A 243,793-nucleotide genomic window follows, 5' to 3' on the forward strand; every position below is an offset into this window, starting at 1 on the left:
TTTGCCAGGTCAAAGAGTCTTCTTGTGGACAAGAAGATTGAGAGTGAACTCTGGTTGGTGGTGGTGATGTGGGTAATGGTGTGGATAAATGTACTAATGCTTTTCCCAACTCAGCCACTTACTCATAGCAAAACGAGTCCCCTGGCAGAGCGAGAGAAAGAACCTGAAAATAACAGAAAGAAAGCACTGAATAACACCACTGACCTTCATTTTGCAACGTCAATTTCACCCAATGAAAAAAGGAATCAACGAAAAAACCTTTTCATTGAAAGACATTCAATACACACTTTTCTTCTCTTTTTCCCTCGCCTCTTTTTGCTTCCTTTGCTTTGCTTTTCAATCGTCAATGTATTGGCCTGACAGCGGGGAAAATCATCCAAATGGAAATCACATCATTTCACTTTGATCTATTTGATGAAAAATGTCTTCTGTCATCTTCAGTTTGATTCTCAGAGAGTGTGAGGATCTATTCTCTAAGGAAGTGCTTGGCATTTATATTCATTGCTGAATGTTTCAACTTAATCTAACTGTTACCTTTTTCAAAGGCTTTTTTGTGTGTGCTTTCTTCCAGCTGGTATGTTTATTACTCCAATATTCAATATTTTTAATATTCAATATATTTAATATTTGTAATATTCAATATATTTAATATTCAATATATTTAATATTTTTAATATTCAATATTCCAATTCAGTGTAAAGATTATGGACTTGAAAGAAAGACAAAAAGAGAATACACTTTTCAAACTGAAACGTTGACTTTAATTAAATGCTTAAAGGTGGGGTAGGTAATTTTGGAGAAACCAGCTCGAGTGCGCTAGAATTTGAAAATACACGAGATAAGTTTGTGCACAGATGGAAGGCTGACAGGCAGGTAGGCCATCGAGTTATTTTAGCCGGGCTGGCTAAAATGATTGGTCATGCTTTTTACAGTACTACGGCTTCCACAGATGACATTTTTTAATGGATTTGTTGTCAAAGCACTTAAGATTTTCATTGCTATCGAGATGTTAAGAACATTCCATGGAATATAACAAAAAGTGTATCTCGAGCTGGTTTCTCAAACTTACCTACCCCACCTTTAACATATTTCACATATTCTTTAGTTGAAAGCAATAATATTAAGTTTAAATAAAAAATATTAGGTTCAACTTTACAATATTGCTTTTAACTAACCTAATACAGTTATGTGAAATTTGGTGAGATAATACATTTAATTGAAGTTTCAGTTTTGTCAGTGTACTTCCTATCTACAGCGCAACATAGCATTAGTGTGCGGCCACATATTAACCATCCAGTGTGATACAGTCCCATTAGCACAAAAAAAGCAAAAGCGATGCTCCCAAATGCTGAATGTTACATAACCCTGTAAAGATGAAAGCAATTGCATCAATGTCTATGGGTGATGCATGGTAATAACCTGTTTCTGTCATTAGCCAACACACAATCTTGTCTTGCAGCGACACTGGCCCTCAGATGTATGGGGGCCAGTACATCTGGTTGGAAAATGGAAAATGTCCACCCAGAGGTTGGCCTTAAGCTCAGACAATGTCTACACAAATAGGTCTGATAATATATTTATTTTTTATTTATAGAAATTAAGAAGATATGTTAAAATTCCAAATGTCTGTTTATATTTCCCAGCACCATATTAGGGAGAATTCTCATACCACTTTTGTTTTGAACAAGTGGACTGACAGACTTCCTACTTTTAACCCAAAAATAGATATCATATATAATGCTTGCTTCAACAGTAAAGTCTGGATATTCCTTGATAATAAATCTAGGGATTGCTTTGGCAAGAAAAAAAGATTACATGTTAAAAAAGACCGTGACAACATTAACGTGCATTAAAGACACTGAAGGTACATACCAACAAGTTCAACAAAAGATCTATCTTTTTCTTAGCGGACTGGACAAAGATTAATTCAGTACATATAAATATGCTTCTGTTGCAGCCTTTGCCAAATGAGATTCCTTAATCCAAAGAGGTAACCTAATGGTATGGTTTGAAGGAATTATACTGCATTACTATGTAAATCAATCTAATACATGTTAATAATGTAGAGAACTATTCATTATTTTATTGAATACTTACTAGAGCCAGCTCAGGAAATGGAAAAAAAGAAAGTCCGGATGCAACGAGTTGTTCAAAAGCAAACCCAACTTTTTAATAAGCAACAGTTAACCAAAACAGCCTAACCGAAGGGAAAACAACAACGCAGTGGCTTCTTTAACTACATATTGTTAAAAGCATGCATAAAGGAAGATGGATTTTGAAACTTACAGAAAAAAAAAAGCATATTGTAGAAATAACCTATCAAAGCTGACGGAGGGGCATCATATTCAGAAAAAAAAGAAAAATATATGCAGTTTTAAAATGAAAAAAACCCAAAGAACAAGATTTAATTGTATTTTCAAAGCACCTATTTTGATAATAATGATGTGGCTGGAAACAGTCTACATCAGCCTTAACGCAGATTAAGGGTTGTCAGTTGTGTCTTCCATCCCTGTCCTCTAGTCTAATTGATCCAACCTTTCCGCCCTAAGGAAAAAAGTAATCCCATCTTCCTGCCTCAACACTTGTCAGTCATCTTGATGAGTTTATATAAGTATCTTGCCTGAGGCTGAGGTGAGCCGCATCCATAAAGACAAGAAAGCAGCGAGAACAGGAGGAGCAGATGGTGGAAAAAGGACATAATCCGCAGTAAAACTTTGAAACATAATAATCAAATCTGTGGCATGTTTATGTTTTTCAGATTTGTAATTTTTTGCTATCTGCCTTTAATCTAAATTAGTGGAATTACAATGTACTGCTTATCGTTCACACAAAACATACATCTTTTTTGTTGTTGTTGTTGTATTTATCTATTCAATATCAGACATGAACATCATACATTCAACACATAACAAAGTCCAGGGGCAGACATACAAAGCAATAAGACATTATATAGAGAGGCGAAGTCACGCCCATCTACTTCCGGCCCATGGGACCCCGGAAGCGAAACATTTACATTGAATTCAATGGAGAGAGAAAACGTATCTTTTGATCCCGTTTGACATTTCCATCTGTGGTCCATTCTTCTGGACGTGTTTCATTGTGATGATAGTGAGTCAATCTGTTTGTTGGAAAGACAGTAGTTGAGTGATTACTGATAGAACATTATTAAAAGAGATAATTATTCAAAGTGTTGTTACTTTAAAGTGTTGTTACTGACCTTTTTCTCTTTTATTTCCTTTCCCTCACCTGTAACTGCTGAGACCCTGAGAAACATGCACACTGACCTGCTCTGGCAACCTGATTTCCACTGTACGTAATAGTATTTGGTTATGGTATATTATTTATATACATCAAAGGCACAATGCACCCCCCAGAGACACACATGTATTGAGTGTGATATTTTGCATAGGTCATGTGAAATCATCTTTACATACTAGAAAACTGTAGGAGCGGCAACTTGTTTTGAAATTGAATTTTTAATATCCGATAATAAAGTTTATCTGTTTTCTTTATTCTTCTCTCTTCCCAGCTCCATCCATCACCGTGCTCTGTTCCTGCAGGTCCTGCTTGCTAATCAATGCTCATATTTTTTTACACAATTACAAATAAAGTCAATGTATTGTATGACATGAAGTTGTGCTTCATTCGGAGTCAATAATAAATTCATTCTGCCTTCAACTGCACAATGATTGTGGACTGCACCGACATCCATGTAGCTGCCCCCCCAGTAAGATGAACCAAGCAAAGAGGATCACCATCATGCCCAAGGACATCCAGTTGGCCCGCTGCATCCGCGAGAGAGGGCTTAAACTGACCTGAGACCAGCACACCCAAACACAACGGCTCTTTTAAGAGCCACCTACAGTTTCAAAGAGTTGCAATCCTACGTTATTATAATTATTAAACTGGTTCATGTGTCACTTAGTTTACTGAACCGTGATGAATGAAAGAAATTAGTGAGGTAGTGGTTTACTGAAGTTACAAAGACATTAATATATGAGTAACAGGTCAGTGTAAACACAAGCTTCTGTCAATTATGGATCATTCAAACTATTTATATAAAAATATGTAATAAAGTTCTAAAACAAGTATTCGGTATATTCCTTGATAGCTTTTGGAGAAGGTTGTTTTTAAGTTTACTAAAATCTATCGTTTCAACGGTTTCACTTTATAAAAAGGGAACAGGTGAGTAGAGCATCATTGAGTTTCTTATTCTGTCAGTAAATTATCCAAATGAAATGTTTATCATTATTTTATTCAACCCTAAACAAATTGATTGTACCTTTTTAATAATGACCTTACATGGTCGGCAAAGTTAAATTAACTTCAGAAAATCAAATCTGTTGAGAAAAAACTAATAAATGTTTAAAGATAGGAACTTGCCATCCCACTGAAGAACAGTCCGTAGAGATTTAAAGGCGTAGTTGTAGTTCAGTCCAACATTTAATTTGGATTCATTTCGCCAACAGGCAACTATTTTCATAAAGAATATATATATTTTTCAAAGTCAACTTTATTGTTGAGAGATCAAAAAGACGTTTAAATAAAATTATACAATTTACAGATATGTATACAAATATATATATCCTATATACACCCTCATGTATAATGATGGTGTATGATGTAGAAGGGAGTGTGGTAGATAACAAGTAAATATAGAGTTACATACAGATCCATGTTACAGCAAAAGATGGAATAACTAAGAAGCACGCAGTATAATAATAATGACATGCAACAATTAAATAACTGCTCAGCGTCTCCACCACAATCCCAATCTGCTGTGTCCTGTTTTCCTCCCCTCTGCATAACACCCCATCACACATACGGAACACAACGCAGAGTCTGAGGGTGTTAAGAGTATGTTTATTTAAATGTCCTCCTCTCTACTGGCCAACACAGGGAGCATATGCTGGGTGTAGAATTTTTCCAGGAGGAGGAGATTTCCATGCCATGCAGGGTCTTTGGGGATGGGGATGATGATCGCCTCCTTCGTGGTCCACACAACAAAGTAGCAGAGACTCCGGTCTGTGATGTGCAGCTGCCCTTGGACTGGTGCCAGTATGGGTGATATATGACCCACCCTCCTCACGGAGACAGAAGGATGGTAACTGGACTGCCTCCGCGATGGTCATGTTCATGTCACCAAAATCCTTGAATCTACACACAGCAAATAAACTCAAATGACACAACGAGATGTAAAAGGAGATCACACATACAGTATAGACTATACTGTATAGTCGATATAAAACTGGCCGCTTCAATCTGAAGAGCAACTAAAACAAAACACGGGAGTGTACCTTGTTCTTGTGAACACTAATGTTATCCACAGCATACACAGAGACCACGAAGTTCTTAAGGAGAAAACTAGTTACTGAAACAAAACACGTTAGTGTACCTTGTTAGCTAATGTTAGCTAGCTGACATTAACGTTACACATTGCACTCATATTACTCACCGAAATCTTGTAAAGCCGGTCCCGCTGCTCTTACAGAACCGACTAACTCCCCTTTCGTGTATGTACAGCTCTCAACATGCCCAGACTTGTAGTGATGTTCACCTCGTTTTATACTTTTATTCTCATTCTGAAAGAAACAGGTGAAATTTGCTAACGTGACGGTGTGATGGTGACGCGTATTGTGCGAGACCAGAGACCTGTAGTTCACTCAGCGGTTTCACACAAAAAAATGTGTAACTTCACAGTTTTACGACACATTTTAATTTTTTTGACTTGCAAAATATTCTTTTAAATTGACAAACATCATATGTGTCATTCGTGGCACAATTCAAACGGGATCAAAAGATAACCTTTCTCTCTCCATTGACTTCAATGTATAATTTTACGCTTCCGGGGTCCCATGGAGGCTCCCGGAAAGGGAGGGACTTCGCCTCTCTATACAGTAAATAAAGAAAAAAGGATAGAAAAATACATTTTGATACTTCATATTAAAATATTTTTTAAATATTAAACTAGTTTTGTGGCTTCTTATTCCTAATGTTTTTAATAGTGCTAATATATATTTTTAATTCTTGATACAGTAGAAATGTAAAAAATGTGGTTTGGAGTCAGCCCATTTATTTTTATGGATACGAAATGTCCCTCAAAATAAAATGAACTGCACAAAAAAGACCACAAAACATACATCTGTCGAGGCATAAAACATATGACACACACATACACAGTTGTCAGTTAAAGCTCTTTTAAATACAGCAGCCCTTTCACACTCAATTTGTTCCAGAAAACTAACAATACAAAAAAAGCCCTTAATTCTCTTCGGTAGATATATTAACCTTTTCACCTTCTGACCATCTCGTTGTAGCACATGGCTGTATTCACTTTTCAGCTCAACTAGCACTTATAGACCAGATGGAAAACTGAGATTAAAGTTTTTTTACATAGAATCGAACACTGGCTGGGAAGTAGGTGTCCTCTCAAGGCTAGCATCCCACATGGCTGTTTTGAACTAAATTCACTCTCCTTCTTCAATCCTGCTGGCAGTGTTTTGCTCTTCTGCCCGTTTGCTATCTCACTTTGTCTCTCAGTTTAGTCTATACATTACACCCTAATGGCACTGCTCTGACTGCTATTGGCAAAACATCTTAGTAGCACCGACTCAATTTCATATTCAATTGCTAAATTAAAGCATTTCTCTCACTCTGTATCCAACTGTGTGCAGCCTGCATGTGTATAAAAGTGGCATATCTTAGAAAATGCAATATCTCTATTTTATATCAACACTGTTATCCAAGCATTTGTGTCAATGTTGTTATGCTTTTCTCAACCTTCAGCCATCAAACCTACTTTGAGGTGGTACACCACATGTTGAGGTAATATTCGATCAGGGATTCAGGAGATTTCATGGATTCACACCTCTTCATATCACCACTTGACCAGAAAGTCTAGTGTTAATTATCTTCGTGTTGTACTGTATACCATCTGCATGTCTCTGCATTGCCTGTATTTATTCATTCAATTTCTAGTTTTAACTAGGTATTACCATTTTAAAATAAATCTATTTGTATGTATGTTTTAAACTTGAAGCCATTAGAAGGGCATGAAGTAAAAGTGAATTAGAATATGGTAAATGTAAAGAAAGAGTGCACCAACAAAAGCAACAATACATGTAAAGCTATGTCTAATTTCAGAAGATAAAGACATCCACATTGATGTGACGTCATAAGTTGTTGAATATGCTAAAAATCAATGCTGCTTTCATTAGGTAAGGCACCTTTTATGGAGTTTACTTTTTAAATAACTTTTTCTGTATCTTTAAGGCCTTGCAAAGGGTGCATGTCCTAAGTAGTTACAAAGCCATTTTCTTAAAAAGAATTGAACATTTACATTGGTTAATAATCGCATCCTGACATACTATTCATACTAAGTTTGACATAAAATTACATAGGTCTACTGGCAAGGTATTCGATATGCGTGTACTAAGTACAAGAAGACCCATTCTTAAACAACGTTTTTAATCTATCTATGGCACATCGTTTAAAGTGCATTGCTTGTTAAACAATACATAAACCAGGGAACAAAGTAAAGCACAAGCAGCTGGATTTAATCTCATAATAAATCATAGGTATGTTTTGGTGTAACATAAAACAAACCATTGTCTTCTCCCATTCCCCTTTTGGTGCACCTGGAGCATTGGCATTTAAATCACTGATTCAGCAGATTAGATACGTGATAGTGTTGTTTTTAAAACACCAATACATTTGGATTATGGTAGAATATTTAATTAGATAAAAACGTGAATTTCAGCAATGATCAAATCACACAGTTATGGAAAATGTTTGGATCACCCAAGTGAGAAAACATTTATACACGGCCAACACTGGAATCTAATCCTACAAAGGGTTTCACACTAATAATTTAGCCTTATCTTTATATGCAAATATAGGCCTACAAATAAACAGGTTAAAACTGAATAAATGGACATGCAGGGGAAAAAAATGCAATAAAAAAAAGCATTCAAATGTTGATCCAGAATTCAAATGTCAAAATTATTAATGAAGCTGATGATCAAGCTTCAGGCATTACGTAATGCATAGAGACTGCATCTGTTAGAATGATGTGTGGAGGAAGGCTCTTAGTGTTACACATGTGCTGTTAGTCTACACTGTAAAATGTTTGACTGTACAATTACAGTAAATTACTGGCTACTAGTTGCATGGATTTCACAGTAATTGACTGTGAATATTTCACAGTAATTTACTGTAGATATTTTACAGTAAATTAGAATAAAAGTACAACTAAATACTGTGACTTTACAGTTGCCATGCCCATGGAATTACTGTGATATAGCAGTACAGAGCTGTGGTATTATGGTACCTTGCTGTACATCAATTACAGTAATTAGCTCTATTTTCACACTATTACTGTAGAAGTAATGCAACACAGCCAGTAAGTTATATAAAAATGTAAATAATACTATATTGTAAATCTGACTAGTTAACTGGGATTTTACCATAACTACACAATTCAATCAGCTCAATCAACAAAGAAAAACAAAGAAAATGCCCATTTTAACTTTGTATTACTCCATTGAAGTGCAAAGTACATTTCACAGTGTCTCATGTTGTTACGGCCCCAACCTCTACTCCGCGGTAGTGGCTCATGCTGAGAATGAAAGAATACACACAATAACCGGTAGCATTTATTGATAATCAGCCGTTTGCTCACACAAGCGAAACGGGAAACAAAAAGAGGTCTGGAGGACTGGCGAAAAGGAACAAACAGAAGGAGGGAACCCGAGCCAGCCACACCACGGGCCGTAGGACCCAGAACTTCCCCCCCCCTAACCACATCCTCCAGCTTCTCTTTATGTATACACGGCTGAGTGGAATGTGGAACACCTGGGCAGAGGCGGAGCCAGGGGCAGACCAGGTGCACCTGCTGCAGGAAGACAGAAAGAAAACAAGGAGGGGAGCACGTAACATGTCGACAGACATCCACTCAAAGTCAAAACATTTCTGAAGAATGTGCTGACATGGGGGTTTAAATTGCCATGCCTCTTTTTGGCTTTCGAGCCTGTCTCAGGATTAATGCCCAGGAAGCACCAGAAAATAATAAGCCAAGACAACAATTTCAATGTTGCATCGTTTATTTTAAGGCACATGCAGCGGTGCCCCTTTCAATTTAAGTAAAACCTGCACCAAAGAAAGAAATTAGTATTTAAAGCAAGTAAGAGCGATGAAAGCAAGAAAATCACTTAATTTGTTGTGTTATCACAGAGGATGGTCTGAATACAGTATTTTACTATGAAATAATACAGTAACATGTTGTGAAATCCTGGTAATCATTTATCCTGTACATTCACAGTAATTAACTGTGCCTGTATTGATTTCACTGTGAAATTCAAAATTACAGTATTATATTGTGAACATTACAGGTAAAGACTGTAAAGTGGTAAAACAGTAATTTATTGTAAAATATTACAGCTAAATATTGTGAAATCATGGTAATATTTTACAGTGTAGCAGTGATCTTTCTGGTCGCAGAGGTTGTGAGGAGCACTTAGAGCTTCTTTATGTTTATTATATTTTGAATTGTCAATTGCCAAGACTCTTAAACTGAGGACAGTTATAGTAAAGGAGTTCCATGGGCAAGGCCTTACTACTTTTTCCAAAATCCAATTCAATGATTAAGATAGCATTGTTTTTTTGTTGAAGGTTATGTAAAACTAAAAATGTTGTCAATTGAAGCTACCATTCATGATACATGATTTGTTCTTTGTGATGAAAACAGCTACAGTAGTTGCTTTCTTTGGTTACCGCCCCTGCTAGCTTGCGCAACTACGTACCACTGCGCTGTACTTGGAGCGCAGCGCTTGGCAACAATTTTGAACGATTCCCGACACCGAGGCCTAATCAGGCAGCATACTGTAGCTCTCTCCATGGAAACACACTGTCATGTCAGCGAGCCTTTTTTTAACCACGTATCACGTGAATGATGCTTTCAATTTGTATCTTTTATCTTTTTTTAAGATCATGAGGAAACCCTTGACATGATCAAGAAAGGACTGTGTACGATGCATTTACTTTTGTCTTATTTAAGTATTAAGACAAGTTGAAACTGAATTTTCTCTACATGAGCTTGGATACATGAGAACAGTGTTCTCTTGTGGCTGCACTCTTTCACTGCGGTGAAAGCACTGTCAGAAATGTGATTGTAACATTTATAGAGGTTCTCCATAAATTAATTTTTAAGGACATAATGAGTATTGTTCCCAGCCGGGAGAAAAATAAAACCAGCTTGCCTTCTTCCTTTCGGCACATCCAAAACTGCAGAATGATAGTGGATTGTACGGACATCAAAATTGCTATCCCCAAGCAAATGTATATCCAGAAAGAGACCTACAGTACTCTGCTTACCGTGGCATGCACTCCTTCAAACTACTGCTGGGGGTAGCACCAAATGCTGTGATCACATACTGCAGCAAACTATACCCAGGATCAACAAGTGACAAAGAAATAGTACGGGATTCTGGTGTTCTTCAGCATTTCAAACCTGGAGATCTGATATTGGCTGACAAGGGATTCTTAATCCAGAACATTCTTCCTGATGGAGTCACTGTCAACATTCCCCCATTCCTCTGTCATGGCCAACTGACACACTGCGAAGCACAGGCTATAAAGCTTATCTCACAAAATAGGATTCACGTCGAGAGAGCAAATGCTCGTTTGAAAGAATTTAGGATCCTAAAGTTCATTCCATCTCACCTGAGGCACTTCGCAGATAAACTGGTGCAGGTATGTTGCGCACTAGTGAACTTCCAACGTCCTCTCATAAAAGAGGTGGCAGAAAAATAGTGTCTTTTCCCATGTAAACACATTATGTTTCATACACATCTTTTCAACTCTGTAAGCCCCCCTCCCCCCTCTCAATCAACTTCCTCTTGACTGACTTTTCTGTTTCTGTTTTATTTTACTATATTTATTTGTTTGCCTGTCCTTGTTTCTCTACCCTCCCTCATACTGTAAAGTGTCTTTGAGTTGTAGAAAAGCGCTATATAAATAAAATGTATTATTATTATACTTTGTTTTACATTTTGAGTTAATCATTACACTCAAACTGTCTTTTCATTGGGTGCATTTTATTTCTTTTATTTAGATTCTGATGTTTAATCAATCCAGAAACATGTTTCATACTTTGTTTTACATTTTGAGTTCATCATTAAACTCAAACAATGTCTTTAAACTGGGTGCATTTTATTTCTTTTATTTAGGTTCTGTTTAATACACATTAATTTGACTCAGATGTGCTGATAATATCTGCAAATATAAATCTTTAAACTGTCTTTTTACCTTGAGAAGTCTGGCCTCTCGGGTAGGCTCATGTTTGTTTTCTGTATTTCTCTATCAAAAACGTTACTCCAAATGGTTTGTGATTTGGGATTCAGAGGCAGGCTTGAATCAAGAAACCACAATATTTTTCTGCATGGACTGCCTTTTTTTATTAAGAAATATTATTTTGTAAATATGTTATTCTCTGTAGTCAGAAACCTAACACTCTAACAACCACAACATTGCAAAGGTGAGTAAATGTAAATTAAAAACGATTTCTTAAAATTACTATATTTGAAAATGATAGATTTATGATCTTTTTCATCGAACATATGAACGACTCAAACAAGGATCGCAGCAGCGACAAGAAAGATCTTCAAAGGGGAACCATAACATCCTGAAGATGAGTTTTCTCTAAAAAAAATATTTAATTTTAACAGCAGTGCTCTCTGAACTCAGAACAAGTCAATTAATATGCCTTTTTGTTTTTCTGTCTTTTTCAGAAAATAACCACAACAGTGACAAAGGTGATTATTCCGGCAGTGCCAGCTTTGCAAGCATGTGGGCCTTGAAAAAGTCCTCAAGAGCCAACAGGTTAGGCTGCCAATTGTCATCTCGGGCTATCGGAATGATGACACTGTCTTTCGTAGTCCAGACCACAAAGTAGCAAGTCTCTCTTGCAGTGAGGTGAAGCTGACCTTGCACTTGGTGCCAGTAAGGATGTTCCTCACGCAGGCTGAATGTTTCTCCCTCCTTACTGATACAGAAACCCTTGATTTGCAATGCTTCACTAATTGTCTTTTCCCTGGCTCCGTAGGGACACTTTACCTCCAGCACAGCAGAAGACTCTACCAGACCATCTGGAGATGCCCCCAACACTCCTGATTGGGAGAGCCACAAACCTGACTCATGGACCTGCATCTGGGTTGCAGTGGTGAATGCCCTGACGCCCTCACATTCATTCATAGTCCCCCACTGTACAGACAAAACACCATCAAGGGCCTGTTGTTGCCCTAGCACCCTGGCAATAAGGGAAGCAGTCACACGCTTTGACCTCAGGACAGCTCCAAAGTTGCTGGCAGTCAACCTTCCTTTCCTGAACAAATGCCAGTTTGGGTTGGTTCGCTGACCAGTGGTAGCCACCTGAATTGCCCTCTGTTGCTCCTCAGACAATGCCATGCTTGCCACAATTGCCTCAGGTCCCTGATGTCCAACAGATTTGATAATTTCAGGAACAGTAAGTGTTTCCAAGCTGTAGTGTTCCTCTTCTGGCTCGGGGGAGAGAAGCCAATACATTCCTGAGAACCTGCCCCAGAGTCTGTCCCTCAGCCATTCATGATCTTCGGAGGTGGGCTCTCTTGTCAGCGGGTTGAATGAGTTATTGGTTGGAGGAAATAGCTCCTCCACTGAATTCGTACGTTTAGCTGCCTTTGGCTTCTTCCATTGACAGGGGGGTGTCAGTGCAGCTGAAATTGTGGATGGCAAAGATGGCTAATGCAGCTGCATGACTGCATTTCCATTCTCCACGTGGGCATTCACATTTTGTGGAGAGAATTCCCTCTTCTCCTGTAGATACCTGTGGTGGTGGGATTGTTTTATTATTTAAAATATATTTACATTTGTAATGTATGGAAGCCCATTTCCGCCTCTTGAAAAAAATAAAATCCCCATGAAAAGTCATAATTATGAGATAAAAAGTCATAATTATGAGATAAGAAAGTCGAAATTATGAGATAAAAAGTCATAATAATGAGATCAAAAGTCATAATTTTGAGATAAAAAAGTCGAAATAATGAGATAAAAAGTCATAATTATCAGATAAAAAGTCATAATAATGAGATAAGAAAGTCGAAATAATGAGATAAAAAGTCATAATTATGAGATAAAAAGTCATAATAATGAGATAAAAAGTCATAATTATGAGTTACATATATAGCCTATATTGCAGCTAAACTACAACAATGCAGTTTATAGCTTTGACATTACCTGTTATGAATATAATATATATAATATATATGCCTATAGTTTTGTGGTAACGTTCACGGGTTAGAGTTAGAGCAACTCAGAGCAGCAGTATGCCTACACTATTGTCATTAGTGGCGTGAACGTTACCACCAAACTATAGGCATATATATTATAGTTCATAATGTCAAAGCTATGAACTGCATTGTTGTAGTTTAGCTGCAATATAGGCTATATGTAACATCTAACATTTACAAAAGTCACCTGTAATAGTTACCGTATTTAGGACTAGATAGATGCTGTTTGCATGGTGGAGAGCAGCAAGGTGATGAAGGGACCTTTAAAGACAGCGCCACTGCAGCGCATGCGCACTTCTTATCTCATAATTATGACTTTTTATCTCATTATTTCGACTTTCTTATCTCATAATTATGACTTTTTATCTCATTATCTGAGAACCTTCGGGGACAGAGCCTTCAGTGTGGCAGCCCCCACCCTCTGGAACGCTCTCCCTGCGGAGATTCGCAACATCCCCACACTGGACGCCTTCAAAAGGGCCCTCAAGTCCCATCTGTTCATCAAGGCTTTCGGCCCTTAAATCTATCTGTTGTTTTGTCTGTCTGACCTTTGTTTTGTTTTGTTTGTGCTTGCCCTATTCCTGTAAAGCGACCTTGGGTCCCTTGAAAGGCGCTATAGAAATCCCAGCTATTATTATTATTATTATTATTATGACTTTTTATCTCATTATTATGACTTTTTATCTCGTAATTTCGACTTTTTTATCTCATAATTATGACTTTTCATGGGGATTTTATTTTTTTCAAGTGGTGGAAATGGGCTTCCATAGTAATGCCTTCCCAATTATCCCTTTAATTGTTTATAGCCTATACTGTATGTTTATTTCATGGATATTTCTGTGTTTTCTGGTGTGTACTATTTGTAATAAAGATTTCATGTGACACATAACATGGATTTGTTGATGGGAATTAATGTCACTAATGTGAATAAATTAACTCTAGGTTAACGGTACTCTTGCTATCACTACTCACCGACACTATATAAACCTTCTCCCTCATGCTAGCCCTGACAACACCGGTAAGCACATCTTCATCTAGGCTGCACTGCTGTACGTTTCCTGACTTGTAGTGGTTCTCTCCTCTATCTACACTCTTCTTGTCATCTTTATAAAATTATATCAGACTGGTAATTGACACAGCCATGACTTCTAGTGAAATTCAGTGTGGCTCAAATGAAAAGCTTTGTTAAAATATGCAAGCGCGCGAAAGTCAGTTGAAACGATCTAAGGTTGGCGTGACGTTGAAGTCGTGCGACCCTGCTGCTGTACTTTTTTGTAGTTCGTTTATAGCATAACGTTAGCATTTTGCTTCTGGCAACTAGATTTATGATTCAAAAATTATAAAAGTAGGATGGACATGTGGATATTATCCGGCTGAACAAAACGTGACGGTGATCCATCTCTTAAATGTGTGTCAACCACAGACCCTATTTCGAGCTATTTTCCAAAATCCTATGGAGAAATTGCATTGCGTTTTTGACGAAGGAACCGGAAGGAGTTTACATCCGGGTTTTAGGACGCGTCACTGCGGTTCTCTATTGTATGTCCACAACGTAAGACAGGGTCGGCGTCATGGGGGGTCATTCGCGGGCCATGCCCCCCCAAATGAGTCACTGTGCCCCCCCAACGCAGGGTTGGCAAGCCTTGCCACTTTGCCGTTTTTTCTTTTTTCAATCATATAAGTGAAAACGTTTCCACTAAAGGTTTTTTGTGTGAAATACATCAGAAATAAAGAATACAAATATAAAACACAGCCTGAGGTGTGCTCACTGCTGCTCTCTGATTGGTGTTTTGCTTGACCAATGACCCCCGACCTGAAAGCCCAGTGGCGATCTGTTCATCTGTTATACTGATTATACAGTAAAGCCATCGAAAATAATATGATACAGTACAGTACAAGTACATGGGTCTCTGTGTTTCATTCAAGCTTGGCTCTGTGTGTGTGTGGCACGAGCGCATTTTGTGAGTACGCGAGCGGTAACGTGGAATGTTGTTAGCATCTGGTTAGCTAGCTATGCTAACAGATATAAAGGGCTGTTTCTACACCAAGGTGGAGGAGAGTCCTCTCCTGTCAGACTGAGAGGATCTTATAACGTCAGCTCAGTGAGGTAAGCCTAAGGACTCTCTCAGTGTTTAGGTAGTTCACTTTAGTGTAAGTTATCTCAGTGGGTCTCAAATGGTTTGGTCACCATTTATGTAAGTATTTTCGAGGAATACCTTTATATGATCATTATAGTTATTAAAGAGAGAATAAATGAAAAACGGGTATGAAATACTGACAGTAACACAAGAATACAGTTTAAAAAGGGAATGATTAGTAACATATCCATAAAGAAAAAATAAATCTGTGTACAGTTCTGTTTCATATGGATGCTGCGAGCATACTTGCCAACCTTGAGACCTCAGAAATCGGGAGCATTTCAAAACCACCGCCGGGGGGATCGCCGGAGCTGTTAGATTAACATTAACATGCTTATTGTAGTTGTAAGTGCACTGTCTTGCGGCCTGTCGCACCATCCTTGATGATATGATTTGATATGTGTGGGCTGGACCTGTATTTTACAGGAAAGGAGTGAGCAGAGGTTCGAGTTGTCGATTCTTGTTCTGTTTTCTGTGACTATCTGCCTCACCCTCTTTAGACTTTCAGTTGCGCGCGCTGCTAAAGAGACGCGCTACCATGGAAACCAAACAATGGTATAGCTGTATTAAAGTCCGAATGGAAACAGTCGTGAGTAAATCTGATTTTGTCAGAAATCGAGAGAAATACGGGAGAAATATGACCCCGGGAGGAAACCGGGAGAAGGCTATGAAATCGGGAGTCTCCCGCGAAAATCGGGAGGGTTGGCAAGTATGGCTGAGAGATGTAGGCTATCCATAGATCTCTTCATTTTGCTCTCAAAGTGCACCAGATTGATGCATTTAACTTAAATATTTTAAAAATAATCTTCCCGGGGGAGCATGCCCCCAGACCCTCCTAGGAGGTTAGGTCCACCCTCACCTAAAACATGTTCACATGGATAGGATACTAAATATATTTGCACACTTTTTATATGGTGGCCTATGTCCATATCAAATCAAATCAAGTTTTATTTATATAGCACATTTTTCAACGATTTTTGGTCGAGCCAAAGTGCTGTAGGCCTACATATAATAAAAAATAACTGTACACAGTAAAGACACTTTACAGTAAATACAACAGCACAGTTTGTGCATAATATCAGTATGAGAAAACGACACCCTCTGTCCTTATATGTTTCTGTTTTGGTGGTCGTGCCAGCCACAACCGTGCATGTATACGCACAAGTCATACATGCGCTATACAATAGCACTATACACCCCTGCAATGTGTGTGAAAGACAATAGACTTGACAGCATGTTTTTTGAAATTGAAGTTGGTGTTTGTGTGTTGGTTGTTGACGGCAGTGTGTGCCCCCCTTGGTAAATGATTGCCCCCCCATTCGATTTGTTCTAGAGCCGACCCTGACGTAAGAGTAGATTTAATTGGTTTACTTTGGTAACATCCTTCCGGGACTTCCTTGTGGGAATGTATACAACAGGCTCTTTTAATACCAAGAGTGAGTTTGCCCCCTGCTGGACAAATGCAATAACATGTAATAATAACACAAGGTAAGATACCACAAAATATGAATGACGTTTTAAGAACCTTTCAGAAAATGTACAACGATTGTGTTTTTGGTCAAGCCCATCCTTCTCTGTCTGTCTGTCTGTCAACCCAAATGTTACCTGCTGTGAAAGTGTTGTGTAACGTCTATTCTTTCCATTAAATTACACCTAAAGGAATGATTTACACACGGTGTTGCTTTACACATTGTTTTAAAAGGTTGTCTGATGTGAGGTTCATGCATCTCCCGTTCTCCATGCTCTCTTAAACATCTCTGTTTGCAGTCAGCCATTCTTGTTTATAATGCTATCACATAAATAGTTTTAAATAATTGATCAGGTGTCTATATTACTGTCTGTATGTGCAAGATGTAATGAAACGTTGCATGTGTGTGTAGTTGAGATCGAAATAAAGGCGTAGGTAAAACATCGGTGTGGTCTCCCCCACACGCTTTATGTCCCTCGCCAAATTTGCGATCATGACTGTAATGCAATTGCATGATAGTCTCTAGTTCTTTTTTTATATAAAAAGGTTTATTGCTAAAGGAAACACAAGACAAAATAGCCAGCAAAGCAGAAGAAAGAGAGATGATTACCGAAAATGATGATGAAAAAAAAGATTGGATTTAAAAGATATGAATTTCATTTCTAATATAACTTTTTTTTGTTTCCCATTTCATATATTTCAAGTACAAGATATTTTACTTTTGGGTTTTCATATTTTAACCACTGTAATATGTGTATTGCTGATGATAGGAATTATAAGAATGTTTCTTTTTGATCTTTTCTGGTATCCTCACAAGAGGATAAGTGGGTTTTTATTTAGAGAAATACCAAAAATACTTCACAGATCTGTAAAAGAAGAAGCTATGGCGCATCAACATATGACTATTGTCTTCTGCTCACTTCGCTCTATATATAGCATCTTGAAGTTCTTACTTACTCTGAATGTGGGGTGTCTTGAAATGCATATGGCTTGTAATCTTACTGTTTTCTTTACAATAATTTAAGTTATGTTATGTAGTTTAACATGTATTAAGCATGAGCATATATATCTTCCTCTCTTGACATGATTGTTTGATTTATTTAATTAGCACAGCAGTAGGCCTATAGTGTTTAGAGGGTGGTAGAGAGGGGGGGGGGGGGGTCTTGTTGTAGACAAGACCGTAGCTCATACTGTCCCTTAATATGCAGTTTGTTTATCCCTCGATATATTATTGTGCAATGCTTTCATTGACCGTGATTGTTTGTAGTTTGAGACAATTACACACATACATGCCCACAGACACACACGCGCCACCCCCAACACATCATGTTGAGCTTCCCCCCCCCAAGGACACTGGGTGATAAAAGCTCAGGAGCACTTAGCACTGGTCCGGTGGCCGCACAATAACGCAGGAGCGCACATCTCCGCAACCGGAGCGCACAGCGGATGGGTGGATCCAAGATGACTGCAGCATCTTCTCTCTGAATCCTCATTCATTCGCCTCTTGATAGCTTTACCAACCTCTTCTGTGCTTGTAAAAGGCTGCCTCATGCGTGCTCGGTACAGCTGTGGACTCCCTCGTGCGCCCTCGCTTCTCCATATGGGTTGAGAGTCAGCAGCACCGAGACCGGATGTTCACGTCCCGCGGTGCAAACTTCGGGCTGATGCAAACTTCACGGCTTTGCCCGGTATGATCGTTTGCAACTTGAACCTTAGCTGTGCGCAATCTCCAGGCGGAGGAGCCGGTGGCACGGCAGTGACGGAGGTGTACGAAGAAGTGTCCGGTTCTCTCGCTCCTCCGTCCCTGAGCCCAAAGGGTCACCTGGTAGTGGCGGTGTGCCTCGGCTTCATCGGCATCTTCGGGTTCCTCAATAACTTTCTGGTGCTCACGCTGTTCTGCCGGTACCGGGCTCTGCGCACCCCCATGAACCTCTTGCTGGTGAGCATCTCAGCGAGCGACCTGCTGGTGAGCGTGGTCGGCACCCCGTTCAGCTTCGCAGCCAGCGTGCAGGGGCGATGGCTGATTGGACGCGCTGGGTGCATTTGGTACGGGTTCATCAACGCATTTTTAGGTAAGTAGCTCTTTGCGTTATCTGGCGCATGTGTCACCGGATTAAGTTTTTCAACAACGAGTTTCACCTTTAAATCCGATGTTATTATTACTCTCGCTAGTGCTATGTGATTTATCCGACCGGCCCACATCTTCCGACCGGCCCACTTCAGTACCGGCCCATCGGGATTCGTCCCAAACGTCCCGATGGCCAGTGAACCCAAAACAGTATTAACTCGATTAAAACCCTGCAATTTAATTCTGCAGCTAATTCCAGTCACAATCCTATTAAGGTTGTGTGGCGTCACTACTGGTAATGTTCAGCTGTGCTAAACCTGCAAACTGAATATCCTGCGGAACTTACATTATTATATAATATGCTATTAACGTGTCATAATTCAAAAAAATAATTCCGGATATAACTTTTAATGGGAAAGAAATTGAAGCAGAGGAGATGGACAAATTGTAAAACATAGAACAACGCATTTCTGCTTATATTACATAATCAACCTGATCTCACCAGATTGCGTGACTCCACCACGACTCCTTAACACCACATTGCGTGGTGAAGTCACTAACTTTGTTACATTTACGTGTCGGCACCACGAAAACAACCCCAATGTAAAGTGAATTACCTTGGTCGTGGTGCACACACGCATTTCTACAACGTCCTGCAGTGAGCTTTGTATTCTATAAAACGTTTTTTAAATGTACTTTATAGCTTGTAGTAACTCACGGGAGGCTTCTTTTATTTTATTTGTATTCATAATCATTTGTATTTTTCGTCAGAATGTAGGCCTATTGTGGTGCATTAGTTACCAATTTTTGTTCTAAAAAAACAGTGCATTGTGTGTCACACATTCTGGTGAGATCAGGTTGGACAAAGGAGCCTCATTCACTTTACATTGGGGTTGTTTGCGTGGTGCCGACACGTAAATGTAACAAAGTTAGGACTCCACCACGCAATGTGGTGTTAAGGAGTCGTGGTGGAGTCACGCATTCTGATGAGATCATGTTGTACATAATACATCTGATCTGTTCAGCTCTTGACTCGATCCCTGGAGGTTGTGTCATGTCTCTGAATTTGAAGGACTGTTGACAGGGCTCTTCATCAGTGCTGGGATCAAACCTGTGACCTCTGATTTTCAGGATAATCATTGTAATTACTGCCAAAGCTTGATTAATGTCACCCCATTGCTCAGAAACTAGATCTCTTCTCCTTCTCATCTTTCTCCTTTACATTTGCTGCTCTCTGAAGTGATGTTATTCCTCTTGTATCCTTTTTGTAGTCTTCACACCTGAAGCAAGGTGTTGTTGCTCTTAAATTGGTTGTTTTCTCTTGTGAGTGTGGACTTGCAGCAAGGTATTGTTTGTCCTACTGTAAATGAAGTCTGGACTTCTTGGACTCTGGTGTAGTTACTTACAAATAAGTGGTTTACTGTATGGAGTTTGGCTTGCAGTAACATACCATATTCACACTTTGATATACTGACAGGGTTTTCAATCCTTCAACAACACACTGACATTCACTGTAGAAGGACATGCACAATTGATATCAAGTTTTCAGTATATGGAAAGCCTGCATACTTTCTCATTTCTCTGTGCAAGTTTAGCATAAACAAGTATCAAGCAATAACATGGCGTTGGTGGCGAAGTCCATAGGGACTTGGCTTGGTAACAGTTAGGTCACCAGTTCAAGTCCCGGCAAGTGCTACTGCTCGCTGTGGAAAAATACCTGAATAAGATGCTTTGAATATTTAATTCTTGGCTAGGCTAATCATTTCCTAGCCCACGAGCATGAAATATTCATGTGAGAACTTGGTCAGAATTCCAAAATGTGTTTTGAAAACAAGACGCGGCTTGATTCACATTGTTCTCTGGCTTATTGAGATACTTTAAGCAATCCTAAAAATAATGTAGATGTACACTTGCTAGTCAAGAACACGTAATATGAAGAGAATAGATTGCAGTATATTATGATATGTTCAACACCATGGCCATAACAAAGCTAAATGATAACACGTTTTAAAATCAAGCAACCATAAACGTTACCGGTAATGCATATTTTAATTAATATTTAATAATATTTTTTATATTTTTTTGAATTCAACTTATTTCAAGTTTAAAACCACAATTTCAAGACTTCCCTTGGGGTTGCCCAGCCATTTTACTGATTGATATGGTAATAGGAATTGACAGTCAGTTCAGTCAGTCAGAATGAATACACAGTATTACTTACAGGAGAAAAATAGATTGATCTATTCAGGTTGGCAGGTCTTTTCACAGTATTACAATACTATAATACACAGTATTACTTACAGGAGAAAAATAGATTGATCTATTCAGGTTGGCAGGTCTTTCCTCCCAAACCCCATCCCCTCAGGAAGCCTTTGCCTCCTGTCAGGTCATCATTGTAAATAAGAATTTGTTCTTAATTGATTTTCCTGGATAAATAAAGGTTCTACTACTACTACTACTTAAGTGAAAACAGAACTTCTCTGGCCTCGACCTGCAAGGTGAAATACAGGCATTTTGTTAATTCACTAGTAAGAAACTGTCCATCCCGCTGCTTTGATATCATATAGGCCTAGCTTAGTTCTACAGCAATCCAACCTCATCATGCTGTGTGGAGCAACAGGTGAAGGTATCTAAAAGTAAAAGGAGGATAATATCTAAAAGAAAGAAAGATGTGTGAGTTGTACATCTCAACTGGCATAAATAGAAGCAGGACACATTTAAACAGGAGAAAGAAAGAATACCTGTACTGTATGCAGGACATCTGACAATGCCATTACAGTACATGTGTCATAGTACACTGTCAAATTCTTGTAAAAGTAGCAGGACAGTTCTATTATTTCTCACCCATAAGCTTATTGTGGAGCTACAGCTTTTATGTGACATAAGACATGTTGTACTTGACAAAAAGGCAGCCGCTGCGCTGTGGAAACTAACTTATTCAGACTTAGAAACCTAAAAGGTCATCCTTTTATTTACACAAATTCAAACTCTGGTTTCACTAATTAACTTGTAAATGTGATTATATACAGGGCGTTATATATCTGCAAAAACACTAAAGGTTAACCTGATTACTTAGTCTTTGTTTGCTGATTGTGCATCATCTTGGTAATATTTAGCAAGTTTTTTTGCTTTAATAATAATAATAATAAATTCAATTTATTTAGCGCTTCTCATCTGCCAAGACAAATCCCGAAGCACTTTGCCATCAGTTTGATCTGAAACAAAGAAAGAAGAAAAGAAAACATTGGAAGACAGAGGTTAGATAGAACGTGGGAGAAAGGGGAATAGGGTAATACAGAAGGAGAAAGAGAGGGAGAAAAACCAAGAGGGAGACATTGAGAGATGATTAGCTCCTGTGCTGACTCAGGTGTAGAACATTGGGTCATTGTTTTTACCATAAATTTATTCCACATCACTCTTTATGGTGTAAAGAAAAGTCAGGCCTCAGGTGATAAATCCATTAAAATGCATGTTGGAAAATCAAAGTGGGCTTTGTGTGAATCAAAGCCAATGTCAGGGACTAATAAATACCCCCGAATCCCCACCAGGCTCAGAAGAGAGAGACTGTTCAATCATTACAGGAAATGAATAGAATGAAATTGTTGTTAAAGGTGGGGTAGGTAATTTTGGAGAAACCAGCTCCAGTGTGCTAGAATTTGAAAATACACAGCCGGAACAAATCTGCCACTTCCTTACAGAGCCCCTCCTCCAACACACACGAACGGGCACATGACAATGAGGGCACGAGATAAGTTTGTGCACAGATGGAAGGCTGACAGGCAGGTAGGCCATCCAGTTATTTTAGCCGGGCCACCTAAAATGATTGGTCGTGCTTTTTACAGTACTACGGCTTCCACAGATTAACAGAACAATTTTTGTATTGCTGTACCATTCTGCTGTTCACATATACAGATTTTCATCGTTGGCAAATTAAGATGTTGTAAATTAGCTTAATAACCATTTCCGTCTTATAAAAAAACTTGCTAAATGCTTGTATACAGTATGCTTAAAGGGCCCATGTCATGGCCATTTCTACTGATCATAATCCCATTGTTGTGGTATACTAAAATAGATTCATACTGAGCAATTTTCCAAACTCACATTGGTTTCTCATACAGCATCTCTGTAAAGTATGTGTATTCACCGGTATTCACTCTCTGTCCTAAACGGCTTGTTGGAGCTCCAGGTGTTACCTTTGGTTATCCATTGACCCATTTCTGAGCATTGTCTCCCACTGCTTACCTATCGATAGTCGTTGTTACCATAGAGACCACACCGGGTGGCCGTGGCTCGGGAAAACGAGCGGATTTTCCATTAGTCGGAAGGTTGAGCGGTTTGATACTTGGGAAAGAGAAAGAACCCCAAATTGCTGCCCAAGGCATACTGAAGCCGTCCATGTTTGTGAATGAGCATTAGATAAGATGTAATGCATTTGTACACCTTGGCAGCCCTCCTATCAGTGTAACATGTGTTAAAGGGTAAATGTTGTAAAAGTGCTTTGAGTGGTAAAAGTGGACAAGTAAGGTGCAAAATGAATGCAAGAACATTTACAGACTGCACTCTCTGATGAATAGAGCCTATATACAGCTCTAAAAAAATAAGAGATCACTGCACCATTGTCAGCATTGTCAGTTTCTCTGGTTTTACTATTTATAGGTAGGTGTTTGAGTAAAATTTACATTTTACATTTTATTCTATAAACTACTGACAACATCTGTTTGTGTTGGAATTCAACAGACACTGGAATTGAATGGCTGCCATAGATTGAAGTTTAATACAAACTTGGAGTGGTCTCTTCCTTTTGTGTGTGTGTGTGTGTGTGTGTGTGTGTGTGTGTGTGTGTGTGTGTGTGTGTGTGTGTGTGTGTGTGTGTGTTCACTGCAGTTGCCACTTCTTCTGTTTATAATTCAGTCTTAAAACTCTGATATGTAAGACTTCAAAATGTTCTCACTTTGGTGACTCCCAGTGGTGGTATGTATTGGGCCAATCTCTCTTATGAACTACCTATTCTTCCTGAATATTTTAAAATTAATTGGGGACATTATTTGACTTGTATGTCTTTTTACTCAAGGTTTCTTTGTAACCTTCTGTGATTGTATGTTAATGAAAATATCTCATTGACCAAAAAAAATAGACCTTTGGAGTCTATGTGCTTTATTTAACCAGAGAGCTTTTGTAATGAATTCAAAGGGCTCTTACTCCCACTTCAATCACCTACAAACACACGCACACGCACACATTTCAATTATTCTCAAGACTTTCACCCTCTGTGGTTGCTTTCAACACATATAGTATGCCTGTGACCTGTCCACAACAAACCTGCCACGGTAACAGCCAAACAAATCCTTAATTATGCATAGAGGTTCTGCAATTTTCTGTAATCAAAGTCCTCGTCCCTTGAAGACTCAGTGAAATGGAGGTGAAGTGCCCCCGGTGCACTTTACTCCGTATGTGCTGATTAACACTGATTTAAGACTTCACTTCAGCAACAATTCACTGCAATAAAAGGTTTGTACAGGTGTCTGCCTCTGCTCCCATTCAAATCAGTTACAATGTGAACAGAACACTGAAGGATTAAGCGAGATAAACATTATCTCCCAATTTTTATAACAGTTGATGAAAAAATAACAATTCAGTATAATTAATGTTATATCATGTATAATGTTTGAATATAACTATCTAATTAGAGCTAAGAAAAACGAACAAAAAGTGTTAAGATGATTGATTAAGTCATTTCCCCAGCAAAACGTTTGACGAAGAATTTGCTGAACTTAAAGAACAAATGGCATACTTCTCTAAACACATAGTTGGCCACAAATATCAGTTTTTCAAATGTGGTGACTAATTCTACTTAGCATTTATGTTGTTTTTTTTAATCCAAAATGGATGCTAGGGAGAACTATCTATGCAAATAAAATGAAGGAAAAAAAGTCAACATTAACAAAAAGATTCGGATGAACTGCAAATTGAGGCAAACACATTATTTAGTTTTTCATTTATTTAATCAACATTTCTGTACATTTGCCAGAATTAACCAAGAGGACAGGACAGCTTTTGTAAGTCAACCTGAAGACACATTTCATTTTAAACAAGTAAATACAATCAAATAAAAACATGCAACATACAGTACTGGAAATCTTAATATATCATAAGCTGCCGGAACCCATAAATGGTCCAGAGACAAAATAATATAGACTCAGTTTCTTGTTCTGTTTTACCCCTCTCCCAGGCATTGTCTCCCTGATCTCCTTGGCCGTTCTGTCCTACGAGCGCTACTGCACCATGATAAAGCCCACCATCGCTGACGGCAAAGACTTCCGCCCAGCGCTTGGAGGGATCTTCTTCTCTTGGCTCTACTCTGTGGCCTGGACTGTGCCCCCACTGCTGGGCTGGAGCAGATATGGGCCCGAGGGTCCTGGCACCACCTGCTCAGTAGACTGGAGGACTCAGACGCCAAACAATATCTCGTACATTGTCTGCCTGTTCACCTTCTGCCTGGTCCTGCCCTTCAGCGTTATTCTCTACTCCTACGGCAAGCTGCTGCACGCCATCAGACAGGTGCGAGTATGCAAATGTACTTCTTACAAAGTCCTTTTGTTAAAATATGTTGTATATCTCAGTGGAAGTGAGCCAGTTAATGCACTTCAAGGTAGTTTTGACAACAATAAATGCATTTATGAGTGATTGAAATTCAACCCAGCAGTGCATTCCCTAATATTTGACCTAAGCTGATCTACTTATGTATCAAAAGCCTCTAGCTAGTCTAAATATTTCATTCAGGGCTGTGAAGTTTACAAAATAAATGGAGCCATGTATCAGCTGACCTTTCAATCTGCCATCAGATGTACCGCCTCAACAAAGTTGTCTATTAAAGCTGCTTACACCAGTGAATTATTTCAACATCTGTTTTGAACTGTTGCTGTCTCTTAGAGATGCCCCTGTGAGATTTTTTTGGAGCCTGGCCCAGGCACAGCACTGTTTGTTTGATAAGCATGAGCTGCTTCACTCAGGCTTCACTTTCAGATGGTCATCAGTAGCTGCTTGGCTACCAGATGACGAGTACAGCTAGTCACCTTTGTCATAGTCTGGCTCACCAAATATAAACTGTGTGGTATAAGCCTGCCATGGTCATTTGTGTCAGTACAATACCTTGTTTTTACACTAACTCTTCCCTTTAAAGTTCTGCTCATTGTGTAAATTATTAATTTACACGGCATCTCTGTCTGCAAAGTGTTGCTTTTGTTGAGTTTAGGGTTGTCTTTGTTTGTGGCCATGAACCACACTCTATGAGAGATAGGTGCTGATGTGTTGGTGCTGTTTGCTGAATCATTTAGTGGGAATGCTGACACAGCATTCCCACTATCTGTATATGCACACAATTCTTTATTATTCCGCCGGGTTATTTTGCGCCTCTTCTTCTCCCACATTGAACATCGCAGAAACTACGTTCAAACATCAAAACTTTCAGCTCGGTCGGGAAACGATGGCTATTACTTTTATCATTCATAACTTTTAAACCTGCCATAATTCCCAAACGCTACATTCCTGAGACATAATTTGCCATGCCAAACGTAGGAAAACATCTCGTATCTTGAAAGATAAAAAAAAATTAAGCAAAATAATTAAACAAAATGCCTCGAGGGCATGAAGTGACAAAAACATTTAACATGTCTCCATTAAACCCCATTGTAAGTTCAGTCTCCCCACCACAGCAGCCGCACACCTTTAGTTAATCTGCCAAAAAGGCCACATTATTAACCCGAAAGTACACAAAAAGCACACTTCAGATGCTCAAGTTCCTTGACATGCTTCACGCTTTGAAATTTCACCAATATCTGTTACAGTTCTTCAACAAAACGTTCACATGTAAGTGGTTTATCTCTCATTCAGAACAATGAAAATGCTCTCCTCTCAATGATCACCATGGACATCTTTGATCTCTGGACACGTCTTTAGCTCAAATATAAACACCTGTGTCATGGAACGCGATGATGTCATAACTCCAATTGATATCATTAGAGCAGCAGACTAACGGCCCCAACACACGGCGGCGTGCTCTGCTCGTCCACGATCGCCAAGCTCTCCTCCACCTCAGACCCTCACTGGAGTTTATATTCCTGCCCAAACCTACATCTGGCAACCCCCCCCCCCCCCCCCCCTCTACCGTCGGATATTCCCACCTACCTGCGCCGGTTGCCCTGCATCCTGCCTCGCTGAAAGCGCTTTAGACGACGGGGAAATCATGGTGGTGCACTGGTCCTTCAAAAAGCATACCTGACGGCTTCTTTTGGGACTCATCCACGCCTCGGATGTCATGGCCCTCCCGCTGCACGCCATGTGAGGGATCGATGGATTCGCCCTGTCTTTCCGGAGCTGCGGCCTCTGCTGGGCCCGCTGACAGCTCCTCCTGCCCGACTGACTGCTCCCGGCCCGCGCGGCGTTCAACATGCACATCTTCGTCAGCTGAGACGCACTACACCTTCGGCAAGCCCCGGAGCGAAAACTTTGCATGGCTTTGCTAAATGCTAGGCCGATAGCAAACAAAACGTTCCTGCTAAATGACTTCTTCACCTCTCGTGAACTGGATTTTATGTTTCTGACGGAGACCTGGGTCAACGCTGGCGAGTATACACCGTTCTCTGAACTTCTTCCTCCTGACTGTACATTCTTCAGCTCCCCCCGTACCACCGGCCATGGTGGGGGCATAGCATCAGTGTTTAGAGATAGCCCCAATGCCGATTGCTTCACCCTGTAATAGCTACGCTAGCTTTGAGTTGCAGCTTTTTGAACTGAGCCTCGCCTATACTCTGCGCAGTCGTTTTTCGTCCGCCAAAGTGCAATAAGGATTTCATAAATGACTTTTCTGACTTTCTGTCCGGGATCATGGTGAAACTGAAATATGATCGTGTTTTGATCTCCGGAGACTTCAATGTCCATGTGTGTTGCGAGTCCAAACCTCTGGTTAGGGACTATTTAAATCTCCTTGATTCTTTTGGTCTTGTTCAGTCCGTGGCTGGCCCAACACACGAAAAAGGACACACTTTGGACTTAGTACCGTTTATCGTTTGGACTGTCTGTATCTGTGGATGAAATCTGTGCAGCAACGCGTATCTCAGACCATTTACCGGTTCTGTTTACAACCTCGATCCCTTCCGCAGGAGTCGAATCACGTGCCCCTGCGTGTCGTCTGCGTTTGATTAACCCCTTGATTCCCTCACAGTTTTATGATGTTTTTAATGCTTCTCCGATCTGTAAATTAGAGGTGAACTGTGCTTTTAGTGCTGATGAGCTTATCTCCATGTTTGACTCGACATGTACCCTAATACTGGATTCTGTTGCTCCTTTTACGCTTAGACGCACCAAAGTTCTCTCAGAGCCGTGGCTCAATGACTGTACTCGTGCTCTCAGACGCGCTTGCAGGTGTGCAGAGAGAAAATGGAAAAAGGATAAACTCCATGTCTCCCTAGAAATCCTTCGTGCTTGCCTTTCCGACTACCAGATGGCAGCCAAAACAGAGCATATTTCTCTGTTAATCTCCAAAAACAGCCATAAACCTCATGTTATTTTTAATGTCCTCAACTCTATTATTAATCCCTGTGATGTTTCTTCAATTGTGCCATTGACTACTCTCTGTGATAAGTTTCTTACATTTTTTATTGAAAAAGTATCTGCTCTTAAGCTAGCCCACACTAATGCTACCCCAGATCCTGCTCATTTTCTGTGCCCTGCTGTCCTCGACCACTTTGAGCATGTATCCTTCTCTTCTCTCTCGGATGTAGTCAAGCACCTGCGGCTGACAAACTGCACCTCAGACAGCATTCCCTCTCGCCTTCTCAGAGATGTTTTTGAATCAGTTGGAGCAAGTATTTTATTACTTATAAACACCTCTCTTAGCTCAGGATGTGTCCCAGCTGCCTTCAAACATGCCGTGATCAAGCCACTACTTAAAAATAAAAATCTCGACCCCTCCATTCTCACAGATTTTAGGCCCCTCTCCCAGCTACCTTTGTTATCAAAAGTCCTGGAGCGAGTAGTCTACGCCCAGCTGCAGTCTTTCTTCACCACGCATGGAATCCATGAAAAGTTTCAGTCTGGCTTCAAACCCATGCACAGCACCAGGCTTGGAATTTCGTCATTTTAGGGGCAAGGCCATTTGGCCTTTGGTGTCACACATTTTTTCAGGGCGCAAAAAGACCCAATAAACACGGACATACGATGATATAAAGTTAATACAGATATATTTCAGAATATGAATAATGGAATTTTAATATCTTCGCCATATTTTATCATTTTACGAAACGGAAAATACTGGAAACTGTAGATTCTGCTCAACAGGATGTATTTACCAGGGAGGGGGTGAGGTAATCAGGTAAACGGAGTGATACGAAACGAGACGAAAAGAGACGAAGAGGGACAGCGGGAACCGAAGAGAGACGGCGGGAAATGGAGAGAGACGAAGATATATGAAGACAGGCGGCGGGAGGCGGCGGGAGGCGGCGGGAGGCGAAGAGAGACGAAGAGAGACGAAGAGAGACGGCGGGAGACTGCGATTGAAGTAAAGTGACAGACAAACATTGAGAATTTAGATATAGTTAGATAGATTTAGAGTATTGAAGATTCAACTATGATGAAGAGAACTCTGAACGTGAGTCAAGCTTTAAGCTTGTTTTTTGACATGGAGGAGGAGGAACCTGTGATGTTGCCCTCTGTGTCGTAGTTGACAGAAACCGCTTTGAAGCGTGGCACAGATAAAGACAGAAAAAACTGATTTTTGTACATAATGTGTATATATATATATATATATATATATATATTTGTATTATATTTATAATAACACTTTTGCCTTATCAGAATGAAATCCCATGCTACCTCAATCAAACTTTCACATTATCATAGTGACATCCCATGTATATATTTCCAGCTTTTAAATGGTTTCGTTGTGTATGTTTGTGTTACCTATATGAAAAATAATATCTTTTTCAAAATCTGTTTTTACGTTTTTTTTGTGATTTTGGGTCCAAAATGTTCATATAGTAGAAGATCACTGCTCTAAACAAAGTCAAAAATCCTACAGCCAAACGAAATAAATATAATTAATTATGATGAATACATTAAGTCTTGTTCATTGTTTTTCACTTTTATTAAATGTTTGATATTTCCGGTGGAAATGGTGGACTATCAGACATTCAAAATGCAGCATATTGTCACTCTTACACACATATATTCTCCTTTTACATACATACATTTTCACTCTTACACACATATATTCTCCTTTTACATACTTACATTTTCACTCTCACACACGTATATATTTACACTCACACATTCTGTCACAATTCACATGTTAGGTCACGTTTGTAGTTTTGTCTGTGTTGGTGTTTTTCTTGTCTTTGGGTTTCCTGTCTTATTGTGTTAAGTGTTCACCCCCGTTTCCTGCCTGTCTGCTTTCTGTCTGTTTCCCTCCCTGATTACCCGATTGTGTTCACCTGTTGTCCTTGTGTTTCTCCTCCCCTGCCCGGCTGTTTCTCGTTGTCATGATTACCCCTTCTTGTATTTAGTCTTGTCTCTGTCTGTGTTCAGTGTTGGGTCATTGTTTGTTGGTGACGGAGGTCACCGGAGAGTGTTCTGTTCTGTATTTGTCATTTATCCTTTATCCTTGAAATAAAGGGTTTCTCAAAAGTTATCTGCATTTGGGTCCTGCTTCCTTCACTCATCCGTGACAGAATGACCCAACCCAAAATGGACCCAGCAGACGATCCTTTTGAGGTGGAGCTGCAACAGTTTTCTTTTCCTTTGGAATGTTGCCACGATTGGTGGAAGGAAGCGTCCAGTGTTCGGCTGAAGGAGGCCGCCCTGGTAGAGGCGCACCGGTTGGCGATGGAGAAGCCCGACTTGGTGGAATTCTTACCTGACTGGATGTTGGACTTCCTCTGGAGGTGTGATTTCCAGCCTGCTGACTACAGACGTCTCGGAGTGGTCCGTCTGGGGTCAACCCATGCTTCTGTCCCAGTTCCTGCTCCTATTCATGAGTCTTATGCTGGAACTCGTCAGGCTTATGGAGGCCCACGGAGCATTCAGGCTGCTGCTAAGAGGAGTCGTCGCAAGGCCAGACAAGGAGCCCGGGCCCCAGCAGCCATGGTCCCAGTACAGGCGCCAGCAGCCATGGTTCCAGCCTCAGTCCTGGTCCCAGCAGCCACGGTTCCGGTCCCAGCAGCCACGGTTTCGGCCCCAGCAGCCACGGTTTCGGCCCCAGCAGCCACGGTTCCAGTCCCGGCCCCAGCAGCCATGGTTCCTGCCCCAGTGCAGGCTCCCGCAGCCATGTTTCCGGCTCCGGGTCCGCCCCACACAGTCATGATCCGGGCTCCAGAGCTGGATCATACAGCCATGTTTCCGGCTCCAGGGCCGGCCCCAGCGGCTATGGTCCCGGCTCCGGGAGCGCCCTATACGGCCGTGTTTCCGGCGTCGAAGCTGGAGCTTATAGACAGGATTCTGGCTTCAGCAGCCATGTTTCTGGCTTCAATTCCGGTCCCTGCAGCCAGGGTTTCGGCCCCAGTTCTGGTCCCAGCAGCCATGGTCCCGACCCCAGCTGCCTTGGTTCCAGACCCGGATCTGGTCCCGGCTGCCACGGTCCCATCTCGGGTTCCCTCCTCTGGTTCCTCCTCGAGTCCCCTCTCTAGTTTCCATCTCGAGTTCCCTCTCGAGTTCCCTTCTCTAGTGACTCTTCTTGTCCCTCCTCTAGTCTCTCCTCTAGTCCCCTCTTTAGTCTCTGTTCGAGTCCCCTCTCTGTTTCCATCTCGAGTCCCCTCTCGAGTTCCCTCCTTTAGTCCCTCCTTTAGGCCCTCCTCTAGTCCCTCCTCGAATCCCCTCTCTAGTTCCCCTCTCGAGTTCCCTTCTCTAGTTACTCCTCTAGTCCCTCCTCTAGTTTCTCCTCTAGTCCCCTCTGTAGTCCCTTCTCGAGTCCCCTCTCTGTTTCCATCTCCAGTTCCCTCTCGAGTTCCCTCCTTTAGTCCCTCCTCTAGTCCCTCCTCGAGTCCCCTCTCTAGTTTCCCTCTCGAGTTCCCTTCTCTAGTTACTCATCTAGTCCCTCCTCTAGTCTCTCCTCTAGTCCCCTCTTTAGTCTCTGTTCGAGTCCCCTCTCTGATTCCATCTCAAGTTCCCTCTCCAGTTCCCCCTCGAGTCCCCTCTCGAGTTCCCTCCTTTAGTCCCTCCTTTAGGCCCTCTAGTCCCTCCTCGAGTCCCCTCTCTAGTTCCCCTCTCGAGTTCCCTTCCCTAGTTACTCCTCTAGTCCCCTCTGGGGTCCCTTCTCGAGTTCCCTCTCTGTTTCCATCTCGAGTCCCCTCTCCAGTTCCCCCTCGAGTCCCCTCTCGAGTTCCCTCTCGAGGTCCCTCCTCTGGTCCCTCCTCGAGTCCCCTCTTTAGTTCCCCTCTCAAATCCCCTCTCGTGTTCCCTTCTCTAGTCCCCTCTGGAGTCCCCTCTCCAGTCTCCTCTCGAGTCCCCTCTCAAGTCTCCGCTCGAGTTCCCTCTCCATTCCCTATTCAAGCCCCTACGCAAGTGTCGTTGGAGGTCCCGCCGTCTACTCCCCTGCCGGGGGTCCTGCCAACCCTGTGTCCTGTGTCGTTGGAGGTCCCGCCATCTGCTCCCCTGCCGGGGGTCCTGCCAGCTCTGTGTCCTGTGCCGTTGGAGGTCCCGCCGTCTACTCCCCTGCCGGGGGTCCTGCCAACCCTGTGTCCTGTGCCGTTGGAGGTCCCGCCGTCTACTCCCCTGCCGGGGGTCCTGCCAACCCTGTGTCCTGTGCCGTTGGAGGTCCCGCCGTCTACTCCCCTGCCGGGGGTCCTGCCAGCCCTGTGTCCTGTGTCGTTGGAGGTCCCGCCGTCTACTCCCCTGCCGGGGGTCCTGCCAACCCTTTCTCCTGTCCCGTTGGAGGTCCCGCAGAATACTCTTCTGCTGGGGGTCCTGCCAACCCTTTCTCCTGTCCCGTTGGAGGTCCCGCCGTCTACTCCCCTGCCGGGGGTCCTGCCAGCTCTGTGTCCTGTGCCGTTGGAGGTCCCGCCGTCTACTCCCCTGCCGGGGGTCCTGCCAACCCTGTGTCGTTGGAGGTCCCGCCGTCTACTCCCCTGCCGGGGGTCCTGCCAACCTTTTCTCCTGTCCCGTTGGAGGTCCCGCAGAAGACTCTTCTGCCGGGGGTCCTGCCAACCCTATATCCCGTGCCGTTGGAGGTTCTACCGGGGGCCCTGCCAGCCCCATGTCCATCACCGGTCTCGCCGGGGTTCCTGCCAACTCCTGGTCCTTTTCCGTGGGGGATCCTGCCGAAGCCTGTCCGACCGGCTCCGGTTTCTGTCCGGCCGACACCGGGTCCTGCCCGATCTCCGGAACTGGCCCATCAGCGCTTTCCTGCCCGGCCTACTGATCCTGTCCGGTCGACACCGGCTCGAGCCCGGCCCCCTGAGAGCCGCGGTCTTCGCCCTCGAGCCCGGCCCCCTGAGAGCCGCGGTCTTCGCCCTCGAGCCCGGCCCCCTGAGAGCCGTGGTCTTCGCCCTCGAGCCCGGCCCCCTGAGAGCCGCGGTCTTCGCCCTCGTGCCCGGCCCCCTGAGAGCTGCGGTCTTCGCCCTCGGGCCCGACCCCCTGACTCTTCCTGCCGTTGCCTTCGCCCTCGGACCCGGGTCCCTGACTCTTCCTGCCGCTGCCTTCGGTCCTCCATGGTCCCCACCTTGGACTCTGTTTTGACCCCGGGCCGTCCGCCCGAGACCCCTTCCTGGTTCTCTGCCTTGTCCCCGGGCAGTCCGCCCGAATCCCCCTTTTTGGACTGTACCTTGCCCCCCGGCCGTCCGCCCGAGACCCCTTCCTGGTCCTCCGCTGTGTTCCTGGGCTGTCAGCCCAAGACCCGTCCTCCGGACCCCCTCCGCCCACCCTGCTTGGGGTTTTGGACTTTTTTTTTTTTTTTTTTAGGGACGTCTGGAATCCGTCCCTTGAGGGGGGGGTTCTGTCACAATTCACATGTTAGGTCACGTTTGTAGTTTTGTCTGTGTTGGTGTTTTTCTTGTCTTTGGGTTTCCTGTCTTATTGTGTTAAGTGTTCACCCCCGTTTCCTGCCTGTCTGCTTTCTGTCTGATTCCCTCCCTGATTACCCGATTGTGTTCACCTGTTGTCCTTGTGTTTCTCCTCCCCTGCCCGGCTGTTTCTCGTTGTCATGATTACCCCTTCTTGTATTTAGTCTTGTCTCTGTCTGTGTTCAGTGTTGGGTCATTGTTTGTTGGTGACGGAGTTCACCGGAGAGTGTTCTGTTCTGTATTTGTCATTTATCCTTTATCCTTGAAATAAAGGGTTTCTCAAAAGTTATCTGCATTTGGGTCCTGCTTCCTTCACTCATCCGTGACACATTCATACATTTTGCTCTCATATTATCATATTTCAATGCACACATTCATATATTGTCACTCACACATTCATGCATTTTGTTCTCATATTCATATAATGTAATGCTCATATTTATATATTTTGCTCTCATGCGAAATCTACTAAAACAAAGTATGTCATGGTGGTCAGCTGTTACACAAAAGTGTATCTTAAGGGCTGTAAATATAATAAGCCTGTTGTCAATTTTAGACACAGGCTTATTATATTTACAGCCCTTAATAACATTCATTTTCTGGACTCAATGTGTGTCTTGGCCGTTTTCTTTGTTCCAAGCAAACGAGTGCTTTTTGTTTTGAAATCACTTCCGCGAGTTTCGCGGGCCTCCCCCCTCGCTCCACTGACCATTAGACCATTTAGTAAGGTAAAAAGCAAAAGGGCAAAAACGCCTCTCAGACGCTCTTCCGTTTACTTTTTTAATAAAGAAAAACAAATGGTCCGTAGATACACGGACTCATATAGCCTATGTATGTATACTGTAAGGAGAATGTATGTGCGTGAGAGGACCATTATGAATTACGGCATAGAAATATGCAAACACAAACCTACAGACTGGGGGATGGGAGATCACAGGAGTGGGGGGGGGGAGAGCTGTGGAATGTGACCCTTGGGAGAATTCCTCCACACATTCCGATGGCCAATTCGTTTTAAACAAAGAGTTCGCAACACAGGACAGCATAGGCAACATGGGGGGTGGGGGCTGGTGAACGGTCTGGTTAATGTTTGTAAACACAATCCCCAGGATGTGTCCTAATCAAACCAAAAGAGAAAATGCAGATATCATTCTCTCTCTCGACTCGCTGGTATCTCGAGCTGAGCGCTCATTGGTGTTCTGCTCACAGGCTGGGCTGCTGTGTATATCTAGTGTATTCATACTGTACCCCTCCTTACTGTTTATTCATCATTCAACCATTTACACCTTCCTTTTTTCCCGTCAAGAGGTTGAAAAAGATTGAGTTTCCAATTGGTTCCCAAATCTGAACATTGACCAGTGGCATAAGATCAGGAGCCGGGTAAATGAGAGACTGTGAGCCCCCGAAAAACAGATCCCGAAATAGCTCGTCCTGGTTTCCGCAGCTGATTATACAGTATGGTGTCTGTTATGTCAGTTATTTTAAATAAAACGTTGAAAACTGAACTTGAAAATTGTTTCCTCTTTTTATTTTATTTGCAGAAATGTAAAGTGATCTACCTAAGTTCTATTCATATTCTTGACGGGAAGAGCCGTGTAAATGGGTGGCCATATATGCATTTGAAATGCAATATAAATCACACAGTTATTATACAATAGGCTATAAAAGCACCATCGATAACCATTACCTTTATCCAATTCAAACTTTGGATGGGAAAAAAGGAAGGTGTACATGGTTGGGCTATACTGTAGGCCTACCATGTTTGTACCACATACAAAGGCCATTCAAGCTCTTCTGGAAATGTTCACATCAGGCCAGAGTCCTGCATCGGGTGACCCGCAAAAAAGGTGATTCGCGGGTGGTATTTTTTCAAACGCTTTTTTCCGGGTTCGGTTCTGGGTAAAACAAAGATGATGCGGGTCGGGTCGCGGGTATTGCATAATAAATATATTAAAATAATAATAATTTAGTTTAATGTTTAAATCCTCAGACTTCTCCCCCGCGGGACCGTGCATAATCATAACCTCTGCAGCGCATCAATCAGCTGCTGAGCTCCCCACATTCGAAATGGCTGAGGTGAAGCTCTCTAATGGAGAATTCAGCATTTTCAATAACACTTCCTCAAGAGCGAAATCCAACGTCTGGGAGGCTTTTGGTGTCATCCTAGATGGAGAAAATAACCAACATCCCACGCTTTTTTAGACAAATATGCAACTGCATGTGTTAATAATTGCACGTTTTCACTACTCATATATAGGCTAGGCTATGCGGGTTTGGGTCGGGTTGCGGATCTTGTGCCGACGGGTCGGGTCGGGTTGCGGAACTAATTGGCAATATGTGCGGGTAGCGGGGCGGGTTCGGTATTGCACGTCGCGGAAGCGGGTCTTGAAAATCAGACCCGTGCAGGACTCTGCATCAGGCACCTTCAAGTTAAACAATACTACAGTAAACAATTAACACAGTAGGCCTAAATTATGTGGATTAAACCACATTTATTTTGTTAAAAATAAACGAAATATCATTTTGTTTGAATGATTAAATGTCATCAGGCACCTTCAAGTTAATCAAGGTGCACACTTTAATGTGCCGCCACCTCCGGACTCGGCTTGACTCGGTTTAAAGAATGCACAAATGTGTTTAATCGTTTATGTCAGATATGTACTAAGTAGCCTAAATACATTTGTTCCTGCTCAAGATTAGATTCAACTTTATTGTTATTGCACATATTGCAGGTACTGAGACAACGAAATGCAGTTTAGCTTCTAACTAGGTGCAACAAGCAGCGAAAAGTAATGTGCACAATACTACAGTAAACAATTAACACAGTAAATGATGTGGATTAAACCACATTTATTTCGTTAAAAAGAAACGAAATATGATTTTGTTTGAATGATTAAATGTAGGGTGAATTGCCCTAATGTGGGACATTTTTGCATTTCAGACTTCGGGAATATATTGCGATATGAAGCCGATACAATAAATCAAAATCCGGTACCATTCCGAAATCCCCATTAATATTAGACACTAATAATACAGTAAACTATTAACACTGTACATATTATTGTTTGCCCATCGGTAGTGAGACCCGTGCTGCATTTTCCTCCGGTCAGATGTGATATAAAAACAAAGCGATTATTTTTGTTGTTGTAAACTGTTGTTGCATTCATTTCAACTCGCGAACATATGATACATTAAATGATCGTGAGGATGATGATTGAAAATCGTTTGTTTGAGCCTGGATGCATTTCCTGATCTAAAAACATAGCGATGGTTTTGTACTTACGCCAACGTGAATTAAACATTATTTTGTTAAATAAAAACATGGTGATGTTTAGTAAATGATTACATGTCTCTTATTTAGCACATAATATGATCCTATCCGTGACATATGGATCTTAACAAATATCCGCTATATCAGATACCTGTAGATCAGCTGTTTATTTCACATGAGTTCCAGTGTGGCAGCTTTCCACGGCTCCCCCTGGTGGATCCATGATCCATTGCAGCTGGTTTCATTATAATTAAATGTATTTATCAAGGGGGCGTTTCAAGTCATGCGGGGGGGTTTTCCTTTTCAGCAGGGGCCCACCCCGTGCCGATCACGGACCCGCACGGGTAGGCGTCTGAAATGAAGCGCTACATCTGTAACTGTCACGTTTGAAGGGACGAAATCGTGACATCTTCACGTCTCCCAGCATGGTAAATCGTCACATGTTCACGTCTTGCCGTGATACCGGGTTGTTTATAACACCAGTGCAGTCAAGGAGGGGGCAGATAGTGTGCTGGAGAGGCTGTGGATCTGTGAGGGCCAATCACCATCATGTGTTTTGGGAATGCCCTGGGATTGTTCACTATTGGGACTCAATAAGAGATGGAATGGAAAGAGTTTTAAGCATTGAGATTTACCTTTTACTTTCAAGTACTGTACATGGGTAAGATGCCAAAACAGCTTCCTGGTTTCTCTAAAATGTACATGTTTAAAGTAATACTAGTCGCCAGTAAAAAAGCCATAACGAAAGAATTGTTAAGCCAAGTACCACCTACTCTAGCAGACTGGTTTAATGTGATGCACGACATTTTTGCTATGGAAAAATTTACATTTGCACGCTCATGAACTGTTCGACCGTGCCTCGCAGCAGGGTTACTGTGCGGAGCGCATACATGATGCCATCGTGGTCGCGGACGGATTAAAAAAATTAAACCTAAATGGCTATCGAATTATGCTTTGGCGGCCGTTAATATACCTGGGCGGCCCGCCCAATTAAAGTCTATGTGTGGGAAACCCTGCTATCTTACCAGTTATTATGCAATTCGCAAATATCTCTCTCTCTCTTTTCTATCTCTCTCTTTCTCTCTTTTCTCTCTCTTCTCTTTTTTTTCACTCTCTCTCTCTCTCTCTCTCTCTCTCTCTATGTTGGTGCGTCTTTTTTCAAATGATCCGGTGCTCCTTTTTTGGCGGGGATGCGCATGCGCACCAGTTATCTGCAGCCCTGTCTATAACTGTTGATTTTTTTATGTAAATAAAAAAAAAAAAAAAAAATGTACTACACAACTAACTTACACAATTAACAATTGACTGAATATGTGTGTCAAATAACCTGCTGAGCAAAAGCAGATTCAGTTGTGCTTCTCTTAAAATATGTACTAAAAACAACAACTATAAATGTCTTTTCTTAGCAACAGCAGATGTGATAGAATATTAAAGGCCATGTTTGCATTACAAACAGTACTGATAACTCCATCTTCAAATACCTCTTGCTACCCTGATGGTCCCATATGCTCATCATGTGCTTCATATCAGATAGAGTGACAGTATCTGGTCTATAATTGACCTGACATTGTCATAACATAGCAGTGTTTGCCCCCTCCTCTGTACTCTGTCATTAGAAAATAACTCCAGGCACGGGGTGCAGAAGCCTAAAATATCTGGATGCCATCCCTTAGGGTTTACACAGCACCTGTCACATGGACATGATGATTCAGTTCAGATCATTGTTTAAAGGACAGCTTTGGCAGTTTAGAGATTGAGGCTTTGTGGGAGAGCCACATTCATGCTCCATGCTCTGGTGGGACTGTCAGAACATATTTTTGGCCATACACTAATGAATTTGCTTCCAGTTTCTCAATATCAACCTTGCTCTTAAAGGTGTCCTATCATGCAAAAAGGGTCAGAAAACAGAACCCTCTCTTTTCCTCCGTAACCAAATCTCTAAAAACGGGGGTACAACGGAGCTGGTCCAGATTTGCGTTCGATATGACGTAATATCGGAAATGTGGGCTGGCTTTACACCCATGGTCCTATCAGAAACGTCGCTATCAGAAGCAATGCCTGACATGTTTTGGACGTAATATGGTCTTTGTTTACATTAGCAAGCATCGCTAACACTCAGAGCTAACGCTGTACTGGAGAGAGTATGTGGTAAACCCGCAAGAGAAAAAGCATTTGAGCTCCATACTGTTTCAGAAAGTATCTCGGTAGAATTGTCCTTCATGAGCTCTCGTCTCGGCTCCATTTTTTTTTTTTTAAAGCTACGGACCCAGAATCAGCACTTCTCTAACAGGGCTGAAATAAAGGGGTATGAGGCTAGAATGGGTGATCTGTTTGGTATTTTGAGCAAAACACTTCATAGACATGTTTTTTTATATATCTGAGACCTATAATATACATCTACAAATAGTATAATAGGAGACCTTTAATATATTACACACACACTCAACTGTAGGTTTTAGTCTAACAGTTACACAAGTTTCCCTTCGGTTAAACCTTTACAAGCAGAGATTTTGTTTAGAAACCTCCTCGTGGGGAAAATGGTCAGACTGATTCATGAGTGTCATGCAATACTGTATAACAGTGTTTTTTAATTGCCAACAATTCTAAATTTGATTTGATTATTTTAAGTAGGTCCATGTATGGTTCTTTGTTAGTCTCACACAGTGTCACTATGCATGGTCGGCCTGGCCTTACGTCATAAGCACTGAGCTAATCATTGGGTTTATGTAATTCAGGTTAAATTAAATTACAGAAGCTACACCACAACACTTTAGGAATGATGGTTATCTGTCCGCTTTCTCACTCTGGCTTCTGCCTATTGATTAGCTCATACTAGAATAGACCCACCTTCTTTAAATTGGTAATCAATATATGACAAATTACCCCCTGTGAGCTTGACATTGGGATTATAATTTTTTATATAATTGATAGCAGCCGTCTATCAGTGGAATGAGAACATCCTTGAATGTACCTTTGATGAAAGTTTACAGTATAAATCCTGCTTACACCTGCCACACCATTCAGCAAACATTTCTTGTTTACAAAATTAAACAAGTGATTATCTAAGGGGCTATGAAATGTATGGCATTTTTTTTAAACTGGTTACAGTAATGCAAAATACAATTTATAGATAAAAGGCAGAAACATGGAAACCTCTTTGATGACCTTTACATTAAGAAACACAGGCAACAATAGCTGTTAGAGAAATATATTAAATAAGTAAGATGTGTAGGCCTACTATAAAAGTCAGTTTAAGAGAGTTGTCCTGATTTGAATTTAAAAACATAAAAAAACACAAAGCTTCATACAGTATCTTATAGTCATGCACAAACAACAATTGCACATACAGTAATATTTGTGACAGTATGAGGAGCAAGATACTTCCTTCAGATAATTCTATTAGTGGATATGTCAATTATTGTACTTTAAGGTTTCCCACTGATGCAAACTGATGTATGCATTCAAGTGTGAAATTGCACAGACCAAAACAAAGGTCTGAATCATTCTCATTCCTCTCCCAGACTATGTTGTCTGTTTAATTTAGATTTTCTTTGACTTATATTTCCCAATCGCATGAATATTTAATAGATTCTTAATGCAATATATATGTTGGCAGAAGAGGATTTGATTGTTTGGGTATACATGTCACTCGAGCATTTGCAGCTCCTGAGGCCTGTACGACGAAGCCGGATTTTCGCTTAGCGGGCTAACTGCAGCCAAAACTCTGGGTTTATGGTCCTACGACACCGGTTCTCTTTTTAGCAGGCTAGATCTCCATGGTAACTTATGCTGAACTGCTAGCCTGGTCCGGAGCAGGTTAGGTTGCAGGCAAAGAGATCAACTCAGTGAAAGCACCGCCTGCTGACCAATCAGAGCTCAGTGTGCGGAGTTTACAGCGATCAAGTCATATTACAGGAGAAAGGAAATACAGAAAAACTGCCGTTGCAGGAAAGACGGCCAGCAAAAACTGTGTGAACGTGAAAATGAATAGAATATCACATCCCATCTTCAGAGCAATCTGACTATTATAACATTAGCGTTAAGAAAGCTTACTTAAATATCTGCCTCAACACAAGTAACCGGATAATAGTAACATTACGTACAGTCCGCGGCACTGAGTGCAGACGTCGATGTGTCCCATTATCATTCATATCACATATCACATCATACATTTCTTTATCTGAGTCAGCTTCTTGAGCTGTATCTGGACAACCAGTCAATCTCAAGCCGGCCCCTCAAAAGCATGTGCTGCTTTATCGTTAGTTTTGCATTTTACACATTACTATTTTGTTCTTGCGAACCAAAAGTGACAATTTTTAGAAGAGATGGTGGAGCTGGAGTGAGTGACGTTTTGCTATGCCTTAATCCTGATGGACAGGTCGCCATGGTGACAACTTGTCAACCATAAGCACTAAAGCAATGCATCTTCATTTTACTTTAAAGGGACCATCATTGACACAATGGATATTATTTTTCATTGAAGAAGGCTTGAATCTAGCATTGAGACCATAAACAGATATAAACAATGTTATAATAAATCAAGTAGGGCTATTTACTTGAGAAAGAATGCAAGTTTTTGCCACTTCAACAATGGCTTTACTTTTTAGAACCAGAATGTTGCTGCCTATTTAAGACAGGCCAGACATGGCAAATCTCCCAGGTGAGTGTGCAGATGAAAGAAAAAAGGAAACATCAATTACTTTCTTGTTGGTAACATTGCAGTCAGATTATTCTGAGCTGCCTGCTATATGGGAGCAGCATCCTCAGGTAGTTTAAAATTAGTGTTACGTTCCCTCCAAGTCTAGGGGTACCAAGGGGAGTAACAAAACACAAGGATGACCAAGCACGACAAAAAAGAGAGAAAACCGATCTCTGGAGTAACGAACAGGTCATTTAATGAACAAGACAGGAACACGGGCTCACCAGCCAACATGCACAGAATACTAAAGAATCAATATATCTAGGCGCACATCTCCTATCAATCGGCAAGACACAGTTTTGTACACAGGCAGTCAGAGGACGAAAAAAGGAGACCTCACTGCAGTCTTCCTCCGGTCCTATATGGAGGCTCTGATTGGGAATTAGGAGCACCTGGGGAGAGGCTGCACCTGGGGACAATCAGGCAATATTTAAGGAAAAGCCTAATTATCCATTAACATTAACATTAACACGTAAGAAAAGTCTGTAACTAATGTGTTTGAATTCTTATTAGTTTTACCCTATGAATGACTCTTATAAGCAATAAACAGTAGGGTGTGTGCTCTTCTGGCAGGTGTTTTTTTGCTCAATTATAATGATAGCTCGGGTGCAGTTTGTAACTTATTAATATTAACTGACCCCAGGTAAAAAATCAAACAATATAATTGTCTCCTGAATCCTCAGACCAATTAAATTGAAGTTTATGTTATCGAAACTGTGTTGTTTTTCCTTTCTTCTTACGTACCATGTGTTTATTTGTTGTGTATCAATATCGTTTTTGTTCCCCTCCCAGGTCCGCAGTGTGAGTTCAGTGGTAAACCGGCGCAGAGAGCACCGGGTGTTGGTGATGGTCGTCACCATGGTGGTGTGCTACCTGGTATGCTGGCTGCCTTATGGAGTGGCAGCCCTGCTCTCAACTTTCGGCCCCCGTGACCTTTTGACCCCACAGGCGAGCATCACGCCGTCGCTGCTGGCCAAGTTCTCCACCGTCGTAAACCCTTGTATCTATATATTCATGAACAAACAGGTGAGATTTCTTTCTCTTCATGCATTGCCATCTTGTTTATTATAAAAAAGTGTCTGTTAAATGTATTTCAAAATGTTATTTTTCTGCTAAGAGTTAAATATAATGTTAATTAGGATTTAGGCATCATGTTTAGCCAAAGTCTGTCGGGATGTTTTTTAATGGTTAAAATCGCTTGCATTCTGAACAACTCAATCACTTTACATGATTGATTTTAGTGGAATTGTAACTTATGGCAAACTTTTAGTGTTCTTTCAGTTTATTTTATTGTAGATAGGGAGGTTAAAGTAAAGTGTTTTGGTGGTAAATTGTTATCCTAAACTAAACACATGTGGTCAGTTTCAGCAATCTATTTATCTGCTCTACTATTCCTGAAAAATCAAATACAGAGGTTAGTTAAAGGAGATTGACAGCCATGGGAGGGTTAGTGAAGGCACATGCAGACCTCCTTCCTCCATCTGCTGGCTCCTCATTGACACCTTCAGACTGAACACATCCAGCTGTGAACATACAGGAAGAAAACCGCTAAAAGGCATAAACACACACACACACATGCACACACACGTACACACATACACACACCGTTAAAATATGTCAAGCCACCGCTTCTGCCCACTGTGTGTGAGCTTGTGATACATTTCACTGACATACAAGCACACAGCACAGTAATTAAAGGAGGGAGAGGAAGTAATCTGGTTTATGCCACTGGCTGTCCTAATTGGCAGCAAAGAACATTTCAAGGGTCTTTGTAGTAGCATTTCACCTTCAATAAATCATTACCACAGTCCTTAGTAGATTAGTCTGAGCATTAAAGGTCAACTCATGCGTGTCTACACACTGCTTGGGACATTTTGACAAGATTTTCTTTAATACCTCTGTAAATAATGTAATAACTCAGGTGACCTGAGTACTGTAAGTATTAGGTTATTTTGTTATTTCTCACTCTGATTGTACAGTCCTTCTTGCAGCTATTTAAATGTATGACTGTAACTTAACCAAGTCATTTTTTGTGGGGTTCTTTTAATACACAATGTTAACCAGGTATTACAAACCGCTAATGTAATCTAGGATAACATTTTTCTTCAAAAAGTAATTGAGAATGATTTTTTCCTTTTTTCATTCATCTAATGTCTTTTTGGCACAAATTACACGATAATGCAGCATGACAGAACTGACATCAATGAAGGATAATACGTGGGTAGAAAAAAGGGAGGAAAAAAGAGAAGAATAATCAATAAATGTTGGGAAAAAAGAGAAAAAAGGGAGGAAATAGTGAGAAAGGGGAAGACACAATTGAAGAGTAAATGAAAGAAGAGATAGCAGGATTGAAGAAGAAGAAATTGTTTGGATGGGTAATCTACAGTAAGTAGTTGTTGAGGGAAGACAGAAAACAAGAAAGGACGGTATTTATTAAAATAAAAAAGGGAGATAATGGGGGGGAAGATGGATGGACAGAAAAAGCAATGAAAAAAAGATAAATGGAGATAAAGAGGAAGACATTAAGTAATGAGAAGATAGAAAGTAAGGATAAAGCAGTGACACATTTCAAAAAGACCATAAGAAACAGTGAAGGAAAGGGTAAAGGAAACGATGGAACTAAATGAAAAAACTGATATAAAGAGTAACCACAGGTATTGAAAGAAAAAAGGTGACGAGCGGGATAAGGAAATCCATGTAATATAACCTTCTCTTAACAAAGCTTTGGATTAACATGTGATGTTAATATCAAGGAGCGACACTGCGCTGGTGACCTTTCATTTTCTCTTTTTATCTATACTTCCACCTCAGTCTGTCTCCTCTGTTGGACAGCATGTCTCCTGTCACTTTTGAGATTGGGAGACATTTACATTTCTTTGATGTCACAACTGTCTGCTCTGTCTGGTCGTGAAGGTTTCTTTTTAGCTATATGTGTGTGTGATGATAAAGCTACCGAACTGGACTTCCACGGCCACAGATAAACTCACAGGAAGACACACTGTGTGGCACTTTCAGTCTTCAGTTCCTCCCAGCCCATAACTATGGCAGAAGTGTGTTGAGGCGAGTTGAATACTTAAAGCGCTGCGCAGATTCATTCCCCGGATCTGAGCTGTCAATCTTGGATTGACTCCTTTATTGATTTTAGGTTTTTTCTGCATAAGGTTTTCACATCTTTTTGGTGTAAAGTCACTAAATACATTTACTTCCATACTGTTTACATTTGAAGATGCTTAATACTTCTATTCAACATTTTAGAGGGATATATTGTACTAAATCCTCCATTACATCCATCCATGTATCTTGGCTGTAACTTTACAGATTAAGATTTATAACAACACATGTGATTCATTTATAAAACATGATTGTGTGCTAAGAGTATACAATCGTTTGTTGTCAAAGTGTGGTCCATCACTACCAAGCAATAAACCCATAGAAGTAATATAATAATGTAACTCTCTGAATGGGACCATTCTGCTTTTAAGATATAGGAAAGCGTAATAAAATGTACTATTAATGTGGATTTCTTTTCATTTTTTATCAAAATACCTTTTTTATTTCAATATTTGGATACACGTGTTTGTCCAAAACTGTTAGGAACCTTGACTCAATAGCTTGGAGGACTCAAATGCACAACCCAGAGACAAAAAAGGTTTGAAGAAAAATAATCTTTACTTGCAAAAAACAAAATCACTCTTTTAGAGGAAATAACAAACTGACAAAAGTAAAGCGCTCTCATGGAGGAAAAAAGGCAAAACACTGAATCTCTTTAAGCAATGGCTGGGATCTGGCTTGTTGGGACAATGAACAAGACGAACCGACAACTAACAAGGGGAGACAGGACAATATATACATGAGGTAAGTGGGCACAGGTGGAAACAATCAGGGGCGGGGCAGACACTGACGATGGCGGGAAAAGGAACCAGAGCAGGAAGTAAAGGGACCTGGAATGAGACAAGGTAAGTACAAAATAAAACAGGAAGTGGAACATAAACTAAACTAACATGAACATGACGAACACAAACATGACAAAACTTAACATAAATCAATCAATCAATCCATTTAAAAAATGTTTAACAAAGTAATGACTTTTTACCTGTCCTCACTGGTTTAATTATAAGTTATCTTTATTTTGTTTTCATAATAGGGACAAGGGAAAGGTTTCATTAGAGGAAAAATTGTGCAATCGTTGTTTTTTCTATCAAGAACTTTCTGGTAGAATAAGATAAAGTAGAATTAGAGTCTACAGCAGTGTATTCAATGGTACATTTCTTCTTTTTTCTTCCTGGAACATAGATCTACACAAATGAGACACTATTACCAGGCTAATCACAGCTCTCTGGAAAATAATACATTAGGATTTAAAACACATGAAGATTCTAAATGGAGTGCCAATTTTGAAAGCTGGATATTTTCCTCGGGGTGACAAATTAATTGGCTCGTATATCATGAAAGAGCTTAAGTACTTAAGTTAAAAAGCACCACTGGTCTCATTTGTCATATCAAGCTCTGGGTGGAAACATGCGAGGAAACTATTCATTCATATGTTGTAATGAGATGTAGTGAAGTGTCTCATGCGGCACACTCATTTGCATTGCGGCGCCCTGGGGAAATGTAGTTGACTTAAAGTATACGTGTGGAACCAGAGAGTATACTAAGTACACTACGTTTATCCAGGGGAGCTTGATGCCTGCTCGACTCCTAACATGGAGGAAGGAGGAAGGATGTCAATAGAACTGTACTAATTCTACACATCATAAAGAGTTACATGTTCATTGTATTCATACTCGTTTTTGGCCATTACTTTGTCATCTGTTAATATTATTAATACTAAAACTACAGCTATATACTATTCCACCACTCATACTAGACTAACCCTAGTCTACTACTGCTACTATACCTCAATTTCTAAGTCTTATGGTACTGTTTTACTCGTAGCTAAGGTCACTTACAAGGTCTTCTTGTACTTTAGGTCTACTTCTTCTACTGCTATACATACCATTCATTATGTTGTCACAACTGTCTGCTCCCATTCATTGTTGTTATCCCTATTTATACCATGACTATATGCCTACAGCTATACTAGGTGTACAACTTGTAATACTGCATCCCCTACTGATATTTGATTAGCGTTATTATGAAAGAAAGAAAAAATTGCATTAATTTACTTATGGTTCATGTATTTTATATTATTATATTTTAACTACAAATGGTTACAAACATCCTTTCACCTTGATTTGCTGCGACACCCCTCGTCCACCACCAACTGTTAAGACCCAATCTTTGACTCCTGATGTGGATCTCATATTAACTGGTTTCTAAACTGCAGGTTGAACTAAAGTTTTGTTGTTGAAAAAAGCAGTTTACTGGTGCTGTCTTTCATAGTTCAATTTCTACTTTTACAAACATAATAACACATTATCGCTACAATTCTATTAGAGAAGTTGAGTAAGAGTAGAGTACAACGTTTTTACTAAAAATAAAAATACTTTAGAATGGAGAAAATCAGGAATAAAAAAAAAATACACTGTCACACTATTGACGTATACTCCTTTCCCACAAGTATTTTGTTCGATGTGGATATCAACGGAATTCTTTCAACCTCACAATAAACTTTATTTATGAATTTGTGATGATTTTTAAAATGACATTCTTCTTTTGATTTCTTTATAAGACACTATGATTTGCAAAAATAAATGAGTAAATCATGTGTACTTTTACTCAAAAAGATGATTAGGTATTAAAGTTAGGCTACTTATACTGTATATCCTACATGTGAGAGTGTCAATATAATTCAATATAGTTTCAACCCACATTTGGTTATAAACCTTTATGTGTAGACTACACATCTCATTTCATGTCAGTGTGAGAATATTTTGTGTTAGAGGTAATGTTGTTGTTGTTAGGTAAGAGAGTCAAAGGCAAGTAACAAACATTGGTGGACAAGGACACAAAGAGGAAGAAAGAAACTCCCTTAAGACAGCAACACAGCCACACTGATAATAGACAGGGTTTAATATTTTATACTTTATTTTGAAACAAAAACATTAAGGAACAGCTTGGATGCAGTCTATTTGTTTTCCTTATGCGATTCAAGAGCTCTTCAAAGTATAGTAGGAGCGGGGGCTAAAACCATTTGATTGGGATGTACACCTAATCTCATAGGACCAAAGACTATAAGATAATATATTTATCCCAAAAGACTACAAGAAGCCCAATCAGTAGTTGGTGTGACTTAAATCATAATGTAACAAGATATATGCATTATTGAGGAGTTAAAAATGTGAGATTTAATAAACAAATTGCTTCCTCCTAAACCTAACACTAATCCTTGACTATTAATGAAAGTTTTATTTTCATTTGATGTCATGAAATCCGGGTTGTCCTTACTTCAGACTTATTGGAACAAATGTTATGCATTTTTTTCATTATACTCAATATAGTTTTTGAATTGAATGACACTAATCCAATGTGTATGTTTCCAGTTCTACAGATGTTTCAGAGGCTTCCTTGGATGCTCTACACCTGAAAGAGGCTCCACCTTAAAGACATGTTTACGGCCAACCAGGACGCTTCGCACCGGCCGCAAGCAGAAGGAACTCAATGCGACGGATCCTGCCCTGTCCACCGTCAACCCCACACCCAACTCCATCCAAAATGTGTCTCAGAGAGCTAATTATGTGCCTCCGTGTTCATCGAATCATCATTCAGCTGTTTCACACTCCCCTGCTGCTAACACTCGCAAACCCAAACTGATTCTGGTGGCTCACTACAGGGCATCGAAAAGGGGAAATGAGAATGGGAACTGAAGGTGATGAAAAGGTCACAGGTCGCAAACCAACAATTATGCTGTCCTGATACAAGGATTTGACTAGGATTTAAAAAATTAAAAAACTAGGACGTTTTTAATCCCAGAAAAGGTTATATTGTTCTGTGAAGTCAGCAAACAGAGATACACACAACATGCCAGTTTAATCCTGTTTACAAGAGGCAATGTACGCACAGGGCTAAGCGTAGTGCTTCATGTTAAGATTACCCATTATTAAATCCACATAAATAGGTTAAGCATTTTGGCTGTATTAATTAAATATAATTGTTACGTTAATTAATAATGTTCTTTTTTGATCGGAGAAATTAATCAGAAATAATTTGAAGAAGAAAAGCGTTCTTTGGGGGAGATTTCATAAATCTTTTGGTGTTTTTTTTTTTAAACGAGGTGTTGCTCTACTCTAAACAGGATTATTTTTTTCAAATCATTTTTCCCATTTGTAATATTTAAGGATTTCATATAGTGTACAGTATTAAAGATGTGTTGAACAAAAGTATGCAATTAAGAACTGAGGAGTTGACTTCATTTGCTATTTTGCTTTGATGCATATAGGCCTTCAGGACTGGGACTTTTATGAAAGCCATTAAAAGGGAAATGTTGCTATGTTATTAGTGAGATTTCACTGTTTTGAGTTGTCTTGATGTTTCTGAAGCTTCTGTTTTTCTTTGTTTAGCAGAAAAGTTGTTCTGTGTTGTATTTTATTTGCTTATGTAACATAAATGAAATCTGTTCACTTACAGATGTAACTCTCTCAATCTTTTTCATTTTATCTGTCATTCTGCATCCATGTGTTGATTAATCCATGAATTAGGCATGTTTTACATGATGGGAATTAGATTCTACATTAAAGCCTTCGTCTTGCTGAGAAACAAACAGAATAGGAGCCCTAGAGTAGAATATTACAACCAGTGTTGGGCAAGTTACTTCCAAAATATAATACAGTATATTATTTATTACTGTCTTTTTGAAGTAATAAATTACATTACAATATTACTGTCTCTGAAATGTAATGAGTTACACTACCTTTATATTACTTTTGAGTTACTTTACCAAAATAACCGCAAAAGAATGGCTAGATATTTTAAATGCTAAAATGTAGTTTAGTGCAGCTCTTTATACATCCAGTGAAGAGCAATGTGGTATAGCATAACTTAACAACTGTGCAGGCCATTAAGGCTACTAACAACTTTCACGGCTTAGTTGAATACTCGATTCTGATTGTAAATTCTTAACATGTGACTGTTACGACCCTGGGTCGTTAGGTCATTTGTGTGTACATTTGTCCCTCCTCCTGTGTCTGTGAGTGTGTGTGTGTGTGTGTGTGTGTGTGTGTGTGTGTGTGTGTGTGTGTGTGTGTGTGCGTGCGTGCGTGCGTGCATGCGTGCGTGTGTGTGCGTGCGTGTGTGTGTGTGTGTGTGTGTGAGTGTGTGTGTGTGTGTGTGTGAGCAAGCAGGCGGTGCCTGTTAGCTGATTAGCTACCTTCTGCATGCTGATTGGTCCACCTGGGGAGACGTCGGCCGCTCTCTCTGACTTGACTTCTCCTACTCCCAACACAAATTTGCGTTACGATATCTTTCCTGTTGTGCTAATACTTATTTATACCGTATACTAGTGATGGCGAGATGAAGCCTTATGAAGCTTTGAAGCTTTCGAGCCAATTGGTTCACAAAAGGGTTCATCTCATGAGGCTTCATTATGGGCTTCATTTGGGAGGATTTTAAAAAATATTATTTTTTTTTGTTCTGGGAAAAAAGTCAGAATTCTGACTTTAATCTCAGAATTCTGACTTTCTTCTCAGAACAAAAAAACATTTATTTTTTTGGGAGAAAAAAGTCAGAATTCTGAGATTAAAGTCAGAATTCTGACTTTTTTCTCAGAACAAAAAAACATTTATTTTTTTGGGAGAAAAAAGTCAGAATTCTTTTCCCTTTTCTGACTTTTTTCCCAGAACAAAATTTTTTTTTTTTTTTTTAAAATCCTCCCAAAAAATATATTCATGTGGCCCTAATCCTCTTCCGTATTCTAGTGATGGGAATTCCGGCTCTTCTTGGTGAGCCGGATAATTTGGCTCACCAAGAAGAGCCGGCTCTTTCGGCTCCCAAAGGGCTCTTCAGTTTACCACATATTATACCTTTTAATTAAATCAAATGTAGCCCTGTTTTGACTAATGATTTATATGTGTACACATATATCACTTAAATTATTCAAGACATCCTTTGTACTAAAGTATTCAAAAGTAAAAATTACATGTTTAATATAAATTATTTGCTGTGGCCAATTGTTTTCATTGCATTTACAGACCTGTGTAACACTCTGATACCACCCAATGAATGCATTGACTTGCTTGTAGAACCACGCTACACAAAACAAATGGCAACACCTATAAAAACTATTTTAAAAAAGGGGCTACTGTATCAACCTATATAAAGTATATAAATATAGTTTTTCTCCCTACAGGAGAGGGGAGCGTGCTTTGAGATCAACTGCTAGGCTGCAGCGGGGAGAAGAGGGGGACAAAAAGAGATCTCCGTCCTCCGTGTTTTATTCTTATAGAAGTAAGAAGAGAAGTAATGGGTCAGAAACCCTCCTTTTTACGCAGCGGTCCAGACATAGACATCATAGCTACGGCGACACATATTCAGTTGCCAGTTACTTTTGGCATTAGGGCAGGGATATCTTTCAAGGTTTGACATAATGAATTGTGCTACTTTTAAAGCAAGCAACGATGTTTTCAAATCTGTAATCAAAAAGCTCCTCAAAAACACTATAGAAGCAGTTCCTGCCGTTGTTACGTTAGTTCAAACAGTAACAACGGACTACTTTTCTTAGCGGATGCATGTCAATTTAAATCAATACATAAAACTATTTTTTAAATCAATAAAATCTTTTTCTAAATCCATAAAAGCATTTCAATTATTATTGGGAGTCATTGCGTTACTTTGTTGAGAATGTGGCCATGTGTAATAAGCGGGATAATGTCCACATTGCACATTGCATAATGTGCATTCATGCCGATCTAGATCCCTCCGCAAAAACAAAACAAAAAACGGCTCGTTCGCGGGCGAGAGCCGGCTCCCGTCGTTCACTATAGGAAACGCCCCTATAGGAAACGCCCCTATAGGATCCGCCTCCTCGCTGCGGTCTGCAGCCAGACTCTATTGATCGACGAGGCTTTTGAAAAAGGCAAGAACTTTATTTGGGAAAATAAATATGGTCACATTGAAGAGTCAAAACTGTTCTTGGCTTTGCTTTGTTCATAGTAGTAATGCTCATGTCATTTGCTCACTACTAGTCTTTTTTTTACCACCAGATGTGCAAAAACTACAGATACATTTAATATATATATATTATATTATTATCGGTTATCGGTATCGGTCTTGAGAAGCAGGAAGTTATCGGTATCGGTTTCAAAAAACCAATATCGTGCATCCCATGTATCCAGACATGTAAACACTGTTATTACAAAGTGGAAATAAATACATTCAACAGATGTTAAAAATGGATTGCTGTAAATAATAAATGTCTGGTAGACAATCAAGTTTATCAAATCAATTGTCAATGTATCACTATTTTTCACATCACATGCATTTTCATCACCTCCATTCTTTATTTGTGTTACATCCACCCTTGAGGACACTTAAATGATAAATGACAATGTTATGTTATGAATGATGAAAAATGATGAAATGTAAGATGGGGAAAATTATGTAACATTGCTCTGTTTATCACATTACAACTGTTTTAATCAAATCGGCTTTAGATTAATCTAATCACTTTTCCAATTCACATCCGTTATACCCCTCTATTTTTCAATTCACATGCATTTTCATCACCTCCATTTTTGACAATTGTTTTTTTTGGCTGTAGATCGTGTCAGAATCAATATAGATCTTTTTATTTGAAAGTAAATTCAGATTGTAAAAAATTAGTTTCCGTCTAAAAAAACATTACTTATAGTGAAAACCACCCTTGAATAATGGGATAGTAGACAAAAACCTTTAAGAATCCAAACTATAACATAATAATAAGTACCCTGTATCAAGATTGATGCAAAACAAGTGAAATTTGACCTTTTTAAAGAGGTTTAGGTTATTAAATGTTAACAAGCCATGGAACGGTGTTTGCTGCATCGTGTTGATGCCAATTTAGTGTTGGGCAATCGGGCTAGAAACAAAAGTGCTAAATTGGCATCACTGCACATGCGTGTGCTTGCGCTTTCGACTTTTTACTCTTAAAAAATAATTTTACTCGTGAAAAGTACATTATCCGTACCGGATACTAATTTCAGCCGAGTTTTAGGTTCAACCCTCCTTCGCTTTACACTATATACTCGCTATTTCACTCGGGCAGCTCTTAATTTCCAACCCACTGCTAGCTAGCTAGCTCGCTAACATGCTAACATCCTAAAACTAACTAACGTTAAATATGAAATATGCATCAAAAGGTGTGGCGACAGTCAGTCTGAGACAGAGACTAACGTTAGAGGATTCATTCGCATTGTCTGCTGATGAACTAGATTACATTTGAATGTACTTACTTGATAACTCCAGTCCGGGCTCTGAGCGAGGAAGAAAGATGGCAGCCAACTCAGATTTCAAATTCATTTCAGTTTTGAGACACTGCGTGTGACGTCATATTGCGGGCGCATGCGTGTTACATACAATGCCGAGGCTGACTCATGTTATCAATTTAATGCAACGGATTTTTCTGAGTTTACAAATATTTTTCAAGTTGAAGTTTTTGTAACTCGTCTTAATGAGTTGTAATGGGCAGTGGGTTCACTCAGCATGATAACATTTGCTCATCTGACTAAAAACCAATATCCTTTTTAACAGTGTGGCTTTAAAAACCAACAACTGACTGATTCTGTAATTTTTAGGTGGACCGTAGGCCACGATCAGGCCATTTGGAATGAAATGGGAAAAAATGAATTCCATTTTATGGACTTGCTTATGTGGACAACTGAAGAGGATTGTACGAGCAGAGTTAGTGATGTGCGGGTTAAAACATATTGTGATCAATCACACTAAATTACAGTTGACCCAATTAATGGTAGTCGTGGTAATACAGTTTATTACACGATCCTTTGTTTTTACAAGACTTTAAAAGAGACCAAAACACTATTCAAAGATCTCTAATGAGAACACATTTGAATGTGGAAAGTTCACTGAAACAACTATTTTATCTTCAATCTTACAAAACAAACATGAGATAAGATTATAATACACACTTTCCCATTAGAATGTAAAGGGACTGTAGTCTATGCTTGACCTGAGTGTCAATGACGTCGTACCATGGACAACTGTAAAGAAATTCCAAATCAAAGATCCTGAACTTAATGCGTGTTTTGTGCTAAAAAAAATCAGCATCGGCTATCACGCACAGTACGGTGATTTGTATGAGTAGAAGAACTCCAGATGGGTGCTTTGGAAGCCATTAGCAGGTCGAAGAGACTAATCAGAGAATACAGAGCCTCCAATGCCAGAAACATGGAAGACTTCAAAAGGAAAACGGATAGAATCAAAGGATATGATTGGTTCAGAGCAGGATCATTTGAAAATGGCACAAAAGGTTTTCAGTGTTACCAGTGTTATTATACTGAAGATAAACGCCACAACTGGAAAGTGTTTATCCTGTAAGAGATTTGAATCAACAGGAAAAAAATCTCCATGTCGTAATTCAGTTATATTTGGTTTGAGAGGAAATACCATAGACAAAAATATAGGGTGCCTAGTCAGGACAATGGAGGGAAGGTTCTCCTTTTAAGGTTTATTCATTAACCGGATATGGATAGAAATTCAATCATCTAGTCGTTGAGTTAAGTGCAGCTTCACTTGTGATCTTGAATTCTGGAAAGGCGAGGGGCACGAGCTGGGTAAAGATGCGACTCACCTACTTTCTCTCGGTAAAGTTCGTTAACTATTGTCTGATGTCGTGATGATATCGGATTAAGTTGAGGGCCGAGGTGAATCATGCTGCATGTACGAACTCCATAAACTCGGTTTGCCTTCTGTCTGTCTCAGCTGTCTGCTCAGCCGACTCTAAAGCTTGTTGAACGATTTCTTCAGGCATATTCTGCATTGGAGGCATGGAGGATGTGCTTCTGGCAGGACTCAGCCGTTCCCTCTCCTCTTTATGCCTGTGCATCTGCTCTACACTATGTTCACCGCATATTCAGTACAATTATCCTCCATGTATCTTGTGCACTGCACGGTGCATTTTGGGTGTACAGATAGTGAGACAGGGAGACTAGTTTCCTCTCTACTGGTTGCTATATTATTTTCAGTATCCGTCGTGTAGGACAATAAATGGAAATGAAGCTCTTGCTGATAAGGAATGTAGAAAACAATTAGGTGTGGTATAGGACACAGGAGGCAGGGTTTTCCTTTAGACGTTAATTAACTGGATATGGATAGGCATTACAGTATTATTGTTGAAATATGTGGGTTCTAAAGGAAAGAAACAAGCCGTAGTACTGTAAAAAGCACGACCAATCATCTGATCCGGCCCGGCTAAAATAACTGGATGGCCTACCTGTCTGTCAGCCTTCCATCTGTGCAAAAACTTATCTCGTGCCCTCATTGGTCATGTGCGCGTTCGTGTGTGTTGGAGGAGGGGCTCTGTAAGGAAGTGGCAGATTTTCTCCGGTTGTGTATTTTCAAATTCTAGCACACTCGAGCTGGTTTCTCCGAAATTACGAAATTAAATCATAAACACATAAATAAAGTACTCAAATTTCCCTTTAAGTACTGTTAATATCTTCACAGAAAATTGAGAGGTTTTTCATTTCACTCCTCTTTTAGCTGACATTTAATAAATGCAGGTACATTTTTAGCAGCTATTCATACTAAATCAGTTGCCTTGTCCCTCCACCTGGTGCCAGGACCAACAGATCTATCTTTAGGCTCCGCAGCCCTGTCCCCCCATAAGGCTTTGTAGTCTTGCCATGCTGTCCATTGAAAGCCAGTTGGCTAGAAAGTTGGACTTCAAGGACTTGATCAGTGACTTTGCCTGTAATGGCGCGTTTCCACTGCAGGCCTCGCTCGGCCTTGCTCTGTTTGGTTAGGCCTTATTAGGCCCAGCTCACTGTAATACTGTGCTTCCATTACAGTTTAGGATCTGGGGTAGTTACTATAGTAACGCAGTGTAGGTGGAGCCGTGACGTCATCTTCAATGAGCGCCCCAGAAAAACAACACAGCCGTTAGCTCTTGGCACTTAGAGCTCACAGCTCTTCATATCTGTTCAGAAACTAGACAAAAGTTAAACAAGTACAAACCACAGACTGCCTGTGTCATGGCGAATACAGTCGCTGGTTTATTTATGTCTGTATAGGCCGTTGTTGTGAGTGTGGACGGTCGGAGCATATATAACGTTAGCTTAGCCAAGCTCCATTTAGAAAACACGCATTTTCAAAGGGTTTTTCGCCTGCCGTCTGTCTGCAGACTTGTCAAAGCATTAATTCATGGTTTTTACTAACCGGTATCAGTATGTTGTTACTTCGGCATCATTTTGAAACGTGTATTACAATTAAATCACGGTCAAATATGTTCATCTTGTTGTAGTTGTAGCCCCCTTGCCAGCGATTCTCTCTCTAGTTTAGCATACTCAGCCCGACTCAGCCTGGTTGTTCCTGGCCCTAGAACCACGATTTTATGGGGCCAGAAAAACTGTGAATTAGGACCCCCTAGCCGGTACTAGGCCAAGTGGAAACGCAACCAAAAACGGGCCCCACACGGCTCGGCACGCTTAAGCGAGCTACCCGCTGCAGTGGAAACGCGCCATAAGAAGGCTAGGTGCTGGGCTCTTGGTGAGTAAGGCTGAGCCAGGGCTCGTAATAACTGTTAAAGGGCAAGGCTATGGTAACGATATTGGATCACTACACAGAAGATGCATGATGAGAAAAATACTTTTCATTTCCATTTCCGTTTTGTTGTCCGTTTACACTTTAATACCTGCTTATTTTGTAGTTGGTATGAATATTTAATTAAATCTGTTGCTTATGTTATTTTTTTTGTTATAGCATTTTATAAATGATAATATTGGTGTTAATGTTCACTTTATTTTAATTTAAGAGGTCATGTATATATTTATATATATATTGTCAACTGATCACCATCTGGTGGTGAGTTGGGTCGAGTGGCGGGGGAAGCCTCTGGATAGACCTGGTAAGCCCAAACGTGTAGTTCAGGTGAACTGGGAACGTCTGGAGGAGGCCCAAGTTCAGGAGGCCTTCAACTCACACCTCCGGCGGAGCTTTTCGGGCATTCCTGTGGAGGTTGGGGACATTGAACCAGAGTGGTCGGTGTTCAAAGCCTCTATTGCCGAAGCCGCGGTGGGGAGCTGTGGTCTCAAGGTCTTAGGTGCCTCAAGGGGCGGTAACTCTCGAACCTCCTGGTGGACACCGGTGGTCAGGGAAGCCGTCCGACTGAAGAAGGAGGCCTTCAGGGATTTGTTATCCCGGGGGACTCCCGAAGCAGTTGCAAGGTACCGACAGGCCCGAAGGGCAGCAGCCTCATCCGTGGCCGAGGCAAAGCAGCGGGTGTGGGAGAAGTTCGGAGAAGACATGGAGAAGGACTTTCGGGCGGCACCAAAGTTGTTCTGGAAAACTGTCCGACACCTCAGGAGGGGGAAGCAGGGAACCATCCAAGCTGTGTACAGTAAGGATGGGACGTTGTTGACCTCAACTGATGGAGTGTTGGGACGTTGGAAGGAACACTTTGAGGAACTCCTGAACCCGACAACTCCGCCCTCTATGTTAGAGGCAGAGCTGGAGTATGACGGGGGATCAACGCCAATCTCCCGGGGGGAGGTCACTGAGGTCGTCAAACAACTCCACAGTGGCAAAGCCCCGGGGGTGGATGAGATCCGCCCGGAAATGCTGAAGGCTCTGGGTGTTGAGGGACTGTCATGGTTGACACGTCTCATCAACGTTGCGTGGAAGTCGGAAACGGTACCGAAGGAGTGGCAGACCGGGGTGGTGGTCCCCCTTTTCAAAAAGGGGGATCAGAGGGTGTGTGCCAATTACAGAGGCATCACACTACTCAGCCTCCCCGGCAAAGTTTACTCCAAGGTACTCGAAAGGAGGGTCAGGCCGATTGTCGAACCTCAGATTGAGGAGGAACAATGCGGATTCCGTCCTGGTCGTGGAACGACGGATCAGCTTTTTACTCTCGCAAGGATCCTGGAGGGGGCCTGGGAGTACGCTTATCCGGTCTACATGTGTTTTGTAGACTTGGAGAAGGCGTATGACCGGGTTCCCAGGGAGTTACTGTGGGAGGTGCTGCGGGAGTATGGGGTGAGGGGGTCTCTACTCAGGGCCATCCAATCTCTGTACTCCCAAAGCGAGAGCTGTGTCCGGGTCCTCGGCAGTAAGTCGGACCCATTTCCGGTGAGGGTTGGCCTCCGCCAGGGCTGCGCTTTGTCACCAATCCTGTTTGTAATATACATGGATCGGATTTCGAGGCGTAGTCGTGGGGGGGGGGGTCTGCAGTTCGGTGGACTAAGAATTGCACCACTGCTTTTTGCAGATGATGTGGTTCTGATGGCTTCATCGGTCTGCGACCTTCAGCACTCACTGGATCGGTTCGCAACCGAGTGTGAAGCGGCTGGGATGAGGATCAGCACCTCCAAATCTGAGGCCATGGTTCTCAGCAGGAAACCGATGGACTGTCCACTCCAAGTAGGGAATGAGTCCTTACCCCAAGTGAAGGAGTTCAAGTATCTCGGGGTCTTGTTCTCGAGTGAGGGATCAATGGAGCGTGAGATGGGCCGGAGAATCGGAGCAGCGGGAGCGGTATTGCAGTCGCTTTACCGCACCGTTGTGACGAAAAGGGAGCTGAGCCGGAAGGCAAAGCTCTCTGTCTACCGGGCCATTTTCGTTCCTACCCTCACCTATGGTCATGAAGGATGGGTCATGACCGAAAGAACGAGATCGCGGATACAAGCGGCCGAGATGGGTTTCCTCCGCCGGGTGGCTGGTGTCTCCCTTAGAGATAAGGTGAGAAGTTCGGTCATCAGGGAGGGACTCGGAGTTGAGCCGCTCCTCCTTCGCGTCGAAAGAAGCCAGTTGAGGTGGTTCGGGCACCTAGTTAGGATGCCACCTGGGCGCCTCCCTAGGGAGGTGTTCCAGGCACGTCCAGCTGGGAAGAGACCAAGGGGTAGACCTAGGACCAGGTGGAGGGATTATATCTCTTCGCTGGCCTGGGAGCTCCTTGGGATCCCCCAGTCAGAGCTGGTTGATGTCGCCAGGGAAAAGAAAGTTTGGGGCTCTCTGCTGGAACTGCTACCCCCGCGACCCGACCACGGATAAGCGGGAGAAGATGGATGGATGGATGTATATATTTAAGTTATATTTATTTAGATTTTTGAATGTTCCATTCAACATTTTTATTAAAAAGGCATGTACACCATAACAGATGACTATTGAGGCCTATTGTCAGGAATGTTAGTGTTATATCAAATAGTGAATTCTACTGCAGTAGAATGTTGCACGTCTGCACAGTGTTATATTTTCACCGCTCAGTGTCAGTAAATATTGTGCAGTACTTGGACTACAAGATGCAAGCCTATACAGGTAGAGTTATTTAAAGCATAAATGGGGGCCAAAATCCCTGGCGGCGCCCCTGAGACTACCACTCAATATAAACGTACTACTAAATGAACACTTGATAAGCCTATAACTGAACTTTACAAATTACTAACAGAAAACGTCTATTTAAATAGTAAACAAATCACTTATTGGTGGTCAAAGACGAACACCAACTGAAACTTAACTGTGAGAATGAACTACTGTAAGGGAAACTTCTGCAGCAATGGAGAGTCAGGACTCAGAGAGACACGAGGAGAGTTGGAGCTTTGATGTCAAACACTGGTAGTTTATTACAAGGATACGGCCGGAGAATTCATATCACAAGTCACAACAGCAAAAGGTTCTGATTGCACGGGTGGGTTGTCATGTCAATTCTGATCAGCCTCACATCTTGGTAGACCTTTTAACTAGTTTACAGAGAGTCAAATCCACATATTGGGGATGGGCGTAAACATTCTGCAGACACAGGAGATGTCTCTCACATCTGTGGAGCTTAGCGTAAAACCCCCTATGTCCGTTAGGTAGGGGTGTAACGGTTCACAGAAGTCATGGTTCGGTTCGTACCTCGGTTTGGGGGTCACGGTTCGGTACGGGTTCGGTACAACATGAAAAAGCAAAAAAAAAGTCTGTTGTTTGTTGTTATTTATGTTTGAACAGTAGTGCAAGTTTCAGTTGAAAAATAAGGAACTCTGACATTTTGAATAATTAACTGTATTAAACAGTTAAAAACAAACCACAAACAGTACCACATACACTCAGATGGCCATATTATCTATAATGGCTGATGTCAAACAAAAAGGTTTCATCAAGCTGTACAACTAAAAAGAATGTCTTGAAAATATTACATCATAAATAATAAGAAAGTGTTTCAAGAGCGCAAAGTCGTTGAAAAACATATGCCAAAAGCTTCCGTTATTTATTTTGGTCTCTCTGCTTTCATGTCTCTTGGCTTCTTAAAAACAGCGGGGATAAGCTGTTGAACTGCTGTTGTCTTTTGCCGGGTTCCAGTGATTGGCAAATCTGGCTGATGCCTTCTGATATGATTTAGCATGTTTGGCGCGTGATCCCATTAGCATACCGCACCGCTATCGAACTAGGCCGACACACCGCACTCGTCCGATCCACCACACGCACATTTCATCGTTATTGTAGTCCACAGGAAACCCGACATTTTCCCACACAGCTGATTTAAAAGAAACAGGTGGGTTCTAGCTCCTGTGTGTTATCTGAAATCGCCATTCTAACTTTTCTTCTTCTTGTATTTTGTTCATTTTGTTGTTGTGTTTCTTGTTCTTCATTTGTTGTTTAAGGGCGGCTGGCAAACAGTTTTTAGGCGCAATACCGCCCCCTGGATTATATATAATGTAGTGGATACTGCCCTGAATGACAGACTTTTTTCCCACTCGTAAAAAAAAGTGTATTCGTCGTGTGACTGCGCATGCCGAACCGTGACGTCCGAACCGTGACGGTACGGGACGAATACGGATACCGTTACACCCCTACCGCTAGGTCAAGCCATAAAACTTATAGTATCAACATACGACTGCATTATCACATTCCTTACGGAAGATTATACAAATTTCCACCTTGTGTACAGCGTTTACACACATTATTTCCTGCAAATGTCCATCGTTCCTCTCAATGTCATATAAACGGCCATTTCCAATGCAAAAACGACCCAATATTCCTGGCAGTGGCAGGCGTACTTTCCAGCCAATGGCTGTCCCCACGTTATTTGTCTGCCTTACTGTTATGGAGGGGCTGCAGGAACACTTTCCTTTCAAATGTAATTAATTATTAATTTAATTTAAAATTCATTTTAAAATGTGCATTTGAATTAAAACAGTTTAATGCACTTTTAACACTCATGTACCCACAATGCAAGCTGTTTTCCTAGGCTACAACATGCTGTGAAGCAGGCTGTCCTGTGGGTGTGAGAGCCGTGTGCAAAACTAAATTTGTACCGACTGCATTCGATGAGCACCCAGGATTCAAGCTCTTTTCCTCGGTGCTAAATAAGATAAGGAGCAGGGCTGATCGTAAATGTCAACACACAGAAAATGTTAAATATCTTAGGAGTAAGGAAGAAATATTCTCTAACAACTACTATATGCTTTCTACAAGCCTACAAACACAAATGTAAATGGGGTGTGGCCTAGCTACGGATTAAATGTCTCTTCTCATGTTTCCTCCTTTTGGGTGGGCTTTTTGTACGGGCGGATTGAAAATACCAGAAGAGCACTGATTTTCCAGCCGAATGTGAGTTGGCTAAAAAACAAAAGCATTACGGTACGTCCACACAGCAGCTTCAGAAGAAACTTCCACCGCTTCCAACGCTTCTCTGCCCATTGACTTTGAATGGGGATGACGTCACTTTGCCTCGCTTTTCGCCGAATTGTGGGGGAGAGAAGCGAAGATTTCCAGGATGTCCAGGATCTCCAGGATTCAAAAGTTGAGCAATGTTCAACTTTTGAAGCTGAGCTGGAAGCGCCAGCCAATCAAACACGTTTATGCAAATCTGACAGTAGAAGCGCTAGCCAATCAAACCGCATGTAAGCAGGGAGAACCAGACCGCAGTTCATTTCCTCATATTCCAAACGAGAAATTACGGTAGCAAATCACCCGGTTCTTTACGACCAGAACTATTAACGGGATACAAACCGGAGGAACCAGGCATGGAGGGAGGTGGCAGAGACAGTGGGTGAAACTGGTAGGTTTTCGCCTGTTTGGGGAGTTTATATATATATATATTGCTCGCATAAAATCCCCGGGTTTTTTTGCTTTGTATGTCGGGGGCGGGAGATTCATGTGATTGGTTGTTGGTTGCATTGCTCGCAAAAAATCCCCAAGCTGTCAGACACGCCCAGCTCCAAGATTTTCAAGATTTTTGAAAAGCTGCTGTGTGAACGGTACGTCTTTTAGTGGAAAAAAGAAATAAAGAAAAAGTGCCCTCAAACCCCTCAGACTTCGTTCGGGAGCTGTCATTTGCGCTTTGGGCTTAAGTGTTTTTATGGTCACAGGGAAAGGGAAGCTAACTAAAATCAACTAATATTAGCTTAATGCATGTTTAACTTGAATTTGTGGCCATTTCTCTGCGTTGAAGATCCTCCATATTTCATTATGCTTGACATGAGACCAATGCACGTTTTCAGTGGCAAAGAATTCAAACAAGCAGAGTAAAGAATTAAGCAAGTAGGCATAGGCGTCACGTAAGGCTTAGGTTTGGGAAGGCTAAATAAAATGTTTTACCTGATGCTGCCCGCCTCCGGCATCGATAGAAAAGAGATCAACTCAGTGAAAGCACCGCCTGCTGACCAGTCAGAGCTCAGTGTGCGGAGTTTAAATCTATCAAGTCATATGACAGGATAAAGGAAATACAGTTTAAACTGCCGTATGCAGAGAAGACGCCGACGTGTCACACTTATCATTCGCACTTATCATTCATATCACATCATCGATCATATAATATCATATCATATATTTCCTTATCTGAGTCAGCTTCTCGAGCTGTATCTGGCCGTGCAACGCTTATATTGTCACATACTGTATGCAGAAGTATTATTTTAAGCAACACATTAGGTTGATCAAACACTCAACTCAAATGTAATTAATTAAAGTCAGATCCACTCGTGTCTTAGATGGGGGAGTGATATCATAAACCTGATGTACGCTTTCAAACACTAGGTCGTTTATTTTTTAACCAGTTGTTAGGCTATATATTCACCTTGTATCCTGGATTATATGTTTAAGTCATGGATGTTTAAAGTTCATATTCGTCTAATTATCTAATAGTTTACTTTTCATTAATTAAGTATGACGCTGCGCTGTCAGTACACTTGTCCCTGTTTGTGATTGGTCAAATCTTGCTAACCCTGCCCCTTTCACGTGAACGCGCTCTCAGCTGGACAGAGAAACCCTGGCCGTTTCTCAATCTCGAGGAAACTGGCTTCCAAGCCAATATTTCAAGGATGCTACGTCATCGAGTGCGGCCGAAGCATACTTGGAATTCCACCGAGGCCGCGTCCTTGGTTTGGGGGTAATTTCGAGGCTGCACATGGGTAGACTTTGCGTCCTTAAAATCCCCACAATGCTTTGCGCACGGACCAATTTCCCCAAATCTGTGGCGGAAAATGTAAGGCGGGGCCTCTCATATGACGCACACCTGCAAACTTGCTAGCCTGTTCCACTCTTTGTTTTCCGAATGCCAGGAAGGATTCTTGCCTAGCTTCTGAAGCAAGTGACTCGGAAGACATGTGCTACCAAGCAAGCATCCTCGCGATTGAGAAACGGCCACGGACTTGATTTACCGAGTTGATAACCAGCGTTGTAGGACCGCTTAGCGAGATCTCGTTTGTTAGGGTTAGTTAAGATAACTCAAACATATCCAGGGTATGTTGAACTGGCTTCGTAGAACTGCATAGTAGCACTAATGTCAAAGACACAAACATTATACATTATATTTTTATTTTACCAGGATGCAGTGACACAAATATTTGGGAAGACTTAGCCTTCCCTAGCCTACAGTACCCGCCGCCCGGCTACAACCTGAGTAAAGATATTGTAGCTCTCTTCACGACACAGACATAGGTCGGTTCTTTAAAACAGCCGTTTATTTCTTGGAGTTTTCATCCTGTAGCCTCCCCTCTTCCGTTACGCCGTGAGAACTACAACACCGAATGACACGTATACATAGTCAAACATATTGTGCTACACATATGAATGAAAATAAGAAAATGAAAACATAAAACAAATACCTCTTTGGCCGCTTGTCGTGAAAGGAGATTGATCTAGTTCCTTTTCTGTATAACTTTGTCACATTCAACTTGTCACATTAAACTTTGTCACAGACTTCAGCAGAGCTTAAAACAAAGACGTCAACCCACGTTGAGTTGTACAGTGTAACAACAAAACACGCAGTACCAGAACAAACATTAGTTCCTAGTGTTAGGAGATTTAGTGGACAACTCGTCCGCTTTCTTAAATCTCCTCGCGTCCCTACACAAGCCGTTATCTTACATGAAGGAAACCCAGAGCATACAAGTAACCGTTTAACAATAATCCACTTTAATGGTAATATACAATGCAATACAATCAAATACATTACCATACACAACCATATCGTATCATATGTGCAATGTCAGGAGTTTGGCCTACTCCTGGCTCCTGCCCACAGGCCGCCACAACCTTCCAGTCCGAGCGACGCGAGGAGAGAGAGGGAGAACAGCAAGCCGGATAGGCTTTCATACCAAATGATACAGGAGGGGGTGGAGTTTAAGGACAACTGGTCCAGTCATCTCAAACAAACACCTCTGACCCTCACTGTCTCCTATTTCTGCAGCCTCTGCAGCCTCTGCAGCATCCACACATCCCCCCCATCACATTCCAGAGACCACAGCGGGGTCTTGTTCCAGCTCCCCCACAGCAATAAAATCCTTAACAGCCCTTCACAGTTTGCATGAATACATACAAATATTTCCTTACAATTCCCTCTTTTGCACTCTTAAAAAAGAGAGTGCAATTTACACAAGGCACTTGCAAAAAACTGCATCCTTGTCTGCTGAGTCTCCATACTTTTTATTCTCAGTGTCCACAGTGAAGGGCACTCCGTCCAGGCTCTCGTTGCAGATGACGCAGCGGAAGCAACCGGGGCGGTAAGACTTCCCCAGGGCCTGCCGGCCTGCATGTCCATGATTAGATGTCCACCTGCGTTGCACTTGTCTGCAGACTGCTGGAACCCAGAGTACAGAAAGTCCTCTTCACAGAAAACCCTTCCTGCGTCATAGTAGAACGCCTTCCCTCTCAGCCTTCGACTACAGGCGCTGCAGGTGAAGCAGCTGTCATGGTAGAGGCTGCCCATAGCTTGGCAGGCCTGGCTGGCTCCATACACCGTCTTGTTGCACTTAACCCACACTCCTGTTTCAGCGGAGAGTGGAGTCCCCTGTGATCTGCTGACGGCGGCTTCTGGGCTGCCTGCTAGAGAGATGTCTTCCTTCTCCTCCGGCTTGCTGATGGCGGCTTCCGAGTCGATGCTGAATAGATGTCCTGAATAGATCTTCCTTCTCCGGTCCGATGATGACAGCATCCGAGTCGACCTCCATGATGAGAGCCCGATCCGTCCTGATGTCGTCTAGGGTCCTCGCAGGTGTTTTCCCCCGCCGCACACTGGCTCCGCACAGTGGTACCAGTTGTCCCCCTTTCCTTGTAGGCGGACGGCATGGGATGTCCTCTGGGTCACTCGGTCGGGGCCGGAGAGCCTGGGGTTGACAGTCAGCCTCCTGCGTCTCGGGTCCCCCTTTTGGCATCCACAACCTGTGTGGAGAAATCTGATACAAATCCCTCAAGCCTATGCTCCGGGCTCTGGGGCCCTCGGCTGTTTGACCCACCAGTGCGTGGCAACTTGGAGCCTGTTGGTGGGGTGTCTTAAAACAACAGACGTGTGTGCACAGGTTTTCTAAATTAATTGTGCTGCTTCAGAATCTTGGACTGTGCCCACTAAATAAGAACCCCAACATCTTTAGGTAAACTAAATAACATATTTCAATAGCTCTGAATTTCTGACAAGCATCTGTATTTATTTAAATGAAATCCCTGAGATCCCATTAAAAATCTAAATATGATTTGAACTGCTAATGTTTCTGGTAAAGAAACACACTAATCTTATGGATTCAAAAACAACCAAAATCACAATACTAACAAAGTGAATGGCTTCCTGGTGATACTGCTTCTACCCGTCAGTTCTTAGATATTATCCTACTAAAAAATGAATACAAAATTCCAACAAACTGTCATCAAATGTCTTTCTATTACAAATGTAGATGAAATGTATATCCCCATAATGACCTAAACAATAAAGTCTATGGCTCTTACTTCTTTACCAGGCTAGTTACATGATGTTGTCTGTTGAAACATTACTCACCGGTCAGCCTCTCCAGTATTCCATTCTGGACTTACATCTCTCTCAGCAGCCCCTTGGCCACTGATTCTCTATCTGTGTTACCTGCTATAACTCAATCAATATTAGAGACATGTCAACATTCATCAAACAGTGTGTTATCCCCAAATATGGAGCAGGTCAATTCTAAAACTGTCAATCAATGGTCAGATTGAACAATCGAGTTGTGCCAGCCGGTTCCTTTCAGTCCCTAAATGAAAAATGTACATTGTAAAGTTTACACTCCCCCTTTTTTACACATTCTCATGTGTAAACAAAAACCTGTATGGGAAGAAAACCTTCAGGTCATAATGGATTATAAGACAATACCAAACATTTTTCCCAGTAAACACTTGAGAGTGTTTCTCTCCATCATTCAGTCCTAAAAGAAACAGAATTCCAAATGTCATAGTTTGAGTTTCACATTCTTCAAACCGCCACCTCCTGTGGGAGTGAAACATCATGAAGCAGATTAGATACGGTTTCCCCTTTTGTGCAATGTTAGGAAACCTCTCATTTCACACATTATTATCACCCAAAAATAATGTGTTAGTCCAAAACATGCTTGATTAGTCATCGTTTTAAATCATGCAGTTGCACTGATCAGGTGCAGACATACACACACTCACACTCACACTGTCAGGTTGTAAAGTCAGGTTTGGTCAGGTTCACCGCAGAGTCAGTCATTGACAGTGCCTTCCCAAGTTACCCTGTCGGTCAGTTGGTCTCAGTCTTTTTGGCCATGTGTCGTGCTCTGCAGAGACTATGATGTTCCAGCACAGGCCAGCATCCTCCGTCTATACAAATCTGTATATATGGAGCGCCATCATTTATTAAATAAAAAATAGCAGTAAACTATTAGAGTAAAATGAGAACACACTGAGGGTTCAGAGTACAACCATATTCTTCAATCTTTTCATCAGGTTAACAAAATATTCTTTGACATTTTTATTCACGTGTGAATAAAGTAGTGGGATAGTTTTAGGAACCACTCTATAAGACAAATCTTTATCTGTATGGATAATGTTAAAGGGAGAGCTGGTGCCAAGCCAGATATCGTATTCCAATCTAAATAATTGATTTCACCATTGTAGCATAGTTATTACCATAGGAAATATGAAATGACTTCTGTTTTAAATCCTTGATAAAGAAGTTGATTTACCTTCTGATGATTTATCTGATGATTTAGAAGAAGAAACTCATCTAACTGATCATTTTAATTTAAAAAAAACCCCACAATGCTAACGCTGAGCCTCTGAATTAGCAACGAGCGAAAAATGCTAACAGATGACTGCACCGAAATTCACTCACAAAACCTTATTATTTATCTTAGCTGCACATCTCAACCCATCGTTTCACATCGTGAGGGGACACAGAATCGATGGGTACCCTCATCACTCAATGATACGAATTCTCTGAGATAATAACAAGAACACACATCAAAACATATGGAGCTAGTTAGCTAAAATCGGCAAACTGCCTGCTTTTCGAACTGGAACAAGAAAGCAAATGCCCGAATCAGCAAAGGCTTTCTACCACCATCCAAGGAAGTCGTGAAGCCTGGGGATGCGGTGTGGTATAGCATGGAGCCCTTGGGGGTGAACAGCCTGGGGTCCATGATGACCCGCATTAGTGCACTGCTACGCGTTACACAAACCATTGTGTCAGAAGCACCTGCATACAGCGGCTGGCGGAGGCAGGGTTGGAGGCCAGAGAAATCATGTCCGTTAGCGGGCATAAAAATGAGTCATCGCTTCGCAGCTACTGGACTCCATCTCTGGACAACAGAAAGATGTGGAGCAACGCACTTTTTGCCGGTCCGGGACACGCCATGAAACGGCCACTGGAGGAAAGCTCTTCCGATAACCTACCCGTGAACACCACAGCACCACCTGCAAAAAAGTCTGGCATGGAGTTCATGGAGAGCTGTTTCAAAAATTGCACTTTTAATGGCAGCATGAACATCCACCTTCATTCTGAAGCCAAAATGTTAAATATGTAAATAAATAGCCTAATTCAAGAATTGTTGTCAATAAATTGTTTTCAATAAATTGGTTAATAATATATTATTTACTATAATTATATCAATAACTGTAAGCGGGGAAGCAGTAGTGTTCCATTGATCGGCTAGCGTTACCAAGGGAACTACTTTATAGGAACTACTTTCTGACGGAGATTAACTCAAGCAGAAAGTGTAGGTTTGGGAGCAAATTAGCCCACATTATGAAATTATTTTACGATATTGTTGATTACAATGATAGTTTGTGTTATAGAATCGCATTCATACACTTGAGGCCGTTCTTGAACGTCATTATTGGTACGACAGTACTGCGGCAGGACCGAGGCGCTTGCGCCATAGCCTCTCGTGTATGATTGCTTAAATAAGCTATGAATATTTTCTATCCATGTAACGGAAAGAAACTCATCTAACTGATCATTTTAATTTAAAAAAAACCCCACAATGCTAACGCTGAGCCTCTGAATTAGCAACGAGCGAAAAATGCTAACAGATGACTGCACCGAAATTCACTCACAAAACCTTATTATTTATCTTAGCTGCACATCTCAACCCATCGTTTCACATCGTGAGGGGACACAGAATCAATTATACGAATTCTCTGAGATAATAACAAGAACACACATCAACACATATGGAGCTAGTTAGCTAAAAACGGCAAAATGGCTCACCTGTGTGGTAGTCTGGTCAAAAGTGGTCTTCAATGGCATTAAAACGATAAAAAAACGATGCTGAAGTTAATCCATAGGTTAATCCAATGTGTCTGTGTCACTTTGAATGATTTTTGATAATCCATGACAAATACATCTGCTTTTCAGTTTTGAGATGTCAGACCTAGAGACAGCTTCACTCTGGAGCAAAACTGAGTGTGCGAAGCCCCCACCTTTTCGTTTTGCCATGTGTGTGTGTGGGGAGATTCCCCTTCGATTCTATTGGCTCTAAAGGTCAGAAAGAGATGTCACATGTCAAAATCGAAGAAGGGGGGCCAGAGATAAGGAAAATCCACCCAAATGGTCCCAGAAGAGGTTTTATTTGCTAACTCTGTCTAAAAAGGTCAAATATCACTTTTTGTGCATCAATCTTGATACAGGGTACTTATTATATGTTGTAATTTGGATTCCTAAAGCTTTTAGTCTACTAACCCATCATCCAAGGTATAGTTTTCACTATAAGTACAACATATTTTTTGGACGGACACTATAATTTACAGTTTTTTACCATGTTCAATCTGAATTTTCTTTAAAATAAAAAACATCTATATTTATTCTGACTTTTCTACATCCAACTCACAGGTTTATCATTACTTTGAGAAAAAGGATTATTAATTTAACCTTTTTAGAAGGTAAGATATGGTCATTTGTTCTGGGAATGTCATTTTCGAGCCTGAGACCTGAAAAACAGGCTCAGGGCTTAACAGGTTAAGGAAGTCTGCAAATTCTCTTAGTTCGCAGCCATCTTTAGAGCTTATCTTTGGCCATCTGTGTAGCTTGTCTCTGAAGGACTTCCCAATAATAAATGGGTCTCCGAATCGTTTTTCTAACAGCTGCCAGGCAGAGTCATATGCTGCTTCGGTGCCTAACAGGAAGAATCCTTCTACTGCTTTCTTTGCAGCACCTCCTATTTCTTAGGTAATACAGTTTTTCATTCTTTGGAATGTTTTTCCTGTCTATTAAAGTTTGAAAGGATAGTTGCCAGTCTTTGAATTTCAAATGATCTCCAGTGAATAATGCAGGCTCTGGTGTTGGAAGGTGATTTGCACTTATTGCTTCTGCTAGTATTTTAACCAAGTCAGCACTATTCTGCATCTGCAATACAGAAAAACTGCCGTTGCAGGAAAGACGGCCGTCAAAAATCACCGACTGTGTGAATGTGAATATTAATAGAATATCACCTCCCATCTTCAGAGCAATCTGACTATTATAACATTAGCGTTAAGAAAGCTTAATTAAATATCTGCCACAACATAAGTAACCGGATCAGAGTAACATTAAGTAGCCTACAGTCCGCAGCATATCACATCATAAAGTATCATATATTTCCTTATCTGAGTCAGCTGAGCCGTATCTGGCCGTGCAACACTCACAGTGTCACATACTGTATGCAGAAGTATTATTTTAAGCAATACATTAAGTTGACGAAACACTCGAGTCAAATGTAATTAAAGTCAGATCCACTCGTGTCTTAGACGGGGCAGTGATATCATAAACCTGTTAATGTACGCATTAAGACACTTTTTCTTTTACCAGCTGTATTCACCTTGCAGGTGCAGCTATGTGGCTTTTATCCTGGATAAAGTGTTTAAGTCATGGATGTTTAAAGTTTAACTTCTTCATATGTCTAATATCATAGACTTTTCATTCAGGAAGTATGACGCGCTGCGCTGTCAGTACGCTTGTCAATGTTTGTGATTGGTCGAATGCTCCAAATACCACCCCTTTCATGTGAACGCGCACCTAATTAGATGGCTGGCTTGAGCGATCCACTTGATAACCCGCGTCGTAGTACAGTTTAGCGAGAGCGCCTATGTTTTGGATTAGGCCAACCGGCTAACTCAAACATATCCAGGTTAGGTTGAACCAGCTTCGTAGTACAGGCCTCTGATCTGCAGATCATGCCCAAAATACCTCTGTGACCTCATTCATACCCAGACATCTACCCGCTCTCTCCGCTCCAGCCACGCTCCTCTTCTCTACATCCCCCGCACACGTCTCCGAACAATGGGAGACCGAGCCTTCTGCTTATTCGCCCCGCGCCTCTGGAACTCCCTCCCAGATCAGCTGAGATCTGCCCCTTCCACCGAGGTCTTCAAAACCGGCCTTAAGACCCTCTTCTTTCGGCAGGCCTTCGAATAAACTTTGAGCACGGTACACCTGGAGTACTGCCATTTTTATCGCTATCTCCGACTTTTATTTTTGTACTCTATTTTATATTTTATTTTTTGATTTCTTATTATTATTACAATTATTTGTCTTTTATTATCTCAAAGCGTATCAGTATCCCTTGTTGTGAAGCACTTCGAGATTTGTCTTGGCAGATGAGAAGCGCTATATAAATTAAATATATTATTATTATTATTATTATTATTATCATCATCATTTGATTAGCCAGCCCAGGGAGCCAGAAATCAACAATTGAGTGAGCATGTGGTTAGATGCTTACCAGCTGTGAACATCTTGTCAAACGAGCAGACAATGAACAAGATAAGGCAAGCCAAACTCAGCTGGAGTGTGATGTATCCTGCGGGGAAAATTGTCAGACTAATTGTGCCTCTTCTTACGTAGCTTACAGTAGATTGTAGAGGATTCTTCCTTCCCTCTTTTTGCTTGGAATATTGTTTGGAAATGTATAAAGCGTCACACCAGAGATTCAGACTAAGAAGTGAAATTTCTCCTTTTTGGTGCAGTGCCAATATGTTTCATACAAGCATAGCAATATATTAGACAGGGAACATACACATTGGACCTACACTGTAGGGAGATGCCCCACATTACGTTTTTTTATAAACATAAACATCTATTTTGATGCTTTTTTATACATTCTGGCCACTTATTCACATTCATAGAAGATCTGAATAATTAAAAAATGTACATGTGTTATGTTATTGCACACACACTGCTTAGTTTGAAGATTAAATATGAATTGTTATATAAAATACACACAAAAAAAAAAAACCTTCTGTGTTTCACTCATAGACCAGTATGAAGGGCTGTGTAGGCCAAAATTCAAACTCACCTCGCACATCCATCCATCCATCTTCTCCCGCTTATCCGTGGTCGGGTCGCGGGGGTAGCAGTTCCAGCAGAGAGCCCCAAACTTTCTTTTCCCTGGCGACATCAACCAGCTCTGACTGGGGGATCCCAAGGCGCTCCCAGGCCAGCGAAGAGATATAATCCCTCCACCTGGTCCTAGGTCTACCCCTTGGTCTCTTCCCAGCTGGACGTGCCTGGAACACCTCCCTAGGGAGGCGCCCAGGTGGCATCCTAACTAGGTGCCCGAACCACCTCAACTGGCTTCTTTCGACGCGAAGGAGGAGCGGCTCAACTCCGAGTCCCTCCCTGATGACCGAACTTCTCACCTTATCTCTAAGGGAGACACCAGCCACCCGGCGGAGGAAACCCATCTCGGCCGCTTGTATCCGCGATCTCGTTCTTTCGGTCATGACCCATCCTTCATGACCATAGGTGAGGGTAGGAACGAAAATGGCCCGGTAGACAGAGAGCTTTGCCTTCTGGCTCAGCTCCCTTTTCGTCACAACGGTGCGGTAAAGCGTCTGCAGTACCGCTCCCGCTGCTCCGATTCTCTGGCCCATCTCACGCTCCATTGTTCCCTCACTCGAGAACAAGACCCCGAGATACTTGAACTCCTTCACTTGGGGTAAGGATTCATTCCCTACTTGGAGTGGACAGTCCATCGGTTTCCTGCTGAGAACCATGGCCTCAGATTTGGAGGTGCTGATCCTCATCCCAGCCGTTTCACACTCGGTTGCGAACCGATCCAGTGAGTGCTAAAGGTCGCAGACCGATGAAGCCATTAGAACCACATCATCTGCAAAAAGCAGTGGTGCAATCCTTAGTCCACCGAACTGCAGACCCCCTCCCGCACGACTACGCCTCGAAATCCGATCCATGTATATTACAAACAGGATTGGTGACAAAGCGCAGCCCTGGCGGAGGCCAACCCTCACCGGAAATGGGTCCGACTTACTTACCTCGCACACACACTACTGAAAACATCTGGCCTTGCACACACAATACTGAAAATGAACCTCACACACACACTACTGAAAATTAACCTCACACACACACACTACTGAAAACCTCTGGCCTTGCACACACACTACTGAAATACTCTCACATTCACTACTGAACACCTCTCTCACACACACACACACACACACACACACACACACACACACACACACACACACACACACACACACACACACACACACACACACACACACACACACACACACACACACACACACACACACACACACACACACACACACTACTGAAAACATCTGGCCTTGCACACACACTACTGAAATACTCTCACATTCACTACTGAACACCTCACACACACACACACACACACACACACACACACACACACACACACACACACACACACACACACACACACACACACACACACACACACACACACACACACACACACACACACACACACACACACACACACACACACACACACACACACACACACACACACACACACACACACACACACACACACACACACTACTGAAAACATCTGGCCTTGCACACATACTACTGAAATAATCTCACATTCACTACTGAACACCTCACACACACACACACACACACACACACACACACACACACACACACACACACACACACACACACACACACACACACACACACACACACACCACACACACACACACACACACACACACACACACACACACACACACACACACACACACACACACACACACACACACACACACACACACACACTACTGAAAACATCTGGCCTTGCACACATACTACTGAAATCCTCTCACATTCACTAGGCTACTGAACACCTCACACACACACTACTGAAAATTAACGTCATACACACACTATTGAAATCCTCTCACATTCATTACTGAATACCTCACACACACACTACTGAAAATTAACCTCACACACACACACTCCTGAAAAACCTTTTACTGAAAGGTTCTCAGTAGGGAATGTGTTTCACCTACTGTATGTGTGTGCAGGGGCGCCTTAAGGGGGTGAAAAGTTAGGATGATTCTAAGGGCCCGTGACTGACGGGTGCCCCAAAATATTTAGAACATTAAGAAAAAATATATATAAGTAACCTTTCACCAATAATTAACATTAATAGAACGTTATATTGATAAAGTACTCACTAAACTTACGATTCATTTAACTTATTTTCTTCCAAAAGTTAATTATCCAAAGCCCCTTCTATTTACATGTAATGGTTTGGTCCTGCCTCCAAACGCGGTTCGGGCACCGGCACTTGCAGAGAGTGAAAGCATGTGAGGAGGGATGCTAGTACTTAGCCTACGTACGTGTGTTGTTGTACCACGACCAACAAAGTCAGGCTCTAAGAAAAGAAGAGAAAGGAGAGAAAGACAAGAGAGAGGGACTAAAGGGCGACAGCATGTCACCCAGTTTTTCACAAGAAAAGGTGTGGTCTATGAGTGGTGGAAATTAGTCTTTTAGCTAATGTTTTTTTTACTAAGCTGACATTAAGTACAGACAATTCAGAGGTTTTTAATTTCACTGCTCTTTTAGCTGACATTTAAAGGTGGGGTAGGTAATTCACTTCAGAAAAACCTTTTTGTTATATTCCATGGAATGCTCCGATAGCAATGAATATATTAAATGCTTTGACAATAAATACATACAAAAATGTCATCTGTGGAAGCCGTGGCGCTGTAAAAAGCACGACCAATCATCTGAGCCGGATGATTGGTTTAATTGGATTGGTTTAATTGGATGGCCTACCTGCCTGTCAGCCTTCCAACTGTGCACAAATCTCGTGCCCTCATTGGTCATGTGCGCGTTTGTGTGTGTGTTGGAGGAGGGGCTCTGTGAGGAACTCTGAAGGAAGGGGCAGATTTTTTTTCGGTTGTGTACTTTCAAATTCTAGCGCACTCGAGCTGGTTTCTCCATTCTTACCTATACCTACCTTTAATAAATGCAGGCACATTTTTAGCGCCTATTCATACTAAATCAGTTGTCCCCCCCCTGGTGCCAGGTCCAACAGATCCATCTCTAGGCTCAGCAGCCCTGTCCCCCCATAATGCTGAACCTGAACCAGCTTTTCTCCCAACTGAAGGAGGTGAGCAGCATTGTGTTGATTGACATGCCGCTTAACATATTTGAAGGGAGACTGGAATACAAAAAAAATAATATATATATATATATATATATATTAGGGCTGTCAGTCGATTAAAATATTTAATCGCGATTAATCGCATGATTGTCCATAGTTAATCGCGATTAATCGTAAATTAATCGCACATTTTTTATCTGTTCTAAATGTACCTTAGAGGAATATTTTTCAAGTTTTTAATACTCTTATCAACATATGAGTGGACAAATATGCTTTATGCTAATGTTTATTATCATTTGAACAATGACAAATATTCTCATGCATATTAAACACAACAACCTGGGGGGTATACTGCGAAGCAGGATTTTCGCTTAGCCGGCTAAATTCAGGGAAAACTCCGGCTTTCCGGTCATCCGAAGCTGGTTCTCTTTTTAGCAGGCTAGATCTCCATGGTAATATATGCTAAGCAGCTAACCTGGTCGGGACCAGGTTAGGTTGCAGGCTAAGAGCTCAACTCAGTGAAAGCACCGCCTGCTGACCAATCAGAGCTCAGTGTGCGGAGTTTAAAGCGATCAAGTCATATTACAGGAGAAAGGAAACACAGAAAAACTGCCGTCGCAGGAAAGACGGCCGGCAAAAATCACCGACTGTGTGAACGTGAACATGAATAGAATATCACCTCCATCTTCAGAGCAATCTGACTATTATAACATTAGCGTTAAGAAAGCTTACTTAAATATCGGCCACAACATAAGTAACCGGATCAGAGTACATTAAGTACAGTCCGCGGCATATCACTTCATAATGTATCATATATCTCCTTATCTGAGTCAGCTGAGCCGTATCTGGCCGTGCAACACTCACTGTGTCACATACTGTATGCAGAAGTATTATTTTAAGCAACACATAAGTTGACGAAACACTCGAGACAAATGTAATTGAAGTCAGATCGTGTTTTAGACGGGGCAGTGATATCATAAACATGTTAATGTACGCATTCAAACACTTTTTCTTTTGCCAGCTGTATTCACCTTGCAGGTGCAGCTCTGAGGCTTTGATCCTGGATAAAGTGTTTAAGTCATGGATGTTTAAAGTTTAACTTCTTCATTTTTGACTAGTATTAAAGTTCACTTTTCATTCAGGAAGTATGACGCTGCGCTGTCAGTACGCTTCTCCATGTTTGTGATTGGTCGAATGCTCCAAATACCACCCATTTCATGTGAACGCGCACCTAACTAGATAGGACACGGCTGGCTTGAGCGATCCACTTGATAACCAGCGTCGTAGTACAGTTTAGCGAGAGCGCGTATGTTTTGGATTAGGCCAACCGGCTAACTCAAACATATCCAGGTTAGGTTGAACCAGCTTCGTAGCATAGGCCCCTGGAACCTCTCTCATTCAATACAAATGGTGTGTGTGTGTGTGTGTGTGTGTGTGTGTGTGTGTGTGTGTGTGTGTGTGTGTGTGTGTGTGTGTGTGTGTGTGTGTGTGTGTGTGTGTGTGTGTGTGTGTGTGTGTGTGTGTGTGTGTGTGTGTGTGTGTGTGTGTGTGTGTGTGTGTGATCGTTGGAGCTATGTGCAACTCAAGGCATATGCTCGAACGGGAGCTGCCTGGACGCTGCAATCATGTTGCTGCAATCATGAGTGTGCTGACTTCTCGTACAATGTCCCGCTGTCTGCTTCCTGCATCAAGTCAAGTGCTCGGCGCAGTTGTGTGGATAGGGCGCTCCTCTGTTTTCATTTAAACAGCTCCTTATATCCGTTAGCGCAGCTAGCTAGCACCAGATGCTAACAACAACAATAGCCGCGTTCACACTGCGGTACGGTAATGCACGTAAGGTCTCTCTCTCGCTCGCTCGGGCCACACAAACACACACCCTCCCGGTCCTCCCGATGGCCAGTCGGTGCCTGCCGGTGAGCGTGGAAGTGTGGTCTGCCACAAGCGGGCGGCAGGAGCGGGGCTGTCAGCAGCATCAGCTTGTAGATGGTATTTTAAACTCGATGCGCTCTGAAACTACGGGGCGGCCGAGGAAAAAAATACACATGCGTTATTTTTTTTTTGCGTTAACGCGTTATTAACGCGTTAACTTGACAGCCCTAATATATATATATATCAAAACAAAAGGCTAACATCTAATTTTAATTATACCTTTCAAACACAGTATTTTCCCACATAGCCAATGATCTACATAAAACAAAAAACTGCTTTTAGTCTATGGATGATGGACAGTTTGAAGCGTTGAGTGATCAGTCTGTATTAGGTAAACGTTAACGGTAAATGTTAATCACTGACATTTTGGTTATGATATTAATACTAATGTTATTATATTAAAGCAGGGGTGGGGAACCTCCGGCCCCCGGTCCGTATACGGACCGCTAGACCATTTTGTACGGCCCTCGAAGTAATTTATAAACAAAGTGGCCTATGCCTGGTGGTGGGGCCCAATGTGATATATTTTCATGGGGCCCAAAATCCCTGGCGGCGCCCCTGTGTGTGTGTGTGAGGGGATTCTTGCTGTAACGGAAGTCATTCTAATGTAACGGAAGTCATCTGCTAGTGGACTCTTTGCTAGCCCCATTAGCTTCATTAGCTCCAGGCTGCTACTTGTACGTGTTTGTTGTGTTGATGCCTGGTGGAGTATTCTTCATTGAAATATCGCACTTATCTTATGGCTCTGCGGTTGAAATAGACCATCCATGAATGCAGTTTATTCGGTAAGTGAAATTCAAGTACTTTATTTCTTACTTGTCTTTTTATTCAGCTAACAAGCGAGACGAAGCTACATCTGTGCTAACGATGCTATCCGTAGCATACAAGTTAAAACATAATAGAGAAGTGTAAAACATTAAGAAGGATTATACTGTAGAACATAAGGCTTCTCGGTGAGGTTGGTAAAATAAGGTCATGCTTGTACATTAGTTAGTTTGCTATTTAGGTAACTGTATGCATTGTTATTGTTAATTTAAAATACCTATGCTCGACGATGCAGACAGCTAGCGTCACATTAGTGTTGAAGAGCAGAGTAGCCTACTGTATGAGATTAACCCATAGATTAACCTCACTATAAGATCTGTGTATCTGAAAAATATGAATCTCACATTTCCAGTTGGTTCCAGAAATAACGTTGACGTAGATATTGCAATATGGTTTGTTGAGCTGGAGTTGATTATTGAAGCTTACTGGTTAACGTTCACCATATTAAACGAATGAACCCAAACGTTGTTGTTTTTATTAATATTATTACCAATACTTACTTAGCATTTTATTATCATTACACTGGAGAAACCGACTTATTGTGGCAGTAGAATGTGAACATGTAACTTAATGCCTGCATTTGAGGACAAAAAAATAGCTCAGTCAATGCTTTAGGGACAAGGAAATGATTTGTTTAAATATTAGATATGACGTTATGTGTGCTTCTGTGACAATGAAGCTTATTCATTGCATTACATTTTTTGAAGATGTTTGTCTTTTACCCTTACGTGTGTGTTACAAATGAAAGTGAATATGGCATAGGACAAATATTTAAATTGACTGTCTCATGAAAAGCGATTCTAAAATAAAAAGGACCCCAACTATACAATAATACACAATCCAACTGATAAGATACAGTAAGGGCTGGCTGTGATATCCAGCACTTTTTTTAAGGATAACAAAAAGATTATCATTACATTACATTGCATTTAGCTGACGCTTTTATCCAAAGCGACTTACAATAAGTGCGTTCGGCCAACAAAATACAAACTTGGAAGAAAACAGAATCATATAAGTACATCAGGCTTCATAGAGCAAAAACATTTCAAGTAGTGGTGCACGATAATTATCGGCCCGATATTAGGAATTATGACGTCATCCCGATAAACCCGATAAAAGTATTAATAGCCCCGATAATATACAATATATTTTTTGGGTACAAAAAAAGAAAAAAATACTGCGGTGTGGGTGGATTGGGATGAGGGGCGCTTGTTTTTCACTCGGCTCCTCCCGTTTTGCCAGTACTGTGGTAGCCTATTAGTGGTTTAGGAAGAGGGGAGTTTTTCACAAATCCAGCGCTCCCTAACTCATGCCTGGCTGTAACGTAAATGGTGTGCGGCCGTGAAGCCAGGACAGTAAACAAACATGTCGTCGGTAGTATGGGACTATTTCAAAGTTTCAGAGTTAGATAGTTCGCTTGCTATTTGTATTAACAAATGCAATGCAGAAGTTCCACGAGGAGAGAAAAAGGCAACGAGCTATAATACTTCCAATCTGATTAGTCACCTGAAACATCGCCATCGCTACGATGGTGTGTTAAAAGCGTACGAAGACGCCTGCGCTGCTAAACTAGCGGCGAATCCAAAGCCAGCTGCAAAGGCACCGGGGCTTTTACCTATTGACGAGGCTTTTGAAAAAGGCAAGAAGTTTGCCAGAGTAATGCCAGGTAATAGTTGTTTCCATTTCTTAATATGGACCACTCATTGTTCACTCATTGTTTAGGGAAACACATTGTCATTGACATTGACTGATTGACTCAATTATATTTATTTGGGAAAATAAATATGGTCACGTTGAAGAGTCAAAACTGTTCGTGGCTTTGTTTTGTTCATATTAGTAATGCTCATGTCATTTGCTCACGACTAGTCTTTTTTTTTACCACCAGGTGTGCAAAAACTACAGGTACATTTAATATATATATATATATATATTATATTATTATCGGTTATCGGTATCGGTCTTGAGAAGCAGGAAGTTATCGGTATCGTTATCGGTTTCAAAAAACCAATATCGTGCATCCCTAATTTCAAGTGCTACTCAACTGGCTTTAGATAAGCCAGCCCTTTATTAGTATATAAGTGCGTTGTTAATAGTTCTATCGCTCGAAGTGGAGTCGAAGGAGATGAGTTTTCAGTCTGCGCCGGAAGGTGTGTAAGCTATCTGCTGTCCTGATGTCAATGGGGAGCTCATTCCACCATTTTGGAGCCAGGATAGCAAACCCACGTGTTTTTGCTGATGGGAACTTGGGTCCCCTTCGCAGCGATGGTGCAGCGAGCCGTTTGGTTGATGCAGAGCGGAGTGCACGTGCTGGGGTGTACGATTTAACCATGTCCTGGATGTAGGAAGGGCCCGATCCATTCGCGGTACACAAGTACCATTGTCTTGAAGTGGATTCTAGCAGTTATCGGAAGCCAGTGAAGGCAGCGGAGGAGCGGCGTGGTGTGGGAGAATTTAGGAAGGTTGAAGACCAGGCGAGCAGCTGCATTCTGGATGAGCTGCAGAGGTCGGATGGCACATGCAGGTAGACCAGCCAGGAGGGAGTTGCAGTAGTGTAGGCGTGAGATGACGAGAGCCTGGACCAGAACCTGCGTCACTTTCTGGGTCAGCTGGGGACGCATACTCCTGATGTTGTAAAGCATTATCACATGACATTTGCCTGTAAAAAAAGTCTGTGACCAACACATTGTTACTTTACATATGTATATCTGTTTGTTTAAAGTTTCCAGGTGATGCAGACAGACCAGAGGATGCTGACCATGAGAGACAGACCTATTCCTAACATCAGTGAACTTCAGCATTGACTCAAAGGTACAAAGACTCCTTTCATACTGTACAAAGAAACGAGAAACGTTCTGGTTTAAATAGATCAAGTAACAACTATAATCAGCTGTCACATTTCAATGTATTTAAGGCAATTATTATTTTACATTGTGAGAATTACTACCATTTGTCTCTACATATTGTCTGTAAAAGATGTGGCAAAAGTGGTTCTTGCAGTGAGACAACCGAGCAGTTGAATATTATTTAATAAGATATTTTAATGTTGATTAACTGCAGACTGTTCATTCATAATCTGATTATCTTTGTAGTACAAAGTGATGAATTAAAAAAACACATTACAATTTAAAAAATACATTATTTCTACAGCCGCTAAATAAACAAACCTCTTTCATAAATAACACACTTACTCTGCAATAATGTCATAGGTTTGATGTTTCTTGTCATTTCTGTTAGGAAAGGACATACCTGAAAGACACAACTGCCTCACCGTTTTCTCAGAGGGGCAAGAAGAAAATGAAAAGCTGATTTCAGATTAAAGACCAATACAGGACATTCACTAAGAAACTACTATTTTATTGTGAACACAAAGTCAAACAGGACCATCATTTGTGTGTGACAGCTGAGCCCAGTATGGGCTCACAGATGCAGTTAGGGGGTTTCTTCATCAGGCCTGGTCCTCCTCCATCAGGCCTGGTCCTCCTCCCAGAGAAAGACCTCTCCACCTCAGTCCTCTCCAGCCAAACCCACAGACAGGACATCCGTCATGCTGAGGTTTGTCCCAAAGTCTCTGCACGCTGTCTCAATGGATCCACACTGTGAATATGAGGGGGAAATGTGTGTCATAAATGCTTTAGACAATAAGAAATATGAAGTTTACTGTAAGGAATGGCTCATTCTTTTTTAAATAGACAAAACTATTACTGTATTTCAATATCTCACGTCTGAAAGTTTAATTTAAAAGAAGAAGAAGAGGCCCCAAAAATAAAGATTGGTATATCAATAAATGTAGTTGATTTTGTCTTTTTAATTGTTTAAAGTAAAGTAGATAGAACTGGTACTTAAGAGTTTTAATTAGTGCTGCGTACCTGGACTCACATTCAGGTTCAGGTCCGGACTCATGTCCAGAGGTTCAGGTTCATTGTGTCAAGTTGTCTGAGTAACTAAAGTGAACTTATTGTGAGCTAATTAATTGAAAATTAACTCATAATCAACTCAAATTCAAACTCATCAGGTTTATCGTGCTCCCTTCCAACGTGTCTACATTTCTCTACAAAGTACAAATGTAAAGAAATGACTACAAATGACTTATGACAGCAACTACAGTGAACTACTACAAAGTTCAAACATTTATTTCATTTACCAAACTAAAGTAACCAAACAGTCCCTGAGCTGACTGAGCCTAAATCCCTAAAACGTTGCTGAAAGGTAGAGTGTAGAGTAGACTATACGCATTACACTGTTACACACCTACTATACAGTAGACACTGTAGTGACTGTACAGTCAGAGTGTACTGTAACCATGTATTTTCTACAACTCTACTTGTGTACATTATACAGTACATACTACATACATAGTGATGTACATACATACTGTTAGAAATTAAAATCAATGTTGATATGGCGTAATTTTGAATTAAATACACTATTTAATTTAAATCCGTTTTATTCTGAAAAAAACGGAAGTTCACACTATTAACTTAATACTTTTATTCTGAACATTCTTCACTTCTGGTTAGCATTAGCATGTGACGTTTTCAAACCGTGAATCGAAGGTGAAATGACATGTGATGTTGTACACTGAGCACACTGGGATTAGCACTCATTTATTGACGCTGAATAACGTTTATCAGGTAATGTTTAAATAACCACAGACACCAGAATATACGTAAGTGCTAGTTTTTTTGCGAGTCCAAGTACCGGTTCCCGACGTTCCGGTTTTAACCGGACTTGAACCGAAACGTTTTACAAGTCCAGTACCGGTTCGGCGTACCGGTACGCAGCACTCGTTTTAATACTGTCTGGTTGCGGAGGAGGCACACAGGTAAGAGCACTAACTAGCTACCATCACATGTAGGCCGCAAGGTGAACCTCGAAAAGTCCTTGAGAAAAGAAATCCCGCTCCACAGAAGTGGAACTACACAATCTTTAGTTCATAAAAAAGAACGAGTCATGCTTATCCACCAAAAAAAAGTTTGTCGCTAAAATTCCTGCCAATTTTTCTAGGCACGTAATTATTGGCTGAACTAGTCCCTTCAACGCGTAATAATATCTTGGTCCAAAGTAGTGCCACGGTTCGTCACGTGATCGTGCTACACCAATTGGGTAGCTGCATATTGTCAACAGAAGTGAAAGATGGCGACCGCCATGGTTTCATCGAGTAGCGGGGACGAGGAAAACGCACCAGAAAGTCTCAAAGAGTCAAAATTATCAACACACAAACATTGTGACATGCATATTACGTCTGTGAAGCACGAAAAGGTTGATTATTTTACCAATACAAGATGGAATACGTACAGGACAAGCTTACAACGGTGGCTCGGCTTGAAGGGAGACTCTCGGAACGTGGTGGCTGAAAACCACAAGTTTAACAACCACTGTTGATGTTGTTGAAGACCTGCAGTGTGATCATGAGGAATGTGACACACGGGTGTTTTTACATGCCCAACATGCTGCACAGGAGCACAAAGCTGTCATCATCAAGAGCTCTGACACTGATGTGGCCGTCATTGCTCTAAGTCTGCAGGCAGATTTGCCATGCAGCTTATATGTGTTCACAGGGACTGGCAACAGGACACGGATCATTGACATTGCCATGGTGTCATCAGCTCTCGGAACCAGTGTGTGTTCAGCCTTGATTGGAATTCACACGTTCTCTGGGTGTGACTCCACAAGCGCTTTCTATGGCAAAGGTAAAAGAAAGTCATTTGCTGTTGCATGTGAGAAAGATGACTACCTTAAGGCTTTTAGAAGTTTAGGTACTAACTTTGACTTGGAGCAATCAACATTTGCACTTCTTTGCCGGTATGTTGCAGCATCTGATATTTAAGAAGTGTGTTACATTTGAAATGGCAGAAAGTCTTGTTGCAATTTCCAGATATTAAAAGAGGTCCTTTGAGTTTCTCTGGTAATTATCAATAGTAGCAGTTAAGTGAATACTGTTCAAACAATACCTGTGTTTGTGTTTTATATTGATTTCTCTGTTTTATCCTTTCATAAATGTGAGGACTAAAATGGCTATAAACAAGAACTGTTTAGAGAAAACAGGGTTTTATTACTCTGTGGGGGAGGTGGAGCAAGACCCCACTGTGGTCTCTGGAATGTGGGGGGATGTGTGTATGTGTGGAGGCTGCAGAAATAGGAGACAGTGAATGTCAGAGGTGTTTGTTTGAGATGACCGGAAAAGACGACCAGTTAAACTCCACCCCTTCCTGTTTCTGTTGTTATGAAAGGCTATTCAGCCTTTTGTTCTGTCTCTCTCTTCTCGCGCCACCCGGACCGGAAGGTCGTGGCGGCCTGTGAACAAGGGCCAGGAGTAGGCCTACTCCTGACATTACGCATATTATATGATATGGTTTTGTATGGTAATGTATTGATTGTATTGCATTGCAGTTGTTAAAAACAGCTTCTTCCACCTCAGGCAGCTAGCCAAAATAAAGCCTTTTTTAAATAGTGACCTCTTTGAAACTGTAATCCATGCCTTCGTCACCTCCCGCTTGGATTATTGTAATGCACTATATATGGGGATAAGTGCATCCTCCCTTGCTCGCCTCCAGATGGTGCAAAATGCAGCAGCACGGCTACTAACAGGCACAGGCAAACACGAGCACATTTCCCCCATTTTATCTTCACTCCACTGGCTGCCCGTTCATTTGAGGATTCATTTTAAAACTCTTTTATTTACTTTTAAAGCCCTGAATGGCCTGGCCCCGCCGTACCTCTCTGAGCTGTTACACAGCTACACGCCCACTCGCACTCTCAGGTCAGCTGATCAGTTGCTCCTGAGGGTGCCAAAAACAAAGTCTAAGCGTAGAGGGGACCGTGCTTTCTCTGCTACCGCCCCTAAACTGTGGAACGACCTGCCCTTGCTCATCAGACAGACTCCCACACTGACTGTTTTTAAATCCCGTCTGAAAACCCACCTCTTCTCCTTGGCATTCAGAAACAAGTAGAGTGTTGCTTTTATTTGCTTTCAGTGGTCTATTGTTTTTATTATATGCCTGTTATTTATTTTTTAATTATTACGTTTATTCTGGTTTGTTTTGTGTTTGTATCTTGTATTTTAAATGTATTTATATTATGTTGTGTGAGCTTATCTCTCTGTACAGCACTTTGGTCTGAAGGTTTTTAAAGTGCTATATAAATAAAGTTGGATTGGATTGGATTGTTATATTACCATTAAAATAGATTATTGTTTTTAACGGATACTTGTATGCTCTGGATTCCTTCCTGTATGATAACCAGCTTGTTAGGGACGCACAGAGATTTGGAATGCGGACCAGTTGTCCTTACAAATCTCTAATAATGTATGTCACCTATATGATCAGCCAGCAGCCGAAGATGTAAATGATGCTAGGTACAAGGCTTTCTGTATGGCATCATCGGCCTTGCCAGAATTAAACATTCCCCCTACTCCTGATGCCCTCCATCAGCACGGCAAAAGGGCAAATTACCAGGCAGCAATAATGAGGTCCTGTCTCAAAAGAGAAATTAATGCTCCATCACCTTCTGGATATGGTTGGGAAATAGAGGATGGGAACTTACACGTCACCTGGATGACAAGAAATCCTGCCCCTGACAGTGTGTTGCATGTGATACACTGCAGCTGCAAAGAGTCTGCCTGTGAGAAAGGCAGATGTTCATGCTTCTCTGCAGGACTCTGTTGCACAGACTTATGTCGTTGCTCAAGTTGTGCAAATAAAAAAGAAACAGAGGAAGAGAACGATGACTGCCCTGACACTGACAGTGAGGAATAGGAATAAAAGAGCCTTCTTTCCACCTTTCTTAAGCTCTTTTCTGTTCTTTTGGTTTTAGCGCCTGGCCGACGCGCTCACACATCACTCAGAGATACGTTTTTGGTACATTTATTTCCAAGTTATCGTATCTTACCAGACGAGGTTGAAACAGTGTTCGTCCTTTAAATAAACAAATAGTCTCTTCTCTGCAGTGCAATGCAGCGGTCAAAAAACCGTGTGGCTTCACAACCAAACTAGAACACAGAGTATAATCAGCAGGACTCTTTTAACCAGCTGAGGCAATCACAGCACCAATCAGCCGCTCCGCCCAGCCGTGGCTGCGGATCACGATCACCTGACACCAATCAATTATACTCCATTACATGTCCTTATTCTGTTTTGTACTGTTTTCTATGTCATACATTTTTATATTTGTAATAAATCTCGTTTTTATGGTTCATCAGTGTTGTTTTCATTTGTGGAGGGATGAATGAGTAAATAAATGAATCAATGGACATTGGTATAAGTAAGGCAAGGCAAGTTTATTTATATAGCACTTTTCAACACAAGGCAATTCAAAGTGCTTTACAAAAAATGAAAGACATTAAGAAAATGGCATTTAAAATCAGTCATTAAAAAGAAAAGCTAATAAAATAAACATTAAAAGAAAAAAGTACATGGATCAAAGTTACAGTGCAGACTAAGATATGAATAGTTCAATTAAAAGCAGCGACAAAAAGAAAAGTCTTCAGCCTGCAAGTACTGCATTTTATTGATCTAAATTACTTAACGTAACAAGTTAACCTTCTTCTTGGAGGCAGCTATGTATGAAATCAAGTCATTTTAATTGTGCATTTAATGTGTACAGGGTAACAACAGACAGACAAAAAGTCCTCAGTCTAATGGAATAATCCACGAGCTCAGCCAATGAACCTAGCGATGCGAACATGGTAGTCTAGGAATGATAGTTTGATAAATTTGAGTTTGATATACTTTATTAATTCCCGTGGGGAAATTGTTTGTAGCTGGAGTTGGCTGATAAACGCTGCTAGTCAATGTTGATTCGATGGTCAACTCTGTTCCCAGATAGTAAAACCTCTCACAAATACCGCGTATATAACGCAAATACCTCGGACTTAGTGATGTATTAAGACATATGACAAAACATGACATAAAACAAGCATACAGCACTGTTTAGAATCCATTTGGTCTGGTTTAGCGCAACCATGTAGGCGGCCATCTTTCACTTCTGTTGACAATATGCAGCTACCCAATTGGTGTAGCACGATCACGTGACGAACCGTGGCACTACTTTGGACCAAGATATTATTACGTTTTGAAGGGACTAGTTCAGCCAATAATTACGTGCCTAGAAGAATTGGCAGGAATTTTAGCGACAAACTTTTTTTTGGTGGATAAGCATGACTCGTTCTTTTTTATGAACTAAAGATTGTGTAGTTCCACTTCTGTGGAGCGGATTGAAACGATAACAGGGTTCACCTTATGGCCTAATGTAACTAAGCTTGACTTGAATTTATTAAAAGTATAATTAAGTAACAGCAACAAATCAATAACAAAAATCATGCAAAAATGTGAATCTTTGCTGGGTCCACTGTTGAATTTACCACATATTGTATATTTTAGAAACCTTAAGGCATTTATAGATTTGAATGCAAGTAATATCCCAAAACTCAATACCTTAGATCAGTGGTTCTCAACCTTTTTACACCAAGTACCACCTGAGAAAATAGTTGGCTCTCCAAGTACCACCATATGACCAATGTTAAAATACAGTCGTACAGTTCATGCAGGACTCGGAGGCAAATGTATTCATAATAACATTATTTATTGTCAGCAACAGCTACTTGTACAAAGGGCAGTCCCTCTCCCCCTCACTCATCACTCACTCACACACACACCACAAGTGAGAACATAAAGAACAAAATAATAACTTATTCTCACACAACAAATGACAACTGTACAGTACTTCAATCATACATACACACACTCAATTAAATGCAATAGCTTTCATAGCATGACCATAGTGACATATATTGCCAAAGCTCTATGTTGCAACATCCATACACAAATACACACAAATAAACACATAAACAGTTATAAACAAACTGCTTAGAATTTGGTGTGTCAGCTCAGGTTGATTCCCTCAGGCAGGCAGAGACTAACTGTCCTGCAACAATGCAGCTCTCTTTATTTTCATTTTGAAATTATTGAGGCCACACACACACACACACACACACACACACACACACACACACACACACACACACACACACACACACACACACACACACACACACACACACACACACACACACACACACACACACACACACACACACACACACACACACACACACACACACACACACACACACACACACAGCAACTGGGAACAGAACCAAATAATAACAAATTACAACTGTACAGTACTTCATTCATACACACACTCTCACTCTCTCTCTGCCACACATTGGTGTCCATTGACAAGTCACCTAAATCTAATGAGAAGGTTGCGCCTGTCTCCGTGAACACAGTCCTTTGATGTCTGGGGCAATCGAGGTGAGCTTCAGTCTCAGGTCTGGCTCAGTATTCAGCCTGCTTCTGTATTTGGTTTTAATAACAGCAAGGGAAGAGAAGCCTTTCTCACACAGATATGTGGTCGCAAAAGGAAGGAGAAAGCGCACAGCTTTGTCAGACAGGGCGGGGTATTCTCTGTGTTGCTTTATCCAAAAGTCCACTAAAGACTGCTTTCTGAAAGCAGGCTTTAGTGTTTCATCACAAGACAACTCTATTAAACTCTCCTGCTCAGCCACAGTTAAGTTATTTGGCAGTCCAGAGGCTTCCATGCTGAACGGGCTTCTCATCCAGCTGTTGTCTTCGGTCATCACTGGGAAATACTGGCGGAACTGTTGTCTGAGTGAGACAAGGTGTGCAACCATGTTGTCCCTCACTCCTTCATCAAGGGTCAGCTCGTTCTCAGACAGAAAACTCTCTAAAGCAGGGAAAGCTGAAACATCACCTGCCTTGACTTTGATTTCGAAGAACTCCAACTTTTTCAGCATTGTGTTGATTTTGTCCTGCACATCAAACACATTGATGGAGAGTCCCTGTAGTCCCAAATTCAGGTCGTTTAAACGGGAGAAAATGTCTGACAAGTATGCCAACTGGCTGAGCCACACTGTATCATCAAACATATCTGATAAGGGGACGTTTTTGTCCTGTAAGAAGACTTGGACTTCTCTGTGCAATTCAAAAAGCCTTGAAAGCACTTTCCCTCTTGATAGCCATCTTACTTCTGTATGGAGCAGAAGTTGGACATGCTCGCTGCCCATCTCATCACAGAGCACTTGGAATAGGCAAGACTGCATTGGGCGGGCCTTTAAGGCCCTGTCACACTGTCCCGAAATTGACACCCGATGGACACACGATAAAGGAAATGTTCAAATTCGGCTGTGATCGTAGCAACATCGGGCCATTCGTGAGGGCATCTAAGCCATCGTATGACCGCCGGTGGAGTTTCTCAGGCTCCGGCAGCAACTTCGTGAGCGGCAACTTCGTAAGGCACTCGTGAGGGCATCTTGTCAAATCGTGTCATCTTCGTGTTATCATCGGTGCATTCACATTCATTCTGATCGGGGCGAATGCCCGATGGCACCGAGGATAACAAGATGCCCTCACGATGGCCTTACGAAGGGCAAAATTGACACACGAATTCAACACGAAAATGAACCTTCGCAAGGTCCTTCGGCAATTTTTTGGCATGCCAAAGATTTTGCCTCCGCTCACGAAGTTGCTGCCGGAGCCTGAGAAACTCCGCCGGCGGTCATACGAAGGCTTAAGATGCCCTCACGAACGGCCCGATGTTGCTACGATCACAGCCGAATTTGAACATTTCCTTTATCGTGTGTCCATCTGGTTGTTTTATTGCACAACAAAATCATGTAAATATATTATGTAAATAACCCAATTTGTGTTCTGTGAAACTAAAAAGGATATAATATATTATTTTGAAGGACAGTTGACAGGAAATTGTTGTTGTTATGGAAACAACATTACGGAGAAAACGTAATATTTTCTACATATAAAGACGGAGAAAGTAAAGAACAAAGTCTGAAGATATCAGTACAGTATCATAGTACTGTAACATAATTGTTTTTGGTACTTTCATTGCAGTTGTATGTCTTAAATGTAATGTAAATGTTGCCTTTGTGTGTGGTTCGGGGCCATCTTCGTGCGAAATTCACAATTCCATATTCGTGTGTCCATCGGGTGTCAATTTCGGGACAGTGTGACAGGGCCTTTATGAAGTTCACACTCTTCACAGCAGAGTCCAGCACAAACTTCAAGCCATCGGGCATCTTCTTCACCGCCAGCGCCTCCCGGTGGATGCTGCAGTGTGCATCTCCGGTGCAACCTCTTTGATCCGAGCTGCTACTCCGCTGTGGCGGCCAGTCATAGCCCTCGCGCCGTCTGTGCAGACTCCAACACACTTTTTCCATTCAAGTCCATTCTCTTGCACAAACGCGTCTAGGAGCTGGAATATGTGCTCAGCTGTTGTTCTGGTCTCCAGTGGTTGACAGAACAGAAAGTCTTCCTGAGATGCACCATCATGTTCATATCTGACATAAACCATCAAATTGGCCAAATCTGCAACATCAGTAGTCTCGTCCAGCTGGATGGAATAATAGCTACTACTTTTAATGCGCTCAATCAATGTATTTTTAACATCGTCTGCCATCTCTACTATTCTCCGTGACACAGTGTCATTTGAAAGTGACACCAAATGTAACTGTTTGGCAGCCTTCTCGCCACACATGATTTCTGTCATTTCTTTTGCGAGTGGGAGACAAAGTTTTTCGCCAATTGTGTGTGGTTTACCGGCTTTTGCAATGCCGAGGCTGGCACGATACGAGGCTTCCTGGGCCTTGGCTATGGGTGTACAGCTGGATTGGATCGTTGACTTGCACTTATTCAGTAGATCACATTTTCTTGTAAAGAATTCCGCTGGCTTGTCTTGCAGGTGGGCATGTTTAGTTTTAAGGTGCCGTTGGAGGTGCGATGGTTTCATAGAATTGTTACTTAACACTTCACCACAAATCACGCACTGTGGTCTGGGCTCATTATCTGTCCCACTGCAGCTGAATCCAAATGTAATGTAACCCTGGTTGTATTTCCAAACTGGTTTGTGTCTCTTTTTTATGGACTCACTTGCGCTGCTGCTGATGGAGTCACTCGCAGCTACGTTAGCAGCGTTAGCACTGGGCGGCGTTGTGGCTGCGCATATCACTGTTGCGTTGCTGGTGGAGCCTGCGCTTGCGCTCGCTTGACTGTCCTCCTCCTCATTCACTTGTTCCCTTTCGCCGGTAATGTTCTCCTCTGTACCTCTCTTCCGTATACCTCCCGTTTTGAGCCACGTTTTTAGCATAATTCAGCTTTCTTTCATAGCTTTCTTGCAACGTTCTAATCTTTCGCGGGTAGTCATAGCAACGCCAAAAATAAATAAAAATCTTTTTTTTTCGTTTCTAAATCTAAAAACAACAATAGCCTATTACAGGGGTCGGCAACCTTTTTGATATGAAGTGCCATTTAAAAAAGAAAATTGTTATCAGCGTGCTCAATAAGATCGAGAATTATCAACGGGGAGCTTGACGCTCGTCAACTATCAGCAGGAGGGCGGGGGAGCCTCGCTGCGGGGAAGCAGTGTGTGGACCTGTCAGCGCAACTTACATGATGCCGAATTTAACAAACACCTTTAAATAATTGGTTTAAACGGCATAATAATAAGGACGATCGTCCGTTCTGTGATTCTCCAGAGCACACATGTTATGATATTACGCAAAAACTGCGGCATTTGTACAGATCCTTATGGGTACTGCAATTAGTGAAGTGCTTTCCTCCGTGGTGAAACGATCAGCACCACGGAGGAAAGCGGCAGAAAGTCACCTGGAGTTAAGGGAACGGGGCTGCGTTGCGTGCATGGCTTCCTTCTGCAGGTAACGGGGAGACGTTACCTGCAGAAGGAATAATAATAATAAAAATAAAATTTCAAATAAATATTTTTTAATATTTCAGATTCCTTCGCGTACCACCTAGCGGGAGCTCGCGTAACACTGAGAACCACTGCCTTAGATTATTATTGAAAGTTTTGCTGAATAGTTTCATGTTCACGTGCAGACCAGGCACAACAGATGTAGGTTAGCCGGCTAGCTGGAGTACAAAGGTTAGTCTTATATTTACTTACTGCTAACTAACTAATGCTAACATAACTGTCGGCTAGAAGTACACAGTTTAATCAACCATATTTAACTAGCCATTGTCCTCTCAGCCTGACATATCAATCACTTCAATAAATGATAAAACAAAAAAAGGAAAGGTTGTGGCTCAATTTCGGCTTAGTTAGCTTGTTAGCTTATTGCAGCTGTGCATGTTGCTAGCGGGTTACTTGCTAGGCCACCTCACGAGCTGCGCCAGGTGATGTAAACAAGAAAACCTCGATAGACCAGACCTTCTCAGTTTGTAGACCGCTCTGCCCGGGGTCCAGCCTACGGCTGCGGTGCCGTTTCTCTATAAATCCATGCTGATTTCAACATTCTGTTTTCGTTCTTCTTCTTCTTCATCTTCTTTAATGGCGACTTGCAACCAGACGAGAATTATCGCCACCTACTGTATCACTGCAGCATTGTTCTTTGTTAGTTCCGTTTCATTACAATGACTTCCGTTACATTACAATGACTTCCGTTACAGCAAGAATCCCCTCACACACACATAGGTGAAACACATGCACATTCCCTACTGAGAACCTTTCAGTAAAATGTTTTTCAGGAGTGTGTGTGTGAGGTTAATTTTCAGTAGTGTGTGTGCGAGGTGTTCAGTACAACCCGGTATCACGGCAAGATGTGAACATGTGACGATTTACCATGCTGGGAGCTGTGAAGATGTCACGATTTCAAACGTGACAGTTACACGGTATTGTTAACCCATGTTAACCAGTGGAGAAATAACCGGAAATACCAACCAAATGCTACTCCGACGTAATGATTGATTTTGTAATAGTCACACTCGATTACGCCGATTTTCTTGTTGCCCCAGCTGGTCGACACCTCTTTTAGCAGAAACAAAGGCTACATTAATGTATTAAATCGATGTTAATCCGTGTGTGTGAATGTGGAATTAACGAACGTGACGTTGTGCGATTGAGTTGCCAGGCAACAGCTTCGGTTCATGTTCATTTACAAACTCTTCAACTACAACCGTAGTTATATTTAAAAACATGTTAGAAGGCCTCACGAAATACTTTAATGCAAATTAAAATGTAAATGTGAAGGAATGTGTGTATAACAAAATACATCGGTCATAAACGAAACCGGAAACAGATGTAGGCAAGATCCTCAGCTCGATGATTGGATGGTTTAGCCGCAATGCATGCTGGGATTTGGTGTTTATGTGATGTGAAATCTGAAAACGTTTTTTAAAAATACAATAATACTTTATTCCGAGTGTGCTTTCTTTTCTCTTTGAAAGTCATCACATAGCGGCATTGTAATACACGGTTCGGCTGCATTAAATATTACATATCTGCTGTAATTCTCTATTTATAGAGCCCTGCTGAGAAGACTTCTAGACAAACAGGAGAACTGCCGCCAAAACTGAAGATGTGACGTGGATCATAAATATATAAGCAATTAAACAACATCTTACATTTCTTTTCACACAATACATCTCCTTGCAGTATCAACACTAATTCGGCTGACTTTTATATTTGATCCAATTGGTAGATAGGCTGTATTTACACCATAAAGGTGCACAGCTGATATAAAGGGACACCTAGTGGTTAAAGCATGTTATTATTTTATTATTAGATATTAATAGGATCCCTATAAAGTATATTCATTATTCGTTATTCTCTACTAATAGTTCATTAAAGACTGTATATAATGACTAGTTTGCATATCCCTTTCAAGATTTTCTAAGCTAAGATTTATTGACTTATCATATTATACACAACTACTGTATGCAATGAATGAAGAGCTTGGGTCGCAGGTTCCTCAACAGTGCATTACAAGACATCTATTAATATGTGTGTGTACTCCACCATTAAACTGTCATTCTGCACATTTCTTATACTTTCTACATAGGCTACATCTTATAAGACAGGGGTGGGGAACCTTTTTCCTCTCAAGGGCCATTTAAATTTGTTCAACATCCTCCGAGGGCCATACAAATGATTGACCTCTGCTTAAAAAAACTAAAATCACAGCCCATTTATTTCTTCTTTCTTTCATGCTGTGCAAAGAAAAAGCAACCTCTTAATCCAGATATCTTACCATGACTCATGTATGCATGCACGTGCACGGTTGTGGCATGACCACCAAAACAGAAAGATATGGACACAAATGTGCAAATGTATTTAGTTTCCTATCCATGTGGACATGATTTATGTGGGGGGGGGGACCTAACCTCCTCCCGGGAAGATTTTTTTTTAAATGTTGAAGTTAAAAGCATCAATCTGGTGCACTTTGAGAGCAACATTAAGAGATCTATGGATAATCTCTCAACACCCATATGAAACAGAACTGTAAGCATATTTACTTTTTCTTTATGGATATTTTACAAATCACTCCCCTTTCAAACTGTATTCTTGTTTATTAATAACAACTTTTTGTTACTGTCATATAGTATTTTATACCTGTTTACTTTATTCTCTTATTTTTTTCTAACTATAATGATCATATAAAGATGTGCCTTTACCTCACTGGTTGTAGAAAAAGCTTCTTATATTCGTTAGCATAGCTAGCTAACCATATGCTAATAACAACAAAGCTATTGACTGTATGATCAGTATGACCCACGTTCTGGTGCTCTCCGTCAGAACCAGAGCCCTAGAGATACTAAGAGTTATGACACTCCCATAGACCTCCGTTGTAAAAAATGGCGGCGCCTACTTCCGGGGTATGGACATCGAAATAGTTCAAAATATTGTCATTTGGGCGTTGGACCTCATTCACTTACATTACGGCGCGTCGATTAGTTCCAGAGGTAAGTTGCTGAAATATCGAAATCTTTTGAATTGTCAACTGTCTATATTGTATCAGAGGCCCTTTATGATGCTTATACTGGTCTTCATTTGTATATGCACAGCGTAATTATCTATATTTTATCTTGGTTATTACAACCAATTTTGCTAGCATTGCCTGCTAGTTAGCTAGCGCGACTTCGTCAGCTTTGAAGGTAAGATTTCAGTAATGAATCGCTAGCAGCTTATATATCAATGATGCTGGGTAACTAACAAGCAGGATTTAGATTGATTATGTGTTTTTATTGTTATTTTGGTTTTTATCTGCTGAACCTGACCGTGTTAGCCATCCTTAGTCGGCTTTTTCTGTATGATATGACTTAACTGCTAGCACTAGTAGAAATGAGGTGGCGTTTGTGATAAATATTTCATTGCATTTTGGGATATACTAACATTTCATTATGTGACATGTTGACTGTACTTAGTTTTTTTTTGTACTGTTCCGTGTTAACTTATCTGTAGCCTACTGTACAACTAGCCTAGCGCTACTTTTTAATGCTTGATGGCATGCTAGGATAGATTCCTTTGTATTGTAATATACACACTAGGGGTGCAACGGTACACGTACCCGTACCGAAATTATTCGGTACGGGCCCTTCGGTTCGGTACACGTGTGTACCGAAGTGTACCGAAGTGTACCGAACGAATATAACGTTAAACGTAAAAAATTGAGAACGTGAACAACTTCTTGGAAGTAATCTCAGGTGCTGCGTTGCAGCATTCAGAGTAATTTGCTCCCATTGGGCTCATCGCGTCATAGAGCGAGCAAGTCATTTCATTGGATGAGAGGGCACGCTATGAGAGCTGGTCAGAGGGATGCATTCAAATTTAGTCAGTAATTTGAGGAACTGTCGAAAATTAATGGCGAACGCAGATAAAGTTGAGCTCGAAAATCCTCCAGCATCATTGAAGTCTCCGGTTTGGGAACATTTTGGTTTCGCAGTTACATACAAGGATGACGGACAAAGACAGGTGGACCAAACCAAAGCTGTTTGTCGGCATTGTTCAACTAAAATTGGTTACGCGGCTGGCAATACATCAAACTTGCACACTCTTGAAAAGGCATCACCCGAACGTGAATATCACCGGTACCAAAAGAAAAAAGACTGAAGTGCAAACTCAACTCCCGCTAGCATTTGAGCCTCCACCACTCGCAAAAACTTCAGACCGAGCCAAAGCTATTATAAACGCCAAATATCCTTATGTTGCCATGTTAGCAAAGCGCTACCTGGCTGTATCTGCTACCTCTGTCCCTAGCGAGAGGGTTTTCTCCACAGCAGGAGACATTGCTAGTGCCAGCAGATCTGCCCTTTCGGCAAGCAATGTGGACAAGTTCATTTTTCTTTAAACAACATGAAAATACAATGACAAGCAAGTCATAATGTCAAACTGGCTGCTTAGGTACTAGTACAGTACAGTTCAAATACAGATAATTTCAGTTCATCGAAATGCTGCACCTTAATGTTCATTTGATTATATTTTGTATTTATTTGAGTGAATACATTATTCACAGTTTAATAATAATAAAAAATATATATATATATATATATATATGTTTGTGAAAAAAAATTCTGCTGTACCGAACCGAACCGTGACCAAAAAACCGAGGTACGTACCGAACCGAAATGTTTGTGAACCGTTACACCCCTAATACACACTAATTGAATGATTGTTCTTCAAAGGTATTATTCAGTCTTAAAAATATAATAGCCTACTGAATAGGCTACTCTACAGCAGTGAATGAAGGATGAGCCTAAAACATGGTCATGCATCCAAAATGTTTATTTTTAAACAAAATAAACACTTAAAAAAAAATAATTAGCACTTTTTTTTATTCAGCCTCATATGTCAGCCTCATATGGCTGTTGCTGCTGCTGAAGGAGGGGGCTGCTGCTGGAGGCTGCTGACGGAGGACCGGGAATGGAGATGCCAAGTACATCGATGGCAACGAGTAAGGTGTTTGGCAGTGGCCTAGATGTTATGACCTTCGGTGCAGAGGTCTGTTAGGTCTTCTTTGCCTTCTTACTCTGACTCTTGCTGCCAAGATACCCTTTATGTTTATCCTTCCTCTCAGCCCTGATGCACTTTGATGCAATCCTTAACCTCAGCCTGATGTATGTTGAGAGGATTTTTTTCTTCAGGTCATGGCATGAGGGCAGGTTGCTGTCCAGCAACATGGCTTCTTGTTCCAGCTGTGACACTGACTGGTTCCTGGCACACTGATCTCTGGTAAGGTGGCCTCTTGATTGTCGGCCCCTGACATACTGGCCCCTGGCAGTCTGCTGACATCTGTCTCACTCTCTCTGTCTGTGATGTCCCTTTCATTCCCTTGGAACTCCACCTCAATATCTCCCTGAATCTCTGTAACAATAACAAGGCAATTGCTGTTATATGTGTATGCTGCCTTTACATGTGCACCTATTGTCATTTAAGGGTACACTATACTCCTACAGTATAGTGACATTCATCTAAGTTCGCCTATTGGCAATGTTACAGTATGAAGAAATCTGTAGATTATGTACATGTGGTATATGAGTCTTCAGAGAATCCCTGAACCCTGGTAGTTTTGAAGCTGTATAATCTGAAAGTTGCATTAGGAGTGTAGTCTATCCTTGAATTATATAACATGGGAAACATTGTTAGCTTCATATATCATACCAATGTTTGATGTGCAGTAATAGGTGTGGTCATTATTCCTGACAGCTGGAGGCATACTCCTTGACGTGAATGTTCTCCTTTTCGGTTTAGGCCGATGTATAAATACTGTTGGAACAGCATCTGGCCTCAACCTCAAATTTCCTCCTGATTTGTTGTCAATATATTGGTCGTCTTCAAAGTGTACCTGTGGGCAGGTAGGTTTGATCAGTTTCCCCTGCACACTTCAAATGTCATTGAAGAGTCATAATTCTCTACACTTGGAAATATGATGCCCTTTAAAATGTTAATAAGTCATGTCACCTCTGTGAACATTACTTACATGACAGAGTTTTCTGCTGTTGTTGTCCTCTGTCAGACACAGGTTTTGTCTGTTGACCATTGCCATCCATCTCTTCCTTCGTCCTTAGGGAAGCCATACATCCGGAACCCCTTCTCGGATCGATTAGAGCACCCAAATGCTATGTATGACAACTGATCTATTAAAATGCAATATAAACGAAAGTGCCATAATATTTATTGTGCTAACATTTTAACATGAATATTGCTATGTCCTCTGTTCAGTCTGCTCCCAACTGTATTCTCTCCCATTATTCACCACTGTTCCTATTCTTGCTCTGCTTTTTAGGGCCCAGGAAACAGATGAAGAGGATGTCCCTTTCACAAAGGAACCTTCTTGTTTTTTTCAAAATGATTAGGCCCCTGGATGCCCTAGACTAGAGTTCTGTATTGCTTTTTTGTAAATAGTTGCTTTTTTGTAAATAGTTGTTTGTAAATATTTGTAAAATGCCCCCACACACAATTGTTGTTTGCACATTTATGCTTGTGCGAACAACAATTGTGGGTGGGTGCTTATTGTGCTGCAGACGTTGAAGGACCTGAGTCTCCTGAGGAAATACAGGTGAAAGGTGAGGAGAGGTCATCGCTTGGAAGGTTTTATATCCTGTGGTGTCTCAACAGAACTTAATATGAATTGCTTTATTGTCTCGTCGCTGGATCACCTCCCCCTGGCAAAGTGGCCTCGTCATTTTAATTTGTATTGTTGACAAACCTGTTTGTGTTGCTCTGTTGAACATGGTTCAACAGGAAATAGTTGTATAAATAGTTTGAATATTTATCATAGTAATCATTTTCAGTCTCCCACTCTCTCAATTTAATTTATCGTTTCTTTGCCCCACCATATATTTTGTTGTCCAAGGGCACTCATGTGGTCTGTGTTGAAGATTGTTTTACACTTTAGATTAATCAAAATTGTGTTTTTTGGCTGAATTAATCTTTTTCTGTTGAACCCTAACCCTCTTTGTTCTCATTCTCATTCATTTGACTTTGTTTTGTTCTAACACACATCACTTTTTCCATACACTGTTCTTAATAAGTAATAGGCTACCAAGCTTTCCGTTGTCACCCTGCCTCTCCAAATGCAAAACTGTCAATAAAAAGTATGCAATAATGCAATTACAGCTGAAAAAGTACTTGGGTGTGTGTGTTTTTTTAATATATATATTTACTATTCAATAACGCAATCGCTGCTGTCTGTCTGTCCCATATAAGAACATGACAACGCAGCGCAACTATACTACGGACGTGACTGACCTGACAGTGACAGCAACATAGCCTGCTTGTGCTACCACACTTTCCCCTCAAAATATCGTTAAATAACGAAACTTGTAAATATTGCCAATCCATACAAAGTGTAACCACATCATGTAAATATGAAAGCAATCTTTAAAAAATAACAGCGTTGGTTTAATCTATGACTATTTTGACCATGTTTGTGCTGGTTTTGCCATAGAGAAGCATTGCCACGGAAGTGCGTTTTGAACTATCCCGGCATACATAAACCACGTGACCGGCTGGCGGCGACATCAAAGAGTGTCGTAACTCTTATCTCTCTATGGCTCTGGTCAGAACTACACCCCTGTCAGACGAGACATATACCACGTGATGACACGTTAGGCTCGTGTTGTGTTCATGGACCCTGACCTTGGCCAGGAAAAACAGCCACTCGCTTGTTTAATTTTTTTTGCGGTCTAGATTTCTAGATTTTTTTTCTTTTTTGCGTGTGTTTATAAATTACCTCGAGCCGAGGGCCGTACCAAATTGTCTCGCGGGCCGTATACGGCCCGGGGGCCGGAGGTTCCCCACCCCTGTTATAAGAGTATAATACATATGTACAGGGGCGCCGTAAGGGGGTGAAAAGTTAGGACGATTCTAAGGGCCCGTGACTGACAGGGGCCCCAAAATGTTCAGAACATTAAGAAAAAAAATGTAAGTAACCTTTCATCAATCCTCAATAATTAACATTAATAGAACGTTATATTGATAAATTACTCACTAAATGTACGATTAATTTAACTTATTTTCTTCCAAAAGTGAATTACCCAAAGCCTCTGTACACCCCCTTCTATTTACATGTAGATGTAATGGTTTGGTCCTGCCTGGCACCAGCACTTGCAGAGAGTGAAAGCATGTGAGGAGGGATGCTAGTACTTAGCCTACATACGTGTGTTGTACCATGTTACAACGACCAACAAAGTCAGGCTCTAAGAAAAGAAGAGAAAGGAGAGAAAGACAAGAGAGAGGGACTAAAGGGCGACAGTATGTCACACCGTTTTTCACAAGAAAAGGTGGGTGTGGTCCATGAGTGGTGGAAATTAGTCTGTTAGCTAATGTTTTTTTGTTTACTAAGCTGACATTAAGTACTGTTAATATCTTTACAGAAAATGCAGAGGTCTTTAATTTCACTGCTCTTTTAGCTGACATTTAAAGGTATGGTAGGTAATTCACTTCAGATAGACTTGTCGTTATATTCCATGGAATGCTCTTAACATCCCGATAGAAATGAATATATTAAATGCTTTGACAATAAATACGTACAAAAATGTCATCTGTGGAAGCCGTGGCGCTGTAAAAAGCACGACCAATCATCTGAGCCGGCCCAGCTAAAATAACTGGATGGCCTACCTGCCTGTCAGCCTTCCATCTGTGCACAAGCTTATCTCGTGCCCTCATTGGTCATGTGCGCGTTCCTGTGTGTTGGAGGAGGGGCTCTGTAAGGAAGTCTGAAGGAAGGGGCAGATTTTTTTCGGTTGTGTATTTTCAAATTCTAGCGCTTCGAGCTGGTTTCTCCATTCTTACCTACCTACCTTTAATAAATGCAGGCACATTTTTAGCGCCTATTCATACTAAATCAGTTGTCCCTCCCCCTGGTGCCAGGTCCAACAGATCCATCTTTAGGCTCAGCAGCCCTGTCCCCCCATAAGGCTGAACCTGAACCTGAACTTTTGTATTATTAAACTGATATTATACATATGATATGTATAATATCAGTTTAATAATACAAAAATAATAAACAAATAAGTGCTGAAACATAGTTAACATTTCAGGAAAGCAATATATTAGACGTTAAGTACTTTGTCAAGCTTAATATTAATCTGTAGATACAAATGTCACTGTGTGTGCTGTGTGCTCTGCATGTGTGACCATTAAAGAATCAGAATACGTTTATTAGTTCCACAGAGGGGAAATGTGCAGCGTTACAGCAGGAAAGAGCCACAGACAGCTTAGTGTTGCATATCTTACATGCGTTAAAAAAGTACTAAGTTATAAATTATAATATAATAAACAATATGCTAAAAAAAAGATCAAAAGTTACATAATTTTCAAAAATACAGATAAAAAACAAAACGGCATATATATATTGATTTAGTGGCCAGGTATAAATGACACAGTTATTAATGGCATATATATATTGCACATATAGCACATATTGCACAAAGTTGGTTTGTATTTAGCAGCAAGGGGTGTTATAGTCTGTGTTGTGGTGTGTGTAGGAGGGTCTACTAGGGCAGTGTGAGAAAAAGTTTTTAGAGAGTACTTGTCCATGGACAAGTGAGTTTGGCAATGTACTTGTCCGAATACATTTTTCACTTGTCCAGAATTGACAAAAATTGGGGCCACTGGAATCTTCTTCCTCATCGTATTTTTTACATTTTCCCACAGTTTTTACAACACCGCTAACGTAAGTGAGCGGTAACATTTTACTGCATCACACATAGGGTTGGGTATCGTTTGGATTTTAACGATTCCGGTTCTGCTTTTCGATTCTGGTTATTTTCGGTTCTCGATTCTGGTTCTTTGAGAGGGTAAATCAGTCCCATGACAAACTGGGAGAAAAATATATTTATGAAAACATTAAGTCAAATCTGTATTCCTATTTACAAATCACTTCATACTGTTGAATTTCTTACGGTTATTGAATACAATTATATAAAAATAATCTCTGCATTGTTTAGTTAGTTCTAAGTGGTGCAGTTTGAGAATGTACAAAGACTCCAGCTCATTCAAAACTCTGCAGCTAGACTACTGACTAATACCAAAAGGAGGAAACACGTTAGTCCTGTCTTAGCTACTCTACACTGGCTTCCTGTAACTTTTAGAATTGATTTTAAGGTACTTCTCCTCATATACAAGGCTCTAAAAATGGACAAGGACCCAGCTACATTGCTGACTCTCTAATGAACTACACACCTGCCAGAACACTGCGATCATCAGATGCAGGTCTATTAGAGGTCACCAGAAAGAGTCATAAAAGAAGATCGGTGATGCAGCCTTTGTAAACTACGCCCCAAAACTGTGGAACATGTTACCCAACAATATTAGGGAAGCCAATACATTAGGCATTTTTAAAAGGCAGCTTAAAACCTATCTTTACCAAAGCATTTGACTGATTTTACACTATTATACTGCACTATTCTCTGTGATTGACATTGCACTATTTCTCTGTTTTATTCCCCATGTTTTTATTTTTAATTATTTTATCCCACTTTATGCTTTGCTCTTGCTGCTTGTTTTACACAGATGTTATGTCTTATTTTTTACTGATGTAAAGCACTTTGAACTGCAATCCCCTGCATGAAAGGTGCTATACAAATAAAGTTATTATTATTATTATTATATTTATAGCCTATAGGCCTAGCGCTTTTCTACAACTCAAAGACACTTGCACGCTTACACATGTCCTGCAATACACATGCTGCAGCTGCCCAGCTACTCACTGTTTGTAAAAGTTAATAAATAGTATAAATAGCATTTCAATAATGTACTTTCTATACCCTGCTTCATAAACAATACTGACATCCCTGTGCTCCTCCGAGTCTGGGGGTCCGGGGATGTGAGGACAGCGCGAGGACACAGACAGGGAGGCTGCTTCACTTCATAAAGGAAATGGTGGTCAATATTAACAACACAGGAGCTAAAACGCTTAATAACCTTCATTACGTGTTAGAGAGAGAACATAAGTTTGACAAAGATGAGGCTGTTAACGGGCAGCATATCCGCTGTGTGTAGAAAGAGAGAGAGAGAGACGCTGAGCTGCACCGAGCAGCGATCAGCTGATACGGAGCATAGAGAGAGAGCTGCAGTCCGCGGGGCTCGGCCTCCTGTCCTCACAACTCTTATTAATCCCGGTACCGGACAATTGTTATTTGTTCCTACTCGGAACCGAGTTTTGCTTCCCAACCCTGCCACGGTGCTACACTTCCCGCCCCGCCCCCGTCTAACTGTACAGAAAGCGTTGAGATGCATTTCCTTAGGAATCGACAAGCAGAACCGAAACTAACATTTCTAAACGAACAATGGCGGACACGGACAATTTGCGAATGAGTTCTGCCTTTTGTAAACTGAATGTATCAATAATTTGTCAATAAATCGGGGCGAAAAACGTCACTTGTCCGCCGGACAAGTCAATTGAAAGATCTACTTGTCCGATATTGTAAATAACACGTCCCGGACGGTGGGACGTGTACTTTTTCGCACACTGTAGGGGCAGTGCTGGTTGTAAAGTCTGACCGCTGCAGGAAGGAAGGACCTGCGGTTTCAAGAGGGTTTCATCCCTCCATATTCTTCTTAAAGCTTTTTTCTTATTCAAAAGAAGACCTTAACCTAAAGTACTCTTTAATGTTTAAATTAAGCCTTATTAGTTTGTCTGTTTTGCACATCCTCCTATTAATATCTAATAATGAAATAAGACAATTCAATAACGTGCTTTAACCACCAGTTGTCCCTTTCTATCAGCTGTGCACCGTTATGGTGTAAATACAGACCTATCTACCAATTGGATCAAATATAAAAGTCAGCCGAATTAGTGTTGATACTGCAAGGAGACGTATTGTGTGAAAAGAAATGTAAGATGTTGTTTAATTGCTTATATATTTATGATCCACGTCTAGGGTTGGGAATCGTTTGAATTTCCACGATTCCGATTCCGATTCCGATTCTACTTTTCGATTCCGGTTCTTAACGGTTCTCAATTCCGATTCTTTGAGGGGCAGGGTAAAAAAATGATACATGCTTCTTCCACCAAAAAAATTACATTTATTCGAGAAACTTTTACACAGGTTAGTTTAAAGTAATATTCACATTAATCAGTCTGTTTATATTCACTGCTATGTAACTGTAACCTGAGAACCACTGAAGCTACAACAGGGCAACAGTCCAACTTTTAAAGAACAGTTCTTGTTGAGAAAAACAAGCATATCTGCCTTCTCAGGCATACCGGGAAGAAATGTTTTCATTTTGAAGTAAAATGCTTCAATCTGGTGCACTTTAAGCAGAATTACTAGGGACTAGTACAACTCTAAACACCCATATGAAAAAGATCGGTTTACATTTTAATAATTAAATAAGTATGTGAGCATAACCAGTAACCTACCATAGCCAATAACAAATACATGTAACGTATTTTATTTTTGTTGTTCATTAATATCTTATTTTACTATTTTATTTATGCATATTTTTTGTATCTCTCCAGTTTAAAACGATATGTCTGGTTTACTGTCCTATAGTATACATTGGAATGATTTCAAACCTGTTTTATCCCAATAATTATAAAAGAGTGCCTTGTGTTTACATAAATTGTGATCAAAACGTTTGAGACCCACTGAGATAACTTAGACTAAAGTGAACTATCTAAACACTCAAGAGTCCTTTACCTCACTGAGCTGAAGTTATCAGCCTCTCAGTCTGACTGGAGAGGACTCTCCCTCCACATCATTGTAGAAACATCTTCTTCTTCCGTTAGAGCAGCAAGCACCAGATGCTAATAACAACAGCGCCCCTCCCTTTCCCTCGCTCACTCGCACTTTGGCTGTGGGCTGCGGGAGCCAGATAAGCCAACATCCCCCATTTTCATCACTTACAGCGCCCATCGTACAGGGGAAATGAAAATTGTAACCGGGATGAAAAGGGTGTTACATTTACTTAATTATGAATCTTGTTACATCAAGGCCGAAAATTAGGATGAGCACCAACGGTCAAAACATTTTTTTTCTCTCCCAGAGCTGTCAGCGCAGCGCCTCCACAGATCTGGCGCCCTTGGCGAACATCTATAACGCCAGTGCGACGGGCCGGCCCTGGTCTCAGGTTACGCTGTAGGAAGTGTAGGTACAACGCTACATTTCCCGCCCCGCTGCAGTCATGCAGTAGGCTACGGAGAGCGGCGAGAAACATTTCCTCAGGCTTCGAAAAGCGGAACCGAAATTCACATTTCTAAATGATGCCGTTGGAATCGAAATGTTGGAACCGGTTCCGAACCGGAACCGGTTCTCGGTACCCAACCCTATCCACGTGACACGTCACATCTTCAGTTTTGGCGGCAGTTCTCCTGTTTGTCTAGAAGTCTTCTCAGCAGGGCTCTATAAATAGAGAATTACGGCAGATATGTAATATTGAATGCAGCCGAACCGTGTATTACAATGCCGTTATGTGATGACTTTCAAAGAGAAAAGAAAGCACACTCGGAATAAAGTATTATTGTATTTTTAAAAAACGTATCAGATTTCACATCACATAAACACCAAATCCCAGCATGCATTGCGGCTAAACCATCCAATCATCGAGCTGAGGATCTTGCCTACATCTGTTTCCGGTTTCGTTTATGACCGTATTTTGTTATACACACATTCCTTTACATTTACATTTTAATTTGCATTAAAGTATTTCGTGAGGCCTTCTAACATGTTTTTAAATATAACTACGGTTGTAGTTGAAGAGTTTGTAAATTAACATGAACCGAAGCTGTTGCCTGGCAACTCAATCGCACAACGTCACGTCCGTTAATTCCACATTCACACACACGGATTAACATCGATTTAATACATTAATGTAGCCTTTGTTTCTGCTAAAAGAGGTGTCGACCAGCTGGGGCAACAAGAAAATCGGCGTAATCGAGTGTGACTATTACAAAATAAATCATTACGTCGGAGTAGCATTTGGTTGGTATTTCCGGTTATTTCTCCACTGGTTAACATGGGTTAACAATACCGTGTAACTGTCACGTTTGAAGTCGTGACATCTTCACGTCTCCCAGCATGGTAAATCGTCACATGTTCACGTCTTGCCGTTGGTTCAGTAATGAATGAGAGGATTTCAATAGTGTGTGTATGACGTTAATTTTCAGTAGCGTGTGTGTGAGGTGTTCAGTAGTGAATGTGAGAGTATTTCAGTAGTATGTGTGCAAGGCCAGATGTTTTCAGTAGTGTGTGTGTGTGAGGTGTTCAGTAGTGAATGTGAGAGGATTCCAATAGTGTGTGTGAGGCTTAATTTTCAGTAGTGTGTGTGAGGTGTTCAGTAGTGAACATGAGAGTATTTCAGCAGTGTGTGTTCAAGGCCAGATGTTGTCAGTAGTGTGTGTGTGAGGTGAGTTTGAATTTTGGCCTACACTGCCCCTCATAGACCAGGGACACACACACGCACACACACACACACACACACACACACACACACACACACACACACACACACACACACACACACACACACACACACACACACACACACACACACATACACATACTTACTTACTTACTTCAGAGACCTGTGCTTACTAAAGGCTGTTATGTTACGTCCATCTCACATTCACACCAATTCTGTTTCTTTTGTTCACATTGTTTTACATAAAATCAGCCTGGCTACACGTTCTCGTTCACAAACACCCACGACATGTTTAGACCCTCCAGTCTTCACCCAATTTGGAAAAGTAGACACTGTAAAGTCTACTGAATCCTTCAACCCTCCTTCTTTGCATCTATCAATTCCTACCTGGGGTCTCACAGTGCCCTCCAGTGCTTCTCTGGAGCTCATTATAAGCTTGTCTTTGTGTAGAGCACTTGACTGGGTGCTGTTTGCCTTTTCCCAAGTAATTCATGCATTTCCACTGACTGACAAACAACCGGTACCTTCACGCTACATTCATACTGTTCATTTATTCATGTTTCATACTAAAGCAGCCGGTCCAAAAGTTGTCAAAATATTGGGGCTTAGCACATGAGTTACTCTAACCCCTTTTCCAATTAAATGAGTTCCGTGCTGGTGCTAGTTTGGTTCACAAAGAAATCACAATGTTGAACCAACTTTGAGCTAGTTTGCTTTTCCAATGACCAGAGAGCCCTGTTGGAGCCAAATCTTGACTTCATTGTTTACATCACTGCTTTTTTTCAGCAACGCCAGCATAAACAAGAATGGCTGACTGCAAACAGAGACGTTGGAGAACGGGAGATGCATGTTGTAATGAACCTCACATCAGACAACCTTTTAAAACAAATGTGTAAAGCAACACAGTGTAAATCATTCCTTTAGGTGTAATTTAACAATGACCAATTGAAAATATAGACTTTACACAACATAAGCTCCCAAAGTATTTCGGGATGTTCTATTGTTACAGGCGCCTAAAATAACTATTCTGTATTGTCTTGTGGTTATAATAAAAGGAAGAAAGCTATATAAAAAAAATCAGCAGAGTATTAAAGTGTACAGCTACAAACTTTCCAGTTCACTGATTGGTCAAAGGATAGTGTGCAGTTGGTAAAACTCAGTTAAACTCTGTGCCAAAACCCCAAAAAGTATTTCAGAGAATCCACTGGACCAAAGTTTAAATATATTGTCAGTTTTAATTATGGATCACCATATCAAATGAAGATAAAACCAAATATAGGGCTATAGGCTATTTCATAAAAAGGGTTTGATTAATTTCAGAATGCTGCACATATGAACACTGATGCTCTAATTTCCCCTCTTATCTGAATGTTTAAATAACAGTCAATGTGAAGGGCCTCAGGAGAGAGGGCCGGGGGAGCAATCTGTTGCTGTATTAAACAGCTGTTGGAGGCATTGTGGCTCCAGATGGCAGATCTTCATGGCGAAAGATGAAAAGTTTGAAAGTGCACGCCAACATAATTCAGAGAAACACAGGCTTACATATTCAAACTTATATTAATAGAATGGACTTTGTCACGCAAATCTTGGTGGCCCTTTTTACAGCATTCCATTACTTAGCTTTAATTAAATGTTGAATCTGGGACAAATAGAGATGACGGCAGAGCTAATTCTACTCCAGTTCACTGCTAGACGGAAGCAAGTTTGGAAAACGGTTAATACAAAACTGGACTTGAAAGAGTTAGAAGCCAACAACCCAAGCTGAGTCTGGCAGTGAGTAAGTGAATCATATTTAATCAGACCCGCAGATAGCAAGGGATGTGCCCCCTCTGAGCAGACGGATGATGAATGTGTGCTTCAGGCGAAGGATAGCAAGACAAACACCAGAGCATCGCCAAGACGACATCAGGAGGCGGGGACATCTATCACACCAAGGTTGCCATGACAACCTGTCGCCAGGCGACCGCACGCGATGCTCAGCTCAGAGATCCGTGGCCCTCAAACAACACACAGAACAACTAATCACCAAGTTCTTCAATGACGAGGACGAAACAAAAGGAGTGGAGACTTTTGAATAGGGACTAGTGTGTGTGTGTGTGTGTGTGTGTGTGTGTGTGTGTGTGTGTGTGTGTGTGTGTGTGTGTGTGTGTGTGTGTGTGTGTGTGTGTGTGTGTGTGTGTGTGTGTGTGTGTGTGTGTGTGTGTGTGTGTGTGTGTGTGTGTGTGTGTGTGTGTGTGTGTGTGTGTGTGTGTGTGTGTGTGTGTGTGTGTGTACTTTAAACTTTGAGGTAAACCATGCGTGTACATAGAACAGGAACCAAATTAGATTTACATAATAATGTCTGCAAGAGGATTTTATAATTGTATTCAACATACATCTGAGTAATTAATAGTAATTTTCATTTAAATGTAGTATGAAATTAGTTCATGGGTTTTGTCTCTAGGCAACCCTGCTTTACAATTATAAGACAACACCATCCCAGCTCTTTTTCTGTCTCTCATTCTCTCAGTTGCCCTTGTTCAAACAGTTTTCTCAGTGAGCAAGAAAAACCAAACAAAAAGAGTGTGTTCTTTGAGACGTTCCCTTTATTCTTTTGGAAAATGTGTGAAGTAGTGCTGGATAGAGGGTTAAGTCGTATTTTGATAAGTCCACTTAGGGAACAGAACAGAAGAGTGCTGACTAAGATCCCAAGATCAATCCAAACAGAGGACAGTTACACCAATGTGTAATATCAGTTACCTGCATAGCAAAAGTGTTTTAGCCGAGCAGCATCAGTTGTGCTTCTCTATCAGTGTCTACACAGGATGTGTTGAGGCACAGTCTCCACTTGCAAATCAAACACAAGGGCTTTTCTCGCTGGATTTGAAAAACATGAACGCACATTTATACGTTCAATCCTTTCGGAAAATGTGGTTTTCTTGGTTACCATCCATGAACATCCATAACATTCATCTGTTTGCAACTAATATATGTCAATATTCGAATTACTTGTATACAGTATACTATTCTTCACAATTTCTATTATGTTGTATTTTATTTTATTTACTTTGCACTATTATCTGTTTTATTGTGTTGCACTGTTGGAGGAGCCTGTGACCTAAGAATTTCATTGTCATAACTACACTGTAGATATGTATGACAATAAAAGCCTTGAACCTTGAACCTTCCTGGCAACAAAATCAACCTGATCTCACCAGAATGCGTGACTCCACCACATTAACACCGCATTGCGTGGTGGAGTCACGAACTTTGCTACATTTACGTGTCTGCACCACGCAAACAACGACAATGTAAAGAGAATGAGGCTCCTTTGTCGTGGTGCACACACGCATTTCTACAACGTCCTGCAGTGAGCTTTTATTCTATAAAACGTTTTTAAAATCTACTTCATACTGTAGCTTGTAGTAACTCACGGGAGGCGACCACAACAAAGGACTGATGCAGACTCGTTGTTGGATGGCTTGATAACCCACACCCCATCCACACTTGTTGGTTTGGATTGGCAGTTACTGTGTAATTATAACAGTTAAGCAGAACTAGATGCTGTGAAATACTTTATACATAAATGAAAAATGATATAGGAAAAGCATCTTGCAGAAACGTTGCATAGTATCACACAGTTTTCCACCTGACAAGCCTGGTTAGTGTTGTTAATGTATTTTAGAATTACAAATGGCTAACAAATTAATGGATTAATTTGATCGTTTAAGGTCACAAAAGATTGGCATATTTACTTGGACAGACGTAATACTTGGGACACAAGAATAAAACAGTGAGTAACCTTAGATCAATCATGTTGAGGCGAGACACCCCAGGTGAATAGGGTAATTTTTTTAACTTAAAAGTATCAGCTAGAAATGTCTCCAGTTAATTACTTACAATAAGGCAATTGTTTTTTGTATTACAAGTTTTCTGAAAGAGCATGTTTAAATATGCAAATTATCCATTATCTCATAAAATATGCACATATTTTAACACATTTCAGGAATCAAAATCTGAACTTTGGATAAAGCCAGGTTCAACATTTTTGTTTCATTTTGTAGTCATATTAGTATCTAAGGCTTTTACAGAAGGGATATTGGATATCTCAGCCCTACAATATCAATTTTCGCCATGTTTTTAGGTATACAATGTTGTATAATTCAGGCTATGAATGATATATGAACAAACCCTTCTGTAAAAGCCTTCATAATATTGATAGGGATATAACTGGAAGGTTTGGTGTATCTACGTGCTACTGAAGTTGAAATTTCGAACTCAGAGTAGGAGAAAAAACTCATTTTGAGATAACGACCTTTAAAGATTGCAGTGAGGCGCTAGCTGAACCCTCCTGTTCTTTGGATGACAGTTTGCGCCTCGACGCACTCCGTGAAGGTATTTCATGTTCGGGGTCATTTGTTTTTTGTATAACCTTGCTTCGTGCAAGTGACAATTGTTGTCGTCTTCTCTGTGAACGTTTTTTTTCGCCGTTCTTTTGCCATTTTGAGATTTCAATTTCTAGCGGAAAGCTAACCAGGAAGTGTTTTAGCACACCACGTGACGCATCTGAACGAATCACGTTGTCAGAAATTGACACCAGCCAATGAGATTTCGTTTCTTGGTTTAAGACCCCTTTGTGCTTTCACGATTGGTTGCTGATACAGAGGAAATGACCATATTTGGATCCGATGAGATTGTGCAGGAGAGACGGAGCTTTCCAGCGATATCTCTGTTGACATGGGGCACACAGCGGTCGCGGTACTTTATGTTACGTTAGAATGCTAACTTTTGGTGAATTTAGGAGAAATCTACAGACGCAAATAGACAAACTATAGTAAAATAAACACTTAGATGTGTATTTTGTACGTTTTCCTTCCAAAAGCCTGAAAGAAAAAACATGTTATGGAATCAAAATAGCACAAAATCTCAAAATTGGCCAGTACTTGAAAAATGATGTTTTTGCCTGCCGTGTCTCGCCTTAACATATGTAATAGTTTTCTCTGTCAGTGTCAACAACTGGAGAAATCCAATGGAATTAAAGTTGTATCAATCTAATCTGAAAAAAAGACCAAGCAGTACTTTTTGTTTGTCTGTGGGCACTTTTTTTACATTTTGACTTGTGCATTTTCAGATATTATCCGACAGGAAATGTGATTGAGACGCATTGTCCTTTAGAGAAAAGAAGATATAAGTCAGAAAGGAAGAAGCCTAGGATCACATACAATAACCAGCACCTTATTCAGAAAGGATACATCAATAATGAACACATATGTTTTCAAAAGCAGTGGAATTGTGTCCAAGCAAGTTTACGGTAATTCAGAGGGTTACACAACTTGAACAAGAACCGCAACATTCAAGAAGAAAATGGGTTTAGTCTACAGCACATTACATGTTATACAAGAGTGGAGGAGGGACAGGATGATATCAACAATAATACAATTTCATGCTGCAGCCTCACCTATCAAAAGCTCACTGACTCACTGACAAGTACTCAGATCATGTGATAATGTGATGATAACTCAGTTAAAGTGGCAAATACACAATGTAGAAATGTGTTCTTAGTAGAATATTGATCTCAAAATATGTATCAAGTACCAAAAGTATAAACACTCATTACCCAGAATCTTCATTTCAGTAGCAATAGAGTACTATCATTTGTTTGACTATTTGTAGTAGGCTATCTATATCCTAACTGTCTAAACATATAAAGGTGCATATCAAGGAGGGGGCACAACCTTTATTTAAGATAATGGAATAGAAGCAGTACTTTCTGAAACGTTGTATTTTACTTTAGCCTACTTCATGTACGATACGATACGATATTACTTTATTTGTCAGATCAAGTCTGAAATTTGACCATGTATGTTATTGTTTATCAATATCAATGTAATGTGTTGTCCACCATCGGTTTATGTCCCACTATAATTACTTGGTCAGTCTGTGTCCCACTTTAACCAGTAAATCAGTCTGTGTCCCACTATTACCAGTCCATCAATCTGTGACTCACTTTAGGGAGTCCATCAGTCTCTGTCCCACTATTATCAGTCTCTCTGGCTCACTTTAACCAGTCTAAGTTCCACTATAACCAGTTCATCAATTTGTAATTTACTTTGACCAGTCCATCAGTCTCTCTGTCCCTCTATAACCAGTTCATCAGTCTCTGTCCCTCTATAACTAGTCCATCAGTCCCACTTTAACCAGTCCGTCAGTCTGTAATCTACTTTTACCAGTCTATTAGTCATTTTCTAACTAATATTAGTCCATCAGTCACATGACAACAAATGTGAACAGTTCCCTAGATAAAGGGGGTGCGTCAACTTACCCACTGGCTCATCTTACCCCACTCTCCCCTATGTAAAGAGGGAGCCTTTAATTTAGCTTAAAAAAGGGTAATTTAGGTGGCATTGGATTATTACACACATACTGTACATTATCAAACTTGGATTGGTAAAATTATATCAATATTGACTTTTTTATATTTATTTAGAATGTTTTACTGATGTCTATCACGATTGAGTCAAGCCAATCAAGTTGAGTAAAATATGAATGGTCAGTGAATGGAAAAAAAGGCTTTCAAGAGCTTTTTATTAAAACATTCAAAATGAAAAATCTTTACATCACTGACAAAAAGCAACAGGAAAAAAAGTGAGATGTATAGATACAGAAGCAAATTTGAGCATTGACAAGGCATTACACATTCAAGGTGGTTTAAAGAGGTGGAGGCGGAAACTTGAAAGCACTTGGCCAAAGCAACAGGTTTAAAGTAGATAAAGAGATGAAAACATTGCTGGAACACACCTCGTCTTTCTGAGCATGCTCCTACAGCTGTAAGCTATTATGTGCATCTCATTGGGTCCATAAACTTCTCTTGTGTCCCATTTCTGGTCCATGTAGGACTGGGTGCTGCATTAAGCTGTAAATTGCTAACGCATGGGTTACTGTGTATTCATGTCCATCTGCATGCATGTGTGTGTGAGCATGTTTATTTCTTGCGGTAGTCATCTCCATAGGCTCTGTGATCATCCTGCCCGGAGTACTGGTCTCCGTAGCGCCTCAGTATGTCTTGGAGGCTGGGCATTCCCTGTGAGAGGGGCTGGTAGGACATGTGAGGCTCCTCCTGGCCGCTCTGGTAGGGCTCCGCCTCGTACTGCTCCTGCTCCATCTGCTCCGGCTGCTGCTCGCTCTCTGCTGCCCCCTGGCTGTAGTCCTCCTCTGCGCGATGCTCCGGCTCGGCCTCGGGCTGGGGCTCAAAACGGCGCAGGCGGCAGTCACGATCGTACTCAGGGTCACAGTCTTGGTTTGAGGGCTCCATGACCCCGTTTCTGGTTCCGTCGGCATTCAGGTGGGGCTCGTAGGGCTCGGCAGGGTAGGGCATGTGTCGGTGAATTCCAGAACGAGGCTCGGTGGGGTTCACTGGGAAGCATTCGCGATCGTATCCAATGAAGCAGTCATGGCCCTCTTTGGTTTTACCTGGGGGGCCTAGAGGGTTGTGCTCCTCCTGGGCAGGCTCCTCATAAGTGGGACTGGAAAATGGGAACTGCTGCCTCTGGGTGGGAGGGCCGTGGCGATGCATGGCAGCTGCTGCCTCACGGATCGCAGCGAAAGGATCATTTGGGTTGGACCCTGGAGCGGCTTCCATGCGTGGAGCGGCCTCCATGCGTGGAGCAGCCTCCATAGGTGGAGCGTATGGGTCGTTACCATGAGCGTGTGCCATGAATCGGCGCAGCATGGCGTATGGGTCATTTGCTGCAGGAGAAGCTTGACGAGAAACCGGGGCGCTAGCCTGGCGGTACATAGCATAGGGATCAGTGACTCTATTAGCATTAGCATTAGCACTAGCATAAGCATCCCTAAACATGGCGTAGGGGTCGTTCATCTGCACAGCAGGAGCACGAATGGCAGCAGCCTCTTGATCTTCCTCCTTTTTGTATGACGAAGGGGGAGTGGCATATTTGGTGGCGGTAAGAGGGTTGCAGCCTTCTTCAACTAGAGGGTTGCAGGATCCAGGGCCAGCAGGTGCAGGGGGGTTAGGGGCACGAGGCGCCTGGACAAACAGTGGAAAGCCCGGTAAGTCATTATCATCAAGGCAATAATAGGCTGTTAGAATACATTAAATCAAATAAATACAAGTATTTCACATTAATAAAAGGAAGCATACCACAAGGGAGGCAGCGTGGGCACAGCGGGAATCACGTGGGTCACAGTTGGGATACTGCAGGTAGAGACCAGAGGGGGCTTTCTGCACCAGTTTGGGTTTGCAGTTGGGGTCTTTCTTGGGATCACAGCCCAGGTGAGCGTAGGAAGGCACGGCTCCGGCAGATGGGGAATACCCATGGGCCGCTCTCAGGTGGTACTGCAGACACTCCACGTCCTCAGAGGAGCAGATACGCAGCAGCTCGGCCTTCTGCTCCTAAATAATGTAAAAACAGGCAGAGGTGTCACTGAAGCGAGAGAACTGCTAATGAAGGAGGGACATTGTCGCTGCCTCTTTATTTAAACGACCACAAGGGGTACCAAAGTCCAAAATCGTACACATTTTAAAGGTCTCCTATTATGCTATGTTTAGGCATATATTATAGGTCTCAGATATATAAAAATATAACAAACATGTCTATGAAGTGTATTGCACAAAATACCAAACAGATCACACATGTTAGCTATGCCTCTGTTTCAGACCCAGAAGTGCTGATTCTGGGTCTAAAGCTTTAAAAACAAAGTCCAATATTACTTCATATCTGCAGAAAATCTAGATCAGCTCTGTTGTACCCCCATTTTTAGATATTTGGGTACGGAGGAAAAGAGAGAGGGTTTTGTTTTCTGACACTTTGTGAGTTCCCTGACACATATTTATGCATATAATACAGAAAAAAGTGAATTTTGCATGATAGGAGACCTTTAAGGTAGGACCTTTTTGGTACAGGTTTAACACAGGTACATTGCTGAATCTACTAATTACTTACTAATATATTAAAATAGCTAAAATGTCTGGAAAAACATACCTTGGTAAGGAAAGGCACGGCGGATGGAGCGTAGTAGTAATACCCTGACTGAGGGTCCTTTGCTGGAGCAGCAGAGCGGACATACATTGGGGCGGGGGCCTTCACTGGGGCAGGGGCTGCTGCTGGGGCAGCTGGGAGCACCAGGGGCAGGTAGGGGCTTTTGCCCTGGACCAAAGCAGCATACAGGCAGTAAGCATCCTTGGTGGGGTCACAGGTTTTCACAGGGGCAGGTTTGGGGGCCTCTGGCTTAGGTTTGGGCCTACTGGTGTAGGAAGACACGCAGTTAGGGTCATCAGAATCGGAGCAGGACTTGTAGACGTCTCCAAGGTGGTGCAAGTACGCCTTGTGGGAGCGACGTGCCTCAGCACGGTTCTTGTTCTGGAGGTAGGCCAGGTAGATGCGGTCCATCTCCTGAACCTGAGTGTGGGGGGGGAGGGGTTTATTGGGGAGATGATTCAGGTGATGCATGTGTGGTTTGTAAACATACAAAACAGCAAAAACTTTGAGATGATAGCCTAAATCATGTTCAGTATTAAAAATCCATCTAAGGCTTACATGGGGCAACAATCACAGCAGCTGCTTCAAACTTGAATTTTAATAAAGATGAAGGGTGGACATGGATTATGCAGAAGGAATGCTTCCACCTATCAATCTTTAGTTATCTGGCTCAAATATAAAAAGATGCATTAATTATCAAAATGCATTGTAACGTCTCTGAATGGGGAAACTATCCGCCTTAAACAGACATCTTTTACTGGAATATAGAGTTGTTGTTGTTTCTAACTAGGGTGGACTCCCTAGTTTACATCAATTTGTTTGGGATGTGTTTGTACTTACAGCCTCCTGGTTGCCATTTTCGGTGAAGTACTTGTACCAGCCCCAGTAGTCAGAGTTCTCTTTGTACCAGCTGATGTTTCTGCGGTTGCGGATCAGCTTCCTGTGTAACTCTGCAGCAGCCGACACCTCCTGGATACTTTCTCCAGCTGAAGGCAGAAAGAAAGGGAAGGCTCTAATGATTCTGGACATCAATCAAGGACTTTCAAGTGAATTTCAAAGTTTGGTGAAAGATTTTCCAGGCCCCAAAGTTATTATATAGACATCAAATGAAGTAATTTCTATACTATATCACAACAGATATTCCCACTCAAAAGAGTATTGATGTGACATTGAGTCGAAGTGAGGGGCAGTGAAAAATGTGGATGTTGCTCTTAAATCAGAAAGTACTTTAATGGAAAAAAGTTTACTTTCAAGATCTTAGAGTCGCCAAGTGTGCTAAGGAAAAAATCACATGTTTACCATCTCGTTTAGTCTTTTTCCCAATTGGTCCAGCAGACAAGAATGCTACAAAACAGAGAAAAGCAAAAACACATGTCAAATCAAAAAAATGCTGAAGTCAAGGTTAAGTCCTGGAAACGGCTTACTCTTTCTATGCTGACCGTTCTGCAATACACAATATTTGATTTATGACATTAAACTTCAAACACTCACACCACTCAACAGGCAGATATTATTCATTAAATAGGGCAGGGGTAATTGGCTGTGCCTGAAGCGCTGCGACTGAAGGTCTTTGTAGATTTTATAGGTGAGCCTGTAACATCAAACCTCACGCTGTGCACATATATGTGTACGACCACATGCAGCTGAGGGAAATGTTAATTCAGCTCTGCGCCAGGTTTCTTTCATCTCCACAGGGCAAAGGTGTTAATTCCTTACAGAAGGAAGGAGAAAGAGGAACAGATGACAGGATCATTGTGACGCATGTTGGAGGTGGAAAAACATGAATCTCCTGTTTAAAGAAAGGTTTTGATAAGCTTTAATGGGAGTAATCAGAAAGATTACACAAAGGGCAACGAATAGAGGAATGGATCTACAAAGAATAACGGCATTAAAAATAGAAAAAGACGTAAAGGTGAGCCGTAGGTGATGGAGGGGTGTGGAGGAGGGTGGGCTAAATGATGCTGTCTCAGTGTATCCGCTGTATTTTTTTACGAGCCTGTAAAAAAGTGTCTGGCACATCTGGAAACGGCCGAGCTTTAAGAGGGCAGAGGAGGAGGAGATGCTGACAGGTACTAATCTTTTTACAGGACCAGGAACGTTGAAAGAAACATCTCCTCCTACTCTGTTTTTAACAATCACACTGCAGTTTAAAAAAAAACGTTTTTCAAAGCGGCGCTGATGCTCGGCCCTGTGGACATATGCCAATGATGAATTGCAAAGTTAAAACAGGTGGTGCAGGAGCAACTTGTTTTCATGTTGAAGCATAATGAGCACCACGGGCTATGTTAGAGAGCCACGGAATATACTTTAAGCACAGTTGCGTGGCGATGAGGGCAACCCCTACTGTATGCGGTTCAAACTCATCCTTGAAACCTATAATTTAATAATATTTTTGTCAAATTGGTTTATTAAGAGTTTTAACGGAAACAAGGTCACACTGCAAACAAATACACAACATAAAGAGAAGAGGTAAAACATGAATATTAAGCCAAATATTTTGTGGATGATGACAACAAATCATTGTGCTTAAAAGTAATTAAGAACCACAGAGCTCAGGTTCAGTACGTGAGAATGCTTATACAGCCTTTGATCCCTTAAGAAAAAGTCTTACATAAAATAAACATCAGCTTAAATATGATGCATTTTTACAGATTTAACCATCCAACCCATCAAAGTAGTTGTTTTGCTTACATTTATCAACATAATGCTGTATACACAGTAATACAAAAATCTATAAAATCACATTTTGCTGCTGATAATTTGAACTTTCACTGAAGGGAAATGAAAACTTCCCTAGAAAAAGATCTAAACACTTCTCCAGACACTGGCTCCAACTTTTAACAAACAAAAAACTCCTTTACTAAGAAAATATACTTGTGTAACTGTATTTGCATTTTAATATAGTCATTGTTAATCTTGAATAATTTAAATATGTACTCAAAAAGCGGACTGAATATATATATATATACTCCACCACATTAATTTAACAGTTGTAGCCCCCTTCAGATTAGGATACAAAACATTAACACCTTTAAAAAATGTTGTTACAATTAAACTAGTAAATCTATCAACTGAAAATGATTCTGCATCTACAAAATACTTCAAATTAGCTTGAACTCTTTAACTCAAAGGGCCTTACTTACTTTCATAACATTTTCAACCCTTTTCCTTTGTTATATAGTACATTTACTGCTTGCTATTTCTACTTTTACCAGAGTTTGTCTTCAACTGCCGGTGATGACATGGATTAGAACGTTTTAGTTAACCATAAAGCCATAGGTAATTAGAACTGACAGATATGTTCCACTCTGACCCTGGTGTGTGGTGCTGGACTGTCCGACCCCGCTGAGTACTCACCAGGCAGCAGAATCACAGCCAGCAATGTAGCGATGAACACAGCAGAGAAACTGCTTCTCCTCCTTCCAGCCATGGCTTAACCTCCTCCTGCCAAACACATCAATGTTCACAATCACCCCACTTCATCTCTATCATGCCTTCAAATCTTTGTTCACAACAGATTGATTATATCATTTGATTTTACAGACTTTTATCTAAGGACAATATTTGAGCATAATGACAGCAACGTTGCATTTCTACACATTTCTCTGTACATGTTCTTTTAATTAATGCCATGATGATAAAGTTAGGGTGGTAGAACAATATCTCTATGCTTTAGTCAAGCTTTTTTCTCTTATTCCCCATCCAGAAGCATTTTTAAGTGGACATCTTCTCAGCCCAAATAGATGCTGTTTACCTCCATGAAACCTTAACAATCAATGCTATTTCATCTCCTCTCAAATCAATACCTGAGACCCCAGACCAGGCACGTACTCACCTGGAGAGCTGGTGAAGTGTTGGAACTGAACTTTGATGTGTAGGTTTTAAACAAACAAGTTGCCACAAGGACTAGGGGTTAACCAGGTGTTGTTCAGGAGACAAACTTGACTTCAACCTGAACTTGGATCCCTAATAAGTTCCTATAAGTAAAAAGAAGTGTACCTGTCTCTTACCTGTGTTTCTAATATCTTGTGTCCGCGGATCCAGATGTGGACTCGAGCCGACAGACAGGGTCTCTCAGTCCAAACACCGAGTGTGTTTCTGAGGGTATGATAGAGGTTCCTGGTCTACCCTGTCTCTGTGGCCCTTCTGACAGACTGCCCTCATGTAAGGATGTGGCAAGGTTTTAAACCAAGCCCGTTCCTTACAAATTTCACAGAAAAACGCAAGCAAGCACCACCTGAAGGGGTCATGGGCCACCTCAACAAGATGCGTGATTGGTTAGATCTTTCCGAAAGTTTCAGCCAATTGGAGGCTCTGTAATTAAAGACAGGAAAAGAGAAAAGGTGGGAGGGTTCGAAGCCGAGGTGGAGACGTGGAGAGATTCTGTAGAAGTTGTCTAATTTAGGATTTTTTCAATATAAAACGCTTGATTATTAATGATATGTCACAGCTAAGGTTTGAAATCAGACACTGGATCATTCTTTTTTTAATGTTACATCTCTGCCAAGCAAGAAAACCAGACAGAAAGGGACAGAAGAAAGACAACATCAGGTAATTATGAAGGGTGGCTGAGGTGCCACATAAGCACTTCTCAGGGGGCTTCAATGAGGGCCAAACCACAGCTTCTGTCCAAACCAGAACACACACACACACACACACACACACACACATGCAGGGGCAGCTGGTCTACACATGAGGAATTTGATAATCTACAGTTTCCTCCTCACTTTAACTGTGTTCAGGCATGCCAGCCTTGTAAGACTCACACATACACAAAGGCTGATTTTAGGGTGACTCTGAAAAAGGCTTTTGGCTGCGATGTGTGATGCAATATCAGCACATCTGACCGCATTAGCCTGTAATTGCATTGTACCGCTCAGTGGATTTATGATGTTTGCGTCTAGGACAGATTCTGAGGAGGTTTTATTAAGTTTAAGGAGAAATAGAAATGTCTATTTGGTTTTCCTAACCCCTTAACCCTAATCCCTTTTCACACCAAAAGTGATTTAAACTCAGTTAAAGTGGCTTACATGGGAAACATTGCTCTTCCAACACACAGGCTAGACTTATTTTATTTTTCTATTTTACGTTTGCACATGAGATTGTGAAAAAGCAGTCAGAGCACTGTTATATTGAGGCTGCTTTGAATGGTTTGAGCTTAAAACCGAAAAGCCCCTGAAAACTTGGTATCAATTCCTATGTTATTCATGACTGAATAAGAAATAATACGATTTTAAAGTTTGAAGATGACCTTTTTAAAGTTTAAAACTCAAGAACTCCATGCTTTATCAGGACAATGTGGACTAGATTGATTACAATATTGAGAAAAAAATGTTTGCATACGGATATTTGTGACATCACCATCTTGTTCCAGCACTTTTTCGGACAAACTAGAACGATGATGCTCTTGTGGCTGAATGGAAGCAAACAGGCTCATAAATTGTGAGATGTTTTCAAAAAGTCCCACTGTAATGGGTGTAACATACGGACTGTACCATCTTTAAACTGTCATCACCTGCACAAAACAGTCACTTTTTGCAATATATTACAATTGTTATGCAGAAGCGTGCGCACACACATTATACTTAAATGTTATATTTTCCTCTAAACCTACACATGCAGCTGGTTTATTTGGGCCTCGGAGAAAGTCAAAAGTGAATACATTAAAATGTAGATTGCACTCTTTAAGTTCACACAACCGTTGAAGGCACATATAGGTGAAGTGAAATTACAGCTTTACCATTTTCCCTGTTCATGATAAATGTAAAGTTTAAAACTTAATGTTTTATTTTGGCTCTGTATTTGTTTTTCAAGCATTCCCACATTTTTCGCAGCCCCTCTCCTGTCCCATCGTGCCCTGACTGAACATTTAGTGGCCATGTTAACACTGTATCTCGTATGTAATTAGGTTTGCTAACAGGTGTTTCTCCCAGACCACAAACCTACAATCCAGCCGGTAACAGATTCAAACACGACGACGCCAAAACCATACTCATAATTTTCTCCGAAGCTGGAATGTAAGCGATCACAAACACCTGGTTTACCAAGACAGCTTTTCTTTTGTAAAAACAAAGTCTTTATTTCAGTATGGTGGTGGGTGACATGTGGGAAGAGGGTTCTGTACAAATGAGAGAGATCTTTTGGTCAGACTAAGCCCATTTTGTTGATTTCTTTATGTACACTTTCACAGAAACACAGGTGTCGGTCATCACTGCAGGTCATCGTCATCGAACAGGTCCTCAAAGTCTGCAGAAATAAAGAAAGAACACAAGAAAGAATAGAGACAAAAAGACAAGAACAGGGTTAGAATGAGACCAGCTGTTTCCAACAACTCCTACATTCTCTTGTGTTTATATCATTGTTTTTATTCTAGATTTTAAGTTCCAAAGTTCTTTAGCTTTTATCCAAAGCGACTTACAAAAAGTGAATGAAGATACAAACTCAAATAGAATCCTGCAAATACACACACTTTGAAATGGGACCCATAACCATTATAAGTCTGACTGCATTAGCTTCAAATAAGTGAGAATTGTTTTGTTTTTTTATTGGCCATGGGTTTTTAGTCGTCAGGAGAAGAAACTAAAACGTTTTCTTTGCTGTTTTGCAGAAACTTTTTTATCCAGGGTGTCTGTCACTTGTACTAATTAAACGTGACCAAACACAGGAACTTCATCGACCAATATTAAATAGCTATTTTATTAAAATTAAAGGGTTACTGATCTAACATCATGAAAACAATTTTAGAAAAATAAAACAAAAAAGATCTTGTAGGAGCCTGTAATGTGATTACTATTATAGTAACCCAATTTAAAATGAGCGTTTCTTTACATCTCATCATAATGAAACACCAGTATATACACCAGTATATACCTATATACGGGCAGCGCCGCTGCTGAAATATGCGTGCCGCTGCTAGGGGGCGCTGCTTTTTACTTTTAATTTTTGTATTAAAATAATAATAAGTGGCGACCCTTTTTCATTTTTGATTGTTTGTTATGTGGATTTGTAGTATTTGTGTTACTGTATGTTCAATAAAGATGTATGTTTGCTAAATCTTGAGACATTGCCACTGTATGTACTAGGCAGGGCCGATTTTTGGCATAGGCGGTCGCCGAGGGCGCCAGATCTGGGGGGCGCTGCGCTGGTAGCTCTGGGAGGGAAGAAACTATTTTGACCGTTGGCGCTCATCCTAATGTTCGGCCTTGATGTAACAACATTCATAATTAAGTAAATGTAACACCCTTTTCACCCCAGTTACACTTTTCATTTGCCCTGTACGATGGGCGCTGTAAGTGATGAAAGTGGGGGATGTTGGCTTATCAGGCGCCCGCAGCTCACAGCCAAAGTGCGAGCGAGAGAGCGATAAACTGGTGAAAGCAGACAGCGTTGTTTGAAGCTTCAAAGGCACAGGTCTCACAGAGTATAGGGTAGTCTGCAGGAGTGTGCGCAATAGTCACAGAATGGCAAAGCTTATATACAAGACAGAGTTTTATGTAGCTAGACGGAACGCCTCAGAAATCTGCTTTCACACAGATGTCTCATATCGCTATTAGACACCTGTGTCCTTGAGCTGTTTGAGTATAACGGTTATCAGAATATGGAAGTTCAAACTTTGTGTGAAGAGGAGTAGTTTCAACAAAGCCTGCCAAATCAGCTCTGTGGCCTTGAAGCGCTTGAGAATAATAACCCTCATTAGAGTATGCAGAGAAAACAGCACATATCAAGAAATGGTACAGTAGTGTTAGACAATGCTTTTAGAAGCATTTGGTTTTACCATATAAGGTAAGAAATTGCCACGACACCGTCCGCTTCAAATATTTGAGAGTGAGCTAAAAGTAGTTGGAAGCCATTTATTTAGTCTGTAAAGTCATTTTTCCGTTGCCAGAATGTCGACAAGGTTGAAACCGATCCAGCGCACCGGCTTTGATAAACTCTTTCTTTCATGTCTTTGTAGTTTCCAGGAAAAGGACATTCCTTTTTTTGCCTAATAAGGGACAGGCACCGAGCCAAACAGCTTGCCCCTTGGCTACCCATAACCCCGTGCAACTTTTAACTTTAACGCAGCACCAGTCTTCTTTTAAATACCCTTTTTTCACAACATAATCCAAAAAAAGTGTCCATATTTCACACGATTCAGATTTTTTTAACACCACAAAAACCTTCTATTGGGATTTCCACCAAAGTTTAGAGTTGTACTTCAACCAGAGCTCAATTAGGGAGGAAATCCAACAATGGTTTGAAATTATTATTATCTTCTACAATCAGACATAACTATTTTCCGTGTCTTGCCAACCTCTTGTAAAATCATGATTCTGATTAACGAAAGTGTTCATGTATTATTTAGAACATGAGTGGCTAAGGCTTTAGAATCCCATTACTGCTTAATCTGCAGTCACTGAAAAAGCAATACATGACATTACTAGCCATTAAGACGCATTATTTTGGACACTAAATGTCTACCAGCTGTTTTATTTCCAAATTAAACATGGCATTATTACAGTACACTATTAGTATAACAAGCCCTTATGGGATTTAAATCTCTGTTAGTGTTTAAGCCACAAGCTAAGATCTACAATACATGGGAATTAACTGAATGGCAGTTTTAGCAATGTTAACAACCCAAGTGAAATATAGGAGTGTGTGTGTGTGGGTATGTGTGTGTGTGTGTTTTTTAAAGAAGCTGACTGGCGAGGTGTCCCGTTGAGTTTCAGTCTGACAGCAGCTATAAAACTAACTTTACCATCCTCCTCTTCTTACTCTTTTTTCTTTCATTCCTTCCTTTTTAACAATCAGCTCTTTCCTTTCTAGGTCATTTGCTGCTGAGCCAAACTGGTTTTGGCTGCAGTCGATTCTGCAAGACGGAAAACAGATTGGCTTAGTGTTTTTGTTTTTCCTCAGTGTGTGTGAAATGGTGTTTACAGGGGAACAACAGGATGTTTTAGGGTTAATTAAACAAGGCTAAAGCAACACCATTGATAATGCGCTTACACTTACAATCCATTACCATTTCCAATGATTTGGTTCCTCCCCTTACAATGTTTATGTAGGCCTACCTCAAAACACGTTGAATTATTTGTTCAAGTCCCTGGTAAAGAGACACAGACAGTTGTTTTCTTTTACTTTGCGTGTGTACAAACTGTTCAGTCATGGCTTTTAACGTACAGTTTACATTTAGCTTTAAAAGAAAGGGGTCAAATGATCAGGTTTCTCTATATGCGTTAACTAGGTTTCTGTTAATCCCTTGATCATTTAATGAGAACTGGGTTTCTCATTTACACGTTGCAACAGATATCACATTAACCAACGAAAATAAAGAATGTTAAAATAAATTCAATTTGTGTAAACAGAGCCATACGTGTCTTAAATCGCAGGTGTCTACTGACAAATATGTGTAATAGAGCAAGATGACGGATGCTAACAAATCATAATAGTTTATTATTTTAAGTAGGCACAAGAGGGGTCATCATATTCACACTTCTCCATCAGATATGGAGGAGCATGCTTTTTTGTTGCATTATATCATTTGGTTTTGATCATTTTTGAATGTGATACAAATCAAAGAATCTAAGCGTATTGTTGAGACTGGTTACCACTAAAATAAACATGCTAGATAAAATAAAGACTGCCGCTTATTTCTGCTAAACTCTAAAAGATTTCTCCTCATTGTATGCAGTGCTGCTGACTTTTTATGCAACTATATTTCACGAACAGTCACCTATATGGGATTAGTTTTGTATCATAAAGATAAAGCAACACTTTCTCAGAATAAAGCAAAACTATGAGTTTAAAAGAAGAAAAAAAACGAAGTTAAGCAAAATAAAATATATTTCAAAAATAAAACTATAAGTTGCAAACAAATCATTTGTGTAATCATGTAAACTATGAGTATTTTTTCTTTGTTTTAACATAGGTTTTTGTTTGCAGTTCTTGTTTCTTCTTTCTCAATGATCAGACTTTTGCTCTCGCTGCAGCTCTCTCGTTTGCGCTCCCTCATTTTTTGTTTGAGATTTTGACACAAACATCCCAGGTGGGCGGGACTTTCAGGAGTGTGTCCCCATTGGCTACTCAGTTGTTGAGTGACAGCGCAGTCCAACGATTGTACAGTGCAGGAAGCTGCGGTGCGGTAGCTGAGCTTGGATAGAACACGCCCAGAAGAACCAGCATTTCAATTATTATAATACTACAAGTGAAAATATATGCAAGTATTGATCATTTGTGTTGTTTGTGCTGTACTATACGGTCTGTTTCTTTATTGTGTTAAGTGAGAAGTAAAGCTGTGCTATGGAAGTTAGCTTTTGCTACCTTTAGATCCATAACAATGCAAGCTAAGTATCCTAACAGTTAGCTACATAGCTAGCAGTGAGTGAGCGTTCAGACACCGGCGCACACACTCAAACGGACTCCTGTGCCTGACTCTACCAACAGACTTTCATGATTCTGTTTAGATATGCAAGTATAAGCCATGATAGCTTATTTTATTAACACGCTAATTTCATATGAAAATCAATGGAGGCTGACTTAACTTTGTAGGAAAACCTACCGTCCATGACTGCCCCTGAGCTGTGTTTTATTTGTTAACTTCATATTTTTAATTTCCTAAAACATTTATTTTCCTATCATATTAACAGTGTGGATCATTGAGACAGCGTGGTGTCCATAGGCCTTATCCCGTGTTCCCACTTCCTCTGAGGGGACAGCACGGAGGGGGGGCATGAAGAAAGACCTGCACCATCTTCATCCACGCTGGGCGTTGCTGTTATCACTTGCTCAGTGTCATTTCATTTGACCAAATATCTTTACATATACATTTAATAGATTTTATTATTATCCACCTTTTTGTTTTATGTCCTTTTATTTAAAACATTCTTTGAGACTTCATCTTCTGGTTCAAATTTCAATAAATGTAATTTGTATAATCACTCTTTTGTCTTTATTCTACATGAAAATGTTAGAGATTCCATTCAAATATGTTGATTATTCATATCTTCCTCAGGAATAGTATGTCGAATTTTTAATGCTAAATGTATATCATTTTCTCACAGGATATAGAATGAAACAACACCGTTGTGATCCATTGTGTATGAATGCTTCAGCTCTTCAGACCAACATAGTAAGATGTGAGCATGTTCCTAATTGTGTTGGTATGCAGCCTAGGTCTGGTCTGTTTAATAAAGCAAATCTGCCACTTTTATATTGTAGAATTTGTTCAATTAAAGCAGTCTTTAATTGTTTGTCCTAAACATAGCAATATATGCTTTTGAAATGTAACATGTCTTAGTAATAGTATACAGTTTATATTGTGCATCACCTTTAGCTTGAAAATACATAGATGTGTTTTTTTAATCTATAAAATAAATAAATACGGACACTTTATCAATCCCAAATTGGGAAATTATTTAACAGCAGCAGTGTGTTCAGGTATTACAATATTTAAAGTTGGAACAAAGTATAAACTACACATCACAAGTATAATGCACAGCAATCCATAAAATAAGTCCGATACTCCCCAGGAGACACCGACACTAACGTGGCCGAGTGGACTCCGGAGTTTGCTGCATGAGTTGCACTGTATGATCTGTGGTGTAGTGGGCTGTCACTCAAAAACTGAGTAGCCAATGGGGACACACTCCTGAAAGTCCCGCCTACCTGGGATGTTTGTGTCAAAATCTCAAACAAAAAATGAGGGAGCGCAAACGAGAGAGCTGCAGCGAGAGCAAAAGTCTGATCATTGAGAAAGAAGAAACAAGAACTGCAAACAAAAACCTATGTTAAAACAAAGAAAAAATACTAATAGTTTACATGATTACACAAATGATTTGTTTGCAACTTATAGTTTTATTTTTGAAATGTATTTGATTTTGCTTGACTTCGTTTTTTTTTCTTTTAAACTCATAGTTTTGCTTTATTCTGAGAAAGTGTTGCTTTATCTTTATGATACAAAACTAATCCCATACCCTAGTGATGTTACGTATTGCGCCGAGGCTTCGGAGCGTGTGTCGAGTAATCCCCGAAGCTTTTTGTGAAGCTTGTATCGAGGCATGTATAGTTTTGGGCCAGTGACGTCATCGATGACAAACGAAGCCTCGCTTCAGATCGGTTGAACCGTTGAACCACAGCACTCGTATTACCCACACCATGGATGTATAATAAGAACCATATTACCCCTCCTGTACCCGGGCCCGGTGACACGATGGAATTAAGAGAGCTCAGACCCTCACTCATATAGAGGTCGGAACATGTCATAAGTATAAATAGATACAAGCATAAATAAATGTAGGAATAAAAACATGAATAAATACAGGAATAAATATGCTCCAGTGTTTTCAGGGAGATTCAGTGTGTGTGCGCTGTGGCACTGACTCACATCCGCAGGGTCCCTGGTTCATCGACTGAACAATACGTCTTTTTTAGCTACAGCTAAATGAGATAATGAAGTTAATAAATGTATTCTTTGATATGGTTTAGCCTTTCTCCGGCTACAACATGGTTAAGTTTACGAATATTATTAAGGAATACAAATCCCTCTTTGCAATGTTTACCAGCCTCCTTAATCACAATCATTAAACTGGAATAAATACAATATTGTTAACATGAACATATGATTTTATGTTCTTTGTTTAGAGTTATTCTTTACTCATTGGGAACTCGGAATGAGATAGAGCACACTGTTGAGATGTCCAATCTGCCTGTTTTACACACTTTGACCAACAGGGGGGTTTGTGTTCAAATGAAGCCCATGATGAAGCCTCATGAGATGAACCCTTTTGCGAAACAATTGGCTGGAAAGCTTCATAAGGCTTCATCTCGCCATCACTACCATACACTCAAAGGTGGGGTAGGTAAGTTTGAGAAAGCGGCTCGAGATACTAGTGATGGTGAGATGAAGCCTTATGAAGCTTTGAAGCTTTCCAGCCAATTGGTTCGCAAAAGGGTTCATCTCATGAGGCTTCATCATGGGCTTCATTTGAACACAAACCCCCTGTTGGTCAAAGTGTGTAAAACAGGCAGATTGGACTTCTCAACAGTGTGCTCTATCTCATACCGAGTTCCCATTGAGTAAAGCCTTAGAATAACTCTAAACAACGAACATAAAATCATATTTTCATTTTAACAATATTGTATTTATTCCAGTTTAATGATTGTGATTGAAAAGCCTAAGGAGGCTGGTAAACATTGCAAAGAGGGATTTGTATTCCTTAATAATATTCGTAAACTTAACCATGTTGTAGCCTGAGAAAGGCTAAACCATATCCAGGGTTGGGTTGTAACGGAATACATGTAACGGCATTACGTAATCAGAATACAAAAATCAAGTAACTGTATTCAGCTCGCGTTACATTTGAAAAACGAGTAATCTGATTACAGTTACTTTCGTAAACCTGAAGTGAATACATTTTGGATTACTTATTGGAATTATTGGTGGAAAGATTACCTCACAACATTTAATATTCATTACTAAAGGTACAGCCGAATCATCACAGCGCACAAAACCGCCGCAGATGGACTAAAAAAGGGAGCGTTTGAAAAAAAGGGGCGGGTCCGCTCAGTGAAACAATAACAACGAAACATGGAGGAACAAAAGTCTGCGTTTAAGTCGTGTATGTGTAGAGGTGTGTGTGGTTAAAACACATCAGCCTAAGGTCGCTATTTAGCCTTATGATTCTGAAAGTAAACACAGCGAAGGCGGTGCGTGAAAGGCGGTGCGTGAAAGGCACTGCGCGCTCGGCTTCTCAGAGGCTGAGTTAACCCTCCCGCTGCCTCCTGGTGCTGCAGAGATTTCATGAAGTGAAGGTGGTTTTCCTTCTATAACACAGCTGTGGGCAGCAGATACTGTGAGTGTCACTGACATTAATTCATAGGTCAAGGCAGACTGGTGCACAGAGTATCCTGTTTTGCCAATCCGGTGCTTAAACAAATATAGCTCTACACCCCTGGCCGAAATGTCCTTAAAATGAAGTCCGAGTTCGACATTTTAATTCATGTCCTGCCAACACTGACAGGACAGAAGGCGACACGCCCGTTCTAAGCCGTGTCCCTCACTCCTCACATCCCAAGCTGCATTCCCAAAAAGTGTATTATGTTGTTGCATCGTTTCAGATGTTATGTTTTAGTTGTGCTCTTGATAAGCCATTACAACAGTAAAAACACGTTCAGTTTCCTTTTGCTTTTTTCTCCTGTTCACCAAAACATACCCATCTGTGATGGAAAAAGAAAGTAATCCAAAAGTAATCTAAAAGTAATCTGATTACGTTACTTTTTTAAGACACGTAACTGTAACTGTATTCGGATAACTTTCAGAGCCATGTAATCAGTAATCAGTAACTGATTGCATTTACAAAGTAACCCTCCCAACCCTGACCATATCAAAGAATACATTTATTAACTACATTATCTCATTTAGCTGTAGCTTTTATAAACAACAAAAAATACGTATTGTTCAGTCATTGAACCAGGGACCCTGTGGTCATGAGTCAACTGCTTTCCAGCTGAGCCACAGCACACACACTAAAGCTCCATGAAAACACTGGAACATATGTATTCCTGTATTTATTTCTGTATTTATTCATGTTTTTATTCCTACATTTATTTATGTTTGTATCTATTTATACGTTATGACATGTTCTGAGCTCTATATAAGTGAGGGTCTGAGCTCTCTTGATTCCATCGTGTCACCGGGCCCGGGTACAGGAGGGGTAATATGGTTCTTATTATACATCCATGGGTATTATGAGCGTTGTGGTTCAACGGTTCAACCGATCTGAATCGCTTCCTGAAGCAGTCACGTGGTATCGACAGGCAGCGAGGCTTCGTTTGTCATCGGTGACGTCACTGGCCCAAAACGATACAAGCCTCGATACATGCTTCACAAAAAGCTTCGGGGATTACTCGACACACGCTCCGAAGCCTCGGCGCAATACGTAACATCACTACGAGATACACTTTTTGTTATATTCCATGGAATGCTCTTAACATCCCGATAGCAATGAATATCATAAGTGCTTTGACAAAAAATCCATACGAAAATGTCATCAGTAGAAGCCGTAATACTGTAAAGTGTAAAAAGTACGACCAATCATTTTAGCCGGCCCGGATGCGTCTATCGTTATTCCAACCCAGTTTAGATTTAACCACGCCAACTTCCGCATTACGCAAGAACGTAGCTCTACGCGATAGCGTCATAGACTTCTTCTTCGGCAGTTATAGCGGTCGCGGTAAAGCAGGATGAGCAGGATATTGAATAGTTGTTTTTTGTCTTTCCAAAGGATTTGTTGACTGAAAGTAAACGATCCTGTAATCAAAGCCATATCGAAGAGTCCTGAGATTGTATTACTGGTGTTTTATCATCCATAAATAGCCTGTGTGTATTCTCAAATGTCGTTTTCAGGACAAACAAAAGACGTTTTAAATATCTTATCAGCTGGTGTAAGTGCAGAATATATACACAGAACATGTGTATATTTATGAATAAATATATGTGTGAGTACATATAAGTGTGTGTGTATATGAATAAATGTATATATAAAATAGTATCATTAAATAAATATATAAAATAGTATCATTAAATAATGCTGTCAGATAAATGAAGTACACAGTAATAGTCAAGGTTATATTCAATATTCTGCACTTACACCAGCTGATAAGATATTTAAAACGTCTTTTGTTTGTCCTGAAAACGACATTTGAGAATACACACAGGCTATTTATGGATGATAAAACACCAGTAATACAATCTCAGGACTCTTCGATATGGCTTTGATTACAGGATCGTTTACTTTCAGTCAACAAATCCTTTGGAAAGACAAAAAACAACTATTCAATATCCTGCTCATCCTGCTTTACCGCGACCGCTATAACTGCCGAAGAAGAAGTCTATGACGCTATCGCGTAGAGCTACGTTCTTGCGTAATGAGGAAGTGGGCGTGGTTAAATCTAAACTGGGTTGGAATAACGATAGACGCGGCCCGGATGCGTCTATCGTTATTCCAACCCAGTTTAGATTTAACCACGCCCACTTCCGCATTACGCAAGAACGTAGCTCTACGCGATAGCGTCATAGACTTCTTCTTCGGCAGTTATAGCGGTCGCGGTAAAGCAGGATATTGAATAGTTGTTTTTTTGTTTTTCCAAAGGATTTGTTGACTGAAAGTAAACGATCCTGTAATCAAAGCCATATCGAAGAGTCCTGAGATTGTATTACTGGTGTTTTATCATCTATAAATAGCCTGTGTGTATTCTCAAATGTCGTTTTCAGGACAAACAAAAGACGTTTTAAATATCTTATCAGCTAGTGTAAGTGCAGAAATATTGAATATAACCTTGACTATTACTGTGTACTTCATTTATCTGACACTTATCTCGTGCCCTCATTGGTCATGTGCGCGTTCGTGTGTGTTGGAGGAGGGGCTCTGTAAGGAAGTGGGAGATTTTTTCCGGCTGTGTATTTTCAAATTCTAGCGATCTCGAGCTGGTTTCTCCAAAATTACCTACCCCACCTTTAAGTGGTACACATATTCTTCCCAGTGTGTTCAAATGTAATCATGTAGGCGGGAAAGTGAGTAAACTGTGGCTTACCGTTAAAGAAATCCGAATGCACTGCTTTTTCATTGGCTGCCAGGTCCATCAGCAGGCCGCTGCTGCCCCCTGCCTGTGAACACACAGCGGTACAACCCGTGTCATGGAACTAGCTAAACACACGCACACAACATAGGTTAAATCTACATAATAGGGATACAGTCTAGAAGGGAATAATGTGTCAACAGGAATGGAATTGGCAATAAGTCATATTTAAAATTCTGGCTCTGGGGAATCCCCTGTGTGTTATAAAGAGGGAAACGCCTGCGTCGTGCAGGTTGGACATATACTTTAAAACATGAGCTCTTATCACACTACTACTTTAATAAAATAAACGTGTTCATATTAACCGGGGTTATAAGGCATCATTTGAAAAATAAAAAGTAGCAATAGAATTGTAGTGTCTGCATTTTGAGGGTTACATATTTTTGGCACAATGCATACAGACTGATAAGAAAAGTATGCTACCTTAGCCGGTTTGTGCTATAAAAAGCGCTGACGTTATATACATGGACTATGTGTATTGTGTTATAATTATATCCCAAAATTCTGCAAATTGACGGTTCTAATAAGCATTTTCTTAAGGAAGACTAACACAACTTTACAACTCTAACATTACTAGGCTAGTTAGCATTAGCCATTGTTTTTGGACAATATTTTGTTCCGAACCAGTTAACCCACCTCGTCCAGGTCTACGTAGGGTCCGGCTCCTTCAGGAAACATCTCGTCCACTGCGGGCTTCATGGTGTATCAGTATCAGCAGAACTTATGTTTAAAAGATGTTGCAGCTTCGAATTTGTGGCTAGCTAAGCTAGCTTCTTGGAGCACGTAAACAAAACAAATGTGTGCAACACTCAATTGTGCTCGGCCTTCTCTGCTGGCTTGTTGCAAACTGTCCGTGCTCTGCTTTCAGTTAAAAACAGACTGTAACGTGTAGCCTGACAGAAGCCGTTTCCTTCCAAACAATAAAGTCAATATTTATTTTGCAACATTAACCTGTGTTTTTTCTTAATTATTAACTCTTCATATCAATGTTTCTTTATCCTGTGAGAGGATGCAAAGAGTAAAGCCATTAGTCTGGGATAAAGCAACACCTCTGTGACAAATTGGTAAGCAATGCAACATTAACTTGTATTTTATTAATGGTAATAGTAGTATAGTACTTACTGGTACTAATAATGTGTTAATACAATATATGTAATGGGAAAGATATTGGCAACCAAACTAATTATAGCATACAGCTGCACACTTACAAGAAGAATATGCTTTTAGGCTAACTTTCTTTAATTCGAGAATGTATACTAAGGATTTTAGATGTATCGGTAAAGCATAAGACACTGCTACTTCATAAATGCAATGATGAAAGCAGGGACGTGCACAGACATTTTGTGGGGCGGGTGCTCAAGTGAGAAAAAGGGCACTTCCCATAATCATATATTAAAAAAAAGTTAAATATAGTTGCACACCTCTGACTTACTGACCAATTTATTTGAATGCCCTCACACTCACAATTGTTTAATACATAATTCTACAAAATAATCAGCTAACACAGAGACAATGGTCTTCTTTAGTATTCACAATGCACAAGAGCAGACAACAAACTAGTAAAATTAATAGTTATTAAATGAGCAGCCAACAATCAAAATTATGAAGTTACTGTTTAAGGCAGGACATTACAGGCAAAAATATCGTTTTTTCACGTACTTGTTATTTTGGTCTATTTTGCTTCCATGTTTTCTTTCACTCTAATGGAAATAAAACTTCCAAGAAACACATATAAATGGTGTTCGTTTTACTACCATGTCTGAATTCATCCATAGATTTAAAGCTACTCTGCATATTTAAACATAACATTTCAGTGGAAAATACTGACTTGACCTAAGTAACTATCTGGGGAAGTTGTGAGGTGATGCCATAACTGCATGCAAATTAGCGCATTTTAATTAGGCCAAGTTAACGCCTAATTTGCATATCAATGTTGCCATTGTGATGACGTTATTAGATACACATTTTACTATATTCGCTTTAAGTGTCTCCCCTTAAGTAGCTACAGTACATTAGCCTGTATGCCCATGATAAATTGTCTTAGCTAAACCTTGAGCTAACTTATCCATTAGCTAGTAGCCTACCTTAGTTAACTATATTTGTTATTGTCTTTTAGCCAATTAGCTGTAAACTCGAGGCACTGGCAGTTAAGCAATTTGTTCATCACCACTCACCTTCAAAATAAGCCAAGAAAAGCCGGCATAACATGGGACAGTAAAGTGGGAGGCGCTGTTACCTGTCTGTCTGAAGGGACTGCCGCTGTCCTTGCCGCTGTGCAGGAGACATGGAGGGAGAGCTACGGAACTTCACATCTAATCTCCCGACCTGTTATCTAAAGTGGACCTATGCTATATTTGAAAAATATATTGCAGGGCCAAACCTATATAAAACATGTCTGTGAAGTTTTTCTTTCAAAATACCAAACAGATCATGCATTTTAGCCATGCCTCATTTTGCTCTATTTGCTCTTTTCCAGCCCTGTTTTTGCAAGGGCTGATTCTGTGACGTAGCTAATGCAAATGAGCTGCAGCTGACCACGCCCCCCTACAGGAGAGGGGAGCGTGCTCAAAGGTCAGCAGCTGGGCTCTCAGAAGAGGGGGAGGAAAAGAGAGGCTCCGTCCTCCATGTATTATTCTTATATTATTATATAGAGTCGTTATTCATTTGTTTTAAAGCTCAATAAATAACAAAGAAGACCTTTGACCGGCACTTTTCTAATTTTGTCCGGAAGGTTTAAACTTTAACGCACATGTTGACCGGCGGAAAACAATCTAACTGAAACTCGTCCCTTGGAAGAGGCGGAGAGGTGGGTGTTTGTCATCTGCTGGTGGACTACCGGAGAGAATTACAGCGAGGGAGGTATTGCATTGAATTACAGCAGCAGGAGCAAACGCTTGCCTCGAGGAGGGAGAAAAAGAGCCAGAGAGTCCACATCGGAGAATAAACAGAAGGGCAACCATGGCAACCATGCACAGGAAGTCTTCTTCGCTGCTTTTGTGGCAGACTACAGCGCCACTTACAGGCCTGGCATATGTACTACAGCGTCTCCAGCGCTTTCGAGCAGCAGTGGCCGTGGCCCAACCCCCCATTCCCCTGATAGGTGGAGAGTTGCCCATATAGGCAGAGCACCCCTTTTCTGTGTCAGAAACATTTACGTCTGTATCAGCTCCGTTGCAGCCCCGTTTTTAGAGATTTGGGTATGGAAAAGAGAGAGCGAGGGTTGTGTTTTCTGACACTTGGTGAGTTCCCTGACACACTGGGGACACATATTCATGTATAAAAGACGTACAAAAGTGCATTTTGCATGATAGGTCCCCTTTACATTTTTGTATTCAATCCATACATTTTTGGAAAGGGTAACTGTGCGCAAACAGCAGTAGATATATATTCATTCATAACATTACAGGGGAAAAGACTGACTTGACGTAAGTAACTATCTGGGGAAGTTGTGAGGTGATGTGTTTTTTGTTTTATCCGTTTGACCTGCAATGCCTTGGTAGATGCATGCAAAGTAGCACATTTTAATTAGACATAGTTAACGTAAAAAAAGGGGGGGAAAGGGCACTTTCTCTGGAGGAAGAAAAAGAGCAGGGGCTCAAGCCCACTTTGATGTATGTGTGCACGTGCCTGCATGAAAGTAGTGAAAATGAAGAGAAAGAAATAAAAAGATAATTGTGGAAGGATAAGAACTGTAATGATAAATAAATAATAGAATAGAAGGATACTGGAAAAAGACGACAACATAAATCATTTTATAAAAGAGATCTATGATCTCAATGGGACCAATCTCGTTAAATAAAGGTTTGAAATGAAATGAAAATAAATCATTTAATAGACATATTTGGAAATGTTATTCATTCTTTATTCATTATAAGGATTACATACTCTGCTATAAAAGATCTATAACTCTACATTTGGATTATTGTCTAAACTAACAGCAGTGATATACTATGGAAAAGAAAAACTGCAAGTATTCACTTCATTTAGCATATCACATGTTATGTATCCTACATTAATTTAGTAACTAATTTTCCCTCTCTCTGACGTCTGATACTCTTTTTTAACATCTCAAGAGTCCCTTTTCTGCCCCCTTCCTCTAAATCCTGGCGCCATTAGCTCCCTCTCAGTGTTCATGTCCCTCTGTGGTCTCATATCCCAAGGTGTCTCCGAGGTGCTGGTGGGCAAAGAAGGCCCGGGCCATCTCGTTGATGTGGTTGTAGGCGCCGATGGATCTGAAGTATTCAATGTAGTTCCAGAAGTCAGAGGTGGAGTAGGGCCAGTAGGGGACAGCTGGAGGTTCTTCATATGGAACTAAAGACACACAGCAGGCCAGGGGAGGACACGAGACAACTTAAAGAATAACACCACTCTTGTATTTTATATATCACAGTTCCCTATGCGTAATATGAGGGGTACACCACTTATTTTTATTTGTTCACTTGGTACATTGTAAAATTCCCAGACTGCCTTTCCACAGAGAAAGGGTGCAACTTTATAAATAATAATCAGAATCAGAATACCTTTAGCCGTTTGTTGTTACAGCAGAAAAAGAGTCAAAGACAGCTTAATGTTAACTAAGAAGCATACATAAAAAAAAAACTTATAGTCGAGAGATGAGGAGCAATATCAACACCTCCCAAAGTTTTTTCACATCATTGCATTTTGCAAACTATCTTTATGGGGAATTTTTTAAAGTGCAATTGATGGAAAATTATTTTTAATATCTGAGTTTGTTGCAACGTTTGAGGTTGCTAAAAGGAGATGTGTTATTTAAATACATTACCTCCTTCTGGGATGACTCTGGCCTCTGTGTGAGAGAGAAAAAAAATTACATACCCAAACATTCCAAAGCACAAAGAAGGGATTCAAGTGTCGAAAACCGAAAAACTGTGCTTCCTCCCAGAAGACTGCTGGATACCTGCTCCCTCCTCAAATATTATTGCTGACTATTTCGCACGCACACGCAAAAACACACGAGCACACACAACACACACATACACATAAAGAAGGCATAAAGAATTCCTCCTCGGACAGAGTCCTCTTTGTACAATTGCAGTGACTAAAACCCAATGCTCTTCTATAGATGCAGTCACATCTGTAATCAAACAAGATTCATATACAGCATTTTTTAAACATAAAATAATATTAATTGTATTATCTTAATTGTATTATCTTACGGGAAAATACTTTTTCTGCAGAGACAAACTAAACTTCGGTATCAACACATCAAATGTTGCTTTTTAGTAAACCCGTATTAATAGGGCTATAACATTCACACTGTACATTTGTATTGTATATTTAAATGAATATTCCTTGCACACTTTATACAAATAATATCCCGCTTATATTGTGTAAACAGAGAATTGGCCCTTCAATCGTTTTTTATTTTATTTGTCAGACCGTGTATAGATTTCTTATCTTCCCAGTTATCTGTATATTTTTCTTACTCTCTAATGCTGGTTTATTTCTATTTCTATTTTGAGATGTTCATATTTTAGAATAGTTTATTTCTACTCTTTTAATTTGTTGTTATGTGCAATGCCTTATTTTGTTTTATGCTGCTGCAACAGGTATTTCTTTCCAAAATTGGGATTAATAAAGTACATTTTATTTTATAATCTTACAGATGAAACTCACCACTGAGATGACAGGCAAAGAGGCAGAGCAGAGCACCGAGCCATACCAAGAGCTTCATCTTTCCTTCCTAAATACAACATTTTAAAATGAGGCACTTTAATCCACTTGTCATTCATTCAATGATTCAGTATTACTATAGCATATATTTTCTTATGAGAGTAAAAGATAAAAAGAATATTTTTACCTGCAAAAGGTCTGTGAAGCCGTGCAGAATGAGATGCTGTTCATTCGCTGGTGGACTGTGGTCTGTGGAGCTCAGAGGAGGAAGAGCCAGTGGACCTCCACCACACACACACACACACACACACACACACACACACACACACACACACACACACACACACACACACACACACACACACACACACACACACACACACACACACACACACACACACACACACACACACACACACACACACACACACACACACACTCCCCGAGGTTTGGAGGTTTTTGTACTCTGAATTTACCCGAGGGGCAAGTCTATTGGATCTGAAAAGTAAAGCCAATGCTATAGTGCCCTAAACCTGCATTCTTTCTAATGCACAGCAGGAAGTGACTTTAATGGTTTCAAACATTGTAAGATTGTCAAGAAGTCTATGAGAAAACTTGGTGATGTCAATGGGTCACACAAGTGGCAACACTACGTTCGCAAATGGTGTGGGGGTGGGCCAACAAGAAGGAGTTGTGAAGAAAATATACGCAAAGTTTAAAGATTGGTGTGGTCATAAAGGGATATGTTCCGTTTTTTTTTTATTAGTTTTTGCTATATAAATTAGCATCCCAATTAATATCACAGTTGATTTTGTTATTGAATTACAGATGCACGTTGCTAACCTACAGTAGATAGCAATAGCATTAGCTGGTACCTTGCCAATTTGGGCCTAGCCCCTTTACCTTCTTCTACAGATATGGTCAATTCTAGCTCCAAAACAGAAAAATACCAAAATGCTAAACTTAATAACTACTTTTTGTCAATTATATAGAGATATTTTCATGTGATTTGTTATACTGTAGGCCCTCTTAATAATAATAATAATAATGGTGCTATTTAATGAATTAGTGCATGTATCACTTGATAGGCTTCAAGGCTTGAAGGCTTGAATTCAAACACTTTTTTCTTTATTTCCCTCAGTAACCATAACTTGAGGATATCTCAATTTGGACAGAATTTTTTTTAATTCCACCTATCTTCTCACATTTGCTCAGATATAGTCCCTCTAATGCTCACCACATTAATTCATGTGAAAAAAGATTGACAAAAAACTACCTAATGAACACAGTTTTAATATCCAGAAATCTTAAGTGTATTTTTTTGCGATCAGCAAGGATATGCTTGTTTTATTGCAATGTATTTTCACATCTGTAAACAGCAAAATGAGCGAGATTGTGTCATGGTGGATATACATGTTATAATCAAAACCAACCATAGGGAGATATGTTTGCTGTAATAATCACAATAAAAGGTACAATACAATAGCTTGAACTACAAAATGAACTTCATACGAGATAATCAAGTATTAGTGATTCATTTAATTGCACATTGCATTAAGATCAATATTGTTTTTTTAAATGCACAAGTATTTTAAGGCAGCAATTAAAATAATGATAAAGGTTGCTGGTTACAGTGCAATGAGGGGAAATAAATCTCTAGTTATCCTTGCAGCCCGTCTGATCTGTGGCCTTCATCTTGGACAGGTCGACTCCTTCTTGGATCAGCAGCTCTTTAGCATACCTCACAGTCTCCGCTGGCAGGAAGCGAGAGCGCCCAAGGATCCAGGCGTAGTCGAAGTGGAACAATCGTAAAATGTCCGTGCAAGAGTACACAACGGTCACGCTGGTGTAGTCCGTGGTCACAACCCAGTAGCTGCCGTAGGGAGCAACTGGGAGAGGGGGGGGGAAATACAAGACATCATATTTGTGAGGTTAAACTTTTTTATAAACCTTAAAATATATAGTAAGAGAAAGAAACATCCTAGTTGTATGACTAAATTGATCTTGATCATGTCAATCTTCGTTACACAATTAAATATTCCCATGGAATACACAGTTACATAGAATCTTACATTTGTTTCACGGTTGTTAGGGGTTAATATGTTTCATCTTTAAGTGGAACTTGCAGATCAGTTTCAGTATGCAACTTTTATACATGTTTTACATTGCTATATGTTGGGATTCACGGCCAAATAACTTTAAAAATCGACAGTATCATCCGCATACTGAACAACAGCGCACTGTATGAATACTTGTATGTTATCACCCAAAAGCTTTGTGTTGGCTCTTCAACTACGATGAGCTCAAATAAACTACATTTCTGTCTTTTTGTTTATAGGAACTGCATAATATTTGTAATGATAATTATCGTACAACATTATAATCTCAAAAGATCAAACAAGACTTGATAAATAAGAACAACACAAGAGAGATAAAAGAACCAAAAACATGTACACTACACAATATACTTACAATAGGAGAAGCCAACTCCGAGTTTGGCCGGTTCTCTGGGGTCTGGGATCACTGCTGTCCCTTTTGCTACTTCCACCTTGCCTTTACTGAGAGAGAGAGAGAGAGAGAGAGAGAGAGAGAGAGAGAGCGAGAGAGAGAGAGAGGGAGAGATACACTTTGAACTATTTCAAACAAATATGTAAAACACAAAAGCAGAGTACATGTTTGAAGGAAAAACAAGATTAGGGAAAATAATCTAACTAAAAAATGATTCAAATGTCCATCATCTCCCAGCATACAGAGGGTTTTGTCCAAAGTACTGTCTTTTTTCTTTTTCATAATAAGCATAGACTCCTCCCTAAGGTGTGACACCATAGGCCTTTAGTCATCTCCATAACTATAATTAGTTATATAAAGTCATTATACCACTGGTGTGTTATAATGATGATCCAATCATAGTAAGGGCCCAAATATTGGATGTAAATAGTTCACTGAATAGTGGTATGTAATATTTGTCGGTTATGATTTTTGAGTGAGTTGTAACATAGCTGAAGTCAGAATAATTAGCGATGTGGGTATCAGCAATCACAAAAATAAATGTTAGCTCATGGTTCCTCAGACACACACCTTTTGAATTCTGATCAAATTCACGTAACATAAGCATCTGTAACACAGTACAGCTTATCAACCATCCATTTATCCTACATCTAAAATGTAAAAAGAAATCCCCAATATTATTTAGTTTAAAACAGTCGTGGTTGTTCAGAAGAAGTAAATATGTGCAATACATGTATTTGTTAAGCTTATAATAAACTTTCAGATGACGATATGATTTGTAGTGGTGGTGGAAGATGTATTTTGTAACCTCTGGACAGAGCTATTTCGCTGTTTCCAGTCTTTATGCAAGGCTAAGCTAACTAGTAGCCTCTGGGTCAAGATTCATATTAACCTAACAAATGAAAAGACACATGAAAGCGGTAACAAGACTCTTTTTTTGAAGTTGCAGAAACAATGAGTAAGCACATTTCCCAGAAAGATGCAATCTAGTCAATCAAGTCAGATTGAAAAGAAAGATGAGTGGGTTTGTTTTCAAGAGTCTGTAACACTGAACATAAATTAAGTCATTGCTCAGGTCATAACAACATAATAAATATCCCTGGATACTCACTATAATCCGCTGTTCAGCACCTGAATGGTACTATCTTTCCTCACAGCGTAGTTTGCCTCGATGCACTTTCCTCTCTCGAAGGAAGCAGGCAGCTTCTCGATCTCATACCACTTCCCCAGATACTGTTAGCAGAGAGGTTGCATTAGTTCTGCGTAGTTCAGTGAATAGTATTTGATTGAATGTTTGAATGGTTGTTTACTCGTTGAAGATTGAAGTTAGGCTGCACTTTGGGGTCAGGACAGGGACCCCAGTGATAGGTCTGAGCTGACACCAGAGGGAGGAGCAGGAGGAGGAGGTAGACGGCTGACATTGTTCCTACAAGTAAGTATAAGTATGAGCAGCTAAATGCCACAACTCACAGCCAACACAGTACATACACACATTTGTAACCAACTTTATACTAGATTGAGTGCACGCAATCTGGTCAAATTCGGTTTAATTGTTAATTTTTTAACATGATGGAAACTATTTGAGATTGTTTTTTTTTTTATACCTTGAAGCTTTTTTATATTTTTATTTTGCAGAATGTCTTATGTATTAAATGGACATTATATCATCTTGTAATCTACTTATTTATCTAAATAGTTATCACCGCAATAAACCATATTTAATTTCGTCTTAATTTACATTATTTAATTTCATATTATTTTCTTGTATATTATATTTACATGTATATAGACTTCTTGCACTATTTTTTATTTGTATTTTGGTATTTTATTATATATGTTGCATTGTTGGAGGAGCTCGGGTCAGAAGACTTTCATAGCCATTTCTACACAGTCTGTAGCTTATATGACAATAATACCTTTGAATTTGAATTGAAAAATGGAGCATATATTCTGGCACGTAAACAGTGGCATACAATGGAAATTCTTGAGTATATACAAAGTAGTACAACAAATTCTACTTAACTAAGCTGAAACGTTTAGTTGCTGGGTTGCGTTGTTGGTAATGTATGCACCAGGTTTTAACAAAAGGAAAAACAGGATGAACAAAAGACAAAATGTCTTTCTGCTTCATCTGCTTTTTCAAAAAAACTGTCCATCATGAGTCTGATTAATGCTATAGGAGAGGAGAGTAATGCATACACTTTAAACAAACTGTTATTACTGTATAGTCTGTCTGCCGAAGGTGTTGACGTTCTACATTTCTTCTCTATTGTTCCCCATATAGGTAAAAGGTTATGGTTTTGTGAAACAAGATAACTGTCTCTATCTTTCTCAGTACTGCTGCTGAGAATGCCTTTTCCATTTTGTCTTTTTACATAAGGTTGCTTCACCTGTTCTTCTGGTTTCACGTAACAGCTAAGCTTCCGACAAGGTTTCATAATAAGCTATTTCTACTACTGTGTAAAAATAACAATCAAATGACATGTAATAGTTTGATTAATAGTTAATAATTGCTAGTTGATAGAAAAAGCTGAACTTATTTGTAAAATATACATTTAGCACAACAGAGGACCAAACCAATTGGAAAAAAAAGGTTTATACTACAGAACATAATCAGTGTCATTAAAAACTCAACATTTTCCCTTAAAGCATAATTCAGAAATGACATAAAATGTACTTACCCAGGTGTATAAATGATAAAGGTGTCAGGTAGATATGGTGGAGGCTGCTGTGGTGATATGAACCGTGTGGAGCGCTCTCTAACACAGACTGGGAGTGTTTAGGTTACATCACTGCACAACACAAGGCAGATTGTTAGCTAATTGTCATCATGCGCACATTCCGCATTGTGAAAATGCCGAGGTTTAAATATTTTCCACAGTTTTTTTTATCATGAGCACACTCTTTATATTCGAGTATCATCTTAAAAATATTTTTGAATGTTATCATTCTTTTTCTCATAATGTTAGTTTGGTAAGATTGTATTTGTTTATAGCAAAGTTATAGTTCCCCTATCAGTGTGCTAGCTTGTTCTGTTTAATCTCTGTAATTCTAAATTTATAATTTTTATTAATATTAATGATGGCTTACATCGCTGTCAACCACACTGTCTAATTCTACCAGAGAGTTGGAAAGATTGATACAATTCTCTACACAAATTGTATAACTTGAATCAATTAATTTGTTATGGATTCTTCTCTTACTGTCTTTGGTGAAATTCCAAATTCATGATGGAGGCAAAGAACATATACATACAGGCAAGGTTGTAAATAATTAATTACATTAACTCCCTTTAACGTTTGTTGTGTCATCGTACTTTTGAAATAAGTGTATATTATTAGCTGTGATTTGTTACATTTCATAAAAAAAAATACATGAAAAAGTCATAATTCACTGTGCGAATGAAGAACAAAGCAGATGCCTGAAGCGGCAGGTTTGTTCGTGCTGCCGGTGGGCGGGGCTTCATGTTCATAGGGGAGCCGATGTGGAAAACATACCTGTCCCATGACTCAGTGGTGTGTCCGGCCGGGACAGCACTAAGAGTACAACACATCCATCGAACAACGTGTGGGTTGTTGTGCAAAAAGGGTGAGTGACAGTCAGACCCAATAACACAAAAGAGTTTAACTTCTGAAAGGATTCCAGTACTATGGCCAAATTATCTATAGACTCTAATATGTACTTATTTGTCATTAGGACGCCCTATACACGTAAGTGTTGGCCTTTTCATAATAATAATAATAATAATAAATGATATTTATATAGCGCCTTTCAAGGGACTCAAGGTCGCTGTACATGGTGGACAAACAAAACAAACAGACAATCAACGGGCAAACCAAATAAATAAATAAAGGAAGCCGGGGGACCAGAAAAGGGCTAGGGCCCGAAGGCCAGGGTGAACAGGTGTGTTAGTGATGATTTGAAGATGTCCAGGGAGGCAGCATTACGGATCTCGGCAGGAAGTGCATTCCAGAGGGTGGGGGCCGCAACACTGAATGCCCTGTCACCAACAGTTCGGAGGCGAGAGCGGGGGATGGAGAGCAGGCCCGTGTCTGAGGACCGCAGACTCCGATAAGGGGTGTAGGGATGGAGGAGGTCCGATAAGTACTGGGGGGCGAGGGAATGGAGGGACTTGTACATGAGGATGAGTGTTTTGTATTGAATCCGGGACTTGACCGGCAGCCAGAGTAGGTGGATGAGGGTGGGGGTGATATGGTGCCATGGCTTGGTGTGGGTGAGAAGCCTGGCGGCAGAGTTCTGGACGTATTGGAGCCTATCCAGGGTTTTGCTGGGAACCCCGGACAGGACTCCATTGCAATGTAATGAAGGCGTGTACAAGGGTACAAGGGTTTCTGCCACAGAGTCAGAGAGTGAAGCCCGGATTCTGGCAATGTTTTTTAGGTGGTAGAAGGCGGATTTGGTGACAGATTTGACGTGCGCCTGGGTGGTGTCCAGGATGACTCCCAGATTGCGGACTTCAGTGGACGGGGAGATGGAGCAGCCGTCAATGGAGAGAAGCAGGTCTCCAACCTTCTGGAGCTGCGTCTTTGGAGCCACAATCATGAGCTCTGTTTTATTGCTGTTGATTTGACCAAGTGGGAGCATGTAGATATTGAATAGGAGGGGTCCAAGCACAGAGCCTTGAGGTACACCTTGGTTGACTGGGGCGGGAGGGGAGCTGCAGTCACTGATGGTGACAACGTTTTTCCTGTTAGACAGGTAGGACTCGAACCAGGCAAGAGCTGTGTCACTGAGGCCAAGGTAGTCAGACAGGCGGCTGAGGAGGATGGAATAGGATATGCTATCGAAGGCTGCTGAGAGGTCCAGGAGGATGAGAATGCTGATGAGGCCAGAATCAGATGCGATGAGGAGGTAGTTTATGATTTTGATGAGGGCAGTATCAGTACTGTGAAATGGTCTGAAGCCAGACTGGAGGGGTTCGTAGAGCTCATGCAGTGACATGTGGTGTTGCAGTTGTGTGGCAACTACTCTTTCCAAGATCTTGCTCACGAATGGGAGGTTTGAGATCGGCTGGTGGTTGTTGAGGTCCTCCGGGTCCAAGCCAGGCTTCTTCAGGATTGGAGAGACTGAGGCAGTTTTGAGGCAGGGTGGGACTGTGCCAGAAGACAGGGACAAGTTCACAATGTCAACAATGATGGGGCAGATGGTGGATAGAGCTACCTTGACCAAGGCTGTGGGCATGGGGTCAAGAGAGCAGGTCTTGGCCTTAGTAACCAGCTTGGTAATTTGGATGACATCCACTGGGGAGAAGGTGGAGAGGCAACACCTAGGTGGACGAGTAATACCTAGTGGCTGGGGTGCGGTTGAAGTAGGGGGGGGCCAGGCACCAGAAGCTGCTGGTGGATGGAATCAACTTTTGCCTGGAAGAAATCCAGAAACTTCGAGCAGAGATCAAGAACACCTGGAGGATGGGGGGGATCAAGGGGGCGGAGAAGCCGGTTTATGGTTGAGAACAGCATTCTCGGTTGGGATTGTTGGATACCAATGATGGTGGAGTAGTACGAAGACCTAGCCAGGGAGAGGCCTTCTTTGTAGGCCTTTACATGGTCCTGGTATGCTTCGCGGTGGACGGCGAGGTCAGTTCTTGTTTTGAGTCTCTCTAGCCGACGACCAGAAGCCTTCAGGGTTTCAGAGTTCAGTGGTGAACCAAGGGGCCGAACGGGTGAAGGAGACAGTCCGGGTTTTGAGGGGGGCTAGAGAGTCAAGGCTGAGGGATAGAGCTGAGTTCATACCATGTGATCCGTTTGTTGTAGATACTTAGGGATGCACCATGCACTGAGCATAGTTATTTTTCATTGGAGTGGGTCAGTGGTATAAAGTAACTAAGTACATTTACTCAAGGACTGAACTTAAGTACACCTTTGAGAGACTTGTACTTTACTTGAGTATTTCAAATTTGTGCTACTTTCACATTTCAGTCCACTACAATTCAGAGGTGAATAGTGTACTTTTACTCCACTACATTTATTAAATATCTTTAGTTACTTTGCAGATTTGTATCAATAATGTATACAAACAAAACTTAAATCAGACTTCAGTTACACCTGGAGTAAATTCAGAAGCTACCCTGCAGTATACAAATAAATTAAAACAAGCTGCACCTTTACCACCTTTACCAACACTTAAATGCATCAATCATTATAATCAAAACATATAATAAACTATTCTGAAATAGGCTAATTTGCACAATTACTACATTTTACTAAGTATATTTTGATGCCAATACTTGTACACTTTTACTTGAGTAAGATTTTGATTGCTTTTACTTGTAACAGAGTATTCCTGCCCTGGTACTTCTACTTTTACTTTACTACAAGATCTGAGTACTTGTCCACGCCCTCTTCCATAACTCAACTACACATTTTTTGTAGACACTTGTTGAGTGTGAATGAATACACAGCTATTGCTTATATTGTTTCATCAGTGTTTTACGTACTAGACATTGAATGCTATTTATTTTGCAGCCTTACCTATTTTAACAGAAGCATACTACCCTCCCTTTCCCTTTAGACATGTCATGCAGTAACTAAACAGTGGATTTTAACTGACGTACTATATACTTTTTAAACATCTCTTTTACAGAGACATTTTATAATTGTATATGTAAGATGCATTAGAACATATCTATGCAGTTTACCAATTAACAATCAAAGTGTCAAAATATGTGACAATTATGTAAATCACTGCAATTCTTCTATTGTGTTCTGTCACCTCAAAAATGGTCTGATAATGCATTTTGACGGACATCATTTTTAATATTTATTTAATAATGTATAGGTACTACAAATCTAGTACCTTTTCAAGTAATGACAGTATTAAACTGTTATAAAAACTACAACACATTTACACATAGATACATTACTTTTAAATATATTGTAGCTTTTATTACAGTATAATATTCTGTCATTGTTAAAATATATTATATATATTTGAAATGTAATATTAATATATTTTATATAGATTATAATAATATAATATACTGTAATAACAACTACAATGTATTAATGATAATGTATAATGTAATGTATTACGTACCTATATATATATATATATGATATCATTATATGTATTTGTTATGTACATTTTTGCACATAATCAATGTGACCCACTTAGTAAAGATAGTACGAGTGTACTATTGTTTTGGGGCAAATTCTACTCATTTATGCATAAAGGTTTCTAGGGTGTAAAGAAATGAAGACAAACAGACACAAACATCTAATAAAGATTATTTATTTCCAGTGTTTGTTGAGAAGGGCATTGCACACCCATGTTTTGCTGGAAACAGGCAAGATGTTTACTGAACAGAAAACATTGTTTCATGCAGTTTTAAAGATAACTTATTGTTTATTCTCCCAGGTTTTAAGCGCCCATGCATTTTACTGCATACAAGGGGAGGGGGGGGGGGGGGGGTTTGGAGTAAAACTATAATGAAACACTGACATACATCTCAAAGCTCCGCTTGATGTGAGTTTAACTAATAACAGGAAAGACCTCACGACAAAAAAACATCTCTGGAATGCCTGTGATTATTGTTTTTCCTAAAAAGGTTTTGTCTTTTCAACTGTGGGTAAAAACGCTCTTAAAAAATGAAAAAAATAGGCACTTTTTCTTTTTGAGATAAAAAAACCGTGTAAAAACTTACTATAACTGGACAAAGTTTTGAAAAGAAAACTACTGTACCAAGCATTACATACTATAGTATCAGCATTTCATTACTGTTTGTCAGTTTTTATTTGATAAAACTATAATAATTCTCCAGTCCATCAAGCTAATATCTGGCTGTTGTGACTGTGCTGTGAAAAAAGAAACTTCCCACAGCACCCAGCTCAGAAAGCAGCCCTCAGTTATATCCACATACTTCAAGTACAGGCAAAAAACACATACATATTGGTTTGAAAATGACAATATTGTCACAAAAAAAACTAGTGTTAGTCCAAAGAGAATAATACATTCTTCATACCGCTTATAATAGGAAGAACTGAACCATGATTCCATAAAAAAAACCTTCCTCCTGCATTCAGTTGTAGTCAAGTTGACCCTGTTGCTTTTCATAAGTCCATTTCTTCACCCCTTATTAACAAAGTCACATTGGTAGGGTCCGATCTTGCAGGAGGAAGTTTTGTCCACGTCTGTTCCAGTATGGAGTTTCACACATAAACATCTCTTCAGCATTATTCCAGTAACAATCACATAAGCATATACACAGTATGTACAGTAGATACATAAAGTATACTTTGTAGAAAAAATATTGTGCAGTAACCTTAGCTAAAATACCCACATTCGTACATTTACACATTCATTCCGTTTTACACACCACCGTTTCACAGATACTGGTAGAACCGTGAGCGTACAACCTGTGCCCCGGACAGTTTGTGTGGGTGAGGGTCCGCCCCGAGGCTGGCTTTGTTTTTACTTTGCAGCCCGCTACCGTTCACTTGCTCCCCCGCTGGTGGCTGTACGCTCGGAGACTCAGATGGAGGAGGGGGTCTTCCAGAAGCTACTTCCTGGGCTTCTTGGTCCTCCGGGAGGGCTTTAGGCGCGACCTCGACACTTGAATTCGATCCTCTACATCGCTCTCTTGTGATCCAGTTCTGGATGGAGAAGTCCTGAGAGGAACATCTGGGCTTGAGGCGGTCCAGAGCGGACAGATCGGCGGTCTGGTCCACCCCTCCCTGCTCCCTCCAGTCGTTGATGACCGCCAGCTCTGCGAAGTCCCTCTGCCCGCCCATGGTGTGTCTCCGGCGGATGTTCTTCTTCTTCCCTCGAGCCTCCGTGCCTCGGTTCTTCTGGGTGAACATGTCGTCCGCAGATGTGCGTAACCTCAACTTGAGCCGCTCGGTGATTTTTACGTGCCAGGCTGGTTCGGCACGTTCCGACTCGCTGCGTGAAGACGAGCTGAGGCTGCTTGTCGACCGGCCTTTCTTCATCACCTCCAGAACTCGAGAGAGCCTGGTGGAAGACTCCGACCTGCTCTCGCTACGCTCTCCACTTCCAGAAACACCCTCCACTGACGACTCACTGTCTGTTTTCTGTCTCAGAGACCACCTTCTGGAGAGCGTGTCGCACTCAATCATCCTCTGCGACGGGAAGAGGCGTCGCACTTCCATTTTGGGCGCGGCACTCCCCTCTGCTGCTCCACTTCCTCTTGCTTCACTCTTGTCTTCTGGGCAGGGTGTAGATTGGCTGCTGCCTCCGCTCGGGGCGAACACCGGGAAGTCACTCTCACTGTCCGTCTCCATGGGTCGCCCCTCGCTGATGAGCTCACTGCGCTCGTCGTCGGCCTCCTCCCCACACTGCAGCTCCGGACTGAGGATGCTGGACTCGGCTCCGGTCAGGAACGTGATGGAGGAAGTGGTGGAGTAGTCAGAGGTGATGGAGCTCACCTCTGCGCCCGCGGACGCCCCTTGACTTGAAGCCAGTCCGACACTCGCTCCAGCAGGAAGATCAGGAGATGCTCCAGTCCACTTTTTGGGCCTCGAGCGGGACAGAGACACTCCAGAACTCGTGGTCCCGGAGGTGTTCTCATCAAGCCAGGATGGGGGGTCCGACACAGAGGAGGACTTCCTCTGAGGAGCTGTTTGGGGGCCTGAGATCTTTGGGGAAGGTGAGGGTCTGGGTGGAGTCTTCTCCTTCAGGAACAAGGAGTTTCTGTGCTCTCTCTTGGCTTTAGGTGTGATCTCCACAGCTCTCCCGTTCTCTTTCCTCTCCTCTGGTTGCTTAGCGTTGGGTTTTGCGTTGGGGCTAGGACGACTGTCGCTCAGTACCTCAATCTGGAGGTGGTTCGGATTCTGTCCAGTGATTTCCTTCTTGGTAAAAACTGAATCCAGATCGTCATCTGAGCTGCTATGCTGCGGCTTCTCCTTTGATTTCTTTCTTTTGCGGCTGGCTGCAGCAAAGATGGAGGAGACCAGGAGCTCTCGGCTGCACTGGTCCTTCCCTGAGCCCCAGGAACCCTGCAGAAAGAAGAAGACACCATTTGAGTACATGAGTATTTCTGATGCTGAGAAACACAAAGAGAACAAAAACCCCTTCACCCCTGCCTAGAAACCTGTACTCCACCTGCTCCCGTGACGCAACACAAACCAGAGAAGTGGACAGACAGAGAGAGGAACATTAGCAGGTGTCATTAACAGGAAGCACATTATTGTTTCCATTCCAGCCTTAATGGAGAAGCAGGAGAAGCAGTAGCATGGACTGAAGCATCCCTACGCAAGCCTGGGCTCTCGCATGACTTGTTTAAAAGCTGAAGGAAAGCAGCCACAAAAAAGCCGAGCAGTGATGAAAGGCTTGCTTTAGATAATGACACAATCTTAAACATTTATTTTGTCTCTTCATGAACGACTGCTGCACAATCCTGAGCTCTTCAGCCACACATGTTACGTTCAATGTGTCATGAACAAATGATTAATCATTTAAAATGGAAGATCTCACTAAGCCCTGATGGTATTCACCCATTCATATTGTTTTGATATATCCTTTAGGAATGGATTTCTGCTTGCAACCTGATACTATAGATCTAAATGAAGTGTAAAGTGTGGTGCTCACATCATTGAGGAATTACATTTTTAAAAGCTAAACAGAAACACTCCCAGTCAAATCTATACTGGATCCTCTAGAAGAGCCACTGTCAACCGTTTTCATGAGGACTATTCCTTTAGTAGAAAGTATTTCCAATCATGCAGACACTAGTTATTTCCCGCCTAGGAGGAGCAATCTTTTGAGCAGGCCACGAGGCAAACAACAATGTATTTGCTATCTGTGTTGGGCTGTAACATATCCAATTTGAGGTATGCCAATTTGAATTGTGAACTATAGCACTATGATAGAAAAAAGACAACGCTTGTTTTTGTAGATAGCTGTTGCTTCTAACTTCTTAAATGCAAGTGTGCACCACCATTTTTTTTCAAATGATTATATTAGGGTAGAAGCAGAAAAGTTGTATAACTACACTCGGCGCGTCAGCCAAAACCATCTGCATTGGGCCAAGACAAAGCACAGGAGGTACGGTTTTTTTGCATGTGAAAAAACTGTTTAAATGTAGTTTTTTTTTATGCTGATCTTGTCTGGTGTTGGAAGCATTCTTTCCTACTTATCACCTACCTCCTGTCATCCTACAGACAGTGGCCTGAGAGGGTTAACACAGCGCACACACACACACTCACCTTTGATTTCGCTGAGTCACTAGTGGGTGAATCTGTGGGTAAAAGAGAAGGACATGTTAGATGATTTCAAAACTAAGATGGCCACATGTACAAGGTGCAACGGGGGAAATGAATCAGGGAGGAAAAGAAAGTAAAAGAGAACAATGTTGATGAGAAGGGGATTGAAAACACAGCAGACGAGACGCGTGGGCACACACACACACACACACACACACACACACACACACACACACACACACACACACGAGCAGACGACAGGCCATGCTTCACACAGGGCAGATGAGCTCTACGTTGCACTCAGGTCCACATCTACATGTGACGTTCTTCCACAACACACGCCAAGTAAAGATAGTTATAAACTGTTCTTATGTTTCTTAGTGATACTGAGTGCAACTTTAGCGACAAACACGACACGCAGATAATGTTCCATGCAACACAAGGATGGTGATGGATATCCAGGTATGCAGACGTGAACCCAATTGTAACATGTATACATTGGTGGGAAACATCTGAAACCACTACTAGAAAAGGCTGAGTATTTTGTACACATTTAAGTGTCAAATACGTTTTTTAATTTTTTTATTTCATTAACATTTTCACCTAAAAAGACTAGTTTTTTCTGTAACAAAAGTATGTGAAAACCATATCATCCTCCAAAAAGGAAACGTTACAGATATGGTATTCATCTGATCTCCCCCTGAGGTTTAAAAGGTTTATCTAGGTAGAATTAGCCTGACAATACATTCTTCAATTGAACTGAAAACATTTGGATCATCACATTTATTATGTGTCATTGTAGACTCTAAAATGTGTCAAAATCTTGATATGAATAAGTCACTGAAAACCAAGTTACGCATGTGTCAACCGATAAGCTATACAAAACCCCTGATTTCCTGCTTTTTAAGCTGAAAGTGACACGAGCTGCAATGACAACAACGACACAGTGATGACAGAGACGGCAATGGAGGAAACCAAAATATAACAGTGACAATAATAAGTGACAGGGGGGTCACAGAGGGGCTAGCTATATGAAAAGAGGGGACACTACATGAGAGAGAGAGTGTCAGCAAGGAACACCTAAGATCAGTCCTCACCTGCTCTGTAATCATATCTACTTCATCTCATCCTGCTAGCTAAAATTTGTTTTTCTTTGTTTGTGTGACATAGCCGAGCCCCCCTATACACCCCTTACAATACAGATGATGCAAGTGCACACTGACTAGAGACGTAGGAACCATACCATGCTATCTCTCCTGTTGGCGAGCTTGCGAGACAGTAAGGAGAGACAGCGGAGAGACAGTGGCACCGGCCTTTGTTAGGTATAACTGATAGAAAACCCACAACACCGGAGACTGCACAGTACCGTGTAGCCGCTCCGATTCATCTCTTCCTCACGGTTTCTTTCTTTATTGCTTTTTTTCTTTCTGTCTTTGGCACTTAACAGAACTGCGGGTTCCTGCAGACTAGGCAGCTACACTGCGGGCAACAATCCTCCTTCTTCCTACAGTTCCAGCTGTCCATCACGGACATTATAGAGTCCATCAGTGTCATCATGGTGTGATAGACTCCTCCCACTTGGCCTGTGTCAAGATCAGTATGTGTGAATGCTGGGAAAGCCTTTAGGACACCCGACAGAGCCTCACTAGAGACAGAGGAATCAGAGGTCGCCTTTCACTGTAAAAACATCTATTTCTGACGTGGGAAAGAACATGCCTTATAAGTGCAACAGTAGGCAGGAAAAAGGGAGGGAGAAAAAACAGCCCGGTTGTGGAGTTTAACTAAAACGGGTGTTTAAGGGATAGGGGGAATAAAAAAGAAAAATCGAAATATGTTAAATATCGAGTAGGGGGGACAGATCTCTTAAAGCAAATGAGGAAGCAAAACAATTTATTGCATCCTTTTAACTCTTATTGATGCAAGTAAATTGCCCACTGAAACCCACACAGGCATTTGGACTCATGGTTAGCCATAGACATTTCTATCTAATGGCAACAGCCAAAGAAGCAAAAGAGGAGGCGTGGCCTAGGGAAGAAGCAGCGTTATCATCAACATTTGTAACTGGATTACACACCGTTCCCTGTTTGACTCAGCAGAGAAAAGGGTAGAGAAAGGTGAACCCACCAAAGAGTCGGTCTGCCAAAGGCAGCACGTTACCTGATACTTCACCCTGCGAGGTGCCCGTACGGCCGATGTTGGTGAGCAGGTGGTCGATGTTGGGGACGGGCTGAGACTCCACCGCACTCCCATAATGGGACATAGTCTGAAACACAGTGAGGACCAGATTCACAAGAACGTTGAAGAGAGATTTGTAGCGCTAAAAGCTAAACATTTGTGTAAACGGGTTGCTTTAAAGGCCCCCTTTTATGCAAAATTGAAAGCTACGGACCCAGAATCAGCACTTCTCTAACAGGGCTGAAATAGAGGGGTATGAGGCATGGCTAGAATGGGTGATCTTTTTGGTATTCTGAGCAAAACACTCATGTCTTTTATATATCTAAGACCTATAATATAGGCCTAGAAATAGTATAATAGGAGACTTTTAATAAAATGAAAATACGCATCTTTCAGGTCGACTGATGTAAACTAGTCGTTTTGTCGCACGAGCCCCAGCAGAGATGTGTGAGTGAGCATTCTGAACTTATATCTTTTTAGATATTTGTTCAGAGCCCTCAAATCAAGTATTGGCCGAATTCCGTTCCCTCCCCGTTTGGGAACGAGGAAGTACTTGGAATAGAAGCCGCCCTGACTCTGCTCGGCGGGTACAATAGATATAGCCCTCTTTTCTAGGAGTGAGAGAATCTCTTTCTCCAGAATGAGGGCTGACTCTCCTCGGGCCTGCGAGTGCAGAATGCCCGAGTAGCGAGGGGGGGTGACAGCGAATTGGAGTGTGTAGCCCTGTGTTACTGTCTTGAAAACCCAAGCAGATGATGTGAGCATCTTCCACTGTATGCTCCTTAGAGCCAGCGGAGATGTCACATCTCCTCCCCTCTGAGTCTCTATTTGTTGTGTTATGGGGCCCTCTAGTGTCTGAACACAGTGGTGCCCCTTTTCGACAATACCCACCGACACTGCGCATGCGCGTGACGGTGGTGCCCTTAAAGCCCCAGCCGGCACTGCGCATGTGCGTGGTGCCTTCACAGACCCGCCAGTAATCCGCCTTTTGAGAGATGCCGTAGCTGCTCTCAGAAGGGGAACAGTTGACGGGCTGTTTATTGATTTTCTTTTAATTTGTTTGAGCTACGCCCTCGGCCTGAAGCCTGGATGCGTCAGCGGCAAATGTTTTATAACAGAAGAATCAACCAATGTGTGACATGTGTTTGTGCGGACTTGAGGATGGTGTTGAGGCATCTCTCGAGGCGGCGGGAACACATTCAGAGCTGGGGAACCGTGAACTTCCAGCTCTGTCACAGAGGGGAGAAGCTGTCACGCCGCTCGCTTCTTCTTCCTCGACTGCTGGCCGAATGTCTGGGTTGGCTGCGCCTGAGCTGCAGCCGGAACCGGAGATTTTCTAGGCCAGCTTGCCCTTGTCTCCAGTCTGGGCTGGGGACTCGGGGCGGGCTGCGACCTCTGCGTCTTCGGTGCTTTAAACCGAGCAGAGTTTGAGGCAGCTTGGCCGAAAGGGCTGCTGCTGCGAAGGACTGCTGCTGCGAAGGACTGCTGCTGCGAAGGCAGCGGCTGGACCCTTCGAGGGAGGCAGAGGTGGAGTGCCTCGTCCTCCTTCTTCTTCGACTCACACCTCCTTTGCATGGAGGCGAGAGCGGAGCCGGAAATTCCCTCGGGAACGATGGGCATATCCAGCACATCCTCCTTTTCCCGGTCTGGGAGGTTGGTGAGGTTGAGCCATCTCGCTCTTTCCTGCACCACCATGATCCCCATTGCCTTGCCCGTGGCCTGGACGGCGCAGCGTTGGACACGGAGACAAATGTCCATGACCGCTGCCATCTCGTTCAGAGTGGCTGCCCCCGCGTTACCCGACAGGTCCTCGCAGAGCTCCGCTTGGTAAGTGGTTAGCAGCGAGGACACATTCAGGGCCCTGGCGGACAACGCTGCAGCTTTGTAGGACCTTTCAGTCATTGTCGACTGAAATCGGTCCGACTTTGCTGGCAGCGTGGGGTTCCTGCTTGGTGACGGGCGGTTCCATGGGCGGTATGCGGAGCAGGCCGAGCTTCTCCATTCCGTCACAGTCTAGGGAGGAGGCACCCTGGATTGGGACCTTGTTGCTGAAGGGCCGGTCTCTCCACGAGACCGACACCTCATCCAACATCTTCGGGAAGACTGGAAGGAGTTGACTCTTTGTCCGCGCTGCTTGGGGAAAATGTTTCCCCTCGTAGCGGGACCTGGAGGTCTCCTTGGCCATTTCAGGCCATGGGACGTCGAGTCTGGCCGCAGCGCGTTTACACACGGCCTGCAGGTCCATGCTCAGACCGGGCGGAGCTGGTGTGCTATCGCCCGGGAGAGCAGCCCTCGCTCAAGGCTTTGCAGCCTGAGCCGATGACATGAAGGTGTTCTCTTCCTGTTCATCCGACTCGGACAGGAGGAATGCCAAGGCGTCCTCTTCTTCGTCCTCCTCGTAGTCCAGCTCGAGGACATCCTCCGCGGGTGAGACCATGGTGAGGTCTAACCGGGAGCCCCAGCTTGGTAAAGCGTGAGGACCGAGTCCCTGACTCCTCTGGTGTACGGGAGAGGGGCGTCCATCTTGTTCGCCTCGTGGCGTGGAGAGGGCCCGCAGAGTCGAGCCACCGAGTCCCTGACTCCTCTGGTGTGAGGGAGAGGGGCGTCCATCTTGTTCGCCTCGTGGCGTGGAGAGGGCCTGCTCTCGATGGGAGAAAAAGATGTTACCACCCTGTCCTTAATCCGGAGAAAAGGACGGTGTGGGTCTTTTATTCCCGGAGAATACTGACTGGTGTGACAGTATGCTCCTTTAATCCTTTCTTCCTCTGTGGAGAAGAGAAAAGAAAAAAACGTCCTCGCTACCGTGGTGTCGATAGAGAGGGAGCGAGTTAGCAACAGGTGTGTTGCTAGCTTAAAAAATCGGACCTACCTTACTTTCCGGGGAAGAGAAGGGCGAGGTCGATTTGAATACTAACGGCGTTAGTACTACCGTCTTCCTGCGAAGAAGAAGGAGTAGCCAGCGAGCGCCCGTCGACCGAAATGGGTATTTGGGTTCAGTCTGTGGACCGTTAAGCTTGTCCGGCTACTGTAGAGATGTGCTCTGAAGCGAGAAGAGGTGTTTGAATGACGCATGCGTTGTGGCGCAAGCTACTTATAGGGGGTGATTTCCCTGACGCTGACGTCAAGATCACCAGCCAATCAGGATTGGCGTAATGAGATTGATGCTTCTGTTTGCTCCGCGATGAGGCGCATCCCATAGTGAGACATCGAACGGAGTGTTATGAATGAGAACTCATATACGTACAATTGCAATCATGTATTTTGAATTGAATTCAGCTCTAAAAAGAGGACATAACAAAATAATTGGCAGTGAAGCCTGAACCCACCGCTGGATCTTCATTTCCTTCTTCAGTGAAAAACCAGTGATACTATAGGAAAGAAAAGAAGCATTACAATGAAGTGTTCTCTGTTTTACATGTGAATATGTGGTTTAATGTCTATAATTGCTGTTAATGCTCACGTTCTGAATGAGGGCCTCCACTATCCTGTACTGGTCGGGCATGTGTGTCACCATATGTGTCATGTTGTCCTCTGTGGTGCGCACCAGCGTGGGACCAAACACGATGGCAAGGTTTCTTGGTTCCATCTAACATACAATAAAACCATTTTAATCAAATTAAATTTCTCTCATCAAAACATAATAAGTAAATGTATAAAGTTATATATCTACCTTATTCTTGTCTGAGTTGTCAGCCACAGTTTTGAGATGAGCTGAGAGGAACTTGAGGGTCTCGTAATGATGATCCGGCAACTCATGAAGCTGGTAAAAGAAACAGAGAAATGATGCAATAAGCAGAGAAAGATAAACAAACACAAAACGATGTTGCATTTCATGAGGACTTTGACTATGAAGACTTCCTAAGCTTTACTCCAAATGCATACTAATAAATAAGTCTAACTGTAACCCTAAGAATAAAAAAAGGGATAATGTATAATAATAATAGCACAACATGTATTGTCAAGGCAACTCACCAGCCTCTTTAGCACTTTGAGTCTCTCCACTGGGTCTACTGTTCTGTTGGCTTCTATAAAATCTCCGTACCTATCTGCACACAGAAATGAAAAAATCAGGCGGGAGGTGGATCGAAATGCATTCACAGATGTCCTGGTTTGTAGTTCTCATTTATGACCACTAGGTGGCGTGCACTACTAGGAAAAAAGCAACTTACCATTAGTGAATAATGGCTCTGGAAGTTTACGGAAGAAGGACTTTAGCAAACTGCTGATCACATTCAGGTCCCTCCATTTCTGTAAAACACGAGAGTAGGATATGAGAGACATATTAGATGTAAGATGATTTCTAAGCACACAAGAACAGAAGAATAGGTCACACCCCCCTACATTTGTATCAGTCCCAGACACATTACAGGCACCACTGTAGAATATGAAACTCCAAGGTGAGTTTAAATAAAGCAACAAAGATCGATCGACCACTCACATCATCCTGGATATCGATATCGTTCATGCCCTTGTTATTGAGCTCCTCCTGCATGTGTGAGATTGCTGCGTTGTTTCCAGGCACTCTGTATATGCCTGTGTACTCCAACCCCCTGTCCTCCACCAGGTTACAACACACCTCCACGATCAGGGGCACAAACTACAATGCAGAGGAATGAAAAGAGTCTTTACCTTATTGCATCTAAAGCATCATCTGAAAATAACGATTTGTTCAAGTCATTGCAGACCTTGTTGTTCAGTGCAGGAGGACAATCGTCCAGCCTCACTCCAAACGTGACTCCTGGAGACGGTTTCTTCTCAAAAGGTTTCCTCATCAGCCCCGGGATGCCCTTCCTCCATGTCCCTTTGTCCTTGGGAGGGCTTGTGTCATCTGAGTGCACAGAGAAACACACAGTACATGAAGTATGACATTTAGACTATTGTTACTTTTAAATGTAACAGATTTGGTGGGTGTCAAATATATCAAATTGTTTGGTTTTCATACCTTTGTGCATGTTCTTCCTCTCCTGCTCAGATTTGGGTGTGGTTGGGCTTGTTGCTTTGGTGTCCCCCTTCCCTCCCAGCAGTGTGTGTCTGATGCTCAGTGACTGGCGTGAAGGTTTGGGTGATGGCTCTGTCTTGCTTCCTGTCGGGCTGGGTATGACATGAACACAACATTAGCTTTCCAATCGTTGCTAACTTATCCAGCAATGTGTTAAGTTCTCTTTAACTTTCTCCACTTCCTTTCTTGATGTGACCTCCCTTGCCCCCTTACCTCATCAAGGTGTTGTACTCTTTGATCTTCCTGCTGATGAGGTCATGGCTGGTGAAGACTGCATTCTATAAAAAGAAGAAAATTAGAGATAAGAAAAGGGTGAAGAGTAGGGCTGCTCGATTATGGCAAAAATCCTAATCTCGATTATTTGGGTCAATAATTGATATCAAGATTATTAAAAACGATTATTCATTTACTTTGAAAACATCCATTTATTTATTGAAAAAAAAATGTGAACAGTATGTTTTTAATAATGGACTACCCTGAACTGTAAGTATAATTCAACTGAAAAACCAATACATTTTTTTAAAAATAATAATAAAAACGAAAAGAAAAAAAAGAATCATTTTATTTAGATTATGTTGTTTTCATAATCGTTGCAAGCCAAAATCGTCCGACAAAGGACACAATATGTGACGGTAAAGGCATCGTGTGCATCAATTCCTCCCCTCTCCAACGGGACATAACAGACCTTAATATAACCTGCTGCTATCAGGTGACACAGGTAGGACTATCTCCTATAAAGAGGGTAAATATGGGATTATATTTCCAAAACGGCCATTTTTAACCCAGTCGCGAATATAGCAAGATATATTATAATACAGTGTGTTCACAGTATATGCTTAGGATTGTTGTGACAGGTCTTACTCTGAATGTCAACAGCAGTGTATCAAATGAACAAAAACACAATGGGCCCTATGCAAGATAGGGAACAGCTTCTTATCCAACTTCTAAATCCATGAGAAAAAACCTTTTTATTTTAGTCCCAGACACAAAAAGGGAACCAGGTGGGATATAGTAATATGCTAAAAATAAATGTCCTGCCACAGAAAAGTGGGTCAGGATTTAAAATGGGAGGAGGCCAAGATGATGTGACCATCATTGTAGGGCAAGAGGACAATTACACAGAGGGTGATGTCACACTGTCAGGTTATAAAACAGGTTGTATGGACAGCACCGTGCATAAAGACCCTTACCCTTATTCAATTGTTGACCAATGACATGATGATTAACATACTTTCAGTTGATTTAGGCATATATTCATACTATAAATTCATTCATACTTCATTCCGATAAAAGGATTATAATTGACATTTTGAATCTTCTTTGACTTTTAAATCACTCTCAGATGCAATTTAGCAATTCATCTGCTTGTATGTGTGGTTCTTGTGGTTCTTGTGGTTCTTGCGGTTCTCCTCTCACCTCCTCATCCAGGTTGCTGTTCTCCTGTATGACTCTGATCCAGGCCAGCATGTCCTCCCGGTCCTCGGCCTGGAACAGGTACTCGCAGTCGGACGTGGTCAGCCTTAGCACGTTCTTTCGCTTCGTGTCGCTGTACGAGATGTCAATCAGACAGGCCTTGATGCTGATTGGCAGGGGCTCGTCCACTGTTTGGCAGTTGGCACGAGCCTGCCCCTCCTTTTTGTCTTTGTACAGGCAGAGGTAGGGGCCTCTCAACACGGCGTACATCTGTTTCCATGGACGCATACCTCCTCCAACGCGCTGCAGAAATAGGTCATGAAGAGGAGACACATTTACAAAACAAAGTGGAGGCAATTTCTGTAAACATTTGTATTGTTGGCATCATAACACACAATCACTGCCTTTAAGAGACCTCATACAAGGAGGACACACTGGTGCAATGGTTGAAACATACAGTACAGAAAATAAAACAGAGACGGTCCACACCTTGCCCTTCTCTGTGTTCAGCTGTTTGAAATGCATAAAACCCTCCTTGGTGGCATCACAGAAGATGTCTGATGAAGAGTCCCTCCTTGAACCCGAATCTTCGGATGACCTGTCCAACGCCTGGGATGGATAAGAAAATAATGTAAGCCTAGAAAACATACCAAAGACTAAAGTGTTCTGTTGAATAAATCCAAATATGGAGAGAAAGAATGATGTATGTCATCACCAGCGTTTTAATTAAGGATTGACAGTAGAATTGTCCATGCTATTTAGGTAGATTTCAATACAGAGAAACAGTCAATATAATAATAATAATAAATCCATGCCTTTTTTCCTATAACATTTTCATATTTCAATGTGAGAAGTTTTATCTTCTGGGTGTGAACTAATGAGCTGATAAACGTTTAAACCAGGATATACAGATAGACCTCTCGTATGGCAGGTGTGCACATACTAAGCATCACTAAGCAAACTAATGCTAGATTAAAAAAAGGGACTGAACTCACCTTCCTAAGATTTTTCAGACCAGGTATCAAGCCCCTCCTAAATGGAAGTTATTTAAAGAGTGTTATTTCCACAATCAAGCCTTTATTCATATTTGCGTCAACGCTGTTGTGGGTTACCCTTTGCTTTCTTCCCGGTAGTTATCGAGGCCTTCATCATATGACTTGGACCGCTCTGTTTTAGTACCAGAATCTGACTCGATGATTGTGAGACGTAGAGAATCTATTAAAGGAGGAGTAGGACATTATTTGTAACTGTTTCCAATTGATTCGGGCATGTCAATAATTGTTATACGCCTCATCTTGCGGCTTTGACATGAACATACCTTGGTCATGTGACAGCTGGCGTCGAATGAAAGGGGCCGGAACGGTTGGGCTGGGAGGGATGGTGGTGATGATGGGCGTTGTGGATATAACAGCGGAGGCAGGAATGTGTGTACTGTCCTGGTCAGTACTTGGACTCGATGGTTCATCTGAGGATGGAAAGATTATGATTTAGGTACAGCGCAAGAAAAGGGCAAATTCACAAAATATTTGCAGCTTTTTTTGCTTTACAAATAAGACAAAGACATTTTGTTATTCTCAAAAAAAATTCTTACGTTTTTTGCTGCAGTGCATCTATTAAGGGGTGTATGCTAAACTCATCTATTTTGGGATGCAGTGACAGTAATATTACGCTGGAGTGCTTTACAAATTCAAATGAACATAATTTCAAAAATATTTGAAAGAGTTGCATATCCCAGTTTCCAAAGTCAATGAGGACAAAGAATAATAATAATAATATATTTTATTTATAAGCGCACTTTTCATTTGCGTAAACAAAACTCAAAGTGCTACAAAATTAAAAATTAAAAAGCACTATCATTCCACTGGTTCATTGGCTCACATCACAATGAACACTTGCTTATGTTTTGGGCACGGAGTCTTAAGCGCTCTGAAGAAGGCTCCGTGTCAAAACGCGCTTATTATGTTTATTTGATGCAAGCCAGAAAACCATTGGAATGATAAAATGTTGATTGATTTTGAAAACTGGAAAATGCTTCCCTTTTCATATTTTTCTACCAGTACCCGAGTGTTACTTCCCAAGCTATCGGCATATCAATAGCTAGCTAACTAGTTATTGAAGGGAAGGGAAAAAAAATCAATGGTTCACGACTAGCTGACCCACTTTGTGGTATTTCTCCACTGAGTAGAAGCACATTAGATTGGCATGAACTCTTATACATTTCATTTCTAAGCACGTTTCATGTAAATAACATTACCTAAAAACAAAGTCTAATTCATCTCTACTTGAATAAACATTGCAGCAGATAGTAATAAAACGTTATGATAATGCTGGGGGGGAAGTAAGGCAGACAGACGTGCAGTCAGCTAGTAGAGAGGTGTTTCTGTTCCGATAAGCTGGAACACACCTTCCCTTTAACACACACAGGTAGTCAGCTAACATTACATCACAGTCACAGCTGTGTCATAACTTCTGATATGTAATATCAGCAAGATGGCAAGCCCTAAAAACAAATGAAGAGAAGCATATGAATCATATCTGTGACAGTAAAAAAAGAAGGCAAAACCTAATGTAACATTACCAGTATTAACACTCCTTTAGTACAGCAGTGCAGCACTTAATACCTTATTTAATCAAACAATTATATATATATTATTATAAACTGCCCTCAGCACAAAAAATAAACTGAAAAAAGTCAATCAGAAAATAAAAGAAGACTCATTTCCTTGATGCAAATCTTAACATTTCCGTGCAACAACACATCTGATCTGCTTGTTCGTTTGGTAAAAACCGCTGCTGTCAAATTTCTCTCAAAGTCACGTCCCATGAAACGGCACACCTCATTTTCTGCCCTGGCTGGCAGATGCCTATTCCATGTAATCACTTATTTATATATCTATATCCTATTTCTTGGAAAACGGCAGAGTAAGTCATGTACAATTACAATTTCTTGTTAGTTAAGGGGATCAAAGTTGACTGGGCTTCAAACTGAAAATGCAGATCTATAAATCAAATAGTTATTCACTTTGTGCATAGAGGTAGAAGACGAGACCCATCCCACTCTCATATCTTTTCCTTTATGTTGTACAAAGTGTTCTTTGCTTATTTTCTTGAAATTCCTTATACCTCGTGTTTCCTTGCTAACCGCATTCAGAGTGGGAAGCAAATAAGGAATGTATTGTAGAAGGAAACTTGTTTTTAATTGTGCATAGTATTGTGCAATAGATACAAGTTTAAATATCGACAGTAAGGAAAGCTTAAGCTTTGCTTAGCATAAAGAGTGGAACACAGAGAAGCAGTTAGATTTTGTCTAAAGTGACAAAATCCTAACTACTGTAGGTTGCAAAGTATTTCTTTGAAGAGCACAGTGACTTTCTGGCATCCTTTCTGAGAGCACACTTAGCTAAGGAATAGTAAAGAGGAAGAGTACAGCTAAAAACCACAGGTAGAAGCACCATTTGAAGTATTTTTTAAACATTTGTACGTAAACAAACAAGAAGATGGGTTTTAATAACTCTGCTTTAGAGGTGTTTTTTAGGGGGATGTTTTTTTAATTATGTACCGAGACAACCTAGCTGTTTCCCCAGCTTCCCGTCTTTATACTAAGCTTAGCTTATAAACAACATATTGATATTTAACTGTTGGCAAAAACACATTTCCCAGAATGACTATTCCTCAAAGGTTTGCCCATATAATGTATACAACACTTCACTTGACCACAGAAAAAAGTGCTGATGTTGTAATCTGATCTAATCATTATCTAAATGTAGAGAACTTAAAAGCGAGAGCAGAGGCGTTTTTGTGTCTACATAGGGAAATAGTGCTGGAAATGGTTCAGGGCCACAAACACAAGTTAGATGGTGATGCATTTGCTTTGTGATGAATGTATTTAGTTTTCTTAGGAAAAACACAACAAATTGGCAATTGTTCATGAGGGAGTACGTGACATTTTGCACATACAAGCAGTACACGTTGTCATCTGTTCCCAGTACAACATGTTTGGCAGACAGCTACTGTATGTGCAGCAGTTGTTCCACTTATTGTTTGGAACTGTTCTGTGAAATCGAATTGAAGCTGCAGGAATGCTCGTATTTCTCCATCATGTCACAGTTCATTAGGGACAATGTTCTTGGGTTTCTTTTGCTGTACTATTCAGGGGGAAATATGAGACATTTCAGCAAGGGGTGGGGGGTGTAGTGAGTTGGAGAGCAGCTCTGTGTATGAGCGTGTGTGTGTGTGTGTGTGTGTGTGTGTGTGTGTGTGTGTGTGTGCGCGCTGCTCTACTCAGATGCCAAAGGGGTGGTTTGAATATGTCATGCTCGCCCGCAGTACAGTATAATGCTGTCATATAATCAAACACCTGACTCAATGTCACCCTGAGTTCAAAATGTCGCAAGGAATTAATTCATTTTAGCATTTGAATACCCAAATAACATGGTCTGCTGCTATGCCTAAATCACACTGCCTTGATGACCTTTGACAAGTGCTTTCAAAGGCAACAGTGTTGTTCTTTAGTAATAAAAAAACGGTTCTAAAATCAAACACTGTTTTCAAAAGTAAACACAATTCCGCGGGTATTTTAAAAAGTTTGTGACATTTCGACACCATATGTGTCCTTGTAGTATGATAAGTAAGGCCACAATGAAATAGCTCAAACTTGATTTGTCATGCATTCTTTTTGAATGAATCGACCAACCCTTGAAGCAATAGGGGGCCTGAGGTTATTTTTTTATATGTTGGGTTCTATGGAGAGAGGAGTGCTTACTGTAGAAAACAGGGATATATTAAAAGTACAACCACATTGAAGTACGACCCACAAATATATGATGGAAATACCAGATAGCCACCTGTTAAGTTTACAGCATGCTCTACCAATAAAAGCATTGAGAATGTCCACCTTTTAAACTGCATCTATCCGAAGTTCCTCTAACATGCTTTGAGCATAATACACACGGACACACCCTCTGCTTTGCCACTGCAGCTGAGTTATTCTCTCTTTCAAATGCTACAAGCATCAGAGCATGTCAAACCCATCATTGCATTTTTAAATATAAATCTATCCTATGAAAATAATGCCCACTTTTCATCTACTGTTCATACGGGCTGGATATCATTTTGGTTTCTTTCACACCAGTACTTTTTTATAATAGAATTGAAAATAAAATAAAAATGTTTTTACACAAAACCGTTTTCTTTCCGAGTAACAAAATAAGCCAAACGTTGAAATACAGTCTTAAGTGTCCTGATTTGCATCTACAGCATTTCCTGATTTAGATAAGGAAACGTCACATCAACGCGTAAACAAGATTAGGATCTGACCAAGCAACTTTTGATAGTTGATCCTTTAGACACATTTTGGTCAAGCCTGTACTGGATTAAAATTGGCTAAAGACTCTTTGGCTAAAGAGAGAAACAAGACTTCTTGCATAAAACTTGCATTTGTTTCACAGGACAATCATTTTACTGGTGTTGCTATATAAATAGGAAGCATTTAAAAATAAGGTTAGAGCAGTCTTACCTATGAATGGGATAGAATCCAGGGAGTCATCCAAGTTGTTGGAGCCAGACCTATGTCGTGTGTCTCCCAGCCTTCTGAGATGCATCTCCCTAAAGCTGTCATTTGATGTCCAGCATATAGCTCCATCGGCAGAGCCTGCCTTCACCAATGGTGGTGCCTTGTGTGTCACTCCTCCCTGGTCATTAACAGCTAGTACATAGGATGGAGGGCGGATGTGGGGATGTCCGGAGTTTTTGTCCCTTCTTAAAACAACGACTGTTGCATCCAGGCCTTGTACGCCCTCTGCCAGACTGCCATTAGTCCGTATAAGAGCGCCGGTGGAGCTGGAGATTTCTCTGACTTTTGGCTTTTGAGTCACAGCTCCATTAGTGGTGGAGAAACCAGAAGAAGAAGCAACATCTAAACTTGGTTGCTGTCTCTGCGTGGGCAGTTTAGAGGAAGTACCAGAGCAAGAGGAGGACCTGGCTGCCAACCCAGCCTCTAACCTGCCCTCTAGTTTCAGACTGTCAGCCCTGTCTCGGAGCTGCAGGTGCAGAGGCGAGGAGTAGCCCAGGTGGTTGGCCATGATGTTAGCTCTTTGGTCTTTAAGAGGCTCTGTGGTCTTGGTGGAGGATAAGGCAGGTGAAGGGTCTAAGATAGAGTTTTTGACAGGCAGACGTGACGGTCTCATTATGACACCGTCCGTCCTTGATGGTAGTACAGCATCCAATGTACCTTTAGTAAACACAGGAACAGCTAAAGACGAGTTGGATAGTCCACCTTCTCGCCCTTCTTCCCCCTGTCCAGTGAGACTCCTGTTTAGATGAGGTAAAGCTCTTACTCCTGTTCCCTGCCTGCTAGCTCTGGCATCCTCTCCCCGACACAGCAACAACCGGTCCTCCAACCCTACTCTATCTCCAAACACTGCCAAGCCACCTGGTTCTCCAGGCTGCTGCCCCAGGTAGTCACAAGACCTCGCCCGAGGTTTGTGCACTCCTGTGGGGCTTGAGAAAGGCAGAGCATCCTCGGAAGCACTCCTTGGCCAATTCCTGATTGGTCTTGACCGGTCTGCCCCATTTCCAAGCCTCTCTTGGGAAACGCTACGTAATGGAGTGACTGAAGTGCCCTGGCTATAAGAATCTACCTCGCGGTCATTGGAGGTGCTTTTCCTTCTAGCTTGGGAGCCCAGTTCCGCTCTTGGACTGGTGCTAGGAGGAGACTGTGTACGTTGCTGTGTGTAAGCGGAGCTGGAATTAGCAGCTGCCCGCAAGCTGTCCAAGCGTTCCTGTATGGTGCGGCAGCCATACGTGTGCAGCCTCTTGGCGTCAATATAGTCCTTATAGGTTGTGTAGTTTTTCCAGTCTATGTTCTGATGTGGAGAGAGGGAGGGGGCTGTGGGAGAGGGTACGTATTGGTTGGCGCTGGGTGATATGGCAGTGGAGAACGTGTCCGGTGAGGCAGCGGCGGCCCGTACAGGTGGCGACAACGTGTCAGGATAGATCGGACCAGGTTTTGAAGAAGGGGAGTAGCCTGAGCTTTCCGTGGGATGGGAAGAGGGGTACTGCAACTGTGCACCCCCAGGTATTGAGGGAATAAGGGGTCTTGGTTTAGCTGAGCCTGAATCCTTTGAAGGACTGTACCGATTTTCCTCTGTCCTGTGGCTGGGTCCAGCCCGAGCCACCCAGGACCCCCTGTCAACTGGATCAGGAGGCATGGCTACTGTCCTCACATTGTCATTGCAGACACACGCCACTGTCTGAGACTTTGACGTCTGTTGGACTGTAGGCGATGGCGGAACAGGGATTTCAACCCTGGAGCTTTTCTCTTCCACCCCCCCTCTTCTTTCTGGTCCCTGAGCCGGACCTTGGGAGGTCTCAATGACTGCGGCGGGCTCTGATGTCTGAGCCATGCCCGCAGCCTTAACTTCTATCCGTGGGTAGCATATCGGAGGGGGCTCTGGGATGTTCTGGGCATTTCCGCTGTACGCATCATTTCCTTTGAGGTATGCATCCTGGGAATACGCCTGCAAGAGATTATAGGACATTATGTCACTTTGGTTGCTGAGAGGTTGGAAAGCTAAAGTAGATCAGATTAACTCCTGGGAGTACATCACACCCAACCACAGACAGGATACATTATATTTCACTTAAACACTTGTACTGAAAAGGTAGAGCTGTAGATCAGTATTTGAAAATATTCTGCAATAACCACAATTACTGCAAATTGAAATCCCAGAAAATCATAGACTGATCTATGTTGTTTCAGTATGGTCATTTTATTTCTTACATTTCCTGGTGAGGCAGTCCAGTTTAACTTGGGCACAACGTCTTCTATTACTAAAGTTACTGCCATATCTCACATTATGTATAACTTTCCTCTGCCGCTACAGTATTAATCTTTTGTTAATAAATGTGGCTGCTGACATTTAAAAGCAACAAACCATAGTAACCCACTTGTGTCATTTATTTACAAAAGTCTCCGCAAAACTGTTACTGCATTCCCTACATAGAGCTGTCAGGAACAACTGGTTTAATCCGGTGTACAACAACAAAAACACAGCATGCTACAGCTCTCTGGAACAACTTCTCCAAATCAAACACAATCTCTTTCGGTAACAGTTTCTCAATCTTTTCCTCAGAGACCACAAACAAATGTTACATCATGCCATGATACAAATGAACTGCCCTGAGAAGTAACAGATGTGAAAGAGTGGGAAGAAGGGGATAGCCAGAAAAGCAAACAAGTAGAGAAAAAGGTCCAGGGATAAACCCTTGAAGCCAGGAGTGAGGATTAAGCTGTCAGGGTTTACCCACCTTCCGTACTGGAGAATGTGCCCTGAGGCAGGAGGAGAGGCTGAACGGGGGACGCCTCTGTCCTCCTTTGCCCGCTAGCGCTACCTCTGTCAGCATCGCTCCACAACTCTACTGTCACTGTAGCAACTGAGGTACTTGCCTTGATTACAACTTGAAGAAAATCTAGCTGCTCTTCAATGAATGGCTGTTTTCATATTAAACATAATATATTTCCTCGTCCTTTCAGCGCAAGAGCTCTTGAGAAAATGAAAGAGAGCGTTGTGGTGTCAGACTTTAATCGATAGCACTCCACCTGAGGTGTCAGGTTACAATTGCACTAACAGCAGCAGCAGCAGCAGCAGCAGCCACCTACAGCTCGGTGCCTCCCATTGGCTTTGTTAAAGTCATGCAGTCAAATAGAAACCAATTTCCTCAAAAGAGAGCTCTGCTGACTCATGAACTCAGATCTTTTTTTTTCTTTTCATAGACACATCTTTCTCTTAAATTGCTATATTACGAGAAATACAACCAGAAAAAATAACTTCCAAGTACTAACCTGTAGTAAAAACACTACACATATACAGTAGCTAAGGGGGGGGGGTTTATTTGGGGTTTTACGGGGTTTCCTAGCTTCTTCATTCGCTGAAATAGCGGGGAAATCAGGAAAGGGAATTTAAAGGGAGGGGATTAGTGAGCATAGTTTCCCATCTTACCAGAGCAGTGATATCCCTGGAAAACTGCAGTCCACAGGATAGAGAAGGGCAAGCGAAGAGAAAAACAGGGAATAAGAGGCGTAAACAGGTGAGCATAAGGAAACGAGAGGTATATCGCCATCGTTTGACTTCTCTGATTTCAGGACATGCTAAAAATACCCTCGCTGAACACAGGCATCACAGTCGGAGGAAGTAGAAGGATAAAGAATAGAGGTGAACTTCAGCCGGTTTGGTGTCCTTCTCAGACATGAAAATCCTCTGAGTTGGTCTTCATTCCCATTACTTGCTCTTCTTACCTACCTCCACCAGTCAACATACATTGGAGAATGTTTTCTCTCACTCCCATCATACTCAGCATTTCTTTCCTTTGCACTGTCATTCTCACCTGCTCACTGTGGTACCTCCCCTCTCCAGCACACACGCTACTAGCTTCTTTCATCCTCGTATTCGTTAGACACGGCTTTATCTGTCATATGCTCACTTTTGGGTGGGCATAACAGCACGCTTGCCTGATCTACAGTACACTGGCTTGCTTCCCTTGCACACTCATGTCAACAGCGAGCAGAGTCAGCTGACTGCAGCTGCACTCCCTCTGGTAGTGTGTGGGCTCAATGACACAGGACAACACAAACATGAACACATTTAAAAACATAGACATAGAAACTTCTATAAACACCACTAAGTACACCCTTCCATTATGCTTAAATCAGGACATACACATGGTTCTCTTTTGTTTTGTTAAAAGGTTACACAGAGAAGCATTTAGGGTTTATATTGTTTATGACTTGATTGTGATTCACTGCGATACGTCAACTGATAATTAAATCAGACAAACAGTAACCCTTGACAGTCAGATCACATGTTTAATTCCACCGTCCTCAATTTTACCTCAGGTTTGTGCAACAGTTTTGATCACATTTTTCATTGGAAGCCAGATTTGATGGAACTGATAAGTGAAAAAACAAGTTTTGACACATCAAAGAGTGTCTTCATTTTGACTCATGTTTTCCTTTATGGGAAGAAAGAGCAAATTGCTTCATTTGACTCCCTCAGCCTTGTGAGTGCTCAGACTAATCTGAAACGCCAAAAGCAAGTTTCTGTGGTTTTTGGTGAGTTGCGGAGAGCTAACAAGCTATGTGTGGAATTTAGCAAAACAGTGGGATCTGACTCAGTTCTCTGCTCCAAGAGAAATGTCCAAACGGAGGTGAATAACATGAGTTGTTTGACGTAGCCTGGCGCTCTTTTATCGTCTGTGGGGCTCTGGACCCTGACTGATGGCGTGGGATGGCTGTTTGCATTACTCATGAGGGGGGGTGTTGAGCTGTGGTGTCCACTCTAGCTCGGCTCCTTGAACATTTTTCTCACTTTTTTGGAAACTCACATTTCCAAAAAAGTAGGTCTTGATGCTCCAGATAAGATCCAACACAATACTAGTATCTATAATGACCCCGAAGTATCCACGTTCTTGAATGGATGAACCCTGTGACTCAGTAAATATCAGGCCGCATTGTAACATCATATAGTCATCCACTCTTAACCACAGTGCTATCTAGCAATCTAATTCCAATGAAACACCTTCGGTTAACTTAAGCTTGTATCCAATAGAAGCGTATTGGCAATAGTATGGAAAGCCTGAAAAAGCTTGTTTTTACCACATGAATCCAACGTGACTCAGAGGTTTTATATCGCTTCACGTTTCCCAGGCTACGCTTAAAGGAGTAGTTTCACATTTTGAAAGATAAACATACACATCAATCTCATCTCTGTGTCTTAATATGAATTGAGTACATTTGAGATTAGTTCAGCATATAGCCTGGAAACATGTGGAAAGCAGCTTGATAGGCTCCTTCAAACAACATACCGATTATCATGTTATTTATAGTTTTTTTAACCTGTTAACAGGAATAAAACATGTGTGTATTTGTAGGGGGTTTAACTGCTGCGTGCCGTGACGGTTTGCAACATTCCTAAAAGTTGTCGCCACAGTGAGAATGCAAAGTTGACAACATTGATCCTGCACAGCTCACTGACCATATCTGACATACCTGTGTTAAAGCACAGCACAGCAAGAAATGGTGGATGGACACATTGATTTCACTGAGAATTAGTTCAACCACATGTTTTTACCACTGTTCTGGTATTCAAACTGCCCTTGATCATCATCTTTAATGCATCATTTCCTGTCGTATAGATCACACTTTACTGATAAATGAATGCTTACCAGCTGCAAAATATCCTCATCCTTTGGCATCACACAGAGTTCCAGCGAGGCATCGCTAAAGGAGGAACGGTTGTGTAGATTGGAAGAGATAAAGAGAGAGACACAGCTTTCAGACATGGCTCACACTGTGGAAATGCACGGCACTTTACATCTGTAAATTATAACTGGAGTTTAATGAACTGTGAATGTGAACGTGTGCTTGTCAGAAATGAAGAAATTATTCTCTATGGAAAATTGAAACGTGTTTTCCCCCAGAAGTTTCACAATGTCTCATGTTCTGTGTTGTTACTCCACAGACGTGCAGGGCAGTGAGGAGATTACATGGGCATATATTTCTCTTAATATAAACCATACAATTAACTGTGGAATGCCACATTTCGTACCTGTTCTGGATCAAGGCTATGACTTGCGAGTATGTCTTCCCAATGATGCTCTCTCCATTCACCTTCACAATCCGGTCCCCTGGGAAGAATTATAGAATACATTACAAAGCTGCTGTAGACTGCAAACAGCCACATGACAAACTGTGTTCTGCATTCAGCTGCTCAGAACAAAAGATCTTAAAACCTGGTCGATATGGTTATTGACAGAGAAAACACTCTATAGCAGCTCCTTCTAGCCCAAACACACATTTGTGTTTAGATCAAAAGGAGAATACCAATACTTGTTTATTTCAATGACCTCATGTGAAGATCTATCTCCATTCAAGTTTTCTGATGGCCATCTTACAGGAAGAGAGGCGAGGTGAGTTTAGGAGAGATAATTAAGGGGGAAAAGTGCACTCCCTTATCCCAGGAGAGGAGAGCAACAGATAAAAGCAGACAGTTTACAGGGCTGGTCTGGGCCACTTAACATTTCCTGTAATACAGAGTGCTAATCTGGCAATAACGCTGACAAAGCCGCCAGCCGTCACCTCCATTTCAGAGAAACTGGAAGCAGCTCATTCACTTTTTCACTGGAAGGGAGCTTGTTCAAGTGTTTTTATACTCTCCGCTTAGAATAAGAAGTGATTCACAAATCAATAAGGGCAGAAAAAGTAGGGAGACTTAGAACAAACAGAATCAAGGCTAGGTTGGAATAACAGTGTGCATATTACACTTTGTTCAACCTCCCACGAAGGAGCCATCTGTTATTTTGTAACTCATATCTGTTTGGCCTGGCAGGTTACAAGGAAGTACCTACAGTACAAACGTGAAGAAATCTTGGCATCAAACGGCTCTTTGAGGTCAACTCTGAGACGGGCAGTTAATCTTCGGATCAGCCGCTTTGATAGAAACCGTGCAATGTTTTCCATAGAAAAGTGTGTGTGTGTGTGTGTGTGTGTGTGTGTGTGTGTGTGTGTGTGTGTGTGTGTGTGTGTGTGTGTGAGTGTGTGTACCTGTACAGAGTCCAGCTCCATGGGCGGGGCCTCCCTCCTTCACTTGCTTGACGAAAATGGTGTCCATTGGCTCCAGGCGGTTCCGCTGTCTCCCTGGCAACAAGAGAGCACATGCACCAAGGCGATTGGTCACACAGGGAGGAAGAGATACAGCAGCAGAATCTGAACTAGATCGCATTGAACTGGAACTGGAAGCAATATTGTGGTATATATTTTCTCCAACTTTTCCAACATTTTCCAAAATGACAGTTCTCTTACACAAACACACACTACAAATGAGATATTTTCTGGTTGTTAAGTGAACAAATCTGATAACTTGATGCAACAATGTGAAATGTTTACAGTATTTAGAGCATTTTGGCAGTTATATTTAGTTGTTTCTCAACTACATACTTTAGATTTTACTGTACCAAAAACGATACTGAGTTTTCTTTTATAAACGGTGAGCCAAATGAATAAATGTCAATGAGGTCAAAAAGAGGGTGTAACATTTTGTGTAAGAGCAACAGTCCAAAAGCCAGCTATACTAGGAAATGATCCTCGAATGTTCTAAAATGATTTGTTAATAATCAAAACAGATGCTTTTTAATTTTTTTAGACCTAGTAATTGTTTCATATCATATATAATGCTGTGAATTATTGCAAAATACCTTGAGGCGAATAGCTTCCAAGGTTTTATGAAAGAACGATAGAAAACAAATTATTCCTCATCTCAAAATGTTCCTTTACTGTACGTCCCAAACACTGTATCGGGTTCTTCTTTTCGAGCACATCTTTAGTCCTTTTATACATCCATCCATTCACTCTACTGTCAGATGTGTCCTGAGAGGTCCAAGTGTGCTGACAAGACTAAAGGCAGCCACAAGAGTTTGTTTTTGAGGAACACACGCCATGCCGTGTGATGTGGAGTAAGTCCAGCTTATTAAGTCCAAGTTGAATTAACTTGCTAGTGTAATAAAGTGTTTTTAAAGCAATTATGTGCATGCAAAAAAGAGGGAGTGACGATGTTTGTGCTTGTGATTAAAACAGCAAAACCGTCTTTCCCTGAGCCATAAGCCTCAATCGGAGTTGGCCTCAGCTGCCTCTCAGAGCCCAGAGGCTTTGCGGAAGTGCAACATCAGAGCATCCCACTGTTCTTTCCTCAGGGGTCGCATGCTCTTTTCATGAACGCCCGCTTCCCATTCACACAGCAGCAGAAACATGTATTTATGACCCAATGCAACGAGCCTTGAACAGCTGGAATGTAGCAGATGTTGGTTTAATGTGTTGCTGTGGAGCAACTTCAAAGGTGAAGAGGGGAAAGAGTTGTTGAATTATCAGTTTACTCAACTTTGTATAAGAATCCACACCTGTAACATGACTGTACTAATTCTCTCTTGCGTCTTTATATTTGTGTTTCCTTTGGCAAGAAACATGCCAATATTCAAAATATGAGCTGTTTTGATGTCAGCATGTCACGTTAAATGGGACCCTAACCCTAATCTCAACCTCAAAGTCTTTAAACTTGTAATGTTCAATTTTCTGACAAAGAGATGTTTACGTTAAAGAGAGTGTTAGTAACACTGGACTCATTAAAACGTACAAAGACAGTTCAGCGCCAAAAGAGACTTCTAAAATATGGATATAACAGGTTTGATACCCATGCCAATGTATGCCTAACCTGCTCCTTCAATGTAAAGTATTATACACCTGGGGTTTGAATGAGATGTGGACAACAGTTGCAGCTTTGTTTTTGATCCAGTAGAAGGCAGTGTAGCACATAAAATGACACCTTTCTTCGTGAGGAACAGTGTAATATGTTAAACCCAACATTAATTTTATATTTTTAGTGAATGGGTGGCTGACTGCATGCTTGTTATATGAAAAACTCCACTGTAGCCCCTCACAGAGAATGATCATAAAACAACATTTATGTGGAACATCACTGACACAATGTAGGACAGACTGGGACCGACCCGAGGTGAAGGTATAGATGTTAACAAATGTTCCCTCCCTCTCCCTCCCCCCTCCTTCCCATCCTTCGCTTCTTGTACTCGGCAGATTCCCAATCCAGAGCCAATCTCACCGAGCTCCAACTCTGCAGCACAAATTGGATTTCTGGAAGTTTCCATGCCACACAGCTGGATGAACGGGATTAAATGTGGAAATCTAAAGCTCTGGATATTTGTAATGCTCCCAACTGTCTTACCAAAGCATAAACTACTGCGTGGATTAAAGAAATGCATCAGCCTGCCTCAAAATGACTCTGGCTGGTCAAAAACACAGAGTTGTGTAACCACAGCTACTTTTGAATGCTACTTGGGGAAATATTTTCTACTAGTAGGGCTGCACGATTTGGGGAAATAATCTAATTGCGATTTTTCTGACAGATATTGCGATTTGCGATATTTGTTTTTAAGCGACCCAACGAAGGTTTATTGTAAATTGCGGCCAAATCTCCGGCTAGGAAAGTCGTATCAACGTGCTCCCGTCGCTAGCACCCCCGCAGCCCGAGCTACGAGTGAAAGAACTAAACTTACATGAAATTTCCGTTGGGTTGCTTTAAAGTCAAGCTTCAGTTTAAGATTCACCCTGTAATAGATGTAAAACATGTGATGGAGCAGTATTAACCTGACTCAGATGGTTGGTTTCACCAAGCCATCTAAAGCTCCATTGGAAGCCATTTGGAAAGGGCAGGCACTTTCCAAAATACTTGGCAGGTGATTGGATCAATCTGTCTATCACCTTCTATCATGGGCCACTTCTGATTGGTTAACAATGGCTGGTACATGTGGAGCACAGCACTTCTGATTGGTGTGGATGACTGACACACAAGAAGAACAAAACAAAACAAAACTTAAAAAGAAATCGCAGGCTTTGCGATTTGATAATCGCATCATTTAAAATCGCAATTTCGATTTAAAATCGATTAATCATTCAGCCCTATCTACTAGTTGCACTTAAAGGTGGGGTATGTAATTTATTTCAGAAACACTTTTTGTTATATTCCATAGAATGCTCTTAACATCCCGACAGCAATGAATATATTAAATGCTTTGACAATAAATACATTAAAAAAACGTCATCTGTGGAAGCCGTAGTACTGTAAAAAGCACGACCAATCATTTTAGCCGGCCTGGCTAAAATAACTGGATGGCCTACCTGCTTGTCAGCCTTCCTTCTGTGCACAAACTTATCTCGTGCCCTCATTGGTCATGTGTGCGTTTGTGTGTGTTGGAAGCATAGGTTGGAAGAGGGGCTCTGTAAGGAAGTGGCAGATTTTTTCCGGTTGTGTATTTTCAAATTCTAGCGCACTCGAGCTGGTTTCTCCAAAATGACATACCCCACCTTTAATTGACACGTCACTACATAACTTAGCACTATGGAAAGCAGATGCATGCTTGAAACCGAGCGTGGCCTCAAAGTATATTTACATAATTGCAAATATTTTCAAGCTACACCAGATGACTCATAAAAGGCATTTCACCACATCAACACCACTTAGTATGGCATTATGTAAGATTCCACTGTAGTAAACTTTAAATAAACTAATTAGTATGGCATTATGTAAGATTCCACTGTAGTAAACTTTAAATAAACTAATTAGTATGGCATTATGTAAGATTCCACTGTAGTAAACTTTAAATAAACTAATTAGTATGGCATTATGTAAGATTCCACTGTAGTACACTTTAAATAAACTAATGTCCTATTCTATTTAGGGGCTGCTTCATTTATGTATGTGGCAAATTCTTTCCAAAAAGACAAAAACTATTTCATGCAGTTGTGTAAACAGCCTGATTTGGCAATAAGTCTTAGTTTTCTTTTTTAAATTACAACACACTCTTCTTTAAGTTGTTACTTGTAAAAAAACATTGACAATAACAATTCTTCAGGTAGAGCTGCAACTAACAAATATTCTGATCTCTGTTATCTGTCATCTCTATCATCTGAACATTATCATTTTCCCTAAATATTTAGTGTTTAAAATGTAATATGTAAATGTAAACGTTATAAAATATATTATCTCCCAAAAAAAAGTAGTTTCCGCTCTTTTTACCCACTTACCATTCATATATGACAAAGAAAAGCATCAAAACCTCACATTTGAAAGTCCAGCAATTGTTTGAAACTGCAATGATGACACAACACTGTCTTATTCATGATTTTAAAACTTGATACGGCCTCTTTTAGGTTTAAACTAAATGCAACAAATGTATCTGGTTTGTGGGCTTCTCCAAATCTGTTTCGTTATTGAGCACAGGAAAACAGCAAAATGTGAACTGCCCTTCTCATTTCAATCATATTTCAAGCGAGACACTTCATTGCTTTTCTTTACTGTACAGTTTTATTAAACCCTATCTGGGTTCATTGATCACTGCTTGGCCGTCCACTGGCTGCATGTCGGCTCTCTGGCCTCAACAGGCTCTGGTTTGGCTGTCGACCATGGCTGCACAGCTGGGCCCGCTTGTGTCGGCCGGCCCCCCGCCCCCCCCCTTGTTGTTTTGGGTTAGATAATGTTATTCTTCAGAGGGCTGGGCCCACTGCCCACTCACTGCATTAACCCTGGCGTAATGCCTCCTCCAACTCGCTGCTCTTTCCCATTAGTGTCACTCGCATTTACAAACACACATACAGATGTAAAAAGAGGATACGAAAATATACAAATGTGCAGCTTGTTATTCGCTGTCACACTGAGAATAGGAGGATTTTCTTCAACTTTCCCAACACTTCAAACAGTGAGGAGGAGGAGGGTTGAATGTGTTTAGAAGGCTATCTATGTTGGCTCTCTTTCAGCAAAGAAATATGGCACAAAATCCTGGCATAGTGTATTCCCCCCATGGAGTTAAAGGTCAAAGCACAAGTACACTTTACATAAATTCATAATCCCCGACTTTCTTCAAAAGAACAGAGCGCTCATTGTCAAACTGCTCCTCAAAGAAAAGGTATTGCTTTAAGATAGCAGATGAAGCCATTATGAAAATAAATACTGTAATTCTGTCCGTTTTTCTCCCATTCCCATGCAGAAACACTCTGTGCAGTTCACACACAAACTAGTCCAAACACAACTCTACTTTGAAAGCTTAAACGCTGCTAAAACACCTGCGTACCCCAGTCCTGACCTTCCTTGAAATACGTAGTGAACCCACATCCTTACAAAGTGAGCCAATAGTCTTTGTCAGATGTCAAAACGACTTGGAGGTGCCACTCTCAGATGGACAGGTCTCATTTAACTAATCGCTGCACTCTGAAAACGGCCACAGCTTTATGTCACAAACCTCACCACTGGGGGAGGGAATGTCAATACAACTTCAAGCCCCCATCATCAGTGACAATGACAAGTCAGCAGTTTGTCATGGCATGTAAGTAAATAGGTACACCCATTTTAGATTCCAGTACCAACATTTAGAAACAAAACGCTATTTTAAAGGTCCCCTATTATGCTGTTTTTAGGTCTCAGATATATACAAACATGTCTCTGAAGTGTCTCGAAATACCAAACAGATCGTGCATTGTAGCATGCCATAAACCCCTCTGTTTCAGCCCTGTTTCAAAAGTGCTGATTCTCTGTCTGTTACTTGTTGCTGTTAGATGAAAATAAGGAGCCACTCCCCACGCCCCTCTGCGAGATATTTGGTTAAAAAGAACACAATGGTGCTCTAGCAGGAGATTCAGGTGGGCGGGTATTACCTTGGTTGGTTATTGGCTAATGGTTACACAAGCCAAAACATCGTTATGCCATCAGAAAGTGGCCAAAATCTGATCAGCTCATTTTCAGACATATAAATGGATCAGGACAAAAAGTGAGCAAATCTTTTTTCCTGAACCTTTCAGAATCTCTTCAGATTCAACAGGCACACATGTTTATGTATACAATACATGAAAAAGTGGAATTTGCATAATAGTTGACCTTTAAATGATTTGGTAACAATACATTAAAGGTTCAAGGCTTTTATTATGTCATACGTACATAGCTACAGTGTAGTTATGACGATGAAAATCTTAGGTCACAGGCTCCTCTAACAGTTTCCAAATGACCTCGGACATCGCTAACTTGTTTCGTACTTGTTGTAATTATTGGCCAATGTGTAAACCAATACAAATATATTTGGGTTGATAACAAATATTTGACAGAAACATTTTAATTCCTGATGGGATCATTTCAAAATAAGTCACTTCCATGAATGTAACATTCCTATCCTTGGAGAGACATGCCGATGTCACATTCACACAAAAACACACAGACACCTGGCGTTTTTCCAGGACAGACAGGAAGGTAGAAAAGTTCTTTCCATCACTTTTTTTTGGAATTCCAAATATCAAATTCCACCCAGGGGAAAGAGGATATGTATTGACCACACGGCAAAAAAAAGTGTTTTGTTTTCTTTCTTTAAAACAAGCAAAAATATCCATCAAGGCAGTTTAAGTTGACTCTCAACTGAGAGAACAAGTGACAAACATCTGGAAACAGATGGGTTGATTTAAGCCTAAAATACTGTCTATTGCTTTAAGAAAAATGTAAATAAGCCAAATGAATGAGAACTTAGAGGGTGGGGTCTATTTTATCTAGCCTTTCCAAAAATAAAAACACATGAGCAAAAGTGAACGGAATGGACCAAACCTTTTTTATGCTCCAATGTTAGCTTCAATCCTTAGCATGTACAGCTTACAAGCTTAATACCTAAAACAGCACTAACCACATACGTGTGTGGGGGTTTAGGCTAAAAAGTATCCCTTCTGTGTGAAACTTGCTCCCTGAAACTTCATTTTATTTATATCAAACAGCATGTTACTGATCTTGCATTTTCCTTAATACCCATTTATTATAGGATACACAAACTATAGGTTACTTACGTAACCCCAGGCCTCAGAGTAACACTCCGTTCGATGTCTCACTATGGGATGCGCCTCATCGCGGAGCAAACAGAAGCATCAATCTCATTACGCCAATCCTGATTGGCTGGTGATCTTGACGTCAGCGTCAGGGAATCCACCCCCTATAAGTAGCTTGCGCTACGTCGCATGCGTCATTCAAAATAAGCACCTCTTCTTGCTTCACCATAGCAAGGAGGGCCGTCTGGTGAGACATCTCACTACATGTTACTCTGAGAACTGGGGTTACTATGGGAAATTGTAGCTCCCGTATTGCCAGATGAGCTTATCTCGAAAATCACCAAACCAACCAGAACTTAACAGGTAGAGCTCTGACTCAACAAGGTGCCCAGCACTGCTCGGACCACACTAGGAGCAGAGATGTCTAGCCTGTAAAAGCGGACAAAAGTGAGCGGCGAGGACCAGCTCGCCGCTGCACAGATGTCTGACACAAAGAGATGGTCATTATGACGAAACTCTTTTGATCTGTCCATATAGGTGCGTAAAGCACGGAATGGACACAGCAAATCCGGCTGCTGTTTCCCGGAGGAACACAGCGGCGGAGGAAATGCCTCAATGTCAATTGGGGTACATGAACCAACCACCTTTGGTATAAAGGCAGGGTTGGGCTTCAACAACACTCTCGTTTGGAGCCCTGGAGCGAACTGAGTGCATGAAGAATGTACAGATAGCGCATGAATGTCACTGACCCGCTTGGTGGATGCCAGGGCCAGTAACAGCACTGTCTTGAGTGACAAGTGCTTCATGTCAGCTCCTTCCAGGGGTTCAAATGGGGTCAGGTTGAGCCCATCTAAAACCACTGCCAAGTCCCATAAGGGCACCAGTGACCTGGAAACAGGGAGGAGCCTGCGAGCCCCTTTCATAAAACGGCAGACCAAAGGATGTTGGCTAGCCGTCTTACCCTCAAAGCCCACATGGCATGCAGCAATAGCAGCCAGGTACACTTTGATCGTAGAGAAAGCTCTGTGTTTATCGATCAAGTCCTGTAGAAATGATAAAATCACCCCGACAGGACATTGAAAAGAGATGTGTCCTTTTTGAAGGCACCACTCCTCAAACACCCTCCACTTACAGTCATAGAGGAACCTGGTGGAGGAAGCTCTCGCACTCTGAATAGTGTTTATCACCTTCTGAGGGAGTCCCACTGTATTCAGATTGTACCACTCACGGGCCAGGCCCATAGTGCCCAGCGCTCTGGGCGTGGGTGAAAGATCGCCCCCCCCGCCTGAGACAGTATGTCCCTGCGTAGTGGGGGCTGCCATGGCTGCCCTCACAGCAGCTGATATATCTCCGCCAGCCCGTACATTGCGGGCCAGGGCGGAGCTATCAGGATAAGTGTGTGGCGTTGTTCCTTCACTCTGGCCAGAGTTGGCGGTATCAGAGCCAGGGGTGGGAACGCGTACAGAAGGCCCGGAGGCCAATCGTGCACGAGCGCGTCCACGCCTAACGGTGCGTTTAAATCGCGCATTGAAAAGAACAGCTGACATTGAGCATTTTCTTTTGATGCGAACAGATCTACCGCGGCGCTGCCGTAACGCACCCACAGCTGACTCACAATCATTGGATGTAGAGTCCAGTCTGCATATAGTGGTGCACCTCTGGACAGTAGCTCTGCCCCAAGGTTCATCACTCCTGGTACGTGTGTCGCTCTCAGAGAGAGGAGACGTCTGCCGCTCCATAAGATCAGTTTGCGTGCCAGCATGTGTAACTGGAGAGAACGCAAACCCCCTTGGCGGTTTATACACAATATTGTGGTCGTGTTGTCTGTCCTCACGAGGACACAATGTCCTCTGAGAAAAGGCAGAAAGTGTTTTAGAGTGAGGAACACCGCTAAAAGCTCCAGGTAATTTATGTGCGCCTGCTGGAGGTCTCTGCTCCAGAGACCCCTCACCGGACGCCCTTCGGTAAATACCAGATGTCAGACATGCGTCCGTAGTGACCACCTTCCGTGAAAGGACAGCACCCATAGGCACGCCCCGTACTAGAAAAGTCGGGTGCGGCCAGTGGCGTAGTGCCATTACGCATTTCACAGTAACCATTACTCTCCGCGCGCTGAAACTCCCTCATGTGTAAGCGTCCCAGTCGTATGACCAGAATGGCTGACGTCATGAGCCCCAGTAACCGCGGGCATGATCTGAAGAGAACATGTTTGCGCAGCTGGAAATGAGCGAGACAAGCTCTGAAAGCTTTCACTCTTTCCACTGACAGGCGGGCTGTAAAGCTCCACTGTATGCTCCTTAGAGCCAGCGGAGATGTCACGTCTCTTACCCTCTGAGTCCCTATTTGTTGTGTTATGGGGCCCTCTAGTGTCTGAACACGGTGGTGCCCCATTTCGACAATCCCCACCGATACTGTGCATGCGCGTGACGGCGGTGCCTTCACAACCCCAGCCGGCACTGCGCATGCGCGTGACGGTGGTGCCTTCACAGCCCCAGCCGGCACTGCGCATGCGCGTGACTGTGGTGCCTTCACAGACCTGTCTATTATCCGCCTTTTGAGAGAGGCCGTAGCTGCTCTCAGAAGGGGAACAGTTGACGGACTGTTTATTGTTTTTCTTTTCATTTTTTGTAGCTGCGCCCTTGGCCTGAAGCCTGGATGCGTCAGCGGAAAATGGTTTATTTGAGAAACAACAACAAACTTGTGACATGTGTTTTTGCGGACTTGAGGATGGTGTTGAGGCATCTCTCGAGGCGGCGGGAACACATCTAGAGCTGGGAAACCGTGGACTTCCAGCTCTGTCACAGAGGGGAGAAGGAGGGGCTATCAGGCCGCCCGCTTCTTCTTCATCGACTGCTGGCCGAAATTCTGGGTCGGCTGCGCCTGGGCTGCAGCCGTAACCGGAGATTTTCTAGGCCAACTCGCCCTCGTTTCCTGCCTGGGCTGGGGACTTGGGGCGGGCTGCGACCTCTGCTGTTTAGGTATTTTGAACCGAGCAGGGTTCGAGGCAGCTTGGGCGAAGGACTGCCGCTGTGAAGGCAGCGGCTGGACCCTTCGAGGGAGGCAGAGGTGGAGGGCCTCGTCCTCCTTCTTTTTCGACTCGCATCTTCTCTGCATGGAGGCAAGAGCGGAGCCGAAAATCCCCTCGGGAACGATGGGCATGTCAAGCACATCCTCCTTTTCCCGGTCTGGGAGGTTGAGCCATCTAGCTCTTTCCTGCACCACCATGATCCCCATTGCCTTGCAAATGTCTGTGACCGCGGCCATCTCATCCAGAACGGCCGGTCCAGGATTGCTCGACAGATCCTCGCAGAGCTCCGCTTGGTATGCGGTTAGCAGCGAGGAAACCTTCAGAGCCCTGGCGGACAACGCTGCGGCTCTGTAGGACCATTCAGTCATGGTCGACTGGAATCGGTCCGCCTTCGCTGGCAGCGTGGGGTTCCTGCTTGGTGACGGGCCCATCCTCGGTAGGAGGTGGGCTGCCACCAGCGGTTCCATAGGCGGTATGCGGAGCAGGCCGAGCCTCTCCATACCGTCACAGTCTAGGGAGGAGGCACCCTGGATTAGGGCCTTGTTGCTAAAGGGCCGGTCTCTCCACGAGACCGACACCTCATCCAACATCTCCGGGAAGACCGGAAGGAGTTGCCTCTTTGCTTGGGGAAAATGTTTCCCCTCGTAACGGGAACTCGAGGTCTCCTTGGCCATTTCGGGCCACGGGATGTCTAGCCTGGACGCGGCACGCTGACACACGGCCTGCAGGTCAATGCTCAGACAGGGCGAAGCTGGTGTGTTATCGCCCGGGAGAGCAGCCATCGCTCCCGGCTTTGCAGCTTGAGCCGATGACATGAAGATATCGTCTTCTTGCTCATCCGAATCAGACAGGAGGAACTCAGAGGCATCCTCTTCGTCCTCAATGTAATCCAATTCCAGGACATCCTCCGCGGGCAAAACCATGGTGAGGTCTAGCCGGGAGCCCCAGCTTGGTAAAGCGTGGGGCTCCGTTCCCGCGTCTCTTGCCGCCACCGGGTCCCGGCCTGACACGGCGCAGGATTCCAGTTCCGCAGCTGCCGCTGTTAATGAGCCCCAGACCGACACAGTGAGGGGCTCAATCTCTGCGGCGGACACCCCGCGTCTTGATTGCCAGCCGGCAAATCAGAGGACATGAGGGGGTCCTGTCCCGACAAGCTAGCTTGGCGTGCTAACCGTCGGCGGAGGCTCTTTATGGTGAAACGGGCACAATGCCCGCACGAGCTGGGGTTGTCAATAGCCTCCTGGGCGTGTTCCAGCCCGAGGCAGGACGAGCAGACCTGGTGTGAGTCTGTGCCTGATATCTTCAACCCGCAGCCACAGAGTCGAGTCTCCGAGTCGAGTCTCCGAGTCCCTGACTCCTCTGGTGTGAGGGAGAGAGGCGTCCATCTTGTTCGCCGCGTGGCGTGGAGAGGACCCGCTCGTAACAGGTACGTCGTCGAGAAAAAAGTGTTACCAACCTGTCCTTAAAGGACGGTGTAGGTCTTTTTTTCTCAAAGAATATTAACTGGTGTGTCAATATTCTTTAATCCTTTCCTCCTCCGTGAGAAAGAGAAAAGAAAAACGTCCTCGCTACCGTGGTGTCGGTAGCGAGGGAAAGCAAGCTAGCAACAGGTGTGTTGCTAGCTTGAAAAAATCACAACCGTACCTTAATTTCCGAGGAAAGAAACGGCGAGGTCGATTATAATACTAACTGGTGTGTTAGTATTAGCAGTCTTCTTGCGAAGCAGAAAGAGTAGCCGGCGAGCGCCCGTCGACCGAAATTTAGATTTGGGTTCAGTCTGTGGACTGTTAAGCTAGCCCGTCTACCATAGAGATGTGCTCTGAAGCGAGAAGAGGTGTTTGAATGACGCATGCGACGTAGCGCAAGCTACTTATAGGGGGTGGATTCCCTGACGCTGACGTCAAGATCACCAGCCAATCAGGATTGGCGTAATGAGATTGATGCTTCTGTTTGCTCCGCGATGAGGCGCATCCCATAGTGAGACATCGAACGGAGTGTTATGAATGAGAACTACCTAGCTACATAAAAATAACAACACTACACCAATCACCATGGGATGAAGATTCTAACTTTTTGCCTTGAAAAATGTAGCTTCAACCTCAGACTTTTTACATTAAACATAGGAATAGGAATAAAATGTGTTAAAATGTTCAGTTCCAAACATTTATTGAGTCAGTCGAAGACTGCAGCCTCATCCCAATACCCCTCCTCGACTCCTCCTTTCCCTCACTCGCTTCCCTTCCTTGCGTCTTAGCTCCGCCTCCGTAAGATGCGAGCGAGAGACACGAGGAGGTGACGCAAGGACAGAGGAGTCCTCAGGTATTAATTGGGATGTCCTTGTTCACTCAAACTTCACTTTTAAACGACGTCTGTTAATGATGACATGTGCACAGCTGTATCCCCTCTCATCTGGCTTAACGGAATAACCCCTTAGAACCAGCCCATGTGTGGTTTAAATATTTATTTAAATGAATGAATCTTTCTCTTGTTAGTCAAGGAATTCAATGTATGATGGTTGGTCCTGCTTTTGTGTTCCGTTTTGGTGTAAAATGTAGCCTACATTTAAATAAAAATATAATTATAGTAATGTGAAAGCCTTTTAGAAATGAATTGCACATAATAATTCCCACGGAGCTGTGAGCACTTATACATTTATGTGACGCTTTTCCACTCATCTTCCAGTTGTCGGTTTTCCTCTGTTGAAATCGACCACCTGTGAAGGTGGGGGCGGGGCTTTTATACGCGAGTAGTGAAAACACTTCCGCGTAGTCTGCTCGCGTGTATCCTCCCTTTCGTCTCCTCCCGCACCCCTTCTCCCTCACCCCTCCTCGACTCCTCTGTGTGCATTTCAGCTATTGGGACGTCCTTCAAAATGGTGCGTCAGGATCGATTTCCGGGTTAAGTCCCGGAGGAGGGGAAGAGAGGAGTCGAGGAGGGGTATTGGGATGAGGCTAGTGTTTCCCAATGTCGAGGAAGGCTGCTCCAGTCGCACTATTTCAAGGATGCTACGTCATCAAGTCCTGCCGAAGGACTGTTCCAATGTCCAGGATGCTTGGAATTCTATCGAGGCCGGCGTCCTTCGTTGCGGGACATTTCGAGGCTGCACATGTGTATCCTCCGCGGTCTTAAAATCCCCACAATGCTTTGCGCACGGACCAATTTCCAAATCTTTTGAGGAAATCGCACTCCATTTAAGGCGGGGCCTCTCATATGACACACACCTGCACACCTGTTAGCCTGTTCCACAATTCTTCGTTTTCCGAGGCTAGGAAGGATTCTTGCCTCGCTTCTGAAGGACCTGACTTTGAGGGACTTGTCCTACCAAGGAAGCATCATCGACATTGAGAAACACCCACTGAGTTTTCAGTCTTATCTAAACATGCAGCTGAAGTTAGCGTCATTAGCTAGCTATCTAAGCTAATCTGTTAGCGACTAGAACATGTACGATTGCTAGAAACGAAAACCTGCTTTTGTCTACCTCTGACTAAAATGATCAAGAACCAACTTTCTCAAATAACTTGGAATTTTAAGTGATAAACCTGCCATTATTATAACTGTAAACTGCATGTGTGAGATAAAAGGGAACAGTAACGAGAGAAGGACCAACAGTTTGGATATTTGCCTAAAAAAGTCATAATGTTTAACAACTTCTATGTGGGTGGGAAATGTACAACTACTCCTACTCACACTCAAAGAAAATAGAAATGGTCGCAAAATCTACTTGTATCCAGAATTAAGTTGAATAAAACACATGTTAGAATAAGATCTTTTATTTTAAGAGTGTAAGGCCTAATTGGATCAAGTAAAGCATTTAGTGAGTGCAGAAGTAAAATCAAAACAATAAAGGAACAGAAAGAGAAAGAAAGACATCACCAAGTGTACAATTTAAATCGGATAGAAGGAGAAAAGCAGAGAAAGACAAAACTTTGGACACAGCTTTGTTAAAGAAGGTGGGGCATTACAAGGCCCACTGGAGAATACTGGGGAATTATGTTTGCTTGCGCTACATTACATTGGCTCTGCAGACTTCATGGGAACAAACCAACATTTGTCAAAAAAGGGGAAATAAAGCAGGTATTTGCAGAGAAAAGTGTTTCACATTGAATGAAAAACAAATATTTGAACAGATGGAGACTTTTTCATGATTCTGTGGTACCACAGCTTCATAAGCATAACACAAAATGCCTCATTTGGATTTTACCCTTCAACAACTTGCAAAAATATGCAGCTGAAGATAAAGAGATACAGGAAAGGGAGAGACAGACAGACAGAGGAGGGAGGGAAGAAGAGAGGAAGTGAGATAGAGGGGAAGATTTGGTATGTAGACAACTGCTGTGTAAGGAAATAAACAGATACAGACACACATTATTCCTCTGTTTCCACCATGCACCTACACACTGTACATCAATGTTTACATTTGTATCTGCGTCAATGTGTGTGGGTCTGTGTGTGTGTTTTTTCTGGAGGTTTGAAGCGTTTCCAGCGGCAACACCCAGCTAGTTAACATGCGGTCAGCAGGCACCCCCCTTCTCTCTCCAAACACCAACAACCTCATCACACACTGGCCCAGAGTCAAGCAAATAAACTGCAGTGCAGAGCGCTGGGGAGGCATGAGGCTGCAGTGAACCTCACAGACCTCACTCGTGCACAGAATACAAGTGAAATATGCATAATCCAATTTTATTTTTGTATTTTTCAAAGTGTAGGTCTTTTTTTGTTTTTTTTGATGATGTGTTCATGAACAGCAGTCTGTGGTGTTATCACATAGCAAAAACAACAATTTGATGTCATCAGTAAGAAGTGACACAAAAGCAAAATGTCTAGAAGTTAAAAACCCATATCAAATCTGTTTTTTTATACCTCCATTTCTCTATGACGTAGAATAATCCTATAAATAAATCTTCTCACTCATGATATCACATTGTGTTACTTTAATTTAAAAGAACTACTTACTGCTATTACTGGTTAATACTACTATATTATATACCTTTAACACTCATTATGGTAAAATCTTGATTATATTTGTTAAAATCTGAGCTCTGTGTCAAGAAGTCACATTTATTTGTAACACTTTGTATGTTTTCACCACTTTCCTTTTAAAACATTGATGTAAATGTAAACCTTTCAACACCTTGTGAAACTCTGTCTCTTTCGAAAGAAAATTTGGATATTTCAATTATTTTTTTAAATGTTTGTCAGCTTAAGACTTAACATCATTTTTCTTCAAACCTAATGCTCAATTACTGCAAGATACCAAAACAAAAGCTATATCCAAAGCTTTGGAAACAAATGATTTTCACTTGACAGAAGAATGGTATCACTTTATTTAATGTTAATTATTGATCAATGTTGCAATCAGCTGTGGCCCTGCTACCTGTCAGCATTCCATTCGCTGAGTCTCTGATCCTGCTGAGAGGCAGAGGAGGATTTGTGAGGCTGGAAGAAAGCCAAGTGACTTCCTGTGGCAGCAGGGGGCTCTGCAGGCGAGGAGCATTATTCAACATCTATTGAGCTTAACAAAATGGTTCACATGCCCTTCCCAGATACTACTTAATGACAAACGACACACACACACAATCACACATGGGTTCGACATGACTTATTATAGGTAGGGAATTCAAGTTTGAAAATGTGTAGACACATCAATTCCCACAGCAGGGCCCTGGTGTGTGAGTTGTTTAATGTTTCGAGGCCAGTGTTGAATGAGGAGAGTGGACACAGAGGGGTTAAAAAGGGTCGGGAGGGGGGTAGTGTGAGGAATGTGATACGAAGGGCCAAGAGGGATGATGAGGGACACTTACAGGAATCTCTCAATTTCCCGTTGAGAGGGGTTTTAAGAGTCAGAATTATCACAAAGCGCGGCGCTCACCCTCCTCTAACCCTGGTTTCTTCACTTTCACTGTCCACTCATGCCAAAACAATCCACCGGATCACACCTGGTAGGGCTTTGGGTTCATTACAAGCCAAACAAACAGCTAATGATGATAATCTTCTCCCTGTTTCCCATTTATTACAGACAAAAAGTGGTGTGTCCGCCAGAAAGGTATCGGTTTGTTTTGAAAAGGAAAGCTCTATCAAACACTGGAGTATAGGAAACATTGCTGGACATGTATTGAAATAATAATGCAATAGGTTATTTCTTTAAGACCACACTGTTGCTGTTCATTCTGTATGTTTGTGTTTCTACATGCCACATAGACTTCAGATGTTTAAGAATGCTTGTGGTGAAGCGCAGCAGAGCAATCCTCCTGCATTCATGCTGGGCTGCAGACGTGAACAGAATACTAAGGGACCGGAATGACATGCTGGATGCTCTGAGGAATGCTGAGGCCTTGCCAAGCCAACAGCAAAGCTCCGACTGCCACTCTGGAGAGCAAAGCTTTAAACACCACAGAACAGCCTGCAGAAAAGGTTGCTTCACCTGCAACATCCTGTTCACACTGGCTTCAGACCCATTCCTGGGTCACTTCAGTTCATTTATAAAGCAATCAATGCAACTGAACTACAAAAGCTAATGAAATGTGCAGACAGACACACAACGAATCATCAAAATGCATAAATTTCACAGTCTAATACATTACACTAATGGACTGTCAATCCTAATTTCCCCCCTTTATTTGGAAGCTACTGAATAGCCGAGAGTTAATGGTTTCTGTGCTGCTGATATTGCAACACCTGATGTCCCAGAGCAGAGGGTGTCTCAAACGCATCAGTGATACAAAAAAAAAGAGAGAGAAAAGTAAACCGTTTTTTTACACTTACCACGGCTGCCATTGTCTTCATCCTGTAAGCAAAGAGAAAGTCAGTAAATATTGATTTGTAATTCAAATTGCATTCACAAGTATCATTTTTAGTATTCTGGTACATCATCTTCAGTTAAAATGTGTCTTCATTCCCTTCAATCAACCTTGGACCTAGAAAAACGGCACTAATTTGCAGCCTGAAATGTGATTTCCTTTAGTGTTTGTTTACATCCCTGTAAATGTTTTATAAATGTAATATCAAGTTGAGTGTTCAGGCCTAGACAGACAAATCCCTTTTGACTAAAACTCTTTTCATTTGCATATTATTTTTTGTTTCATGAAAAAAAAAGAAGCACTTTTTTAGGCCAATTTCTACACTAATCCTTCTGCTTATCTTCTTCTGCTTATGCTTAGTAAGCTTATCTGCCAAGCACTGACCAGCAGGCAAAGTTAGCGATTTGCTGGAAAACCTAGTGTAGAAAGCTAAAGAGATTTGTTTTTCTCTCAGCAGTTGGTAGAGACCAAAACCAGAGCCAAAAAATATTGAATATTGGGCACAAACTGTCGACTTTCTGTTGGTGGCAGAAATGGTTTTGTTATCGAGGTTTTAAAGATCTTTTGACATGTTATAGACTGAACAACTAATAGATTATCAAAAGAATAGTTGGTCACAACCATAAAAGGAGATGACCCACAGAGTAAAAGTGTTCATTATCATGGAACAGATCTACATAATTAAAGCTGTTTGTGGCAAACAACACAAGAGGTGACAAGCCTTGTGGCTATCGCAAGCATTCAAAAAGCCACTTCAAAGCCTCGTCGGTTTGTTTTCCATTTCCTCAACGCATAAAACCGTAGTTTCCTTCCGAGTCCCAGTGAAAATCCACACACTCCTGCTTTAATCCATCTCCCCTCAGTGACACATATGTTCTCCATGTATCCTTAAAGGCTCCCAGCTCTCACAAGGCTTTCCTTAAGACGATCTGACCCTCTTGAAGCTAACCCCAATATCCTCAAACTGTGATTAATCAAGCGCTCCAACCCAAGACGCTGAAAGTAATTACAATGAAATGTGATGAAGTTACAAGGAGTTTTTCTTTACCCTCCCCCGGTTAGGGTTACATAATGCAAGTAACGCTTGTGGCTGTACAGTGACCTGACGGATTGAAATGTAAAGCTTCAGTTTGAACATTTCCCAGAATCATGTCTTACGATAAGAAGGCCAGAGCAGACTGAAGGAGACTGCAGGAGACTAGGGTATAACTTAAGATGGTACATATGATGTCACAGTAAACATATTGCCACCTGTAAAGATTTGGAAATCCCATGTCTACCACTGTGGCGTCTTGTGATTATAGCGTGATATTGCTTTATTGAACTTAGCAATTGGAAGGTAAGGTTTTTTTAAAAGACACAGAGAAGGGATTAGAGTGAAGCTGTAAATACAGAGCAGGAGAATAATTCGGAAGAACCATTACTCTCCAGAGTTCTACAATTAATTGAATGCCTTCATTTGCCTTGTATGCATCTTAGACCACTGCATGAGAAATGTCTAGTTTTTCAGATAACAAACAAGATGTGTTGGACTTTAGAGGAGGCAGAAACAACATTGTGTCTTCTGGGACGAACTGTATATCTTTCTGGTTACACAAATGTCTGACAATCCTAATTGTCATGCCACAGTTTCTTTTTCAACGTGCAGAAGCTAAGCCAAAAGCTATAAACAGAAGGAACTATGCTAACTTTGTAGGAAATCCTTCTGTGCAAACTGAAGAGGTTGTCAAAATACACTTCAGTGAAAAGTAAACGCAACTCATCCAGAATTATCACTAACAAAACCTAATCGTCAGGAGGCCGTGATAAGCTCTGAGAAAGCTGACTAGCGTCTTTTACTCTTGGAGAAGCCCTTGAGTGTGTTTAACACTGTGCCCATTAGGACCAGGAAGTGATGTTACTTAAAGATTAATACCAAAGGCTAGATTGGCACGGATGTTATCCAGAGAATGGCTGGCAGACTTCCAAGGTGGGATGATAGAAGTCAGGGACGCTTGCTACATGCCCGACATAACATTTAAACATTGAAACAATGTTCCAGTCGAACACTTGATGAACAGGTTGAGTGCTAATGAGGTATGTACTATAGATAGCATTGAAATAACCTAAACTTTATCCTAATTCTATATAACATACAAATTCCAAGCAGGTTTTTCCGTGACTACATTAAATATTAAAGATCTAAGTATGCAGACGAGGAGACACAGAGAGTTTCTTGTTTCGGTGTAACTTACATTGAGGATTTCATAAAAATAAACATTTGGTGCATTTAAGTCCCGCCTCAAGACCCACCTCTTTTCCATCGCTTTCGAGTCAGTCTGAGCTATGCTGTATGCTGTATGCTTTATTGTCTGTCCATAGCCTTTACTTTATGTGTGCCTTGTATATATTCTTATGTGTGCCTTTTATCTATTATTTTAATATTATATTTTGTTATAATGTTTGTTGTGAAGCACAAACTGTCTGTTTTTGTGCTGGATTTGAAATGGGAATACAGAATGGTAGAACACACTTCCTCTCAATTCACATCTCTATTATAATTGTAAGAATTACAATACAGCTTCAGGAGGATCTCAAAACACGATTGATAGTGCATACTGTATGCAATAAGTAACTAGTGTGAATCTCTAATGTCCCAGCAGCACTAAAAATCGAGGTGTTTGTCTTAGACCGTGTTCAAAAAGCAGCTTAAAGTAATGTTTCTAATTATGTTTTCCCCTTGTGTCACATGAATCAGGTGTTTTCTAATCGTTGCAATCACAAGAGCCAACAAAGTGACTGATCCTGATGGTAGAAATTCCAAATAACAAAACCGTAAAATTAAAGTGGACCTATCATGCTATATTTGAAACATATATTGTAGGGCCATACATAGGTATAAAACATGCCTGTGAAGTTTTTTTTTCAAAATACCAAACAGATCATGTATTTTAGCCATGCCTCATTTCGCTCTATTCCAGCCCTGTTTTTGCAAGTGCTGATTCTGCTTTTGTGGCAGACTACAGCGCCACTTACAGGCCTGGCATATGTACTACAGCGTCTCCAGCGCTTTCGAGCGGTCTCTCATTCCCCTGATAGGTGGAGACTTGCCCATATAGGCGGAGCACCCCTTTTCTGATGTCAGAAAAATTCAAATAATAATTAGCTCCGTTGCAGCCCCGTTTTTAGAGATTTAGGTATGGAGGGAAAGAGAGAGGGTTGTGTTTTCTGACACTTGGTGAGTTCCCTGACACACCGGGGACACATATTCATGTATAAAAGATGTACAAAAGTGCATTTTGCATGATAGGTCCCCTTTAAGATTGATTTACTTCAATTTCCTTTAAACTGACATGGAGATTATTTAAATGTTTTTTAATATAATGTCTCTTTTAGCAAAGATTTCTATGACAGCATCCTAAACTAATTTTGATCGTCTAAGTTCCTTGAAGTCTGAAGCAGATCACTTGATTCAACAAAAGTTTATTTACTTAGGAAGTGTGTGTATATTTTCTTACATTTACTTTCAGAATGTCTTGTCTATTTGAAACAATTACAGAGCTCAAAATTGCAACTGATAGATGGGATAACGTTTTTTCTTTTTGTTTATTTAGTTGCTGGTGTCATCAGAAGGGTAAGGGATAACATTCAGTCACCTTCAGAGAGTTGTGGACAGCAGACTCAGGCGGGTAGACGATGAAGTGTCGCAGTGTGAAGCCGAAGCCCTGAGAGGTTCGCCGCAGGTGAAGAGTTTTGGGCCCCGGCCAGGAGAAAGGCTCCTCCTCTGCCCCGGGAGAAGCCAGGGTCGACGCCTCGCTCTGATCGCGCCCATCCTTCTGCTTGGCCTGAAATGAGGACAAACAATCGTACATTAAAGTCAATCTTGTGAATATTTACTGTGTGTATTACAACCTTTACTGTGGTGTTCACACAGATAGAAACTGGAAAGTAGAAGAGCATTTTCTTGCTGAGAGTTAAATAAGAAGATTGATATCACTCTCATATCTGTACGGTAAACACATTATTCGCAAAGAAGCCAGTTAGCTTAGCTTAGCATAAAGACAGAAAACAGGACGGCAGGTTTTTACAGATTGAACAAAGAATGTTAAAGTTGTGAGTCAGTAAACTTCAGAGGTGTTGGGAGATGGATATTGTTACATTTTGACAGCACCATGCTAGATGTCGCCCCCCCCCGCACGTCCAGTCTTTAAATTAATTAGATTAAAGATACACATTTAAAAGAAGTGGCTTTCAAACTTGTTTACTTCTGACTTTTTTTAGAGTTTGACAAACTCAGCACCAAAACAAACTCACAAAACAGCTCACAAACTCACAAAAAAGTACCGTTCACTCTATTAATTTCAGCCCTGGTAATTGTGTACAGGACATACGTTTTGATAAAACAATGGGAAAGAAAATGGTGGCTTGACAGATGCAATAACCCACGGCTAGGCATAGATGTTATTAATCAACTTGATTTAAAAACACATGAAATCCCCTAGTAGAGATTATTAAAGTTTTCCAGGATTCATTGGAAGACCTGCTTGGCTAAAAAAGTACGAATACAATCAAATCAGCATGGGTGCTGTCTATTTTCCATGTTCTGATCCAATTTCTAGTGTTCAATGTATAAGCTGTAGCATTTCTGTGAGAAGAGTTGAAGAACCTTCCTCTTTTATGAGGAAATATCAGGCTTGACTTATTGCTTTCATAACTTTGTAAAACGACATCTAACATATGAATACATCGTTTTAAATGTCCTGAATTGTTTTTTATTAATATAATTGGATCCAAAACCACTTCCGCCCAAAGTCACAAATACCTAATACAGCTATATCAGCCACTAGGTTGTGTTTCATATATTTAGATAGTGATATTTTGCCAAGCCCTTCACAGAGCTCCAATACTCTGTCATGGCAGTTAAACAGAAAAGGTCCCAAATACGAGCAAATTGATCTCCTCTACTTCTGCTACTATCCGTCTAAATGGTGAGAATAGATACCACATTCACTAGAAGCTGTTGATTAAGCCATCAAATCAGTTTCGGCTTGCAATTCACTCAGTACACCATGTATCCTCAGATGAAAACTGTTACGATGTCAGTGACAGAGGCCAAAAAGGCAGTCAAATAGTTTCGTTCTCAAGTTGTGGTTCTTGTCAGTGATCACAATATCTGTCAAAACAATCAGAATTGTCATTCAAGCCACTTTTGTACTGCCAAAAGCTCAACCGTACACATGGCTTCGGTTATAGCACATTTGGGGCTTCGCAGGACTATTTGGCGTGTTTGCATGATGACAGACTTATCTTCTACATTCCTGCTGTGACTAACATGGGATGAAAACAACCCATAAATGCTGGCAGCTCGCAGCTTGCGTAACATTACTTGTATGCCCCTTTAACTAAACACATGCTACACATCAGCAGCAATAATCTGATTTTAAATGTTCTATTACAAATAGTGTTTATGCTGACTGTCTCAAATGGCAACTGTAGCTAAGATGAAAATACAGTGACTCACATTCATGACTCTTTTCCTGAAGATGATGTTACAAAGCACACAGAAATGCAAGAACACACACACGCATAGAGTAAGTATGGGTGGTCACATAAGATATACTAACTTAGATAATGCAGTGTGATAAAGGGCTTAATAGCATTGCATAGTGCTGCAATTGTTGTATTATTAAGCATCAGGAACATATTCAGTAGATTCATTGAATAATCACTCCAATTTATTGTCGACCATTATTTCACGGTGGACATCTTCAAATATCTTTTTTTATCTGACTACCAGACTAAAATCCCAAAGATATTTTATTTTATTATTAACACACTGAAAGTAATCACATTCTGGACCAAAACAAAAATGCAAGTTAATGTTTATTATTCGTACGATCAACTTTCTTTTGATTTAATAATAGATACAATTTCTAATCATCTTATCATTCCGTTGAAAAGTATATTAGAAACCTGTGTCCCAATCAACAATTTTAAAGAATACAATGCAAATATATCCATCTAGATAGAAGAAAAAACATATTAGAAACAATTAGTAAATCAATATCAATTGTTTACGAGAAACTTATTCAGCAACTACTTTTCAATTAAATGTCATTTTCCCAGCAATACCAAAAGACATTTAACTGAATATGTCACAATGGGCTCTGGGAAATTGTGTTTTTTTGTTATTTTGTGAAGATAACTGAAAGTGAAATATTTGATACTATCAGCCCAACAAACAATGATTTCCTTTATGAGTTTTTCTTGGTCTTGAGTCAAAGAATATCAAGTGTTGCAATAGTCCAAGCATACAAAACATTAATGGCACTCTCAGAACTGTAATTATCCAGAACTTCAACGCTATTTGAATAACTTGATAACCCAGATACAGCAAGATATTCTAAACTCTTCATCACTATGGCTCTATATTGTGCCATCACTGAGGAACCCTGTGACCTCTCATGCTGCTGCGAGCTGTCTGAGCAGCGAGACTTCTGTCACATCCATCACCAAAGTAATGACAGAGCTGAACCACTGCACCACGGGGCGTGTGTTAGCGGTTATTGGGAACACCACCATAGCGACTCGGGGCTACGAAGGCCTGCCAAGAGTTTCAGCCTCAACCCAGAACCCCTCCGCGGGCTCTTCTCCTACCAAAATACATCTTAGGTGTGGATCCAAAACAAAGATATTCTCCCCCAACACCCCTCGGGCTTCTCTATCCACACCTTTCCCCGGCCTTGTCTGGGAGCAGCAGATGTAGAGGCCTCCAGAGAGTGGGATGGGTTTGGGCTTAATGGTATGACTGGTGAAATCACCACCAATACCCAGTGGTGTGGAGCTGGAAGTCAGCCACAGCAGAGGGAGAGAGCTGACAGTCCAACTCAGCTGTTTGTTTTGATTCCTGGCTTACATTTGAATGTCGTATTATGCAATAGCTAAGCCATTTGGCTCCGATACCCCATGGAACAGGTACATGCGCACACACATTTTCCATATCCCTCTTCATATAATATGCTGAATAACACAGCAAGAGAAGCATTGCACAGTGTGAAGGGAAACTACATAGTGCGTGCCTGAGTAAAAGGCTGTCATTCAAAAGGTTCAATACTGTAAATCTGCTCCAAACAAGCATACACAATCACCTGATAAATCAATTATGCATGCAGTCTGTTCATAAAAGCAGTCTCCACGATGATGGTTTGCTCTGCATGCTGCCATATGGTGCTTTGGCCTGCGGGATAGTGCATTTGCATGCCTGCTTCTTTATGTACATGAGATGAGTGCGTTTGCATTGTGTTGCTTGTGGACTCACATTTCCTCCACACTATTTTTTCCTCTTTTTCGTGTGTGTGAGTCACCCCCGGGTTGTCTGACATCATGGATCTACCTCTTTCCCTCCCTGGCGCACTTTCTTTCCAAACCTCTCTCCCTCTCTGACCACAGACGTTAACATTAGTCACCGTAATTCCCTATACTATAGGAAAATATGCCTTCAGTGCTTTATTCTGGGCCATCACTGCACAATGGTTGAAATGCACTTAGCTCAAGTCTATAAAAAGGAATGAGCAGAAGAAGAAATACTAAAGTATTCACAACTGGAGGATAAACCTCTTCCTTTTCAGCATACTGCAAATTGTCTGTCTTGAACTATCAACAATAAATGAAACCTAAAACCCACACACACAGACACACTCATATTACAAAAGATGGGTAAGTGAAACAGGACTACCCAGCCGCTGGAGAGCAAGATGACGCACACTAAATTCCTCAGACAGCACAACAAAGTGTAGCCGCCCCTAACCTTGTCTCCACTATCAAATCCTTCCTCTCTACACCTATACATCTCCTGTATTGCCTCAATATATATTTTAGCAAGTCAGGGTGTCCGTAAATGCATCAAAACTGAAGCAGAATCAACCTCCTCAAAATGTCAACTCATAAGGATGCTCTCCATCATTCTCACACACAGCTGTCCTTACCCGAAAGAGGACACAGTTCTTTCTGGAGGCTTCTCGGAGCCGAGCCCAGGACACGCTGCGGTTGGGACTGCTGAGCCCCAGTTCCACCTCTCCCCAGTAGGCTCTGGCTAAAAGCTGGAACCAAAGACAGTACGGTTCCGACAGGCAGCCGTCCAGCCCGGCCAGCCGAGCCCAGGGACAACCTCCAGAGGATGGGGAAGAAGAGAGGGAGCAGCACCCTTCTGCGCTCACGTCTACATCCCGAAGGTCCGGGTGGTCCTTCAGAGGAACCGGCTTACAGCCTGAAGGTAGCCCGTTCCTCTGGGCCAGCATGGCATAGCCAGGGTGAAGGTGGTCAGATCAAATGGCAGGAAAGATATATTAAATGATCTAGTTTCAATTTCTTGTGGTTCCTTTTTTACTCCAGTTTCCTGGTTGAGTCCATTTTCCACCCTCTTCCTCCCGCGGTCCGTCTCTAACTGTCTATTCTGTCCTCAGTTTTGGAAGCAGGTCTGTTCTTCGGGGCGTCCCAGAGACACATGATGTTTCCACTCAGCCGAGAGGAGAGCACAGCGGCTGAGTGCACTGCAGAGAGCCGGGGCCGACTGCCTGACGCACCCACCCACTCACCACACAAAACTCTCTCTGAAGTATGCACACACACACACACGTTCACATGCGCACACCAGGCGGCCTGAAATGAATGCTCTTCCCTTCCTGTCTCCTTCATCCCTCTTTCCCTTCACGTGTCGAGGCTAATCAATAAATGATGAGAACAAATGAAAGTTAAATATGACGCACAGTGAAAAAAGTTTTTTATCGTAGGAAGCACAAGGAGCATATTGTCGTTATCTGTCAGGAGACGGGAATAACTCGGATTGTTTTTTCAGGCTGTGGAAGAAGTCAAGTGGGGCTAATACAGATAAGGAAGCATATGGGTTCTGTGAAATCTATAGGGCACAAAAATGCACAGCCGACCCACCCACCTCTGCATGCCGGCTGCAGATCATCTGGTGACGACAAAGACTCGTGTCTGGGTGGCAGGCTTTGGAAACAAAGAGACTACCAGCAGTTGCACACACACACACTCCTGTTTATCTATGTATGTGTTTATTTAACAGGGCCCATGTGTATTAACACTGTTACGTAAGGATAAGCAATGCAACATATGTAATGTTTATATAGGTTGTCTAGTCAAAGGAAGTGTGCAACCCAAGCCCCAGGTAGGGCTTTCAACCCATTTTTGCAATATTTAAAGCAACGGTTTAGCTCGATTTACATATACCAAATACAAAAGACAGATGTTGGAATAAGGCTGTAAGCTAAACATTTCAGGGAACATTTCTTTATTTGGGTGCCAGGGGATTGTACCTGCTTGTTAGCCAATTTGATGTATAGTACTTTTGTATCAATGTGATGAAGATTTTTAAGGATTTCATTGAATAGATAAGGACCGCACCAAACCAACCACAGTCCATCCACCTAGATCAGTGACCATCAACTGGCGGCCCGCGGGCCACATCAGGCCCGCCAGACATTTTCATCCGGCCCGGGTGACTGTGGCGTAAAAAAATGATGACGTCTGAGATTGTACTATTTTGCAACAGCGACCGTTTCCTTGCAGATAAGGCAAACAGGTGTAGCCTTATTGAACGATGGCATGATGAATGCGTATTTATCCGTCCATTCCTCATTAAAACTGCTGTTTTCCACGTCAACTTTACTCTTGAGGCTCTTTGACAGTGACATTTTTGCGTGCCTGGCAAACAATTTTCTTATATCCTGCAACCGTTTCCCACCAATCAGGACACGGTATTAATAACAAAGTTGATTCCTTTCCCTGCCAATTAGGACAGCTTTCAATTTTATTACCCCGGATACAGGCTTATAAAAAAATGATTATTTTTTCAATAAAGTGAACATATTAATCAATTATATATATATATATAAATAAATATATATATATATACAAATCTCTGGCCCCTGAAAGTGTCTCTTGGATTAATGTTGGCCCTTGGACAAATGTAGTTGGTGACCCCTGACCTAGATGTTTCCACATATGTTGCCTGATAAGACCTTTTTCCCAAGATTATCTGGATTGACAGCGCCCTTACTATTTAGGGCGGGACAATGTAACCCTTATCATTTGTTATAAGTTCATAGAGTTTGATTGATCCCTTATTTCACAGCATAGCTCCATTCAACTTTAAACTTACTTCTGAGGTCAATTCACGACATGTTTTGACTAAATTAAAACATTTAGTTTTATATTATATTGTTGTATTTGTCACCAACGATTATCTAGCTTCACCGACAAGTTATTTTAACCAAAGTTCTGTTGGCTCTCAAATCTATACTAGTTGTGTGAAATGCTGACTGGGACAAATCTAGGCACCTGTCCCAAATCCTAACATTGAAATGGTAAAACTGTCCAAAATTGGCTAAAATGATCTTGACTTTGAGTGATCCCGACATTCTCACCGAAAACAATCTGCTCTGAGTTACAGCCTCATCTTAGCTCAACCACTCACTACCACCAATTCCCACTTCACACTTATCATGTAAGAATTAGGCAAGATGATGGATGCTATATCTTCTCAATCCTTCAAGGTAAACACACTCCACAGAGGCTTGGCAACTGCCTTTATGTCAGGAGAAGGGAGACCTTTGGATGCAGGATAGACTTAGCCCTTTTAGTAAGTCTCTCTGGTAGAATGTGGGGCCAAAACATCAACTTAATATGTAATCACATGTTCATCTTATGGCTCTCTGGAGCGTGTGTGCTGCTCCAACAGAAACATCAGGTTGCTGTGATGCGATATGGCCTGTTACTAAATGTTGAATAAGTCTTCATAACATTGCATGAGGACATGGGGTCCTTCTTTTTGAATTCCCCCACAATGTCTCCAGGGTTTATTGTTCAGATTGTCCTAAAAGTATAGGTTTACCAGTTCACTTTCAAAAATATATAATAAAGAGTCTGTCAACAGTGAGCATGGTTTTTATGGTCACTTTGGATAAGATTGTTTGCTGAATGGCCGAAACGTAAATATCAGTTTATTTTGATTGGGAGGAATATTTGCCATCCGAGACGAAAACAACATCAGGAACCCAGTGATGGAATGTTCCCTCTCAGCGATTTGTTATGAGCATCTTGTTACCACATTCACTTGGCTCAATATAGCATGTGGCATTCTGTATGGAAAAGGCAGCAGAAATAGAAGTCACCTAACAGTCGGTTGAGACAGTTGACTTAAGCGAGCCAAAACAAGGATTAAGTCTCATAAGAATGGAAGAATGGAAGAACTGGATAGTTGGCTGCATATATGAAAGTTAATTTCTGAAAAAGCAATTTTGTATTACAAGCCCACATCACCACTAGAGGTACAACTTCACAGTACAGTACTTTTTACCTCCACTTATACCTTTCGGACCATAGGGTTTCAAGCCAGATCAAATATATCTCTACATGTCTAAAACACATGACAAAAGAAAAAAAAAGATCCCTGTATGGAATTCCTGTTTGCTAGGAAGTGGATTTGGTGCCATGCAGACACAAAAACTAGACATGCTGCCCAGAAATATTGTGTCGTTGCCATGGCAATGAACTACACCACAACAAGGTTGGCCACTGGACTGGGGTGTTCTCAGTGGGCGCTCATGGGATTTCTTGGTTTTTCTGTGTCTGTGTCTGTGTATGGATCATTGTACCTAAGGGCGTCATGAAAGACAGTAAATAGTGTGGAGGTGATTTGAGTGACGTTGAAAACAACGCTTCTTGATAGGCTTGATGTGCAAAAGTAAAAAGATGGATTCATGTGTATGTGTACTGGACTCAACTGCGCCCTCTTGGTCTTACTCATGAGTAAGGATCAGACTGACACAGCTTAAAGTATAATTCTGCTCAACTCCTGGATTGTGGTTACTGTAAACAATCAAAGGGCTTTGTTTACAGAGACATGTCTATTCAATTGGAGGCCTAGCTGAACACAAAAAGAGAAACAAGAATGTTCAAAATGTTCAAAAAAGATTGCGCACCCTGATATTGTCTTGTAGAACTGTGGAGCTAATAACTACAGCCTAGTCACCCTATACATTGTGAGAAGATGATGGCATCCCAACAAGGTTATAGCATTCAAGAAGCATTCTAGGGGGATTGAAATAAAAAGTATGCCAGATGTTGAAGAGGTGTGAATGCATCCATCTCTAATGTGACACACATGTATGTTTTTACTTTATGTATATGTCAGTAAGCGAACTGTGGAAATATCCACCAGTTGTCATGATAAATCCATGGTCTTCCCTTGTAATATAGCAACGCAATTGTATACACATTTCCAAGAGCACAGAGACACGTTGTGGCTTTCTTCAAACAATGCACTTGTTCCCTTTGATATGAAACAGAGAAAAGCAGGGAAGTTTATGGGTTGACGGCCATGACATGTTCAAACAGACAATAAAGTGGCCACAGCTCTCTAACACCAGCTAGAAAAGTGCTCTGAAGAACTGTAGGACATAACACAAAGGTGAAAATTGGAACAACGTTGTCCATCCTATAAAAGCTCAAAATAACAAATAACCGAGTGGGTGATGAGGGCGGTGCCATGAATAACAGACCAAGAGATGGAAGGTTTGCTTATGTATTTGTTGTACCATTTAAAGGTCTCAGTCGCTCTCTGTGCAGCGCAACCACTCGAGGCTGCTGGACCCAGTGCAATTTGGTCTTGTAGACCCCCTTTGTGGCTCCACACAACATGACACGCAGAGCCAAAGACAACATCCCGACTGCAGCTGTGGTGAAATAACGACAAGGATGGAGAAATCGACAAGCTTTTAAAAAACTGCTAAGGAGTTGCTATGACCACTCGTGAGTTTTTAAGATGGAAAACTCCCCGCAGAAAATCTTTGAAATCCAAATGCTGAAAGTCAAAGTTGCGTTCCCCGTGATGTGAAACCCATTTCAGATGTTTACATTTGTGGAGAAAACAACATAATAAAACCCAGATTGTTTCAAGATGCCGTTTCATTTTAATCCACTCAAATCTTGGAGTCTAGGATTTATTTATTTATTTATTTATTAGATGAGTATCTGCAGCTCTGATGTGTGTAACAAAGGAGGAGAAAAAAAGGCCTGTGGTCCGAAAGCAGCTGACAGGATCTCTGGACCGGGATTAAAGACACAAGGCACCGACAGGGCTCTAACAACTACAATAAGTAATTTTGAAGTCTCCAATCGGAGCTTGTGTGTAACCAACTTTTTGTGTGTGTGTGTGTGTGTGTGTGTGTGTGTGTGTGTGTGTGTGTGTGTGTGTGTGTGTGTGTGTGTGTGTGTGTGTGTGTGTGTTTATGTGTGTGTGTGTGTGTGTGTGTGTGTGTGTGTGTGTGTGTGTGTGTGTGTCTGTGTGTGGTACAGAGAGCAAGAAGAAAAGATAAAGTCTTGCAGGAGGATTAGGCTCGATTTGCGGTGGCTTTTCAGGACTCCTGGCGGGTGTGAGATCTAATCTGGACATGCTGCATCTGGGCTCCGCGAGGTATGGCTTACTGTAACAAAGGACTAGCTAATGAGGGCCGGGGAACAGACTGCTTCCTCTATGCCCCCACACCACTGCACACCCACAATGCCCTGCTTCATACGGCCCTGAGGGGGTACAGAGGGGTACCAACCCCACCATCCAGTACCCATGGGACTGCTGCACAGTGCTGATGAGGCAGATACTGGAGCTGGAAGCAATACTGCATATATGAGGGCCTATAATATAATAGTACTCATTTTGCATATGTGATATAAAGTCGGAAGAGAGGAGTGTGTTTTGGGTGTACACACACAAAGACAGACTATTTGTCCAGGAGAGAAGGGAAGAACTTGAGACAGCTAATAAGGACAAAGAAAGTAAGTGGAAGTGTTATAATAACAATCTGCTTCAAGCAAATAAAATAAATATACAATCTGACAATATTGTCTTTTGGGTGGTTTAAGGATACAAATGTAGAAGGAACACAACAACGTGCTGATAATGTATGACAAGCATTATGTATTGGAAAGTGATGGAACAATAAGTCAATTATTAATGAGTTGTTGGACAGAACATCAATGGGCCTATTGTTTAATACTGAAAAATAAACATATTTTAATTATTTTTTAGAAACGTATAATTACCTTCTTCGGACATGTTGTATAGTAAATGATTAATCAAGAATATAATGGGCTGATTAATGGATTGACCATACAAAATGTCCCCTTAGGGACAATAAAGTAGGCTTTATATTATTTGATTATCCTTTGTTGCAGCTCCATTTGTATCTCATGTAGATAGTGGTGTTCAATGTACTGCTATCAATCATACAACAAGTGTAATGAGTATATTAGCTTGCCACTTGGGTGCATAGAGGAAGCCACATGGAATTACTTTAACATGCATTACTATCACAGAAAATATATTGTTGCATTATTAGTTTGTCAAATGAGGAATCTAGGATTGCTTTGACTAGAAACATATTGAAGTTTCAATGTCCAGGAAGAAAGGTTACAAATACATGATTTACAACAAATGTCAAAGTTACCATTAGAAGTCATAATAAAATCCACTAGCAACACAATGACTGCCTTTTTCTCAGGCATGCTTTTGTTGTGAGGAGGAAGTTGGCACCAGCTTGCCTTTCATTTTAAGTATCCAACACAAGTCATGGCGCAACAACTCCAAAAGCTACCAGTTTAACTCCTGGGAGTTTACCCTCAACTAATGCATGAGTCAGCTATGGCATCTCTTTTCTTCCACTGGCAAAAACAACTAGAATCAAAATTCACAGTTTGCTATAGAGACCATCTGTGTGCAGCAGAAAAGGAACACACATCGCAAAATGTCCAGGAAAAAAAAATACAGGGGATTTCCTTCCAAACAGAGCTGTGTCCGCAGAAAGGAGAGGCAGTGGGTGAAGACAGGGAAGACAAAAGCACAGAGCTGAGAGGGGGGGGGCTGTATTAGCGGGCTCCCCAGTGATGGAGCCCTGCTTGATCTGGACAATTGTCTCCGAGGTCCCTCGACACTTCCACACAAATGCTTCTGCCAATCAGGCATTCAGTAACTCGCTCATTCACTCCTCAGCAGCTGCGCACAGACGGCAAAAAAAAGGGGCAAATATGTTTGTGATGACAGCAGTACCCCACCCCATCAGAAACACCTCCTGAATAAAGAAGCCCCCTCATTGCTCAGCAAGGTCCCCCTAAGGGAGACGCCACATGGTTAGAGGCAAGTGAGCGGAGAAAGTGCCTGAGATCAACACAAAGCGCGAATGAAGACACAGTTACACTCCTGTCAGACCCAGTGATGTAAGATAAGCCTTTGTTTGCGTCAACATCAGAGGGTGAACATGCATTATGTGACCTTATTTGACACCAGAGCATAGCAAGCATGACTGTTTCTGCCAGGTGTGTCCCCCGTAGCATCAGTTTTATTGAGACAGATCACAATAAAACTCGTTTTTGTTTCCTGCCGTTAATGTTTTGATATCGTTTTAAATCGCAGGCTGGTATGTAGAAATGTCGTTGCAAATGGCAGTTGTCGTTGTCTGCTCTATGCACCTCCAAATTGTTTTCTTTCACAACAACGCAAGTGTGTATCTGTTTTCACATATGAAATATAAGGAATAAAGTAGTTATTTTAAGTCAACTTTGTCCCACTTATCGAATATGGAGGTCTCTACAGAGATCTTTAAAACATGTTCAAAAGTATAGCCTACAGTCCAGTACTGAGAAAATGACTGCCACACTACAGATGGAATAGGATACATTGTGACGTAAATATTTCTAAATCAATTACCAAAAAAGGGTACGCTTTCTAATAAACATCTTGTGCGAGAGTTGATTACTCCAATAAATTCAACTTATTCCACGCAGCAGAATAATTTGTTTTAGATAGTTATCATAGTCATGTGATATGCTACTTGGATCTAATGGAACCACTTTGTTAAATTGCAGAAAGAATAGCTAAGATTTTACATTAGAGACACCACTGACTATCAACAACTGTCATTTTTAATCTATAGCTGTAGGATGTTGTATTATTCTTTTATTAAAATCTTGAATAACCTAATTATATAACTTCCATTTCATCCAAACAGTCACCTGTGATATTTCCAGTGTCAGCGTTACAGCAACCACTTTTAATAAACTTATGTTGACGAATCTGTTAAGCAAATCAGGCATGAACTGCAGTAGCAGCAGGGTTGCGTGTGCGACCGGGATTAACCTAAGAGCAGTCTCTATCAGTGGGTCAGCTTTAACACGTCAGACACAGGGTTTATGTGCTGAAGTCATTCTAGAGTTGGATGACAAACAGAGAAATGCCCTAAAGGAAAGCAGGATTCACCCCACATAAGACACTAGTATTCCATCCAGAACCCACCCAACACCATTAACCGCCCACGTCTGGAAACTCCACATATAGACATCATCCATCTGACACCGAGACTGGCAGACAAACACCTGATTCAAAACGCCAGGCTACTAATGTGAGAATAGGACGTATACACTAACCTGTCCGCCCTGAATGTAAACCAAGCCACTCAGGACTGAAAGGGCTCCTTTAAGAAAACTGTGACAGTGCCGTTAGCCAGCGTGTGCTCCATAAAGAGCCCATATAGCAGCGGTGTAAGCCGATCTTGGAATTCCCTTGGCTGAGGTTTGAGGTTGGGCTGCTGTAGGTTCAGAGGGTGGAGGGTCCACTCATTACAGACACATGCCTTTTACCTATACAGCTAAAGGTGACAACCATATGGAAGGAAAACACACATCATAATACAAACTCATCCATTAAGGTGTGATGCATTCAAATGGATAATAATAATCCAGGTTGTCTGTTGTTTAAGTGCATTTGCTGAGCGGCTGAGTGTTATTATAGGACTGTTTCACCTGTGTAATGGAATCTACAAGATTAAGGAACTAAGGTACATGTACAAATACAATGTGGTACCTACTTAAAGTTAACTTATATGGGAAGACATCTTTGGGAATCTCACTTTTAGATAAGATCCGTTTTTTAGGTTCAGAATCTATTTCTTGATTCATACCCGATTTTCTTTTTCACATTTGGAAACAAGCTAGAGTCCACTGCCACCATATACAATTGTAAAAATAAAGTGTAGTTAACGTTGAGTGCCATCTTTTTTGTTCCATCAAACAACATACAATCTATATTTTAGTTCTTTTTTTTTTTTTAAATGCCCCTAGGGAGTAATATTACATTTAGTAAACATACAGGTAGGGCTAAAATGATTAATGTATAAATAAAGAAGATGGATGGCAGCCACTACATTCACACCAATAATGGTAAATGATTAATTGTTTAAGTGAATAATCAAACTAAAATGTCATATATTTGCCAATTTTAAGCCGGTTTCCTTCCTTTTGAATCGCATGATGAAACAGACGTATATGTATTTTGGTATAATGAAAGTATACAGAGAGGTAACACATGACTATGTAGTATGACATAACACAAAGGCCCTTAGCTCAAATCAAACTTAGAGGCTGCAATCACACAACACATGTCCTTAACCAAACACTCTGAAGCCACCAATGCTTTGATTATAAGCATTCTATTATTAAAAATACATTTTGAAAGATATCCACTTTCCTCTGGAAGCTTGTGAAAGAAGTTGTATAACTATATTATACAGTAAAAACGTTTCCAGTTAATGGAAAGAAAATCAACAGAATAATCAAAGATACAATCATAATCCTCCTCAGGCCTACAGACACACACATATCCACTGCGATTGTTATAAAACCCTTCAGCCTGGCTCTCCCTGTCCACTTCTGAAATATTCACGGCTGCCATTTAAAATTCATAAGCAACTGGAGAGATGCTCCCAAACTCTAAAAATACTCCCTACAACGTGATGGAGTATGAAATATTCATCTTAATATGAAGTATTTTGTCATGTCTGGAAACCTCGTGGTTACTTCCCTCACGTGCAGCATCTCTAACATGTGTTCCTGCTACAGTATGCTGCTTAACGCTGCTGCCAAAACAGCAGCTGCTATTCTCCCGATTATAATTATTACTGTAGAAACTCTTCCCACCTGATGGGGGGTTGGAACAAAACTCAGCAGAGGAAAGATGGCTCTGCATGCAACATCCTCTCAACACTTGTAAGGCTGTTTAATGTGACCCTCTCATGTTTTTTCTTAGTGCTGTAAAAATCAAAAATAGTCAAAACCTCTTTTGATATTTAATGTTAAGCAAATCATCACGCAAAAATAGGATGTTTTCTGGTATTGGCTTTTAAAGTCCCTGATATGCTGCATTTTTATATGAGTTATATCAAGTGGTCTTTATCAAATAAGAACTATTTATCACATTAATATCATTAACAGCCTGTGATTAATCATGATAAATCACAAGCCTAAAATGTTAGTTTTTATTTTGTAAATACTGTATTTGGCAGGAGATAACACAAATACATGTGTGGTGTTTTTATAAAGACATAAGTGACAAATTGGCAAAATAAATCAGAGGATTCTCTTTACTTTATCATCATTTTGGAGACATTGGCCAGAAGTCCGGCAATTTTCCGACACCTGTCACGGAAAGCCGGTGTGATTCCTCTCTATAATGTATGTTAAAGTAATGCCTGTAGTAATCTTGGTGCCACCATTACATTGGGAGGAGTATCTGTTCAATCAGGGGTGACTTTGTCCGCTATCCCCGAATCCTGTGCAAGTTCAAGAAACTTGAAAAGAAGCAAGATGGGCAAAATGCCTTTTCTCTGTTAACATCAAATGTAAGACAAAGGAGTGCAGAACATTTGTTATACATTAGGTGTGCCGTTACACCGACGTAGTGATGCTTCTTACTGATGTAAGAACTCTCTGGTCAGTGCAATACATCGAGCGTGTGCCATTTTCTCCGCTTCCTTTGCCTTTTGACTGCCGTGCAATTTGTGGTAAACATCTGCGCTGGAACCTTTTTTAAAGCATTATTTTTGGTGAAATTGTACGTTTTGATGTCATTATATTGTCTTCTGCATTAAGATTAAGATTAAGATTAAGATTCAATTTATTGTCATTACGTAGTACAGGTACTATGTAACAAAACGGTTTCTCTGCATTTGACCCATCCTAGTGTTAGGAGCAGTGGGCTGCCATTATGTACAGCGCCCGGGGAGCAGTGTATTACACCACACTACAGGGTTTTGGTTCTGAAGATATTCATATGCTGGACTCCATCTAGTTAAACAGTAGGGGTGTAACGGTACACGTACCCGTACCGAAATTATTCGGTACGGGCCCTTTGGTTCGGTACAGGTGTGTACCGAAGTGTACCGAACGAATATAACGTTAAACGTAAAAAATTGAGAACGTGAACAACTTTTTGGAAGTAATCTCAGGTGCTGCGTCGCAGCATTCAGAGTAATTTGCTCACATTGGGTTCAACGCGTCATAGAGCGAGCAAGTCATTTCATTGGATGAGAGGCATACTATGAGAGCTGGTCAGAGGGATGCGTTCAAATGTAGTCAGTAATTTGAGGAACTGTCGAAATGGCGAACGCAGATAAAGTTGAGCTCGAAATCCTCCAGCATCATTGAAGTCTCCGGTTTGGGAACATTTTGGTTTCGCAGTTACGTACAAGGATGACGGACAAAGACAGGTGGACCGAACCAAAGCTGTTTGTCGGCATTGTTCAACTAACATTGGTTACGCGGCTGGCAATACATCAAACTTGCACACTCATTTGAAAAGGCATCACCCGAACATGAATATCACCGGTACCAAAAGAAAAAAGACTGAAGTGCAAACCCAACTCCCGCTAGCATTTAAGCCTCCACCACTCGCAAAAAGTTCAGACCGAGCCAAAGCTATTACACACGCCAAATTAGGGCTGTGCAATTAATCGTATTTTAATCGCGATTACGATTATGGCTTGCGACGATTATGAAAACAGCATAATTGACAAAATACGATTATTTTGCTGGGTGCGCTTTCGCCCCTCCCTAAAAGCCCACTCGGCCACGTGGGAGTGACATGTGTTGTGAGTGTTCAGCGCGAGCGAAGATGTCAGAAAAAGAGCAGCAACTCGTTAAAAAGAAGGGTACAACTATTTCCACTATTTGCAAGTACTTTGTCATTACATTTCACATCGCTAAAGATATGTGCCCAGTTAGCACTGTTAGCAACCAGGGCTTCAAGCAACTTGTCAACACGTGGGACAAGCGTTACGCGATGCCGTCTCGGTATTATTTCAGCAGGTCTGCGCTGCCTGCACTATATGACAAATGCCGTGGGGAAGTTGAGAGAGATGTGGCTTCAGCTGACTACTTTGCTACTACAACAGACCTATGGTCTAGCCCAGGGGTGCCCAACCAGTCGATCGAGAGATGTGTCTAAAAATAGAACAACAATATTCTGTTTTATCGTTAATGTCCTGTAACATAATCTTCCTGTGCCAGAATAATGCACTTGAACTAGGGCTGGGCGATTTTTTCGGTTTTCACGATTAATTTGCATTTTTACTTTCCTATACGGTTTGTGAAATGGCTGAACCGAAAAATCGCGATTTTAAAACATTTCTAGACTCCGCAGATTTGTTTTGCTTTAAGGGACTCCGTAGTAGCTTACTCTCTCACTTTCCATAACACGCACAAAACTCAGCCACATTGCCTGTGACTACCTGATCTGTAGCTCTGCTGTTGTTATGCTGTGTTCGTTGTTCGTTGTTGAGCATACAACGAACAGAGGACTCAGACATTGTACATTACATATATAACTAAACACGCCTTTTCTCCTCCTTATCTCTTTCATGACTTTTCATTTAATATGGTTTTGAACGCTGTAATCAATACTCAAGACAGGAAAAACTTCACGGCTGGTTTCATTTCTGGTAGTTCCGGTTGTTGTCTCATGCTACCCACGTCTGTAAACAAACGTATTCAAATAAACTGTACCTTCATTTAATATTCAGCAATAATAATATCTCGACGTCTATACAGTAGTTGTAGTGTTGAAATCAGTAGGTTTCGGTGTGCAACACTCCGTGTCATATCGCTACTAAATTCACCTCTATAGTAAATGGTATATTAGCCACATGCTAAATGCTAACCGGAGATGAAGGATTTTCAGAATAAAAGCTAAACAACTGCGCGCGAGAACTTCTGGTTTTTCAGTATAAAACAGCATTTAAACTGACGGTATGTTTAAGGTACTTTATGCCATCAAAAACATTGATTTTAATTTATAACACTGTGCGCATGTGCAGAGCTGCAGATCGGGTAGTCACATAGCCTGCTACAATCACATTCACCGCTTCACCGACAGACGTACCATAAAAATGTCCACGAACACAGATGAAGAACTCATTCCTAAAAAAGGTGCAACTTCAGTTGTATGGAAGTGGTTCGTGTACAAGCGGTCATACATAGAACAAACAACTGTTCTGTGTAAGGTCTGTAGAAAGACAACTTCCTAGAAAGTTAAAAGGATGTTATTTTGTTTGAGGGTATTTTTTTATTATTAATTTCATTATTATTATTTGTTGTATTTCATTTTACAAGTTTTTTCAGGGATGGCCTACAAGAGATTTTTTTTTCAGTTTGATTTAAAAAAAATCTTTGCACATTAATGACAGCCAAGTGCCGTGGTGCTGTTTTTATTTATTTTTTTTATTCTTGAACAACTGATTTGTTCACATAGGCCTAGACTACTTGGTAATCTCATTTATTTTTATTGTGTTAATAAAGAAAATATGTATTTAAATTTTGCCTTGGTCTGGTTTGTTTAGAAAAAAACTGAAAAAAAACTGAAAAAATCGAGGTTTAAATCGAAAATTGTCCATTAGTTATAAAAAAAAAATCGAGATTTTATTTTTAGGCCAAATCGCCCAGCCCTAACTTGAACGCATCAAAGCTTTGTGATTGGCCGGCGTCACCCCATGTGTCGGGGCGTGGCTGAGGGTCTTCAGTACAGGTGGCAATATTGTCACCTGCCTGCGCTCATCTCTGAAACCAGACCATGTAAACAGGCTGGTGTTTCTTGCAAAAAATCTTTAAGAGATGACATGAGCAGCCCTACCAGCATTTGCCATGGTGGCCTAAACATTTTTATTTGGTCTTAAATTGTAGTTCAACATTTATTTCCTGTTACTTCTGGACCATGACGGTTGGCCAGCCTTCAACGTTTAACTGAGTGGAATATGTTGAATATGTTTTACCAAAATGTTGGCTATATGTTAAGGAGTTTTCAGTATGTTGTGACAGTGCACTGCAACATATTTGATTTAATTTATTTTGGTCTAATTTATTTGTATTTATCATATTAATAATATATGTTTAGTATGGTTTTGGAAGTGCGCTCCAACATATTTGTTGATCTTGTTTATTGGTAAAATATTATTTGTTTTAAAGTTCAATAAATGGTCAATGAATAATCGTCAAAATAATCGTGATATCAATTATTGACCCAAATAATCGTGATTATGATTTTTGCCATAATCGCACAGCCCTACGCCAAATATCCTTATGTTGCCATGTTAGCAAAGCGCTACCTGGCTGTATCTGCTACCTCTGTCCCTAGAGAGGGCGTTCTCCACAGCAGGAGACATTGTTAGTGCCAGCCAGAGTTGGGTAATAATATTACTTTTGTCGGTAACGGAGTAGTGTAACGCGTTACTTTTATAATTCAGTAATCACACTACTAACATTGCCCCGACACGCGTTACTTCGTTACTTTTATAAAATAATCACACTCACTGACAGACAAGAGGGGTTTCCGCCGCAGGTTTATATACATGTAGGCCTATGTAATCTGCGCGATTTGCGAGACCACATCTCCACGTGCAGTGCTGCATAAACATGGCTGAGTCTTTTCATCTGTAAACTCCCTCAACGGGGCCGCTCGCTCTCTTTTGTTGATCGCCCTCTCACGGGTGAACAGTTCAATGTCCCGCTTCATTGTAGGAATTCTGCCATGTCTCTACCACTTTAGTTTGACCATCTCTGTTATGGAATACTAAATAAATAAGTAATTAGATACCTTACCGTTACTGCGCTCATAAAGAATGATAAGAATAATGCGTCTTGAACTGGTTTCATTAATTCGTGTCTTGACGTTTCACAGACTGTTAGCTTGTTGTGGTAGGCTGGTAGCCTATTTTAGAGCATATAAAAAGAAAGACTTGTGTTATGTCTTCCTTAATGCAATAGTAATTGGGGGTGCAAGTGGAGTCTCGCAGAGGCAAAACTGTGGCGCGCTTACACTGTAGGTGCGCCGCAGTCTGCGTGATCTGCCTGTAGGGAGGGGCGGGCCGGCCCTGCGAGTAAAGTAACGAGTAAAGTAACGAGTAAAGTAACGAGTAAAGTAACGAGTAAAGTAACGAGTAAAGTAACGAGTTACTTTATGTAGAGAGTAACGAAGTAGTGTAATATATTACTTTTTTTTTTTAAGTAATATGTAATATGTAATATATTACTTTTTTTAGTAACGACCCCATCTCTGGTGCCAGCAGATCTGCCCTTTCGGCAAGCAATGTGGACAAGTTCATCTTTCTTTAAAAAAAAACATGAAAATACAATGACAAGCAAGTCCTAATGTCAAACTGGCTGCTTAGGTGCAGTACAGTACAGTTCAAATACAGATTATTTCAGTTCATCGAAATGCTGCACCTTAATGTTTATTTTATTATATTTTGTATTTATTTGAGTGAATACATTATTCACAGTTTAATAATAATAAAAAAATATATATATATATATATGTTTTGTGAAAAAAAAATCTGCTGTACCGAAAACGTACCGTGACCAAAAAACCGAGGTACGTACCGAACCGAAATGTTTGTTAACCGTTACACCCCTATTAAACAGTAAAACATTTTAACAATTAAACAAAATACATTTTTATCAACAATACTGAAGACATTGCGTCTTTGTAAAGGCATTCACTGGACTGTAAAAACAATTGGTATGAGACAGATCTGGTATTGGTTATAAAGAGAGGCGCTCTGCACTGGAGCCAACACTGATGAGGTCTGGGGGACACGCCCTTTAAACAACACACACACACACACACACACACACACACACACACACACACACACACACACACACACACACACACACACACAGCCCCGGGCTGACCAAGAGCTGTAAATTACACCACCATTATGATCCACGCGAGAGGAGGACTGTGAGGGAGAAATGTGAGAGAAAGTATAGAGAAACAGACAGAAAAAGCGAGAGGAAGTCACTGTGGAGGCTCCAAGTGTCTGAAAGAGAGGAACGACTGTCCTCGGAAAGCACCATGAGCTTTCCTCTGTGCACATCTGATTCTGAGCACATGCAGTACTTAAGATCTGCTCTCCCCCTCTTCCTTTACCCCCCTCCTTCAATCCTTCACTTTTACTGCCCATGGGTGTGTCTTCTGAACTACCCCCCCTTCTGCAGTCACCCTTTGCTCTACATCAGACCTCAGAGTTTAGCCGCAGCAAATTCATTAATTAAGACGTTGGCGTGCCCGCCCAGAAATTCACTTAGTGACATCATGCTGCATTGAATCAAGTGGACCACGATGGTGTTTGAGTGTGAAGCAAACCCACAGTCTTTGTATGGTTAAGATCCAGAACAGCAGATTAGCTGAACTGTTCCTGAAATAATTAACATTAAAGCTAACAGTCAATTTAACGATAATCAGTTTGTAGCTTTTCTAATTTGAGGAGATTTGCTTCTTTATATTTATTTTTTAAATAGCAAACTAAATTGATCGTAATTTGGGCTATACAAAACATGAACTTTGACCTTCAGAAACTAGGATGTGCATACTTTTTACCACTTTATGAAATTCAAAGACGAAATAGATATTTGGAGATATCAACAATTGAAATAATCAATAGGTGTAGCTCTAGTTGTGATGTAGTAGGGGGGGAATCGTTGTCTCAACAAGAAGTCTGGGATTATTATTCAAATGTTAATGTCAGTCAGCTGCTTTTGCGTTGCTGCAGGGAAAGGCCTATCTTCTGAGTTCATTTGGCAGCATTTCAGAGGATGCAGGTCGAATTTATGGCCAAATGAATTCAGTGGATCAGCACAACTTTTTAAAATCTGACTTTTCTTGTCTGAGCTGCTGTCTAATGTCAGCTGGTACTCCTCAGCAAAGTCAATGCCGGGTCAGCGGCTGGAGCCTGGGGCTGTAAGACTTACAGATGGGGATGAGAACTTAACGCAAGCAGCTGGGAATTACAACAGGAATGGACTTGCAATTAGAAGCTAAGGGTCAGTGTCCTCAGACTAAAGATTGAGATAAAGTGATGCATTCAGTGAAAAAAGGGGTTATAGATGACCTGAGAGCTACCAGGAGAGTGGACTGGGTTGATAAATGATTTGGACGTTGCGTAGCTGTTGCTAACGTCAGCGGAGACTGCCGTTCAGCGTTGTTCAAGAGAGTTCATGTGACCTGCTGCAGACATTCAGACATGGGGTTTATACAGGGCGGGGCAGGTGTGACCGAACGAACAGTAATGTCCTGTTTTAGCTGAGGAGAGAAGAATGTTGTCTTTCAGCCGAGAGCTAACGTCACTCGGTAGAGAATAGTTCATGGGACGTCTGCTGGTTTGATGTGTGTCTGCCTGTTAGCAAGCAGCCAGACACATGTGATGTATTGTTGACACATAGCTCACAGTCTAGTTTCATTCAAAACACCACATTGCAACAAAGTCTTCTTTCAGTGCTGACATCAGAGTCTCTTTACAGTCCCTGCTTTTCTTGACCCTGCTCTACATGTGTCTGTCCAACAAAACGCAGTTGTGTAATGAGGACCTTGGCCAGATGAGCTGAGGATAAAGACTATTTAGCTCTCCACCTCTCTCTCTGCAATGTGGAGCAGCTCGGCCATTATTCACTGGAATGTTTTCCTCCCATGTTTGTCCAGGGGGACCGATACCCCGAAGCCACAGCGCTGACGAATCACTAATCTGTGTGAGTGTGTGTTTGTCTGCCTGTCTGTCTGTCTTTTCCTAATCTAGGGTAAACATTTTCACTGATGAGTAACGCTTTATAGGATACACTTCATAATACATATTCCTCACTGACAAACACAGAGTCAAATAAACATTGTTTTTCCATCAAGAGGACATTTTGACTTGCTTGTCATTATAGGGGAGTAAGGGCAATGTGTTTGTATCTACATAAACATCAGTTTTAATACAAAAACCCTACAAATATGATACAAGTGCACAACAAACTCTAAGGAATTCACAACTCAAGTTACGTATGTCAATTCATTGTAATGTCTCCTTAATCAGTCATTTGGATGAACTAAACAGCTGAGTGTTACTATGAAATACTTGCCCCAGAGGCATCCAGCAGCTCAAGTGGATGTGCTAAACATTGTGCTCTTTATAAAAAGGCACAGTATGTGCAGTTGTACAGTTAGTTAAATGTCAAAACATGTTGTTTTCTCAGTCATCAGCCCAGACCGTTAGGCATCTGGGAGCAATTACATCAGGTATGCGTCCGACATCAAAAATGACACGGCAACGCAATAGGTGGATTCACATACTGTAGACCCTTGCTATAAAGCTACGAAGCCCAACTTAAAAATACTTTGAACACAAATATGAAATAACTGTTATAACAATAGGGAGAATGGTCACATGTTAAAAACTGTGACTCAGCAGCGGGTTGTGACACGAGTGTGAGCGTACGTGTTACTGTAAGTGGCAAACAGAAAAGGTCTGCTGGTGGTACAACAAGCCCAGATTGGGGGCCAGATGGCTTCCGCAGAAAAGTATATTATCAGGCACATCCCTGGTCTTTCTGCCAGTTTGGGATTGTCAGTGACTTGAAACTGCATGACCATATACTGTATATTATAGGAAGATAAATAAATGGTTGTCTTTTAAATATTTGTCTTTGCTTTGAATCTGTTTCTACTGGGATTACATATTAATGCTTAACAGTTGAGGAAAACACTGATGTGTGCAAACAGACTGAGCTTTAACTGGTGAGCAGCGTTTCTGCCAGGGGGCCGTCTTGCCTTCATTTGACGCCCTTATTCAGCTCGGAACGCTCTGAACTCGAGCCGAGGGCTTCCAAAAAAATTAATAATTCGAGAGAAGATCGAGAGTTTTTATCGCTTGAAATGACGAAAAGGAAAAAGGACAAGGACAAAGGAGTCTGGTGGGATTCTTTTCGGAGTATTGAAGATCGTTTCCCAACATCGGCGGTGCCTCACACAGCACAACACAGAACGTGCGCGATTTGGACGCGATGAGGGGGGGAGGGGTGCTAGAGGAGAAAGTGCGTGAACTGCAAACGCCAGAGCCTCGCAGCGGCGAAACTGAGGCTCCGTGGTACACTGTGGTAACATGAAGAGCCGTTTGGGAGGCGAAACAGCTGGCGCTTTAAAGAGCCTGTGACATCATCCCAACAACTGTTGTGCAATGAAATATTGGGCTACTAGTAATCTCGAACCGTCAGTTTAAAAAAGAAAAAGCGATACCGTTCCGTTAAATATCACTAATTTCGAACATCGCGGGGAAATTCCTTCGACTCATTTTGAAGTTTTGGGGGAAGCCGGAAGTGACGTCAATGCGGGAACGCTTCTCTGTGCGGCGAGAGAGCCAAACACGGACAAAGTGTGTTGTCATGCGTAGAAATTGTGAATTACTGAGTTTAGGCACGTTAATAACGTTGTAATGAAGTTGACTACAGTATATTCATATTTGTCAGTGCTTTCATGTCAATTCGGCGAACATAAACATAAATGATCGTGGTGAAGATGATGATTACATTAGGATTACAAATCAGTAGTGAGAGCTGCTGAATTTCCTCCCGTAGGATGTGATATAAAAACAAATCGATTATTTTTGTTTGTAAACTCAAGTGGATGAAACTACATGTATTAGTGCTTTCATGTCAATTCGGCGAACATATGATAGATTAAATGATCGTGAGGATGATGATTAAAAATCGTTTGTTTGTGCCGGTCTGCATTTCCTGATGAGAAAACAAAGCGATGCTTTTTGTAGTTGTAGTACACCAACAACATGGATTAAACGTGTGTTTTTTTACCACAATGTTGGGGAAATTAATGGATAAAATGCACGGATTATTATTATTATTATTCCCACTCTGATCGGGACACTAGGTCCACCGTATCCCCGCAGCGAGGCTCCCCCCGTTGACAGTTTACGTGGGCTGGGTGCAGTGGCGGACTGGCCATCGGGACGAATCCCGATGGGCCGGTACCGAAGTGGGCCGGTCGGATAAGTCACTAGCACATCCCCCATAGGCGGCGCGTGAGGCTCAGGTTTGAGAAGGCTAAATAACTTCTTTTACCTGACGCTGCCCGCCTCCGGTGTCTATAGAAAAGAGATCAACTTAGTGTGCGGAGTTTAAATCTCTCAAGTCATATTACAGGATAAAGGAAATTTAGTTTAAACTGCCGTAGCCTATGCAGAGAAGACGCCGACGTGTCGCACCTATCATTCATATCACATCATCAATCAGATCATCGATCATATATCATATATCTCCTGATCTGAGTCAGCTGAGCCGTATCTGGCCGTGCAATACTCACAGTGTCACAGACTGTATGCAGAAGTATTATTTTAAGCAACAAATTATGTTGACGAAACACTCGAGTCAAATATAATTAAAGTCAGATCCACTCGGGTCTTAGACGTGAACGCGCTCTCAGCTGGAGAGAGAAACCCTGGCTTGATTTACCGAGTTGATAACCAGCGTCGTAGGACCGCTTAGCGAGATCTCGTTTGTTAGTTTGTTGTTGTTAGTTAGTTTGTTACTCAAACATATCCAGGGTCTGTTGAACTGGCTTCGTAGTACAGGGCACAGGTGGCTAGCAGCACTAATGTCAAAGACACAGACATTATACATTATATTTGTATTTTACCAGGATGCAGTGACACAAATATTTACATATTTACATTTACTATCTACAGCACCCGCCGCCCCTGACATCCCCACTCCCCCCGTTGACAACTTACTAGCGGTACCGAAGTGGGCCGGTCGAGAGTCCCGGGATGATTTTTATTCCCATTCCACCACTGGCTACATGACCATATGATCACCCATATTGACGCACCTCATTCCTAAACTTCTAACAGATACAACATAAACCGATCCTTCAGCCTCATATGAGCTCTCAGACACGTTCAACATTAAACTGTCATCGCTGTCATCGCTTGCTGCTGTGTGCGCCATCGTGCGTTTACATGCAGAAGCTGGGATCCTGAACGGTGCAGCTGGAGCGCTGTGCCCGCAATGACGTCACACATCATTTGGCGGGACTTGAAGAATCCCCGAGAAGATCCAGAAAATGGTCAACATTGAAGGCAGATTAATGGTTATCAAAGTACAAATATCCAAAATCATTTCAGTAACGGTTTTCAAGGGGACAATATTTACTCAAATTGATGGGTTTGGATGATGGGGGAAACTCGTGTCACAGGCTCTTTAAGAGAGCCGCGTCAAATGATCTGGCTCACTAACGTAAAGAGATAGTATCTATAAGGGACGCGCTCTCGGGGTGGACGCCCTCTCAGCCCTGGTCTGGCGGAAACACTGCTGGTGAGTTAAATGGAATTAGGTTTCAAGGTTAGGGCTTAAGGTGAAGGGTTACGTATGAGCAAGACCAGACAAGACATGTTGCCTTAATGGAGAACCTGACCATATGAAGCCCCTTTTATTCACATAAAGGGGCAATGGCTGACCCGCAGCAGGTGGCTAGGTGTCTAGGAGTCCACCGGCAAGGACATATTTATAATCTTTTTCCATAACCTAAGTAAGTATTTCTGATACTAAAAGGGCAACCTAAATGTGTGACAGGGCCCAATAGTGTTGTCTATATTATTATTTCTTTCAAGATTCATCAGGTCTATGTTGAATACAAAAGACAAGACATTTTCTGATGGCTCTGAAGCTATCCTTCTTTAATAGGTAGTGTTACATCACAGTAAAGAGCTTCCTGCATTTAACCTATTTGATTCCAATGCCAAATTACGGGCAATCATATAAGTGGAGAAAAGTATCTGAAGCAATCAAATAAGATATCCTATCAGTGACACAGGGATTGTCTCTAAAGTGGCCATCACCGTCTTAAGAGGACTGGGGATTGTTCACAGAGCAACCAGTCATGATTAAATGGCTAGCAAAGAGAAAGTGGACGGAGACACAGAGAGATAGCAGCAGGGGGTTAGCTAACTCCAGAGCTCTTTAGCTTACAGCCTTGCCAGCCTAAATTGGCAAGGACGAATCGATGATGTGGATGAGAGTGCAGGACAGTTTGGCAGTCACAGAGGAATTAAAGTACAGTAGAAACCATCAAAGGGATGCCCCGTTTACACTATAGGTGCATCCACTCCTAATCTCTTAGGAGAGCCGGGATCAGCTGCTCAACTGAGCAAACCTTACTCAGTCAATCCCATCAACAAGTATGTTCCACCACAGTGTGACAGGAATATTGGCAGATGTCACTCTATATCTCTGCTCTGCTGCATGAGGTGGTCCCTGCCGTGAACTGGCTGCAGAACCTAATTACATTGATAGGTTTTGCAAGCAAACGGATATAAGACAACAAGTCCATTTAAATAAATAAAACCGGGAGAAGCATTTTCTGCTTTAGACATTTGCATTTCTGCCTTTATTTGACATGACTGTGCAAATATGTCAGGGAAAGAAAGAGATGGGGTATGACAACAAAGATACAGATGATGTGCCTACAGTATGGCATGTGCTCCACTTATTTGGAAGGATATTTTCCAAGAAGAGTACTCACAAGGACCTGAGATTTGACTGAAGTTTGCTTGCTGCACATACAACAACTTCCCTTGTTATTGTATCCTCTCCATTCTCTCGCCCATCTCTGCCTGCCGATCGAGCATCATGGGGCAGCTGGTTGTGTCACATTTTGGCACTAAACCATTCTCAGTATGTGGACAGGAACAGCTCGGGATGAACTTTCAGGAATAACTCAATACTATCAGATCATATTCCGCTAGAAATATGTGAGACCATCCCAGACGTTTCCTGTAGCGCGGATGTGTTGTGACCTTCACCCGGGGTGTGTGCCCCGCGAGTTAAAACCCAACAGGCCTGTGCTGAGAACGGAGCGACGTCAGCCCCTGTAACGTGAGACCTCATCGGAGAGTGGGAGAGGTGACGAGGGGAGTGAGGAAAGGGGAGATTAGTAGTACGGTATCCAGGTAACGGTCATAAACACTGTCAAAGCAAGACTGAACATGAGGCGAATCAAAGCACAAGACTCTATGAAAACAGCCTGACAAAGAGCAGCTATTGTGGCAGTTAAACAACTGAAGAGATGGAATTACTCTGCTTGTGTATGTGCATGCTGTGTGTTGTTTTGAATACTATGCCAGGAAGAAAGTCAATACTACACCTGCCAAAAGACAATAATCGTTGCACTTGCTGATGTTTTTTCACTGGTTGATCACATTCCAGAGACAAATAAACAATATCTCCTTCTCCCTCAATGTCCTCAACTTTCTAAACTTACACTGGATAGATGTTGTGGGATGCTGACCACTGACTTATTTCTACCCTGATAAGCTGATAAAAACTGGGTGCAGCATTCTGCACATATTCTGCCTCAAACTGTATGTCCGAGATGGAGACACTTTGTACTCGATGAACTCAACGTTACAGACGTCTGAGTGAATAAAAGTACTAAATTGCAATGTACACCTTACATCTTTCCTCACACTGTAAAAGCACATCCTGCAACGGCGCTTTCCCAAAAGCACACAGTGCTCTTTTCAAAACACTCGGAGCATGCAGTCTGACGATGGAAAATGTTAGCTAGTAAAAAACGCTGGAAAAGTGAGAGCATTAGAAATGCATGCGATGAATACGGCAGTGTAGCTCATGCTGTCCAGCACGGGTCTCTGAGGAGGGTGACGCAATACAGGACGGGAGGGGATGTTGAGGATTGAGGAGAGGGGGCACAAATATGTTGACTATTACGAGCTCCAACCCCCCCTCCTCCTCCTCCTCCTCCTCCTCCTCCTCCTCCTCCTCCTCCTCCTCCTCCTCCTCCTCCTCCAAAACGTCCGCGGCAGTCCCACCCAATGCTGAGGCCCATCTGGAGCGCCTCGTGACCCAGCTGATTAAAAGCAGTTGGGGCCTTCGGTGAGATACGGCCAGTGGAATGTGGAGACTGTGGAAAGGCCCGGAATAAGTGTGTCTAAGAGGAGTGTGAATTTCTACAGCGTGCTTGTAGATACTCTGCATGCTGATGTGTGCATCGACCCATGTGTTTGTATTGCATCACAGCGGTTTATGCGGCCACATGTCCATCAGTGCCATCCATTAGCAATCAATCAAATCAGAGTAGAAAACGCCCTGCAGCTTGTATGATGGATGCCCCCGTAGGGACTGATGGGATGGCTGTATGGGAGCACCTCTGCACACGAATCAGAGCTCTATGCCCTCCTCAGTAGGGTCTGAAGGTTAATGAGGTCTATAAACAGTAGGCCAGGCACACACACAATAGCCAAAACAGATATACTGTTTAAGACAAGCAAAACTTAACCTCCACTTAAGCTTAAAAGTATCTTCCTGGCTCTTCTACCCACACATCTCAGCTCATCCAAACCCAGATCTGGAAACCTAGCTCTCTGCAGTCCGCACCCTCCAAACCAGAAGGTTTTTTTTTTACAGGGTGCACCCGTCAAGCAGCATCACCTTTATCCAAATGAAAACCAGGCCGAGTCTCATCACTGCCGATGGAGCATGACACGAGAGCCCCGGGTCCATCTTAACTGCTCTCGTCTCAATAGGGGATCCTCCGTGCGGTTAATGTTAAGCTTAACATGTGTTTTACTGCTTAATTGAATAATGAAGCGATGAGGGGAGAGGAAAAACCACACGGTGGAGGACTGCACCAAAAGGCTGCCAGAGGAGGACTGTGCGGTGAAGAGCGAATACTTTGGTTTTAAAGCGGGCCTTTTTATAGGCACCGTGGCAACATGTCTGTCAGTAACACTTATATTATCTCATTCTTGTAAAGAAAACTGACCACCCCACCTCCCTTTGTCACAATCTATCCATCACTGTGAGCACGTAAGTGACAGTTTTTAAGTGTAGCATCCTGCTATGTAATTAAATCCATGCTTCATAATTTAGTTTGGCTAATACAAGCAAATGCAAACCTTGTTAACAGGCGTTTTCACTAATGGAGCCTTTTTTAAAAGTCCATCTGGCAGTCAGTTTTCTTCCCGTAACTGTTTGGATGTTTTTGTTTCTTTTTCCATCCTATTTGTACACTGTGTTGAATACAATTCAAACTGTGGCGCAACACAACAACAGGGAATGTGTTCTTACAAATAGCTTTACAGCACTTACTTTGCAAGTGTTTGGTACTTTTCGTGAAACCTTAACAGAAAAATCTTACTCTGTTAAAGTGACAAAGTGTATTAGCAGTTTGTCTTCCAGCCATATAATAAGGAGACACTGTTGATGATTGGATATATGCCAGCCTGGAAAGGAAGCGCTGACTAAGCTACACCGCTGTCACTACCTCGGCTGACCCTCAACGGACAATAAAACATGTCAAAACCTGATGGTAGACACAGCAACCTGCAGAAAATATGAGCAGCCATTGCATTAGATTTATAGCCTGGAGACACATATTCCCCTTGCTGGGTTTCCTACTAGTTCAACAGATCATGATTCCTGCAGCAGCGGATGTATCCTGCGGCGTAGAAAAAATGCCTCAACCTGCTCCAATTTGCACAGAAATCCCTATATTGTAGATATATTGATTGTAGATCAACAAGGAATACTATTATCACACAACACCACAAATAGATCACCATGAAGTCAGACCCGTGCAGTTCCATATGCACCACACAGATCAACACACAGAGAAGTCATTTGGCAGATGGGTGGAGGAGCAGAAGTGAACACAGCAGGTCTCCAGGCCATAATGACCACACCCAGTCCCAGCTGGAAACAATAACAGCCTCATCTCTTCCTCTTTCCCTCCATCTCCTGTCCGTTATTGTTGCCCCTTCTCACTGCACTTCACAGCCGTGTAACCCCTCAACTTGAGCATCTCAATCAGGTGACTCCTTCCCTTTCTGCCGTTCTCCTTGGCACCCCTATTCCCTTTGTCTGCCTTCATCATACTGTTTTCTAATCATCCCATAGAGGAGAGGGAGTGTCCACTGCATTCTCCGTCACCACAGTAAACACTCCGTCAACTGAGTGAGCCATACTCTCTGGCATGCACGCATAGGCCCCTTTAAAATATAAAAAGCCAAAGGAAAACAACAAGGGAGGAACAGATGGATGTCATTTGCGTTTTAAGGACAGACAATGGCGACGGAATAGCTTTCCGAGAGCAGTTTTTCACTTTTGCAAAAATAGCTAATTTGGCACCTTTCCTCCTTTGGGGACCTTCTCCTGTGACAATGTCAGATTGGTTTGCTGGCAAGTCATCACTGTTGATGATTAAATCAGGGCTCAGCCTGTCTCTGTCTCAGGGCCATAGGTGTGGAGGTGCTCTGAATGCTAATGCAGGGGGTGTCTCCGCAACATCAGAACAAAGCAGCGCGTGCACACTGACTGACATGGGACGGAGGGCATCGTTATCACCGTCTGGATCTCTGTTGAAGCCTCTACTGCCTGGCCAATCGCGTGCTCTGGCACTGAGCAGGTGGCCAATTAACGCCTCTTTTACTGGGATGCCTCAGGGCTGTGTGAGGAACATATGCACAGCATTTTATGGAAGAGCTAGAAGCATGGGAGAAGGACAGGATGGACTTTTTTTAGAATTCAGATATATCAAATTAACTGCAAGCTAACTATTTCCCTGAAGTTATTGATTCCTCCATGGCAGCTAAATGAATTGCTTTCATCTGATAGCATGAGCAAAGAGAGTGACTGACACACACCAGTGATCTATGGATTCTCTGTCAGGGCGCTGCAGAGGGATTATTCATTCCCCCTGCTCCACCCCTCTGAATGTCTTGCATGACGTAACTGCTCTTAGAAGGCTGATCAAGTGTAGATGTACCTTGCACCACAGCCACGGTTCAGGCATACAAAACACACGTGTACAAAAAAAAAAAAATCCATCTTCTCTTCCAGCGTGCTATTTACAATCTCACTTCAGGAGCGCCAGAGGGGGGCAAATGTGTCATCACTTATGGATGAAAACAAAACAACACCTTCTTAAAAAACATTCACACGCTCTCTTGCACACACACATGCATGCACACACAGCTCCACCCCTCGCAGAGGCTCCTCCCCGCCCTGCCTGCATTGCACCAAAGAGAGCTGCATCTTTTCCGAGGCACTTTTTCATCATCCGGGCCAAAGAGACTCAGCAGCATCCAGCTACTTCTTATTCACATCCTCTGCTGTGTTTTTACACTCCCTTTTTTCCTTGTGGCAGTGAAGAATACTTGAAATATTATAGAAGAATGGCGTCTTTGTTTGCTATCCTTTTACTGTGTTACCAAGGTTACACTTTCTTCGTTTTGCTGAGCCAAGCCCCCAGAGACACTCTCTTTTCAGCGTGTTTTGTTGTAATTCTGCCTCACACAGACAAATGGCATCGGTGTGTGTTTACTGCAGCGCTGCGCACATACTGTATGTCGTGGGGATTATGTCTCTGTAGGCGTGGGGAGGGGGGGGGCTGAGGGGTTACTGTGGCAGTTTGAGGTGAATCAGCATTCTGTTCACGACACACTCTGCTGAGGAGTACAGTATAGCTCAAATGTACGAGCAAGGGCAGACATGCCCGAAAAAAGACAACTCCATAGTATGCAGCTGCATGGCGGCACAATGACACAGCAATAGTAGCCACACATCTTATATATCCTGATGCTGGAGTATCACATTTGAGCTATTTATGAAGCTAAGGGAAAACCACTAGCCATTTTTTGTGACTCTTTTGTTGTTTTTCCCAGTTCAAAAATAAGTTACAGTAAACTTTAATTTAGTTTTCTTATGGATTAACATCAAGAGGGCTTATGACAACATGTACAAAATCTAAATTGTAATTTCCCTTGCGAGCGTGATTAAGTATACCTTCATTTTCTTAACATGAAATCCTTCTAAATTACAAATTAACTTTATCAAACGGTATGCCTCCAATAAAACAGCTCATTGCTGCTTAGAAATGCAAGTGAAAGGTTCAGGAGGTATCTTTGTTGCGGATCTTAAAACTCCCCTTTGTGTGTAAACATTAACCTGCCTCAGTGGGGGGTATTACTTCATAGTTTGATGCCTCAGTAAATACTAACTCCCTGACATAACACATGCCAGTCAGCTGAATGAATGGAGACATTTATCTTTACCTCTAAAGAGAGCCTTCACACTTAAAAACAGTGATTTAAATAGTGTGCTATCCACAATTAATAGATCTGAAAAACCTCTGCAGTGTGAACAGTGCAAAACAAAGCTTCTCCATAACAAAAACATGTTTTAATTTCCATGATAAGGTGCAGAACTGTTAACAGGTCTTTAAATCATCCTAAACTACTTCCTGTGTTGACATTTACATGTGTGTGTGTTTTAAAAGCAGATTAATTCACTATTGTATTACTATCAAAAACCCTAACCCTAAACCTAAACCCTAAACCCTAACCCTAAATCTAAACCCTAAACCTAAACCCATCAGAATAAGTACTCCTAAATGGCATGCTCTGCCACAATGAAATACAACACTGACTATGCAGAAAAAGAGGACACAACAGAGGTTTGGAATCAGCCAAATAACCAGTTCAGTTCTACTTATCCCTACTAAATAATCACATGAAGAAGGCAATATACCTAAGAGGACCAAGGAGAACACTATAGACAAGTCATTTAAAAAAAAATACACAGAAGCGTCAGATCTGTTCAACTGACAGATATGTGGCCTCATTCTGAACCACATTAAGACTTGAAGGGAGAGCAGCAAATCCTTTTAGATTGATTGATTTAAAGCCTGAGATAAGTGTATAAGGTGCAGGCTATATCACATCTTAGGCGGAAGGGAAGTGTCTTTGCCAGAGTCTGAGAAGATAAGCTGTCAGTATCATAGACATGCTGCAACCGTCAGACAGAACAGATCAACACAAAGCAGTCTTTTTACTTTAATTTCTATGAATAGAACCACAAGCTTGAAAGAAAAACAGCTCATCGTGGTCTTTTTGCCTTTTAGTGAAAAGCACTTTCCTAAGGGACATTTCTGCCACATAGGCACATGTGCTGCCATGAGGCTGATTAAAAGTTGTCTGCTTGGGACTGATTTGGAAGTTTTATGACCCCTCCCTTTTCCCGCCTCACTCGCTGCCCCTCCGCTTCTTTCATATGCTAATAGATGGGCAATTGTGCGGGCCAACAGCCTGGAATTCCTCTCCACAAAGGAGAAATGGAGATGGAAGGAGAGGGGAGAGAAAGGGACGGACAGACAGAAAGAGAGACCAGAGGAAAGTGGCTGATGCACATCAGAGGCCCAAACCACTGTCCACACAAGGGTTCTCTACGAGAGCACAAAGAGCCAGAGTGTGGCTCATACTCTTCTGTGTTTCTAGTATGCTAGGTTAGCATGCTAGGTTGAGTCTGATGAGGGCTGCAGCCAAACATGGTTCAACCACAAAGCCAAATAAATAATATTTTATAAGTTTAGATTTTCCCCCAAAAAATATATTGCATTTAATAACATACAAGACTAAGAAAAAAATGCACATTCAGATTTGAGAACTCCTCTTTATAAATAAAATGATACATTGCTTATCAAAATTGCTGCAGATTCATTATCTGTCCTTTGATTGATTTAATTATTGGGTTGTTTTAGCTCTAGTTTTGATTCCAACAAAGCCACTACAGAATTGTCAATCGTGCAACATCAGCTATCTTCATGTATTAGAAAATGGATAGAAAAGTGATGTTATTCTCAACTGACTGTCTGTGTATAAGGCTGCAGCCACACGAGGACGATAACGGTCGTATCCGCTACAGTTCTCTATCAGATTCGGCCACACGAGGCTGACACGGAAACGCAGAAAACGATAACGGGTCCCAAGGTGGGTATATCTGCAAACGAAGCGCTCTGGGGGGGCAAACGGCTCCGTGTTTACGCCTATACGATCATGTCCTGATAACGATGACGCAATAGCCCCGCCTCTCCCCACCTCTCCTGCTCAGAGATCAGCTGCTGGGCTGTCAGAAGAGGGGGAGGAAAAGAGAGGCTCCGTTTTTTATTCTTATATTATTATATAGTCGTTATTCATTTGTTTTAAAGCTCAATAAATAACAAAGAAGACATCTGACCAGCACTTTTCTAATTGTGTCTGGAAGATTGAAACTTTAACGGACATGTTGACCGGCAAAAAAAAAACGAACAGAAACTCTGCCGCACAGTCTCCTCGTCCCTTGGAAGAGGCGGAGAGGTGGGTGTTTGTCATCTGCTGGTGGACTACCGGAGAGAATTACAGCAGGAGCAAACGCTTGCCTCGGGGAGGGAGAAAAAGAGCCAGAGCGTCCACAGCGGAGAATAAACAGAAGGGCAACCATGGCAACCATGCACGGGAAGTCTTCTTCGCTGCTTTTGTGGCAGGATACAGCGGCACTTACAGGCCTCGCATATGTACTACAGCGTCTCCAGCGCTTTTGAGCGGTCTCGTGTGAACGGACATGTTTTGCCTGCTTTGTTATTGTCTAAAACAGCACTGCATGACGCATGGAAGGCCCTTTCGGCTGGGTTGGGTGTGGTCCATCACTACAGGGATGTCAGTAGAGGTGGCTACTAATGCACCACTGGGGAAGCCATCCCCCCACATTAAAGACATGGGGCAATCTAAACAAAGAGAGGACACACACACACCACGTCACATCCAGCCACCCACCTCAGCCCCACCCTTCAGAGACGGAGAGCAGGTGGGCCAATTAGGGTCCCCTGGGTCCCCCCACCCAGATGCAGGCAAAGCCCTGTATAATTGGTTTCCTCATCTATGAATTATTAATCCAGGATGCTCTTTGAGGTTTTTGACAGGGCAAGGTCGTGACAGTGCGCCCTATGACATAGACTCTCCTGTTTAACCCCCTAGTGCCGTGTTAAAACGGCTCCTCACAACAAAGTGGGGACACTCAGACAAAACCAGGAGCTCACATGAAAACCTGGGGTGCATTAATGCTGTGTGAGAGTGAAAAGAAGATCCTTTATGATGGGAACGTTACAATAATGTAGAGAGTATGCTACAAAATAGGTGTACTTTTGTCTAGGATCTATGTCTATCATATTGTCCTGCTAAAATTGATGCTGCAGCAGTAAATAATGCATTACATTAATCCATCACTTTACAGTAAATCTAATGGTGCATTAACAGTGGCAGGAAGGGATATTATGTTATGGTATATACCAAGATTTAGTTTAAACCTCTCAGAGCACAAGGATACAACCTATTTTGTAACAGTGCTTGTTTTTTAAGGCTAAGACTATCGGTTATGTTCAATATCAAGTGAAAAACTGTGACACACTTTCAAAAGGACAAGATGTCATCAAATGTCTTGTTTCGTTAGAAAAGGTAGTCAATTTACCATAATGTATTAAAAAGTGACAGGTTCCTCTCAATTACGAAGTAAGCACAAGAGAGTGAATTTTTCCACAATTCCTCACTTTAAAAAAAATTACAACTTTTTCCTGTTGATCACAATACCTGTTATGTGTCCAACCATTCCAGCTCTAAATAGGTTTTCGATTGGTTATGTCAATGCTTATGATCAAATGACAACAAACCAATTGTCTGGCAGGCCTTGCTGTTATTGGTGGCAGTGTTGTTCCCTGGCTCCTCTCTCTGTCTCACACCAGGTGTTAGCCTGTAAATATTTCACGAGGCCTCTGTGCTGTGCTACTGGCACACAAAGGCCGTTTTCAACGCGGCGGACAGCAGAGGCTCTCTGGAAACAGAGGCCTATCAGTTCGGAATGGGACGCAAACGATTTTCAGCACTGCTAAAATTAAATTAGGGGAAGGGGCATACCAGAGAGCAGCTCTGCCGCAATGCTTGACACAGCAAGACTTCTTTACTCTTCACATCAGACATTCCATGGTGAAATGAAAAAGAAGAGAAGGGGGAACAAATGCATGCAACAATAAGCCCTCTGTTTGAGTTTCCAGTGGAAAGAACTAAAAGGCATGAAAATGAGATATGAAGTGTTAGTAAGGGTGCCAAGTTGACTTCTCTGACTTCAACATACAAGATAGCACCACAAAGAGAGCTGTATGATGGAGAGAAGGACCACATTCATATGATGAGATTCACACGAAAATACGTCACTCTCTGAACATAGACAGGCCTCGACCTTTGCACCCTTGCACTTAACATCCCATCCCATTATAAGTGTACATCTTCCCCTGGATTTAAACAGCCAGCCTTTGATCTAAACCTGCATCAACAATGGTTTCCCAAACTGCCAATGGGGGGAATCGTTCCAAAACATGTAGATGCAGTTAAAGAGTGTCAAATGTCTGCAAATGTGTTTTTTCCAATCCAGCCCAAAATGATTGTTCTCCAGAAATCTTGTAAGCTATTGTTTAATATCTGTTCCTCACCTTCACCCAAACGCAAACCTTTCGCTACTAATCAGACATATACGTCTTTATTTTTAAATACCTGCCAGCCGAGTTTACAGATTGCCCATGTGCCAGCAGTGTCATGTGTGTCATCACTATTGAAAACCTGGCCGTGTTATGTTCTAGATGGGTTTAAGTTTCAGTTGTTGTCGCGGAATCAATAACTCCCCCCCAGTAAACTACCACAAAACAGTCTTCAAAATCAAGTTCAGTCTGGAGCCACCTGAGGCAGCACGAGGCACTCTGTCTGAAAGAGCAGGGACACTCAGAGGTCAACATGCCAAGCACTCCAGAGTCTCCAGTTCCATGCTGCACTGCTGAATGAATTCCAGCTATTAATACACGGTATGTCAGGGATGCCATTCCTGGAGAACTCCACAGATAACATGGGACGGAGAGGAAGGTATAAAAAGGATGAGGGAGGGTGTCCAAAATACAGGTAGAGAATGTGTAGAAAAAACAGATGCAATAAGGACTGTTGTATGGATGCTAGTGCTGGAGCGACGCGTCGACTTCAAAATATCGTCGACGACATATTTCCGCTTCGACGCGTCGCTACACACGTGGGTGTGTAAACAAAGCAACAAGCAGTTCGCAATCGCACTTCAAACACAATGGAGACTGAAACGGCTACCACCTCCTCACAGGATTGCGCACGAAGCCCTCAAACGAAAACATCTCGCCCTAGGTCTTCAAAAGCATGGGAATATTTTAAAGTTAGTCCAAAACGCAAAGATATTGTCATTTGCAGTCTTTGCCAAATGGAGTTGGCATATCACACAAGCACAACGGCTATGTTGGAACATAGCAGCTAGCATTTGCTCTCCGATTTTTATATAAAAATGGAATTATGGATTATAAATTCAATCATTTTTTTATACATAGACGTTAAAAACCTATGGATTAACCGATTCAGCCGCGTTTTTTCTCATTTTAATGCCATTGAACACGTCTTTTGATCAGATTGACAGCTACGGTGGTGAGACGATCTCCCTAGAAGCTCTGTAAAGGTACGTGTTGTGATGACTGTATTTGCTTCCCCTGTCGCGAGTCCGGATCACTCAGTGATGATACTATATACCTACATAATCTGTGGAGTCTCAGCTTTAATCGGATATCTTGTATGTGCAGCTACGATGAGTAATAAGGGTACTTTTATCTTGAGTTCTGTGCCAATGTCCGTTAGCATTTTTCGCTCATGGGTCATTTAGATGCTTCTTATGAGACTTGTGTTTTGTTTTGGTAAACATGGTTTGTATCGGCAGTTAGCTGAGATTATTTCCGTTAATCTGGTATAACACATTAATAGTTTGTTAAATATTAAGATCCCCTGAGACACAGTAGTGTGAAAAAAAAAATGTTTACATTACGTTTTTTTTACATTACGTTTTTTATGAATTGAACAACAGAAAAATAATCGTTAGATTAGTCGACTAATCGATCAAATAATCGCCCGATTAATCGTTTTCGAAATAATCGTTTCCCCCCAGCACTAATGGATGCCGTTCAATGCATAATGACTACCTCAGTAAAGAGTACACAGTCACCCGATGTTTGCATAAACTGTCTCGACATAAGACAATTACTAGTTTAGTGCCCTAATAGCTGTGAGTTGCCATATGAGAAGAAATAAATGCAACATAGGAGTGACGTAAGATCTATACTATATACGACTATTGCAACATCACCGGTTTGAATTGGGACTGGAGCAAGTGGATCATTTTTTTCTTGTTTCTCTCTCCAAATAATTCCAGCCACAAATGTCAACATGCCTGGTCAATCCAACAAGTCAAATGCCTGCAACATCAATAGAAAACTGACCTGATTGTTCCAGGTACAGTACAGATCACAGATCAGACTCCAGTTGTTGTTAATCATGCAGTCGAGAACATTAAGATGAGCCATTTTAGGTTTCACTGAAGAAATCCAATCGGACCAGACACCTGCCCCTCAGCTGTGTGTTCCAAACCCTGCTGTTCCCAGCGGCGCCCTGCTGGCAGCAGCGCTCCCTGATGCCACCTTGACGGAGAGGAGGGTGTAAGGAGGCGGGAGGGGATCACCGGCAGGGGAAGGGTGCATATCCGTGCCCATCTGCAAGCCCAGCAGGCGTCCTATCCGGCGTGGCCGTCGCCCCAGCCATGCTTCATTAGCAGTATGTTAATGATTCATGCTCCGCAAACTTAAAACTCCGCAAAATTATCGTAGATGTAACATTAGAAATCAGCCTTCCTGAGCGAGGGATGCAGCACGAAAGAGTTGTCAGCAGTCCGGAGCGGGACAGGCAATCCCCATGGTTACGCAGCAGACTGGCCGGTTGAGGAGAAGCCTGAAAGACGACGAAGCAGACTGCACTTTTTCTTGTCATCTGCCTGTGAGTTTTGGTTACCCTCCCTTTTCTTTGATTCCCTCCGTGTCTCTTTCTGTGTTGCTGTCTCTTCCCAGCTGGCTGTGCCTCCCTGTGCTCGTCTCCGCAGTCGTACCAGGCTGAGGCAGCCTGAGCGGAGCAGCAAAGGCTCACTTTTAATCATCAAGCATCAGGCCGCACTGCAGGACAAACCCAGAGACAGAATGGTTTCCCTCTTCTCTTTCTGGAAACTGCCAGAAAGGTGTCCATCATTGACCTTTCACTGCTGTCCTTTGTTTACATGAACATACACCTAAGGCTTGTATCGCCTTCAGAGGGTTTAAGATGTCTGTGTCATCCTGCGAAAACCTACAGAGGAGAGGACTGCGCAGCCTCTCTGCCTCTTCCTCCAAACCTGACTGATTCTGCACTTTGCTGGCAATGCGGAAATCTATCCTGCCCGAGTTATTTATTTCCTTACCCTGCCTGAGAAGAAATCTTTACTGTCCTATGCAGAGGGAAGACTTCCTGACAGAACGCAACAGACATGCCATAGCCCCCACCACTGCACAGCAAAGACAAACCTCAGCTTGGCTATGTAAATGAACGTCAACTTAAAGACTTCCTGTCACCGTAGGATGTCAAAGAAATCAAGCGTGTGTGGGAGGAAAATATGCCAGAAAAGCATGAAGAGAGAACTACTGGATGCCAGTAAATAGTTGTCTGGCATTGTTTATGTTCCTTCCACGCTTTGATGCTGTGTGACGTCCAGATGGTTGTGATTGTGACACTGGCTGCAAGGCGGCTTCATCAGTGAGATGCTTTAAGCTCACTTGAAATGATGACTGCCAAAACTACTTAGGAGCAAGGAGTAGCCTGAGGTGGGGTTTAAGATAGTCATGCAATTTTAATAACCCCTTAGAACTAAATGTCGATCAGCCTTGGACATATTTTGTCTTTCTTTCAATTACAGGGATCCCCACAGGCAAATACAATTAAATAACCACCTAAACCATGTAAAACACTCCATTGTCATAACTGGTAATTCTGCAGGTACATTAATGTCCAGTTCTAAGCTTGTATTCAGCGGAATGGGTACTTTAATCATCTTGTTGTGCACCAAATGTTGTGTAAAACTGTGTATCAGAGATAGATGTATCACAAAAAGCTGGGTAAAGATAACCTCAGTGATAAAACAGACACCCCACCCTGTAAGGGCTACACACACAGTCTAGACAGAAAGGTCATCCAACTCTTATAGGCCACACTTAGTGACCAGACATGGCAACCCGGGGCCCAACAACACACTTTCATTACACGGGTTTGGGAACCTCAAGTTGCCCCTCATAACTCTTTAACCAGCTAGTGTTCCCCATTACCAACACACAATCGTTTTACTTTCTTTAACTTTGGAGGCCGCCAGTGCGTATCGTCATACTGATGAAACAATAAGCTAAACCTCCGCAGGACAAACAGAAAACATTGTTCTTCTTAAATCCATCACGTTCGGGGAAAACATGTCAAGATATAACCCAGAAAATAACATCGCTTAATATGTGATGTCAGTCCAAAACACACAGCTGTCCAAAGATTAATTCCTCTTGGCGAAATGAAACACATTAAAGTTCCTGTTTTGCTCTCTGCTCGAAGTCAAAAGGGATTTACTTAAATACGAGCAAATCTTCTACTATGATCTGCAGCAGTGCTATTTTGTTCAAATACCTAAGCCAGGCAATTTCTCCAGTGCAATAATTCAAAATAATAAACTGCCTTTTAAATGAAATGTTAAAGCCACTGAATGAAAATGTTAATATTAAAAACACTATCAATTATTCACCTTTTTTTGCTCCCGATCCGATTCCGATCATTTGATTTTGACAATCTGCCGATACCGATTTTTCCCGATCCGATCTTTATGCAATGCATTAAGAGAAAAAAAAGGTAACAGATAACGGCTGGTCATCCAACGCGATGAATTCAGCTATCTTGGCTGTTATTCTTTTGGCCTTTTCACTGTTCTGGGGCAGTTTCTCTTTCCTTTTAAAAGTCTCTGAAAGTGTCGGTTGTTTCAGTGCCGTTACCTGAGTGGCCGCTGTGTACTCGTCGTGTTGTGGTTGGTGTTTGTTTCTCAGGTAGCGTATTAGCTTATTGGTCGCGTTGAACGTAGCTCTGTTCTTTCCACCACGCGGAACCTCCGCCTTGCAAACATTGCATCTGGCTGTTACACTGCCTTCGCTTTCAATTTTATAATACCTACAAACTCCTGACAATTTCTCTTTCCCGACTCCCGAGTCACCAGCTTAACGTAGCCTCTTGTTAGCTTACTGCTACTATTAGACACTGCGCCCACTCTGTTGCCAGATTTGAGAGAAATAAGCAACCAGGTCTGAAAACAAGCCTAAAAGAAGCAACACATACATGATGTTGTGTAATTTTAAACCAAAACTAAGTCCTCAGGATGACTTTAAGACGTGAACATGGTCATTTTTGTTTTGTAACATTAAGTAAAATAAAAATATGTTCTAAAAAAAAAAAATAATAATAATTTCCGATCTCCGATTTTTTTCTCCCTATTCCGATCTTTTGAAAATCACGTGATCGGCTCCGATCCCCGATCACGTGATCGGATCGGGACATCTCTACTTGCATCACTTGCTATCTCTTTATAAGTAATGCTACACTTTGTTTAAATGTGCAGCTATGTGGTAGGGGTGTAATTATTCGGTACGGGCCCTTCGGTTCGGTACACGTGTGTACCGAAGTGTACCGAACGAATATAACGTTAAACGTAAAAAATTGAGAACGTGAACAACTTCTTGGAAGTAATCTCAGGTGCTGCATCGCAGCATTCAGAGTAATTTCCTCACATTGGGCTCATCGCGTCATAGAGCGAGCAAGTCATTTCATTGGATGAGAGGGCATGCTATGAGAGCTGGTCAGAGGGATGCGTTCAAATTTAGTCAGTAATTTGAGGAACTGTCGAAAATTAATGGCGAATGCAGATAAAGTTGAGATCGAAAATCCTCCAGCATCATTGAAGTCCCCGGTTTGGGAACATTTTGGTTTCGCAGTTACATACAAGGATGACGGACAAAGACAGGTGGACCGAACCAAAGCTGTTTGTCGGCATTGTTCAACTAAAATTGGTTACGCGGCTGGCAATACATCAAACTTGCACACTCTTGAAAAGGCATCACCCGAACGTGAATATCACCGGTACCAAAAGACTGAAGTGCAAACCCAACTCCCACTAGCATTTAAGCCTCCACCACTCGCAAAAAGTTCAGACCGAGCCAAAGCTATTACAAACGCCAAATATCCTTATGTTGCCATGTTAGCAAAGCGCTACCTGGCTGTATCTGCTACCTCTGTCCCTAGCGAGAGGGTTTTCTTCACAGCAGGAGACATTGCTAGTGCCAGCAGATCTGCCCTTTCGGCAAGCAATGTGGACAAGTTCATCTTTCTTTAAACAACATGAAAATACAATGACAAGCAAGTCCTAATGTCAAACTGGCTGCTTAGGTACTAGTACAGTTCAAATACAGATAATTTCAGTTCATCGAAATGCTGCACCTTAATGTTCATTTGATTATATTTTGTATTTATTTGAGTGAATATTCACAGTTTAATAATAATTAAAAACCCAAAACTAATAGTTTATGTTTTGTGAGTACTTGTACAGTAAAGTTCAAATACAGATTATTTCAGTTCATCGAAATTCTGCACCTTAATGTTTATTTTATTATATTTTGTATTTATTTGAGTGAATACATTATTCACAGTTTAATAATAATAAAAAAATCTATATATGTTTTGTGAAAAAAAATTCTGCTGTACCGAAAACGTACCGAACCGAACCGTGACCAAAAAACCGAGGTACGTACCGAACCGAAATGTTTGTGAACCATTACACCCCTACTATGTGGACTAAATCACGTTAGTGCAAATGACCTTATGTTGGAATAATTGCAAACTAATGAGATACAACTGTCAGTGAATAACAAGAGCAAACCGCTGTGACATCATGCAGCAACATGTGCATGAGCTGAGGCTGCAAAACCCCCACATCACAAGCCAGCAGCAGGCCAGTAAACAGTAACCTGGCACTGAAACCAATATAATACAATCAATCCTGAGTTATGGATCTGATCTCTGGACACATGCACGCAGGCAGAGCCACACACCCTCCTACAGTACAAAACAACAGGGAGTGCATGCATGTTTAGGATGCTGAGGTCATTCCACTGACAGTCAGGCAGAGAAACAGAACTCCATGACGGTCATGAGGGGAGTCAACCTGAGGCTTATCAAGATGGTTTACAGGAGAGATATTAAATTCAAGTGATGAAAAGCCAGTTGTTACACATTTTTCCAGTCAGATTTATTAATAAGATTAATATATCTTATTGTATCTTTTTACTGCACATTCTTAATAAGTATGTTGTTATAATATAAGAAAATGATGCCCACCACAAGTTTCCAGAACACAATGTTACGTCTTCAAATTGATTGTTCTTTCCAACCAGCAGTCCACAATTTAGAGTCTTTAAATCACAATTTTATAAAACTCATGGAAAAAAGGAAATCCTTTATATATATTTGTAGTCTCCTGATTTCAGCACTAGTGATAATAATCAAATGAACACTGAGTGAGGTCACATACCAATGGGTTTGTTTTATATACTTTCATTATCAATCCATTTGTTTCTGTGTTCCAAGTGGCAGTATAACTGGTCGAATACTTGATTTACTTATTAATTTATTGGCTTTAAATCTGCTGACAAATGCAGCCGTTTTAACAGGCAGCATGCTGGCCTTCTTTTAGACTACATGCTTTTTATAGCAATAACTGCAAGTCTACTATTAAGCAGTTGTGGTCCATTTGTGGAAATGATATATAATATCATACACCAGTTTGCTGGGACTCGTGAAACTTCCACAGCCAATCAAAGGAGACAGCGGCTCAGCCATTCTGTGGCTTCTCTGCCAGCCATTCATGAAATCAGTCCTTCATCAGCCTGCCCTTGTTCATTTCCACTGCTGACGCTGACAGGAAATAATGTCGTTTCCTGCCAAGACCCCAAAGCCCACACTGAAACCGCGGGTACTGATAACTATCTGTTACATAAGGGTCGATTAAAAACAAACACATCGGCTATAATGTGGTTTTACATCCAAAATTAAATATTAAAATAATTTAATTGCCAGGCCCCGCCAACCGTGCAACATATGATATATACTAAATAAGATTTTTTTAAAAAGAAGTAAAATACAGTAAGGAAAAATGAGTTATAAGAAAATCTTTATTGCAGGAAATGGCGGAAAATTACATGTACTTGCACTGTTATGTGAAATGTTTAAAAACAGTTCTGTGTGAAGATGGCTAGAGTCAGCCACTTCAGTGTAATTCTTAGCCTGAAAGGAGTAAACTCGTCACCGCCTGAAGGACTGAGCGGCACAGATCATTAAATGCTCTACACACACTCCTGACTGGTGTATGTTATGTCTCGGAGCCAAAGATAGAGTCAGATAGGGGGCGAATGTTGTGACGGGGATGCCTTGCGCATGTGTAATGGATAGCGCCTCAATGAGCATTAGACTGGTTCAGTTCTGCCTGTCTGCCTGCGTATGCGAAACCCCTTCCCCCCCCCCCCAAACCACCACCTCTCACCATCTTCTTGCTGCCCTTCCTTTATCTTCTGAAAGGGCAAGAGTATCCAGGCAGAAGAATATTTGATATTGAGCCAATTGGCAAAAGAGAGAACCAAAAAATATGGTAAGGGTTGCTTTTCTCGCCCAATGGTTAAACTCTCATCTGATTTGACAACAATCCCTGCCCTCTTCCCGCTTCCTCCCTCCATACTTCCATCAGTCATGCCATGTCTGTAGTCAGCGGAATAATGGCGTCTAGTGTGATTGTGGACAGTCTGGGCTTTAGGCCGACTGAAGGATGACATGCAGAGGAGACATGGACGTCACCTCTCCACATGAAAAAGATAAGGGGGCTACCCAACACACATGTTTAGGTTGACCTTGAGGTCCACGCAGCACTTGTACAGATTTCCCTTTTAGCAACAACAGCTGGGAAGTTTGATTCCGATAAGAGATGCCAAAACACACACCGGTTTCAGTTTCAGTTATTCCCACAACACTTTCTCTCTACGAGTGTATGTGCTAACACAGAAGCCAGGTCACGTCCGGGTTAGTTTCGTGTTTGCTGAATAGGAAAGAACCCTGATGTCTGCACGGGACACATTTGCTATTTAAATGTATGCAAATCAAAATAGTTTTGTTGCTGCTCTGATTGATGAACCGCCCAGGATCTAAACACTGATACAAGTGTAGCTCATTTCCTTTTTGAGACACTGTAATCTCTTTCCTGATGTTTCTTTTTTGTCCTCTTCCAATGATTAAAATAAACCATCTGACTTTTAAGAAGTGAGATCCTGGTGTGACACTGGAAATGTGAGTTGTCACCAGCGGGTTGTGTATGTGGAAAAAATGAATGTTACTGAAAATAACAAGCTTTTACGTGGCAAAAACTGACCGCTGTCACATTCCCCGACCTCTAAAATCCCCACATTCACTGCTTGTAAGAGCATTCCGGAGAAAATGGAGAGCGATTCCAGTACAGTGATTCCATTTTTCCCTCTCCGGCATTCATCTTTCCATGGGTTAAATATAGCATCACTAAAAACACGCGGGAATAGAGGACGGGTGAAAGACATGCATGTGGACGGGGGAGAGGGAAAAAAAGGACAGGGATTTATGCTGTTGGGAGGGGCTATATTTAGAGCGAAGCACAAAGCATCAGCAGCACTCACAGCACCGCCATGGGCTCCACATGAATGAGCCATGGGATCAATATATGGTGGAGAGTGTTTCATTGGGTTCTTGCTTGTTTTTCTTTATCCCTCCCCTATCCTTTATCCACATGTTTTCCTTTCAACACAAAGGTATATCACAGGTTTGGTTAATGAAATAAAACATGTAAAACGGAATGTGAGTGAGTAAGAAGGGGAGGGATGTAGAAAGACAACCAGCAAAAGTGAATTGCTTGTGAAGGCATTTACCGATGATTTTTTTCTAAAACAATTTATCGGCAGATTTTTTTATATTTTTTTATAAAACTACATATATAGTTATTTGGTTTTAACAAGAAATTCATTAAACAATGAAGTTAAAGAGACACAAATAAGTCCAAACACTGTGGCAAGTAGAACTAAAACGTTTAGACAACTAATAAATCATTTGATAAAAAATCCCAAAATATCAGTTTCAGACGTGACGCATATTTTCACAATTTTTAGACGTTATATGCCCTTTGAGAAAATAACTGACAGAATAATAAACAATGAAAAAAAACGTTATTTAAGTCCCAAAAAAGTCACCTTTTATACATATCTTTTTCCATTCGTCTTTCTCTGAGATGTATATAGCCGAGCCTCAGCTGCTTTATCATCCCACTGTTGGTATCAGCGGGACTGTGACGGCAGGTCAAGTAAGGTAGGGAGAGTGAATGAGGCCAACAGAGAGGGAGAAGCAGACGTTGTACACGTGGGGTGTTTTTCCCCTAATGATCAGGGCAGCTGTGCCCCAGTGTTGCTACCATCAGTTTGGCAGTAGGAAGGGGTGGGGGTGTTTGTGTGTGTGTTGGGGGAAGGAAACGCCCCTTGCAATCTCGCTCATTAGCGAGTCGAAATGATGCACAGGGTTGGCTGGTGGAGAGAGGAGAGGGGAGGCCACTGTCATTAGACCCCAGGGGGTACAGCAGTTCATAAGCAGCGAAGCCTGAAAGTTGGGTGAGAAATTGTTTGTGTTGTACGAGGCATCAGGTAGATGAAAAATGACCAGACTCAAACACTCAGGCTAAACACCGGCACTGACTCACAGGTGACTCACATCCCCTGCAGCGCTGTAGAGTGTGTTTTGTTCCTCGGGTTATCAGAAACGTATGGAATCGAAATGACTAATATCAGGGCAGTCTGGTTATTCAGTGGGCAGCAATGCACCTGCAAAGCACACTCCCACACATACCATGCTCCATCCCCTATTTTCCAAACAGTCTTTAAAAATCTAATCAGCTAAAAGAGAAGGTTTTTCATGATCTTCAAAATGTTGACAGTACATAACATTTTTGAGAAATAAATTGCTTCCATTACCAAACCACTTTCAATGGAGCACACGTTCCACTCATGTGCCACTGCCAAACATTAATCCTTCTTCATCTCAATGATAAACAAATAACTGCCCCGTCCTTTAATACGTCAACTGTCTCTAAAACAACTTGACTGTTAGATTGATGCCTTACCCCGTTCCCAACGATTTACGTCCCCCATCCTTAGCTGGTTCTAATATAGTAAGAGGATTACATCCACACACACGGAGCACTGTTGCCATTTTCTGATGATGGATTATCCAAAACATGCCACCGCTGCACTGCTGTTATGACATGCATCAAGCCTAGCTGGAGTATGATGACGATTATGATGATGTAACCGTTGAAGCTAACGCGCCTAAGAGGAAAAGGATGAGCTCTGCAAAGTGCCATTTGGAATGCAGACCCACAAAAGGCTGCACTGCAAGTAGAACACTCTCTGTGTGCACTTAAACAGTTGTCAGAGTGAGAAAAAAATGAACTTAGTCACCCCCGAACCCTGGCAGATGCGACGTGCGGCAACACTTAGCTCACACTCACTCTGTTTTCCTTTAGAGTCACCCTGAGCAACTTCTGTCACCAGCCTTCAGAAAGTGAGGACACCTTTTGATGAAGTTGCTAAGTAGACTGATGGTTTTCATGAAAGCTCTATATTTATCCAGGTGACGTTTATATATAGTGAATGCACATGTTTTCCACTTGGGTCGAGTAGCATAAAGCTGCTGTTGTGTCAAAAATAGATGTTCCAAACGGATTCTGGCACAACATTTCCGGATCATAACTCCTCTGCTACACTGCTAAAGTTCACACAATTAAATATGTCAGCAGATAACTGTGAAATACCACAACAGTCAATAAATCAACACTTTGCCAGAGCTGTAAGCAAGCACACCTATAATACAAACAAAACAGACACATCTCTATCCAAATTCCTACCTCGCAAGACGGAGTTACGGCTGTTTGTTTACTCTCTTCATTGTCCTTTGGTGAATCACTCCAACGTGCAGCCATCATTTCATTTCGAACCGCAGAGGAGGAAGAAGTCCTTTAGAGACCACATTGAGGTGAGGAGGATGAAGCCAAACAAAAGAAAAAGGAAGAGGAAAAAGATCCTAATCCACACCGTCCGCCTTCTTCATGTCCATCAGTGGAGGAAATCTAAACACAGAGAACATGAGTTAGTGAAGTGCAGACATTGGCACACTGTCCTGTCCCATGAAGGTCCCAGTGCCCAATATAACAGCTATTGTAAGGGTTTTTACCAGGACTATTGAGGCTAGGCATCCAAGTGTATCAAATTAGCACCATTAAGTACAAGAGACAGAAGAAGATAAACTCAAATGTATTTCTGAAAAATTATATAGCCATTAAATGTCCCATGGAAGCTCCAATGATGAGCCAGGTCAACAAAGGATGGTCAAACATCTTAACTCTGACATCTTACTTACTCTAAAAGAAGAATGCTGTTAAGACATAATAACAAATGTACAACTATCTAAAAAGCCTGAATGCTGATGTTAAGGTCATTATAGAGACTAAACAGGAATATTATGCTGGTCTTTTTCAGGTGGTCAAACAAGCCTGAAGGGTTTAACTAAAAATCAATTGAATGGTCAACATTCACTTAATCTATGTAATTAATTGACAGTGGATCTGCCTTAATGCGTTTAATGGCAGGTGGATAGTAGAGGGTTTTTTTCGGGTTTTTTTTTGCAATCCTTTTGATAAAAAAATGACCCACGAATGACACCTCTGTAACATTATTTAAACACTGTGAGGAAGAAACGCGACGTGCATGTCAAATACAAGCGGAATTCATAGCTCTCTGAGGGGGAGAGCGCACATTAGGATAACGGTGTAAAATCCCCACACCAGCCATCATGAATTAAGCCATACGCCAAATATAAACCGCCAGCATTTGATGTTTCATTATGCACTATTACGACTATCATTTTCACTCTTTTTTTGCAAGAAACCCCTCTTGTCGCTGTTACTATGGGTTGATGTTGCCGATGATAGCTAAACAGGCGGACGACAGGTTGTTGCAGGGTTTATAATTGTGAATAACATAAGAAACCCTACCTGTTACAAAAGCAGAAAACTACTCCACAAAAACAACACATTGTCCATGTTGCTAGGAAGAGAAGGGTGCTCCGCTGAGAGCCTCGGTCGATCCAAAAATGGGTCAAAAAGGCTGTCAAGAGATTACAGAGCGGGATATTCGGTCTCCTTTTAGAGCCACACTGACTGACCGCTGAGGCTCACTACCTGTTAGGAAAAACACGCTGGAAAACACGGTAAACGCCCTTCAGTGTGCATGTCTTCGTCACTGGGACCCGATAAAAAATACACCTCTTGTGTTCATTATTTTTCCCATCATTCCCAATCCTTACAACGAAGCTTAAATAGTCAAAAATATAAACAAAAAGTAACATGTACTCCTACGTGGTCCCGGTTGGCGGCGCGACAATCTGTATATAGATTGACAAACCTCCCGACTCTGGTGAAGCACCGCCCCTCCACTTGCCCTCTCGAAAAGAGTCGTCCAATCAAATGAGCGGATTAAATTTGGAATTTTGAAGCGGGCCAATTGGAGGCGTTGTTGCATAACAATTTCAATAAAGGGTGGAAGCTGGTCCATTCTAAGGATCCTTGGTTCATTCTTGTCAGTGGCTACAATTCACTTTGTAAGAACTTTGTCTTTTACGTTATTTTCAGTGTTGAAAGGTCGTCAGTTCAAATGGTTACATTTACTCTCAGAACCTTTTATTTATTTTTATAATAACATTTCATATGATAATACAATATTGTGTTTATTAATCAACATTGTTCTAGATGAAAATGCCTAAAACTATGCAAAATAGGGTGGTCAAATTTGAAATTGGAACGCTGCTTACATTATATGAATCCATTACTTTGACATGTATGACAATGTAATACACCTCTTCAATGGACTGCTCTGCATCATGAGCACTTTACCATTTTTAATATTTAATTCTGTCTGCTAATATGTGTGTACTTTTACTCTTTTTCAAAGTGTGGTACTTTATTTAAATACTTTATTTTGGGCTATATTTCTAGTCCCCTTCCTTTTAAGGGAGAACTATTTAATTGTCATAATATCCTATAATAAATGAACACCCTATTATATACATTCAATACATGAATAGTCTACTTTTACTTTTTATAACTTAACTATGGATTTTGAATGTAAGTGTATCTATAATATTCCTGAAAACTCATATTTTCTTATTTTCTTCTACCACTGATCAAGCATCCTGCACACTTTTCCATTAGAGAGTGCATTTCAATAATCAGCTATAGCCCTCAGCTGATAAACACTCCATCATTAAGCCTGTTAGACCTTTAAAGTGAGCAAAGGAAATCACAGGGACGTCATTGTGAGGGAAGAGGAAACGCCCCGAGGCATCACACATATGCTGAACTCTGCAATTTCCTATCATTCAACTGGTGAAACATGTTTGCCCATCCATTAACAACTGTAACAGCAGTGTCCTTAACTATATTATGGTGACATGTAGGGCATGGCAGCCACATGGGACTCCTCAGAGCATGACAAAAAAAAGTCCGCACAGCTGATCCTGAGAAGACAAAGGCTGACAGTGTTCTGTTTGCTGGCTACTCCAGCAGCACAATGGAAGATAGGACAATAGGACTCTTTTGACCCATACTGTGGCGAGGTTTCCCTGGTTTCAGAGAGAAGCTATTGTCTAAAGAGCTGGTGCACCCTCACCCAGACAAAGGAGAACTTAAACTGATGTAAGTGGGACTCTGCATTATGTGATGGCAAACATGGGTTTCATTTTCACTTAATACAATTTGTTTTATC

At 41.6% G+C, this 243,793-nt stretch overlaps 6 protein-coding genes and 1 pseudogene across 10 annotated transcripts; 1 reads left to right on the forward strand and 6 right to left on the reverse strand.

Moving 5' to 3' along the window:
* Positions 1 to 18,331: 18,331 nt before the first annotated feature.
* On the forward strand, positions 18,332 to 49,541 carry tmtopsb (teleost multiple tissue opsin b). Its single transcript, XM_034108848.1, has 4 exons — positions 18,332 to 19,000; positions 25,226 to 25,554; positions 42,803 to 43,036; positions 48,493 to 49,541. Exons 1-4 carry the CDS (start codon positions 18,619 to 18,621, stop codon positions 48,814 to 48,816), a joined length of 1,269 nt encoding a protein of 422 aa, XP_033964739.1. The 5' UTR covers positions 18,332 to 18,618; the 3' UTR covers positions 48,817 to 49,541.
* A 38,687-nt stretch (positions 49,542 to 88,228) lies between these two features.
* On the reverse strand, positions 88,229 to 91,155 carry LOC139435924 (zinc finger BED domain-containing protein 5-like; annotated as a pseudogene).
* A 21,562-nt stretch (positions 91,156 to 112,717) lies between these two features.
* On the reverse strand, positions 112,718 to 119,261 carry and1 (actinodin1). Its single transcript, XM_034109181.2, has 8 exons — positions 119,156 to 119,261; positions 118,503 to 118,589; positions 116,445 to 116,489; positions 115,986 to 116,131; positions 115,149 to 115,565; positions 114,311 to 114,559; positions 113,986 to 114,193; positions 112,718 to 113,730 (listed from the first exon to the last, which is right to left on the reverse strand). Exons 2-8 carry the CDS (start codon positions 118,573 to 118,575, stop codon positions 113,132 to 113,134), a joined length of 1,737 nt encoding a protein of 578 aa, XP_033965072.1. The 5' UTR covers positions 118,576 to 118,589; positions 119,156 to 119,261; the 3' UTR covers positions 112,718 to 113,131.
* A 1,937-nt stretch (positions 119,262 to 121,198) lies between these two features.
* cops9 (COP9 signalosome subunit 9) lies at positions 121,199 to 132,609 on the reverse strand. The gene is made up of 3 exons (XM_034108902.2): positions 132,399 to 132,609; positions 131,718 to 131,790; positions 121,199 to 121,391 (listed from the first exon to the last, which is right to left on the reverse strand). Exons 1-3 carry the CDS (start codon positions 132,459 to 132,461, stop codon positions 121,354 to 121,356), a joined length of 174 nt encoding a protein of 57 aa, XP_033964793.1. The 5' UTR covers positions 132,462 to 132,609; the 3' UTR covers positions 121,199 to 121,353.
* Positions 132,610 to 135,622: 3,013 nt separating this feature from the next.
* Positions 135,623 to 137,644, reverse strand: otos (otospiralin). The gene is made up of 4 exons (XM_034108996.1): positions 137,584 to 137,644; positions 137,400 to 137,466; positions 136,546 to 136,569; positions 135,623 to 136,073 (listed from the first exon to the last, which is right to left on the reverse strand). Exons 2-4 carry the CDS (start codon positions 137,455 to 137,457, stop codon positions 135,886 to 135,888), a joined length of 270 nt encoding a protein of 89 aa, XP_033964887.1. The 5' UTR covers positions 137,458 to 137,466; positions 137,584 to 137,644; the 3' UTR covers positions 135,623 to 135,885.
* A 1,090-nt stretch (positions 137,645 to 138,734) lies between these two features.
* apodb (apolipoprotein Db) lies at positions 138,735 to 142,664 on the reverse strand. The gene is made up of 5 exons (XM_034108995.1): positions 142,586 to 142,664; positions 141,215 to 141,330; positions 141,016 to 141,137; positions 139,869 to 139,954; positions 138,735 to 139,285 (listed from the first exon to the last, which is right to left on the reverse strand). The coding sequence occupies exons 2-5, from the start codon at positions 141,323 to 141,325 to the stop codon at positions 139,053 to 139,055; spliced, it is 552 nt and encodes a 183-aa protein (XP_033964886.1). The 5' UTR covers positions 141,326 to 141,330; positions 142,586 to 142,664; the 3' UTR covers positions 138,735 to 139,052.
* A 4,501-nt stretch (positions 142,665 to 147,165) lies between these two features.
* arhgap21a (Rho GTPase activating protein 21a) lies at positions 147,166 to 242,411 on the reverse strand. 5 transcript variants are annotated; one of them, XM_034108368.2, is made up of 26 exons: positions 242,026 to 242,411; positions 240,880 to 241,101; positions 192,543 to 192,731; positions 188,873 to 188,894; positions 172,270 to 172,362; positions 171,275 to 171,353; positions 170,892 to 170,946; positions 168,671 to 168,694; positions 165,187 to 167,188; positions 160,990 to 161,136; positions 160,784 to 160,886; positions 160,667 to 160,703; positions 160,161 to 160,280; positions 159,675 to 159,974; positions 158,472 to 158,536; positions 158,202 to 158,350; positions 157,945 to 158,087; positions 157,698 to 157,856; positions 157,429 to 157,507; positions 157,232 to 157,305; positions 156,930 to 157,019; positions 156,720 to 156,845; positions 156,586 to 156,627; positions 153,242 to 153,347; positions 151,088 to 151,119; positions 147,166 to 149,878 (listed from the first exon to the last, which is right to left on the reverse strand). In XM_034108368.2, exons 2-26 carry the CDS (start codon positions 240,955 to 240,957, stop codon positions 148,247 to 148,249), a joined length of 5,946 nt encoding a protein of 1,981 aa, XP_033964259.1. In that variant the 5' UTR covers positions 240,958 to 241,101; positions 242,026 to 242,411; the 3' UTR covers positions 147,166 to 148,246. The 5 variants fall into 5 exon arrangements, with proteins under 5 accessions (XP_033964259.1, XP_033964258.1, XP_033964256.1 ...); XM_034108367.2 differs by lacking the exons at positions 240,880 to 241,101; positions 242,026 to 242,411 and adding an exon at positions 231,263 to 231,374; XM_034108365.2 differs by lacking the exons at positions 240,880 to 241,101; positions 242,026 to 242,411 and adding an exon at positions 196,872 to 197,462.
* Between the last annotated feature and the right edge of the window lie 1,382 nt (positions 242,412 to 243,793).

Source organism: Pseudochaenichthys georgianus, chromosome 20 (genome assembly GCF_902827115.2).
Source record: "Pseudochaenichthys georgianus chromosome 20, fPseGeo1.2, whole genome shotgun sequence".
NCBI lineage: Eukaryota > Metazoa > Chordata > Actinopteri > Perciformes > Channichthyidae > Pseudochaenichthys > Pseudochaenichthys georgianus.

What these genes read in the sequence shown, in the direction of transcription:
- tmtopsb (XM_034108848.1), top strand. Translation starts at nt 18,619, where the DNA reads ATGATCGTTTGCAACTTGAACCTTAGCTGTGCGCAATCTCCAGGCGGA. An exon ending in GTTCATCAACGCATTTTTAG is followed by an intron (nt 19,001 to 25,225) that starts GTAAGTAGCTCT and finishes CCCCTCTCCCAG; the next exon opens with GCATTGTCTCCCTGATCTCC. An exon ending in TGCTGCACGCCATCAGACAG is followed by an intron (nt 25,555 to 42,802) that starts GTGCGAGTATGC and finishes TTCCCCTCCCAG; the next exon opens with GTCCGCAGTGTGAGTTCAGT.
- and1 (XM_034109181.2), bottom strand. Translation starts at nt 118,575, where the DNA reads ATGGCTGGAAGGAGGAGAAGCAGTTTCTCTGCTGTGTTCATCGCTACA. An exon ending in AAAATGGCAACCAGGAGGCT is followed by an intron (nt 115,566 to 115,985) that starts GTAAGTACAAAC and finishes CCCCACACTCAG; the next exon opens with GTTCAGGAGATGGACCGCAT. An exon ending in CCGTGCCTTTCCTTACCAAG is followed by an intron (nt 114,560 to 115,148) that starts GTATGTTTTTCC and finishes TACATTATTTAG; the next exon opens with GAGCAGAAGGCCGAGCTGCT.
- cops9 (XM_034108902.2), bottom strand. Translation starts at nt 132,461, where the DNA reads ATGAAGCCCGCAGTGGACGAGATGTTTCCTGAAGGAGCCGGACCCTAC. An exon ending in CCTACGTAGACCTGGACGAG is followed by an intron (nt 131,791 to 132,398) that starts GTGGGTTAACTG and finishes GTGTGTTCACAG; the next exon opens with GCAGGGGGCAGCAGCGGCCT. An exon ending in GCATTCGGATTTCTTTAACG is followed by an intron (nt 121,392 to 131,717) that starts GTAAGCCACAGT and finishes TTATTTCTGCAG; the next exon opens with ACTTTGAGGACCTGTTCGAT.
- otos (XM_034108996.1), bottom strand. Translation starts at nt 137,457, where the DNA reads ATGAAGCTCTTGGTATGGCTCGGTGCTCTGCTCTGCCTCTTTGCCTGT. An exon ending in CTTTGCCTGTCATCTCAGTG is followed by an intron (nt 136,570 to 137,399) that starts GTGAGTTTCATC and finishes TCTCTCACACAG; the next exon opens with AGGCCAGAGTCATCCCAGAA. An exon ending in CAGAGTCATCCCAGAAGGAG is followed by an intron (nt 136,074 to 136,545) that starts GTAATGTATTTA and finishes GTGTGTCTTTAG; the next exon opens with TTCCATATGAAGAACCTCCA.
- apodb (XM_034108995.1), bottom strand. Translation starts at nt 141,325, where the DNA reads ATGTCAGCCGTCTACCTCCTCCTCCTGCTCCTCCCTCTGGTGTCAGCT. An exon ending in GTGCTGAACAGCGGATTATA is followed by an intron (nt 139,955 to 141,015) that starts GTGAGTATCCAG and finishes TCTCTCTCTCAG; the next exon opens with TAAAGGCAAGGTGGAAGTAG. An exon ending in CGGAGTTGGCTTCTCCTATT is followed by an intron (nt 139,286 to 139,868) that starts GTAAGTATATTG and finishes CCCCTCTCCCAG; the next exon opens with TTGCTCCCTACGGCAGCTAC.
- arhgap21a (XM_034108365.2), bottom strand. Translation starts at nt 197,183, where the DNA reads ATGCTGGCCCAGAGGAACGGGCTACCTTCAGGCTGTAAGCCGGTTCCT. An exon ending in AGAACTGTGTCCTCTTTCGG is followed by an intron (nt 192,732 to 196,871) that starts GTAAGGACAGCT and finishes TCCTCATTTCAG; the next exon opens with GCCAAGCAGAAGGATGGGCG. An exon ending in ATAGCCTTGATCCAGAACAG is followed by an intron (nt 170,947 to 171,274) that starts GTACGAAATGTG and finishes TTCCTCCTTTAG; the next exon opens with CGATGCCTCGCTGGAACTCT.